The sequence below is a fragment of the Podarcis raffonei genome, chromosome 17 (assembly GCF_027172205.1).
Source record: "Podarcis raffonei isolate rPodRaf1 chromosome 17, rPodRaf1.pri, whole genome shotgun sequence".
NCBI lineage: Eukaryota > Metazoa > Chordata > Lepidosauria > Squamata > Lacertidae > Podarcis > Podarcis raffonei.
In genome coordinates, this window is record NC_070618.1 from 31,064,834 (window position 1) to 31,276,696 (window position 211,863).

General features: G+C 45.3%; 8 protein-coding genes and 1 pseudogene across 20 annotated transcripts; 5 read left to right on the top strand and 4 right to left on the bottom strand.

The window, feature by feature from the left end:
* Positions 1-17,654: 17,654 nt before the first annotated feature.
* LOC128404805 (beta-1,3-galactosyltransferase 1-like) lies at positions 17,655-18,949 on the top strand. The gene has a single exon (XM_053370747.1). It carries the CDS (start codon positions 17,655-17,657, stop codon positions 18,774-18,776), a length of 1,122 nt encoding a protein of 373 aa, XP_053226722.1. The 3' UTR covers positions 18,777-18,949.
* A 5,200-nt stretch (positions 18,950-24,149) lies between these two features.
* ILF3 (interleukin enhancer binding factor 3) lies at positions 24,150-47,033 on the bottom strand. Of its 6 annotated transcripts, none has more exons than XM_053370730.1 (20): positions 46,813-47,033; positions 43,836-43,918; positions 43,535-43,761; positions 39,046-39,226; positions 37,328-37,475; positions 35,800-35,891; positions 35,332-35,427; positions 33,143-33,254; positions 32,606-32,703; positions 32,188-32,299; positions 31,996-32,106; positions 31,554-31,753; positions 30,698-30,856; positions 30,033-30,170; positions 29,752-29,925; positions 29,366-29,519; positions 28,813-28,866; positions 26,048-26,389; positions 25,349-25,474; positions 24,150-24,786 (listed from the first exon to the last, which is right to left on the bottom strand). In XM_053370730.1, the coding sequence occupies exons 2-20, from the start codon at positions 43,836-43,838 to the stop codon at positions 24,656-24,658; spliced, it is 2,658 nt and encodes an 885-aa protein (XP_053226705.1). In that variant the 5' UTR covers positions 43,839-43,918; positions 46,813-47,033; the 3' UTR covers positions 24,150-24,655. The 6 variants fall into 6 exon arrangements, with proteins under 6 accessions (XP_053226705.1, XP_053226703.1, XP_053226702.1 ...); XM_053370728.1 differs by having other exon boundaries at positions 31,978-32,106; XM_053370727.1 differs by having other exon boundaries at positions 39,046-39,247.
* Positions 47,034-55,022: 7,989 nt separating this feature from the next.
* SLC44A2 (solute carrier family 44 member 2) lies at positions 55,023-111,425 on the bottom strand. Of its 5 annotated transcripts, none has more exons than XM_053370737.1 (22): positions 111,104-111,422; positions 88,393-88,441; positions 85,815-85,888; positions 84,606-84,690; positions 83,326-83,410; positions 79,516-79,641; positions 79,307-79,373; positions 77,067-77,190; positions 75,130-75,213; positions 74,261-74,373; positions 72,660-72,791; positions 72,162-72,261; positions 71,329-71,421; positions 71,075-71,159; positions 68,987-69,249; positions 67,863-67,957; positions 66,687-66,790; positions 64,315-64,388; positions 63,024-63,094; positions 62,554-62,642; positions 62,003-62,087; positions 55,023-56,294 (listed from the first exon to the last, which is right to left on the bottom strand). In XM_053370737.1, the coding sequence occupies exons 1-22, from the start codon at positions 111,153-111,155 to the stop codon at positions 56,188-56,190; spliced, it is 2,157 nt and encodes a 718-aa protein (XP_053226712.1). In that variant the 5' UTR covers positions 111,156-111,422; the 3' UTR covers positions 55,023-56,187. The 5 variants fall into 5 exon arrangements, with proteins under 5 accessions (XP_053226712.1, XP_053226714.1, XP_053226715.1 ...); XM_053370739.1 differs by lacking the exon at positions 111,104-111,422 and adding an exon at positions 94,917-95,038; XM_053370736.1 differs by lacking the exon at positions 55,023-56,294 and adding an exon at positions 57,981-59,870 and having other exon boundaries at positions 111,104-111,425.
* Positions 111,426-126,308: 14,883 nt separating this feature from the next.
* AP1M2 (adaptor related protein complex 1 subunit mu 2) lies at positions 126,309-146,266 on the top strand. 2 transcript variants are annotated; one of them, XM_053370742.1, is made up of 12 exons: positions 126,316-126,482; positions 129,099-129,255; positions 130,449-130,516; positions 131,692-131,822; positions 132,491-132,638; positions 134,916-135,042; positions 136,382-136,524; positions 137,538-137,609; positions 138,582-138,740; positions 140,163-140,288; positions 142,541-142,616; positions 143,462-146,266. In XM_053370742.1, the coding sequence occupies exons 1-12, from the start codon at positions 126,441-126,443 to the stop codon at positions 143,482-143,484; spliced, it is 1,272 nt and encodes a 423-aa protein (XP_053226717.1). In that variant the 5' UTR covers positions 126,316-126,440; the 3' UTR covers positions 143,485-146,266. The 2 variants fall into 2 exon arrangements, with proteins under 2 accessions (XP_053226718.1, XP_053226717.1); XM_053370743.1 differs by lacking the exon at positions 138,582-138,740 and having other exon boundaries at positions 126,309-126,482.
* A 2,041-nt stretch (positions 146,267-148,307) lies between these two features.
* On the top strand, positions 148,308-151,425 carry CDKN2D (cyclin dependent kinase inhibitor 2D). Of its 2 annotated transcripts, none has more exons than XM_053370754.1 (3): positions 148,308-148,437; positions 149,023-149,171; positions 150,171-151,425. In XM_053370754.1, exons 1-3 carry the CDS (start codon positions 148,323-148,325, stop codon positions 150,528-150,530), a joined length of 624 nt encoding a protein of 207 aa, XP_053226729.1. In that variant the 5' UTR covers positions 148,308-148,322; the 3' UTR covers positions 150,531-151,425. The 2 variants fall into 2 exon arrangements, with proteins under 2 accessions (XP_053226729.1, XP_053226730.1); XM_053370755.1 differs by having other exon boundaries at positions 148,389-148,774.
* Positions 151,426-155,158: 3,733 nt separating this feature from the next.
* KRI1 (KRI1 homolog) lies at positions 155,159-180,918 on the top strand. 2 transcript variants are annotated; one of them, XM_053370733.1, is made up of 19 exons: positions 155,159-155,296; positions 156,141-156,214; positions 157,335-157,440; positions 157,606-157,711; positions 160,937-160,988; positions 161,414-161,448; positions 162,397-162,493; positions 164,298-164,375; positions 166,788-166,915; positions 167,742-167,862; positions 168,077-168,172; positions 169,520-169,690; positions 170,997-171,072; positions 172,569-172,681; positions 174,591-174,732; positions 176,168-176,298; positions 178,482-178,546; positions 179,018-179,113; positions 180,326-180,918. In XM_053370733.1, exons 1-19 carry the CDS (start codon positions 155,212-155,214, stop codon positions 180,753-180,755), a joined length of 2,202 nt encoding a protein of 733 aa, XP_053226708.1. In that variant the 5' UTR covers positions 155,159-155,211; the 3' UTR covers positions 180,756-180,918. The 2 variants fall into 2 exon arrangements, with proteins under 2 accessions (XP_053226708.1, XP_053226709.1); XM_053370734.1 differs by having other exon boundaries at positions 155,160-155,296; positions 157,609-157,711.
* A 6,232-nt stretch (positions 180,919-187,150) lies between these two features.
* On the bottom strand, positions 187,151-187,251 carry LOC128405478 (uncharacterized; annotated as a pseudogene).
* A 2,849-nt stretch (positions 187,252-190,100) lies between these two features.
* On the top strand, positions 190,101-191,144 carry LOC128405349 (galactose-3-O-sulfotransferase 3-like). The gene has a single exon (XM_053371878.1). The coding sequence runs from the start codon at positions 190,101-190,103 to the stop codon at positions 191,142-191,144; it is 1,044 nt and encodes a 347-aa protein (XP_053227853.1).
* A 2,281-nt stretch (positions 191,145-193,425) lies between these two features.
* On the bottom strand, positions 193,426-206,216 carry ATG4D (autophagy related 4D cysteine peptidase). Its single transcript, XM_053370741.1, has 11 exons — positions 206,068-206,216; positions 204,342-204,643; positions 201,821-201,904; positions 200,501-200,674; positions 199,696-200,029; positions 198,653-198,717; positions 198,363-198,511; positions 197,293-197,371; positions 196,316-196,392; positions 195,454-195,573; positions 193,426-194,846 (listed from the first exon to the last, which is right to left on the bottom strand). Exons 2-11 carry the CDS (start codon positions 204,559-204,561, stop codon positions 194,664-194,666), a joined length of 1,485 nt encoding a protein of 494 aa, XP_053226716.1. The 5' UTR covers positions 204,562-204,643; positions 206,068-206,216; the 3' UTR covers positions 193,426-194,663.
* Between the last annotated feature and the right edge of the window lie 5,647 nt (positions 206,217-211,863).

Sequence of the window (211,863 nt, forward strand, 5' to 3'; positions counted from 1 at the left end):
ATTATAAGGTCAGTGGCGTAGCGTGGGGGGTGCAGGGGGGCGGGCCGCACCGGGCGCAACATCTGGGGTTAGGGCAAATCCACGGGTTAGGGAGCGCAAATCCACGGGTTAGGGGGCGCAAATCCACGGGTTGGGGGCGCAAATTACTTGCCTTGCCCCGGGTGCTGACAACCCACGCTACGCCACTGTATAAGGTTAAGAGTAGTTTAAATCTCCCTTTTGTGGAAAAAGACTGGACTGACTCTCTGGAAACTATCTCACTTCTGTGAAAGAGTTTCAGGATCTATTTGACTGTTGAAGACACTCAACTTAATGTGTGGCAACCATGCTCAGGGAAAATATATATTTCTTTGCCTTATTGCCTTATTACTGTGCTACATGTGTCCTGTTGCCAAGAAAGCATGTTGCTATGTGCCTTTTCGCTATGCATCCTAAGAAAATATAATTACTGCTGTGTTTGCATTCTGAGGTTGGAAATGGCAGAAGAAAAAATCTCATTGTTAAAGCAAACCAGCCAGGCCACAATGCAAGAGAATATAAGATATGAATTCTATGATTTGTTGTTAGATTTTAAAAGAGAACTGTTTGATCAGTTGAAGGAAGATGTTAACAAAGCAGCTGTTAAAATTCGGGAAAATACTAATTTAATGTCAGAAGCTGTGGGACAATTAATAGAAGCGAATGCACAAAATACCAAGGCAGGAAGGGTAGAGGGGTGAAGCTTGAGGAAAATACAAGGGAAGGTAAGAGTGGTCCAAAATAAAAATGGTACCTCATGTGAAATGATCTGGGAGGCTCCTGACTGTGATAGAGAAGATACAGGAAGGAAGGGCAAAAAGGATAAAAGGTTTATGTCGTTGCAATGTAAAATAATTAAGTAGGCCTGGAAAAAGATATATAAAGATTGGAAAGGAATGTGGAAAATGATTGTTGTTAAAAAACCCCTGAAGTTATGATATTGAGATGTACAGGTTTTGATGGACTTATTCAACGAAAGTCTTTGTTCCTGTACAGTACTTAAACGTGGACGCCAGGTCAAGACCAGCCAGTTCCTACAGGAAGAAGCCTCTGCCTAAGAATATAAAGAAGATTGGCAAAATAAACTACTGAACTACACAGGACAAATCAGTTAACTTGAAACCCTAGAAAGAAAAGAAGACTTTGAATTAAAGGGGGGGCAAATGTTTAATGCATATTTTTTAAGCTTGGTGTATAGATTTTTGGAGGGACGCTGGTGGCACTGTGGGTTAAACCACAGAGCCTAGGACTTGCCAATCAGAAGGTTGGCGGTTCGAATCCCCGCCACGGGGTGAGCTCCCGTTGCTCGGTCCCTGCTCCTGCCAACCTAGCAGTTCGAAAGCACGTCAAACTGCAAGTAGATAAATAGGTACTGCTCCAGCAGGAAGGTAAACGGCGTTTCCGTGCGCTGCTCTGGTTCGCCAAAAGCGGCTTAGTGATGCTGTACACCATCTCCCTTGGCCAATAAAGCGAGATGAGTGCCGCAACCCCAGAGTCGGCCACGACTGGACCTAATGGTCAGGGGTCCCTTTACCTTTACCTATAGATTTTTACGTTAGCATAACTTCTAAAAGTTCTAAACTTCTAAAAGTCACTTGTAACAAGATGAAGAAGGTTTAAAATTGGATTATTAAGAATATAAGGTTTTTAAGGACGTGCATGAATGAGTACTAAACAATGGAAGCGAGAGGGGGAGTAAAGGGAAGTCAGGCAAAATTATGGTTTAAAAATCTGTTTATTGTTATTTTTATTTTTGCTGTTATTTTTGGAAAATTAATAAAATGTTACCCCCACCAAAAAAACTTTCCTATACTGGGCTGCCTTCAGATGTCTTCTAAAGGTTGTCAGTTACAGTGGTACCTTGGTTTTTGAGTGTCTCAGAAGCAGAACGTTTCGGTTTTCGAACGCCGAAAACTCAGAAGTAAATGCTTCCGTTTTCGAGCGCGCCTCGGAAGTTAAACGGCTTCCACTGTGTTTTTTAAATTTTCTCCATTGACTTTGCAGACTGCAAAGTCTGCAACCTTTGCGCCTCAGTTGTCAAATGTTTCGGAAGTTGAACGGTCTTCCGAAATGGATTGCGTTCAACAACTGAACTACCACTGTACTTATCTCCTTGGCTCAAGGGTCGCATAACTCCATACCCTCCAACATTTCTCTGATGAAAATAGGGATGTCTTAAGGAAAAGCGGGACATTCGAAGATCAAATCAGATGGCTTCTGTAAATCCGGGACTGTGCCTGGAAAATATAGTCTTGGCTGAGGGTCTGCATAATGCTGTATCCCAAAGCAATCATAATATGAAATATACATTCCAAACAAGTTGTGCTTGAAAAGACCAGGATAGGTAACAGAACTGGAGGTGCCCATTACGCAGCAGCAAAACAAATATGACGTTATCCAAGCAATGAAAATTTCCCATGAAAATCAAGGGGCTTTTCTGCCTGAAGCAAAGGGCAAGAAGATGCCATCTTCCACTTCATGTATAAAAGCTCAGCAAACCACTGAATCTGATTTACACATCCTCCATTGCACCTTGAGGTCAGTGGCCTAGTTTAGTGGGTGCAGGGCAGGCTGCCCAGCCTACAAACACAGAGAACTTTCTCCACTGACAGACCCTTCATATTTCCCGCCTGAGGCAGCTGCCTCACTCTTTCCTCATGGCAGGGCTGGCCTTACTCTTGAGTCAGATGTGCAAAATACAACAAAGGGATAAATAAGCCCACCCATTTATTCCCTCCCCCCAGTAGATTTTATTAAAGCTTAAACGAACATATACAAATGTTAATATCAACTGCAAAATAATTTTTTACAATGCAAAAAAGCATGAAAAACCCTAATCTAAACAAAAACAAAAATAAAGGAAGAAGAAAGAAAGAAAAGAGAGAGTGTGAAGGGGAGGGATTCTGATTCTTCATCTGTCAGGTATATATATATATATAAAATATTCAAAACATGCGCTCCAAGGTAACCCCCAACTATTCAACTTATAAAACAATATTTTATTTGGTCCACAAACCCAGATATCACAAATTCAAGCCTACCAACTTCCGGCTAGAATAATGTGGAACTTTACTTCATAAGCTATCCATTCTTAAGGAAATCAGCCCTGAGTGCTCACTGGAAGGACAGATCCTGAAGCTGAGGCTCCAATATTTTGGCCACCTCATGAGAAGAGAAGACTCCCTGGAAAAGACCCTGATGTTGGGAAAGATGGAGGGCACAAGGAGAAGGGGACGACAGAGGACGAGATGGTTGGACAGTGTTCTCGAAGCTACCAGCATGAGTTTGACCAAACTGCGGGAGGCAGTGGAAGACAGGAGTGCCTGGCGTGCTCTGGTCCAGGGGGTCACGAAGAGTCGGACACGACTAAACAACAAATTACTTCATAAGAAGTTCGTTGTGAACCAAATCCCTCCCCCCTCATTTAGGGTTTATTCTGGCTTGAAATGCACTGGGGCTCATCCATCACACACCCCAGGCCTATTTTGCACACCTTTCTCAATTATTTTTTGAATCCGTACATGTCTGCAAAACACTGCCACATTCTTAGAGTCCTTTGGAGGGTATTCCTCTAAGTGCTCTGGCACCTCAGAGGTCACTTGGTAAAAATGGGTTGGATGAGGGTTCAGCTGGAACCAACCCTACCTTGAAGCACACTAAAAATCAATTAAGCACAACTTTCTGGAACAAAGAGCTGCCCAGCTTTTAAATATTGAGGATGAGAGTCTGTATCAAGTGGAGAAACTGGAGCATCACCTGATTTTCTCAAACTCTCCAAGTGGCCCTATGTTCCAGGGACGTCCCTGATTTAGAGAAGCCATACTGGTTTCTGATTTCATCCCAAAATGTCTTGCTTTTCCTTAGGATGTCCCTATTTTCATTGTAGAAATGTTGAAGGGGATGGAGTTATCTGACCACGGAGCCATCTGAAGGCATTTCTGTATAGGGAAGCTTTTTTTGAGGGGGGTATAAATAGTAAAATAATCGTTATGGAATGGGACGTCCCTATTTTCATCAGAGAAATGTTGGAGGGTATGGTTTCTGCCAGTTTTCAACCTCTAGTCACCACCACAAGTGTTAGGGTACACTTTCTCTGTGGCTTGGCTGAAAGAATAAAGAGACTAATGTGAGATGAAGTAAGATGTGATTCATTTAAACATATACCGTATTTTCCGCTCTATAAGACGCACCACACCACAAGACACACCTAGTTTTTGGAGGAGGAAAACAAGAAAAAAAATATTCCGAATCTCAGAAGCCAGAACAGCAAGAGGGATCGCTGCACAGTGAAAGCAGCAATCCCTCTTGCTGTTCTGGCTTCTGGGATAGCTGCGCAGCCTGCATTCGCTCCATAAGATGCACACACATTTCCCCTTACTTTTTAGGAGGGAAAAAGTGAGTCTTATAGAGCAAAAAATACGGTAATTCTCCCGGACCTGAACACATTCGTTTACCAATGTGAGGTTTATTATGCAGACACCACATTCAAGGCAATAAAAACATAATAAAACAATTGTTGCTTCCTGTACTTGCCCTAATTGGCAGGCTATATTTGTCCACAGAATACCATTAATGCAAAAGGAAGCAATTACGAGTCCTGCCTCATAATGGGGTGAGAGTTCCATAGTTTGAAGTGAAGAAGTACTTTCTTTTATCTGTCCTAAATCTTCCAACCTTCAGCTTCACTGAACGTCCACAAGTTCAAGTGTTATTAGAGAGGGAGAAAAGGCTTTCTGAATCTGCTTTCTCTATGCTATGCATAATGCTGGAAGGAGCAGGTCTACAGCTCGAGGATACTTCTGAATTGGACCCTGTCACTCAGGAACAATCACAATTGGTAAAACTTGGAATAAAAAGGAAGAAACCTTGCAAGAATTGACATCTTCACTGTGGTGAAGCATCCAAGGCATGAGAGATTTAGATTCCCCCTAGTTTAGTGGTGGACATATGAAAAGATGAAAAAAAAGGGATATGATTTATAACGAATTGAAAAAATTATTTAAATATACCTTCCCAAAGAAACAATAAGCTTTTCTGCTGGGGATGACAGGTGATGAATTAAGAAAGGCAGATCATAAACTATTTATGTACGCTACTACTGCCGCCAGAATCTTAGTAGCCCAAAAATGGAAAGACCAACACTAATGGAGTGGCACACAAAAATGGTTGAATATGTAGAATTTTCAAAACTGACCCACAGGATCTGTAACCAAGAGGAAACAAAGTTCAAAAAGGAATGGAGTAAATCTGTTGAATATATAGGTAATAACTGTAGAAGTTTAAAGACTGTAGCAGGATTAAAATAAGTCTTGTAGAATGTAATTAAAAATCTGTGAAAGAGAAAATTAAATACGAAAGCCGGATGAAGGGAGGGAGGGAAGTCCGCGTGGGATAGAGCGTGTAGTAAATAAGTAGAAATATGATTGTTTGAACTTTAGAGTATTTATTTTGTTTGTATATGTTATAGAAAATTCAATAAAAATGATTTTTTTTTAAAAAAAGATTCCCCCTAGTTTTCATTTTCTGTTTGCTCTGCCAGAGCAAGAGAGCAAAATTTATTTTCTTTACAGATACATGATACTTCAGTTATCAAAGGGAAACGTTGAAGCTAGCTAAGTTGCAAATCAGATTTTGCTTCATTAGTCTAATTCTCCCCAAACTTCAGGCATCATTTCCTCTGGGTTGGACAAGAAAAGCACAATTTCATGTGGGAACAAAGTGATTGTGTGGACTTCAACCTTGTATATCAACACTCCAAAACTTTTCGTTGTGTTTTATTGATGCTGTTTAGGGTTCGATGGGAAGAGCAAATAATAGTGGATAAACAATAAAACAGTAGCCAGGCGATGTTGCTCCAGCCTCATGAGGAGCCTCTTCAGTGGGGCTGGTGAGTGTGGGCCTACCCCCTAGGCCACATGGACAGGGCCTTGCAGGGAACGGCCTCCACGCCTCACAGCCAGGCGATGTTCCTCCGGCCTCATGAAGGCAGCCTTGTTTAGGGAAGTTTTTCATGCCTGTTGTTTTAATATATTTTTAACCTTCTGTTGGAAGCTGCTCAGAGTGACTTGGGCAACCCAGCCAGATGGGTGGGGTAGAAATAAATAAATAAATTCTACCCAGCCAGATGGGCAGGGTAGAAATAATAAATTATTATTATTATTATTATTATTATTATTATTATTATTAGCCTCTTCAATAGGGCTGGTGAGTTTGGGCCTCGGCCCCTAGGCCAAGTGGAAAGGGCCTTGCAGGGAGCGGCCTTCATGTCTCACAGCCAGGCGATAGTTAAACGTTCGGAAAAAGTCAGAAGCCCAAGACAGTATAAGTTCCTTAACAACGTTTATTCAACATTGTCAGTGATAATGACTCACTCATAGGAAAACAAAACCCAAACTCACAGGGCTACACAATAAAAGCCCCAACATGAACTGACAGTTGACAGTTGAAAGTGCATGCGCTTACTTGCCATTAGAACGTTCGTCTACAATGCGCCTTGTAACATAAAAAGTGTTAAACCCAATACATAACAGCGATGTTCCTCTGGCCCCATGAGGAGCCTCTTTTATAGGGCTGGGTGAGTGTGGGCCTCACCCCCTAGGCCAGGTGGAAAGGGCCTTGTGGGGAGCAGCCTTCATGCCTCACAACCGGGCGATGTTCCTCTGGCCTCATGAGGAGCCTCTTCAGTAAAACAGAGCAACAGGAACTCACCCCTTCATGTGCATTCAAACTGCCAACCTTCTGACTGGCAAGCCCAAGAGGCTCAGTGGTTTAGACCACAGCGCAACGCACGGTCCTTTTCTAGACCTGATAGGAACCATCAGCCAGGATTGCCAGGCAAATGCCTTCTGTTGTCTCTATCCCAGAGAAGGTGCCTGCCTCACTTGTTCCTGCAACGTCCCAAAGATGGCTGTGGCATAGCTTCTCCCTGAAATACCCATGTGGACATCCATGAGCATATCTGTCACTGCACTTTTGTTTGAAGTGCTGCAACTCAGCAACCTAAACAGAGGAAGATGGAAACATTTTCTGGCTTCCCTGTTTAGCATCATTATTTGCCGCTGAAGATGTCGCACGAAGCTTCTCGCACATTGTGACAGACTCGAAAGCTCCTTGAGGAAAAGAAACATTGGCAGTCATGGAAGAGAAGTAAACATGCTCCCACCTATTTTCCACCCTAGCCGTTACCGCCACAGACCACCCTATTTGTGAATTTTGTTGATCCTAAGGAGAGGTTTCTCTGATCCAAGCCATTGCTTTAGATTTGGGGGAGGAGATTACAAAGTCAACGGTCACACATGCAATTATTCAACACCTGGAGGGCCACAGGTTCTCCACTGAAGTTTTAGATGTTCTGTTCCACCTGTTTCTTTATAAACACGATGGAATACTGCTGTTGAGCTGTGTGCAATGTATTTTTTTTAAATCAAAACTATATTTACTATATTTTCAGCCATTTTGAAGGGCATACTGCCAAAAAGCAGCTTTTTTTGGTTTAACTAACTAAATCTCTTAGCTTGCATTTGCACCAGCTCTAGCCAGCACTACTACCCCCTTCCCTTTTCCAGTAAAAGAAAAGGCAAAAGTGTCAAGGTACTCAAAATGCCTGATTTTGCCACTAGGTGTTGCTATGGCGTCAGAAACTGGACTGCCCTTTTCCCCTCTTTCCCCCTTTAGGAAAATGCACACCATCAACTCACTTCAGTTTGTCTTGGATGCCCACATCTTTTAGGAAAGTGGTGGTTAATTGATTTTTAGGGTGCTTCAAGGTAGGGTTGGTTCCAGCTGAATCCTCATCCAACCCATTTTTACCAAGTGACCTCTAAGGTGCCAGAGCACTTAGAGGAATACCCTCCAAAGGACTCTAAGAATGCTGCAGTGTTTTGCAGACAAGTACGGATTCAAAAAATAATTGAGGAAGGTGTGCAAAATAGGCCTGGGGTGTGTGATGGATGAGCCCCAGTGCATTTCAAGCCAGAATAAGCCCTAAATGAGGGGGGAGGGATTTGGTTCACAACAAACTTCTTATGAAGTAATTTTTTGTGTAGTCGTGTCCGACTCCGACCCCGTGGACCAGAGCACGCCAGGCACTCCTATCTTCCACCGCCTCCCGCAGTTTGGTCAAACTCACGTTGTTAGCTTCAAGAACATTGTCCAACCATCTCGTCCTCTGTCGTCCCCTTCTCCTTGCGCCCTCAATCTTTCCCAACGTTAGGGTCTTTTCCAGGGAATCTTCTCTCCTCATGAGGTGGCCAAAATATTGGAGCCTTAGCTTCAGGATCTGTCCTTCCAGTGAGCACTCAGGGCTGATTTCCTTAAGAATGGATAGCTTATGAAGTAAAGTTCCTTATTATTCTAGCCGGAAGTTGGTAGGCTTGAATTTGTGATATCTGGGTTTGTGGACCAAATAAAATATTGTTTTATAAGTGGAATAGTTGGGGGTTACCTTGGAGCACATGTTTTGAATATTTTTTTTATATAGCTGACAGGCGAATAATAATAACAATTTATTGTTAGTTTCCCCAGCCACTCGGGGCGGCTTCCAACAAAACACTAAAATACAATAACCTATTAAACATTAAAAGCTTCCCTAAACGGGTCTGCCTTCAGATGTCTTCTAAAAGTTTGGCAGTTATTTTTCTCTTTGACATCTGGTGGGAGGGCGTTTCACAGGGCGGGTGCCACTACCGAGAAGGCCCTCTGCCTGGTTCCCTATAACTTGGCTTCTCGCAGCAAGGGAACCGCCAGTAGAATCAGAATCTGTCTCCTTCACTCTCTCTCTCTTTTTCTTTTTCTTTCTTCTTCCTTTGTTTTTTGTTTTAATTTAGATTAGAGTTTTTCATGCTTTTTTGCATTGTGGAAAGTTATTTTGTAGTTGATATTAACATTTGTACATGTTCTTTTAAGCTTTAATAAAATCTACTGGGGATGGGGAATAAATGGGTGGGCTTATTTACCCCTTTGTTGTATTTTGCACATCTGACTCAACAGTTATCAAGGCCGGCCCTGCCATGAGGAAAGAGTGAGGGTTTATTGTTTTTATTGGCCAGTAAAGTTGACTCAGAGGAATCGGTTCCAAATTCTGAGCAGTGCTTACAGAGCAGGCGCTCTCTGATATACAATTCTTAAGGCATGAATACGCATAAGCTTCTGTCCAATCCTAGAATTACACATTCTACTAATGAGATCCTCATATGGGCAACTCTAATTGTATATGCATTAGAGGCAGAACAAAGACTAAGTATCACCTTGCAGCACGTGAAGGAGAGTGGGCCTTATTATGCATACACTCTGGTTTGTGGTAAACAAGATAAGGAGTAAGGCCTTTCCTGGTACCTTAAGGACAGAATTTTTCCTGATACAATGGGGCAACTCTTTATTGCAAAGGAAATTAGCTAGAGGTCTTTGCTTCAATTGTAACTTTTATTTTGAGTCTATTCTGGGTCTAATTTAGTCCAATATTAGCAATGGCTAGTCCTCTTCTTTTAGTCTTTATTTTTAACCAGCTGGTGTCTTTCAATAAAGCAAGTACATAATTGTAATTCCGTTAAGTTGAACGTCTTCAACAGTCAAATAAATTCTGAAACTCTTTCACAGAAGTGAGATAGTTTCCAGAGAGTCAGTCCAGTCTTTTTCCCCAGAAGGGAAAATTTAAAGTACTCTTGTAGCAAGGATTTTTAAAGTACCTGTGACCCACTCAAATTGTGTCCAAGAATTGACAGACGCAGCAGTGGTATTTTATTGCTGAGCAATAATGACCCAGTGGAATGGTTTCCAAAGGCGTTGTAGCTCTAGCACCCTGAGGCTTTATACCTGAGTACATACATCATAAAACATGACATAATCATATACAATCGCATATTATAAACGGGGACATTGTGGTTAGCGTTTTCCTGTTTTTATCTGCTGAGGAGCTTGCCTGGATGGAGGAAATGGCCAGCACATCAGATTTATTGCTTCCTACTATGTTTGGGTGCATTAGAACAAGGGGAAAGAAATGGGGCAGAGGTCATTTTGGAGTTCTAAATTCTAAGCATTTCGCTCTTAGCTCTGCAGAAGCCTTCATGATTCAAACACCCTTCGTATACATGAATATATAGAAATCATCGGAGGGCCGCCAGGGGGGCATTGGAAGATGGCCGACAATACCATCTCTCCGGCTCACACGAGGTAATTAAGCGGCTGATATGGGAGTATGCAGCCTCCCTTGTTACCCCAAGGGAATGGGGAACACTGCCTCGCCTGCGGTTGCCATAAATCACCCCCAAGTTCGAAAGAAGGGGGTGAGGGCACAAGGCGCACAGCACCCATGTGGGTCGGCTCTCCCGGACGCTGTCTCTGATCGCGCGGCCTGGTTGCAGCAGCTCAAAATAAACAATTAGAGAGAAGCAAATGCACATATTTCGAGTGAAGAACGGGAGTATAGACTGCTAATTAAAGTGACCTCTGTGAAGTGGAGCGACGGGTTGGATTCAACAGGAATAAATCAAGAAGAAGACACATCAAAGGGTCGGTATGTCGGAACGGGACAGAATGGGGGGACTTTTCTTTTTTTACCTTATGTGATTACCTAACAATCCCCCCCCCAGGAAGAATCGTTGCAATTACTGATTATAAGCGGGAGGATTAAGAACTATGTGGAAATGAATTACTAATCAAAGACATGGCTTGTGAAATATTTGGAAAGGAATGAAAGGCCTTTGGAATGACGCAGTTATAAAAGGAGACTCGTTAGGAGACAGGCCTGGCGGCAAGATTTACGATCGAGGGGGAGGAGACCATGGTTTTGTTATTATATCGGACTGTGAGTTTGACCTGGCAGAACCCCCTAAGAGAGGAGAGAGTGCAGGCCTGCGAGGATTAAAGGGCAGACTTTAAGAATGTTTTGTAGGGAAGTGCTGAAATGGCGTCTGTTTGTTTGAATATGGCTCTTGGAGGAATGGAAAATTCACACAGGATATAACAACATTTGTTTACAACCCGCTTGGGAGACTATCAGAGGTCACAAAGAAAGGAATATATGATAACAACAAGAAGATGAGAAAAACAATAAAGAGAAGATTGGACAGAACTGTGAATACTATTTGGACAGAACTGTGAATATTAAAGCAGCAGCAAGAGAGATGTTTGGATCCCTTTCTGAGCTCGAAGCATGTGTACCCCCAACAAAAATTTAAAAAATTTGGCTTTGTAATTTGGAATTAATGTGATTCGATTGGTTTGTTAATAAAAATTATATTTAAAAAAAAAGAATATATAGAAATCATCATAAAGATATATGGTTATACGGTATATAGATATATATGGATAGCTGATTTTATAGAAACCGTAAGGGTAAAATTCATCCAGGTGATCCTGCTTCACTCTTAACCTTATAATCTTCTCAGGTTTAACCTCCATTTTAAGTCAAGTTCAATCTCACCGTGTGCTATGTCCAAGTTCAACTAGAGTTCAGGTCAAGATCATTATTTTAGAAAATCTTGGCATAAACGGAAGCTGGGGTCAGTCTTTTAATCCTAATTGTTCATTAGTTAACTTCTCTTCCAAAGTAAATTTCATCCACACATATATTTTGTGCCTATAGCACCAGTAATGGGAGCAGACTTCCTTTTATTACTCCCATTTTCTTGCCGAAATAAGCCAAATTAATTAATTCCTTAATATTTCCTTACCTTCCAATTGGCACAGTATGCTGGAAAGGTAACCACTCGTGACTCGATCAGAGGCTTTGCTTCTGTGGAGCTGTGCTGGTGCCGAGCTCACCAGCGCCTTTGGCTCCCCTCAATCCGTTCCTTTTGCTGCAGTGCCATCAGTGAGCCACAGGATCCCAGGACACCCCAATGCTCCTCTTGGGTTTTTTTTGGGAGGCGTATCACCCTCTCACTCTTCCCCTTCACTCCACAAAGCCGAATCTGACATAGCTGTCAGATTCGTGGTCCGCCTGCCATGTTGTGGAGACCCGGAAGTGGGATGTTTTTTAATGTTTAAAGGCAAAGGGACCCCTGACCATTAGGTCCAGTTGTGGCCGACTCTGGGGTTGCGGCGCTCATCTCGCTTTATTGGCCGAGGGAGCCGGCGTACAGCTTCCGGGTCATCTGGCCAACATGACTAAGCTGCTTCTGGCAAACCAGAGCAGCACAAGGAAATGCCGTTTACCTTCCCGGAGAGCGGTACCTATTTATCTACTTGCACTTTGACGTGCTTTTGAACTGTTAGGTTGGCAGGAGTTGGGACTGAGCAACGGGAGCTCACCCCATCACGGAGATTCGAACTGCCGACCTTCTGATCGGCAAGTCCTAGGCTCTGTGGTTTAACCCACAGTGCCACCCACATCCCTTTTAATGTTTAATGTTTTTTATTATTATTATTATTATTATTATTATTATTATTATTATTATTAGTTGGAAACAACCCAGAGCAGGGTATAAATATAACAACAACAACAACAACAACAACAACAACAACAACAACAACAACAACAACAATAATTGAATGAGTGAACAGGGCATCCCTATTTGGAGAAATGACGGAGGGTATGCATTATGATAACACCCATTGGCACATGTATATAATTTATATAAAATAATCATTTATATAAAATACATTTATATAAAATAAATTTATATAAAATAAATTTATCCCTTTCATCTTGTTCTTGTGTTTGGCTTTGGGTTCTGAGGGGCATGTTCTTCTTTTTTGGTGTGTGTGTGAGATTCAGCATGGGATTGGCATGCAGGTGTTGAGTCCTTCCACGTGCTTCAATGCTCCTGGAAAAAAGACTCTCCTGGAAGCAGAGTCCCTGCTCCCTCCCTCCCTTCTGTTTTAGCTATATCACGTGGGCATTGTCTCTTCCACACCCTCCCTGGGGAAAGGTAAATTGCAGCTGACATGCAGCTGGAGTATTCTGTCAAAGGCAGGCGGCAACCTTGAGTGAACAGCACCTCGGGCAGGTAAGTGCTCACCTGAGATGCCGCAAAAGGCACCTCAGAGAAGAGAATGGGAGAGGGATAGAAAGGCACCACTGAGAGGTCCCTCAAGGAGGGAGAGAAAAAATACCTGGAGCACTGAATGAGATTTCCTTGAAATTGATGATGGCAAAGGTGTTTCATAGAGCAGGCTTGTAGTTATTAAACCATTTGCTTGGTCACCAAAGGTGACAAGGAGATGTATGCAGGTGAGTGAGCTGGGGGCTGAGCACTCTGTCTCTCATATGGCAGCCCCTTGTGCTTTTATACTGTCTCTGGAGGAGACCTAATCTAAGGTTTCCATATTTCAAACAGTGAAAATCAGGACATTAAAGTTGCTGAAGTGGCTTTGGGGGCGGGGGGACAGTTGTTGAATTTTGGGGGGAGGGAAAAGTTGTTGAGTTTTTGTTGAGGGGAAGTTGTTTGTTGCGCTTTTTGGCAAAATTGCAAGAAAGGAAAAAGACGTGGAACCGCCCGAAAGAAAGCACAGGTGTGCCTGTACCATTTCTCCATATTCAGCAGAAAGCTGTTGCTTCTTCTGGTGCAGAAGCAGAAAGGGCAAGTCAGCTCAATCTGTACTGGAGCCAAGACTGAAGTCTGGAGAAGGGCAAGGGCAGCAAAGAATCTCAGCAAAACGCTCGCAAGTAATTAAGACCTATAAGTACCGTATTTTTTGCACCATAACACTCACTTTTTTCCTCCTAAAAAGTAAGGGGAAATGTCTGTGCGTGTTATGGAGGGAATGCCTACGGGTGGCATGCCTACGGATTTTCCTCCTCTAAAAACTATGTGCGTGTTATGGTCGGGTGCGTGTTATAGAGCGAAAAATACGGTAGTTTATCAAAAACTATATTTAACAATAGGGTTAACAAGTTCTTGGAGCAAGAGGAGAGTCTCCAGTTTATTGAGCTGTAAAGAAACCAACCTTTTAAACAAATAAAATGAAGAACAGAACTAGAGAAGGGAACATATGAATCACTGTGAATCTGAAAGCAATACAGACACACCTATTGGTCCATGGCGGCCCATGGGATAAAACCCAAAGAGCGACAGCAGCAAAGCTCCTTTATTAATATGGATTGAAAGTAATGAGCAAGCTTCTAAGTTCATCAGAATTCTTCTTCTCAGGGTGGATATTAACCAAAAAGAAAAGGGAAAGGGTGGTGTTGATCGATCTATTGCTATTTGGACTCCTGTCCTAAGATGGAGAGGAGAGCAGGGCCCACACTCACCAGCCCTACTGAAGAGGCTAATAATAATAATAATAATAATAATAATAATAATAATAATATATACCCCGCCCATCTGGCTGGGTTTCCCCAGCCACTCTGAGCGGCTTCCAACAGAAGGTTAAAAATTTATTAAAATATCCGTCATTAAAAACTTCCCTAAACTGGGCTGCTTTCATGAGGCCGGAATAACATCGCCCAGCTGTGAGGAGTGAAGGCTGCTCCCTGCAAGGCCCTGTCCACCTGTCCACCTGGCCTAGGGGCAGGACCCATACTCACCAGCCGTACTAAAGAGGCTAATAATAATAAGAGCCAGTGTGGTGTAGTGGTTAAGAGCGGTAGTCATGTAATCTGGGGAACCGGGTTCGCGTCTCCGCTCCTCCACATGCAGCTGCTGGGTGACCTTGGGCCAGTCAAACTTCTTTGAAGTCTCTCAGCCCCACTCACCTCACAGAGTGTTTGTTGTGGGGGAGGAAGGGAAAGGACATTGTTAGCCGCTTTGAGGCTCCTGAAGGGGAGTGAAAGGCGGGATATCAAATCCAAACTCTTCTTCTTCTTCTTCTTCTTCTTCTTCTTCTTCTTCATAATAATAATAATAATAATAATAATAATAATAATAATAATATATTATTTCTACACCGCCCATCTGGCTGGGTTTCCCCAGTCACTCTAAGCGGCTTCCAACAGAAGGTTAAAAATATATTAAAACATCCATCATTAAAAGGTTCCCTAAAGAGGGCTGCATCATGAGGCCAGGGAAAATCGCCTGACAGTGAGGCGTGAAGGCCGCTCCCTGCAAGGCCCTCTCCACCTGGCCTAGGGGGTGAGGCCCACACTCACCAGCCCCACTGAAGAGGCTCCTCATGAGGCCGGAGGAACATCGCCCGGATATTGTTTTATTGTTTATCCACTATTATATATTCTTTCCATCAAACCTTTAACAGCACCAATAAAACACAATGTAAAGTTTTGGAGTGTTGATATGAAAGGTTAAAGTCCAGATGATCACTTTGTTCTCAAATGAAATTGTGCTTTTCTTGTCTAACGCAGAGGAAACGATGCCTGAAGTTTGGGGAGAATTGGACTATTGAAGCAAAATCTGATTGGCAACTTAGCTAGCTTCAATGTTTCCCTTTGATAACTAAAGTATTTGGGAACCTGTATCTATAAAGAAAATAAATTTTGTTCTCCTGCTCTGGCAGGGCAAACAGAAAATGAAAAGTAGGGGGAATCTAAATCTCTCATGCCTTGGATGCTTCACCACAGTGAAGATGTCAATTCTTGCAAGGTTTCTTCCTTTTTATTCCAAGTTTCACCAATTGTGATTGCTCCTCAGTGACAGGGTCCAATTCAGAAGTTCCCTCAAGCTGTAGACCTGCTCCTTCCAGCAGTTTATAAAAATTATGCATAGCATAGAGAAAGCAGATTCAGAAAGCCTTTTCTCCCTCTCTAATAACACCTTAACTTGTGGACGTTCAGTGAAGCTGAATGTTGGAAGATTTAGGACAGATAAAAGAAAGTACTTCTTCACTTCAAACTATGGAACTCTCACCCCATTATGAGGCAGGACTCGGAATTGCTTCCTTTTGTATTAAAGGTATTCTGTGGACAAATATAGCCTATGTAGCCTGCAAATTAGGGCAAGTACAGGAGGTTGTTGACATTTCTTCCAGCAATCTTAATCCCAGTTTGGGATTTATCCAGTCCAGCCTTTCGCATGATGAAATCTGCATATAAATTAAATAAGCAGGGAGACAATATACAGTACAATCCCCAAGAGTACTATAATAATAATAATTATAATAATTTATTATTTATACCCCGCCCATCTGGCTGAGTTTCCCCAGCCACTCTGGGCAGCTCCCAATCAGTGTTAAAAACAGTACAGCGTTACATATTAAAACATATTAAAAACTTCCTTAAGATGTCTTCTGAATGTCAGGTAATTATTTATCTCTTTGACATCTGATGGGAGGGCGTTCCACAGGGCGGGCGCCACTACTGAGAAGGCCCTCTGTCTGGTTCCCTGTAGCCTCACTTCTCGCAATGAGGGAACCGCCAGAAGGCCCTCGGCGCTGGATCTCAGTGTCCGGGCTGAACGATGGGGGTGGAGACGCTCCTTCAGGTATACAGGACTGAGGCCGTTTAGGGCTTTAAAGGTCAGCACCAACACTTTGAATCGTGCTCGGAAACGTACTGGGAGCCAATGCAGATCTCTCAGAACTGGTGTTATGTGATCCCAGCGGCCACTCCCAGTCACCAGTCTAGCTGCCGCATTCTGGATTAATTGCAGTTTCCGGGTCACCTTCAAAGGTAGCCCCACGTAGAGCGTGTTGCAGTAGTCCAAGCGTGAGATTACTAGAGCATGCACCACTCTGGCGAGACAGTTCGCGGGCAGGTAGGGTCTTAGCCTGCGTACCAGGTGGAGCTGGTAGACAGCTGCCCTGGACACAGAGTTAACCTGCGCCTCCATGGACAGCTGTGAGTCCAAAATGACTCCCAGGCTGCGCACCTGGTCCTTCAGGGGCACAGTTACCCCATTCAAGACCAGGGAATCCCCCACACCAACCCGCTCCCTGTCCCCCAAAAACAGTACTTCTGTCTTGTCAGGATTCAACCTCAATCTGTTAGCCGCCATCCATCCTCCAACCGCCTCCAGGCACTCACATAGGACCTTCACCGCCTTCACTGGTTCTGATTTAAAGGAGAGGTAGAGCTGGGTGCCATCTGCATACTGATGAACACCCAGTCCAAACCCCCTGATGATCTCTCCCAGCGGCTTCATATAGATATTAAAAAGCATGGGGGAGAGGACAGAACCCTGAGGCACCCCACAAGTGAGAGCCCAGGGGTCTGAACACTCATCCCCCCCCACCACTTTCTGGACACGGCCCAGGAGGAAGGAGCGGAACCACGGTATGACAGTGCCCCCAGCTCCCAGCCCCTCTAGACGGTCCAGAAGGATGTTATGGTCGATGGTGTCAAAGGCCGCTGAGAGATCCAGCAGAACTAGGAAACAGCTCTCACCTTTGTCCCTAGCCCGCCGGAGATCATCAACCAGCGCGACCAAGGCAGTTTCAGTCCCATGGTGAGGCCTGAATCCTAGTACATATTTTCCTTCCAGAAACAGATAGCAAAGGCAAGAAGCAGGTATTATTAGCAGGTCTTGAGTGTGTCGGCAGTTGGCAGACTGATTCTCCGTGCGCCCAGCCTGATCCCCAAAGCTCCCCTTGTGTGCGTGCACACACACACAGACACACACACACACACACAGAGAGAGAGAGAGAGAGAGAGAGAGAGAGAGAGAGAGAGAAAAAAACAGAATTCATCTCCCTTTCACTGGGCTTCTCTTTTGCAGGTTGCTTTTGGAAGCAGGATAGATGTGGCCAGGATCTCTCCCCCATCCACGTAGTCTGCAAGTGCCTTCCTCCTGCCCACCAAAAGTATGGAAGGTGCCAGGAAGATGCTCATGACCAAGCTGCAGAATTTGCCCACGGTGGTCCTCTTCTGCTGTATTTTCCTTTTCCTACTTGTTGCGAAGAGCAAATGGGAGTCTCTCGAGACGCTTTCCTCACTGCCCGACATCAAGCTCAAGGGTGGCCCAGATTCCGCAGGCGATCGTAAAAGTGCCATGGTATTTGAATGGGAATCTGCACTGGAGAGGACAAAGGAGACCAAGCCCTCTGGTCTTCTTTCACCACCACAACCAGTGGCCAAGCGGCATCCCTTGGAGGTTGTCTATTCCACTGATTATAAGTTCCTTCTCAACGAGCCAAAGAAATGCTGGGAGAGGAGCCCTTTCTTGATCCTGCTGGTGATAACTAAGCCCCAGGATTTTGCCACGAGGCAGGCCATCCGGCAGACATGGGGCAACGAGAGCTCAGTGCCTGGGGTTTCCATTCTTCGTCTTTTTCTGACAGGTGTGCACCCAAAATTTGGATACCCGCTCCAGGCCCTTTTGGAAGAGGAGAGTTCCATCCACAAAGACATTATTCAGCAGGACTTCCTGGATACCTACAACAACCTTACCCTGAAGACTCTGATGGGCATGGAGTGGATAAGCAAGTTCTGCCCCAATGCCACCTACGTGGTGAAGGCAGACAGTGACATCTTTCTCAATGTGAACTACATGGTGTCCCAGCTGCTGCAGCCTCACCTGCCACCCAAGAAGAACTACATGACAGGGTACATCTGTAGGAATTCAAAGCCAGTGCGTAATAAGGCCTACAAGTGGTATGTGCCACGGGAGGTGTACCCCAATGAGACCTACCCACCCTACTGTGCAGGCCCAGGGTATGTGTTCTCTGGGGATCTGGCCAAGAAGATCTACCAGGTAGCAAAGACCATCAGGGTCATTAACATGGAAGATGCCTTCATGGGAATCTGCCTGTATGAGCTGGGCATCAGTGTGACAAACAGCCCCGGGGGTCTCTTCAAGACGTTCCATGTCAGGTATGAGAAATGCAAGCTGTCCCAGGTGGTGGTGGTGCATCCTCTGGTGGTGCCAGAGGAGCTGCTGCAGATTTGGCCTGGCTTTCAGGACCAGAACCAGACTTGCAAGAGTTAAAAGGGAGGGAGGTGAACAGACACACAGCCTCTTGTGGAGAAGTTGACATAGAGGACTGGCAGCATGCGGGCATGTTCCTGTACAATGGACAAATCCATGCCAACAAATTGCAATGAGGGAAGGGAAGGATGGCTCAGAGAAGAAGGAAGATTCTGTGCTCTCCTCCCTGTAGAATCTCTAGCAACTTGTTGCCCATAGCAACTTGTTTGGCCTGCTCTGAACTGACCACTGTGCCACTAATGTGCCAAATTGACAACCACAGAGTTTTGAGATCATCACAGCCACCGGAAGAGAGCAACCCTCAAGCCATGAAGGTGTGGCACTAGGTGTAGGATTGCCGTACGTCCAGGAATTCCTGGAAATATCCTCTTTTGGGGGTCCTACATGCCCATCCAGGGGGAATTTTACATTTAAATCAATTGTTCGGGATTTTGGGTTTTTAAATATATATACATTTTTTGTGTGCAATAGCTTGGCGTTGTCCCTCCGGCTTCATGAGGAGCCTCTTCAGTAGGGCTGGTGAGTGTGGGCCTTGCTCCCTAGGTCAGGTGGACAGGGCCTTGCAAGGAGTGGCCTTCACACTCACAGCCGGGCAATGTATATTTATATATATGAAAAAGCACAGAAGATGACAAATAAGTCTTTTGCACAACTGGCAACAACCCAAAGAGGCATGTGCTATGTGGAGTATGGCTTCCTATTGTGAAGGAAACCTCTACTGATCTGCTTTAAATTACTCCCCAAATCAACACAGACTGTGAAAACTTCACACTGGACTTCAAGCATCTGGCATTGAGTGCCTCCCCATTATTCCTCCAGACTCTGGGTCCTGGGTTTCCACATGAGATGCAAAAGCTGCTCTCATCAGAAAAGAGATTTGGGGAGCCATGTCATCAGCTGGTGTTGGTCCACTGTGCTTCATTAAGTCCAGGGTTCACACAGCCGTCTACCAGGAGATTTTGGAGCACATCATGCTTCCTTCCGTTGACGAACTTTATGGGGATGCTGACTTCATTTTCCAGCAGGACTTTGGCACCTGCCCACACTGCCAAAAGTACCAAAAGATGGTTCAATGTCCATGGGATTACTGTGCTTGATTGGCCAGCAAACTTGCCTAACCTGAACCCCATAGAGAATCTATGGGGCATTGCCAAGAGACAGATGAGAGACATGAGACTGAGCAATGCAGAAGAGCTGAAGGCTGCTATTGAAGCATCCTGGTCTTCCATAACACCTCAGCAGTGCCACAGGCTGATAGCATCCATGCCACACCGCACTGAGGCAGTAATTGATGCAAAAGGGGCCCAAACCAAGCACTGAAGACATATGCATGCTTCTACTTCTCAGAGGTCCAATACTGGTCTATTTGCAATCCTTGTTTTGCTGATTTCATTTAATATTCTAATTTTTTGGGACTGTTAATTTGGGGTTTTCATCAGCTGTATGCCATGATCATCACAATTATAATAAAGGCTTGACATATCTCGCTTTGCATGTCATGAGTCTATCTCATATATTCGTTTCACCTTTTAAGTTGAATTACTGAAATAAATGAACTTTTCCACAATATTCTAATTTTCCAAGTTTCACCTGTAGTATAGGGATGTTTTTAAATATTTGTTTTATTATGTTTTTATATATGCTGGAAGCTGCCCAGAGTGGCTGGGTCAACCCAGTCAGATGGGCAGGGTATAAATAATAAAAGGATTATTATGGAATAGGATGTCACATCCCTATTTTCAACGGAGAAATGTTGGAGGGTGTGCTAGTGAGTAAAGCAGATTTGATCCTGGAATTGTGTCTTGATGTGGCTGCAGAGATTGTTTCGGGACTGGGGTGCAAGTTTAGAGCTTCTGACCCACAACCAGAGGGGAGGCCAAAGCAAAACAGATGAGGTCCAGGAAGATTAATTTACTTGGACCGAGAAATTTGTGACGATACCAAGACAAGGAGCTCTGTGGAGGCCCCAAGACAGAAGGCCATGCAAGCAGCTGCCCACTGGGGGAGCAGGGCAGAGGTTTGAGTCTGTTAATCGGAGACTCTTTACTTTTCCTGCTGGCCTTAGCAATGGATTTTGTAGCACAGTGCTTTTTTGCGTGTTTATGGTTTTTTACTATTAAATGTGATTAAAAAAAGAATTGCTCTGGTAACTGTTGGTGTGTTTGAAAGCTACCTTTGAGATGTAGCTCTGGCTGAACTATGCACAAAGGAGGAGGGAGGAGGAAGCCTGAAGAATTCCTGAGGAACTGGAAATTGCTGGATTGGTCTAAAAGTATTGTATTATCTGCTTTGATTTGTTCTAAACGCCTCTACTTACATTTTCTGTTATTTCTTTTTACAGGTAAGTTGTGTACTTTTCCTTTCCGTCGGCACCTCTGGGTCAAATGTGTGCTTTGGGAAGAGGTTGATGTTATGGGGTTGCGGGTGTCCTGATCCCCTCTAGATTCCTGAGTGATGGGGTTTTATCAGTACTTTTGAGAATTAAGATGAGCTGACAGACATTTGATTCAGCAGTTTAAAAATGTGGGCCAACCTGGTTTCCCTGGACCTGGGCATCCTGCGGAGATAAGCCCTTAAGCCCAGTTATCAACTCATGCCTGCCAAAACAATTGCCACCATAGTGGCTTTTGGGCTCCACCTTCTGGCCAAAAGACTTGCTGCTCATATAAATCAATATGCACCTAATCTTCCGCCTCTTATACTTGGAACTAGTTTTCTCAGCTCTCTTCCTTCAAATCCCTGCTCAACATTATGATTTCTTTGTGGACTCTCTTATCTGCATTGCAACAGTAACAAAGCTGTAAGTCAGAGATGGAGAACCTCTGTCTCTGCCCTCCAATATGTTGCTGGGCTCGAGCTTCCATAATCTCCAGCCAGCATGGCCAATGGTCAGGGATGGTGGAACAGTCCAGCACCTGTAGATCACAACTTCCCCATCTGTGCTTTAAATACATGCAATGCAACCTCACCTTCCCACATTTTCTATCTTGCAATAAAGGAATGTAGGACTTCGATCTTAGAACAGTGCCTTGTTTTATTTGGCCATACTTGGCCACGTTCGTTGGTGCAGAGAGGGGGCAAAGGCTAAAAAATGTAGGCATTCAAGACAAAACTGAAGTGAGTTGATGGAGGGCATTTTCCTAAAGGGGGAAAGAGGGGAAAAGGGCAGTCCAGTTTCTGACGCCATAGCAACACCTAGTGGCAAAATCAGGCATTTTGAGTACCTTGACACTTTTGCCTTTTCTTTTACTGGAAAAAGGGAAGGGGGTAGTAGTGCTGGCTAGAGCTGGTGAAAATGTTTCCATCTTCCTCTGTTTAAGTTGCTGACTTGCAGCACTTCAAACAAGTGCAGTGACAGATATAGCGATACCTTGGTTCTCAAACTTAATAGAAAGTAATGCAAAATGGATTAATCTGTCCCAGACAATTAAAAACAACCCTTAAAACAGCAATTTAACATGAATTTTAGTATCTAACGAGACCATGGAGCCACAGAATGAAAGCGATAGACCAGGCTGCAATCTACCACCCAGTTTAAAAAACTGGAGTTATATACCCATTACCATTGGAGGGATGAGTGTGCGGGGTGCATGAAGGGGGAGGAAAGGGAGGCAAAAGTTCTCTGAAGAGCCAGTTGGCTCCTCTCCATCCGCCCCAGGCCAGCTTTTCTGGACCCCCCCCCCAGCACCCATTCCTCACCTTCTTCAGGGCTAGCAGAAGCAGAAGCAGCCCATGCCATTTGGATGTGTTCTCCTCACTGAAGAATTTACTGCAGTGGCAGTGACAGCATCCTGCCCACACTGTCCCGTGCCCTGTGAGGCAGTCACTTCTGGGGCAGCAGAGGGACCAAGCGGTGCAGGGCAGCAGCAAAATCCGGAAGCCGAGAAGGGGGTCTTTGATGCTCAGCATGCCCTTCCCCACCTCGGTGCCTGCCGTGGCAACAAAATCCAGAAGCAGAGTCTTTGATATGGCAGTGCACAACTCCCCTCCATGCAGCTGTGAGAGGTGTACACTCTAGGGAGTGTTTCCTGCAGCGGCCGGCGCAGAGTTTAGGAAGGTTGTGCTGAGCAGGCAAACAATATTGCTGCTGCCCATGCCGCCGGGTCCCTCTGCCGCCGCCGTTGCTACAGCATCAGCGACCCTCTTCTTGGCTTCTGGATTTTGCTGCCGCGGCCGGCACTAAGTGAGGGAAGGCCATGTTGAGCAGGCAAGTGATGTCGCTGCTGCTCTGAGCCGCTTATTCCCTCTGCCACCGCCGTTGCTGCAGCATCAGCCACCCCCTCTTCCAGTACTGGGTGGCGCCAGTGGCTGGCGCTGAGTAAGGGGAGCCCAGGTCCGGAGGCAAGCGAGTGTGGTACTCAAAACGGAAGTGTACCACCACCACCCCGGGTATGTTTGGGTTCCAAAAAAAGTTCGAAAACCGGAACACTCCTTTCCGGTTTTGAAGCGTTCAGGTTCCAAATAGTTTGTGAACTAAGCTGTTCGAAAACCAAAGTACCACTGTAGTGTTTAAATTACCCAGCTTCCAACTGGGATTAAACTTGAAGAAAATGTAAATGAAATCTAGTAACTGCACAGGTTCCCTTTCCAATTACAATTCTATTCTTCTATGAATCTGTACCTCAGTATCATCGTAAGAACTCTTGATAGGGTGTGTGTGTGTTAGGAAATGGTACAAACACTATTTTTGGCTTGTATTTACAGCTATTTGTTAGTAAGCTTATTTCCAATTTACCAGAATAGCTAGAGTACGCTTCATCAGTATCACACGCAAATTGTATCTTGTTGCTTCAGCTTTTATGTGCCCTTTATTTTTAGTCTTGATACTAGGCATTTTTTAACATATTTCAACTTTGCGGCCTGCTTCTAAGTATCAACATAAGTTTTTCTGTGACCCTTTAGCTTTGATTCATTAGTTTGTCCCAGCAGTTAGTTGCGATTTTAAAACAACCATATATGCTGCACAAGGCAGAATCTGGTTACTATAGCTTTTAGGGGCGGGCAAAACAGATAAACAATTAATGACTGAAGACTCAAAATAAGAGTTGGACAAAATCACCAGTGTTTCTTGTTCCTTACCCCATTACTGTTTCATTGTTACCAAAGCTGTCTCTCATTCTTCCACCATCACTTCATCAGACTCTGTAATTCACATAACTGTTTTCTTGTGAAAGACTAAAAAAAGGCCATTAGAGATGTTAATACAACTTGAGTGTTACTGGCCATGTAAAGTTTGCGGCTTTATAAGGGATTTTTTGAAAGTTACCATAAATTATTAGGATACAACAACCTAACGGCTTGCTTTGAAAGTTGAGAGGCAGTTGGTAGCAATCAGGTTATGGGATTTAGGCAGAATAAGAATCTAGACAGACACATGAAGAGTTTGTGTTTATTTGTCTACATTCAGCATAATCCAGATGTGCTGTCTGAATGACCCAGACATACAAAACCCACTCTTTCCCACAAGTTTTAAAATAAAATCCTCACTTATAAAACTGAAAAACACTAAAGCATTAAAATACAGAAAGCTTGTTTAAACTCACTTCACAAAAGCATTAGCAGAAGATATCCCTTATCTATTTAAAGCCATACTGTGTAAACACATGAATGTCATTTAAACAGAAAAAGGATACTGAACTCAAATTCTATTTAGACAGAAAATTGAAATGGCAAACAAACCATTAAATACACCATTAAATGTCCAAAATACAGCTAAGTATGGAATTACAAAGTACTCAACCATTAGTGACTGATATCACAAAGAGCACTGCAACATGGAAACAGGGTTTACATGTTTACTGTGATGCAATAAAACTCAATATTCAAAGGGTATGCAAGTTTAGAAGGTAACAAAGCTTCACACCCGAGAACAGACTGGTTTATCTATACTGATAGTTCATGCTGTGGTCATTTCTGCCATAACCAGCTTGGGAGACTTGGTAGGAATTGGGAGGTCCACTGTAATTCTGATTTGAACCTGGGGAGTTGTAGTTTGGCTGAGAATATCCTCCTAGGGTGAAAAGGGAGAGGGGTCACTTTAATATATCATTATAAATCTCTACTTTGCTTATATAGTCTAAACTATCACATACACAAATAGCAGGCAACACACCACGACAGAATGAACATCGCCTCCCCAAAGTTTGGTAACTGAAGAGCACTTGGGGTACAATAATCTTTCCCTGCTGCACTTCTGTCTGCTCTGGTTTATCACCGCCTCCCTTTTGAATGTGATCTAAAATTATGCTTTAGTAACAAAGGCACTCCCATCACCTTTTGGAAAAGAAAAGCAGCAACAGGAGTCCCCTCCCTGCACTGCTAATCTTTCTTGAAACTAAAGCCTCATCAAGTGAGAGTGACACTCTTCCACCTTTGTTCATTGCATGTTCCGGAGGACTGACTGAAGGAAGGAAGGAAGGAAGGAAAGAAGGAAGGGAGCAATAGCAGTGATCACATATAATGGATGGCTGATTAGCAAAGTCAAGATTTGTGGACTACCAAACAAAAGACCTTATTCCACTCAACATGCAAACACTTCAGGGTTGCTGTTATTCTATACGGACATTGATTACCTTGGTAAGATGACCCTCCTCCAGCTCCGCCCCCATAGCCACCATGGGAACCAGCATTGTAGGCGGCTCCTGAGCCATAACTGTTTGCGCCACTACCGCCACGTCCACCACCGCCACCACCGTAACCTGGAATTAAGAATGTATACTGAGGAAAGTCTCACATCAGGCTACTTTGGAAACATTCAAAATCAGATGTAAATATATGAAAGCTGACTTCATATAATACCACCATATAATACACAGGGAGATTATCAGCTCTTATCATAGATGTCTCCCCTAGTTTCTTGCAACACAGCAGCAGCAGTGGAGAGGCTATACTGAAACTAGCTGCATGATGAACGTTTCCCAACACACCTGCTCAAAATTATTAGATGTCTTCATTTATCACTGCAGCTCAACTCCACTGCTTTTTAAAAGATTCTCCTCTGATCTGCATCTCAACCCAGTTACTGGAATATCTGCTGTCCACAAGGGTCTTTAAAATACATCTACTTTACTTAAGCATACAAAGTAACACAGAATCACACCAGTTCTTAAACTATCATGTTTCCTTTACAATTCCAATCTCTGTCCTTGCACTCTGGGACTTACATAACGATAACAGCCCTGATGTGCAGTGCACGAGACACATGTTTATGCTAAAAGTGTATTAAGGGCTTTCACAACTCCCACCCCCCACGAGGAACACACTGAATTTACTTTCGTAATTGTAGTCTGATCCTCCTCCACCGCCGCCAGGAGAGTTGTAGGAATTCGAGTAGGAAGCGTAGCTGCCTTGGTTATATCCCTTCTGCTTGCCTTGCGGTGGCCCATAGTTGCTATACTGGTTCTGGTTATACGATTGCTGTTGTTGGCCTTGATGGGCTTGATACCCTGAACCATAGGCGGGCTTCTGCTGTCCTCCATGCTGTGGCTTCTTCCCAGCGTGTTTAGGAGGGGCAGGAGAGCTGTAGTCGCCACCTTGGTAGTAGGAACCATACCCTGCGGATCCACCACCGCCTCCTGCATTGCCAGAATGGCCACCATTGCTGTAGAACTGACCTAAGGACAGGACAGAAAGCAGTCACTACACTTGTTCAAGTTATTTGAAACTGCTACATGCTCAGGAAGAAATGGGCCTAAAATGTGACTGTGTAGCATGACTTGTGTCGAGCTTCCCCCGCATCCTAGTAGAAATCTGGAGCAAACTGACACGTTACCCCAGATGTCCTCCCTTCCCTAAAGGGATACTTAGGTTTGACTGGAGCCTTATACCTCTCTCTGGAAGGGCTATGCACTCTCCCACAATATTTGACATGAGAGTAACCCATTTTCTGTAGCAGTGACAATTCAAAATTTGGAATTCTATAGACTTGAAGTCAGACTTATTACATCAGCCATCTCAGGCAGATGCTTTTAGCTGGGAGTGAACATCCAACAAAGCAGTCTGGTATGATTTCAGTTCCCCATGTACCAGACTGCAAAATATCCCCTGGTGTGTAAAAGGAAGTGATGATCACAGCTGGAAACAATAGAAGACACAGAGTTACTTGGGTACATCTAAAGTCTGCAAAGATCCTGTTTTGAAATACAATTTGAGCACATAAGATTTGAACCCCCTTTTTAACATGATCTAAAATTATGCTTTAGTAACAAAGGCACCAGCTTTCAGACCCACAACAGGTGTTATAAGCCTATGGTTAAAACTGCACAAGAATGGCTATTGTCTAGTAAGGTGACACATGCAGCCAATCTGCACAGCATGGTATACTGGAAGGAACAGCACTAGTTTTAAATAAAAATTTAGATAATAATTTCTGGAAATAAGTCTTGGCTCCCCAAACCATCTTCACACTAACACCCACAGAACACCCACAACACAGTGGGTGTTAAAGTGAGTTTTCCCTCAGTTCAGAACTATGAAAAACACAGTTTCTCTTTAAAAAAGGAACATTTAACAACAAAATTCATTGGGGAAAACAATTCCCTCACCACAACTACTTGTAGTTACCATGTTAACTATTTTGTAAACTGCTTATTTAGTAATGATTTCATTTAGAATTCATTAACAAATAAATAACAATGTGTGTGCATGGGGGGGTATTGCTTTTGTTTATTACTATGTTATGCAATTTTGTGTTTTTATATTGCAAACCACCCCTGTGATCTTTGGATAAAAGGTGGTATAGAAATTTTAATCCCTAGACAGGGATCAAGATACACACATTTAAATCAACTACTGAAGCAAAGAAGACCAAACAGTATGTTTATTAAAAACCTCAACAACTAGTTTATTCCCTGTGCCTTTTCAGTGTTTAGTAGCTTTCACTTCCTGGACATTACATACACCTGCTTTTGGGGACATGCACTGCAAAAAAGGTAAGTAGCCATACCCTACAAGAATTTGAACCAACTTGCAAAGTGCTTTAGGCCTTTTATCTTTAGTTGCAAAAAATGCCCACTGCAACTAATGAAACCATTCAATTTTAGAGGAATCGCAACCCAACCATTGTAGCTGAGGCTGTAGGTCCTGGATGTTATACCAATACAAGAAGCACAAAGGATGCAGATATTAAAATTAGCACATACTATTTCACATACAAGTCAATATCATGCATGCTTAAAACACTAAGTTGTCATAGATTCTGAATTGTTCAAATGTCTTTCCATTATTATTAGAGGCATCTATCCACTTCAGGGAACCAAAAAGGTTAAGTTTTGTACAAAATCTGTTGTAAATTAAATCAAGTAGTTCACACATTATCATGTTCCTTAAAAATAAAGCGATGCTTTCCATAAAAAGCAAACGGGGGCCTTTTGCTTGTAAGCAGAACAGAGTTGGCTCTTTTTGTGCACAACGCACAAACACATTCCTTGAAATTTAGCTCCCCCATAGTGTACATCAATATGACCAAAGGCAAGTCACAATAAAAACTGCCACTGTTTGTAGGCTAACAGTTTCAGACAAGCTGCGGTGAAAAGCCACTGTTGAGAAACCCAGTGAAGCACAGGGACACAGCACGAACACTTTGGGTTTTGGAGTTCGAGAAAATTGGAGTAAAAAGCTGTTTTATGTGCAATACTTTTAGATGATCTAGGAAGACCCAAAATCATGATAGCCGTAGCAGTCTGTGAAAAAGTCACCTACAAAAGGGGGAGACAGAGCAGAGGAAAAAAAATTAGAATTTTTGGAAGATGGCAAAATGTGCCACATTTTTAAAATTTATTTTTATTTCTCTGCTCCCGTCTTCCCCCCCTCCCGAAACAAACCAAGCTGTGTATTTTAAAATTGTATTTTTTTTAGGGAAAATGCTTTTCAGAATGGTGATTTGCTTCACTGGCATAAAGCAGAGAAATGTTTAGTTCATTTTAAAAGCAAGTGAGATTTGCTTTCAACATCAGATTTTCCTCATTTCGCTATGTAAAATAGAACTGAGCTTCACTACCCCCAGGGTGTTGTGTTTATTTTTTCCATGAACACTTACTATAGCCTGCTGTTGCAGAATTGCCACCGTAGCCATAGCTTCCATATCCAGCTCCTGGAACAAAATGAAGTATATATTAGTCACCTGACAATATTGCAAAAAAGGAGCGAATTAAGTAGACCATTTGGTATGTTTGCACCATGGATTTACACTGATGCTCAGATTCAGGCACATATATAAAAAGTGGACTCCACGGAACCACTGAGTTCAGCAACCATTAAGGCTTTCACCTGTATTTATCTTCCAGCTCCTCCTTAGTCTCAAATCTGCAAAAGGGAAATGGTCCTGCGCTCTCTCTCTCTCTCACACACTCACACTCTATATGCAATGTTATAATGCCGAGGTGGTGAGCAAGTGTCCCTCTAGATGTTGTTGATCTCTCAATGGGCCTCAGCTCCAGCCAACATGACCAATGATAGGAACCAGAATTTAACCAAACCTGTTGGGGTACAGGCCTCCCACCCTTGCTATGAAGCAGAAAAAGCAGCATGTGCAGGATGCTTAATGCTAGCTTTCACACTTTAAAGTATGGAACAGAAAGGAAGTAACTCACCAGCATTCATATATCCTCCATGATTAGCACCACCAAATCCACCTCTTCCTCGACCGCGGCCTCGGATATTTCCTCCTCTACCACGACCCCGCATGTTTGGAGGGGGTGGCACTTCAGTATGCATAGGGCCTCCCATACCATAGCCTGGATTATGCTGTTGAAATTAGTAAAAATCCAACCAACAGAAAGTCAACTAACTTATTTTTGATTCTTGCTATGTTAAGTATTTTGTATAACTCATTGCTAAGCAGCTCCTAGAACTGTAGCCACAAGCTATGCTTTTCAAATCAACCACCAAATAGTCTGTTAAGAGTACAGTCTCTCTAGGGGATTGAGTAAGTATTATTAATCTACCTGAAAGCACAAGTTATAGGGTTAAAATTTACCTTTACAGGAAATTTGGGTCCGCCTCGCGCTGGCATAGGGGCCCTTTTCTTCTTTTGCTCCATTGGAAGGGGGGCATCTGGAAAAAGCTTTTCTAACGCAGCCAGTGCAGCATAAGCTTTCGCCACTTTTTTGTTTGAACCAGCTCCTTGGAATTTCTGACCATCAACCTCAACCTTTGAAGTAAGGAAAAGTGTCAGGGAGAGAACTGCACATTCCCATGTTGTAACAGCATTAACTAATAGTAATTCTGAATGCAGCTTTGTATACCAGATCATCTCACCTCCATCACAAACCGCTTATCATGACTGCCGCCAGTTTCTGAGATCAGCTCATATTTTAAGCCACGTCGTTTCTCATTTAGCTCCATAACTGGGTTTTTCCCATGCTTTGTCAGTATTGGTCCCTGCTGCTTCACATTCTATGAAATTAAAATACCACTGCATTGGTGCCATTTCCCACTTTTTAAAAATGTAGATCAATAATGGGGGACGGGGACGGGGACGGGTGTGTATGTGCTAAACCACTACAGAAAAGCCGCACGCCAAAATGCTGACCACAGAGAAGCAAACCATGTGGTATTTGCCCACTAGAACAAGCCATTGGCTTTGTGAATGTGTAGTAGAGGAAAAAGTACTTTCAAAAGAGACACTTAGGTGCTGGTGTGAAGTGTACCAGAAACTATAATGTACTGACTTTGTCTTCATCGACTACGTACAATTGATTAGTAGAGTACACTTAAAACTATAATGTCAGATTTAGTTAAGCTATATATATATGAGAGATAATTGTATCATTTGAATCACCTCCATAACCATTTTGTGGTTATTGATTGTACAAGAGTTTCTAAAACGAAGTAGGCACTTGGAATTGATCTGGAGTGACAGGGATTCTAGCCTGAAGAGCAATGACCAGAGCCTAAAAGAGGCACAAGTAATGTACACCTACCTCTGTTTGCTCTGAAGGAGAAGCAGCACTGGGTGTACAAATAGTTTCTACTACAGGCGGAGCAGTTATAGCTACTGGTTTCTGATCTGTTTCCTCTGCTGATTCATCACCCCTCTCTCTTCCTTCTACACCCGTAGGCAATCCCATATCTTGTAACACCTAAGGAAAAAAAAATATCCTGATCAATTTAGAAGCTTCTGTACAACTTCAGACTACTGTTATATACTCAGTAACATCCATTAAGCCATTCAGCAACCACACCTAACTAGGGTTTCACAAACTATAGCTTAAGCTTCCAAACACAGGACGTAAAATGATTTAGAGCTTGCTTATCCAGGCCCGTGCAGAACATGTCTGATGCCCAGGTTGGAAGTCATGTTAAAATAAAGCTATATATTTAAAAAAGAGAAAAGAGAAAAGGAGGAGCTGGTTTCTAGAGGCCCCCCAGACAGCTTAGCCCTCCAAGGCATGGGGCAAGTATACCTGGCTGCCAGCTCTCTTTGCATGGGCCTGTGCTTATCCCTGCCAGCTTCTAGGTAAAGCACTCTCATAGTCAACTGAAACCATGGCAAATCATAAAGCACAAACTACATTGATTACATGTCTGTGTCAAATCATTGTTCTCCAATTTTGTCTTGTTGGTCAATTGCAAACTATATGTATGTCAATACAAGCACAAGACTAAATCATAGTTTAAGCTTCCTTAACCATGGTTTGTAATGAATGACACAGATGTATTCTGGGAAAGGCACAAGATCCCCTTCCAGACGGAAGGAATTCAAGCTACGTTCAAAGCGAAACTGTATGTACTGACTTACAAATAATAGTTACGCACATATTCATAACCACTTCCTACCTTTACAGCTACATGCAGCTTGGCTGTTTTTTTTGAAGGTCCTGAAGCTTCATATGTGATGCCATCTACTTCCACAGACATGGTAAATATAGGAGCATGAACTGGACCTGTCTGAGACACTAGTTTATACTGAAGTCCTGGTTTCAGTTGGTTCAGTTTCATCAGTGCATTCATAGCTTGCGGCGGTTCGGATTTCTCCTCTGAACAAAAGAAGATATTAACATATTTACTGAAGACCCCACATTAATGTCTTTTGTGCTCTACGAAGTGCACACTGTTAAGTTTATAGCTATCAAGCAAATCAGCCAAAGCAGAAGAACAACTCGACATTTTTTCTACTTCCTACCATTCACTGACATTTACACATCAACATGAATCCGAAACATCTGGATTAGCAAGCACTTGGAAAACTATGTATACCTACCTCTTGCCAACTCAATACCTTTTTTCTGAATCTTCTTTTTCTTTTTGCTTGGAGACTTCTCCTCTCCGTCTTCTTCCATAGGACGTTTCAACGGAGCAATGGCATATGTGGTGCTAGGGGGAATCTGGACTGTAGACAGATTTTAGATTGTCAATAAAAACACCAACCTATTTTCTGTCAGAAATAAAATTCCAGACTACTGAAACCTACCAGTGTAATCAACTGGGTTTTCATTTTTTGGTTTCTTGGGCATCTTTGATGGCAACGGATCCATCCCCAAAACTTTATGAAGTTGGCCAAAAGCAGCAAGCCTTAACGCATGCTAGAGAGATAGAATGTGTATTACTGAGGTGTCCAAACTGCTCCTAGCTTTTCCCACATTCATAACAAAACCCATTCCCAGTATTTCAAGCCAGAAATTTCTGAAGACCAAAGTCAGCAAGCACTCTGGAACTTACTGTTAAAGTTTTAAAAACCTGACATCTTATTTTTGGCAAATCAGCAAAAACCTCCTGCATTACTTAATGGGACCCTTTTTCTGTTTCCGATTAAAGCCAGCCTCAGTGGGAAAACTAGCTATCATTAAGAACTCATTGCGGTTTTGTAACATCTGTAATCAAAACTATACCTGAGCACTCTGTGTGATATCTTCCCTTTGTTGTCTGTCTAGATGCCCAATAGCATCAGTGGCTTCTTTTTCACAAGGATCATAAATACCAGAACCATCTGAAGGCAGGAAACAAGGAAGATATGCAGAGAATTATCCTAGGGTCTCTACGTAGACTCAAATATTCCCTCAGCATCACCTAAGACTCAGAAATGTAAGTAGCTCAATTGAAGTTCTTGATCCAATGGGCAATAATTTGATCTAGTCTGCAATACAGATCATTAAGCCCAACACTGTGTGGCAAGATTGCCAAAGTCTTCAAGCACTCCAAAAGCAACCTGCACATTCTGTCACATCCCCATTAAGGGAGTTGGAATACTGGGTCCATAATTTTAAGAGCATTTGTTCAAGATAATGTCATGCCCTATACATCAAGCCTTAAGTGAAAGAAACAGATAAAATATGGTCATGCCTAACACGGTGGAAACACAAAACCTTGACTAGAGCCAATTTCAGTCACTTCTATTGAAATTTCTCAAGAGTCGAGAACTATCTAACCTGGCATGACTATTCCTGATGCAAGGCATTCAAGAACTCTTCTCAGGGCCTCACCGGCTCCCATTGGTCGATTGGCTGTTCCAATTGATTTCTCACACAGCAGTTCTAGGGGCTGAAAAGACATTTCAGAAATTTGTAAGGAAAATAGTAAACAGTTATCAGTGCCCATAGTACAGATGCTGGCCTACCTTAACCATTAATCTATTAAATAACTCAGTTAAAGAGACACATGTATGACTAGAAAATTGGGTGTTGGATCTAGGAGACCTTGGTACAAGCTTGCCTATCACTGACTCAATGGGAATTAACATGCGGATGTTAGTGCCCTTTCTGTAAAATGGGAATCAGTGAATGAATAAAGTTTTAAAACTTAATAAGTGCAACATAAATAGCAGAAATAACAAGCTCTCTATGGCTTTAACATATAGAATGCTCATAGCTCACATATTAATTGCTTCTGCTTCAAAGTGGCTTCTCTGCTGCAGCTTCGGGGGGGGGGGGAGACTGTAGTTCCCTAACCTCACCAGCAACTTGAATTGAAGCATGCACCTCATAAAATTTTAAGTGTTTGATGTCAATGGTAATTGTTAAAAAAAGGGCGTTTGCACTGTTCATCTTGGTGAAAGCGAGAATGATCTGCACGTTAAGTGATACAGACACTTGCAATTTACTCGCCCTGCATTTATATTCCGTTCAAGCGGAATCCAATGAAGCTTAGCCAAGTTTGGTTGTAGGGGGTTGCTGTAAAGCAGGCACAGGCAAACCCCAGCCCTCCAGATGTTTGGGACTACAATTCCCATCATCCCTAGCTAACAGGACCAGTGGTCAGGGATGGTGGGAATTGTAGTCCCAAACATCTGGCGGGCCAGAGTTTGCCTATGCCTGCTGTAAGGTGTGTGGTCGTCTAACCTGGACTAGAGTCATTTTTAGCTGTTGCCTGGGCATAAGCTTAACTGAAGGTCTGAAATGTGTGTGAGGGGCTGTCTAATAATGCCTGTGAAGTATTAGAATGGTAATCTGCATCGAAGACTGAATAACCTCACCACATTCTCAAATATTCACTGGCTGCATAGACACATAAGCCAGACTTTCTGTGTGCTGGTGCACGTGGTCTGATCACTCCTCCTCTGGTACAAGTGGGATAAACACACCAGGAGGCCCTTGGCTTCCTTTTGCATTCTAACAAGCCACAATAAGCAAGTGAACAAAGCATGGCTTAAGATGGGCAGTGACTATGCTTTGTTGTCACAATCAAACTAACAACTTCCTGGTATACATATCCTGCTCACACCAGGAGAGGGTTGAAGTGGAAGTAAGCAGGCAGCATGCACTAGCTCACTGCTTGTTTACAGCTTACCATAATAAACTAGAAACTGGCTTATGACAATGTTCACAACCATTATATCTATGAAAGCAATGGAAACTTCCTAAAATGGCATATATTCATTGCACACTCAAATTATTTATATGCCACTAAATGGGTATTATTCCCAAGCAGTGATTTCAAAACTATTCCCTCCCCCAGGCCACCTGAAATTTGCTAAGACTCTTGGTGGACTACTTAATGATTTTTCTGCCTCTTGCAGCAACTGTGTTAAATACTATAAGATTTCTAATTGTATTTTCATTATTTAATTCCTTAAATATTTTATTGTATTATAATTTGAATTCCATAGAACTCAGTTGCATTACAAAATACAAAATAAGTAATAAAATACAAACACAATTGAAATCAATATAACTGCTTAATAGGATGGATATGCTGGCTCTTGTTTTCAACCACAATCCAGAGATCTTGCCCTGAACCATCCGAATGTAGCTTGCAGACCACTCCTATTCTAAAAGCACAGAACAAGTCAATTTTGAGCCTCAACAACCTGATGAACTAATGCCATGAGGATACTCTAGCTATAAACCAAAGTAGACTTTTGGCAAGCATTTTAAAACTGTCAGGCTTCCACAATCCCTAAAAGCCCACCTTACACTAGAACCTTTGGTTACATACAATCAGTCTTATTTAACAACCTAGGCAGTCTTACAAAGATTACGCTTTTCTTAAATATTATCCAAATTTTTCACATTTTCATAGTAAAATGAGAACTGCCTTCCTCTCCATGGGATATAAAAAACACCTGCTTTTTCTCACACACACATTTGCATATTTAAAAAGAAATAACTTGAAAGATTACCCATCCTCTAAGTGGAGCCCAAGTAGGCACACGGGTACACAGATCTCTCAGCACTCTGATGACTATGACACATGATTTCAAGCCATTTGCCCTGGCCTAGAATAAAGTAATAAGCAACACAGGTTCAGTAATATACTGCATACCAGGACCAAATTGAGACAAAATATAAATTTCTTGTAGTGCTACTTTGTCAAGGGTAAACTATGTATACATCTCCATAGCTTTATTTCTTTAGTTTAATTACTGTGTATGAAAACTTACTCTTAACACAAAGCAGCAGCAATGAAATCTACTCCATTCCTTCTCTGAAAAACTAAATTCATTCAAGTGCTTCTTTAGCAACTGTGCATTTAACAGATGCTAAGTTCTGCACATCTACAGCCCAGATTTAAAACATTTTAATGAAGTTAGACAATTACAACTTACAAGTTTTCTACTTAAAGACAAATATAAGAACAAAATGCAAACCTGGAACCACTTGGCGTGTCGGAGTGACGCCAAGGCAGCAAGGCATTTCTGCCTGTCCAGAACGTCCGGTGAGTCGTTGACTGATAGCGTTTCTATTCGTGGGTGGAATAAGAAGACAAGGTACAGTTTGACCAAGGGGGTTCTGTCGGGTGGAGAGGGGATGAGGCAGTTTCCTAAAGGGCAGCTGAGGCTCCCAGAACTCTGATCTACAGCCCTGTACCTGAAAGTATAGCCTCAATACACTTTACTTTGTCACCCTTATGAACTAACAACTACATAAGGAGAACAATGTGAGGCACTAACTCACTCTTACAAAAGGAAAGGAAACCCTACAGGGAAGGACAGAAATCCTAAACTATTTTAACCAGGTTACAAAAAGGTATAGGACTATGCTAACCAACAGAATGGAAGGTTAAAATTATATCCCCACTCTATATCCGTAGAGGTACATAACTAAATGCTTTTCTAGGTGGGAACCCCCTCCGCCCACAAGGCTCGACTGCCCTGGCCCCAGCCCATGACAGAGTGCGTCCTGTTGGTCAAAGGTCCAGCGTCCCTAAAATCGACAAACTAGAAGGCTTGGTAGATGTGGTCAGATATCAGAACCATAAAACAATCAGTAGCGAACAAAATTACTATCCAGTCTGTGCTGCAGCAAAACTGAAGATAGGAAGAAGCCAGGGTTTTAGATAAGGCTAGTTCAGTCATTTGAAATGTGAGACCCTTTAAGCATTGTGTTCACCTGGCTACTGAAAAAACCATTCTAGATTTATTCAAATGTGAAGATTGCTTTTAATATTAAGGGTGAATTCACACATCCAAGCTCATCTCTGTACGATCAAGTGATGTGCATGTATGAAGACAGCTATCACACAAACACCGGATAGGTATTTTGTAGTATTTGATATCACCTCAAATACTTTGTGTGGACTGCCTCCTTTAAACTCAGCTGCAAATAATCAGGCTGAGTTATTATATACATGCTTGTCACTCAGACCCATAGATGTATAAGTAAGATGAAGGATGGAGTAACTTTATCCAAAACTCTGCATTACATTCTTGAATTCAGCTGAACAGGCTGAAACCCCAAAACGATCAAAAATACAAAAAGCAACTATCATTTTTGCTGCAACACAAACTGCTTTTATGTAACATATCCAATTTCATGAACATGCAGAAGTCATTTAAACTAAGACTTCATCTTAAGAGGTTTTAGTTTACATTTATAACGTCTGTATCCATCATTAAGGTCTGATGAAAAAAGTTATACCAGTGAGTTAATGTACTTGTACAAGGCCATACAAAAAGGCCCAAACATTTTAAAAAGTGATTTAATTTGGAAGGTGATACTCAGATTCTAGAAGCCTATAATCCAGTTGTTCATAACCATGACACTGTGTAGCATTGTGACACAAAGTTGATTTGCATGAAATTGCTCTGCCTAATCAAAAACAGAACACCACAGTGAACAATGAAGTCAGTCTGGAAACTTATTCTGCGGCTGCTAGCAGTTTTCAGTCCTCCATACCTCCAGCTAACATTTTTTCCATTTCTTCTCTGACAACAGGGGATGTCAAGTGGATGGTAAGTGTCAGTGGAGGCTCTTTTGTATTCTTAATGATAATTGCAGCATCACTGATAGATTGGATAATTTCATATTTATCTTCAGTAATAGCCTGAAACACAAAGAAATGCCTTAGAGTTTTATCAGAGTCTCTCCCTTTCTGCAGTGCCAACATCCAAGTTAGAGCTTTGGGGCAACTATGTTTGATTTTGGCGTAGTTGGTATAGCTAAGAGCAACATAAGGAAATTCACTTCAGGAGCCCAAATGCTCCTTGGGCAAACTGCCCAAGATATGGAATCCACCACCTCTCCCTGCCCTTCACATATATCTCTCCATCTCCAACTTGCACAATGACTGGAAAGGTTCTTCAGGCAGAAAACCCCTTTCAACACTACGACATTTCCTCTTAAGAAGGTTCAACTAAAGCTTCCCATTTTGTCTGAACAATGAGTTTATCTAGCCCATTCAAATATCAGACTAGTAAAAAAGATTTCAAAAGAGGAAATATTGATAATGAAATCATACTATGGTATCTAACTAGTTTCTCAAATAAGCCAGTGGTAGCAAATGAAGATGAGCTACCAAGTTCTGAGAAATGTTCACCAGCTTAATTTGTAATGTTATGGAAGTTCTGAAGGGTCAGACCCACAGGGCTAGTTACAAGAAGAGGTGCCAGCAACTGGATACAGAAAAGTGGCAAGTGGTAGGTTTGGTATCTACTTGGTAGATCTAATTACAGTGGGCCCACCACTTATGCGAAGGTTCAGTTCCGGAGCACCGTGCACAAAGTGCAAAGTATGGAACACCTGGAACGGCAACCTGCAAGGTGGATGGCTGCTTACTGGACTCTGGCAAGGCCACAGGGCCACTTGGGAGCTTCCCAGCCCCCTCCTGCAACCTTCCAGAGCCCAGTAAGCATGGCACTGGGCTTTGGGAAGGAGGCACAAGGGAGAGCCATGGCAGCTCCTTGCCAAATCTCGCTCAACTTTGGGAAGGAGAAGCATGGGCTCCTTCCCAAAACAGAGCTGCAAGAGAAACCCACTAGGTGCATGGGTTGGGCAGAAATAAATGAATAAATGGAATAAATTTATTTATTTATTCTCCCCACCCCGCATAAGTTTGTGTTTGCAAGTGATTGCAGGCTCAATGTACTACATAAAATGTTCGCTCCGGAATTATCCCACGTCAGAAATGCTTTGATTACAAGGGAACTTAAAATGCTACAGTATATGATAGCAAAATGCATGATTTTAGATGTTATAATTATTTATTAAATTTCTATACTACCCTTCATGAAAGGAGCACAGGGCAGTTTACAATATAAAACCAAAAAAATACATTACATAGTAACAAACAAAAACTATAACACCCCCCAACAGTTTTAAAAGCCACACATTGTTGAATTAGCAAAAGGTCTTGGAGAAAAGGAATGTTTTTGCCTGGCGCCTAAAAATATGTAAATAGGTGCCTTTTACTCAGATTGAGTAACTTTATCCAAAACTGCATTACATTAGAGTACCCAAGTTGGCAGAACAGCAAAAATTCTGTGCACTCTTTGGCATGAAACCCCATAACCCAATAAAGTAGGATAACATTGTATTTGTTGCACGAACAAGTAAAAAATAAACAAGATAAGCGGTGGCAATTATACTTTTAAAAATTGCATATTTTTCATACTCACAGCAAGTTGGGTTCCAAGATTATCTGCCACTTTTTCCAAAAGACCAATAGTAGGCTTCTCCTTGCACAGCAAAACCAACTCAAGATCCAAGTCTCCCTTAAGCAAGAGCCCCTTTGCTACAAGACCAACACGCATCACTCCACGAAGTGTCCGAGTTAGGTGCTCTGTGGTCTTCGGCTCACTAAGAAACGATGAAAAGAAGCTTTACAGAAAATGATGAAATGACAAACTGCTCTTTTATTGTGCTAAGTATTTGTTCAAATCAAACTTTCAGCACACAATGGAAACACTGGGCTGTTTCAAAATAGCCACCAAACTGTTTTGCACTACATGGAGGGACCCAAATATCTTTAAATGTTGATTCAAGTAGAACAAACACCGTGACCTGGTATTACATCTCTATTAGCTCATCATTTCTAACAGTTTATCATCATGTACAGGTCTTTTAATCCCCAAAGTATTCAATCTACCTGCCAGGGGTAAAATACAGTATTAGTAAAATTTTAATTTCAAGGAAAAAATACAAATAGAATATGGCCTCTTCTTCAGCAAAAAAATTGGAAAGGATACTTCCTTGCCATGGAATACGGAGTCTTAGAAAAGTCAGGAAGCAGTGAGGCATAACAGCCAGTGTGGTGTTGAAGTGTCAGACTAGGATCTGGGAGACCAGAGTTCAAATCTCCACTCAGCCATAAAGCTACTGGGTGCCCTTGGGCCAGTCACTGCCTTTCAGCCTAACCTACCTTGCAGTGTTGCTATGGAGATTAAATGAGCTCCTTGGGGGAAAGGGTGGGATGTAAATGCAATAAATAACTGCTTTCAGAGCCTCTGAGGCTCAGCATGAAGCCTAGGAGATTCCCCACCATCCCAAACAGGGCAGAGGTGTGGGTAGAGAAGAGAGTTGCATTGCTGCTGTCTGAACCTTTAAAACATTCATCAGAGTGAAGCATCCTACACCCTCCAGCTTGGTGTGTGGGCAAGTGAAAAGTTGCACTGGGCTCTAGAAACACTCCTAAGTGTTTCTGAAGTTCGGCAAGATGCCATTCCTTTCCTCTCAGGGTTGCAACAGGGCTGGTAGCAATCATAAATTCTAGGTGACTATGAAGGCTTCATGTGCTTATGGGCCCCTGAAAATGGATGATCTGGACTACAGGTAACAGAAGATGATGGGAACTCAAGTATAGCTCGTGGCAGAAAGACTGGTCAAGAAAGGCACTGGGAGATACCTCCTAATCCAGCCCTGAGCAAAGACCTTCTTCTAAAGTGTTTCCCTCCTAGACGATAGCATGGAGAGCGCGCCAGTGTCCTGGAGTCTAAACCACTGGGTACCAATGAACTGTGTATCCTTAGTTTAGTGAACAGACAGAAGTGCAGCCTGTGTAACGGTTATATTGCAGAACTATTAAACAGAGAACATTTAACTGAATATTTTAGTTTGCAATTAATCTAATCCTGTGATGTGTTCCTCAAATGTTCCTTCCACCTTTGCATTAAAATGCAGAGGTCTACATACTGTTACCAAGCAACAATGATAATCTTCCTTTTATTTTCTTCAATGCTCTCAAGTTGAAACTTTTCCCCCCCAACTGGAAAAAACAATAATTAGACACCTTTGGATGCTGTTCCATTCCAGATACATGGAATATCTGTTAAGCACTGTTTGACTAAAGAGTATTTGGAGAGGCTGAGAGAGAATGACTTCCCAAAGCTACTTAGTGAGTTCATGGCAAAGGCAAGATTTGACCCAGCAATGTCCTGATCTGTAATTCAGTCTCTTATCTACTATGGTTCAGCAACTTCAAGAATGCCTTCTCCCAGCCCTACTCATTACCCACCAAGAAATCAGCCCTGAGGTTGTGATGTAAGGAGGAAAATTCTATAAACATTCTACAGCTTTATTTTTTCATGAATTTTCAGTTTAAAAATAAAAATACAATGTCATTTTAAACTAAACCACTCTGCACATGGAATGACTTCTGTGAGCACAATGGAAATTGTACTCCCCCCGCATTCACCTAGCTTCCCCAGAGGAACCCCCACATCAAGGCGGAAGTGGGTGGCTGCACAGCACAAGAAGCTCCATTGCACCCACATAAGTCATCCCACACAATGATTTAGTTGGATGCAACATATTGTTTCAATAGGTTGCATCGAAATAAATACACTAAATATTTAAATTACTAAATACACTAAATAGATATTCTTCTTCTGCTTGGTTCAACTAGTATAATAAATAATAATAATAATAAAAAATTTTATTTATATCCCGCCCTCCCCAGCCGAAGCCGGGCTCAGGGCGGCTAACAAGACTAAAATAGTGCAACATTATAAAAATTAATTAAAATCAAAATTGATGGCAACCATAAACTAAAGTTTTGTAAAGATTGCCAAAGGAGGGAGTCAGGCTGCACCCTGGCCAAAGGCCTGGTGGAACAGCTCTGTCTTGCAGGCCCTGTGGAAAGATGTCAAGTCCTGCAGGGCCCTTGTCTCGTGACAGAGCTTTCCACCAGGTTGGAGCCACAGCCGAAAAAGCCCTGGCTCTAGTTGAGGCCAGCCTAACCTCTCTGTGGCCTAGGACCTTCAAGATGTTTTTATTTGAAGACCATAAGCTCCTCTGTGGGGCATACCAGGAGAGGCGGTCCCGTAGGTACGAGGGTCCTAGGCCGTATAGGGCTTTGAAGGTTAAAACCAGCACCTTAAACCTGATCCTGTACTCCACCGGGAGCCAGTGCAGCTGTTATAGCACCAGATGAATGTGATCTCACAGCGAAGACCCTGTAAGGAGTCTCGCTGCGGCATTCTGCACCCGCTGGAGTTTCTGGGTCAGTCTCAAGGGCAGCCCCACGTAGAGCAAGTTACAATAATCCAGTCTGGAGGTGACAGTCACATGGATCACAGTGGCTAGGTCAGGGCGAGAGAGGTAAGGAGCCAACTGCTTAGCTTGGCGGAGATGAAAAAATGCCGCCTTTGTTATAGCTGCAATCTGCACCTCCATGGAGAGGGAGGTATCGAAGATTAGACCCAAACTCTTAACGGACGGTGCTGGCACTAATTGCACCCCCGCAAGAGATGGGAGTTGCCCCCTCAATCCCATATCGTCCCGTCCCAGCCAGAGGACCTCTGTCTTCGAAGGATTTAACTTCAACTGGCTCCCACGTAACCATCCAGCCACAGCTTCCAAGCATCTGATCAGTGTGTCTGGGGCCGAGTCAGGATGGCCATCCATCAACAGATAGAGTTGGGTGTCATCAGCATACTGATGGCAGCCCAGCCCAAAACTCCATTTAGTACTTTATATATTATCCATTTAGTACTTTACCAATTGAAGCAACTAAAACACTCCACATGCGGAATGACTTTTTCTGGGGAAACTTACCTGAACCTTTTTTGGAGTGACTAAGCCTAGTATGCCTGTGTGCATATATTATATAAATACATAGCTCTTTAGGTGTTCAGCACCTTCATTACCTTTTAGAATTTAAACACTATAAGGAGGCATATGTGGTTGTGTTGCCACATCCCTAAATATATTTACAATGCGTTAAGCATGATTTTTTTTTTCAATTTCCTTTCCTTGTCAAAGTATTTAATTTCAAATATTTTTGGCTATTTGAAAATTCTTTGACAGTTACACAACAGATAAAATTAGAACAGCAGATTTCTAGATTTGCTTACTAAAAATAAAAGTAAAAGATGCAAAATGAGATCCCAACCTACATAATGCACCAGAAGTTTCCAACTCAAACATTTTCAGGGAAAAAATCCACTTTTTTGATGTTTAAATTTATGCTGTACTAGTATAACCTCAAGAAATGCAAAGGGGTATCATATCCAGACCATGTTTTCTCCTTGACAACACATACCCAACCTATACTGTATTTATAGGGAAATCTAGTGAAAAAACGTGACACTTTCTAGTTCCAGGAAGACTTCAATACAATTACCCAAGATTCAAGAAAACACTACTCACAAATATGTATGTGGTAGTGTAGTTGGGTTGCAATCTTATACTCTTAGCTGGGAATAAGCCCAACTGACCTAAATGACACATTTCTGAGTAGATGTGTATAGCACTGCACAGTAAGAGATTCTGTGGTAGTGGCAAATCCTCCAGCAGCAATTAACTGAGTTGATGAAATGTTCTAAAATGTTTGTGACTGTTCTATCAGCTTAATCAGGGATGGAGAACCTGTAGTCCTCCAGATGGAGTTGGACCTAAATTTGCAACAGTCTCAGGAAGCATGGCCAGTAGTTAGGAGTGATAGGAGCTGGAATCCAACAACATATGGATGACCACAAGTTCTCCTCTCTCTATGGTAAATGAAACAACCAAAACTATGGACAAAAGGAACAAAATCAGGCTGACTGTTTCACCTACTGCGGCAATTGGAGATTTGCCTTTAGACGTAGAGATGGCTGCTTGCAATTGTGCCCTTTGATTTCTACTTAAGTATTTAGCAGCTGACTGATGAGCAGAAATGTTACTTACCTTCCTTCTTTGTTCTCTTCTTCAGCTACAGTCTCCATGGTCTCAGGTTCTGGCTGATCTCCGCTACCTTTCTCTTGTTCATTAATCCAGTCAGATACAGCCTTGAGAGCACGTTCAGTGTGAGAGACCATGTTCTGTACTGCTGTCAGCTCCTCTTGTGTTGGATAAACTGCAGAGTGTTTTGCCATAACATGGCGGTCATCATTCACAAAAATACGCATTGGCCGCTGAAAATAAAAACACAAATAGTAAACCACCAGTGTATGCTATTGGCTTTCACCTCTGAATGGCAGTCTCTTACCATTTTTGCTTTTGAACTTTGGCTGAATTTTTCAAGAAATATTTGCTTCTTCTAATTTGTACTTGCTCAGTGTATTCAGTACTCTGGGAAAATGAAAAGGATAAACAATATCAGAAATCAATCAATCAATCTTTATTGCGGTCATAGACCAGACAGAAAATTTAACAACAGAAACACACTCTTCATCTTCATCCAATAATATCAGAAAACAAACTGGTGGACTTGTCACATGGTACAATCATGAATTTATATTATAACAGAATATACCATGCTACATTTTATGTTAATCAATGATTTATCATGTTTACAGAGGTCTCATTCTGATCTCCCCATCAACAAACCATGTTCCAAACCATGTGAGCAACAAGCTTATGCCCCCTGGTTTAGCATTATGTGTGAGCTAGTGATCACCGTTTGTTTCATTCCAATCAAACCACAATGCAAAACCAAGATTTACTCCTGGCTTTCTGATTACAATTTGAGTGAAATGCTAAGCCAGAAATTGTGGTTTGTTGTTCCTTATAGGGGAGGGGCAAAGCCAGAGCCATCTCTGCATTCATGATAAACTAGTGACTATGGTGTACAGTGGTACCTCGAGTTACAAACACCTCAGGTTACAAACACTTTGGGTTACAGACTCCGCTAACCCGGAAGTTGTACCTCGGGTTAAGAATTTTACCTCAGGATGAGAACAGAAATCGTGCACGGGAGGACCCATTAGCTAAAGTGGTACCTCAGGTTAAGAATGGTTTCAGGTTAAGAACAGACCTCCAGAACAAATTAAGTTCGTAACCAGAGGTACCACTGTACTACAGGGACAGGAAACCTGGGGTCCTCCAGAGCCTGGACTCCAAGCTCCCTTAGAAAGCATGGCCAATGGTTGAAGAGAAGAACTGTGATCCAGTAGGATCTGGAGTGTCACCCATGGCTTGTTGTGTTGTGAGAATGGGGCAATGTGTTATGTGTTGCCATGAGAACAAATTGCTTTATTGTAGCAAGAACTTTGAGAAGTGCAGGACAGACACATTTGAAATACATAAAAAGAACTAAAAATAGAGCTTGCTGGTCACAGGAATGATTTAAGTTCGTAATTTGTGAAGTTAAGCATACTGGGGCCTGGCAGAAGACGTTCACCTTATGCTATGCGGTCCTTTGAGCACAGCAGGATAAATATCTTTGGGAACAAAGATAAAAATTTCTTTCAGTTTTTAACAGTAACAAACCATTTAGCACAACCCCCAGACTGTTCTGTTAAAAAATGTTAAACCAAAGTGACCCTACCTGGTAGAGATGGGGGGAAGGCAATCAATAACAACACATTACACTGTAGCATGAAGTTGATGAGGCAAGAAGCAGTGTCTTGGACAAATGTTCAGATCACAGACAATGATGCTACACTAGACTAATACTACTAGCACAACTTTTCATACAGTAAGAATATAATTGATGTTGTAAACAAATAAAAACTAGTCTCAGTCTAACTTAGCTTTTAAACCACAAATTAAGCACCTGTTTTAGCTAAACTTGTGAAGCTGCACAGATTCAGTTGTATTCATCAAACTCAAATGCTCTGCAAGCCTATTTCAGAGCTGGTTTCTTGTGGAAAACGAGCTGCAAAGTTCAGGGAAGAACATTTTGTTTTCATTGTTGTTGGGGGAAGAGGAAGAAAGCAGAAACACACTGGAAAATGCCTAGTCTGTACAACACTATTCAGCACATCCTATTGCCTTTAAGCCTTCCCCCAATTTGTGCACTACAGCATCTAATCCTGGATTCAGCTTGCATTAAATTATTTCAAATTACGGTTTAGTGGGGCTATGATTTCTTGACGCAACAATCCAGAGTAGCTGGTACACCCACCCCTATTTCTCTTTCCATGGGCTCAGGTGTTAACCCACTACTTTGAAATCGTAATTCCTAGACAAACTTAATAGGAGCGCTACTTTTGTAAACGGAAAGCCAAGGCTCCTAAGCTTGGGAAACGCCATGACCTCTTTTGCTAGTTAACGGACAAAACAAAAGGCTGATAGTTGCCTAGAAGTCGCAGACTCTGAAAAGAGCTGATTATCACAAACTTAAGATCCCCACTCGATCAAAACGTGGCTCTCCGCCCCCCAAAAGATGCACGCAGGGGCTCGGCCATTTAAACCTCACATCTGCCAGGAGATTAAAGACCAGCTTCACACCTGCGGCCGTTCAGACGCGCGCGAGAAACCCGGCGCGGCCCAAGACCCCTTTTTCCCGTAACCCGAAGAAGGGAACCCGGCCCTTGCCGCATTTTTAACCACGTGGAGGGAGCGCGTGCCGACCTGGGCAAGGTTAGCCAGCAGGCGAAAGCCATTACGGTATGTACCGGGGAGAAAATAAGAGAGGGCGGCGCTTCATTTGGGGAAGGGGGTCGGCACAAAGCGAGAGGCCGGCGGAGAGGAGGCAAAGGGCGCCAAGCGAAGGGGGCCGGCGGCGGCGGCCGCTGCAAAGGTCCCCTTCCCCTCTGCCTTCAAGGGGAACTCGAGGGCGGGATCGGCAGTTATAGGAGGAGGGAGGCGGCGGCGGCGGCAGTACACGTGAGAGGAGGCATCGGGGAAGAGATGGAGGCCGGGGACCGGGGAAGAGCGCACCCACGTCCCCGGGGCCACTGGCTCCCCTTCCGTCGAGCCGCCCCGCGCGCCATGGCGCTTCTCTCCCTCCGATTCCCCCCTCCCTCCCGGCCCAGACAACGCTGCCGCCGCCGCCGCCATTTTGTTCGCTCGACACAATGGAGCGCGCGCGCGCAAAGACAGAGACACAAGCGGGAGAGAGGATCCTCTTCGGAACGCAGGGAAACGTTATTTCCCCCTCCCACCCCCCGCCCCACGTTCCCTCAGAAACGAGCCAAGCTCCCGCCGCCGCCTCAGGAGAACCCCGTGTTGTGTGTGGGAGGCGGGCCTGAGGCTCGGGCTTCTCCCTCATTCCCTCCCCTCGAAGCCCCTTCACTCACCGAGCGGGCTGGGCCCGTCGACAGCGGCGGCCTCTACTAACGGCCGCCCGCTCCCCTCTCCGCCACAGAAAGCGGGCGGTTGCCGGTATCGGGCTCGCGGCTTTCCCGCGCAGAAGGCGGTGGCGGCGGCTACGGGGGCGACGTTGACGGCGGCTTCTCCTCCTCCTCCTCCTCCGTCAGCCTCTAACTGCAGCGCGGTAGCGGCGGCGGCGCGCGGGAGGGGGGAGGGGAGGGGCGGGGCTGCGCGGAGGAGAAAGGCAGGTCGCCGGACCACGTGGTTTGCGCCCCTCTCCTCCAATCGCGGCCGGGCGAGGAGGCGCGCGCCTTGCCTGCGGGGTGGAGGAGCGCGGCGTTCTAGTCCTTCCGCCCCGCCTCCTTCCCCGCCGCCATCTTGTCTCCTCACACGCGAGCCGTGCGTAGCCGGCGGCCTGAGATGAGCGGGGCGCTCGACCCCGCGCGTCCCCACACGCGAAACGGGACGGTTGCTTCCAAGTATTCGAGGAAAAGGGAGTTGTGGAGGCGGATGGAGGGCGCAACTACCTTTCCATATACACTATATCTTTTTTATTTATTGAACTGGTCGGTCTCTGTATCTTGCACAGGCAGGGCGACGCAAAGCGTCGTAACAGACACCGGCCAGCCCACCTCCTTCCACGGAGCGAAGTGTGCGTAATAAAGCTGCGATCCTAAACACCCATAGCTTCGGCGTCAGGAAGCTGCTCATCAGACCATTGTGGAGGTCCATCTACCTCAGTATTGTCTGCACTGACTGGCAACAGCTTCCCAGGATTTCTGGCAGGAGTCTCTCCCAACTCTGATCTGGGGGTGTCGGGGATCGAACCAGGGACCTTCCGCTTGCAAGGTGGAAGCTTTGCCACTCAGCTATGGTTGCTCGGAGTTCTTCAGTTCCTACGGTGCCCATCAAATAAGAATAAAATACTCACGTTTAGGCACGCCCTTAATCCTTTTGTAGTCGGACGCCTTGTTAATAATCCGCCTGTAGCATTTATAAATTGCACCCGTTAGACGAAGCAGCCGAGCCGATAGCAAACTTCCGCTCAAGCGGACCTGCCTGCTTTACTTGGAAGCAAGTCCTATTGAAATTAGTGGGATTTGCAGTGCGATTCTAACCATATCTACACTCAAGCAAGTCATGTTGAATTTAGTGGCATTTGCTACCAGGTAAATGGGGATGGGATTGATGCCTTCGTCTTGTTATGTCTTGTTTAGCCGCTGGTGGCTCAGGTGTGATACAACATGGGAAACACTTAAGGTGGTCGCCACATGGCTGTAGCCACATTGCACCTTAAAAGGGATCTAGGGGAATGTCCAGACCGAACTAGTGATACTAGGTATTGCTTTACTGCTTGTATTTTCACATACAATACTGATTTTTGGCGGGATGTAAATTAAAAACGGAAGTAAGCGTGGAAAGGATAGCATAAACGAGCTGCACACTACAGATCTTATAAAATCCAGTAAAAATCTGGGAAACAAGCCCCACTGAGTAAGACTTATTTCTGTGTAAATAAATATGCTTAAGATTGGGCTGAAGAATGAAATATTAGAATAAGAATTGTGGGGTTGGAAGGGACCTCTAGAGTCATCTAGTCCAACCCCCTGCCATGCAGGAATCACAGCTAATGCATGACATGACCAACCTCTCCTTCAAAACCGCCAAGAAAGGACAATCCACAACCTCTCAAGGGAGTCCATTCCACTGTCGAACAGCTCTCACTGTCAGAAGGTACTTCCTGATGTTGTCATAATCTCATTCCTTGTAAATTGAATCCATTGGATTGAGTCCTACCCTCTGGAGGAGAAAACAAGCCTACTCCATCTTCCATGTGACGGTCCTCTCAATATTTGAATATGACTATCATATATTCTCTTTTCCAGGCTAAAAATAACCACTCCCTCTTTTTTTCTTCTTTTTTTTAAGGATATTTATTAAGATTTTCAATTTTTTATACAAAAAAAAAAACAGACAAAAAACACATATAGTTCAAAATACAATCTTTTCAATAACATATTTATCTGACCTCCTCTTACCCCCCTTCTTGTATTCCCTTTTAAATTCTTTGTTCAGCAAATCCTTACCTTAAAGCATTACAGCTTATAATATCACCTTATTTTCTATCCAAACCCTTTTTTCCCATCCATATTCCTTTATATCATTACAGCTAGAAACCACTCAATTTCAATCCAACATCATTCAGCATTCCTTAATTTTACAATATTTCTGTAAATAGTCCTTAAATTTTTTCCAATCTTCTTCTGCCGACTCTTCTCCCTGGTCACGGATTCTGCTCGTCATTTCTGCCAATCCCATACAGTCAATCAGTTTCATCTGCCATTCTTCCAGAGTGGGTAGATCTTGCGTCTTCCAATACTTTGCGATGAGTATTCTTGCTGCTGTTGTAGCATACATGAAAAAAGTTCTGTCCTTCTTTGGCACCACTTGGCCGGCCATGCCCAAGAAAAAGGCCTCTGGTTTCTTCAAGAAGGTATATTTAAATACCTTTTTCAATTCATTATATATCATTTCCCAGAACGCCTTAATCCTGGGACACGTCCACCAAAGGTGAAAGAATGTACCTTCATTTTCCTTACATTTCCAACATTTATTGTCGGGCAAATGATAGATTTTTGCAAGCTTGACTGGGGTCATGTACCACCTGTATATCATTTTCATAATATTCTCTCTTAAGGCATTGCATGCCGTAAATTTAATCCCGGTGGGAAAATAACCACTCCCTCAATCATTCCTCATAAGTCTTGGTTTCCATTCCCTTGATCATCTTGTTTGCCCTACCCGGCACATATTCCAGCTTGGCAATATCCTCCTTAAATTGTGGTACCCAGAACGACACTATTCCAGGTAGGTTTGAGCAAGGCAGCATAGAGTGGTACTATTGCATCCCTTGATCTGGATACTATACTGGTTGATAGCATTAGCTTTTTTTTACTGCTGCATCCCACTGCTGACTCATTAGCTACCCCCCTCCCCAAGTTTGGTGTCATCTGCTAATTTGGGGAGCATCACTTCAATTCCTTCATTCAAGTCGTTTATAAAGACATTGGACAACAATGGGCCCAAGACAGAACCCTGAGGCACCCCACTTACCACTCTTTTCCAGGATGATAAAGAACCATTAATGAGCACTCTTTGGGTTTGGTCAGTCAACCAGCTACAAATCCACCCAGCAGTTACCTAATCCAGCCCATGTGTTACTAGCTGCTCTGCAAAAATATGTGGAACTTTGTCAAAAGCCTTACTGAAATCAAGATACACTATGCCCACAGCATTCCCCTGATCCACCAAGCTTGTTACTTTATACAGTGGTACCTCGAGTTAAGTACTTAATTCGTTCCAGAGGTCCGTTCTTAACCTGAAACTGTTCTTAACCTGAAGCACCACTTTAGCTAATGGGGCCTCCTGCTGCTGCCGCATCCTGAAGCAAAGTTCTTAACCCGAGGGACTGGGTTTCTGGGTTAGCGGAGTCTTTAACCTGAAGCGTATGTAACCTGAGGTACCACTGTATATATATAAAAAGGAATGAGATTCATCTGGCATGACTTGTTTTTTTAGAAACCCATGCTGGGTCTTAGTAATCACATCATACTTTTTCTAACTGTTCACAGACTGACTGTTTCATTAGTTAATAGGAACTCTCATAGACCTCAGTCTGCCTTACCCTTTGAGTTGTTCAGCCTTTGAGCATTATGTTCCAAGCAATGTTATAAAGTCATTCCAAGTTTCTGCACATCCTGGCTTTGCAGAATGGCTGCTCTGAAAATTGGATTTAAGGAGCCAGTCCTTCCCAACTACAGATCACTGATGCCAGCTTACATGGGAGCAAAGACCAGAATTATTTGTATGGTCCACATCTCTGTAGCTTTCTGTGGTGGGGTGAAGAGAACTCCTTTTGTAATCTTGCTGCAGTATCCCACAATAATATGGGGATCCATTATTATTTTACAGTGATGTCATTCCTCCCAAAGGATCCAAAAGCAGCCATATAACATCATACTCAAAACATCATTAAAACAATTACAAAAAACAGAATTATTTATATTTTTTGGATTGATTCCTTACCCAAGCAAGCAGAAATGTTGGGATTTTAGTTAATTTAATCTGGTTGTGTTGACCTGTTAATTGTCTTGAGAGGGATTTATTGAAGCTCATATTTTAAAAAACAAATCTAGTGAAGAAATTATAGAAGTTAAGCTTATATTTCCAAATTTGTTCTGGTTTCACAAATCATTTTTGAGGGAGAATAATACAGTGCAAAATAAGAGCTCCCATTTAATACACTGAGCCAACGTTTCAAATGCACTATGCAGGGGGCACTTACATCAATTGCATTTTGGTCACTACTTGGGAATGCCAAGTACTGCAGTGCTGATTCCTTTCCAACCAACATTCCCTCTCACAGATATGTAGCACTTAAATGATTAATCTTTTGTTATCAGATTTTTGCTCAAACAGATCTTGAAAGAAATAATAAATTGGGGGAAAGGGATGCCCACAGAAGATTGAAAAAGCACCCTAACACTAGAGTTTTTACTTTTTTCTTCTTGAGAGGTTTCTAAATTACTTTTTATTTGCACCTTTCATTTCTTCTCTCTGAAAATTCCTCTCCAGTCTCTGGTGCTTCTTTTGTAACCATGCTCATCACCTCCAATTTGTAACCATGTTCATCACCTCCAAAATTATAGAGACCAAATACTCGGCCTGGTCTGTATTGACCATGAGGCAATGGGAGGCAGAGGCAGGCTCAACTAGGTGCCTAATTCCAAGTTAGGCATATATTAGAACCCTGGTAGGGCGCTTGAGAGCAGAGAAACAGCAAAGGGTACAGGGCTCTTTTCTCACTTGTATACAAATTCCAAAGCCCCTTTAACTGCGGTTTCATATTTCAAGGTTTTGTTCTTGGCTGCAGCTCAGGGTTAGAGATGAAAGAGCTTTCGGAGAACTGTTCTCTAAACCCTGCACAGTCGCATGATCCTGGTAAGTCATAGTTTTGATTGCCTTGTGTGAAGAGTGGCAGCACTAGAACAAAATGTCAGAGGGGAACATAGATGGGGAAACATGTATTTCTAGGTGGGTGAGTTGTGTTCCGCATGTTAAGCTTTCCGAAAGAAAAATAACTATATGTTAATGTAGGAATCCAGTCGTGGTGGCAAGCTCCTTGTTTGTGATCCAGGCCACACAATGGCCTTGTTAATTTATGGACTAAGAGGCTGACTTTAACCACTGGTTGGGGCCCAAGTTTGCACATGCACCCCAGGAAGGTCACTTTGGTACCATTTGATTTCACACCCGGAGACGCACTCCATTGTCTCTCGAGATAGGTGGAGGCCAACAAGTATGAGACCATTGAGTGGACTCCTATCACTTCACCCTGTGGACGGTGCTGCCTTAATTCTTCTCACACACAAAGTATCGCCTGCAATAAAAGCCTGTTACATCAGAGGAGGATTCTAGCTCGCCCACTTACAGCTCTGGCAGGAATTATCAGCAAAACAATAATAGCAGTTAGCAGCTTTATTATTAGTACATAGGGGGATATTCAGAAACATGATCCCTGCCCCCAATCTGCAGATTAATGAAGTCCAAAGCCATCCTACCACCTTATTCCTATTTTGTACTGTTGCGTGCATAGGCAGTCTTGGTTAGGTTTATTGAGGTGTGCCAGCAGAGGTGCGGGAACTGTTGTTAGGACCCCCAGCTCAATTAACCCTAACAAGACAAGCATATTAGCCTTGATCCCAGATAGTTCCTTTCTTAAGCAGTCCAAGCTCTGAATCCCCCCCGCCCCCGTTAGTTTGGGCATTAAGGAGACAATGGTCTCGGAGGTAGCCATACAAATATGCAAATCTTTCTCGCTCTGCCCTATCAGTTCCTTTGGCTGTGGACTGAGCCTGTTGATTACAGGTAGAGCCTGTGTTGAACTGCATGTTGTTATGATCCACGTGTGTAATAAAATAATTTTCACATACTAGTGCTGGGTCAGGAGACCAGTTACCCAGCTGTTCATGGTCAGAGGAGTTTTGACAAGCATAGGCGATATTAGTTTCTCCCAGGTGTTTTCCAATACCTTTCCCCCTCTGGGATTTGGACATTTGTGTTGCCTCACATTCTATCCGCTGCTATGTCTAGATACTCTCTTTTCCGATGGAGGCATGCTGTAGTCTTTTTAGAACATTCTGCCTTTTCCTACTTCTACTGCCTTCTGGGACTTTTGGTCTATATTGGGTCCCTTTGAAGTTCCTTTAAGGGGAAATGTTGCAGCAACACGAGTCTCCTATTCAATCAGAGAAACATTATTCCAACTCCTGGATGCGTGTGCAAGCCTTATAGAGGCATGGGATCACTAGCAGAGCCAAACTGCGCTCTGGGACACATCCCTACATAGCTTCTGTGCAGAGGAAAGAGTCTGGGAAACAGTTGTGTTGAATCAAAGGTGAACTGTTCCAGAAGCTTCGCTAACGCCATCTTAGTAATCAAGATAACCCCACAATTAATTGGTAGTTCTTGCAGCAATGAGCTCATATATATTCACTTGCTTTGATATAAGCTAATTAGCAGGCTCTAATGTTATCCTTAGGGACGTGGGTGGCGCTGTGGGTTAAACCACAGAGCCTAGGACTTGCCGATCAGAAGGTTGGCGGTTCGAATCCCCGCGACGGGGTGAGCTCCTGTTGTTCGGTCCCTGCTCCTGCCAACCTAGCAGTTTGAAAGCACGTCAAAGTGCAAGTAGATAAATAGGTACCATTCCAGCGGGAAGGTAAACAGCATTTCTCTGGTTCGCCAGAAGCGGCTTAGTCATGCTGGCCACATGACCTGGAAGCTATACACCGGCTCCCTCGGCCAGCAAAGCGAGATGAGCACCGCAACCCCAGAGTCGGTCATGACTGGACCTAATGGTCAGGGGTCCCTTTACCTTTAATGTTATGCTTATCTGTCAGCTTGGGGTGCTGTGCTCTGAGCCCAGAAAGGTTAACTATCTGTAAGATTTGGGTGTTTGCCACCTATGCTCTCATCTGCTTAGGTAAAGCGATGGGAAGTTGTGGCCAAAGTGACGTATGCTGCTTTATGTATAAAGAATGTATGCATGCACTGGCGGAGGAAGAGGAGTGCGAGGGGAGCACACTGTTCCCGGCAATGCAATCCTGGTGGGGTACCTGCGCTGGGCGTCCCATCCCCAGGACGAGTTCCAGCGCCAGCTCCGCCCCTGCCTGCTCTCCGCCTTCCCGGTGCCAGAGCATGAAGCTCCACCACTGTATGCATGTTTGCTTGGGTGCGGACAAGCCATCTTGCTGCGGTATCCATCCTAAGTCTGTAAAGGCTGGGAGACCTAGCAGGCTGATCTGCTTTAGGTCTACACTTTACTTGAATAAAGCATAAGAACTGATCCCTCCGGCATTTTTGACACCCTTCTTTGGTATCCCTTCACCAAGCAACTCCCATGAGCCCTCCTTTGGGGCAGTGGATCACCCTTTTTTCTGTTTCTTTTTTGCAGACACTGGCTGCAAGGGGGTGTTTCTCCCATGTGCATCGGATACCTGCTAAATGCAGGCTTCTATTCTCATTTTCCTGTCAGCTGATGGGGAAGCATTTTGCCAGCACTAGAGCTTGGGGCTTCCCTTGGGGAACCCCACATAAGGGATTTTGACAGGTGGGGTGAGACAACCCCCTTTTAAACTGTGATGTCCCATTGAAAGCATGTGCTCAACTGGTGGGTTGTTCCCAGTGCCTGAGATCACAGAATTAACCGTTTTGGGTGGCATCTTCTTTGAAATGAATGTCTCCTTAAGATATGCCAAGATACATTTATTTACATCTGGGATTATCTCCAGTTAAAAGTGTTGATTTCCAACCTGATTATGGAATCTGCTTACTCAGGTTCCTAAAAGAAAGAGGGCTGTGCCAAACACATCATTTCCCCTTTCTATTAAACTTTTTTTTGGACTAGAGTTCAATTAAATAAAGAAATAATATAATAGGTTTTCCTTTAATATATATTTGAAGTCCCCCAACAGTTTAAATGTAGAACATCTTCCATGCAGTGGATGCATTTTGGGGTGGGGGAGAAAGACACCACTAATTACTTTGATTTCTAAAAATACAAATTGCATTAGACTCCATAAGTTTTGTTGGAATTAACAGATTGAGTAAAAAAGAAAACCACACTAAACAGATGTACAAAACAAAATGTTTAATGTTTCAGTTATAAAATAATTTTTGAAAGATACAGGGATGTATAGGAGAGTAGAAAAGGACTATAAAAAGCAAACACAAAATTAACTGCCCAGATTTAAAAATTGATTGATGGTATTATCATTACCTTTGTGGAAAGTTACCAATTCCTATAGCCACAATTTGGAACTCTTTCCAACTAATCCTCCTACATCCTTGCATTTTAGAAATACATTTGTGCATATATTTAGGTTCTGCCTCATATTTAGTTATTCCATAGTTTATACTTACTTTACTTCCCCCCCAACAAACACACAGCTTTTTTCTTGCAAATAATATTTTGAAGACCTTTCCCTATTTAGCAAGTCAAAGCTGCTACAACCATTTTGCCCCATCCTCATTCAAGAAACAACAGTGCTATTCCCAAGCTTTCTTTCACCCCAACAACAGTTGCCTATAAGCTTTTCTTCACAGCATTTGTATGAAAGGCTGCTAGTCATTTGGAGGAGGTTATAAATTATCCACGAAGTCAACGTGCCATGCTGAAAGGCAACTTGCTCCTTTAAAGGAGTGTCTATCCCAAGTGGCAAGGGGTGTATATAATGAAGTAAATGCCACGACAAGGAGAAAAGACACTTAGTAAATACAAACGGTTAAAAAATGTGTTACTGGAATGATCCAACTTCTCCAAGATTATTTGTTTTAAGATTAAGCCAGAACACTTGGATTGAGGCCAGTTTGGAGTCTACTGAAACAAGTTAATGGAATCAAATCAGCTCAGCTGGCTAGCGGGTTACAGCCTCCCTGGACTGCTGGCAACTGAAATCTACCGCTTCTGCAAACTGCTTCTGCACTGGCAAGCAAGAAACCCAGCCACTCCAGGCTGATCGTGAGCAGGGAGGCTTTGATTGACTTAGTAGCAGATACCTCTACACTCAAGACTTCAGATGGAGCTATTGTGACACAAGTTCCTCGTTTTTCAAGGGGGGTGGGCCAAGAGTGTTTCCAAATCAAGGGAAGCTACTGTTGTTCTGGCACAGCAAGTGGAAGCAGGACCCCACAGATTGCTGCTCTTCAAAGAAAAGGCTCGACAAAGCTCAGACTGGTTAATTCCAGTGCGTCTGCTGCATGCTACCAACGGAAGCAACAGGAATGAACGGGAGGGCCAGCTATGCATCTGCTTGCTGTTTGTTGGTCTTCTTCAAGAGCTTTCTCAGATTAGATGACATGAAGTAAGGCTTTTCGGTAGAGCCATCATTACGTTCCAGATCTTCCACTGCAAAGAGAGACAAATTCCCCCAGCAAAAGGGATGTGAAAAGGTCTGTCTCCCAAGTACCAAATGGCAGGTATCTGGGATCAAGTAAGGCCATTACAAAGGGAAAGTGTTAGCAATCTGAACCTGTGAAAACACAGGGAAACCTGACACCACTAACTGGAGGCTGGGACTCCCCCCAAGCAAATTGTGTTCCCTACTCTAGATGCATGTCCCAAACTGAGAAGGATTTCGAACTGACAAGTCAATCCTTCCACTTTTCCTCAAAGAAGATTGAACAATTCCTCATGATGGAGGATATGGTCAGGATGGGTTTCCTCAACCATGTCTCGGTGCGAGGAGATGGATCACCCCATTCTCAAGGCTATGGCAGTGTCCTAATGATTCCACAGATGTCAAGATCTAAATGAAACCTCACATTTGAGGCAACATTTGCATTAAGAAAATTAAGTGGGAAGCTCACAACTTCCCTCCTCTCTGCATGTAAATTGAGTGCTTAGAACGAAGCTGTCAGTTGAACCTTGCAATGCACAACAAGCAGGTACGTATGAACTCTGAACTGCACAGCTTCTTTTGAGGATAGAATTTAATTCAACAGCCTTTTAAATTTAGCAGGATTCCAGGCAAGCAGAATCGGAGGAGAAGATGAGGAGTTCAATTTGCATATTTAAAATGCAGAGTCAAGTTTTTACACCTGCTTTCTTTTTCCAAGGGGTGGCAATGAAGAGAATCTTTTTTCCTCCATGGGGAAGTAGGAAGAGAAGCTGAAGAATACTGCCTCTGGCCATGGCAGCAACAGTGGTGCTGATAAGTTATATGAAGTTTTGCTCTGCTTGTCTTTTTATTTGGAAATTCTTTATCTTTTTTATTAGCATCAAACTGATCAATTAAGCTTTGTAAGGAGCACCATTCCCCTACTCACATCCTGACAAACACTATGCCTCTTTTGTGATATAAGATCCAATGTATGTGAATAGCATACTGGCCCATTTGCCAGACGCATATCAAACCTGCATCTGGCCTTCCCTTCACAAAGTTATGTCTTTGCAGCCTTTTGTCAACTTCCCTGCATATATATTTTTTTAAAAACTGGTGCAGCACAAGAAAGAGGCATATTTCTGATACAGGTATGAGTGATCTGCTCAAAACCAAAATTGGCTGCTCCAAAAAAAAGTCCACCAGAAACAGTGAAGTCTTCAAAAACTTCAAAAAGTGCTCTGCCTGCTCAGGTCATCAAGAGGCAGCAGTAGGACCATAGTTTTTTGGATTTCATACCAGTGTTGCCTCTGGAAAATGATTTTCACCTTTTATTTTGCTTCCAGAACCTGTTTAGCCAGAGACAACCCTGGGGCAGAAGAAATGTGTACACATCATGGGAAGCAAAACCTTTCTCTCATTTAGCTCCTTTAGAAAACAACTGCCTGCCACTAGCCACGGGAGTTTCCAGGCTGGCCATTGTCTCATGAAACACTACAGAATTTATAATGCTTTTGGTCTCCAATTTCATCTTTAAAAAAACAAGTTTCCATCTCATTGTGATGAAGATCACTAGTGAGTCTTTGTCAACATTCATTTAATTTCATTTTGAATTGACCCTATGCTATCTTTTGCATGTTTACAGAATATGTGTGCCAAAAGCAACTCTCAAGGATAACCAACAAGCCAGGGACAAAAAAATAAAAAAAAACTTATCATAATTATATTTAATCAAAGGTAATTCCAGACCATAAACTTGAAGTGGATAATGTTCCACATGACACCTGGAGAGCTAACATAAAGGAAGTATGTCTTTAATAAGGCACTGAGTTTTCCGAGATGGAACCTGGAAGCTTGATGCTATGTGGAGCAAGATGCAGAATGTATTAAGTGTTTTCAAGAAAACCTCCCAATACAGCGTTCTGTCTGCCCCACTTTCCTTTCTGACTGCCTAGCCTCTGCCAAACCCACATAATTCCTTTTCATCCTTTCCTAAGCAAATTCACAATTGTTTGCTAACTCACCTTCCCTCCCCATCCCCACCAAAAACAAAAAACAATACCTTTTAGTTTTACAATGATTGGAGCCAGATTTGTTTTTCTGGCACAAGGAATAAATATCCTGACATATACTATGTTCAGCTAATAAAACTTTTGTAAAGCAGACAAAAATAAACTCCAGCTTTATACAATACTGAAAAACCAAGAGGGGGGTTGTATTTTGAGGAAGGAAATCTAATACTTTATCTGCCATAGGAAGGAGATATCAGTCAAAGATTTTTCAAGATCATTATTAGCTTAATTAAGGACTTTGCAAAGATGTACATTGGGAATTTCAAGGCTACACTGGGAATTTCAACACTACATTTTGACTACAGTTCAGTATGGTATGCTAAAACTTATGTATTTCAATGGGCTTAAGCATACATAGCTGTGTGGGATTGGGACCATAGCCTAGGAAGAGAGCCATTAGAGAAATTAGTAGCCATTGCTTTCCGCATCAAGATAAGCTGTAGAGAAGTTACAAACAAGCAAATGTTGTATATTGATAAATATTACTCTGCAGGTTACTGTAATCTCAATGGCATGCTAGAGTGTCAGAACAGTTCAGTAAAAGGGATCATCCAGCAGGATAGCAAGCTTGCAGGTTGCACAGAATACTGCTTTTCAACAAAATAAGTAAAGGAACTGAAAATGAAGGAAACTCAAAGCTACTGGGAGAAATGGCCAAGAGCCCCACAAAGTTGCAGCAGGAACTTCAAAACAAAGAAACAACTCTTCAGCAAGACATCATTACACTAAATGCATGGATGCATTTGCATACCTGCTTTGCTGCTCTGCTAGAATCCCTTTCCTCCTCCACTTACTTCTGCCTGGAAGCAAGTCCGAAGCAATTCAAAGCCTCCCGTCTAAGTAGACTCAACTCCAAACCAGCCCAACCAGCCAAAGATATCCCTAGCACATCAACAATTTTGGTTCTTTTGCCCCTTTGGACAAAAGCATCTGCTCCCGAAATTCACTGATAACCAAATAAATGGCTCTGTTCTACATCTGCCTAGTCAAGGAAAGGGCAAGTCCAAGAAATGATCCAATACTTAATGTAAATATCTGCAGCACCCACTCTGTACTGTATGCATTTCTTATTTATGCAACCGGTTAAATAGCCAGACTTGCTATAGCGATGGCATTTTGGGGAGAGCAGAAAACAGCACCACATGGTGCAAACAACGGAGATGCGGCGAGTTTTCCTGACATTAAACGCATTCGGCCTTGAACTTCCGCTTCCGCTCCTCTGGCGCCAGAATGTTTGCCTTCCACTTGCCAGAGGAAGCACTGTTTCCCAGAACAGCAAAACTAGGAGGTTTGCACCAGTTCTCAGGGCAGCCATGAAGGAACAACACCTGCACACAGACCAGACAGGTGTGCACAAGGCTCACAGTGGGGAACCTGCGTGTGCCTCTCCCACTCCGTGCACCAGTCCCTATTCCTGGCTCTCAGCACTTTTGGAAGATTCTAGGCTTCCCTTCAGCAGGATTTCACTCAGTGCGGGGGACATGTAATAAGGCCGCTCAGGAGATCCATCATTCCTTTCCAGGTCTTCACCTTTTGGGATCCCACGGAATACAGAGAAAGCAGCCGCAGAAGGATGGACAAGAGAGAAGCAAAGCAAAACAAATAAAGACAAAAGCAAAGGAATGCAAAACAAAAAGGGGAGAGAGAGAGAGAAAGAGAAGATTTGGAGTTAGTTGCAAATAGATTCCTCCACCCAGAAAGAGAGTAAGGCAGCTTAGGCAGTCAACTGCTTTTATGCTATGGAAAATGCTTGCTACTATAGCGGAAGCGGAGGAGTTGCTAACTGAGCTGATGGCGGAGACATGAAGGAAAAATCAGAAGTTAATAGTTTCACAATCGCAAGAGGAGTCAGCCCGTACAACCCTGCTACCACGGGGCTAAAATGAGTCATTTCCAGAACCAGAGAGCTGGTATGGTGTAGTGCTGTCCTAAGATCTAGGAAACCAGGGTTCAAATCCTTACGCAGCCATGAAGCTCACTGCATGACCTTGGACCTGTCAATTATTCCCACACTGCATCCCCTCCCAAACCAGCTGGATGCCTATGGGAAAGCCACAAACCAAGCATAAACTCAACAGCTGTCCCAAGTTCTCTCTTTCCTGCATCAGGTAGACAAGAGGTATCCTAGCTGTGAATCTGGGGAGGTTCTGGATCACTGTTCTGACAAATAGTGAATGGCAGGCTTCTCCTGATGCTTTTTAAAGTCTGCTGAATCGATGGCCATGACCATATCTTAGAACAGTGAGTTCCATAAGCCAACTGTGTGAGAAAAGTCCTTCCTTTGATCAATCCTAAACTCTAGTTCTCACGCCCCCTTTTGTGTGTGTGTGTGTGCCTCACAGTGTGGGAGGCGGAGGCAAATAAAGACTTGAGATAGGAAGGCACATTCTGCCTGTCCTTGACTGCTACCTAATAGGGAAGACTCGGATGGTTACAGGGGAGCCTCTCAGCTAAATAAAACTGCAACAATTCAGCCAAGTAGGCAGTCTTTTCTGCCTCTGCTGAAGATCTATTTCACATGCACCTACAATTTGAGAAGCACTGAGGTGGTAAACGCAGTACCTAATGGGGGAAACTCACAGCCAGATAGAGGGTTTCTAATTCAGAGAAAGAAAAGGAATCAGGAAAGAGGCAGGAGACAACAAGAGCTGAATATGACCAAGGGGATGGGAAGGAAATTCTCCCTTGGGAACGGAATCGATTGGCTGCCTCAAACACATTCTAAGTCAATATGCAATTCTGCTGCAATTCAAATGCAACAAAAAGACAGGCACATATAGGGGCACTCTAGGATTTAAATGATCAAAAAGGGCAACTACTTAAATCAAAATAAATGTGCAAGTTACCTAAACCTCAGAGGTGCCCTTTTCAGATATTATAGGAAGGAAGCATAGCGTAGCATGGCAATGGGAGCAAACCCCAATACAGTAAGTGGACATCTTTCTGAATAAGCATGAATAGGAGCGGGTTGTACATTTTAAATTACCACTCTTCATTTTTTAGCACTCTCCATGACAAGAAGATACTAAAATGCAAAGCAGGCTCAAAATCAAAACTCTCAGCCTTCCCGGTTAGAAACTGCCCTCTTCAGTTAATCAGCTTCAGCTGATTAAATCTACCAATTAAATTTCGTAATCCAATTGATTACCAAACGAGTGCTGGAAAATGCAGAGGCAAAATAAGGGCAGAAGGGCTGAGGGTTCTTTTGTAGCCTACAGCTTCTATGACTGGTATTCAAAAGTCAAGTTTATCCGACTGTGTCCCCCAGAAGAGAAGTCAGTGACAGATGACATGACATAGATCACAATGAATCTGTTAACCTTCAATGCACAACAGCAGTTTGTGCTGTAACAGACTGACATGGCTGTTATCTGGAATGGAATATCACTAGAGCCCAACCTTTTGACAAAAGCAAGGCCCATGCAGGACCACTTTTTCTGGCCTGCATCATGCCTTCTGAGGGTCCTCTTGCACTATGGCCTAAGGTATCAGGAATTTGTGGTTCTTTTGTGGGAAGGGGAGGCATAGGAGAAACTGCCTGCAGGACATTTTCAGCAGCTGCTGGTTTAATACCACAGCGACTGGAGCATTTCCATTACAGTTTATAGTGCTTGGGCAAACGTGCTTGTTTCATTAGAACGGCAACAGAGCTGGATACTTACAGAAACACAGGAAGAGTGTGTCCACACACATGGCATACACACTGAAGAATCCGTGTGCAATTAGATAGGAGCCTACAACCACCGTCTGCAAGAAAAAGCAGAGAATCGTCTCTGTTACGAGCTGCGTCTCAACTAGCCAGCGGCTGCAAACTAGAAATGGCGTTGAAGCTGCAACTTTTGCAAGAAGTCAAGAGTTGAAACCTGGGTTCATAAAAGTCAAGATGATGACCTTGGGCCAGCCAGTTACTTTCTGCCAAAACTCACAGGGTTGTTGTGAGAATAAAATAGGTGGCGGGGAGAACCACATTCACCGCCCTGAACTCGTTGCAGGTGAAATAAATGTAGGACAGAGAGTCCAATATAGATATTACTGCAAATTAATAGTGGTTTTCTCCTCCCTTTCCCTGCGTCCTCAACAAGCAACACAACTAACAAGGACTAACTCAAACTATCATAGCTGAAAGACAGAGAATATGCGAAAGAAACTTTAGCTGCCAAGGTATGTAGCAGGGGGGTTTAGAACTGAAGAAGTCCTTAGCTTAGATACCAACCAGAATGGGGACCCAGTAGTAGTTAAGGGGTGGTGCTGTGTCTTGAATAACTTTTATCCTATGGGTGAAAAAGAAGAAGGCAAGTATACCTAAAAGAGGAAAGAAAAACAAAATCATTTCATCTCAGAATTTTCTGTCTGATCTTCAAGTCAAACTTTTGAATCCATTCCTCCCCTCCTCCACCTCAGAAGCTATTCCCTCTGTGCCCCATGCATCTTTCGACAAGGTCTCTGCACAAATAAACATCCCCCTTCTCTGCAAAATTAGCTCTTGGACCTTGTGTTTTCTATCTGTGTGTAGTGGGAACAAGCTGAGCAAAAAGGAAGTAAGAAGCAAAACAAGGCTGGGAATGAGGGGGCAGAGGGCCTCTGCAAATGGAAGGCATTTCATTCCCGAGGAGAAGCGGAATAAATCAGTTCAGAGGATGAAGGATATTTGAGAGGAGGCCTGAAATATCCCCAAGAACTTACCAACACTTCCCACAATCAGGAGTTTGCCAAGGAAAAGCAGGAAGTCTGTGACTTTATCCAGAACAGCAACCCTGAAAGCAGATAGAAGGAGAAACAATAATTTTCTAAGCCTCCTCACCGTTGTGGAATTATGTTAGAGAAATTTCTAGCAATGCCTAGAAGAGACTCCCGAGTAGAGTTTCTGTAGGCAGCCTTTCCCAACCTGGTGCCCTCTAGATGTTGTTGGACTACAACTCCCAGAACATCAGGCAGTCTTAACAGCATGTGGAGGGCACCGGGTTAGAGAAGGCCACTTTAGATTATAGGTAAACGAACCGCCATGCATTTTCCCTTGCTGGACTGGGCACAACGTACAGATCATGGATTGCAGACCCCTGCAGTACACATGCCATTTTTGTGGCTCAGGATTTATATTGCTTTCCCATTCACACCTCTGATACTGGACTTCACCATGCCTCTCCTCCCTCCACATTTCTCCTTTGTGCAGGGAAATTCTCAAGTCTGCATTCTCTCAAATAGCTGGTTCAAACAGAGCACATGAATCGAGCTGGTTCGCATCAAAATCACCAAGTTTGCAAGAAAATGATCCATTCCCAATTTTGAATTTAGGACTGAAGCTTTCTTTACACAGGAAATATAGAGCCCTGACCACATCCCCAAACCTTGCCTATAAGCCAGTGCAATGTTAATAACAATAATTTTATTATTAATATGCCACCCAGCTGACTGGGTTGGCCCAGCCACACCGGGCAGCTTCCAGCAAAATATAAAAACAAAATAAAATATTTAAAAATTCCTGCTTTCAGGTGTCTTCTAAAAGTTGTATAGTTATTAATCTCCTTGACATCTGGTGGTGGTGGTGGGATTCCACAGGGCAGGTGCCACTACCAAGAAGGCCCTCTGAACCAGCCAACTGACATCTATTCCCTATTGCCCATATGCCCATTTGGGCAGTGGTTTTGGCACTTGGGATCCTTCCCAGTTCTAAAGATATGGGATATGACACCATGTCATTTTACATTGTGTGCCAGTTGGCAGAAGCTGCGCACCCTCTCTAGTAGCTCTGAGAGGATTCTTCAGCATGGGGCTGGGGCAGGTGGGCAAGCTGTCTCTGAACAAAATGCTTAAAAGGAGTGGGAGGGAAATGAGAGGGAACCTTAAAGCTGGAAGAATTTCATCCCAAAGTAGCTTGCCCAAGGAGGATGCTCCCCCACCAGTCCAAAGAAGCTGGCTATCCCTGTTTAAAGCCCTGAAGCAGTAATAACCAGGCAACTCATTGGCAGGCCCTCACCTGACGATGTTCCTCATGAGCAGGAAGAAGGCATTTCTTGCAGAAGTGCAGAAGTTAGTGCCATAAATGGCAATCTGTGGGGGGGGGGGAAGCACCAAAGAGAATATGAACATTCCGTCAAGTTATCCAGGGTACTTTAATCAGGAGCTTTTGACCTCATGCCCCAGACCAGATGGATGATTTACATCACGGGTATCAAACACAAGGCCCGCGGGCCGAATCCGGCCCACCAGACCTCGTCATGTGGCCCGTGTAGCCGCTGCCGGCCGCCAGCCTTCACCTTTTATTCTCGCTTTTTTTTTTGACACAAGAAAGCCGCCTCTTCAGCGCATGCGCGGCAGCCTACAAGCCAGAGAACGTCTGCCCTCTAGCGGCGCCGGCCGTTCTACACAGGAAACCTCCACTTTACATGCATTCAGGAAACCACTTGTTTTTATATTGAGCGCATGCCATCCTGTGATATGACAGATCCAACGGCTGCCTGAACCCTTCTCTCCTGTACTGTAAGTCCTACAGATACAACCGGCCCTTTGAGGGTGACCAAACTGCTGATGCGGCCCCCGATGAATTTGAGTTTGACACCCCTGATTTACATGGATCGTGACTATGTGACATTTGCTCAGCATCAGTGCTGCTTTGTTTCCAGAATGCAAAGAGGACTTTCAGGCAGATAGAGCATGTTGGGAGTTTCTGTGCTTTCCTTTATGGTGTCTCTCTGTGCTGGTTCTTGTCAACTGTGGCCAAAGGTGGGATGACACCAAATGCAAGAATATAGATTGAATACCTCAACAGTTAACAAAGGATGGTTTATTGGCTTGGCCTAAAATGTTTCAAGTCTGTGGAACAGCCAACACAGCTTCTTTTCTAAAAAAAAGTTAAGTCATATCTTCCACGCCATAGCTGAATATCTTTCGATAGAGCTCAAACCATAATGTCAGCATATTCAAAACACTTTTGAGTCAATAGAACACCCTCTCTGCATCTTTGAGGTCTCCTCTTCATGTCCTTGTCATCAGAAGAACCCGCACAGGTTGAAAGAACAGGGATGTCTTGAGTACAAGGTTTGGTAGCAGTACCAAACATGTCATGTTACAGCATCCCCCAAATCACAGGTATCACCAGAGCTTTCCAAACTGTGTGTCGCGACATGTTAGTATGTTGGCTGCAGTGTGTAGGCGTGTTACACAAATGCAAATGCTCCCCGCACACCTCCCAGGGCTGGAGAGGGGTTAGTTTAACTTCCAGCTTGCTAATAAAACTGAATTACTGCATCACGAAATGATGCATTTCTAAAAGGTGTGTCACCAGCATGAAAAATTTGGAAACATTTGACCTAGACACATTCCAAGCCTCAATACACCTGAAAACAGAGGGCGGATCAACACTCGTGGTTTTTAATGCTAAAAAAAGAGGTAAGGGATGATTCTGATAACCATATAGCCATATGACGTTCTTTTTAAACGTTCATAATGTGTTATTAAAATGTGACCCCAGAGGGTGCTGCAGAGCAACCAACTACTGGAAACCTGGAAGATGCTATGGAAAGGAAGCAAAGGAGAAACCAAAAGTGGACCTTCCATGTCTTGCCGTTTTAGAACGCTATTTCTAATCATTCTAATAACGTTTAAAAGTTGAGTGTAGATCTAGCCAGAGGCTTCTTCAAAGTCTAAAGCAGGGACAGATACACTATGAAACTAATGAAGGTTAAGCTTCTGGGCCTCTAATCCTGGAGGAGCCCCAGAAGCAATTTAAGTCCACATTGCTTTTGTTAAAAATGGGTCTAGTAGGCTCAATTTGACTTAAATTGGTTACTTTTTTGTTGTACAGTCAAACCTCGGTTCCCATATGCCTTTGTTTTGGAACGTTTCAGCTCCTGAATGCCAAAAACACGGAAGTAACAAGCTCCGGTTTTTAAACAATTTTCAGAAACAATTTTCGGCTTCCAAGCCGCATTTTTCATTTTTTCCCCATTGACTTTGCAGCCAGCCCACTGATCCTCAGTTTTTGAACTTTTTGGAAGCCAAACCAGTCTTCCAGAACGGATTAAGTTTAAAAACTGAGGTTCCACTGTATACATTTCAACAATCCCAAAATTTGAGATTCAGTAGCACAGATGTTGTAAAGGTTGTTGTAAATGACCCCACTGAAGAAGCCAACAGTGGTTACCCAGACCTCATTGCTGGTTGCAAAGGGGCCCCCCATAACAGTTCAGGCTTCAGGGTCCCCAAAATGTAGGTCCACCCCTAGTCTAAAGTATGACTAAGGCATCTAATAGCCTCTCCTGCTAATGGCTTGGCTAACTGGTTTGGCAGTCATCCCCATGATCATCTGAGCATCTACAACTCTGCATGAGAACGGTCAAGATTCCTCACCATAATGTAAGCATTCCTGTTCAAGAACTTGATGAATTTCTCGAGGCACCAGAAGCAGCATTTGAGACAGGTCAAGAAGAACTTGGCACACTTGTTGTCGGCAGCTAATGCAAGGATGGCAACAAGGAAGAGGAGGAGAAAAAAATTATCTATTTGTCAGACTGGGCAGGAACCCATGCACACAGTTGCTCACAAGCACAGAATCTGGAATTATCATTAACACTTGAAGGATCCTAGCCTTTGTTATTAAAAAGAACAGCTTTTTAAAAGGGATAACTTCAAGAGTTATGCCCTTGGTCCAGAGTGCTGTGGAAAGCATCAATCAAGGCAATGAGGAAATCTCAGCAGGCCAGTGATCTGTGTGTGCACCAGATCTGCAGGACCAAAGCATCTGTGCCCGTGAGCGGGGTGGGGCAGGGAGCTGCAGTGCTCAGGGGCCAGGGCTGTCTTGGCTTGTGGAGCTATTTGTAGTTCCCTCTTCCCCACCCTGTAATATACAGTCGTACCTCAGAAGTCGAACAGAATCTGTTCCGGAAGTCCATTCGACTTCCAGAACATTCGGAAACCAAAGCACAGCTTCTGATTGGCTGCAGGAAGCTTCCAAAAATAGTTCGCAAACCAGAACACTCACTTCCGGGTTTGTGGTGTTCGGGAGCCTAAACGTTTGAGAACTAAGCTGTTTGAAAACCAAGGTACGACTGTACTGGGATATTCTGCCACTACTCAACTGCCTGGCAAAAATTCCCCAAATCTGCAAAAATTTCAAGCCCTGACTGCATAACAAAGATGTGAGAAAACTGCAGAAAGAGACATCTGCAGAATTTTCACACTATTTCCATAGCTTGTTTTCTTGGCACAATTTTTACTTTACTTATTGGGAGTTATAACTCATAGGCTTAACTGTATTCTCGGGCCAGGCACATCCTTCAACAGCACCCCAGAGCATAAAAAATATCCCTCTAAGAATACAAAAGGAGAGACTCAAGAATCCAAAGACAGCCCCAAGATGTCTAGCTAGGTGGCAGAGAAAGAGAGGGAAAGGGAGTAGATCTCCCAATCTAAACATGGAAAAATGATTTCATGCCAACTGAGCCTACTGATGCGTGGCCAAAGGAAAGAGGCGGACTCTCATTCCTAGCACACTTCCTGTACTAAATCCTTCCCCCTATTCAGTACCTTTTAGCCTGTGATCCAAATATTCCAGCATGACTCGAATGACCTGGACAATAGCAAGAATAAGGGAGCCGAAGGCTAGTGAGCCAGTGTGATACCTGTTGGGGGGAGCAGAAAAATTGCATTTGCTGTGGCTTCAGAGCATTTGTCAACTCTGACAAAGGACGTTGTATCAGCCTGTACAGTGGGATAGGAGAGCCTGCTTGTCTAGCCACTAGGTACACTGGCCTGAGTTTCTCAAGTTCCATTTTGAACCCCAATTTCCATATTGGGCTTTGCAGCATATCCTTATGGGCCGCTGGCCTAATTCTAAGGCTCATTTACTCCAACTGGCTTTAAGCTCCCTCTGCTCTGAGCCTGACCTCCTCCTGGGAAGAAATCACCAAAGCCCCCTTCAGTCATGGAACCATGCTAAGCACCTTCCTGGAGCTTGCTTTGATATTAAATGCTTCTTGTTCTGCCCTGGACACCCCCACAGATCATGCAAATCAACCATCTCGAAATTATCCCGATTCAGATAAAGATGTCAACCAGAGATAAGGTTGTTGTTGGACTCCAAATCCCATCAGCCCCAGCCAGCATGGCCAATATCCAGAAATGATGGGAGTTGTAGCCTGACAATATCTGAAGGGCCACAGGTTGCCCAGACCTGATGTTAAGTGGTAAACAAGGCTCTGTTCTCTGTATGCAATTGGAAACAACAAGCCTCTGCTGTGTGCCAGCTCCTAGGATATCAAAGCTCTTTTCTGTACCACAATGACTTGAACGCTCTGCCATTTTCCAGTCTGGATGCCCTATCTAGCCCAGAGTGCAGATAGTCCAATACTGAGCTGAAATCACTGTGCAGAAACCTGCCTTGTCTATCTAGGATCCTGTTCAGCCAACAAACCCTGCATCCTTCCCTGGTCCTGCAGAGTGCAGGGCAGTGTTTCTCAAACTCTGGTCTCCAGCTGTTGTTGGACTACAATTCCTATCATCCCTAGCCAGCAGGACCAGTGGCCAGGGAATGATGGGAGTTGTAGTCCAACAACAGGCAGAGACCCAAAGCATGAGAAACACTGATGCAGGGACTTCTGATGGTCAAGAATTGCATGCTGCAACTCTCCCGCCCACCCCAGTCTTTGTACCTGAGTGCTCTGCCGAAGGAGGAGAACAGAGGGAAGGCTGGCATGTCATCCGGTTTCTTAAAGGCCCAATAGTACGAGGCAAAGGCTCCGGCCAGCGTGACTTGGCCCAAGGCAATGACAAAGTTTGCCAGCCAGAAGAACATAAAGACATTGTAGATCTGGAAGATGATGAGGTATTTGTGGTAGGTGCTCTCGCCACCGTAGAAGGCAAAGAGGCAGCGAGCGCTTGGGCACACTTTGGTGACATTGGAAGTATTGAAGGTCTAAAAAAAGAAGGAAGAAAATGGTGTTACTCTCATCACTATGGGAGCCAGACAGGCAGCCTCAGAATTCCACTTGAATATATTTTCATTAAGGATTTCTTACGTTTACAAAAATACATGTGTTGTCTCTTTTTTCAAGTTGTGTTTTCTACAGATCAGTTTCATTTCTTGTGAGATATTAGTGTTACAGTGTTAGGTTGGGAAGAAAAGAGGCGGAAAGAGCGGGAGGAGGGAATGGTGAGTGGGGTCGGGTGACAATGCTTCTATTCTACGTAGTGTGGGAGGGGGTTGTGGGTTCTCTTACTCTTTGCTTGTTGTATTTCCTTGGTGGTGAGAGAGCTTGGGGGTGGCCTAGGGTGTGGTTGGCTGTCTTTGGTTGGCTGTAGTGAGAGGTGTGTGTGTGTGTGTTTGGATCAGGTCAGCCAGATTGATTTGTATGCTGTCAGCGGATTCTTGTTGTTGTCTTGTTGGGCTGTGTATGTGATAAAGGGGAACCCTACCAGGGTGAAGGCGCCAACTTGAGAATGAAGTTCTGTTTGCATCATGTTCTATTTTAGAAATGGATATGAGTACTTAGATCTGGGCAGGTTGATGGGAGGAAGCTGCAGCTTGCGACATTAACATTTTGAAATCTCTCCCCAAATTGTGGGTCAGTATTTTAGAGTTGGGACCCTGCCAGAAAAAATGAAGTCAGGTCATTCTTGCAAACGTGCCATGTGGGGCTTCCCTTTTCAGTTCTCCACAGGGTGGGCAGGCAGGGGGAACTGAGATATTGGGTCAAGCCATATTTCCCACCTCCTCAAAGGGATGGGCAAATCCCCAGCAGACAGAAGACTATCACTGCATAGCTTTCATGGCGTTTGGCTGCGATGAGGTGGGGACACAGGGAAGCAAAACCACAATGTGAAAGGGGGCAATATGTAGCATGTACAACTGATCAGGAAGTTGGGGGCAGGCAGCAGCTGATTCCATATACAAACACAATCAATGAACTTATGCCTCTCCTAGGTGCTGGCATTTCCACTGCCTCATCCTTTTGAGAACTAGTTCCCTAATCTGGTATCGTCCAGATTTGGGCAGACACCATGTGAGAGGTTTGCAGCTATCACAAGATAACCGGACTCTGTGAAACTTTAATCACAGAGCGAAGTGAGCTTTCCGCCTGCCCTCAGCAGGTGACCATCAGACCACACAGGTTGTCTGAATCCACCCAGAAACAGGATGCAAAGGAGATCCCACAGCCTCCATGGGCCACTCAGAATTTAAGCTTTCTACAACAGAAGTTCCCGACCTGTGGTCTGCAAGTTTTATTCAGGTGGCCCGCAGTGTGTGTGTGGACTTGTGAGTGAACGTTTGTATCAATTTTTAATGGTGTTTTTACTGCTTCTTTTATTTCCTATACTTTATGTTACTGTATTACAATCTGAATTCATTACTGAGTTTATGAGAGTTCTTAATTTGTAAGAAATAAAAGCAGCAATGCAAATACAATTAAAGATCACGCGGCACATGGCACACCACATTACAATTGCTACAATAGGCAGAAAAATAATTAAGACCCTCTGCAGATTTTTGAGCAGTCCGGCAGGGGAGGAGGAAGCATTTGGGAATGAATGCCTGTTCTGGAGTATTTGGGCCAAGTCTGCAACGTGACTCCTGGAGAAGTGCCTCAATTCCAGCAGGAAGCAGAATGCTCCATTCTGCACCCAGCTGAACCTTCAAGAGAAGCCCCATGGAGAAAGCAAGACAATAATTCTGGACACATCCTTTTTTGCCCATTATGCAATGAAGACAACTCCATTAGCGACTATTTCAGATTTCTTACCTCTGGGTTGCAGGTCGTTCTGGCGTAAATGCACTCTGTCTCGTTGAACACCTTGTAGACAGCTTCATTGGAGGTAGACAAGAAACTGGGAGCAGTCAAGGAGCTTTGCACAAATTTACACCCCATTCTTGCCGGCTTGGAAGCAGACTTGGAACACTGGCCAGTTTCCTGGAATCCCTCCCACCCAACCATATCCCCTTAATCCATTCTCCCATGAGAGCAGGGGAGGTGGGGGGGGGGCTGAGTAAGGATACACAGCTGTGCTGGCCCAATAAGCAATACAGAGACACACCAGGAAGAAAGTGCAGAGAGGGAACAGCAGGGATGTCATGATGTGACCAATTGCTCTGTCAGAGGGGACAGGAGAAAAAAAAGGTACACAAGTCAGTTTCGAGGCCCCAACTCTGTCTAGGCAGGGCAAGGACCTCTGTCACATCTCCCTTTAGCTTCACTGTGGACTGGCTTCCAGTCCCACCAAGAAGAGTTATCAGATCCCATTCTAGGAGTGACGATTCACTGCAGCTACTCTCCTCTCACACTTCTACTTGAAACACTTCTACTAGAAACAATTACCCAACGATCCCCTGGGAGTGGCAAGTCAGGCTGTGTCTGAGATGGGCATTCTCACTAACTACAGTCGTACCTCGTAAGTCGAACAGAATCTGTTCCGAAAGTCCATTCGACTTCCAAAACGTTCGAAAACCAAATCGTGGCTCCTGAAGCCAATCAGAAGCTGCGGAAACCCTGTCAGACATTCAGGTTCCAAAAGAATGTTTGCAAACCAGAACAATCACTTCCAAGTTTGCAGCATTCAGGAGCCAAAACGGACGGGTTCCAGGGTGTTCAGGATCCAAGGTATGACTGTACAGTATTTCTAGTTAGAAGGTAGTTGCCCTGAACCCTGGAACTGTCTGTTTTTGCCTCTTTATGTTGGCTAGTCCCGCTAGATTTCCCAGCAGCAGAATCAGACAGAACAGCAAACTGCTCTGGATATCTGCAAACACTAGGGGTGGGGGGTGGGGTGGGGAGGGGAGATAAAAGCACCCTTGCAAGGCGATCTATTGGGCACATGCCACATCAGGCTCACCTGCTGGCTTCCTTGATCAATGCAATGGCAATGAGAATCCTCTTGCGCAAGAAGATGAGCAGTAAAATGATGACAACCTCCACAATGCATAGGATGATCACTGGGCAAGGAAGCAGAGAGGTGATGTGGGAGAGAGAGAGAGAGAGACAAGAGAGAGGAACCTGAGCCCTCCTGTGCTCTGATTCCACAAAGCAGGGTAAAACACCAAACAAGTGACTGGATGGTTCTTGGAGCAAGTCACTTTTAGGGATCATCTGGCTCTTCTGATGTTGTTGGACTCCAACTTGCATCAGCCTCAACCAGCATGGCCAATAGTCAGGGATGATGCAAGATCGAGCTCAACAATTCCTCAAGGGCTACAGACTTCCCATCCCTGGGTCTGCACAGAGGCCTGAGGAAGTCCTTCTCCTCCTCCTGGTCTTTCATCAACACATAGGAGGGAATGGCTAACAAGGAGACACACTCATTGTGAAGCACTCAGCTGAGCAGAAGACTTACTGAAGGCCAGCCAGGTTTGCTTCAGATGGAGGTAGACACGGAGATCTGTCTGGAACCCAAGTTCTTTCAGGGAAACATCAGAACCAGCCTGCCCTTTCAGCTGGGCATATTCCATGTAGCAATGAAAGATTCCTGCAAGATGAAAGCAGCAGTGAACACGGTTGCCCACTGCCTTGGCTTAATACCTCCAACATATACCAAATGGTTGAAAGCTGTCCCGCTGTTAAAGACCAGATTGCAAAGCATACCAGTGGGGAAGCAAGATCAGAAGAACCTATCATATCAAAGGTTTAGGGAAGGAGCAGTCCAGGCTTGTCCTCAAGGCTTTACCTGACTTCCTGCGTTCAATTCTGTTGCAACAGTTCTTGAGAATTATTCACAGTTTGAAAAGGATTTGGATCAGTTCAGTTCAAGGTGCCAGGTTGCGGGTAGAGGGGGAGTTGAATGAAAAGGTGGAAGGGGATCTTATTAATAATCATCATTTATGAACTGCTTAATGACATCATGTCCACACATGTTCTGTGAAAATCAGATGCTACTTACATGCAGAGAGGGGAAATATGTCAACAGTCTGAATATAACATAAAGAGCGCAGTCTTCCGAAGTGATATTCTATCACAGAATTAGAAGGATCAATTAACTTGCAACAGGGATAGGTTTATCATCTATTCAGAAATTACAGACTCTGTTGCAATCTTTTTCAACTACAACTAAGTTGTTCACCTGGGCAACTTTCCCTTCCTCTTCCTCAAGACATGAGTTACTTCCAAGAGCAACATATATATATATATATAAAATTAAGGGGGTCAGGAAGGGTAACTGAAGAGGCTGGTGCTACATCAAACTTCCTAACTTCTACTTGATCCTCAGCTCACCTTCCCTGGATTCACAGAGGAAACAATTTTATAATTTGCACAGCAAGATCTATAAAGGTCACTCAGAGCATCCCCTAAACTGAGGCAAAGATCCAAAACAATGGCATTACCCCAGGCCCAGTTCTAGCACCAACAAGCAAAGTCACAAGTAAGGGGATTCCCAAAGTGAGGTCTAGCAAGGCTCACCTGAGTAACAGTAAGCAAGCTGTGCCACCTGCCACAAGTGGAAAGGGAGACGTTTCACCACCAAGAGTGGGTGGAAAGAAGCATACAGTGCTGAGATAGACCATTAGTGGGAATGTATACCTGAAGGAGTGTCTCCACTCCCACCGTTCAGCCCAGACACTGAGGTCTAGCTCTGAGGGTCTTGTGACAGTTCCTTCACTGTGAGAAGTGAAGTTACAGGGAAACTGACAGAGGGCCTTCTCAGTAGTGGCACCCATCCTGTGGAATTCCCTTCCATCAGATGTCAAGAAAATAAACAATTATATAAAGGCAATCCTATATAGGGAAGCTTTTTCATGTTTGATGCTTTACTGTGTTTGATGTTTTAATTTCTTGGAAGCTGCCCAGACAGGGCAACCCAGTCAGAGAAGTGAGGTATAAGTAATAAATTATTATTATTATTATTATTATTATTATTATTATTATTATTATTATTATTATTATTAATTCCAGTAGGCATCCAGCCCACCTGCCCAGATCCCTGGGCTTAACCAAACTCACCATATCCAAGCACCAGGATCACCAGCACAATCATCACCCAGACCATGATCCCTGCTAGGAACCGGAGCAGGACAATAAAGATGAGACTGACCACCATGGAAATCACCAGACCTCTGCAGATAGAAGACAACAAGGGATTTCTCAAGACGTTCTTGAACTACCAAGCAACTCACAAGCTGCTGGGTGAAGATGCTGCATTGCACAAACATTTTAACTACTTGGGGTAAACGAATCAGTAGCAGAATGAAGGTGAACAGTGCAAATTATATCAAGGAAATTTAAGTTAAGTATGGGTCACAAAAAGCTGACAAAAGGGGCTATGAACCATTAGCAAGAAGGTAGTTGACAGGCAAAGAACTGCAGAGACCAGGGAACCAAAGAGATAAGCATGGGCAAAAAAGGGGTAGGAATCCCAGAGAATGGTCTGAGGGCCTTTGATATGCCATATAAGCAGCTCTGAGATTGTTCCCCTTAATCCATTGGAACAGTGATATATTATACACATAAATACATACATACATAGAGAGAAGGGTGTAGGGCTGAATCTGATACAGTGATTTGAACCAATCATGGAAAAACCCTCTGGCTGCAAGTCTCAGTTCAATATATCAATATTTAATAATGGAGAAAAGTGCCAGGTGGCCCTTAAGGACTCTTGTGGTGTTCCTTTTCACTATTTTCAAGGGGGAAATACAGCAGAAGACACAGGTCTTCACAATGGTGAAATGTTCAGCTGGACATCCAGAACTTGAAAAACTCCTAAGTCCGAAAGGTCCTTTGCCTTTGGAACACAGCCAGAGCTTCCTTTTTGCTACACCCATTAGACTTCTCATTCCACCCTTAGCTGGACTAGTCCATTCTCTGCTCACATTATTATCCAGTACCAGGAAACAGTGTAATCTTCAAAGATCTTCATAGCCACTTGTCTCGCCTCTAGAACCACATTTGCTTTTCTGGAATTCAAAGTAAGAAGAAGTGAGAAGCACAGGAAAGGTGAAGAAATGTACATCCAGGTTTTTTTCCTTTAATTTTTTTTCGGGGCCCCCAACAGAGTGTGGCCCTAAGCTATACAGTCATACCTCAGGTTGCGAACGTGATCCGTGCGGGAGGCACGTTCACGACTCGCAGCGTTCGCAGCCTGAAGCGCCGCGTCTGCGCACACACATGACGCAATTCGGCACTTCTGCACATGACATCATTTTGCACTTCTGCATATGCGCAAGCGCCGAAACCCGGAAGTCTGGTACTTCCGGGTTCAGTGTGGTCCGCAACCCGAAAACGTGCAACCCACAGCGTTCGTAACCCAAGTTATGACTGTAGCTTGTTTAGCTTATACATAAATCCGGCACTGGTGGAGACGCTCCTTCATTTATACTGGGCCAAGGCCATTTAGGGCTTTAAAGTTCAGCACCAACACTTTGAATTGTATTCGGATACATAAAGGTAAAGGTACCCCTGCCCGTACGGGCCAGTCTTGACAGACTCTGGGGTTGTGCGCCCATCTCACTTAAGAGGCCAGGGGCCAGTGCTGTCCGCAGACACTTCCGGGTCATGTGGCCAGCATGACAAAGCTGCATCTGGCGAGCCAGCGCAGCACACGGAACGCCGTTTACCTTCCCGCTGGTAAGCGGTCCCTATTTATCTACTTGCACCCGGGGGTGCTTTCGAACTGCTAGGTTGGCAGGCGCTGGGACCGAGCAGCGGGAGCGCACCCCGCCGCGGGGATTCGAACCGCTGACCTTTCGATCGGCAAGCCCTAGGCGCTGAGGCTTTTACCCACAGCGCCACCCGCGTCCCTTTTATTCAGATACATACTGGGAGCTTTATTTGAGATAAGAAAGCTGCAGAGTCTGGTGTTAGGTAGAGCACTAACTGCTCACTGACACTGCAGGAACTTCACTTCTGCTGAGAGACTCAACAATTGTGAGCACAGGATTTCCCTTTGCATGGGGAGAAGGATGGTTGACAAGCAGAGGGCAGTTCCATATATGCAGCACATTAAGGTTCTATATCTCAAGGCCTGAAAAGCGTTTGAAGCATCCCAGAAAAGGAATTGGAAAATCCTTGTAGCTGCCAGAGAACACGGAATATAGCAAGTCTCCTGGAAGAAGTGGAGCCTTTTTTTGGCCAGGGTAAGGTGGGACACGGGTGGCGCGGTGGTCTAAACCACTGAGCCTCTTGGGCTTGCCGATCAGAAGGTCGGCAGTTCGAATCCCCGCAACGGGGTGAGCTCCCATTGCTCGGTCCCAGGTCCTGCCAACCTAGCAGTTCAAAGGCACATAAACGTGCAAGTAGATAAATAGGTTTTGCCAGAAGCAGCTTAGTCATGCTGGCCACAAGATCCAGAAAAACTGTCTGCAGACAAATGCCGGCTCCCTCGGCTTATAGAGCGAGCTGAGCGCACAACCTCAGAGTTGTCTGCGACTGGACCTAACAGTCAGGGGTCCTTTACCTTTACATTTTTAAGGTGGAAGATAGCATGTGATTTCCCCTAACAGATTAGAGGAGTAGTCAGATGGGGGTCTTCTCAGCACATACCCCACCTTTTCCTCTACAACCCCCGCCAGCCCCATCTGTTGTCTCAACACAACCCTGGTTTTTCTAATGTCCCAGTTTCTGCCACGTGTGATGAAAAGAACTAGAACAAGAAAACTACAAATTACTGGGGACCAGGCTGAACAACCAGAATAACGCAAGTAATTTAAGCAAAGTCGGCAAAAAGTATTCTTTGGTCAAATTTGGAATAACAAGGTCTACAAAGCCCCTTTCTGCTCATCACCACCCAACACACACACTTAAGACTCACTTGGCCCCTTCCAGAAGTTCCGTCACATTCCTCTCATGTCCTTTTCCGTCATTAAAGGTGGTCTTGTTCCCAACCATGATGACCCCTTTCTTCGAGCTGACTGCAGGTAGACATCTGCGAGCCACTAAGGATCACAACATGTAAGAGAGATCTAAGCAGCAGGAAGACTAGTACGCACCCCCTCCCCTTGTTCTCTGCTTAAAAGACCCTCTATAATCAGCGGACCGAGAGGAAAACTACAACACACACCCACACCCCAAGCTGCTTTCAAGCAGGTAAGAGTGAGATTTGGCAACTGAAGAGGCCAAGTGGGGGTTGCAAATTGGCTAAATCCTTATGCATGCTTAGCGATTTCATCTGATGCTTGGAGTGACCTCCCTCAACCTACTATAGGAACCAGGGCTCCACTCACCATATACTGAGTTGGTGTCAGGATACTTGGTGTAGAACAAGACCTCTTTATAGATCATTGCATCTCCACCCCTTGCCCCAACACCCAAGAGTTAACTGACAACTCACTGAGTAATCAGCACCCCAAGGCCTCTCCCATCCAAGTGTTTGTAATGCATATGACTATCCAGAAGACTTGTTTCGAACTTTGTTGTGATTTAATAGATGCTTTATTTGCCACAGACATTCAAAATGAGTCAGAGGGACAGGTGTAATCAGATTACTTCCTTTTCTCCTTGTGCAGCTGAGGCTGTCCTTCATGTTCAAATCCTCTTGCCTGGCTCACAGCTCTCCCTCATCCCCACAAAGGGTGCAGCTCACAAGCAAAGTCAAGCCCTGGGGGTGGGGGGAGCCAGCAAGGAGTTCCCGACCTAGTATTCCCAGACGTCACTGGGGAAAAAATATAACCTTTCTACCCAACCCAAATATCTATTTCTGCTTTCTTATGATCCTTCAGAATTAATTCAGTTTTCTTAGAGAGGGGGTTGATATTCAAAATTCACACCAAGCCAACCTGCTTGGGTGTGGGTTCAGGGATCACGTATGATAGCCAACTTTTAATTTCAAAAATTTGGGTGGTAGGTCAGGAGGCGGGGCCACAGAAGGAAATGGGCACAAGTGCAATTCCCACAACTGTGGGTGCCACATCGCCAGGTTGCTCTGCCTTTCTTCACCTTGGGTGTCAGGGAACTGCCATCGGAACTAGAGGAGGAGGAGGCGAGGCTCCACAGCGATGCTGGAGAGGGGCCAAGCAGAGAGAGAGGCAGGTCTCCAGCTGGGGAAGAAAATCAGCGCAACACCAGGGATAGAGGGGGGCCAATGGGGGAAGCAGAGAGGAGGCTCCAGGACTCTTCGCAGGAGACCAGCGAGGAGAGCACAGGTCCTCCGCTGCCCACACCCACCCTGCGCAGAAGACTTCCGCGCAGGGAAAGTAGGCGGCGACTTGGCATCAAAGAACTTCTTTGCTGGAAGAGGTTCAAGAAACGCCCACTGACGGATTCTGCTAGCGACTGAATAGCCACGGAGTGGATGGCTGCCCAGACAGAAACGGTTTAACCAGGCAACCTAGCCCAGAGCGGCGGTAACTTACGCACAAGCAACCCCTAAAGCCACTACATTGGGTAAATAAAGCCTGGTGGGGGAGGCAGCAGCAAAGGAACAACACACATGAACCCCACAGTCTTTATTGCAGCCATGTCTGAAATGGTGTGCAAGGTCTGAAGTCAACTATCTTGTACTCTAGTGTATATGTAGAGTGTACTAAAGGTGAAAGTGATGGTTACTTCCATTCAAATAGTTATAGAAACTGAATAGCTTTGCTAGAAAAAAGCTGACAGCCATCCCAAATTTTTGGCTTTCTATCCCAAAAAACCTCTGGCAACTGGATCAGGGGTTAAAACGAAACTAAAAACAGCCAGGCCATTTTTCCCCCTGGAGAGTTGGCAAGGTCTATGAGGATTATGGCCTTCATGCCAACAATAGAGATAACAACTGTTTAGTGCATGAAGTGGGGGATAATATATGCTGGGTCTGAGGCTCTGCTCTAGCCCAGAACAAGTGGGCTGGTTGCTCAGAAGCTTATTGTTTTCAAATTTCAGATTCCCATACTCCCAGATAAGAAGTCTCAATGGAAAGGCTAAGGGGAGGCTCTTTCTGACAATGGAAGTGGCTGGGAGTCACAGCCACTGAAAGCTTCAGCTGCATTAAGACTGACTACTGAGCTGTTCAAGAAACCATTAATAAAATCCCTAGGCTTTCCCCCACTGGTTTGCTCCCTCGGACAGACTTACAGGGTTTGCTTGGAGTGAGCATGGCTGGGCACAGATCATCTTTCAAAACTTCAGGTGCACTCAGGGCCTGAGAGAGGGGGGAAAGGAACAGGTTATTCCTGCCCAAAGGAGGAGAACCTCCCAGGAAAGCAAAGCCAAAAGCAGAACGGAAGATCACCCTTAAGTCTGAACTAGTTCCTAGCCATTATGCATCCGTAATGCTCACTCACCTTCTTCCGGTTTTTAAATTCTGGGACACAAAATTGCTCATAGTATTTGAGTTCCTCGCTGGCTGCGCCACCTGTTGAGGCCTGCAGGTAGGTGAGGTACCGATCTGGGCACTTTTCAACACAGATCTGAAACAGTCGCAAGAAGCACAGCAATTTAGTGTCTCAATTCAGACACAACTTATCTAGCAGGTTCCAATTCCCAGCAGCAGTGACAAATCTCTACATTACAGTGGTACCTTGGTTCTCAAACTTAATCGGTTCTGGAAGTCTGTTCCAAAACCAAAGCATTCCAAAACCAAGGCACGCTTTCCCAGAGAAAGTAATGCAAAACAGGTGGTGCAGGGGCTCCTTTAAACTTCTCCCTTGAGGGGAGTGCAGCCGCGAACCCCTCAATGGAAAGTGTGATGGAGCCTGCACCTCCCCAGCTGAGCAGCCTCGATCCAGCTCCTTTTCCCATGCAAGCATCAACGCTGCGTAGCGGAGCAGCCTGATCCCACTCCCACTTGCAAGGAGCAGGCGGAGGGGTGGCGGCGACAACCCCTGCCTGCTCACTTGCCGCCCCTGTTCAGCCTTCCCTCACTCAGCACCGGGGCCTCTGGAGCTGGAGGAAGGGGTGGTTGCTGTGGTGATGGAGAGACCCAGCGCTGGAGGGTGGCAGGTGCCTGCTCGCTTGCTGCCCGGCCTGCCTTCCCGTACTCGGAAAACGGAAGTGTGGAACTCAAACTGGAAGTTTTACTCAGAACAGAGCACGTTCAGCTTCCCAAAAAAGTTCGAAAACCAGAATACTCATTTCCAGGTTTGAAGTGTTCGGGCTCCAAGTAGTTCAAGAACTAAGCTGTTCGAAAACCAAGGTACCAGTGTATTTGGCAGTTTTGTTCACATAGGGCATTTTGTTTTTGTTTTTTCACCCATTATTATTATTATTATTATTATTATTAATTTATTTATACCCCGCCCATCTGGCTGGGCTTCCCCAGCCACTCTGGGTGGCTTCCAACAAAATATTAAAATACAGTAATGCTTCCTAATTCTTTCATTTTGACTCCATCCCAATGTTACCTTTCCCCATTTTCCTCTGTTTTGTCTCTAATGTGCAGTTGTCCTGGACCACCCCACATTCCTTTGTTTTTCTTTCATCTAGCATCATAACCTTGGCCCCACTACTGGGGAAAATTATTCGTGTCTTCTCTTGAGAACCCTTATATGATGGATTCCTTAAGGGACAACTACAAACGATATAATTTATTTGAACCAGGACTGCAGTGCTAAATTAATGAATTGGTTAGATCAACTTTTAACTGACTGAAAAGGTATCTCAGTGTGGTTTTTTTGATCTAGAATTGTATAATAAATTGTGTACCATACATAAAATAACAGAATCGTCAATAGTCCCAAGTCTGGGTAAAAGGCAGGATATAAATAATACTATAACATTGTATCAAGACTGTAAACATTTTACATTTTCTGAAAAAGAGTACTGAACAAATGAATTCCAATTTAACACAAAACTTCTTAGGTCAGCCAGCCTTTCTTGTCTTCTTGAAACGAGCTGATGCAAGAGTTTTACCATATATGTGCTGCAGACCTTATTCAACCCATCTTTCGATTGTGGACCTTGTGGTATAGATCTATTCTGGCCATAATAGTTACGTTTGACACCAGTTCTTCTTTCCTTTTAGTTATCAAATGTTCAATGTAACCAAATGATAATATCCATGGTGTTAATTACTACGTGAGTAATTCAACTGATAATTTCAAACACCTCTTTCAAAATCATTGACCACTTCCAGATGTCTACCACAGGTAAAAGGCATTGGCTCCTAGTCTAATATATTTCCAGCAACAGAGAAGATTACTAACACATGCTAATGCAAACTTACAGTGGTGCTTGGCATCTGTAAATAAAGTTTCTCACTGCCTCCTCACTCATTATCCAGAAACTAACATCTAAATTATACACCAGGTGGTATTTACTGCCAACAAAGCTACATCACACGTCCTCACCACACTCTAAACGTGTCAAGAAAACTGTGACAGAGTGAGATCTTATTTCCATATGCAGATTTGCCGTAAAATATAAAGAATTACTGGGTACAAACATCAGATCACATAAATAAAACTGCAGGATATTCTATCGATCCAGAACCCATAACAGCATTGCTAAACCACCTCGGTAAAGACAACATCCCCCCAGTATAAATAATTTTGATTATATTACCTATAACAGTTGCCACATTTTAAAGTAACCTTATACTGGAAAAAACCAAAACAACCTAAGAAAAAGAGAATCATTACAGTGTGGTAGACCTCACTCAATTGAAAACCATGTCAAACCCTGAATATCCTGACCATTTCATAAATACTGTAAATGCCTCCCATTCTAACAAGCATGCTCTCTTTTGAAGACTTTTTAATAAACAGCGTCTTGAAACATAACGGCACGCTTCTGTACCAATGTATTATTCACCAAACAAGGCTTCACTATCTCTCTTTTAATACAGGACTTTTAAAGCAGTTTTCCACATTCAAATTAAAGTCTGGAACACCTAGCCCAGGGTGTATCTGACTTGATACTCTGATAGCAAGGGAGAACTAAAGAAGAGTACGGCAATGGTAAAATCAAGAGAATAATAGATTACTGCAACACATACATGGGGCTGCCCCTGAAACTTCATCGGGTGCAGAATTCAGTGGCCGGGTAGCTCACCGGGGCAAAACAGTTCGAGCATATTAAACTGATCCTGGCCCGACTCCACTGGCTGCCAATCAGTTTCTGGGCCCAATTCAAAGTGCTGCTTTTGACCTATAAAGCCTTAAATGCCTCAAGGGCCTGCAATACCTAAAGGACTGCCTTTCTCCATATGAACCTACCTGGACCCTGAGATCATCTTCTAAGGCCCTTCTTCGCATGCCTCCTCCGCAAAAGTCCAGAGGGCAGCAACATGAGAACGGGCCTTTTCTGCAGTGGCTCCGCACTTTTGGAACGCTCTCCCCAGGAAGGCTCACCTAGCACCTTCATTACATCTCTTTAGGCGCAAGGCTAAAATATTTCTCTATAACCAGGCCTTTCGCTAATGAACAATTCTGTGACCTTTTAAATGTGTTTGTGGGAGGCTGGGTCATTGGTTTGTTTCTGTTTTTGTCTTATTAGGTATTTTGAGTTCTCATTTTGCATTTTAATCTTGTGAACCACTCTGTGATCTTTGGATGAAGGGTGATATACAGATAATAATAATAATAATAATAATAATAATAATAATAATAATAATTGTTATTCTGACCTACACACACACACATTCATACATCCCTGCATCACATTAAACTGAGGCTGTTTCAACATGAAGAGCACAACCTCTGTGACAGGTCACAGATTTACATCCTTTTAATTTTACTGATTCCATGTGCACTTGTGGTGGGGTTCTAGTGAGAAGCTGACATCTCTCAGAGGGAGGCAGCAAACAGCTTCAGGGACTTCAAAGAAAAGGCAAACATCACCCATTCAACCAGGATAGATTGTTCAAAACTGCTTTCTTTCTTTCTCTGGGCAGCTGCTCTTTGAAGTCCCTGCCCTCCCTTCCCATTTCCCCAATGTGACCAAGAGAGGACATAAGCCATCCTTGCTCTGACTCTCTCCCCATGCACTTTACTGGGCAACATGACACATCAGCCTGTCTATATCCAGATATCATTGAGCAAAAGCAATCCACCTTCCTTGTTGTCCATGAAGTTTTGTCCTATGCAGACGAGCGCAAAGCTCTTGCAATTCTGACCTCTCTGGGACAAAGGTATTGACAAGGAGAGAAACTTTACCTGTGTGGTGGGACACTGAAACTCCAACAGCACCAAAGGGCTGGCACATTTCACGATGTTGAAGTAGAACAAGAAAGGTTTATTCCTGGAAACAGAGAAAGGACCATAAGAACATCCAAGCCAGCATATGTTTCTATCAGTAGACGGGTCCCAAAAGTTCAGCAAGTCTGACATACTGTGGAGAACTAGAAGATGGAGATCGCTCATGCCAGCAGACTCTCCTGAACCACTTCTGAACGGGTTAGAATTCTCTACGTAGACCAGCCAGCACTGCTTGGGGATCACAGACAAAGCCATGTGCCAAGGGTTACCAGCCTTAGCCATCACCAATTCTTAAAATGAAAGTTGCCACAGCTCAGGCCTATCTGGAAGTGACACCACGTAACCCATGCTGCCTGAAGACTCAGTGTGGTTGCCTACTGGGAGGAGAATGCAGTCTGCAAATGCCGAAATACACCCCGTCTTATGTAATTGCCCCTGAAATTTCATACGCAACTGGGGGGGGGAGCCACTTCTCCTTATTCTATCCTCTCACACTGCTCTGGCTTCCTCTCCCTCACTGAATTCAATGCCACCTCATTGGAGAGGGTGACAAGGAGAGTCAGAGGAAAGGCCCACCAGATTTCCTGTACAGCAGAGGTGAGGAACACCTTTGGGCCAGAAGGCTGGAATCAACCATGGCTGATCCTCCATGGGTTACTTTGATGGGCAAGTGGGGTTGCCCACCTGCTAATCACCTCAGGCGTGAGGTGTTTCAAGCCATGGCTGCAAAGGAAGTATCAGGAGCTTGCTCTTGAAAGGGCCAATATCTGGTGTCAGATGTGGCTCACCCAAAACACTCTTGTGAACCAAAGCAAGAGAACGGTTGGGCCTAACTAGGCCCATGGTTCAGAATGATCCCACCACTGCTGTAGAGGCATAGATTTTCATTCCTGGTTTCACTTGGCCTAGAATACCACTATTTGGGGTTTCCTGACATCCATCTGGCATGTGACACAATTGGCCCCAACTGACTGTGTCAACTCAGAAGAACATTCCAAGGGGGACTTTAGATGCCGCAGAACATTCCAGAATTCCACATTATGGGGGAAAACGAGTAGCCTCATGAGTAAGACAAGCAGGCCTTGCAAGAAACGAAGCTGTCCCTTTTCTACCCAGAAGAGATGACATGGAAAGGCAATCGGGAAAGGGAAGATGCATGTGCAAAATTCTCTCGTAATACAAAGTGCCTCATTGGCTATACTCGTGCAGATAACAAAGGATTTTTCTAAGCCACCTACTCGTTGGGGGTTCCGGCCTGGCCACAGAACTGCCCACGGCTATCTGTGGGGTAGATCACCTTCCGGGGGTCTCCTTGTGTCCATGCTGAAAAGACAGAAATCCAGAGCTTGACAATGTGCTCCCCTCCACATTGTGCAACATCATCCAGTTTCCCCAGCAACTGCTTCACATGTTATTCACATGTACATTTCATCCTTCAACTTATGAGCTATGTTAACCTACGAAAGAAGGTATTTTGCTCAAGACTGTGCCGTGACTTGGTATTTGAATCCAAGTCCAAGTCTCCACCCACTGTGTTAAACTGCCTCTCTGTCAAGAGTCTCCCAAATCTGCATGCAGCCACTCACAATATTAAAGGGGTTCCGCATATCACCCATGCGACTCAGCCCTGGGTGAGAAATGGCAACATATGGCCAACTAAGACACCACTCAGCACAGGCACCATCACCATGTTATTCTACATGAGCAACCCCTCCAAAAAGAGACAGAGGGAGGAGGCAATAAGATATTATCAGGGCAATTTCATGGCCTACCATGAATTCAGTCCCACAGCTCATGTAGATTCCTAAGAACCATGGTTTGCTGTTGTTATTTTCTTTGTTTTAAAAAAGAGAATGTTTCATTGGTAGTTCAGTTGATAGAGCACGAGACTCTTAATCTCAGGGATGTGGGTTTGAGCCCCACACTGGGCAAAATATTCCTGCATTAAAGGAGGTTGGACTAGATCAGCGGTTCTCAACTTGTGGGTCCCCAGATGTTGTTGAACTATAACTCCCATCATCCCTGAGCTCTGGCCTTGCTAGCTAGGGATGATGGTAGTTGTAGTCCAACAATATCTGGGGACCCACAGGTTGAGAACCGCTGGACTAGATGATCCTCATGTTCCCTCCAGCTCTACAATTCTATGATTCATGGCTATGAAGATGTGCATTCCACACAAAAAAGAATTTGCTTAAACCCCCCGTTTTCATAACGGTGCACCTTCTTGCCGCATGTCCTCTTTTTTCAGGACACTTTTACTTTTTCATGGGTATGTAAAATGAGAGTCATCATAGTAATCCATAGTTAAACAAAGAAGTCGACAAATGTGTCCTCTTTTTTTGCTCTTCAAAATATGGCAACCCTACATCTACTTGCCCGGTCACCAGCAACACTCAGCTGTTGCCTAGAGCCAGAGAAAGGGAGATGGAGAGTTCTACAACACATACCCACGACTCCCACGGCGATGTAGCCCACAATGGCAACCAGAAGCAAGATGCAGCAGATGATATCGGTGCAACCCCTGAAGGAGAAAGCAAAAGGATTGAGAGCTATACAACCGTCATGCTCTGCTTGTGTTCTGTTCCCCACAGTCTGGTGGCTTTGATGCCTTGATCCCCTCTCCCCACAGCAGATTCGCAACTTCAGTATTTTATTTCTATTTTCATAAGCCCTGAATCAAACCAATCTCGCCAATAGAGGCGAAGGCAGTTAAGAGAAAAAATACTCAGGGACCCTGGACAACGTATAAAGTACTCCTAAAGGAGGATAATAACCAACTGAAATTAAAAAGCTTGGGGGAAATAAGAGAGTGTATTGTTGATTGGTTTCAATATCACCAATTATTTGAGACATTCAAAATTGATAAACAAAGGGGTTTTTCCACTGAGACTTCCAGATTTGAATCGGATTTGGTGAATTCCAGAATTAAAACACTTTCTAAAGTATACCGACTCCTCCTTGACTGGGAAGGCAACAAGGAGGAGGTTACTGGAAGTGAAAAATGTATTTATGTATTATAAGATTTGGGGCATGAGCAAGTACCCAGCGATACTGACCCTCAATGCTAGCCCTGGTATATACTTTTAAATCATAAAAAGACACAAGCAGCATTTAAATAGTTTTAGAAAGCACACCTGAAGCATGGGGGATGGGCAAAATGAAGTAACTCCATATCTGAAGTGGAAACAAGTAGTGCCTTTCAACTGCAGTACAAAGGCAGGAAGAGAAGCTCACCTTGTGGGGGAGAGAAAGGTGCATGCTCCTGTTTTTAGCGATATCTGTATACGCTTTTTGCTGCTACTTTCTGCTACGGGTTCTTAAAAGAGGGTGTGTGTGCGTGTGTAAAAACTCAGCTCTCCTAGTCCTTTAAGTCAAAAGAAACCAACACAGAAAAAGCAAACAAAGTAAATCCAGATAGACGAACAAACAGCTTCACTGGGTTTAAGTCAGAGTCTATTTTTGCAATCTCTTAGTTTCCATCAGGGCAGTTCTGCCACAAGATAGAAGGGCTAGTATATTATGACACAAAGCTGTGTTTCCGTTCCACCACTCGGGCATTTCTTTGCCTCTGGATGAAAATGTGTGTTTGAAGCCTTTGCTCAAGTCACCTGTGACTCTCTCCTGGCAAGGCTGCTGGGGCCTGGATTGTGCTTGTGTGGCTTGATCTGAGGGAGGAGGTCGGAGGGCAGATGGTCCTGCCTCTTGGGCAAAGGGACTGGACCTCTTGACCTTTGATCATTCTAGCACTTCAATTCCATAACTGATGAAAGGCTCCTCCATCATATTCCCAGGCAGAACAGAAATCACTCATTTTTAAAACAACAACATCCATCATCATGAGGCAATAAAGCTGAATAGTGATTATAAGCTGATCAATTTAAGGCGGCGTATCACATGTAGGTCCATGAAAGTAAAGTTAAAAGGTAAATATTTGATTAATTTATAAACACCATTTGACATTTCGGCAAAACATTAATTCGACAGGTGTTTTACTCAAGATAGACCTATTGAAATTAATGGACCTAACTTAGTCACGTTCCTTAATTTCAGTGGGTTTACTATGAGTAAAACTTAGTTCAATACCACCCCAAAATGTTTGAATCTCTTACAGTGTGTGCCATGTGGCAGCCTATGTCAACACGGCAATTATATAGGGCTATAAATATTGTATTCTAGATCAGACAATAAAAAAGAAAACAAAATATATTTGTGCAACAATGTAAAGGTAAAGGTAAAGGGACCCCTGACCATTAGGTCCAGTTGTGGCCGACTCTGGGGTTCCGGTGCTCATCTCACTTTATTGGCCAAGGGAGCTGGCATACAGCTTCCGGGTCATGTGGCCAGCATGACTAAGCCGCTTCTGGCGAACCAGAGCAGCGCACGGAAACACCGTTTACCTTCCTGCCGGAGCGGTACCTATTTATCTACTTGCACTTTGACGTGCTTTCGAACTGCTAGGTTGGCAGGAGCAGGGACCGAGCAACGGGAGTGCACCCCATTGTGGGGATTCAAACCGCCGACCTTCTGATCAGCAAGTCCTAGGCTCTGTGGTTTAACCCACAGTGCCATCTGCGTCCCCTGTGCTACAATGAAGAGGTAATAAATAAGCTTTGACAGAAGGCAGAGGAGTGTAGAGAAGAAGAGCCCCAGCTTAGAGACTCCATGGAAGCTGAGTGGTCCAGGCAAGAAAACAACCCAGTCTCATTGCAAACATCCTGACTCCCATGAAGCAAGCGCCAAGAAAGTACACAGGTAGAATGGCCTCCCTTTGCCACCTCCACACACCAAGACACAAAAGCTTGCCAGATCCCATGCAGCAGCTATGCACAGAATCATTTCATTTTGGTATTTTGAGTCTTAGGGTTGCAGGATTTGCATATACAGCAGCATGCCCCTCTTACTTTCCAAAATGCGGGTGGGGGTGACGGCAATTCAGAACAAGAGACAGCATCCCCTGGCAGTGTTCCCTTCCACACACGCTTTGCAAAACACCATCACACACCTTCACCAACAGGTTGCTCTTACCTGTCATATATGGGGCCTTTGAAAGTTGGGTCATATTTTTGGGGTGTCCCTAGGGGGGAAAAAGAGAAAGAATATATGTACTAAGTTAAGCAGTTACAGAAGGCAGGAACAGGATAATTGGGAAATATATTGATTTTAAGTACATCCATCTTTTCGGACGTTCTCAGGTAGAAGCCCCACTAAAATGAACAGGACCCTGCCTTCTAAGCAGTGTGTGAGAGGGAGAGGGGTGTTACATAATTGCTTCAGGAACCTGGACAGCACTGAGGTTTTGCAAATGTGATAACCATCTTTTCAGTGAGCTGGACCACCACTTCCTCTCCTGGCACCTCAACCTTTTAACAGCTGTGCAACTTTATTTTTTTTTTATATAAATTTTTTTATTGCTTTTTTCCAGAATCTAAATCCATCATCAATAACACAACAAAAGCGGTTTTACAGAAAGAAAAAGAAATTAAACAAGAAAAAATTCATTTTTCGAAGTCTTTTTTTTTTTTTTTTTCATCATCCACTGGACTTCCCCATCTCCTCCATCCCTGCATTCTTTATAATAAATATAAACAGCAAATTAATACCTTGTAGGAAACAGCTGTGCAACTTTAAAGGAACAAAAGACCTGGATAAGAAAAGTCAAGTCTTCTGCATTATTCTAGGACAGATACCAGACAGTAAGGAAGGTAGGGCTTCTGAACCTGGAATATTTCTGTAATAAGACATGGAAATTGTGGCAGGTGGAGATCATAGTACCTTAGTACATCAGAGGTGAAAAAAGCTGCTGCCAACATTCCTCCTTCTGTAGAATAAAAATTTGTACACAGTCCACCAACCACAAATTTCCACAGACTCACTGATGGGCTAAACTTCTCCCATCTACTGTCCCTTGCCTCCAGGAACAACTTATCCCCAGCCTCTCATCTGTGAAGTTTGATCATCCACCACCTTCAGAGCTCACACTTTGTCCAAAAACACCGTTGTATATTTCTCCCCTTGATTTCATTGTTTTATCTTTTTGTAAACTGCTTTGAGGTTTTTCACAATCAGGTAGCGTAATACATTTTATGAAATAAATCAATAATAAATAAGAGCCTTTCCATACAAACCCCAGCCCATGTCCATGCAATTCGATTTGTCAGTCTAAGCCATAATTAGGCAAACTAAGGCCCGGGGGCCGGATCCGGCCCAATCGCCTTCTAAATCCGGCCCGTGGACAGTCTGGGAATCAGTGTGCTTTTACGTGAGTAGAATGTGTCCTTTTATTTAAAATGCATCTCTGGGTTATTTGTGGGGCATAGGAATTCATTCATCCCCCCCCCCAAAAAATAGTCTGCCCCCCCCAAGGTCTGAGGGAGAATGGACTGGCCCCCTGCTGAAAAAGTTTGCTGACCCCTGGTCTAAGCTCTCATTTCTCTCCCCTCCGTTGCCTTGGGACCCTCAGCAGTTGTTATAGTCCAGTCCCAAACAGCCTGAAAGTCTAAGGCATACACCCTGCGCCCAGCTAGTCTATTGCACTGAGTCACCCTATAAGCTCCTCTCCCTCCCTCTTGGTTAACCGACAGGGAGGGTAAAAAGAGGGAGAGGAATCATCCCAGCCAAAAGCAAAGCAGTAGCTATGGGGATGCCCTGTCACTGCGCACCAGAAGCAGGAAGGGAAATGGGGGAACCTCCTCCTATACAGAAGGAGCAAAATTCTTTGCAAATTTGAATGGCGAGGGGTAAGCCACTCAGGATATGCTCCTGCACGGATAGACAAAGGAGTAGGTGAAGCAGGGAGTCTGTGTTTCAAAGCTAAGCAAGTGAATAATCCCAGGAATAGCTGCAGAACAGGTTCTCTGCTGGTGGTTCCAGGCTGTAACTGGAAATTTTCAGAGAGAGAAGCACACACAAATATCTCTCAACGAGGGATTCTCGTCAGAACTTCACCTTAATCTGTGTTTAGCCAGGAAATGGTCTTCGATAGCTATCCTCCAGAACACATTTTTATTCAAATGTATAATCTGCCCTATCGTATGGGTTTGGGGGCAAGTGATAAATGAAGTAATGGTAGGAAGAGAAGGCCTCTCCTCATGTGCAGAGCTCCTCTTCCACACTGGCGAGCCAAACCCACAAGCCTTCACACATCATGTGTTAATAGCAAGCCCATCTTCTAGGCATGCCTTCTGGTGCAGACTGGAGCACCTCTCAATTTAGAAACTGGAGTGATCCCCACCTCCTTCACCCCAACTGAACTTTCCCAGCCCAGCAAACAGTCACTCCTTTCATCCACAGGCTGCAATGCCTCCCATTCACCAAATAAGATTTCTCTGGTTAGACACCAGCCAATGAAGCAAAATACTTTTCTCTATACCAGCATAGACTCCCCGGCCGAAAAGCCCTGGAATCGTTGCAAACCTCAGATATTATTATCTGCTCTAAAGTGCATCTGCACGACAGGCCTGAGGTTCCAGGAGAAACAGACAGGCTGGTGGTAAAGGCAACATCTTTTTTTACTTTGCCCCACCTCCCAGTTGCACTTTCAGTAGGTACAGGCCTCCTCTGTCATCACTACTATTGCCTCCCCTTTGCAAAGGCCCTGCTGCAAATAGAGATGGGAGTCTTGCCAGCCTAATTTTACACCCTCTAAAATGGCATCATGTCCCCCACTCACCCTGACTCAAAAGGGGGAAATTCTGAGTAAGCTGAAGTTCATTGTTCAAGATTCTTAAATCAGGTATTACTTTAGAATGCAAATAAAATGCAGTATGGTTTTTCACAACACACATCCTTACGATTCTTTTCAAGTGGGGATTGGGTTTGGATATTCCTCAAATTTCAATTAAAAGCAACCCCTATAGACAACTGATATCATTTCCTGAAGCAGCCTTAACTCGCCACTTTAGCTGGGCAACTGTGAACGCTGCCCTTTGCTTAGAATGGCTTCCTTATATGTAATATTGGGCAAAATACAATACTAGCACCCCAGGAAAATGACTGGAGACACCAGGGCTAGAGGTAAGGTCAGATATTCAACTGTTCTATTGATTTCTTTCAACAACTCTCTTGTTTCATTCTGCCAGAGTATTCACTGCCAATGCAGTTCCAGCAAATGCATGCTCTCCATGCTGGAGGAAATTCTTGGTTCGGTTCCCATTATATGTGGCTTTGCATATACACCTCCTCCTGTCCTGGGTGGAAAACTCCATTTCCACAGGTCTCCCAAGAAAACACAGGTTTCAGGGAGAGGCAGAAAGGGACACAGAGTTTTCCACTTCAGCTTTGCATTTCAAAACGGCCGTTCTATTTCAGGGGAGTTTTGGGGACTTTGCAGAAAGGAAGTTGGGCACATCCCTGAGAACTACAGCCACTAGTCATTCCTTCCACCCCGATTCAAGGTTTCATACAGAATACAAGTGTGGCACAAAATTAGCCTGGGGCTGATCTTAGCATGAGCCACAAAGGAATTATGGACTGGCACCACTCTCAGCCAGTGAAGGGAAGACTGGAAGATATCCAATTTTCCCTGTTAGGAAAGGCGGGTTGGGGACTGATGAGTGATCTACTCATTTAACTTCTGGTGGGATGATTGCCAAGGGTAATCAAATAGACTTGAGTTCCGAAGTATGTCCAGAAGAAAAAGTCGCTTCCACTTCAGCATCTTTGCCCCCACATAGTAGCCATAATGTGGTAAAAGAAGTCCTGGAAGACTTACCGGTACTTGAAGTCTTCCCAGGTAGCCAATATTTATTTTATTTTATTATTTTATTTATTTAACAAAATTACTTTCCGCCTACTCACAAGCAGAAAAACGGTTGACAAAAATTAAGGCAAAGTTAAAAATGGTTGCTGTTTTTTAAGAAATCAAAATATAATTAAAACCAACAGCTAAAATGAATTAAATTCACTTGCAACAATGTAGTCTGGATGAACAAATGAATTCAGCACAAGGGCTAGTATGGAAGTAATCCCATGGAAAATAACTTTATACTAAGGGTTTGGTGGTAAGATAAGGCTAAGATAAAGCACAACATGCTCGGCTATGTTGTGGAGAAGAGAGTACAAAATATTCTATTAGACATTTGGGGTGGGCAGGAGATTATTCTGATGGACATCTAACACCATCAGCCAGGCTTAAAGACTGTGCTTTATCTTGGGGGACAAATGCTCAACAAAATGGTTCAGTGTTGGGGAGGAAACACCCTTCAATATTTCTGATGCAGAACACTTTGTTTTCAGATGAGGCATGCATTTGCCACAGAGGTATCAGAAACGAGATTTCTCCTGTATGTGTGAGAAAAGGCAGATTCTGCCTCTTTCAAGATACGCAAAAGTCACCTGCCAATTTTATAAGCATGGACATATATTTAAACCTGCTGCTCAGTTCATCTGGGGCACTTTTTAAAGTTGTTTTAAATATTCCAATTAATTAATCCGGCCAATGAATTGATTGCTGCAGTCCCAATTACCTCCTTGGGAGAAAAGGTGTTATATATAAAAGTAAACAACAAACAAACAAACAAACAAACAAACAACAGTGACAGCACCACTGTCACTGTTTCTCCAAGTTTCTCCATGGGCAATTCCCAGAGAACATGTGAAGGGGGAGACTTTATTGCTACTATCAGGATACTTTGTTCCAGGTGCCTATGGAAAAATGGTTGCCGTTTAAGTGCTGAATTCCCTCCCCACTCCAGTATTATTATTACATTATTATTATTATTATTATTATTATTAGCCAGGAATACACCAGCCAGAGGAGGGAGTTGGGATAAGCAAAGGGGCTGGTGACTGTGTGGGTTTGTGTATATATACATATTGTGTCTCGCCAGAGTGGTGCATGCTCTAGTTATCTCCCACTTGGACTACTGCAACGCGCTCTACGTGGGGCTACCTTTGAAGGTGACCCGGAAACTACAATTAATCCAGAATGCGGCAGCTAGACTGGTGACTGGGAGTGGCCGCTGGGACCACGTAACACCGGTTCTGAGAGATCTGCATTGGCTCCCAGTACGTTTCCGAGCACAATTCAAAGTGTTGGTGCTGACCTTTAAAGCCCTAAACGGCCTCGGTCCTGTATACCTGAAGGAGCATCTCCACCCCCATCGTTCAGCCCAGACATATTGAGATCCAGCGCCGAGGGCCTTCTGGAGGTTCCCTCATTGCGAGAAGTGAGGCTACAGGGAACCAGACAGAGGGCCTTCTCGGTAGTGGCGCCTGCCCTGTGGAACGCCCTCCCTTCAGATATGAAGGAAATAAGCAGCTATCTTCTCTTTAAAAGACATCTGAAGGCAGCCCTGTTTAGGGAAGTTTTTAATATTTAATGTTGTATTGTTTTTAACACTTGATTAGAAGCCGCCCAGAGTGGCTGGGGAAACTCAGCCAAATGGGTGGGGTATAAATAATAAATAATAATAATAATTGGTATGAGCTTTTGTGTGCATGCACACTTCTTAAGATACGAAAGCTCATACCAGTAACAAATTTAGTTGGTCTCTAAGGTGCTACTGGAAGGAATTTTTTTTATTTTGTTTCGACTAAGGCAGACCAACACGGCTACCTGTGTGTGTGTGTGTATACATACATATGTATACATACAGTACACGGCCAACAGTTTGTAGTTCTTTAGCCTTGCAGGGACATCCTGGTTCCCTTCCCCATAGCTAACCCCTGGCTGCCCCCTACACATCCCTTCTGCTGGGAGTGCGCAAAGAGAGAGAACAGCGGCGCGTAGTTTTGGAAGCATTCTTTCCGGAACTCGCAAGTTTCTCTGCTTAGACCGGGCGCGCGTTTTGAGCAAGGGAGGCGGCCGCTCGCCTACATTCCTCCCCGGCTACTGCGCTCCCCCAGACTCCCAGAAGGCGCCTGCGTTCCAGAGCAGCTTCGCAGCCCCACTGGGAATAGCAATCCGGTTTAAGGTTATGCGGAACTGAGCGCCCGGTGGTGCGCCCCGCCGTAAGAGGCGCGCACCCACGCCCGGGAGGACCCTTGGATGAGCGGGAGTAGTATTTTTAGTAAGCCCGTTTCCTAACCTCCACTCCAGAGGCGCATAAAGAAACTGCACCAGCAAGGACTTAAAATTGCCCGGAGGCGCATTGGGGGCGTCCCTAGCCCGGGAGGAGAGGAAGGGGCTCTACCCTTCTTCGCGCCCTCCCCACACCCACTGGAATTATTATTATTATTTATTCGGCAGCTGAACTAGTTCCCCTCCCCCCCTGCCCCATTGATTGAACCGACGCGATTGGCGCCAGCTGCTTCTTTCTGCCCAGAATTTAAACTTGCTCGGTGGCCGGTCTTAGACGGGAGGGACGGCGGTGCGCGGTACAACCCGGGTGGCACAAACAGCATCTGGCGCAGCTCGCGCTTTGGGGCACCTCGGGGAGACGCCGCCAAGGCCGAGCTGCCTTGCGCCCCAAGGCCCAGCCCCGCCTCGAGGGTTTGCAGCTTCCCGATGGTGGACGCCGAAGCCCCCATAGCGGGGCTGCGCGTGGCCACCTGCTGCCCGCACCCCCTCCCTCCTCGGAGGGCTCAGGGGTGGCAGCCTGGAGCCTTACCATGCTTGCCATAGTAACTCTCCTCTTCCCTCGCCATCCCAGCCGAGTTCCCCTCCTGCTCGCTGGCTTGCTTTCCTTCTTTCTCTCCTTCTCTCTCTCTCTCTCTCTCTCTCTCTCCTCCCTCCTTCCCCAGTCAGCTGCCGATCAACCGCCCAATGAGGCGCCTCGGGGGCCGAACTGGCCAAACCTGTAAAATACATTTGGAGGAAAGCAAAAAAGAAAAAAAAGAGGAGGCACGCCCTTGCCTTGCAAAGAGCCGGCTCGACCGAGGCTTCTTTATTTGCAAATAAAGTATTCGGAGGCGCCTGTCCACCCACCCCAATCCAGGAACTGTTACAGAAAAGCAGCAGAAGCAGCGGACCGGAGGGAAGCTGCCTCCGAGAGACCCTCTCCGGATCAAAGACGCCCCGCCCCAAGCCTTTTTGCACAAGGGAGGCGTTGCACGTGCGACTCGCTTCTCCATAACCAACAGGGTTGCCCCCTGTTCACTGAGCAGCTCAGACAAGAAAAAGAAAGCCAATCCCGACAAGGTGGGTTGGGGGGCGGCGGCACTGGGCTTAAATATTTTTCCAGCAACCAAGCTCACTGTGTGACCTTCGAGTAGCTAAACTTTCTCAACCAAGTAATTGCCTTGAGCAATCTGGAACAAATAATTGTCAGGCTAGCAGTCTAAAGAATGCAAGGCTCCCTCTGTTGGGCACCTGATCTTCTCTTCTGCCTCTCTCTTTCCACTTCCAAGCTACACTCACTCACTCACTCACTCACTGACTTTGCCCCAGGCCTGGTTCCCACAGCCACCACTCACACACCTACAGCTTCTACCTAACCAGGGGGCCAGGATGCACTAGTATGGCACTAAGCAGGTGCCTTGAGTTCATCACAGTTGCAATGTGTGTAAAAAGGTAAAGGTAAAGGACCCCTGACAGTTGTCGAGTCGCAGACGACTCTGGGGTTGCGGGGCTCATTTTGCTTTACAGGCCAAGGGAGCGGCGTTTGTCCGCAGGCAGTTTTTCTGGGTCATGTGGCCAGAATGACTAAGCTGCTTCTGGAAACCAGCACAGCGCACGGAAATGCCATTTACCTTCCCGCCGGAGAGGTACCTATTTATCTACTTGCACTGTTTGGCGTGCTTTTGAACTGCTAGGTTGGCAGGAGCTGGGACCTAGCAACGGCTGTACGCCGGCTCCCTCGGCCAGTGAAGCGAGATGAGCGCTGCAACCCCAGAGTCGTTCGCGACTAGACCCAATGGTCAGGGATCCCTTTACCTTTACCTTACTGGAGTTGGAGATGTCATTGGCTTAAGTTGTAAAACGACCATAAACAGACCGATGAACAGTGATAGGGTGCCTTTTCATGAAATTAACCCAAACCGACAATTAGGACTGGAAAAATCCCATGGACTCAGCATGCTCAGACACTTAGAGATTTGCACTGACACCTAAGAACATCACCCAGAAATCTGAAACACTTTCCAGCCCTGCACCTAATAATACTCTTCCACATTTGTTATGTATGCAACTTCTGAGCATGGTAAATGCTTCTCACACATTATGTGTAACTCTTACAACCACACTGTGTGTAAAGGCCAGGACTGCTATCCTTGTTTTGCAGACAGTGGGGACTGGCAGCTAGGAGATAACAGCTTGCTTCAAGCCATCTACTGAGTTTCTGGTAGAAGTGAAAGTTGCCCCAGGCACTTCCAGAACTGTAGCCGTGTGTGTGTGTGTGTGTGTGTGTGTATTCCTCGTTTACTAAAGCACATCATTGTCTCTTTCTTCAGGTTGCATGTTGTACAGATCAGTTACACACAAGGTCTCTAAAAAAAGGTAAAGGTAAAGGACCCCTGGATGGTTAAGTTCAGTCAAAGGTGACTATGGGGTGCGGTGCTCATCTCGCTTTCAGGCCGAGGGAAGTGGTGTTTGTTGGCAGGAGCTGGGACAGAGCAAACCGCCAATCATTGGCAAGCGCAACAGGCTCGGTGGTTTAGACCACAGCGACACCCACGTCCCATAAGGTCTCAAGGTCTCCACACCACTGTGAATAGGTGTTATCCTCAAACTGTATGTAAAGGCAATAGCCATGCACTACATGAGGGGTTGATGTGGGCTTTGGGGCCACACATCCCATGCCTCTTGGGATAGTTTGAGCCTACCCTTTCTCTTACTGCATGGGCAATGGCAGCAGCGGGGTGGTGGGGGTGTTAAGAATGCCTTGAAAGTTCCTGATGCAACCTACACTACAGATAACAAGCACAGGGGGTGCGGGCTAGAAGTTTCTCCTCTAGTGGAGGAAGGGAATCTGAATCCCCTTCCACTCTACATTTTGTTGTTGTTTAGTTGTGTCCAACTCTTCGTGACCCCATGGACCAGAGCATGCCAGGCACTCCTGTCTTCCACTGCCTCCCACAGTACTTATCACAGTTTGCATCACCACTGCTTAGAAAGCACAATCTTATATCTGAAACCTGTTTGGCTGGGCAAAGGGGAGGTGGGGTGCCAGCCCTGGGCTGTCTCACAGTTGCAAGGAGACTGCTGGCCCATTATTCTAGGAACAGACTGAGAAAGTATATCTGCATATTTCTGAAGGCGAGGGTGAAGCGTGTTATGTAATTTTAGATAGCCTGTGTCTCAGGTATGAAAACAGCAAGGAAACATCCATCTTAGGAGGCCTTGGTTCCTGGGGCAGCAATCAAAGCAGCCCACAGTCGGCTGCAATGATGGGATGGCATATGCTACCATGCTGGGAATGTGTTAGCTAATCATTTATTTATGAAACGTATGTATCTCTCCAGGGGTAGAACTGTATGGCAGAAAATGCCCACCCCTCCTGGCCCAAATGCTGTCAACAGCTCTGCTTCCGATTCTGATTATTTTGGGGCTGGGGGGGTGCTTTGGGGAGGGATTGTTCTTGGTCAAGGGCTAGGCAACCTGAACCTTGTCTGTAACTTTAAGAACTGTCGCTTGGGCTTGCTCCCTCCCTCCCTTCTATTCCTTTCTCCTCACCTGTCATGTCTTTCTGGATTGGGAGCCTGAGGGCAGGGATTGTCTTATTTGACTGTTTCCCCCCCTAATCCACACCTTTCTGGCTAAAGGGCAGGGTATAAATGCTGCAAGTAGGTAAGTAAACAAATAAATAAAAGTCACTTTTATGTAAAATGAAGCACAGAAAGAGACTAACATAAACAGTAACACCATTAAAACAGCTAAAACTACCAATGTGGAAGGATTCTATTAATACAAAAGAGCAGCGGGAACTTCTAAGATTCTGAGTTTCCAATAAAAAGGAAAAGCTATAGTAAACCAAAGACTTTCCCATGACATTAAACACAAGCAAGGAAGTGACTTTGCAGATCCACTTGGGGGAGAGGATTCTAAGGCACAGAAATCTTTCACTGCAGAAAGAGCGTCTACTTTGTGCCCAGAACATGAGTAAAGCCCTGCTCTCTAACCAAAGCGGGCAGGGAGGAATCTTAAGAGAGGACAGCCAGGTGGAACCTTGCGGTACCCACCAAAACTAGGCAACTTCCCCCAGTCCTTAAAAAGAAGGGTTTCTCCATTTAGTTTGAACAACCAACTGCAGCTGCAATGTGCCTCCTTCTTCTTAATGCAAATACAAATGCAGGAAAGAAGAGTCAGGATAGGTCATTCTGCAGCACAATTTTCAGCCACTGAAAAAGGAAGTTATTCTGTTATGAAAAAGTTCTCTAGTCAGAGGGCTCAGCTTCACAGGAAGCACCCATAAGCCCAAAGTAAACATTGCTGGGAACTGCTCCCAGTTTCCATTCATCTTGTTTCATAGCCGCTTACAGATGAGCTTTTGGATACATTTTCCCAGTCTTTTTCTGACCGTTCCTAATCTGGTGGCGCTGTGGGTTAAACCACAGAGCCTAGGACTTACCGATCAGAAGGTCGGCGGTTCGAATCCCCACGACGGGGTGAGCTCCCGTTGCTCAGTCCCTGCTCCTGCCAACCTAGCAGTTCGAAAGCACATCAAAGTGCAAGTAGACAAATAGGTACCACTCCGGCGGGAAGGTAAACGGCGTTTCCGTGCGCTGCTCTGGTTCACCAGAGGTGGCTTAGTCATACTGGCCACATGACCCGGAAGCTGTACGCCGGCTCCCTCGGCCAATAAAGCAAGATGAGCGCCACAACCCCAGAGTCGGTCACGACTGGACCTAATGGTCAAGGGTCCCTTTACCTTTACCTATCCCTGACATTTGGTCCTACTGGCTGCAAGCCAATAGGAACTGTAGCCCAAGACATCTGGAGGGCACTAAATTGCTCATTATTATCAGTACAGACTGACAGAGGCTCTCCAGGGTTTCAGGCAAAAGTATTTTCCTGTCCCACCCTGAGACACCAAGGTTTGAGCCTGACACCTTTTGCATGCAGAGCATAAGCTCTACCGCTGAGCCACAGCCTTTCCCCCCAGAGAGCCATCAGGACAAGCACTAAGCTATGACACTTCCCCATATGAATTTTGTGGGCTACAGTTCACATCATAGCTGTCAACCATCCCTTATTTGGCAGGAAAGTCCCTTATCCCAGCGCTGTGTCCCGCTGCTGTCCCTTATTGATGATGTCCCTTAAATTTCCTGGGTTTCAAAGGCAGCAGCTCTTCTCTCTCCCTCCCTCCCTGCTGGCCAGAGAGGAGGGAGGCTCCAACGGTGTTGCTTGGCTGCGTTGCTCACCCAATAAGGAGTCTAAGAACGACTGGGGGGTGGAGCTTGCATGCCTTGTGCCGATCAAATCAGCCGCGTTGCCTGGAGACTCGCCTTTGCTCAGCGCTTCCCAGCGGAGAGGTGACGGTGGTTTTCCTTGCTGCATCCCCTTTGCTGGGTTGCTGCGCTGTGGGAACCACCGCTTGAGGCTTCGTTTGGCTGCTGGCTGGGCTTTCTGCCTTTGGCTTGGAGGGGCTCAGAAGTTGAACATACCTGTGCTTGGAAAATCCCTTATTTTGGCTGCTGATCCCTTATTTTCGAGGCTGCTGGTCCCTTATTTTCAAATCTGTAAGTTGACAGCTATGGTTCACATCTTCTGAATATTTTAAAGGATTTACAGATTCAAATCTGCCTTTTTGGCCCCACAAAGCAACTCAAAACATGTATAAAATACAAATCAAGATACAAGATAAAAACCATTTGCAATATCCATCTCCCAGTAGAAAATATCATGCTATCTACTTTGCAAGGTTATAGGTTCATCTGCACTTCAGTTTGCCCTGCGCTTTCTAGTCCTGGGTCCAAGAGGGTGTTCTCTTGTCCCACCAGTCTTGACCCATCAACCGTCAATCTGCAAAACCCAATTGACATTTCCAGCAATCAGCAGTGGGTTTTCCCAGGGAAAGTGATGGAACAAGAAGTCACAGACCAAACAGAAGTGTGGATGAGCCCTGTGAAACCAGCACAAAAATAAAACAATAAAACTCAGCCAAACCTGGAATAACAGCTCCACTTTATATCAAACTATGTGTATTAACAACAGCTTGAACTGCAGACATTATCTCCTGCTAATGCTTATATTCACGCTGTGAATAGCTTCTTCTGTTGATTTTTGCTGTCAAAGGCCCAAGAGCAAGCCAGGGCTTTAGTTGATATCCTCTGCCTATCTTTTGGGAATGAGAACATACAGTGGTACCTCGGGTTAAGTACTTAATTCGTTCCGGAGGTGTGTACTTAACCTGAAGCACCACTTTAACTAATGGGGCCTCCTGCTGCTGCCACGCCGCTGGAGCACAATTTCTGTTCTCATCCTGAAGCACTTAACCTGAAGCACTATTTCTGGGTTAGTGGAGTCTGTAACCTGAAGCGTCTGTAACCCGAGGTACCACTGTATAAGTTTGGGTCTCTACACTCCTGCTGACCTCTCCTTTACTGGAGCAGGTGTGGCAGAAGCACTTCCTCAAAGAGCCACAACAACAAGAGTCCCAACCCCACTATCTATTTTTAGGAAGAACAGTTGGTTGCCCATCTTCCCCCACCCTAGATTACCCAGGAAGTCAACTGACTTGTGTTGGGGCTGATAGCAACATCCATGAAGTCAACAGATTCACGCATCTTTTATTGTTTGTAAAACGCTACTTGTTAGGTGTCATTTGTGTAGATTGCTTGAATCTACTTGATTGGGACTTCACAAATCTTGTTCTATGCTTTCCCCCACCCTCCACCTGAGAAAAAGTCTTCCCAAGATTCCCAAGGTATATAAATGCAAATAACTTTAATTGTAATTATTACTGGCCATTTCTGTAGTGCTTTTTCCCCGTACAAAGTGCTTCACAGACTTCTCTCATTTACCCAGTTGGGCAAGTCACTATCAGTCCCACTGATATTATTATTATTAATTTTACCTTTACCTATCAGCCCCACTGTACAAATTGGAGAACTGTGGCCAAGAGGCAGTGGATTACCCAGGGACACTCACCTACAGTTAAGCCATATCTGTGACTAAACTGGCTCTTAGCGGCTCTCCTTCTTGGCCAACTCTTTTGTTTAGTCCCATACATAGCATCAAACAAGCACAATCATTTGCTGTTAACTAAGCTCATGCAGAAGGTGGCAGTGTATCCCTGAATAGCAGTTTCTGGAAATGAGGAGGGTGTGCTCAGGTTCTGCTCGCATTTCTGTAAGAGCAGGATGCTGCACCACTTTGACCTGATACAACAGGGATCTTTTTATGTGCTTAGATGATGCCTGACCTAATTACCCACAGGGCATAATTTGTTTTTAGAACCACTGTTCCTTGCTGGTTTTACACACTAAAGACATAAACCCTTATCAAGCCATTCTGAGATACTGGCACAAGAAATTCTTAAACCAAGAGTCCCCATTGAGCCATTGATGGATACCATGGGAAATTCAAACACCCCGCTGAAACCCCCAATAATCCAGTCTCCTCCCAATGTTGTTATTCTTTAAAAATTATGTTTTGGCACTTGTGGGGGTTGTTGTTGTTGTGGGGGAGTGGGTGGCGCTGTGGTCTAAACCACTGAGCCTCTTGGGCTTGCTAAGCAGAAGGTTGCTGGTTCAAATCCGTGCAACAGAGTGAGCTCCCGTTGCTCTGTCCCAGCTCTTGCCAGCCTAGCAGTTCAAAAGCACGCCAGTGCAAGTAGATAAATAGGTCCCACTGCAGCAGGAAGGTAAACACTGTTTCCATGTGCTCTGGCACTCCTCACGGTGTCCCATCGCACCAGAAACAGTTTAGTCAGGCTGGCCACATGACCCGGAAAGCTGTCTGTGGACAAACACCGGCTCCCTCAGCCTGAAAGCGAGATGAGCTCCGCAACCCCCTAGTCACCTTTGACTGGACTTAACCATCCAGGGGTCCTTTACCTTTTTACCTGTTGTTTAGTTGGGGGGGGGGCTGTTGGAGTCTTCTTTCAATCTGTGTTTATTTGTTTTGTCTGAGCATCGCCCGCTTTTCTTCTGCAACATAGGTATTTCTGATGCCCACAAGTTTATTAGAGTTCTACATGCAGCACCAGATTTATTTTTTTAAAAAGAAGGTTGGGAATCCCTGTCTTAAACTGTCAGAGACATATCATATTCTTGTCTTAAGGCACGATTTGCAGGACCGGGCAGCAGATAGGATAAGCAAGGCCAGAAAGCGGTCAGGGCCCTCCATAAGTCACTGGACTTCAACTCCCATCAAACCCAGGAAATGGCCAATGGCTCTTGGAAACCAAGTGTGTCCCCAGCCATCAATGGTAGAGTAGTGTGAGGAAAGACAGAAAGCTGCCGCAGAAGAACCCCCTGCACCCGACCATGCAGCTATGAGCCAGCCCATGACTCACACACACCACTGGCGTCCACTAGTAAGAAAGAAATACCGGAAGTGAAGCAACAATGCCAGGAATTAGCAAACTCAGGGGAGGAACCTATGAAGAGAGCATCTGAGGAAACCAGAGGTTGGTACCATGGAAGACTAGGCGCTACTTCCTTCCTCATTGCCCTGAGCCAGGATATCTGATGGGCCACATCTGCCTCTCTGGGTTTGGACATCCTGTTGCTGCTGCATGGTAACTCCTTTTAAAGCAGCTGCACTAGGTTAGCCCTAGCTGTCCTTCACCAAAATTCAACACACACACCTTGCCTTTCAGCTTCTGCTCTACATCATTGTTGTGGCGCCCCCTGCAGCACCCTCTTGGTTTTGCGCCCAGTCTGGGTGAACCAGCTGCGCTCACCTAAATCTGCCTCTGTTCCCCAAAATCTCTGCTTAGGCCAGGCTTCCTCAACCTTGGCCCTCCAGATGTTTTTGGCCTACAACTCCCACGATCCCTAGCTAGCAGGACCAGTGGTCAGGGATGATGGGAATTGTAGTCTCAAAACATCTGGAGGGCCGAGGTTGAGGAAGCCTGGTTTAGGCCCTTCCACCGGAGTCCACTTGGATAGTTCCATCTCCCTTGGTCCTCTCTACCCTGCTCCAATGGGAACTTCAACAAGGCTAGAGAATCCAGTGTTTGATTCTAGGGTCTTGTACGCCAAGATTATTTTATCTGTCTGAGTTATAATCCTTCTGGAAATCCACAAAATGGGCATCCAGGCTCGACCCAGAATCCTGCCTTGCCACCCCTCTTGGCACTGCATGTTCTCACCATGTGGGTCAAATCGCCCAACATGGAAGTCGAAGGCAACAGGTGAGTAGAAGATAAAAACAAGGACCACTCCAAGAGGCATTAGAAGCCATGGGAGCTGGAGGCAAGGAAGGATGGAGGGGCAAGCTAAATGTGATGGTAGAACCCATAACCCAGGGTGCATCCCTACAAAGCAGAGAGGGACAAACAAGAAGGCTCATGGCGGGGGAAGCCATGTCCCTCCTCCGCTCCACAAATGCTTTTCAGCCTAGCAGGGGATACATCCAGAAATGGTGTCTCACCAAAGAAACACAGCTTGGGGGCAAGTATCAGTTTCCATGGGGAAAGTATGAGTCAGGGGAAATATTGAGCTCCTCCATTCTTGCTTGCCAATGCTCTGCCTCAAAGCTCTACCCGCTTTTCCAGCCCTGCTTTGTTGGGAATCAGCAGCAGCCCAACACGGACACACAGGGTGTCCTTTTGGCCCCAAACTGCATGCAGATTCTGTGGCTACAGACAATGCAGCTTGTTGTCTATATGGCACGAGCAAGTGTTGCTCTGTGACATGAAAGCTCTCTCTTTTTTTAAAGTCCTTGTACTTAGGAGAAACATGCACCACAAGATCAACTTCAACCAGTCACAAATGATACAAGTGTAAAATAAAACAGTTTCAGGAAAACCCGGTAGGTATCAGACGCACACGAACACACTGCAAATTTCTGTTTTGCTGCTTGCAAACAGAATGCAAATTTCACATGTGCAAATGTCGAAGTTTCAGCAGTTTTCCTCAGTTTTTATGGGAGGGAGGGAGAAGAGTCGTCCCACACACTTGTCATGAGGCTGACAAAACAGATGAGGAACTAAATGGAAAATGGCTTAGCTAATTAAAAGGAGCAAATGTGCTTCTAGACAGCTTTTAAGGCTTTTATCGGCTGCTCAGCCAGGATCAAAAGCCCCACCAATTGCTTGATGGAGGCCTTTGCTGGTTCTAACAACTACTCCAGGCCTTCTTGGTACACTTCTTGTGCCAAATCACAGGGAGAAAGCTCTGTAGTCTCGCTGAAGGTGTAAGGAAAGAGAAGCAGAGGGTGTAATTCTTGCAGCTGTATACCAGAGACCTGCAACTAGACCACCTAGATTCTTTTTCAAAGCTGAAAAGCAATCAATGGGGTGCAGAGCAGGGAGCAGACTAAATTGGACCCATTTTCCTCATCAAAACCCTCCCCTCCAATAACTAAGCAAGTAATAGAAATTACCCCAGAATTGGCCCTACTAAACATCTTCCAAGACAACAATGCCCATTTACACCACAAAGAACTCATAACCCACCTGCTCTCAGCAGCCAGAAACACCATAACCAGACACTGGAGAGACCTGTCAGGAGTAAGCATGGCCCAATGGTACCAAATAGTATGGGAAACAGCCCTACTAGAAAAATTAACTAATAAACTGAAACTGACACGGGGACAAACAGAAGAAGACGCCTTCACCCCGGTATGGCTCCCCTTTATCACATACACAGCCCAACAGGACAATGACAAAAATCCACCAACAGCATACAAATCAATATGGCTAACCTGATCCAAAACACCCACCCACCTCACTCACACATGAAAACAAAGATCACCACAGCCAATCACAAGCAAACAATCACACCCTAGGCCAACCCCAACCTCTCTCACCACCAAAGGAACACAAGTGAACAACACAAGCAACGCTGACACCAAACTCTACATACATTAAACATAATAGAAACACTGCCACCCGACCCCACCCCCATCCATCTTCCCTCTCTCCACCCCCCCCTTTCTTCTTTCTTTCTTTTTTCTTCTCCCCCTAATGCCTCAACAAATGAAACGGATTTGTAAAAATGTTACATGGAAGAAGAAGAAAAATACGAGGCACTACACTTCTGTAAAACAAGAAAATCCTTAATAAAAAATATTATTAAAAAAAACCCTTCCCTCCTAACCACTCAGAACTTGCTGTTAGCTTATCTTGAGAGATAACTCTGGGAGGATGGTTTTGATTGGGAAACAGCAAGGGGAGGAGTTAAAATGCATCTCTGCTATCCCTATTCCATTTGCTGCTTTAATATTTGAAAAGGATTCCAGTGATGGATTCCACTGTCCCATCAAGCCCTGTTTTTGTTTTTGCTTTTTATTATTATTTATTGAATTTATATACCACCCTATATAAATCCAGGGTGGTTCAGGAAGCATTGTTTCACCATACTACTGGTGATGTTAAGAAGCAACAGCTGCTGAAATTCTCCTTTTGAGACAGGGTGGATAAAAATCAATGATTTTTTTAATTTAAAAAAACAACAACGGATTTTTTAAAATTTAAATCAGATTTTTAAAATAAAATGCTTTTGGAGGAAAAATCTTTCTAAAGATAGTTTTCTATTTAAGTTACATTATAGTCCAAAGGCTATGATTTGTTTTAAGTTTTTCATGTGTGCTAAAACTCAGTCTTAAGTGGTGTTGTTTTTTTAAAAAACAAACCGTTGAACCACATCAGTTAACAAAGATGGATACATATACTATAATGTTATTGTTTTAGTTAAATAAATTGTTTAAATGGTTACTAATGATTATTTTTCCTTCCAATGAAATACAGCAGAAAAGTTGTCCAAATATAAACAGTTAACTTATTAAACTTCACAATAATTTCATAATTATCTGTCTTATGTATTTCCAATAGTATAACCAAATCAGTAATTTTTGATATAACTGTAAAAACTAAATCAAGTCTTACTGACTAGTGTTTTAAATCGTGATTTAAATCGATTCGATTTAAATCAAATCCACCCTGTTTTGAGATAATGAAAAAAGGCCCAGTTTAGGGTCTCAGTCTCAGAAGAGACAGCACCAGAGTTTCTGGATGTCTCAGTCTTGTTTCTTTATGTGCTTGAGGTCAAGAGGCCACTGGGGGACAGGTGCAGTGGGCAAAGAGAGGCATTAAACATCCTGCTGAACACAGGCCAGCTGGCAGACCTGACCAGGGGGCACTTTTGTTTCTCCTTCAGTGCCAGGACTCAGCAATGAGTGAGTGCCTCTGAGCACTGCACCTCCCCCTGTCAAAGAACAATGGCAACCAGCTCCCTTGTATGCGAGAACTGGAAGCCCAGCATCTTATTCCTTGAGGTGTGGCACCTCGCTCTTTTAAGAAACTCTCCTTCCTATCTTTTCTTGTCCTGTTTTTACTTGAGAAACTGCTTTAAGGTGGCACACTATAGGGCAAGAAGAAGCAGCTGAGAAGAAGCAGCTGAGGCTGGATTTCAGCTAAAAACTGCCAGTGGTGAAAGGGTTAAAGGCGTGCACTCTCTCGCGCTCTCTCTCTCTTCCTCTTCCTCCTCCTCTGCCTCAATGTTCCTTTTCTGTTTTTAAAAATGCTTTTAAATGAGAGTCAGTGTGGTGTAGTACTTAGAATGTTGGATTACGACCTGGGAGACCAGGTTTCAAATCCCCACTCAGTCATGATCACCTGCGACCAAGTGAAGATGCCTAGGTGCCAGGATGGTGCCTGACATCTCCACCATCTGTGGTTCATTGGATCTGGGCTGTTTTCACACACTAATACTAGCTCCTGTAGAATTTTATCTGCACGATCAGATTGAATTTCAAATTGAACCAATTTGATTTTTCTGTGCAGCCTGAGCAGGAGCAGTCAGCATTAAGGGGGCGGGTAGGAATAGGCCAAAATCTATGTGGACTGTCCCTGGATCAAGTGACATTCTTCATTCAGTTCTCAAAGATCTTAACCTAGCTCCAGGTTGTCATCTGAACTAGCCATATGTTTGACTGAGAACCAATCACAGTCAGTCCATCCTTTGAAAAATAAGACTTTTGAGCTGTCTTACTAGAGCTGTCTTTAGAGCTGGCAACTAGATATTATAATAATAATTTATATAATAATATTTATTTATTTATTTATTTATTCATACATACATACATACATACAAACATACAGTGGTACCTCGGGATAAGAACTTAATTTGTTCTGGAGGTCTGTTCTTAACCTGAAACTGTTCTTAACCTGAAGCACCACTTTAGCTAATGGGGCCTCCTGCTGCTGCTGCTGCGCCACTGGAGCACGATTTATGTTCTTATCCTGAAGCAAAGTTCTTAACCTGAGGCACTATTTTATGGGTTAGCGGAGTCTGTAACCTGAAGCGTATGTAACCTGAAGCGTCTGTAACCTGAGGTACCACTGTACATACATACATACCCCACCCATCTGGCTGGGTTTCCCCAGCCACTCTGGGCGGTTTCCAACAAAATATTAAAATACAATAATTCACCAAATATTAAAAGCTTCCCTAAACGTTCTATTTTGGCGACTGTAACCTTGGTTTTAAGGAGCCGTTTGGTTCCTAGCTTATATAGCTGAGTTTCTAACACTGCATGGCTGTCACAGCTTGTGCTCCTCAGCTGGTGAGGCATGATCCAGTCACTGCCCAAGCTATTGTCTTAAGAAAAAGAAAGTGAAGTCATGCGTGAGGACAGAGTGATTAGAAGCAAGAATGGTTTTAGGGCGGATGTGGGTGGAAGAAAGGCAGCACAGCCGTGTGTGTGAGAGAGAGAAACCCAGAGCGAAGCACAATTCAGAGGGAAAGCAACTCACTAAAACCGAGGTGGAAGGCCTTAAATGAGTCCGCCTGGCACCCCACTGGTCATGTCTACATCTTCAGCACATGATGTAAGCACAACAACACTTCCTTCAAGGAAAGGGGAACTCCCACTGCCCACATTGCTCTGAGAGCAGCAACTAGAGTCAGGGCATCACTTGCTAGCCTTCAGTGGAGAATTTGAAAAGTTGAGCAAGGGGAATTGGGCCAGCCTTCCAAAGTGCCATTCTGCAGCCACAACAAACCCCTTTCCTTTCTGCTTGGCACTGGTGGAAGGGGCAGGCTGCCCCCTCGTGCACCATATTTGGGCACAGGACCTCCTGGTACGGACCCGCTAATGTAGTAGCTTAAAGGTAAAGGGAACCCTGACCGTTAGGTCCAGTCGTGGACAACTCTGGGGTTGCGGCGCTCATCTCATTTTACTGGCTGAGGGAGTCAGCATGACTAAGCCACTTCTGGTGAACCAGAGCAGCGCACAGAAACGCTGTTTACCTTCCCGCCAGAGTGGTACCTATTTATCTACTTGCACTGCATGCTTTTGAACAGCGCCACCTGCGTCCCTGTAAGTAGCTTACAATCAACCAATTCAGCCTCACTCTCCTCTTCGCTTACTTAATCCGCTTCAGGCGGTGAGTTTAGAAAAGGCCTTTTGATGGAGCCTAGATAAAAGAGAGCTGCCTGCTGCTCTAGCTCAGAAGTTCTCAAACTTTTTTCCCTGGGCCACATTTTCAGAATAAAAATTTGCTCGTGCCACATTGACCCTTTTCTTGACAAGAAATACATTGCAGAACAAAAAGAAACAACAAGTAGCAGTGCTTGATTTATAACATCAAACACAACTGCTTTTTAATATGATCATGGGACATCTGGGGAGTATAAAACAATGCATCTACATAATAGCATGAATCATTCCCAAAATGTAATGATTAAATGAACCTCTTACATATGCACCTTATGTATACAAACTCAAAGAGAGGTGCAAGCTTGCTTTAGACTATTGTATTCTAATATTCTGCTGGAAGCCGCCCAGAGTGGCTGGGGAAACCCAGCCAGATGGGCGGGGTATAAATAATACATTATTATTATTATTACTTTGCCGGGTAATCTCATTTCTATAAGGTCCAATTTGAGACAAACCCTCATGTCCTCATCACCACAAAAAAAGCCTTTCTCTTTTCTGATCTTCCATATTTATCAGAGTTGAAAATCCCTGTTCACAATATGCCATGAAGAACTGTAGAAGAATAGCCAATTCTCTTGAAGAGAGGAGTGGATACTGTTTCTGTTTGTACATCCACACTACTCAGAAATGTTTAAATGTTTCTTTGATCTCTCTAGAATCTTCCCCGTCACACTTGCCATCCTCTCCTGCCACACCCTTGGAGAACCACTGTTTTGCAGTAGTTTAAATCAGAAGGGAACTCCTTCAAGCCAGTGGGCAGAGATAAATGCCCTCCTCCCCCAGCGTTTCAAAAAAACCTTGCCTGATGGCGGGTCCAAACTCACAAATCACATTATCCAAAATCACTGTACCATTTAAAGATCACAAACTATTTTTTTGTTTCTGAAAATTCCAAGGCAGTACTGGACAATCCCTACTGGTATTAAATAAAGAGAACACTTTTTTTATTATGAAAAAAAAAAACCTTGCCTGCTAAGACGCTTCGTCACCCACAAGCACTGCTGTTTTCACAGCTTCTGTCTGCTTCCTGTTTATATAGAGGTTCTCATACATCTCTGGCCAGAGGGCAGCCCCCTTAGTCTGTTGCAGGAAAGGCAACAAGGACTTTTGGGGCACCTGGATGCTGATTGTGGCGTAAGTTGCAGTCCATAAAGTCGGTGGTCCTCAAGAAATTCATGCCATAATCAATTTGCCCATCTTCTAACGGTTCACAAGACTAGCTAGGGAGACCAGGAGACATTCCTGGGCCAATGGAGAATCAGAAGCTGCCTGAGCCAAGAGGACGATGATGAACACCCAAACAACAGTCAACCCACCTCACTGGTGGTCACGGGGAGATGGGAAAGCCCCCCCCCACCATAGGAGTCAACTCCTTGGGGCTGAGGTCACTTTGCCACCCCCAACAAAACATTTGAGGGGACCGCTCTGCCCAAAAGTTGAAGGGCATTGCTATTCAAATGGTGTTCGTGTGTCACATCTTGTGTTTGCTTTTGCGGGGCGGGGCTTACCTGGGTCCCCCCCCCCCATAGTTTATTCAAGGAAATCAAGTTTTGAAATGTCAAAATGACTGTAAAATTAGTGAAATGTATAAACCTGAAAAGCATAAATAAAATTTCAAGGTGGCACCCCCGCTTCCTATCTTGCCCCAGGTAACAGGTTGCTGCCTATAGACCCCTGGTTCCCAATGTGGGGCACAATTTGATTTTTAAGGGGGGATATTCCAGAATGAGTTATTAACAGTGAATGGCCTTCTAGGCTTCCTCCACGTGAATAGGACTTTGCTTTTTGAATAATAAGAATTATATGTCACAGGGGTGGGGATGGGATCAGGATTTTGGAGACGCTTGGGTGGGACATGGCCAAAAAAAAGGTTGGAAACCACTGCTATAGAGGGAAGCTACAAACAAAGCAATATATCTTCTCTCCCCCCCCGCCCCCGGCAAAAAAAGAAGAAACCAGCAACCCCTTTCCCTTCCTCGTCGGGCCACACCTGTTACCTGGGAGAGGGGCTACGACCCATCCACCTGCCCTGGATTTCAGGTAGCGGGCGCCTGCCTATTTGCTGGAAGCAGCGCCGAGGGGAGAAGCCGGAGGCCGCTGGAGCCCGGGGTCTGAGGAGCCACCCCGCCTTGGGCCGACGCCCCAGCCGGGCAGAGCCACCACCGGCAAAGCCCCTCACAAGGGGCGGGCGCCATTGTCGCAGCGGCTGGCGGGGCGGGGGGGAGGGAGGAAGGAAGGTCCTCGGTGCGAGCCCCGGCCCGAGGGATCCCTCCGCGCGCAATCTTCCCGCGCATCCTCCTTTACCGTAAGCTTGGTCGGCGTCGTCGGGCTCCTTGCCGCTCGGCTCGCCGTCCATCGCTGCCGGGACAGAGAGCGCTGCTGCTGCTGCTGCAGGCGCCGCCGGGGGACTGCGAGGAGGCGGAGAGAGGCAGCGTTGCCTGGGCTGTGTGGTGAAGTCAGGCCCACCCGACGGCCCTCCGCCCCTTTCCTGCCTCGGCGCGGCCGCCTTCCTGCGCTTAGCGGTCCCGGCGGGGCGGTCCCGGCGTCAGAAGAAGCGGATCCGTTTGTCTTGCGCGCCCGCGGCGAGGAGGCGGCCGAGCCGCGCTGCGCGGTGCATTTAAAAAGCCGCTTCCTCCCGGAGAAATGGCTCCGCGAGAGGAAGTGTGGGAGGGAGAGGGCCTTTGTGGGTTGCTGAGCCAGCGAGGTTGAAGCTCCCCTTCTCCACGCCACGACTTACACAATCAATATCTTCTGCTTTGGAGATCACTCGTAGATCTTTTGGAGATCACTAGCCGAGTGATCTCCGAGTGAATTATGGTGCTGGAGGAGACTCTTGAGAGTCCCATGGACTGCAAGAGGATCAAACCTCTCCATTCTGAAGGAAATCAGCCCTGAGTGCTCACTGGAAGGACAGATCCTGAAGCTGAGGCTCCAATACTTTGGCCACCTCACGAGAAGAGAAGACTCCCTGGAAAAGACCCTGATGCTGGGAAAGATGGAGGGCACAAGGAGAAGGGGACAACAGAGGATGAGATGGTTGGACAGTGTTCTCGAAGCTACCAGCATGAGTTTGACCAAACTGCGGGAGGCAGTGGAAGACAGGAGAGCCTGGCATGCTCTGGTCCATGGGGTCACAAAGAGTCGGACAACAACATAGCCGAGTCAGATTGTCTTCCATTAACACTTTTTTTTACAGTGAGAACAAGATGCAATACAGTGGTACCTCAGGTTAAGTACTTAATTCGTTCCGGAGGTCTGTACTTAACCTGAAACTGTTCTTAACCTGAAGCACCACTTTAGCTAATGGGGGCTCCTGCTGCTGCTGCGCCGCCGGAGCATGATTTCTGTTCTCAACCTGAAGCAAAATTCTTAACCTGAAGCACTATTTCTGGGTTAGTGGAGTGTGTAACCTGAAGCGTATGCAACCTGAAGCGTATGTAACCTGAGGTACAATTGTACTCAGGGCTGTATGCAGGTCACTGAAGGATCAGCTTCTGTGTCAGAGAAAGTCCCAGCATGGCCTTGGGGAAACTGAACCCCCAAAACCAGAGGGCACCAGAGGACATGCCATAACTTAGGATCTCGACTTTGTAGGCTTTGCGAGGGGGGCGGGGACACATACACACCTATTCCCACGACCAAAATCCCAAATGAGAGTTATACTAAAGCTTTTGGAAATGTCAAAAGAGTGGAGAATGAAACTTATGGACTATGCAGAATTGGACAAAATGACTGGGAAAATTAGATACCAGAGGGATCACAAGTTCATCAAGGACTGGGCAAAGTTTACGGATTATCTGGAAAACATCTGTGATGAACAGACAACGCTAGTGGGTTTTAAAGAGGTTTTGTGATAGCCGAAGGTGTATTGTAAAAAAAAAAAATAGAGACGAAAGGATATTTAATTGGCAATATTATATAGAGAAAATGCGTAAAGACAGCAAATATGGATGATTGGTGGAGGAGCTGGGGGAAGTACAAAAATTGGAAATCTGAGAACATGGTTGTGTTGATTAATTTGTAAAGGAAAAACTGAATAAAAATTTATATATAAAAAAAGGAAATGTCAGGGAACTCTTGCACCTAGCCGAACGGAGCTTTTTCTTCTTATTTTCCAAACAGCCTTTCAGAAAGCAACCCCCTTCTTTCAATCACACTGTCAGCATAGAAGACAACTCCTAGGGGACGAGGGGTCTTCAGCCCCCCCCCAATAAAATATTTGAGGGGGCTGCCCTCCAAAGTTTTGATGGCTATTGCCATTCAAATGGTGTGTACATTATGTGATCGATTATGTGGGGCAGTACTTACCTGCCCCCCCCCATTTTTTTTATTCAAGTTGGCACCCCTGACTTTAAGAGTTGGTTACTTAGCAGGCCTCCTTCCTCAAAGTCTGCTTGCCTGGGGGCAACTCTCCTCAGTTGATGCCATTGCCTGTTTGGTCTAGGTGACTAATATGGCCCTTTTTGCTCCAGTACAAATATTATTTAAGTAACTATTTAGAATATGTGAGGGTCCACTAGCTGCCGGGTCTACAACCAGGGTTGGCCATACCATTAGTTACAGTGAGGCTATGTCCTCGAGCCACAAATGCCAAGGGGAGCCCACACTTCCAGGAAGAGGGAGGCCATTTTATTACCAGAAAGGAACAGAGGCACTTGGGCATCTTCTGCCTCAAGTGCCAAAATACCTTAACCAGCCTTGGGTACGACATAATTTGACCTGGGGCAGGTGGGGAGAGGGAGAGAGAGAGAGAGAGAGAGAGAGAGAGAGAGAGAGAGAATTTAAAGCTCTGTCTCAGGCAGCAACATATTTTGAGCTAGCTCTGCTGGCAGCCAGCGCAATTATGGCAAGATTGGCAAATGTACTTCTTCCTCACAATATCTGTATGGCAGGTTCCCTTGCCCCGAACAAAAGCTCTTGTTGATATCAATGACTGGGGATCATGCAGCCCATTGGCCTTCTCTGGAAATTTGAGGAAAGAGATGGACATTTTTAAAGGTATCTCATTTTCAGAACACAAGATGTAACAGCTCTACAACATACAAACTGAGAACTGATTTAAAATCTCTTGGATGTTTGTCTTGCACTCCAAGCCTGTCAAGGACAAGGAAACTCAACCACAACACCATATTACTGCAGACAAACAACCTATAATTTCATCCTCCAGATCCAGGAATGACTCTCAGAGGCTGGCAACAGGCCCTTTCCTCCCTGACAATTTAAATGGGCGTTGACTCTGCTGTGGTGTGAGCTTTTGCCTTTCATAGAATGTGCTGAGACCGTTTAGGAATATGCTCTCCCAAGGATCCATTGCTAGAACATATTTGTTTAACAGACAGAATTCCCCCTCTTTCCTTTGTTTCTTCTGAGCTTAACATTCTGAAAACAGCTGTATATGAGAGCGAAGTATTCACAGCCCTCAACTCATTTGCAGAACACAGGTTTCTGAAAAAGTTCGTACTTTCTAGAACAGGTAGGGAAATATACACTTTGAAGTTAAGGCTGCCATAAATGTTTAACTTGAACATGCCAGCCCCCACAGCCCACAAAAGCAGCTTGTTCATGCTGCTCACCTACCCCTCTAATTTATGTTTGATCTATGATACAGGACGCGTGTGGAGCCTAGGGCTCGCCAATCAGAAGACGGCCAATAAGCGAGATGAGCGCTGCAACCCCAGAGTCGTCTGCAACTGGACCTAATAGTCAGGGGTCCCTTTACCTTTACCTTTATGATACAGGAAGACAGGTACTCATGTATGCTGAGACCATTAAGTAATCCAAGGACAGACATGTAGTGGTGAATACACACAAGTTCTTTTTCCATGGTAATGCAAGCAAACAGGGATGTATTTTACAGTTTAAACCTCAGTTGCCGAAACAATTAAAGCAAAAGCTGAGATCATTCTGGCCTATACCCTCTCGGGATTATTGAAGAAACTCATGTGCTCTGTCATCCAAAGGAAATCACGCCCAGCAGCAATGGACTTGTAATTGCTCAGGGAAATACAGCCCAAGGCCACTCGAGTCCTGAAGGAAAGAAATTTCGGTTCAGCAACTTGGCCATCTCTTTTGGGTTGCCTATACAGACTGAGGCAAAAGAAAAGAAAGTCTGTGAGTTAGTTGTTTGTTTTTGGTTTGTTCTTTGCTTTCAGGCTAGCTACCAGAAAAGCAAGGCTCTTCCACACCCATTCCCCAGCAAATTTTAAAAGAGTATACATCTTTTGCTACTTGGCTCTGCCTCCAGAAACTATAAGAATGAGGACCTGGCTCCCCCCAAAACCCAATTGGGTTCCACCTTCCAACTCAAAGTCAGCTCTGACAAAAGACCTAGGGGGCATTGCCCCAGAACCTACCCAGCTGTATTTCAAGAATTGGTGACCCTACTCCTGCCCACCAACTGAGTAACAACTTTGCAATCAAATTAGAGTTTCTGGCTGGGAAACCTCTGAGTGCAGAGCTTCTTTGTGGTGAACAGCAGACTATACAACATTACCAGGCAAAGGAAGGCAGGAGGATAGAATACTTACTTGGGCCCCTGCACTGAAAAGGAGGAGGGCAATACCAATGTACTTTACAGCAATCATATTTTCTACACCCTTTGCTTTGTACTCTTGCTTAGACGAAAGTGTCATAGACAGTGGCGGTTGTGTGTCTGGGAAACCCACAGCAGCAGGAGATTTAGTCAGTGTGGTGGAAAGGAGGAGGTTTGACCCTGCCCCTGCTATGTGCATTTCTCCTCCAGCCCCTCCAAATTTTCCCCAGCATGAATCCTTTATACTTTTGCTTAACAGAAAACATTGCAACAGCCCTGCTCCTTCCCCCTCAGCTTCTTCTCTCCCTCAGCTCTGCACAACAAACATGTAGTACTATCCTCATGTTGCTTCCACATTAGAGCCCTTTAACACTGGGGTAGAACTGATTTTCTGCAAGAAACCAGAAGCAGAATTATCACTGAGGTGACACACTAGAAACATCCTTCTCCACAGCTAAGATTCTCTTACAATGTGAATTCACAAATCAATCCCATCCAGGAAAGGGCATTTCCAATGCTAAATTAAAAATTTCCCCCTTGTAGGTTCACACAGCCTGTTTTATTGCTTTCCAATAAGCATGGGACGCGGGTGGCACTATGGTCTAAACCACACAGCCTAGGGCATGCCGATCAGAAGGTTGGTGGTGGGGTGAGCTCCCGTTGCACGGTCCCTGCTCCTGCCAACCTAGCAGTTCAAAAGCACGTTAAAGTGCAAGTAGATAAATAGGCACCGCTCCGGTGGGAAGGTAAATGGCGTTTCCATCACCAATAAAGCGAGATGAGCGCAGGCCGCAACCCCAGAGTCGTCCACGACTGGACCTAACGGTCAGGGGTCCCTTTACCTTTACCTTTAATAAGCATGGAGGTGGGGGAATGAGTGATCAATAGTTTTATTAACTGCATCTCTTAATTATCCCAGTCAAGTTTCTGATCCAAGGGGAGCCTTTTTTGTTTTCTTTAGAAAAATAGCACTATTTTGCTGGGGGAAATCGAAAGAAAATGTACTGATGAGAGGAAATGAATACGTCTGCCTGCACACATGTAGCAACCGAAACTAACTTTCAGTAACGGGAGGCTGTGATGTCCCTGGCTTAAGAAACTGGATGGCTCTTAACTGGATTGTTGTTCAACCATGTCTGCTTCCACCCACATTGATCTTCTTCCTGAACTATTTAATATTATTTACAGTCCAGGAATGATGATGATGATGATGATGATGATAATAATAATTTATTCTTTATACCCCGCCCATCTGGCTGGGTTTCCCCAGCCACTCTGGGTGGCTCCCAACAGAATAGAATAGAATATTAAAAACACGACAAAACATCAAACATAAAAAAACTTCCTGATATGGGGCTGCCTTCAGGTGTCTTCTAAAAGTCAGATAGTTGTTTGTTTCCTTGACATCTGATGGGAGGGCATTCCATAGGGTGGGCGCCACTACCGAGAAGGCCCTCTGCCTGGTTCCCTGTAACCTCACTTCTCGCAGTGAGGGAACTGGAGCTGGACCTCAGTGGCTGGGCTGAATGAAGGAAGGATCTCAGCATTCCATGATTCATTATCCAGATGCTGGGTTATTTAAAGTTGTTGAGAGCAAATTAATTCATCCCTCTGCACTTTCTCAGAGGCACTGGTTACTACTTCCCAAGACCCCTGGCAGAGCACTGCCATTGAACGAAGATTCTGGTCCTGGATCAAACTGATTTTTATTTCATTTTTTTGCTGATGGTAATATATAGAATGTTGCACCCCACTGTTATTCCTTCTGTAATCTGTTATCCCAATGTGAAGACAGCTCTTCCTACCAAAACAATGTCCGCCGATCCTTTTGTTAAAAAGAAACCTATGCAATAGCTTCTAAACCTATGCTATAATAAATAAACAATATACAATATGCATCAGTGTTAATGAGAAGCAAACCATTTCTAATTTGAATGTACTTTCTAGCCATTGCAAATCCATTAAAGATGCAGGAAATCCAAAACATCATGTTAATGTAATATGGAGAAATGTCCAGTCAGCTGAACAGATGTTCAAAGCATTGTGCAACCCTCTGCTGGTTAATGCAGCATATGACATGTGCCTGAAATGTTAATAATGTTTGTGTCTTGGGACACATGGAACAAACAGTAAGTGCAATTTGATCTTCTTTTAATCCATATAATAATGCTATTAAAATGAGAAAAGCAAGCTTTTAAATCTCACATGCTCATATGTTCAGAGCAGAATATATACAGTGGTACCTCAGGTTAAGTACTTAATTCGTTCCAGAGGTCAGTACTTAACCTGAAACTGTTCTTAACCTGAAGCACTACTTTAGCTAATGGGGCCGCCTGCTGCCGCCATGCCGCCAGAGCACAATTTCTGTTCTCATCCTGAACCAAAGTTCTTAACCTGAAGCACTATTTCTGGGTTAGCCGAGTCTGTAACCTGAAGTGTATGTAACCTGAGGTACCACTGTATATACTTAAGCTTGCAGTCTTATAAACACTTACTGGGAGCAAACCAGTGGAACTTACTTGCAAGCAGGCATGGAAAAGATTGCACTTCAAAATAGGCTTAATGTTCCTTTTATGCTCCTTTGATGATTTCTGAAGACCAGAAAGTTCAACCAGGTAACCAAGAGCCAGTGGCTACAGCAGACTCTGCATTTGAGTGATCACATATGTTTTGTTTTTGCTCACCGGACGACTCAGGACATGGTAATCCACCAGAGACAAAGGATTACTGGTATGTGTGTGTGGAAATTAAAACTATAAGAGTAATGCCTTTCCAGTCTGCCTTCAGAAGGAGTCCTGTGCAATCTAATAGTTCACATATTTTAAACAGACACATGCTGGTTGTTATAAGACGCTCCTTTATTCTGTTTTGCCACTCTTCTTTTCAATGATCAGCATGGCAACATGCTGAGACAAATAATTCCTATTTTAAAAATCTATTTGTAGTTCTATTCTGACAATTCACTTCTGGAACTTGGTGGTTGTAAGCTAGAGCATTTCCAGACAGAAGTGTGTTTGGAACAAATGTGAATAATGGCTACACTGCCTTTCCTCCCCAGGGACCCAGGCCTGGTATGTACAGTATGTTGCATCCTGGCAGAAGTTGGGGTGGGAAGCAAGATTGAGTATGGTGTCCCACTCTTGAAGATTTAAAGTTAAACTGGAAGAAAACAACAGAGGATTTGCTGCAAGTATATTCTTAAATACCACTAAGGTAGTATGGTAGGCACAGGAAAATAAGCATTTTTAAAAAAAGAATCTGTGCTTTTGACATGTATACATAATGTACAGTGGTACCTCGGGTTGCAGACGCTTCAGGTTACAGATGCTTCAGGTTACAGACTCCGCTAACCCAGAAATAGTACCTCGGGTTAAGAACTTTGCTTCAGGATGAGAACAGAAATTGCGCGGCGGCAGTGGGAGGCCCCATTAGCTAAAGTGGTACTTCAGGTTAAGAACAGTTTCAGTTTAAGAACAGACCTCCAGAACGAATTAAGTACTTAACCCAAGGTACCACTGAATAGGAATAGGAGGAATCCCTAATCATTCTTCAGGGCCTAGGGGTACATTAGGAAATCTAAGAAACAGTTCTGGATACCATAAAATACCCATTTCACAGAAGACAGACCAATGATGCCCAGATACACACAATAACAGGCAAAACACCTGCATGCACACTCCAGAACAATATCTAGATTGATTTTCAATCTGGGAGACTGGAACATGGTTTAACCCACAAGCTGTAACAAGATGATGGCAAGCGCTTTTGGAGAAACCATTAGAAGGCCAAAAGCAGGCAGTTCCGTCATTCCATTTGGCAACACTGTTAAGGAGAACTAGATGTTCCCTTCTTATATTGACCCGTCTCTGCTCTGCAACGTATTGCTAGAAAACTGCGCGCTATCTTTGAAATATGATTAGTTCCCTGCTCCTGTAAGCTTATGAAACTGAATTAGGATAATTGTATTTAAAAAGAGAATACATTTTGTGTTCTGCTTATCAAGGGGAAGGAATTGAGAACAGCTTCTTCTGGCCCCATCCTCCCCACTTGCTAGCTTGGCTCCCAAATATGGAGAAAACATTAGAGCAAATCATAGCTTGATACTGAGTCACAGTGGAGACTTGTGCTTCGTTCTTCATGCAGCCATAGTTAAACTATGGAACTCTCTCCCACAAGAGGCAGTCATGGCCACCAGCTAGGGTGGCTTTTAAAAAAAGGACTAGACAGCTTCATGGATGAGAGGGCTATTGGTGGCTCTGCTCCGCTTCCACAGCTGAAGGCAGCAAGGCTTCTGAATACCAGTTGCTGGGAATCACAGGTGGGGCGTGCGTTGTTCTTGTGCTCAAATCCTGCTCCCTGGTTTCTGTAATAAATGAAAACCTGCCCTTATTCCCTTATGGGGAACACAAGAGCCCTTATAGAGTCCTTTGCAGGTTCTCCGTCGCTCGGAGAAAATAACAGAGGCCAACCAGAGAATATTGAGAAGCAAAGCAGCTAGTAAGGCTGATCTTTATTGAACTGTTGCAACAGGGTGCTCCCCTCACATGCAGAAGGAGGAGGAGGAACCCAGAACCATGGTGTGCCTGCCCTTATATAGACATTTTAAATTGCCTGCCCTGGAGTCCAAGACCACCCCCAGACATATCATACATACATCACAGAAGGGGTGTAGCTCAAGACCACCCCCAAGACACATCATACCTAAATCACAGAAAGGGCTGTCTACAACAGAAATCTGAGTGCGTTGTTTACCTCCTGTCTGGCAGGTTATCTGTTAATGCTTACCTGATTGGATTACCTGGGGAGCCTGGCCAGTCTTTTGTAATGATAAAGACTTAGTTCCTGAGCCAGGTCACAGGCTCACCCTATTCATACACAGACATACCCTTAAGACAGGATTTGTGAAGGAAAAGACAATGGGGAGGCTTTTCCATTTTCCTTGACCTTGCAGAGAAATCATTTGGTCAGTTTGGGAGTCAAAATGGTTTTCAGGGCTATTTTTCTGTGCTGCTTCAGACATGTGGTTTATATATTTATGTATGTGTTTGCTTGGTACATTATGAACATTTATTATATATATAAGACCTTACTTTTTTTATTTCATTTCCCACAGATGGGCCACTGGCATGATCCAGCAGGCTCTTCTTATGTTCTTATATACTTAATTGAGACTCTGGCTGTTAGGGCTACATAGAAAAGAGATCCCTGCTGGAGCAAACCAAGGTCTGCTTCCAACTGCAGCCTACCAGATGCTTCGAAGAAGCAGCCCCTAAGCAGGGCATGAAGGCAAACCCCCCCCCCAAACCCTCCTTCACTGTCTGCATGCCAGCAGCTGGTATTCAAAGGCCCATTACCTTTGTACTGGGAGATTCCATGGAGCTCTCTCTTTTTGGAAAAGTAAAATATTTATTAAGTGGCTTTTCAAATATCCAAAGCAGCATTCGTTTTTTCAGCGCAACAAGGCAAAATTATAAAACAAAGCTGAGAGACAGCTCAGTAGGTAGAGCTGCAGACTCTTAATCTCAGGGTTGTGGGTTTGATCCCCACACTGGGCGAAAGATGCCTGCATTGTAAGGGGTTGGACTACAAGAACCTCATGGTCCCTTTCAGCTCTACAAGTCTGTGATTCTGAAAGCAACAGACAATAACCCCAAGCCCAAACTCCTAAATCAACCAAACAACAGCTATTTAGCAGACCATTGTATTTTAATATTTTGTTGGAAGCCACCCAGAGTAGCTAGGGAAACCCAGCCAGGTGGGTGGGTATAAATTATTATTATTATTATTATTATTATTATTATTATTATTATTATTAAGACTTTAACTGTCAACGTTTTAACAAGCCCCTGCTGTGCAAAGTTTGATCTATAGATTTCTGAATGTCAAGCTGGCAATCCTACACGAGAGGCTCAAAGTCTTCCTGTTGATATTTTACCCTAAACCTGGCAGGGCCATTTGTAGCAGCTTTGGCCTGAGTTAACTAGCTACCATGGACTTGCTCCCAGTATGTGTGGTTTTCATGGTTTTACCAGTCAGTCCAAATTTTGATTTTGGTTATACCCAGAGTCTGGGCTGTAGCAACAAAAACAGATTTCTTCTCTTCTGCGACTGTGCCTGCAAACTGGTAGCCAGCCACTGGATCTTACTCATACAGTGGTACCTCGGGTTACATACGCTTCAGGTTACATACGCTTCAGGTTACAGACTCTGCTAACCCAGAAATAGTACCTCGGGTTAAGAACTTTGCTTCAGGATGAGAACAGAAATTGTGCTCCAGCGGCGTGGCAGCAGCAGGAGGCCCCATTAGCTAAAGTGGTGCTTCAGGTTAAGAACAGTTTCAGGTTAAGAATGGACCTCCGGAACGAATTAAGTACTTAACCTGAGGTACCACTGTACTGTGTAATCTAAGGTGACTAGGTGCGGTGTGAGGACAGGGCTCTTTCTGAATCTGTACAGAAGAGGGTACCTGGGCATATAGTTGGTGCTTGTCAACCAAGGGGGATGGGGGTAGGGGAGAGAAATGTGCTGGACAGCAGCTTTTCTGCAGAAGTTAATACATGAAGCTTTTTCATAGCATGGAGAAGGAGCATTCGCCAACATCTGGCAATCAAGCTGTTGTTAAAAGGCACAGGAGCCAGCTGGTGGGGACTGGTTGTAAAGGTTGGCAAGCTTATTTGGCAGGTGCAACTTGCCATGTAAGGGTTAAAAACACAAACACGCACAACCTGATCTTCCATAATAGGCTTATCAGGTGCAAACAGGAAAACTGCCCTGCCACTTTAGCAGTGTGTGATAGAGAACAAAGGAAGGAAGGACACAGGAACATAGCTGTCAACTTACAGATTTGAAAATAAGGGGCCAGCAGCCTCAAAAATAAGGGATCAGCAGCCAAAATAAGGGATTTTGCTATTGTAAAGAGTTACATACATTGGCAGGATTGACAGATGCTGTCAATCCAGCATGAGGTGGTTGTGGCAGCCACTGAAGCACCGCCCTTCTGCGTCCCTCCCCATCCCCTCCTCTTCCTCCTCCCTCAGGCTGCCTCCTCAGCTGCCACCACCGCTGCCGCCTCTGGGCTCTTGGGCGTCGTGGGCAAGAGTCTCTCTCCCTCCCCCCCTCTCTCTCGGGCAGGGAAGGGCCGATGGAACTCCTCGTGCCAGGACAACGGCGCCAGCGCACTCTCTCTCGCACGGCAGAGGACCCTGAGCCGCTACTTCCCTCCTGAGCCGGGCGAGCATGAAACCCGGGAAATTTAAGGGACATCATCAATATGGGACAGCAGCAGGACACGGCGCTGGGATAAGGGAGTTTCCCGTCAAATAAGGGACGGTTGACAGCTATGCTCAGGAATCCAGTACCTCAAGGACCGCCTCTTTCCATGTGAACCTACCCGGACCCTGAGATCATCTTCTGAGGCCCTCCTTTGTGTGCCTCCTCCTTGAAAGGTGTGGAGGGTGGCAACATGAGAAAGGGCCTTCTCTGCAGTGGCTCCCCGTCTGCGGAATGCTCTCCCCAGGGAAGTTCACCTGGCACCTTCATTATACTCCTTTAAGCCCCAGGCAAAAATGTTCCTTTTTAACCAGGCCTTTGGTTGATCTGATTTACATCCTATGGCCTTTTAAAATGTGTTTTTTGGGGGTGGGGCTATTGGGTTGTTGTTGTTGTTGTTGTTGTTATTATTATTATTATTATTATTATTATTATTATTATTATTATTAATTTTGTGGTTTTATATCTTGATTTTATTCTGTAAACCGCCCAGAGACCCCCAGGTATAGGGCGGTATATAAATCCAATAAATAAAGGAATTAAACAATAAATAAATTGGCATTTCCACTGGATCTGCTCTTCACCCGATCCCCTTGCCCAACCCCCAGCCAGTCTCCAGAAAAGTACAAGAATCCTGTCTGCTCCAGAAGGTGGGAGGAATTGAAAAGAGCTGGGGGAAGGAGAAAGCGCAGGTTAAGAACATAAGAAGAGCCTGCTAGATCAGGCCTGCATCCTGTTCTCCCAGTGGCTGGCCTGTGGGAAACCAGTGAGGAGAACATGAACACAATAATAATAATAATAATAATAATTTATTATTTATACCCTGCCCATCTGGCTGGGTTTCTCCAGCCACTCTGGGCAGCTTCCAACAAAGTATTGAAATACAGTGGTCTGTTAAACATTAAAAGCTTCCCTAAACAGGACTGCCTTCAGATGTCTTCTAAAAGTCTGGTCATTGTTTTTCTCTTTGACATCTGGTGGGAGGGCGTTCCACAGGGCGGGTGCCAATACGGAGAAGGCCCTCTGCCTGGTTCCCTGTAACTTGGCTTCTCGCAGTGAGGGAACTGCCAGAAGGTCCTCGGTGCTGGACCTCAGTGTCCGGGCAGAACGATGGGGGTGGAGACGCTCCTTCAGGTATACTGGACCGAGGCCGTTTAGGGCTTTAAAGGTCAGCACCAACACTTTGAATTGTGCTCAGAAACGTACTGGGAGCCCTCTCCCTTCCTGCGGTTTCCAGCAACTTGTGTTTGACAGCATTGCTGTTTTCAGCTGTGCAGGTAGAGCATAACCATCATAGTACAACAATGGCACATAAAGTACCAGGATCCACAGACAGAACACAGCATCTTTGGCTGTGTGACATTTATTCATTCATTCATTCATTCATATCCAACCTGAAAGCATGCAAGGAGCTTTTTAAAACAGTATTCCTCCCTCCAGGCTTCAGAGGTCCTTTGTCCAGCTTTTCTGGCCTTCTACAGGGTCTTCTTGTGGCTCAGACATAGCGTTACTGACATTGCCTGCAGTGGAGGAGTTGTGCACATTCCAGCTGGGATTAATCCTAAGTCTAGCTCGCACACATACACACAGAGTTCTCCCGGCCTCATAAAGCCTGGCATTGTGTGAAGGGCATTGCTGCCTCCACCGAAATATCACTCCCATGCAGTCATCGCTGTCGCCAAAGCACAATGGAAGGCCTGCCATGCGCTGCCTCGTCAGCTGTAGAATTCCAGGCGGCCGGCTGCTTCTCCCACATTCACCCACCCGTCACAGCAGCTTCTCTGGGCTTTGCCACCAGCAATACACAGAATCCAGCTTACAGCTAAGGGGTGGGGAGAACATTAGCACTATGATTAGCATTCATTATATTATTATCTTTTTAAATACCTAAAGGTATCCCAAGCAATTTGTTCAATCATAAAACTATTTATTTATTTAAAAAAAAGTTTTTCCTCGACTGAAGCACTCCTGGGTACAAATACACTGAGAAGTGAAAAGGAAGAGGAGTCAGAGATACTTCCCGATGGATTTGTATTGTTGGGGAACACTGTTTTTATGTGGATCATTCTTCTTCTTCTTCTTCTTTATTCAATTTGTATACTACCCTTCATCCCCCTTCATCCGGATAGCACAGGGTGATTCACAACAGAAAAAAACAAAATGAGAATAGAAGAAGAAGAAGAGTTTGGATTTGATATCCCGCTTTATCACTACCCGAAGGAGCCTCAAAGCGGCTAACAATGTCCTTTCCCTTCCTCCCCCCACAACAAACACTCTGTGAGGTGAGTGAGGCTGAGAGACTTCAGAGAAAGGTGACTAGCCCAAGGTCACCCAGCAGCTGCATGTGGAGGAGCGGAGAATCGAACCTGGTTCCCCAGATTACAAGACTACCGCTCTTAACCGCTACACCACACTGGCTCTCTAAGTGGATAATAAAACAAAAACCAATAACTCTCCACAAGCACATTAAAAAATGCTACTACAGTCATACCTTGGTTTTCGAACAGCTTAGTTCTCAAACGTTTTGGCTCCTGAACACTGCAAACCCGGAAGTGACTGTTCTGGTTTGCGAACTACTTTTGGAAGCCAAACATCCGACGGGGCTTCCAACTGGTTGCAGGAGCTTCCAGCAGCCAATCAGAAGATGCACTTTGGTTTCTGAACATTTTGGAAGTTGAACAGAGTTCCAGAATGGATTCCATTCAACTTCCAAGGTATGACTGTACTGCGGCCCATGTTTTGTTAGCCCAAAAATTGAAAACAAGCAAGGTCCCAACCAAAGAAGAACAACAACTTAAGTTGACAGAATATGCACAACTCGCAGACTTAACATATAGAATAAGAGAACAAGAAGAACATACGTTTAGAGAAGATTGGAAAACGTTTATTGAATATATGGGAAATAACGGTGTACAGCTGAAAACGCTGGCAACAGCATTAAGATAAATTCAACAGTGTAAATAAGTTTTGATGGATGTAATAATGGAATACTGAATGGTATAGTTTCTGTAAAATATGCAGGGATCTATGATATGTAAAATGAACCATGGAAAGAGAAGAAGGGAAGTCGTTGATATATGAAAGATGTAAAAATGAATACTTTAAATTGTAAAACAGAAATGTTAATAAAAATGATATAAAAAATAAAATAAAAAGCCATAGAATGTTAATCAGCCTGGTTGAAGAGAAACGTTTTCGCCTGGCGCCTAAAGATATATATTGAAGGCACCAAGTGAGCCTTTCATCAACATCATCCATGGGCATATTCAGGATTTCTGTTGGGAGGGCAGAACCTCAGTTAATTAAGTATTTTTATTGATTTACTTGATTTAGGGGGGGCGCCCCTCTTTGGCTACGCCCATGTCACCATCATCATTATGGTTATTGATTAGTATTTATTAAATTTGTTACTCCCCTTATCTTGCCCAGGGCAACCCAAAGAGAACTTACAACCCAACCCAACTAAACCCAACTCATCATCCGGATTCTATGGGGAAACCGAGAGGAGAATTAAGAACGGGGCGTTTCTCTGCTTCCCAGCCTCTCTTCACACGGGATCGGGATCTCGGCTGGAATCCTATGGGGCTAATCGCTTGCGCGCGTGCACACGTCTGTCCAGCCCCTCTCTCGAGAGAGAGAGAGAAACTGCGACGTCTGTCCTCCCATTTCCTTTCTGTCGGAGGACTTCTATCCCACACCCTCCTGCTGCTGCTGCCTCCGCCTCCTCTCCTTTAAGGCAGCCCAGCTCACCTGTAGGCGCAGCGCCCTCACCTAGCCCAGGTGGCTGCCGAGAGCGAGCGAAGAAGGAGAGGAGGAGGAAGTGGGCGCAGCAGGAGCAGCATGTCCGCCTCGGCCGTTTTTATCCTTGACCTGAAAGGCAAGGTGAGTGTGACCCCCAGATCTTCCTCTCAGGTGGGGCAGAGCAGCCTCCACCCTCCAGGCGAAGTTTCCCAAATAACTCCCCCTTCTCTCTACGCCCTCCAGTATTTCCGCTCGCCAGATCCAAGTTTCTGGGTGTTACCTGGTGCAGACTTCCATTCATACTGTGTACCCTTATCCCCCTCTTCACTTTTCAGCCTGGAGAAGTTAAAGCCTTTTGAGACCAGCTGGGGAATTGAGTAGCACCCAGGTGGCCTGGCTGTGCCTTCTAACTGCTAGGCCACCTTTGCCTCTGGGCACAAGGAGAGCGATGGGTGCTCCTGGCCCTGGTGCCAAGGTTTCTTCCTGCAGCTCCCACCTTCCGGGAGATGGGGCCCACCTGTGCTGCGTCTGGCTGGCATCCCCTATCCCAGAGCTGGGGCTTGTTGGTGCTCCATTGCAGGCTCTATCCTGTTGCAGTGGGTGTGGAGGAGATTCTTTTTGGCCCTCCTTTTCTAGGCTGAGGAGTGGTCTGAAAATTGTGACCGCTTAGTGAACGGAGGCAGCCTGGGAATGTTGTTCCCGGAGCGTGTGGACCTGCTTGCTGCCATCCTGCTGGCTCTGGTTGCGTCAGGGAGCCTGTTCGACCAGCTAGGTTGCTTCAAATGGGTGAAAGAGCAGGGCCAGAGCTGTAGCAGCAAAGCAGAATGAGCCCTGAGCCCATCACTTTAAGGAGCAGAAACTGGAAAAAAACATTTGCTTTCTCTGTGATAAGCTGTGCACACTGGAACTGCCTGCTGCTACCTGTTCAAAACAACAACAACAAGAACAGTTGATGGCAGGGTTCAGAATAGTAGGCCAATTTGTGGAAGAGAGGAACAGCATCAGAGCTAGCGCAAGGTAACAGTTAAGAACCTGAGCGGAAAAGTCAACATCTGAACACAAGATCGAGGAGATTGGTGACAAACAGATTTATTTGCTAGACTGCTCGGTTTGTTCAATACTGGAATGAGAAGCATGCTAATACTGTTCAGACATTTACTCCCTGCCCCCCGCTCTTATAGAATCCCCCCTCCAAAGCAATTTTATTAACAATTACAATTACAGTGGTACCTCGGGTTGAGAACTTAATTCGTTCTGGAGGTTTGTTCTTAACCTGAAACTGTTCTTAACCTGAGGCTCCACTTTAGCTAATGGGGCCTCCTGTTGCCGCCACACGATTTCTGTTCTCATCCTGAAGCAAAGTTCTTAACCCGAGGTACTGTTTCTGGGTTAGCGGAGTCTGTAACCTGAAGCATCTGTAACCCGAGGTACCACTATTCTGTGTAATAATGCAAGTCTCAGCGCAGCTATAGCTTTACTACATGTTGTTAGGCAAACGACAGTCTACATCAGGCATAGGCAAACTTGGCCCTCCAGATGTTTTGGGACTACAACTCCCATCGTCCCTGACCTCTGGTCCTGTTAGCTAGGGATACTAGTTTGTCTGCATCACTGCCCCCTCCCCTTCTGTAATAGGATGGTAATAAATATACATAAGGGGCTGTTATACTCTGATTAAGCATTTTTAAACAATCAAAAAATTCATCTACATGCATATTATTAATAATAATAACAATGACTATTAAGGCTGCATTGCTATACCTACCTTCATGGAAGTAAGCCCAACTGAACTCAATGGGACATACTTTTGGAGTAGTTAGCTTATAGGAGTTTGCTGTAAGTGAAGTACTTGGGGAACCTTCTGATGATGGGTGCCCCCTATCTTACACAAAGCTGAGTTTATGCACTGAATAGGATCTTGTGCGGGAAAGATCATGGAGGTACAGTATCACATTTTTTAAAATAAGTGTGGCATGAAAGGGAAGCCTGGTCCATGACAGAGGTAGCTCTGGGGGTGGCGAATATTATGGTACAGCTGCATTTTCCTTTTCCTCCCACCACATCTCTAAAATAACAACTTCGTTGAAGGATGAAAAAGACCAGGGGTGGAACAAGACAATTTGCTGCCTGAAGCAAAGGACGATATTGCCTCCCTCCCTGCTCCATGTAGAGAAGCTGGCCAGATTGACAGTTGAATCTTACTTCAGCTGTGCCAGGGGGACGGTTTCCTCCATCGCACCTGACAGCAGCTGGCAAGTTTAGAGGGTACATGAGAGGCTTGTGGTGCACATCTCTGTTCTCCCACAGAGGCGAATGCTGTGTGGGACTGTGACTGCTGTCACCTGAAGCGATTGCTTCTTCTACCTAATAACAGAGCTGGCTCTGAAAAGCACAAAGGAGAGAACTAAAGGCCCGTTAGGTAGAGAAGATCTATTGTTTATTTGACCGGGATGTGCTTTTGGAGCACTCGCGTATGTGGCCAGGGAATACAGGGTGAGAATGCAACCTGGAAGACTTGCATCTAACAGCAGAATTCACTCGGATGTCTGTCCTATTAAGTTCTATGGGTCTTACTCCCAGGTAAGTGGGTAAAGGGTCCCAGTCTAAACCTCCTCCCTGGAAAATGGTGTGTGGGTGAATGACATACATGATGCTACTTAGAGGAAGCATCAGCGATAACGTGAGCAGCGCACTGTGGGTGTCTCAGTGTCAGCCATGCAAGGCTAGCGTGGCTTAAGCTTCTTTCCCATCCTCCAGCCGCTCATCAGCCGCAACTACAAAGGAGATGTGAGCATGTCAGAGATTGACTACTTCATGCCGCTCTTGATGCAGAAGGAGGAAGAAAGTGCCCTGACGCCACTCCTGTCCCGCGGGAAAGTGCATTTCCTTTGGATCAAGCACAGCAACATTTACTGTATCCTTTTAATTCCGGGGAGAGGGGTGGGATGCTGCAGCCCCTGTGAGGGGCAAAACCCAAGTCCAACTGGATTCAGAAACACTACTGCCTCATTCATTCCTCCTCACCACTATGAGCTGAATAAAGAGCATGAAATCACACACAAAAAAGAAACACTACTGCCTCCAACTGTGGCGCATAGCCAGCAAGGCTGGTAATCTTCGATAGCTTTTTCCTCCATGAATTTGTCTTCTAAAGCCACCCAAGTTAGGGGACCATTACTGCCTTCTCTGGGAGGGAGCACCACAGTCTATGTGCTGCGTGAACGGCACACAATATTCTAAATGCAGTTGCACCATAGATTTGTATAACAGCAATATAATGTTGGCAGTTTGTTTTCAGTTAGCCTTGCCCTGTGCTCCTAAGTTTCAGCGAAGTGGAGATTGCAGGCCCTGCGTTTCTGAACTTCTTTGGAATGATGGAGAAAGGGCAATAATGGGGTAGGCAACCTAAGGCCCGGGGGCCGGATGCAGCCCAATCGCCTTCTAAATCCAGCCCGCAAATAGTCTAGGAATCAGCGTGTTTTTACATGAGTAGAATGCGTCCTTTTATTTAAAATGCATCTCTGGGTTATTTGTGGGTCCTGCTTGGTGTTTTTACCTGAGTAGAATGTGTGCTTTTATTTATAATGCATCTCTGGGTTATTTGTGGGTCCTGCTTGGTGTTTTTACCTGAGTAGAATGTGTGCTTTTATTTAAAATGCATCTCTGGGTTATTTGTAGGGCATAGGAATTCATTCATTTTTTTTTTTTCAAAATATAGTCCGGCCCACCACATGGTCTGAGGGACGGTGGACCAGCCCACAGCTGAAAAATGTTGCTGACCCCTGGGCAAGAATGAAGCATGTGCAGAATCCTTTTGACTAGACAGAAGCCTCATGTTAGGAGATGAGTTGTCAGATGAGAGCTGAAAGGCTGGTCCCAAAAAGGGAAAACTGCAAACTGCTGCAAGATCCCGTCCAAGGAAACAACCACTGAAGAATCCACATGTGGTTTCTGTGCATCCCAATGTTTATCTACTGCCTGGCATTGGTGGCTATGTCCTCTATTTAGGCTAGAGTCCCCCAAAGCCAATACTCCTTCCCGACCATTCCCAAGTCTCTAGTCCATCAGTTCAGAAATCTCTTTCTTTACCCTTAACCTTTTGTGCAGTGGTGGCCTTAACCATGAAGAATGCCAATGCCTCACTAGTGTATTCTTTTCTCTATAAAGTGGTAGAGGTAAGTCAAGGAGCCATTTTTAGACATACAAAGAAGAACAGGGCACCAAGATAGGAAAGGCTGATGCTATCTTTGACTTCCCCATTGTGTTATTCTGTTGGCTTGGAGTAGCATGCAGGCAACACACACCCTCCCCCATAGAAGCCAACTCCTAGGGGCTGAGGTTCCTTCGCCCCCCCATAAAATATTTGATGGGGCCAGCGTGCCCCAAAGCTGATGGACATTGCCATTCAAATGCTTTGTGTCCACTGCATCATGTGATCGATTGTGCTGGGCAGGGCGTACCTGGGGTCCCCAATATTTTTGCCAGGTTGGCACCCCTGCCCTCCCCCAAATGATCTTGGGGCTTTTGGTTTCCTCTTGGCACTACAAACCCTGATAGTATCTTTTTGGGGCCAGGGATGAAAGGCCAGTTTGCCCTTCATAGCATAAAATCTGGCTTCTTCCACCCCATTGATTCCAGCCTTTGAAAACTGAACTTGTATGCTGTCTTTTAGTGTATTCACTCTCAAGTTTTGTTAAAAGGTAATAATAACTTCAAGGCACAGTTTTATAAAATTTACAGCAGGGGTGAAGAATTTGTGCCCTCCAGAAGCTCCCACCAGCCTGAGACAGCATGGCAAATAGACAAGGATGATAGAAGTTGTAGCTTGCAACATCTGGAGAGTCATAGGTTCCCCATCTCTGATTTACAACAATTAAAATAACAGAGCAATTAAAAAACAACATTTTAGCACCAACGGAAACCAGTTTAAAATAACACTCTTACACTTAAGAACTTTAAATGTAAATCCAATTTACTTTGGATTTGCTTCCCATTTTAATTCAGAATAAAAGTGTGCCGCTTATCAGATGTTTGGGAAAATCTGAAGTAGAAGTCGCCATCTGGCAAGGCTGGAATGGGGGTATAGCAACCCATATGAAACCAACTCTCTGCCCCTGTGCATACCTGAAGGGCCCACCTATCTTCCTTTCCCAATAACTAATGCATCCCACACTGGGAATTCTGCAAGAAAGATGCACTTGAGCCAAATGTAGATGGATCAAAGTTCTGGAATTTGGAATTTGGGTATTGGGGCTGCGGAATTCTAGGCTCTTCACCCCTGGACTGGGGGGGGGTCACCTCTTCTGTATAAAATCCAGTAGGGTGAAACTTTTCATTCTCTCATTGTCAGGTCTTTTCTGAATATTTCAAAGAGCTGGAAGAAGAGAGCATCCGTGACAATTTTGTCATTGTGTATGAACTGCTGGATGAGCTTATGGATTTTGGGTTTCCCCAGACAACAGATAGTAAAATTTTGCAGGAGTGAGTCACTTGGTCTGCTCCCCCTCTCCTAACCTTCCCCCCCCTACTTTTCTGCTACCTCTTTCTGACATTGTGCAAATAAATGACCTAAGGCATTCAGGGAAGTTTTTAATATGTAACGCTGTACTGTTTTTAACACTTGATTGGGAGCCGCCCAGAGTGGCTGGGGAAACTCAGCCAGATGGGCGGGGTATAAATAATAAATTATTATTATTATATTATTACTAACAGGATTTGAAAACTATATGTGCTGAGGATGGGTATACAGGAGTTCAAGTGGAACAAAATGTTTCCCATGTGTAAAATCTCAAGTGTTGAATTCAGATGTTAATCATTCTGCTTGGGCCAAACTTTATTTCTGAGGGGGCCTCAGTTTGGGGGAAATGAGGTCAGAAGAGATACTTAAATTTCAGTGTTGGGGGGCTCAGAAGTGAATGTCAAAATCTGAACTATCAATGCTTCAAACATTCCTTTTATTCTGAATTGGAATTTCAGATCAGGCAATGTGAAGTTTTGCTGAGATTCTGCTTCTGCTTTAGATAGCAGAAAGTGCTCTTTACAGTCCCCTGTAATCCTTTGAAAAGGTGTGCTTGTTGGGAGGTGGAATGATTGCATCTTATGATGGCAGTTCTGGATCTTGATCTCGCTCCCTCTTCACCCTGACGTAGGTACATCACTCAGCAGGGCAACAAGCTCGACACGGGCAAATCCCGCGTTCCACCCACCGTCACCAATGCAGTCTCCTGGAGGTCAGAGGGCATCAAATATAAGAAGAATGAAGTCTTCATTGATGTCATTGAATCTGTCAATCTGCTGGTGAGTTATTGTGGAAATGTGGGTCTGTCTGGCTCACTTAGGTACGTAGGGATCCGGGCAACATTGCAAAGAGCCTAAAAAGTTGGCATGGCCTTTTGTGTTGCAGCACCTGCCCCATTGGAATTCCCTTCCATTAAATATTACATGGGCATCAACTCTGGTGGCATGAAGTTGCTCAGGTGCTTGACCTTTCTCAGCGGAGTGCAGGAGGAAAGCTGAGTCGCTGGCAGCTGCTCAGAGCAGGGCGTGTGTGTCTCCCTTGAGAGAAATGCTGGTTTCCAATGGTGATGGTGGTGCTCCCACAGGGATGGTGGTGATCTGCCCTGAACCAGTATTTTCTCCTCTTAGAGCATCAGCTTTGACAGCAAATGAGCTCAGAAGAGATGATGATAAGATGAGAAAAGGAAAGTGGGCAAAAGGTAGCTCGGAATCTACTGGAGATCCCTGGGCAATTTCTGGGTTTCTCAACAGCAACAGAAGCTGCTCCACACCCCTTTCTGCTGAAATGAAGGGCAGGAATAGATCTCTCTCTCTCTCTCTCTCTCTCTCTCTCTCTCTCTCTCTCCCTCTCTTTATGATTAGAGTGTGTGAGCTCCCGTTGTTCGGTCCCTGCTCTTGCCAACCTAGCAGTTTGAAAGCATGTCAAAGTGCAAGTAGATAAATAGGTACCACTCCGGTGGGAAGGTAAACGGGTTGCCAGAAGCAGCTTAGTCATGCTGGCCACATGACCCGGAAGCTGTACGCCGGCTTCCTCAGCCAATAAAGCGAGATGAGCGCTGCAACCCCAGAGTCGTCCGCGACTGGACCTAACGGTCAGAGGACCCTTTGCCTTTACCATATTTATTTAGTGCATTTCATAGAATCGTAGAGTTGGAAGGGATCTCGAATGTCATCTAGTCCAACCCCCTGCAATGCAAATATCCCACCTTCCCCACCACCCCCAGGAGCACAAAGTGACTTTTTATGGTTCTCCCCCTCAGTTCTAGTACTGAGATCCACTTCTGGGCTGAGCATGTTCCTTAATTTTGTGTGCTGTTTCTCTCTCCATCCCCATTTTGCACATAGATCCAGTTGGAGGATCTCTGGTTTCTAGTGCAAAAACAAAGCATATCCGATATGCCTGAGTCTGCCCACTGATATATGATTTTAGTTTGCACACAGCACATCTAAGTACTGAATAGTGTTGTTTTGTGTACTGGTGGGTAACTTCCCTGGGCTTTGAAAGTTCATTTTAAAAAGGGGCTAGTTTGAATTCCAATTCAAGGTGTCCAAAAAGGAACTAATTCCAGTTATATTTGTCCCTTTAGTTCTGTTCATGTTCAGTTCAAATGCATCCAAATTATTTTACCCTCAACATTCAGAATGTTACAAGCTGCTGTGCTGAAGTATAAAATATGCTTAAGAAAACACAGTGGAATGTGAATTGTTTGGCTTGTTATTCCCAACGATTATGATCCTTAAACTTCAAAGCCCAAAGATCAGTAGAAAATGCATGTAGGAGATTGAACCTGAAGCTAAGAAAACATTTAAAAGCTCTCCCTCAAAATGAACAATTTACATTCAGTTCACTTGGCAGTTGTGGGAACTACACTAGTGGCCAAAGTTGTGGAAACCTTTTGGAAAAAGTGCATTTCCGAGGTTTGACAGCTCATAACACGTGATTATCTCTCTAAACACTCATGCTCATTGGCTGCATTCAGATGATGGGAAGCTACTGCATATCAACCTAAGCAAGTTGTGCTTCCTTTTTCTGGTTATTTGGCTATAACTTTTGATAGAACACAGATAATTGAACAAACTTTGTTGCATTACATTCTTCATTAAATTATCTTTCTATTGATATGTAATTTTATGGTATTACTCCAAAAAAGTGGGGCTATGAGCCATCAAACCTCAGAAATACACTATTTCCAAATGGTTCCCACAATTTTAATTGTATCAATTAACATAATTAATTAATAATTAATTAATACAATTAATTAATATAATAATTTTTTATTATTTATACCCCGCCCATCTAGCTGGGTTTCCCCAGCCACTCTGGGCAGCTTCCAACAGAACACTAAAAACACTAGTGTACTATAAGGCATAGTTCAGAGATTTTTGAACTAATTCAGCAAACTGCATTAAACTGAACTGGCTCATTCCAAGACTGGCGCTGCAGTTTCAGCCTGGCTGTTATCAGGGACAGGAGGGAGAAGCCCCCCTTCTTCCAGGCAAAGAGAGGAGAGGGGAGGAGTTGTGACCCTGAGACTCAGACCCTGCTCTGTCTTCCAGGTTAATGCCAACGGGAGTGTCCTGCTGAGTGAGATTGTGGGCTCCATCAAGCTGAAGGTCTTCCTCTCCGGCATGCCAGAGCTGCGTTTGGGCCTCAATGACAGGGTGCTCTTTGAGATCACAGGACGTAAGTCACCCATTGCCCTGAAAGCAGGAGCACCAGCATTTGGGTGGGCTGGGCAGAGAGAGCCTCCAGCAGCAGGAGATGTTGGGCTGAATGACACTAGATTTGGCTGGGGAACACAGCAGAGATTTGGCTTATTGTTGTGGTTTTTCATTTTATGTAGATAAGGTGTAATTTCAGGCCAGGAGCTTATTTTTAAAAGTAGCATTCATGAAGGTGCATTTTTGGGGGGGCCTCTCTCTCTCTGTACTGAAACACCAGAGCAGCACCCACACATCTGGGTGTGTCTATGAAAAATGCAGTTTCTTTCATTCATCATTAACTTGCTGGTAACTTTTAATGTGGACCTCATGTTTTGGGAATGGACAGCCTGTGTTCTTTTCTGCCAAATACTCACATATTTCTGCTGCTTCCAGTCTTTGGGTGTTTGTGTTTTAAAGTTGAGGGCTTTAATAATGACTTTTTAAAAAAACAACCTCTTCAAAGTGTTGGTGCTGACCTTTAAAGCCCTAAACGGCCTCAGCCCGGTATACCTGAAGGTGCATCTCCACCCCCATCCTTCTACCCAAACACTGAGGTCCAGCTCCGAGGGCCTTCTGGCAGTTCCCTTACTGCAAGAAGCCAAGTTACAGGGAACCAGGCAGCGGGCCTTCTCGGTAGTAGCACCTGCCCTGTGGAACACCCTCCCACAGATGTCAAAGAGCAGAACTACCACCAGACTTTTAGAGTTGAAGCCCTGTTTAGGGAAGCTTTTAATGTTTAACAGACCACTGTATTTTAATACTTTGTTGGAAACCACCCAGAGTGGCTGGGGAAACCCAGCCAGATGGGAGGGGTATAAATAATAAATTATTATTATTATTATTTTATTTGCAAGCACCATCCCCAATAAACGCTTGGAGTTCTGAGTGTTGGCTATTTGCAGATTAGTTGCGCTGCAGAAGGCGTGCTGGGGAGACCACACATTACAAGGAACACAAAAGTAACTTTTGCTAGGTTTTAATAACAAAAACAAAAACTCCTTTTACACTAAATCAATATGCACGACCCATCCACCAGGGTATTGTTCTTTATATACCATACCCAACAGCTTAATTACCACAACTTAACAGCACCTGCTATACTGCTTCACAGCTGTAAAACTAGGTCATGTTATTTGCTCTGGCCTTTAAAGAAATACACATCTTGTGGAACAATAATGAACCTTCAAATTTAAAGAGACCATTCAACACTGAGAGGCCAAGAATCACAAGGACAGGCAGCTGTTTTTCTCTGGCTAGACCATAGTCTCTCCCCTGCTATGCCCTGGGCAATTGTGACAGCCACACTTCTGACTTCTCAGGTGGAAAAAATAAGTCTGTGGAGCTGGAAGATGTCAAGTTCCATCAATGTGTGCGGCTGTCACGTTTTGACAATGACCGGACCATCTCCTTTATCCCACCTGATGGAGATTTTGAGCTCATGTCCTATCGGCTGAACACACAGGTTAGTCTGGGATTCGGAGCCTAGGAAAAAGTGATGCCATGGTGATCTCATTGGGTACAGAGGCAACTCCTTTGTGCATGGTTGCACTGAGGCAGTAGCTGCCTAATTTTCCCAGATTAGCTTTTTTCTTAATGATTCATGCCCAGCTAGGTCGTTTGCCTACTTATCTATAGGCTGATGCTGTCAGGGAAGAGAGAGTTCCTTGCAGAAGGATAGCGGGAATTACGCCCAGTTGACAAACTAGTTCCTTGTTGAGGACGCCATGTGTGCTATCTTCAGATCTTGAGCCACTCACGGTTGCAGCTGGCTGATTCTCTATATATTGAGACATCTATTCTCTGCCGCTATAAAACATGTGGAACAGCAATCCTATATATGTACTACTGCACTGTTTGGATAAACCACACTAGAAATAATCCCATCATTTTGTACATTCCCACAGTACTTTAAAAGGCATTGCTTTCTTTCTCAGATCTCTCCCCCCCCCCCGCAACCTGACAGTTAAAAGAACTCATTGTTGTTAAATGTTAAAGCTCAGAGGAAGGCCAGGGGTGGTTGCTCCCAAAACTCTCCATAGCTGTCAACGTTTCCCTTTTTTTAAGGGAAATTCCCTTATTCCGAATAGGATTCCTCACAAGAAAAGGGAAAAGTTGACAGCTATGAAACTCTCTCCTCCTATCAGATGTGTCCTATTGCCCTGGCACTTGTTCAAGCAATAGGAAAATAACTATTTGTAGTATTTATCTTGCAATCACCAAATGATGATGATAACAGTTATTTGGTGAAGGCAAGATAAATACGACCTGGTTCTTAGGGTCTTTTGCCTGGCTCCTACAAGGTGGCACAAGATTTCTCAAGTATACAGGACTGATTAAGCCACAATGACAGGATTCGTAGGTGTTCTGAGCTTTCATCATGCCTGACACACCTCCCATTAACCTTTTGCTCTTTGGCTCTAACCTGCTGGAGGCTCTGGAGCCCATGAATGAGATTCTCTCTCTCTTTGCTTGAAGGTGAAGCCCCTCATCTGGATAGAGTCTGTCATTGAGAAGTTCTCTCACAGCCGAGTGGAGATTATGGTGAAGGTGAGTTTCTTTGAGGGATACTGCTACCCTTTACCCAAGGCTTCCATAATAAGGGTGATTAGAGGAAAACACATGATAAAGAGGACACAATATATTTGGGTATTTATTGCTACAGATTTTGTTCACTCTTAACAGCTTCTCCAGATCATCCAAAAGCGGGATTTGTATTAGCTTTGGATAAATGAGATCACTTCCCAGTCTTCCATGGAGCACTAAAGCAGTGATGAGCTCTGCCCCTCCTGGCTCAAAGCTTGCTTCTCTCTCTTTTTTAAAAATATTTTTTATTTTCATTTTTTAGACAAAATTCATATACATTTAAATCATTTTCAATTTGTACATACCTGAGATTACTTAAATCCCCGGACTTCCCCCCCCCTCCCCTGGTTTCCAATTTTTTCTATTCCTTCTGTTGCATCTAATTACATTTTTCAAATTCCTTTTGTACCCCCCGTTTTTAAACTTAAGTCATATTACATTATAAGTGTTATAACAATCCTGCTAACGTTTTTAGATATCTGCAGTGGTCTTTAAGATACTCTGTAATTTTCCCCCACTCTTGACTAAATTTTATATCGTCTTGGTGTCTGATCTTCACGGTCATCTTTGCCATTTCAGCATAGTCCATCATCTTGGATATCTACTTTTTGGTTGGGAGTTTTTCTTCCTTCTGCTTCTGGGCAAAAAGCATTCTTGTGTCTGTTGTTGCATACATAAACAGTCTTTTTAAGTCCTTAGGTCTTTCATCTCCTATTAGTCCCAATAAAAAGGCTTCTGTTTTTTTGATAAAAGTTACCTTAAACATTTTTTTTCAATTTATTATATATCATTTCCCAGAATTCTTTTACTATTTTACATGTCCACCACATGTGGTAGAATGTACCTTGGCTCGCCTCCTTTTCTGGCAGAGACGTAGTTGGGAGGGGTGAAACGCAGACTGTTGCGAGCATCTCTGTCTTTCTCCCTCTCGGAAAGGCAAAGGGCCAATTCAAGAAGCAATCGGTGGCCAATGGAGTAGAGATATATGTCCCGGTCCCGAGTGATGCCGACTCGCCCAAGTTCAAAACCAGCATCGGCAGTGCAAAATACCAGCCTGAGAAGAATGTTGTCGTCTGGAGCATCAAGTCATTCCCGGTGAGAGAGACGCCCCCTTTCCCACAAATCTCCTCCCCCATTCTGTCCCCTGAGTTTTGCAGATGATTTCAAAGATGCAGGTTTAACCCCAGGACATTTCCATTGCATTTGGGAAGGGGGCAATTCTGTTACATGGTCCAGTGCTCCTGCAAGTTTGTTGGGTGGCAATGGAACAGGTGAGCAGTTGGTATTGGTCAAGAGTTTCCACTATATGCTATAGCTGCTCATGAATCCCTGCCCATTAAAGGTAAAGAGACCCCTGACCATTAGGTCCAGTCGTGACTGACTCTGGGGTTGTGGCGCTCATCTCGCTTTATTGGCTGAGGGAGCCGGCGTACAGCTTCTGGGTCATGTGGCCATCATGACTTAGCCACTTCTGGTGAACCAGAGCAGCGCATGGAAACGTCGTTTACCTTCCCACTGGAGTGGTACCTATTTATCTACTTGCACTTGGACATGCTTTCGAACTACTAGGTGAGCAGGAGCAGGGACCGAGCAACGGGAGCTCACCCCATCACGGGGATTTGAACTGCCGACCTTCTGATCAGCAAGTCCTAGGCTCTGTGGTTTAGACAACAGCGCCACCCGTGTCCTTTTTGCCTGCCCATTAGGTGCCAGCAAACCTTGAGAAAACATGAATGCACCTGATCCAAAAACAAATCTCGCTACAGCCAACCAAAGACAACCAACCACACCCTTGGCCACCCCAACCTCTCTCACCACTAGGGAAGTACAACAAGCGAATAGCAAGAGAACCCATACAAGTGATGCTGAAGCCAAACCCCACACATGCACTAAGTAAAAGAATAGACGTTTACCCGAAGGAGTGTCTCCACCCCCATTGTTCAGCCCAGACACTGAGGTCCAGCTCTGAGAGCCTTCTGGCGGTTCCCTCCCTGCGAGGGGTGAGGTTACAGGGAAACCCAGCCAGATGGGCAGGGTATAAATAATAATAATAATAATAATAATAATAATAATAATAATAATAATAATAATAAAATATATATTATTATTGCTTTTATTTATTTATTTATTTATTTATTTATTTATTTATTTATTGGCATTACCACCCCACTCCACTCACCATTCTCCCCTCCCCCTTTTCTTCCCAATCTAATACTGCATGTGACTACTAATAACTCAGTACAAATGAAACTGATCCTAGAAAACGCAACTTGAAAAAAGAGACAATGCACATACTTTTGTAAACTAAGAAATATTTAATAAAAATACATTTCACACACACACACACACACGGATGTGATCCGTAAGGACTTCCAGAAATGCCAAGGTGGATTTTCTTACCCCTTTCCTGTGGCCATTGATTCTTGGTTATTAGGGTCAGGTTGTTGCATTGGCTGGCCTGCATAACAATTGACTTAAAGAAGAAGACCTTACCTTCTTCTGCATTTGGATCTGCAGGGTGGCAAGGAGTACCTGATGAGAGCCCACTTTGGGCTGCCCAGTGTTGAGAATGAGGAGCTGGAGGGACGTCCGCCCATCTCAGTCCGTTTTGAGATCCCCTACTTCACAGTCTCTGGGATACAGGTGAGCTGGAGTTGACTGGAAGATGGAGAAGTGGGGCTCTGTACCAGGGGTCAGCAAACTTTTTCAGCAGGGGGCCGGTCCATTCTCCCTCAGACCTTGCGGGGGGCCGGACTATATTGGAGGGGGGGGAAATGAACAAATTCCTATGCCCCATAAATAACCCAGAGATGCATTTTAAATAAAAGGACACATTCTACTCATGTAAAAACACACTGATTCCCAGACAGTCTGTGGGCCGGATTTAGAAGGTGATTGGGCCGGATCCAGGCCCCGGGCCTTAGTTTGCCTACCCATGCTCTGTACATGTTAAGAGCAAGTAGCTACGATCTGCTGATATACAGTGGTACCTCGGTTTAAGAACAGTCCTGTTTACGAACGATTCGGTTTACGAACTCCACAAAATCGGAAGTAGTGTCCCAGTTTGCGAACTTTACCTCGGTCTAAGAACGGAATCCAAACGGTGGAAGGGCACTGGAGGTGGGAGGCCACATTAGGGAAAGTGTGCCTCAGTTTAAGAACCGGTTTGGTTTAAGAACGGACTTCCGGAATGGATTAAGTTCGTAAACCGAGGTACCACTGTAAAATGGTTCTTGGAATTATTCAAACTCTCTTCCCAAAGCTGCATATGAAAGGAGCATCTTGATTACACTGTAGCTGAGGATTTAAACTCTCTGGAAGTCCAATACTGTATTTGAACTTGTTTCAATGGCTCCTGCTGGTGATTGGAGAGAATACACTGTGAACGGACGAGGAGTGAGTGGAAGTATTTAGGGGAATATTTACAAAAAAATTGACCTCAAATATAAATTCCAGGTAGGGGATACCTTGTCACCAACAGTTGACAACATATAAAGGTTATGAGAATGTGGAAAAGAAGGTGAAGGAATTAATGTATATGCAGCTAAGTAAGATTTATAAAGGACTGTCATGGAACGCTGGGTGGGACGTCTAAAAGAACTACTGTAAAAGAATGGAAAATGCTGTAATTTTAAAGTTGAAAACTAATAATAATAATAATAGGCTTCCTAGCTCTCTGCCTAGCTCTCCTAGGTAGGATAGGGACTATGCAACCCAGAATCCTAGCCTTACCTGCAACACTCTTTTTAAAAAATAAAACAACGTGTGTGTGTGTCTGCTGCAGTCTTTCTGCTCAACTCTCAACGCTGAAAGTTCTCTAGCAATGATAGCAGGATCACCTGAGGATTTGACACACAATAAATCTCTATTGGGGATGTTGACTATCTGAGGTGTGTGTCAAGAGACTTCCTGGATGTTCCCATCCCATTTATGCTGCTGTAAACAGAGACCCAGTCCTTTCAAGCTCATTGTAGGGGAGAAAAGGTGTTGTTTCCTTCTGTTCCTTAGCTTATAGAAATGGGAATGTCTGGAGTACAGGTGGAATGGCTTGTTTTCCTTCTCCGCCCTCCTACCTGTCCCCAATTAAGCACACTTCCCAAGCCTGAACAAAGCAAATACGCAGATATAAAAGCCGACCATTTCTCTCTCTTCCCCTTCCCCTCATGTAAACCACACTTGGCTCACTAATCAGGTTGTTCCTTTAGGAACATAGGGAGGCGCCTTTTGCTCAGGCAGACAATTGTGATGGTCCCTAGAGCAGCTCGGCATTGTCTATGCTGACAGTTCTGGATTTCACAGATGAGTTTTTCCCAGCCCTACCTGGGATTGAACCAGGAACCTTCTGCATGCAAAGAATCTGTTCTACCACAGAGCTACAACCCTTCCATTGCTTTGAGGCCAATTTAAAATGTCCATTGAAAAATAATGATCCAAGCGTTCCTTTCCCACGAACTTGAGATGGGCACAAACAAATGCCCTGGCACCTTCATTACATACATATATTTAGGCGCCAGGCGGATATGTTTCTCCTCAGCCAGGCGTTTGGCTGAGTAACATCCTATGGCCTTTTAAATGTGTCTGTGGGAGGGGGGTTATTGGTGTGTTTTGCTTTGGTTATGTATTTTGTGTTTTTGTTTTGTATTTTTATGTTGTGGACTGCCCTGTGATCTTTGGATGAAGGGTGGTAATAATAATAATAATAATAATAATAATAATAATACTAAATGCAGCCAATATTCCTTTGGGAGAAGGTGGGGCAGGGGCAATTTGCCAAGATACTGTGTAGATTTGAAGTGCCTTTCATTGTGACCAGCTGGCGATGGGTGGTTTAGAGGAGGTTGACGGATGCCCTCCTTTGATATTGTCCTCTCCTCTGCTACCCCTCTCTATCCCAGGTGCGGTACATGAAGATAATTGAGAAGAGTGGGTACCAGGCTCTGCCTTGGGTCCGCTACATCACCCAGAGTGGGGGTAAGTTGTCAAGGAAGCTGAGCTGCATACAGGTTGTATAGACATTGGCTTTCCCTGGCTGAGCAATATCCGTGTACAGTCATATCTTGGGTTACAGATGCTTCAGGTTGCGTTTTTTCGAGTTACGGACCCGCCGAAACCCGGAAGTACCGGAACGGATTACTTCTGGGTTTCGGGGGTCGCACATGCGCAGAAGCGCCAAATCGCTATTTGCACATGCGCAGAAGTGCTGAATAGGAACCCACTCGTGCGCAGACGCGCCGCTGCAGGTTGCGAACACTGCAGGTTGTGAACGTGCATCAGATCACATTCGCAACCCGAGCGTCCACTGTACTAAAAGCTGTATGACGATCCCTTTGTGTTGGAGCCAATGTGGTGTAGTGCTTGGAGTGTCAGACCATGACCATGTCTAACAATTCCCCCTAAAAGACTTGTCCCAAGTTTCCCTGTGCGGAAGCTATGCTGATTCCCTTTCAGCAAGGCTCGTTCTTTGCCTATATGTTTCACAATTCTAGCTGTGAATCTGCCCAAGAGAGAAGCAATACAGGTTTGTAATTATATGGATTTCTCAATCTCTGGAAATGCCCCCCCCTTTTAATTGACGCAGTATTGGCCACTTTCCACCATCCTATTAGCCCTGCGGGGGAGTTTGTCAGTGTTCCCATTTCACAGACGAGAAACTTTTGAGAGCTAAAGCTTCCTCCCTTCTTGCAGGTTCGTTCCTGCCTGTCCTGATCGCTCAGCATCTCCTACAGGCATAAACAGCTGCTCTGGGAAAAGGCACTTTTAAGAACCTTTCTGGCCTGACCCAGGCCTAACATAGTCTCTACCTTTTTTTGTTCCAGATTACCAGCTCCGGACACATTAGTTGTGATCTTGCAGAGCTGGACACCATCAAGAATGAAGAAGCCTGAATGGCCCAAGAATCCTTTGTTGGCACTCTCTGAAGCAAATTGTGTGTGTGTGTGTGTCTCCTCCTTCTCTCAAAATGCCACCCTTCTCCTCTGCCCAACCACAGCTCGATTTGGCAACAGTTCTTGGGCTGGTTTGCCCAGTGCCTTAAGGGGGAAATGATGGCTCTGTGGTTGTTGCCTGAGATGGCACCTGCATTGCTTCCCTACCTGAGTGGCACTGGACTTACCTGTGGCGAAACGCCGACCGGCTGTGCCTTGCCAGGACTCCTGGATGGAGAGACTCTTCCAGGTGCCTTGCCTTCTTTCAGAACCTCCCTCCTTTAGAAGGTTCCACAGAACCAGTGGTGTCGCTTTGCTCCGAAGGTTTAGCTTGGCGTTCTCATCAGGGGGAGATGCGTTTGGCTTCACCTGCGGGTAGCATTCACCTGAGTGTAGCGTTCGGCTCAGCCTGGAAGGTAAGCTGAGCTCCCCACAAGCACCTTGTTGCTCTGCACCTTAGACTGGTGAGCAGAGAGGCAGGGAAAGCATGTCCTGCTATTGTGTGTAGAAGCTAGAACTAGGAGCTTCTGGGCACAAACTCACTGGGTGGCTGCAAGCAAGCCCCTTTCCCCCCTCAGTCTGTTCCCTAATTGTATGATGAGAATAGTGGCTACCTCATTTTTAAGATTTGTGACTCAAAACTACTTCCCATTGTCCTTTAGACCACAATGAGCTGTAAATAGAAGTTGAAATGAAATTGGGCCATTTCAACAGGGTGACCATGACGCTGTTGTGTGTCATTAGTCCTCATTTCCTTTGGTTTTCTGTTCCACTTTCTTCCTTCATTCTGAGCATCCTCACTACAGCCAATAAGTGGAGCTGCTTGCAAGCATACTGGCCAGTTCTTACAATAGTGGGCCTTGTCATTCTGGACACCTGACAGCGAAAATACCAAATATTATTTGGAGAGGAATGCTGAAGCTCAGGCCTGCTTGTGCTCTTCAGAGCTCCTTTTGCCTTTCAGTCAGTTTATTTGAAAAACCAGATACTCCACATACAATTTCCCCTTATTAAATCTTTATTCGGTTTCATCTCTAAGGTCAGGAAAAGAGAATGTCCAGCTGATTAGCAATTAATCCCCTTGATATTTATTGATACTAGTCTATGCACATTTATATTGGAGTGAGCCCCATTTAATGCAGTGATGTCATGTTTGAGTAAGAACACACAGAATTAGGATGCAGGAGTCTGATAACCTGTCTACCTATCTTCCTTTGATTTGCTCCTGTCTCAGTGATGTGGTTGCTACGGAAACAGTCTGAAGCTACTGTTGATTTGTATAGGAACCTGAACCTGAATTGGGCCCTTTGAGAAAAGGGAATTCTAGTTTCCCAACTTTCCCCTTTTAAGCCACTAAAAGCAAGCGGATAAAATAAATGTGGTTATACTGTGAAAAAATACCTCAACACAGTGCTTTTTTTCCTGGGGGTACGCATACTCCTAAACATTTTGTGAATCTAAGTTTGGCCTCATTGAGGGCCAGTATTTCAATATGAGTAGGAAAATGAGAGTACCCCTAAATATTTTTTTAAAGAAAAAAAGCACTGCCTCAGCATGTAAGTGGATCCACGTACAGATCTATTTCATTAGTAGTGAAGCTGCCTCAAATTGAATGCTGTCTATTTAAGTACGGTACAGTGAGAAAAATCCTAGAAAAGGATTTGTTGGTCTGCAGCGACAAGATGGCAGAAAGTAATTGCAGTATAAAGGCCTCCAAATTAAGCCTGTCCCAGAATCTTCCACCTGTTAGGATTTTGGCACTCCCTAATATAATGCAGTTCATGACTGTTTAAGTTCCCCTGCAGATCCAGCAGTACCAACTGTAGCTCAGAGACAAACTTGCAAGCCTCCCAAACCAATTCCTGCAAAGTGGTTGGTGGCAGAGCAAATGCAAAAAATGTCCTGGCACCTGGGTTCAAGCCTTTAAAATATCTGTGTGTGTCCTCCTCCCCTCAAACAAACAAAATAGCAAAACCCCACCTTAGATCTTGCATAAAGGAATGTGTGCAAATCAAAGAAATTAGTTCTGGGGCTGCTGGGTGATTTGTTCCAAATCTGTACAGTCGTACCTCGGAAGTTGAATGGAATCCGTTCTGGAAGTCTGTTCGACTTCCAAAACATTCAGAAACCAAGGCACGGCTTCTGATTGGCTGCAGGAAGCTCCTGCAGCCAATCGGAAGCCCTGTCAGACGTTCAGGTTCCAAAGAACGTTCCCAAACCAGAACACTCACTTCTGGGTTTGCGGTGTTTGGGAGCCAAAACGTTCGAGTCGCAAGGTGTTCAACTTCCGAGGTACGTCTATATAAGCTTCCTATCTATGTTCAAGTAGAAACCTGCTAAACACAGCAAGCAGGGGAGCCAAAGCCCTCACCAGCAGATTTTGGCAGGTGCCCACTTCATGCAGGTATATAGGATTGCATGCTGCTCCGAGCCCTGTGCATTCCTCCCTGAGAGCAGTGGTTCCCCAAAGGGTGTGGCAGGGGAGGATGGAAAGCATGGCCAGAAGATTCCAGGAAAATCAATATTCTATTTTGGGAAAGATTCATATTCTTCTGTAGCTGCATTGTTTTATAATTTCTGGATGTCCTACGATCATAATATAAAATAGTTGTGTTCTGTGTTATAAATCAAGCACTGCTAAGAGTTGTTTGTTTTTGTTTCCCAATGTATTTCTTATCAATAAAAGAATTCTGTGTGGCAGAAGCAAATTTTTATTCTGAAAGTGTGGGAACAAGTTTGAGAACCACTGCTGGGTGGAACATGAGACTCTTAATTTCTGGGATTGAGCCCGATGTTGAGCAAAAGATTCTTGCATTGCAGGGGGTTGAACTAGATGACCCTTCGGGTCCCTTCCAATTCTACAATTCTATGATTCTAATGACTCCCGAGTAAACATAACTTGGATGAAGGAATTGTAGGGATGCTCATCACATTTGCAGATGACACCAAACTGGGAGAGGTAGCTAATGCTACAGAAGACAGAATTGGGATTCAAGATGACTTTAGCAAATTAGAGAACTGGGTCCAAACTAACAAAATGAATTTCAGTAGGGACAAATGAAAGGTTCTACACTTAGGCAGGAAGAACCAGCTGCACAAACATAAAATAGAGGACACCTACCTTGATGGTAGTGCATGTGAAAGGAGATAGGGGTCTTAGTGGACCACAAGCTTAACGTGAGTCAACAGTGTGATGCAGCAGCAAAAAAGGCTCATGCTATTCCAGACTGAATCCACATTAGTGTCCAGTACAAGAGAAGTAATAGTACCACTCTAGGTTAAAGGTAAGGTAAATGACCCCTGGATGGTTGAGTCCAGTCAAAGGAAACTTTGGAGTGTGGTGCTCATCTCGCTTTCAGGCCAAGGGAGCCAGGATTTGTTCACAGACAGCTTTCCGGATCATGTGGCCAGCATGACTAAACCACTTCTGGCACAACAGAACACTGGGATGGAAACCAGAGCGCACGGAAATTCCATTTACCATCCTGCCACAGTAGTACCTATTTATCTACTTGCACTGGTGTGCTTTCGAGCTACTAGGTTGGCAGGAGCTGGGACAGAGCGACGGGAGCTCACTTGTTGCGGGGATTCGAACTGCCAACCCTCCGATCAGCAAGCCCCAGTCAGACTCCACCTGGAGTCCTGTCTCTAGTTCTGGGCACCACAATTTAAGGATGTTGACAACCTGGAACATGTGCAAACAGAGGTGCCCAGGTAAGCCCCACCCCACTTAATCAAAATATGTGGTGCACAAAAACCATTTGAATGACAATGCCCATATATTTGGGGGGTGGACCCCTCAAATATTTAATGGGGGGGGCTGAAGGGACCTTGGCCTTTAGAGGTTGGCTCCTGTGTGCTGATGAGGACGACTGATGAGATGATCCAGGGTCTGGAAACCAAGCCTTATGAGGTATGTACTGTTGAGAGAGTTGGGTATGTTTACCCTGGAAAATTGAGATTGAGGAGACATAATAGCCATCTTCAAATATCTTAAGGGCTGTCACATAGAAGATGGCGTTAGCTTGTTTTCTCCTATTCGGGAGGGTAGGATCCGAAACCCATGGCTTTAGTTGCAAGAGAGGAAATTCTAACTCTGGCATCCCCAACTTTGGCCCTCCAGATGTTTTGGGACTACAGTTCCCATCATTCCTAGCTAACAGGACCAGTGGTCAGGGATGATGGGAGTTGTAGTCCCAGAACATCTGGAGGGCCGAGGTGGGGGATGCCTGTTCTAACTAAATGTCAGGAAGGACTTTCTTACAGTAAGAACTGTTCGATGGACTCCAATGAGAGGTGGTGGACTCTCCTTTCCTTTTGGTTTAAGCAAAGGTCGAGTGGCCATCTGCCAGGGATTTATCTAGCTGAGATTCCAGCATTGCAGGGGTCCCTTGGGGTCCCGTCTAACTCTACAATTCTACGATCTAAGCGAGCATGTGCAGAGTGCAGGGCCTGGCGCGCAGCCCTGGCAGCCGCCGCCTCCCCGGCCTCCCTCCTCCCGCCCCGCTTCCCGGGGGTCGCGACCTCTGTCGCTCGCCTGGACCCGGCGAGGGCGCGATCGGAGCCTCGGAACCTCTTCCCGCCCGAACCGCGCGTTTGAATCGTGGAGGCCCGCCCAGCGTCCCGCCCCAGGGCGGCCAATCAGGAGGCGGCAGACGCCTTCCCCTGCCCGGAGCCGGCTTCCGATTGGCCGGCGGCAGAAAAGGGAAAGCTCGGCAAAGGTTACAATTGTATCCGAAGCCGAGAGCGCAGAATGAAACCGGGGCGGGGCGAAAGAAACAACAAGGCACGTGGGGGCGGAGCCGGAGGAGGAGGAGGGGCGGCGGCGGATTGCGGCTCCTGTCCGGGCCAGGCTAGGCTCCAGCTCGGTAGGTGGGGCGGGGCGGGGTGGGGTTAGCAGCCTGTGCCGGCTTCACCCTTTGCACCGACGGGGCAGCGCCCCCCCTCCCGGCTTCCCGCAGCAGCAGCAGCCGCGGCCCCGACTAGCCAGCCGAGCCCCCCGACGGCGCCGCCGCCCAGGGCTCGGCATTCCAGCGCCGCCTCGCCCTCGACGGCTGCCCTGCCGGCCTCGAGTTGCGCGAGCGAGAGGGCGATCCTGCGCCTGGAGGAGGAGGAGCGGACCGCGGCGGAGACTGCGAGCGGCAGGGTCGGCCGACCGGCCGGCTGCTGTCCGCCGGGACCGGGGTCCGTGCGGTGGGAGCAGAGGTAGGCTGCGGCGGCGGCGGGGAGTGGGGTGGGGTGGGGAAAGCCGCCGGGCGGCTGGTTGACAAGCGCCGAAGGGCGCGGGGTGCATCTGAGCTTACGCAGAGTGCTTCTCCCCCTCTTTCGCGCGGAGGTGCATCTGAGCAAATTGGATCCGCTGCGGGTCTTGTAGTCGCTGGGCGCAGGGCGGCCGGGCGACCTGCTGGCCCTTCTCACGCCCGGGGCCCTCCCGGTTCTCTTCCCCCGTCCAGGCGTCGTCGCGGGCATGCAGCCGGGGAGCGCCGGGGACCGGCTCAGCGGGGCTGCCGCCCGGGGAGACACCGGCGAAGTGCGGCGCCTCCTTTTCGAAGAGCTGGTGCAGCCGGACGCGCGCAACCGCTTTGGCAAGACCGCGCTACAGGTAGGCGAGGCAGACTCTGGTTTTGATCCTGGAGATGATTTGGGAGCCCGTCTTCCTTCTCTCTTCTCTTTGGAAATTTGCCCCAATCCTTGTCTGGAACTCACCTTTCCTTTGTCTCCCGGTGGCATCTTCCCCTTTGATTTTGGACCACAGCACCCATCTCTCTTCCCTTTTATCGCCTCCTCCATCTCATCTTTCTGCTAGTCTTGGGAATTTCCTCCAAAGCATAGATACCAACAACTGTTGTTCTGTCAACAAGAGGCAGGCATAGATTCCACAGGCTGCCCTCTTTCCTGCTGGGGCTCAGCTCAGCAGGGTCACTCGAGGGGCACAGAGCAACTGCTTGCAACCAACATGTGGGGGGAAAGATCCTGCCTTGGCTGAGTAATGGATTCCAGGTGGTGTCTGAGCTGAAGTCTTTAAAGTCGCCTCATCCTGTCCTTTCTTGGTTGCGTGACAATTGTCTCCATAGCAATTTCCACAATAGATTAAATCAAAATTCCAAAATCAAAGAAGCATGGAGTTTGTGCTGCTCTGGCCGCAATCCATAAATATGATTATTTCCGTCAGAATGTGCCTTGTCTGCCGATCAGAAAACAGCCTAGCTAACTTGACAGGGTTAAACCACAGAGCCTAGGACTTGCTGATCAGAAGGTCGGCGGTTCGAATCCCCGTGATGGGGTGAGCTTCCGTTGCTCGGTCCCTGCTCCTGCCAACCTAGCAGTTCGAAAGCACATCAAAGTGCAAGTGGATAAATAGGTACCGCTCCGGCGGGAAGGTAAACGGCGTTTCCGTGCACTTCTCTGGTTCGCCAGAAGCGGCTTAGTCATGCTGGCCACATGATCTGGAAGCTGTACGCTGGCACCCTTGGCCAATAAAGTGAGATGAGCCCCGCAACCCCAGAGTTGGTCATGACTGGACCTGATGGTCAGGGGTCCCTTTACATTTTAACTTGACAGTGGGCCCACCCCTCTCTGATTCCTTCACCTTCCCCCCTAGGTAATGATGTTCGGGAACGTTTTTGTGGCGCAGGAGCTGCTGAAGCAAGGGGCCAACCCTAACGTCCGCGACGAGTCGGGCACGGCGCCCGCTCACGACGCTGCCCGCACGGGCTTCCTCGACACCCTGAAAATCCTGGTGGAATATGGCGCGGATGTCAACGTCGCGGATGGTTCCGGCTCGCTGCCCCTCCACATTGCCGTTCGGGAAGGCCATGCGGACATGGTCCTCTTCCTGGCACCGCAGTCCAAGTTGCAGCACCGAGACTCTGATGGGCGGACGCCGCTGGAACTCGCGCAGCACCTGGGGCTTTCGCACATCCAGGGCATCCTTGAGCAGCTCCTCTCTGCCCCAGCTTAACCCGAGGAAGGGCCACCTTGCAAAGAGAGCTGGATTAGCACTGAGCCAACTCCTCTCTCTTGTGTCTTTAGGTCCCCTTCCCCAAAGACTCTCCCTTTCTTCCCAGGGCCCTGGAACAAAGGCAGCTTCACCTGCCCTACCTCAGAGTGTGTGTTTGATTCTATTTGCTGTTGTTGCTATTTATGTGTATTTTATGAGCTCTCTTATCCGCTTCTGAATTTCTCCTCTGGAGCCAGATGGCCCTTGTACCATCCTGCACTCAGCTTTGGCCAGCGTGCCTTAACTCTAACTACCATTTCCTGCTTCTTGTCTTGGGGAGGCCCTAGCCGCTGGTATACGCATCTCCTTGCAGTATTCAGGTGAGATGGGGAGGTTCTGATGCAAAGAGCATCCCTGAAGGCACTGCTAGGCTGGGGACCTTTGCTTCTCTCCCTTTCCCCACCCTGCAGTCTTCATGAGGAATACCAGCTTATTGGGAGAGCTCTGGGTGTGCTTTCTGAGAGCTATTCCTTCCTCGACGTTTGGCTCCTCTTCCCCTGCAGAGTCCAGAACTCCACAGCATCTAACTGCACAGGATTCTGTTCCCAAAGAGATCTTTATCCGCCCTGCAATTTCTCCCTAATTTCTGTATGGTCTTCTCTGGGGGGGCCTTGTGGTCCCTTAGCCATTAACAACTGTTTCCATCTCAGCCTTGTAGTAGTTCTCTTCTGTTATCTTTGACTAAAAAAATGTTTAAGCCTTGTTTTTGGCAGCTTGTTCCCTGTAATGAATTTGTGGATCTGAGCTGTGTATATAGTAGATTTTAAAAGGAGGGCAGATTTATTCTATTTATTGTGATTTGCAAGAGTTTGTTTTATGGGATGATTAATTTAATGATTAAAAAATATTAAATCCATTTGCGACTTAGTGACTTGTGATCCTAGGAAAACTTTTCCGGAGAGGAAGGCGTCAAGAAAGGCCTTCCCGTTGCTCTGTTTCCCTCAGAAAATGTGGATGCGAGTACAAGACTCTTGCTGAGCACCTGAACCCCAGAAAGCACATAGGGTAACATTGCTGGAACATTAGAACTCACCCTATGTAAGATTGTTGGGAACACTTATTAAGCTGCTTCCAGGATTATAATTCCTTGTAATGGGTTGCATTCCTGTGTTCATAGGGAAGTTGCTTTGCTCCTGAAAAATACTTAGTGACTATGGCTCCTGGCAGCAGGCAACAGAGGACCCTTCGTTTTTTCCTCTTCATATTCCCCCAAGAAAGCATTTATGGCATTATATCCTCTTTTCCCTCTTAACAACCCTGTTAGGAAATTAGGCTGAAAGTGAGCCCACCAAGGAAGCTTTTCAGCTAAGCAGAGATCTAGAGGGTGTGAACTGTCATGTAGCAATTGATCTTGCTGTCCCTTTTTTCCAACAGCGTAGTTAGCAAAAAAAAAATTGGGTCGAAACAAGCCAATGGAATGGGCCTGGCCTTGCCTTCTGCCCACTGCAGGCTGACTGGGCCCTGAAGGCTGTAAGAAATATAGGTGAGCTGCAACTTCTTGTTTTCCTTCTAGGAATGCTGGAAACACTTAACAGAAGGAAGGAGATGGAAGTGTGAGCTGGGATGGAGAGCCATTTGCAGCCACACCAAATTTAGAGCAATGGTTCTTAACCTTTTTGGGCTCATAGACCCTTTGGATATCTGATAAAAGCTGTGAACAACCCATTAACACATATACAAAATATTTTGCATGCACCTTTATGGCATTGGGGAAAGCTTTTGTTTTTGCACCTGGTTCACGGACCCTTTAAGACTCCTTATTACCTCTGGAGCAGAACCTCAGTGAACAAGTAATTTATGGTTTCGTCATCACTTCTGAAATTTGGCTATAATTTAAACAGCCCCTCTCTGCATAAGTGACAAATTCCATCATCTAGAGAAGCATGCTGACCATTGCAACCCTTTGAATGATCCCCTCCTGTTCACACATTGAGCTTTCCTGGTGCTGAAGAGGTTAGTTGAGACTAGTTTCTGATCTTGCTTTTCGGCTGATTCTCCCTTTGAATATGGAGACCGGACTGAGGCTGAAGACATTTATGTTGGGAAACAACTTTAAATCAGCCCCTAAGCACAGCAGCGTCTTCTACAGGAGGAAACTACAGGAGCAAAGTTGTTAGTGTTGAATTTACGGTGTGGCGAAGTGAAGAAAGGGAGGCTTTGGGTAAATCAGGCTGAGAGGTTCCATTAAAGCACCTTGATTCCTATGCTCTTCAGATAGAGTACAACTGGCCTAGAAGCTCCATTCTCTCTAGGTTAGCCTCTTGAGCAAGCCTGGAAGGGGCGAGCTATGCCTCAAGTACTACCCACCACACTGCTTACTTCTCTGATACGTATATTGGTTGCTGTGGTTCGTGGAAGCCCTTGAAGCAATTTCCTGCTTCTCTCTGATGTTTGGGTGGGAGGCAGAGGTTTCGCCCTTTCAATCTGCGGTGGAATTCTACGGAGATCATGTGTCCCAATTCTGCAGCAGTGCTGAGACACCAGAAATAGTACAGCGAGGGGCGGCTTTTGTGCCGGCGAAGGCAGACAGGCAGCAGCAAAAACAACCTGCTGGGTTGAACTTTATCGCCCAGAATAATGTCCCAGCTGCTGGGTGTGGCACCCAGCGATATAGGGAAGGAAGGAAGCCAAGTGTTTTGTAACACCAGTTGTCTGCCTTCTTGCCAAGCGGGGTGTGTGTGTGTGCGTGTGCGTGTACGTGCAACCCCAGACGGAGATAGCAGACGCTTTAAAAATGAAAGCACAAACAGCTGAGCCTGTTTTGCAACTTCACCAGGTTCGATTCTCTGCCAAGTACCCAGCATTTGCCAGGAAACCACTAACAGCTGAGAGTGGGGATTACCGGCAATGCATGAAAAACTACTGCTCCTTGTCTGTGAGCTGGGTGATGCCCTGCCCTTGGGAGGGCTTTGAAATTCCTGGGTTTTATATGTACCGTGGTGTTTCTCCTCTCTGCACTCCTCCCAGCAGTCAGTCCTCTTCCGGTCACTGCTATGGATCCAGTAGTGATGTATGGAAGTGAGAGCTGGACTATAAAGAAGGCTGATCGCCAAAGAATTGATGCTTTTGAATTCTGGTGCTGGAGGAGACTCTTGAGAGTCCCATGGACTACAAGAAGATCAAACCTAACCATTCTGAAGGAAATCAGCCTCAAGTGCTCCCTGGAAGGACAGATCCTGAAGCTGAGGCTCTAATACTTTGGCCACCTCATGAGAAGAGAAGACTCCCTGGAAAAGACCCTGATGTTGGGAAAGATGGAGGGCACAAGGAGAAGGGGACGATAGAGTACGAGATGGTTGGACAGTGTTCTCGAAGCTACCAGCATGAGTTTGACCAAACTGCGGGAGGCAGTGGAAGACAGGAGTGCCTGGCGTGCTCTGGTCCAGGGGGTCACGAAGAGTCAGACACGACTAAACAACTAAACAACAACAACAATGGATGCATGACCTGACTTGTGCGTCTCCAAGCACTGCAGTCATTGCAATGGATTCCCACACGTTGCCAGCCTTCGTGTCACGTTTGCAGACATCTTTGTAACACAGAGCTGGTTTGCCAACGGGCCTGGTGCCGGAAGCTTACTCCCCGTAGACCACGTCCTTGAGGAACCTGCCAGCTTCCCTTTTGTGGACATGACCATGCCAGGGTAGAGAAGGTCCACCTGCATCAGCACATCTGCCCCAGCTGCAACAAAACATGTCTGTCCTGTATCAGTCTCTGTAACTCTCCAACGGTTTGACTTCACCTCCGAAGGTGAAGAGATGCATTTTAAATAAAAGGACACATTCTACTCATGTAAAAACATGCCGATTTCTGGACCGTCCGCGGGCCGGATTGAGAAGGCGAATGGGCTGCATCCGGCCCCCAGAGCCTTAGGTTGCCTACCCCTGATATAAACGAAGAATTAATAGTACGATGGTTTATATATTTTACTAGAATTAAAACTGCAGCTCCATACAGACTTAAATGGAAGCAATATCCACCAAGCTGGATTTACTTCTTAGTAAACACACTTGAAAATGACCTACAAGAACGGCAAAGCAGTGAACTAGCAAAAAAAAAAAAAGAGAGAGAGATTTCAATCAGATCTACAGTCTGGAAAAAAGTAGAAATTCATAATGTGTTTCCGTGAGTGAGTTTTTTTAGAGCATCAGACTTGCAGGTGAAGCAGGCAGAGAATGAAAAGTTTTAAGACTTTAATAGCTCTGCTTCGTTAGTCACTGCAAAACTATATAATTACATGACAGTGTGACACACACGCAGACACATACATAGTGGGAGAAAATCATTATGATTTTATTTATTTACTCCACAACTTTTATACTTACAACGAAAAAGCAAAGAAAGAAATCCGAAACCATACTTTTAAAACATACGAAGGTTAAAAATATTTCTGAATCAGCCAGAATCTCAGATCCTCGGCGACAATCGAATCCTGTTTCCCGGACTCCAGTCCACGATTCGAGACTTTTAAATCGGAATTAGCAGAAGCCGCCGCCCGATCTGCAGAGTGTTCTTCTTCTCCTTTCCCTTTAACGGGGTGGGCGGAGCAGAACGCGCGTCTCGCAGCCGCGCGCCCTCACGTGCCGCCTTGACCCGGAAGTGCCCCGTGTCCACGTGCGGGAAGACACGGGGCGGAGGAAGCATGTCGGCGCAGCAGGAACTGAGGATCAACGCGGCGTTCGCGGCGCGCTACGGGCGCTACCGGCGGCGAGAGGAGCTGCAGCGGCGTGAGTGGCGGGCGGACGGGGAGGGAAGCGGAGCGAGCCAGAGCAGCTAGTGTTGCCTGCACTGGCTGGCAGCGGCTCCGCGGGATTTCAAGGCAGGGGAGTCTCTCCCAGCGCTGCCTGGGCTCGAACCAGTGCCGGATTTACGTATAAGCTAAACAAGCTATAGCTTAGGGCGCCACTCTCTTGGGGGCCCCCCAAAATATTTAAAGGGGGGGGGAGAGGAAACTGGATGTACATTTCCAACAGTGTTTTGTGTTGTGTAGGCTCCTATTTGTTCTGTGCATATGGCTTTAGATACCTATTAGGTCCATAAATTACCATATAGCATATATTCAACACTTAACATCTTTCCGCAGGGCCTGCAAGACAGAGCTGTTCCATCTGGGCTTTGGTTTGGACTCAGTCTGACCCTTATGTTCCTTCCACTTATGGTTTTGATCTATGGGCTACTATTAAAATGAAGCTGCATTTTAAGTTGTATTTTTAGCCTGTATTTTAAATTGGTTTTCCCCCTCCCTATTATGTTTTTTATTGTAATTTTACTGGTGTTAGCCGCCCTGAGCCCGGCTCTGGCCGGGGAGGGCGGGGTATAAATAAATTATTATTATTATGATTATTATTATTAAAAAACAGCAACAATTTGTTGTTGACAAAAGACAGCTGGACATATAAAGGGCCCCATTACCTTCAGTAGATTAGGACCTCATCAAAACTAAATCCAGCCCTGCTTCTGCCTGGGCTTGAACCCAGAACCTTCAGGGGCTAGAGGGAGGGTTGCCCTTTGTTGCTCCTCTAACATCCCTGCCCGGCTCCTTCCCTCCTTCTCTCCCTTCCACCCCTGCAGTGCAGGACCGCTATGGGGATGCAGGCGAAGGCGACGGGTCGAGTTCTGAGTCTGAGACCAGTTCCGAAGATGAGGTGAGTCCCGCTGCTGTTTTCAGCTGCGGAGAAGTTTCTGTTTTCTGTTTTCAGAAGTTCTGTTTTCTCTGCTGGGAAAACTTTTGGGTTTTTTGTTTTTTAAAAAAATAGTTTTTCATATTAAAAATTTAAAGAGATTTTTTTTCAAACATAAATAATAAAAACAAGACTCCAAGGCAAGGAATCTCCTGGACTTACATCCTCCCCTTTGTGGGTCCTATTATTAATCGAGAGGTCCGGAGGGTGGCAACACGAGAACAGGGCCTTCTCTGCAGTGGCTCCCCATTTGTGGAATGCTCTCCCCAGAGAAGTTCACCTGGTGCCTTCATATCTTTAGGCGCCAGGCAAATACATTCCTTTTTAACCAGGCCTTTGGCTGACCAGATTGACATCCAACACCCTTTTAGAATGTGGCTTTTTTTGGGGGGGGTTATCTGGGTTATTTACATCTCCATTGTGTCCAGAATTCACCCTACAAGTGATATTCCAATCCCACTAACAATTTTAACTGTTTACAATGTGTATAAATTTTCCCCGTTCCTTATTAAAATTTTGATCTTCCTGATTTCTGACTCTTTCGGTCATTTTAGCCATTTCAGCATAGTGATGGACTAAGTTGTAACTTGGGGTCTTCTGGTTTATTAATCAACTTTTTCTCAATAACCTTTATATTTTTTAATATCTCCTCTTTCTTTCTTTCTTTCTTTCTTTCTTTCTTTCTTTCTTTCCTCTTTAATATGCTATTCTGCCGCAGAAAGAAACCCCTCATCGCTGCCTTGCTGGCGTCCCAAACTATGCCAATATCAGTACCTTTATTTGTATTCATATCAAAATATTCTGTAAGATATTTTTGAACCCTTTCAAAAGTCTCCACATTATCTAATAAATTTTCATTTAATCTCCACCTAAAGGATGTTTTATCCTTACCTTTAAAGGCAATTAGTACTGAATTATGGTCAGATAGGGTTTTTGGCAAAATCTCAGCTTTTGTAATTCTTGGACTAAGTTGATGGAAATAATTTGGGTTTTGTTTTTATTGGAGAAGGCCAGGACGGCAGGTCCTCCTGAATATCTTTTTCAGAATATATCCAATCTTAATTGCGCTCTTCTCCTGCGGCAGGAGCTGGACCCCAGATTGGATCGCGCTTTTTACAGCACGCTGGCGTTGCTGAAAACCAAAGACCCCCGGATTTATCAGAAGGATGTCACGTTCTACCGCGAGGAAGGTAATCACTGATCCAGGTTATGATTTCTTGCCTTGGGGGCAGCTGTGGAACATTCTGGCTTGGCCCGGGGAGACTTTTCAGAGGATTTTCTGATCTAGTTTGGGTCCCTAGAGCAGCTTGTTTTCTGGAATTGTCTGTTGGATCATCTATGATTGCTTCTGTCAGCAGATTCTTCTTCGGATAGCGAAGGCAAGAAGCCGCCCCCCAGGAAGAAAGAAAAGCCCATGTTTCTGAAGGACTATGAGAGGAAGGTCATTCTGGACAAGGCAGGGTAAGGCATGAAAATCAGGGTGCCTGCCGTGTTAAACCCCTAACCTGGGAGTCTTGAGTCTTGAACTGTTATTACAGTGTTACCTTGATTCTCAAACACCTCGGTACTCAAACAACTTGGAACCCAAACACTGCAAACCCGGAAGTAAGTATTCTGGTTTGTGAACTTTTTTCAGAAGCTGAACGTGCTGCGTTTTGAGTGTTACTCTGAGGTCTTTCTGCTTTTGCTATTTATTTTGCGTTTTCGTTTTTTCAGCTCTTTTTGTTTTGTTTCTGTGACTGTGTGGAACCCAGTTCAGCTACTGAATGATGGATTGTGTTTCTGCAGTACATTGTTTATTGCTTTCATTTTATGGCTCAAGGGTCTCGTTAGATAGTAAAAATCATGTTAAATTGCTAGTTTAGGGGTTGTTTTTAAAAGTCTGGAACAGATTAATCCACTTTGCATTACTTTCTATGGCAAAGCGCACCCTGGTTTTGGAACGCTTTGGTTTTGGAATGGAATTCCAGAACGGATTAAGTTTGAGAACCAAGGTACCACTGTATTTGGTCACGTTACTTGAGGTGGGGAACAAATGTTAGGATGAAGCTGTCTATGTTGTTGTCCTTTAATGATGGCAATGCTTATCTCGTGGAACACATGAATAAGTCGTTCTGTCTTATGCAATCACTGGGTCACTACATATCTGCGGTCAAAAGTGGGAATGGGTAGTTCCGATCAATATGTGAAATCCAGCCTTTGTGCCACCACACTCTTCTGGCCACCCTGCTCCAACCCAGCCAGATGGGCTGAGTAGAATAATAATAAGAGCAGCAGCAGCAGCAGCAGCAGCAGCAGCAGTAGTAGTAATAATAATAATAATAATAATAATAATAATAATAATAAATAATAATACTTAGCCACAGTCCATAAACAATACTAGTGTAAAGACACCACTCAGGCTTGCAAATTCTTAAGAAACTGTACGAAACAATTTAAAGAGAGAGGACAAAGATGTGAGCATTAGACCTCCAGCCTTTCTTCCCAAAAAGTTGCTATGTCAAGGAAACTGGGGAGTTATCTTCCAAGACGCTTCATCAGCTGGAAGGCCAACAGCACTCTGAAAAGGGTAGCTCCATGCCAAAGTCCTTTTAGTAGTTCAAAATTTCCTTTATAAAGGGTGAAATTTCTATCATTTCCCACCTAATTCGGAAAACGTTTCCATGGGCTGAGATGTGCAGATAATATTTGATATTACGGAACATCTGTTTTGTTGGCAGGCTGTGCTTATGGAAAGCTGAATTTTCCATAAAAAGAGGAAGGGAGTGTTCCAAGATACCTTCCCCTGTTGTGCAGCTTGGGGGGGGGGGCATCTGATACTTCCTAAAATTGTTACTATCGCCCTTGCCATTTGCTTGTCGTGACAGTGGTCCTGGTTCCCCAGACTCCATGTTGTTGTTGTTTAGTTGTTTAGTTGTGTCCGACTCTTCATGACCCCATGGACCAGAGCATGCCAGGCACTCCCGCAGTTTGGTCAAACTCATGCTGCTAGCTTCAAGAACACTATCCAACCATCTCATCCTCTGTCGTCCCCTTCTCCTTGTGCCCTCAATCCTTCCCAGCATCAGGGTCTTTTCCAGGGAGTCTTCTCTTCTCATGAGGTGGCCAAAGTATTGGAGCCTCAGCTTCAGGATCTGTCCTTCCAGTGAGCACTCAGGGCTGATTTCCTTCAGAATGGATCGGTTTGATCTTTTAGCAGTCCATGGGACTCTCAAGAGTCTCCTCCAGCACCATAATTCAAAAGCATCGATTCTTTGGCAATCAGCCTTCTTTATGGTCCAGCTCTCACTTCCATACATCACTACTGGGAAAACCATAGCTTTAACTATACGGACCTTTGTCAGCAAGGTGATGTCTCTGCTTTTTAAGATGCTGTCTAGGTTTGTCATTGCTTATCTACCAAGACCAGACTCCATAGCAGACCTGAACTCTGCCTTGGAGGCGGACAACTTGAAAGACTTAGCAAAGTTACCTGACACAGAACCTGGTTCCCAAACTGAACATGAGTCTGTGTAGACAGCTTCTTTATACCCATCTACCTCCCTTAGCGCTGCCACCCTTTCAGCAGGACCACAAATATCTCCTCCCTCTGGACCTGTAAGGAGGTGAAGGCCTTCTGGGAAATGATATGTAATGAAATGTAAAAAAATGTTGAAATATACATTTATGAAAAAACCCCAGAAGCCTTTACTATTAAGTATACTAGGCCGAGAAATATATAAACAGGATAAAACATTGTTTTTATATGGAACAACTGCAGCGAGAATGTTATTAGCTCAAAGATGGAAACAAGAAGACCAACAAAACAAGAGTGGCAGATGAAATTACTGGACTATGCCAAAGTGGCAAAACTGACTGGAAAATTCTGGAACCACCAGGATCCGACTTTTCTGAAAGTCTAGAATAAATTTGTGTTATATTTGAAAGACCACTGCAAACAACTAACATCACTAGTAGGGTTACAAGGTGTTTGTAAGGTTAATTTTATTACTTACTACAGTTAATTTAGTATGTAAACAAGTTTATGATCTAATAGCAATAAGGTATACAAGAAAATGCAGTACATAGAGAATAGGTTTGAAAACCATCAATCGGGGAGGGGGCTCATGCAGGCTCATGAAGCCAAATGTTTTATTCACTTTTGTACACCATGATGTTATGTAAGAAAATATATGTAAAAACCAATAAAAATTATTATAAAAAACAAAAAAAGTATCTCCTCCCTCTGTCCATGAATTAATGTCCAGAGATTCAAAGATAGAGGGAACAGCATCCCTCTCCTGTGTGTGAGACTTGCTTTGGAGGGGGCGCTTGCCTCCCCCCTGACAAATTATTCTTTTGCCTGGCCTAGATATGTTTCCGACTGTCCCTTTCGCTTGATTTTTATTTTATTGGTGATGATGGCATTTGATCTCATTTCATTCTGATGCGAGTTCCTTTCCATCGCTCCACGTTTATTTCTTAATATTGAAGGTGAAGAAGATGATGCAAACAATCTCTGCGCTTCACTCAGTCGCAGCTACAGTTAGGGTCGTCCCCACCCCCTTTTCCTCTGATTTGTACATCTTACTGACTTTTTATCGCTGTCGTCTCAAAAATTAATTAAGATGCATTTTAAAAAACACACACGCTTCCCTGCGTTGTACAGGATGGAACGATCAACTCACTATCCCTCTTTTCCTACAGGAAATATGAAGATGAAGAAAACGGTGAAGGAGAACCAGTTAAAAACAGAAAGGTGAGGCTGGGAATCTGGAGATCCCTGTAGATCCCCGCCTGAGAAACAGTTTTTATCCAAATGTGATTTTGGTTTTAAATGCAGTGTAAGGTAGTCTCTGTGGGAGTATATTGTGTTTCACTATGGGGTATCAGTGTTTTTAGGGGGTTAACCAGGCTGGGATAGCAGGGATAGCAGGCTTGTTGGTTTTTGAATGTTTGATGTAGATTTTTTCAGTTTCGTTGTTCTGTATGGGACAATGACAGTAAAGATTATCGTATTGTATCGTATCGTGAACTGGGGCTTGGTGCAGCAGTTGCTGTACAGTTCTTGGAAAATTGTGCTGTTTCTGGCCGAGGGAATTCCTGGCCCATTCTAGGAAAGGTGCACAGTTGTGACACGGTGTATTAACCTTCTTCCCTCCCCCTCCCCCCCCAATTTTTCAGAGTTATGTAGAAGAGCAGAAGCAGCTTAAGGAGAGGTGAGCTGAGAACTGTGCCGGAGAGGAGAGCCAGACTCGTCAACATAACAGGCTTGCGGACATTATCTCCCCGCCCCCTTTTGACATTCCTCTTTGAGTGTGCCATCATTTCCCGGTGATGAGGTGCATGAGGGATCAGGCCCCATTCCCAAATGCCGTATGTGGGGGGGAGTATGCTGCCATTACATAATGCGGGGGGGAATCACTGCACGTGCACAGCAGCCCCTTGTTGTTGCTGTTGTTTTTAACTTTGAATTTCACTGTGCCAAGCACTGAAAACAGATTCTGAGACTGAGAATGGGCTCCTTCCCTTCTCCTGAGCTGGGCTTTTCCCATCATCCCAACTCCCATCATCTAGCTAACAGGACCAGTGGTCAGGGATAATGGGAGTTGTAGTCCCAAAACATCTGGAGGGCCGAGTTTGCCTGTGCCTGATCTATGTTGACTGTCCCTGGATCAAATGACATTTCTTCTTTAAGTTCTCAAAGCTGTTAACCATCTCAAGGTTGTCATCTGAACTGGCCAGATGTTTAACTGAGAACCAATCAGTCAGTCCATCATTTGAAAAAGAAGACTCTAGATCTGTCTTACCCAAAAATGGCAACTAGACATTCTGTTTTGGCAACTGTAACCTTGGTTTAAGGAGCCTTTTGGTGCCTAGCTTATACAGTGGTACCTCATGTTGTGTAACCTCCAGGCTACAGAAGCTTCAGGTTACGGCTGCGGCAAACCTGGAAGTGTATGTTGCCGGGTTCACTGCTTGCACGTGTGCAGCAGCGCTCTGTGCACCGTGCGCACGCACAGAAGCAACACCTCTAGTTACAGATTTTTTGGGGTGTGCATGGCACCCCAAAATGAATTAAATCTGTAACCAGTGGTACCACTGTATATCTGAGTTTTTAACACTCTTTCTAAACCTGACTTTGCCCTCCCCACCCCACTATGCAGCTTCCAAAAGTTTGTGGCCGACAGTGATGAAGATGATGATGAAGGTGGAAGCTCGACATCCTTGCTGCAGAAACGGCCCAAAAGTAAAGAGGAGAAGGTGTGTGTGTGTAAAAGAGATGCCTCAAATTGAAAGGCTAAGGGTGGCGATTCCTTCACCGTCCTGTAGCAGTAGAAGTTGCTTTCCTGGCAATGCTCCAAAATTCAAGCTTGAGCATCAGCAGGCATGCTATAAGGTGACCCTGGTGATACCTGGCTTTTGATGGCCCTGGTGAAGGCATCTTTCTTAACGGGAGCAGGAGGTAAGGGGCTGAACGATGGGTATACATAATTTAATAGCCACTAAACTTTGAAATGGGGACGCGGGTGGTGCTGTGGGTTAAACCACAGAGCCTAGGACTTGCCGATCAGAAAGTTGGCAGTTCGAATCCCCGCGATGAGGTGAGCTCCCATTGCTCAGTCCCTGCTCCTGCCAACCTAGCAGTTCGAAAGCACGTCAAAGTGCAAGTAGATAAATAGGTACTGCTCCGGCGGAAAGGTAAATGGCATTTCCATGCGCTGCTCTGGTTCGCCAGAAGCAGCTTAGTCATGCTGGCCACATGACCCGGAAGCTGTCTGCGGACAAACACCGGCTCCCTCGGCCAATAGAGCAAGATGAGCGCCACAACCCGAGAGTCATCTGCGACTGGACCTGATGGTCAGGGGTACCTTTACCTTTAAACTTTGAAATGTGTTTTAATGTTCAGATAAATGTAGCTGCCTTTAGTCAAGGTCAGGGTGGTGCATTGTTGTTGTTTAGATTTACCGTATTTTTCGCCCTATAGGACACACTGGCCCATAGGACGCACCTAGATTTGGGGGGGGGGGGGGAATAAAGGGGAAAAAATTATTTCCCCCCCAGGCGCGGGGCTGGGGCGGGGGAAGCCCAAGCTTCCCCCGCCCCCAGAACGGGTCGGAGAGCACTTCGCCATCGCTCTCGGAGCTTGCGAGGCTGCGGGCGGGGGAAGCCGGAGCTTCCCCCAGCCCCCAGAGCAGGTCGGAGAGCGCTGGCGAAGGTGAGCGCACCTTCGCCATCGCTCCCGGAGCTTGTGGGGCTGGGGGTGGGGGAAGCCGGAGTTTCCCCCGACCCCAGCCCCCAGAACGGGTCAGAGAGCGATGGCGAAGGTGCGCGCACCTTCGCCATTGCTCTGGGAGCGTGCGCGGCTGGGGGCGGGGAAGCCCGAGCTTCCCCCGATCCCAGCCCCCAGAACGGGTCCCAGAGTGATGGCGAGGCTGCGCGCAGCTTTGGCATCGCTCTGGGAGCTTGCCGGGCTGAGGGGATAGCTTCCTGAAGCCTGGAGAGCAAGAGGGGTCGGTGCGCACCGACCCCTCTCGCTCTCCAGGCTTCAGCGAAAGCCTGCATTCGCCCCATAGGATGCACACACATTTCCCCTTCATTTTTGGAGGTGGAAAAGTGCGTCCTATAGGGTGAAAAATATGGTATATACCGCGCTTTGTCTTACGTTCTCAAGGTGGTTCACAGAATAAAATGCAGGATAAAAATAAGCACATAATCTCACGTTGCCACCCTCTGGACTTCACGTGGAGGAGGCACACAAAGAAGGGCCTTGGATGATAAACAAGGAATCTGGGATGATTTATATGGGGAGAGGCGGACCTATAGGTATTGGGTTCCTGAGCTGTTTAAGGCTTTATAGGTCAGAACCAGCACTTTGAATTGGGACCAGAAGCTAGTTGGCAGCCAGTGCAGTCAGGCCAGGATCGGTGTTCTATGCCCAAGCCAGTGAGCAACCTGGCCTCCAGATTCTGTATCGGGTGAAGCTTCCGAACAGTTTTCAGAGGCAGCCCTGTGTATAATCCATGACATTGTTGCCTCGGTTCTACCGTCTCTTCTGTTCTCTCAGGAGCACGAGGAGGCAGACTATATCAGTTGGTTAAAAGGTCAGGAGAAGCCACAAGCAGAGGAAGCGCTCCGGGACCTGGTATGTATTATTATTATTATTATTATTATTATTATTTAATATTTTTATTTATTTATATGCTGACAAACATAAAACAACACAAAGATGTACAATATATTACAAACAAAATACAATAATATATAAATGTAAAAATAAAAATAGAAAAAGAGCAAAAAGGGAAAAGCAAAGAACATTGTCTCAAAAATAAGATATGTATTAACCTAAATTGGACTCCGTTTTCTTTGTTGACTTCCTTCGTCCTCTACATGGGTCTAATATCAACCATAGTAATCTGCTTTCTTTAATCTTCTTCTTAACTTACTTTCTATTTTAATTGTCCTTATTCTAACTGTACATCAGTTTACAGAAGTTAATTAAAACATGTCCAAGAAGTAATATGCGGGCATTGCTTCTTCAGATAATCACTATCTTTCCCCTAGTCTTTCTCAAGTTTTTGTTTGCTGTGGCCCCTGATCGTGTCTGTCAGTCTGGCTAGTTCAATATAACTGAATAATTTATCTTGCCATTCTCGTCTGGATGGAATTGTTTCTTTTTTCCCAATTTTTTGCGATCAGGGTTCTAGCTGCCACGACAGCATATAAAAATAGATTCTTATCTTCTCTGGGTATATCTGTATCAGTTATTCCCAGCAATAAGGCTTCTGTTTTCCCCAAAAAAATGTATCTAAAGATTTTCTTCATTTCTTCAAAGACCAAGTCCCAGAAGCCCTTAACTTTTTCACATTGCCACCACATGTGTATAAGTGTGCCCTCTGATCGGTTGCACCTCCAGCATAAGTTGGATTTAGTTTTATACATTTTACAGATTTTTGTAGGTGTCAACTACCACCTGGTATGTAATGGGCTTGGAGACCAGTTGCTTTGGACGACACTGAAAAATGGGCCACAACGATGGGCAGCCGCATCTGGCTCTGTCTGGGTCGTGGCTTCTTCCTAATGAATTAAGGCACTGTTTCCCTCAGACCTAGACAAGATTTTTGCAACAGGCTTCCGGAATAGCTGTGACTCCCAGAAGCGCAAGATTGGGGTTGCAGTGCCTCTCCCAAGACGCTCAGCGTGCTGGTCTTGGTCTTGAGAGTCTCAAGTTAGCTAGGAGAAGGGACCCGACCATTTGCTGTTTCCTTAAAAGGTAAAGGGACCCCTGACCATTAGGTCCAGTCGCAGATGACTCGGGTTGCGGCGCTCATCTCGCTTTACTGGCTGAGGGAGCCGGCGTACAGCTTCCGGGTCATGTGGCAAGCATGACTAAGCTGCTTCTGGCAAACCAGAGCAGTGCATGGAAACGCCGTTTACCTTCCCGCCGGAGCGGTACCTATTTCACTAGTTGCACTTGACGTGCTTTCAAACTGCTAGGTGGGCAGGAGCTGGGACCGAGCAACAGGAGCTCACCCCGTCGCAGGGATTTGAACCGCTGACCTTCTGATTGGCAAGCCCTAGGCTCTGTGGTTTAACCCACATTTCCAGCCGCCTCAATAAAGTAACGGAACAGAAACAAGCATCTTGACACAGAAAGGATTGGGCTCCTTTAATTCCTGAGTCCTGCTACATCGTCACCTCGAGCTGTTTTCTGCTAGTCTGAGGCTAGCAGAACATTTTTCTGCGTGAGCAGGTGCTTCCCCACGTTGCTCCAGGAAAGCATGTGTCTGCCCCATTGATTGATTGATTGATTGAATTTATATATTGCCCTATATCCGGAGGTCTCAGGGTGGTCCACAGAAAAGGTCACAGTATTTAAAATAAAAATAAAAGCAATAACCCCATAACAGCCCCCCCCCAAGAAAGATCCACATTTTAAAAGGGTACGGGATGTCCATCAGGTCAACCAAAGGCCTGGTTAAAAAGGACCGTTTTTGCCTGACGCCTAAAGGTGTATAATGAAGGCTCCAGGCGAACTTCCCTGGGCAGAGCATTCCACAGACAGGGAGGCCACTACAGAGAAGGCCCCGTTCTCATGTTGCCACCCTCCGCACCTCTCGAAGAGGAGGCACACAAAGGAGGGCCTCATAAGATTATCCCAGGGTCCAGGCAGGTTCATATCAAAAGAGGCGGTCCTTGAGGTATTGCAATCCTGAGCCGTTCAAGGCTTTATGGGTCAAAACCAGCACTTTGAATTGGGCCCGGAAACTAATTGGTAGCCAGTGCAGTCAGACCAGGATCGGTGTAGTATGCTCAAACCATCTTACTCTGGTGAGCAACTGAATTCTGCACTAGCTGAAGTTTTTGAACAGTCTTCAGAGGCAGCCCTACTTATAATATATATCACACACCGTTAGGATGAAATGGTCCTTTGGGGGATTTTCTGCACTGTCCCTGTCTTCCAGAGGAGTCTTTGGGTGTGGGCTTGATGGTATGGTGAGCCTTGCTCGGGTCTTGAGGCGGGTGACTTCATTTTGGGTTTCCTCTGTTTCCCCAGGCTCCCCTTAAAGAATACTGGAATGACCCAGAACTCGATGCGGGGGAGCGCTTCCTGCGAGATTATATCTTGAACAAGCACTACAAGGAGGCAGATGATGGAGGGGAGGAGGAGGAGGAGGAGGATGGGTGAGTGGATGGTTTTTTGAGTTCCTTAAGGATAGGGCATAACTTTCCCTGGTGTGTCTCCCCCCGTCCCCAATCCAGGAGAAGGTAGATGGAAAGAAAATTTAATAGGTTGAGCTACCCTCTTCCCCCATTCACTAATAGTGCACCTTCATGGGCAAGATCTAACACAATGTCACTTAAGGAGATTGATAATCTCTGGGCATGCCTTCTACAGTGGTACCTAGGGTTAGTACTTAATTTGTTCCGGAGGTCCGTACTTAACCTGAAACTGTTCTTAACCTGAAGCACCACTTTAGCTAATGGGGCCTCCTGCTGCCGCTGCGCCACCGGAGCACGATTTCTGTTCTCATCCTGAAGCAAAGTTCTTAACCTGAAGCACTATTTCTGGGTTAGCGGAGTCTGTAACCTGAAGCGTATGTAACCTGAAGCGTATGTAACCCGAGGTACCACTGTATAGTGACACCAGGATAACCTTATTCTTCCCACCTTTATTGGTAGAAATAAATTTTAATTAAAAAAAAAAATCATCCATGCCCACATGGTCCAGAGGTAGGTGTACATGGGTCCATGGGCTAAGTTATTTGCACAGAGTTCTTTCCTCTTAAAGTTTCTGATTTTCACCAGCAATACCAGGAAAGATCATGCTTACTAGCTGCTTTGCTTCTCAGTATTCTCTGGTTGGCCTCTGTTATTTTCTCCTACCGAGAGAACCTACCTAAGGACTCTATAAGGGCTCTTGGGTACCCCATAAGGGATAAAGGAGCAGTTATTTCTTATAACACTGTCCTTGCGCTATAGTCCTGCTCATGTTCTGCCTTCTCCACAGGCTCCCCGGAGTGCAGCTGGCTATATCGGATTCGTCGGATGAGGGCGAGCTGTTCTTAAAGAAGCAAGAGGATTTCGAGCGCAAGTACAACTTCCGCTTCGAGGAGCCTGAGGCCCAGTTGGTGAGGGGCAATGTTCTCTGCCTGCACGGGCCTGGGAAGTTAGGCTTTCTTCTCGGTGTCCTGGCGCTGTTATGTTATGAGTGACAAGAGGGACGTCCTCTCTCTGTGAGGAGACTGGGGTGATGAAAGGGGGTGCTGCTGGGATCTCTGCTCATCTGAAGAACGCGAGGCTGAAGAGTTCTTCTTTTCTCTTCTCCGATACCTGTACTGCTAGATGAAAACCTATCCCCGCAACATTGCAACCTCGGTGCGCCGGAAGGACGAACGCCGTAAAGAGAAACGGCAGGAGACGCAGGAGCGCAAGAAGAAAGTGAGTTCTGCACAGATACGAGCGGATAATGTTCAGCTCTATTGGGCTGCCTAGGAGGGCTGAAACTTTTGCCTATTATTATTAATATTATTATTAGAATTTATATACCGCCCTATACTCGGAGGGCTCAGGGCAGTTCACAGAACAAAATCAAAATATAAAATCACAAAATATATAATCAAAATGAAACCAACAACCCAATAACACGTCCCAAAAACCCCCACATTTTAAAAGGGCATAGGGTAGGGGTAGGCAACCTAAGGCCCGGGGGCCGGATCCAGCCCAGTCGCCTTCTCAATCCAGCCCGCAGACAGTCTGGGAATCAGTGTGTTTTTACATGAGTAGAATGTGTCCTTTTATTTAAAATGCATCTCTGGGTTATTTGTGGGGCCTGCCTGGTGTTTCTACATGAGTAGAATGTGTGCTTTTATTTAAAATGCATCTCTGCTTATTTGTGGGGCATAGGAATTTGTTCATTTCCCCCCTCAAAATATAGTCTGGCCCACCGCATGGTCTGAGGGACAGTGGACCAGCCCACGGCTGAAAAAGGTTTCTGACCCCTGGTATAGGGTGTCAAATCAAATCAACCAAAGGCCTGGTTCAAACGGAACGGTTTTGCGTGGTGCCTAAAGGTGTATAATTAATCATTTCATTTCTATACCGCTTTACATTTTTCAGAAAAAAGCTCAAAGCGGTTTACAAACCTACAATAAAACAACAAAAAAGTAATCCAGAATAAAACGTTACTGAAGAAAGTCAAATATAAATTATACATTCCAAGCAACATAAATAACGGGAAACTAAAATGTTAAAGATTTCAGAATAAAATATTGCAAAGAAGGTAAACACACATTTAATGCCGCAAAGTTAACCCCAAAAGTATCTGAAACATTTCAAAAGAAAACATTACTAAAGGAAGTCCAGTATAAAATGCACATTTAAAACAGCATAATTAGCAAGGAAATAAAATATAAACGTAGAGTATATCTGCTGCTGTTGCTGCCATTTCTGCCAATGGTGGTTCATGGTGGGCGACAGCAATGGAAGCTCAGGCTCAATGACCTGGGTCTGCACTCAGACAGCCAAGATGATCTCTGGTCTCTTCAGCAACCTCAGCTTTTGTAGCTGGAGTCAGTCCAGACCCCGCCCTCCCAGGTCAGGTGGGGAAAGTTCTGCAAAGCGGAGAGCAGGTCTCTCAGGACTCCCAGGGAAGTGTAGGCGGGTTCAGGCATGAAGGCGCCAAGCGAATTTCCCTGGGAATAGCATTCTTCAGACGTAGATCTGGGTGCCGGATGGGCCAAATAACGGCCTCCTCCCGTAATACTGTGCTTTTCTTCACCCTAAAAGGAGAAGGCTCAAAAACAGGAGGAGCTGAAGCAGCTGAAGAACCTGAAGCGCCGGGAGATCCTGGAACGGCTGGGGAAGCTGCGTGAGATCACCGGCAGTGCAACCAGCACCTTCCAGGAAATGGACCTCGAAGGGGACTTTGATCCCACCCAACATGACCAGCTGATGGAGGTGGGTGCATGTTGTATACCAGTGCCGAGGGTTCTGGCTGGCAGCCAGAAGACACTGCCCCAGCCCCCCTCCAAAATGGTAGGGCTGGGTTACGGGTGAGTCAGCTGAACCCCATTCTCTTGCCACAACGAGAAATTGAGGGAAGTAGATTTGGCTTGTCGTTTGAAAACGGCTCAGTGAATTGATTTGAAACTGAGCAGTGCTTTTGCCTTCTAGGCATTAGCCAACTTCTTCTTTTTTTTTTTTTTAGAAATCATTTTTATTTGATTTTACAAATATCAATTTATAACATTCCAAATGCGTATCCATATATAGAGATTACTCTGAATCTTGAGAATTCCCCCTCATCCCCTTCATGGGCCCTATTGTCAACATTTACAACTGCATATTATTCCATATTCTATGTAGTCGTACTTTGGAAGTCGAACGGAATCCGTTCCAGAAGCCCATTCGACTTCCAAAACATTCGGAAGCCAAAGCGCAGCTTCTGATTGGCTGCAGGAGCTTCCAGCTGTTTGGGGACTACAATTCCCATCATCCCTGACCACTGGTCCTGTTAGCCAGGGGTGATGGGAATTGTAGTCCCAAAACAGCTGGAGGGCCAAGTTGGGCCATCACTGGTTTAGGCAGTAGCCAATGCTTGAATTGATTTGTAGAGTTGGATGGGACCCTGAGGACCGTCTAGTCTAACCTTTCTCCCGGTATGCCCCACGGAGGACCTTAAAGTCCATAAATAGCAACACCCTAGTGGTCCCGGGCCCTAAGGAAGTTAGATTAGCTTTATCCAGAGCCAGGGCCTTTTCAACTCTGGCTCCGGCCTGGTGGAACGCTCTGTCTCATGAGACCAGGGCCCTGCAGGATCTGATTTCTTTCCACAGGGCCTGTAAAACAGAGTTGTTCCACCTGGCCTTTAGCTTGGAATCAACTTGATCCCCTCCCCCTCTTTCCTTTTTCCTTTCTCCTTCGGTGATGAAACTCCTTATTTGGGGACTTCCCTGGCTTTTTTTTTTCTTCTGGCCCACGTAGGACCAGTCTGGATAGTTGGCCTTGGTGAAGACTTGACCTTTTCATCCCCCAAAAAGTTTTTGATTTGAGTTTCTACTGAAACGAGGCTGCATTTTAATGTTGTATTTTGATCTTGTTTTTAAGTTGTATTTCAATCAATTGTTTTTATACCTGGTATACCGGGCCACCCTGAGCCCGGTCTTGGCTGGGTAGGGCGGGGTATAAATAAAAATTATTATTATTATTATTATTATTATTATCATCATCATCATCATCATCATCACCATTCTGTTTCCTACAGAAATTATTTGGGGACGAGTATTACGGAGTTGGTGAGGAAGAGAAACCGCAGTTTGAGGCAGAGGAAGGAATTGACGGTATGTCGAGAAGATGCCCTGGCACATGGGCAGCTTGCCCTCGGTCTGAAAACAAATTTGCTTGTGAGGTCAGCATTGGGATCCCCAATTCTAGAGCAGTCCCCCCTCGACCTGGTGCTGTTTTGGGTGAGGACGGCGGGATCTGTTTGTCCAAACCATCTGAAGGACACCAGGTTGGGAAAGGCTGCTTTAGATGGGCACCTGCTCAGGTGGCTTTTAATGATGTGTTTGTGGAGTGTTGCATGAAACTGGCTTGATCCAGCAAGGTTCTTGTTAGTCTTCCTTTTGGCGCATGGAAGATCTGTTGCAGAACCGGGAGATGTTTTTGGTTGGGAGAATTTTTGCTGAAGAGAACATGACCTGGGGACATGAAAGGAGGAAGGCAAGCAAGCCAGGAGTATTTTCCAGATGCTGCCCACGTAATCTGGAATCTGCCTGGAATGTTAAAATGACTGCTGTGCTTTAGAGATCCTCAGGAGTCATTTGGTGTATTCTTGCGTGACGCTTGTTTCTTTTTTTTATTTACCGTATTTTTTGCTCTATAACACGCACCCGACCATAACACGCATGTAGTTTTTAGAGGAGGAAAATCCGTAGGCATGCCACCCGTAGGCATTTCCTCCATAACACGCACAGACATTTCCCCTTACTTTCTAGGAGGAAAAAAGTGAGTGTTATGGTGCAAAAAATACGATATATATAATTTTTATTAAATGTTCTGATTTACATTTCAAAATATTCATTTAAACAACCTTAAATCAATGTCTTCCCTTCTCTTTCCATGGTTCATTTTGCATACCACCCATCCTTCATATTTTACATAAACTAAACCATTCAGTAATCTATTGTTACATCCATCAGAACTTATTTTCACTGTTGAATTTATCTTAATGCTACCAGCATTCTTTACTTAATATATGGGTGAAAATTGTGTTCATTTAACATTTTCCAGTCTTTTTCCAGTCTACATTCTTTTTGTTCTCTTATTCTATATGTTAAGTCTGCAAGCTGCATGTATTCCATCAGTTTAAATTGCCATTCTTCTTTGGTTGTTACCTTCCTCGTTTTCTATTTTTGGGCTGATAAAACATGAGCCGCAGTCGTAGCATACATAAATAGTCTTTTTTGACAGCTGGGAATTTCCCTCTGAATTATCCCCAACCAAAAGGACTCTGTTTTTTGGAAAAGTACTTTTAAACATTTTTTTCAATTCATTAAATATCATTTCCCAATACTCTTTTACCCTTTTACGTCCACCACATATGATAAAACGTACCCTCAACCTCATTACATTTCCAGCACGTGAAGCTCGTTTCATGCCTTCAGATGCCTTAACAAGGGGACTCTATGTTTCTTTATCCATCCCAACTTTGGTTGAGGGATTCTTGGGCATTACTGCAGGCCGGTTCCTGGGTGAGGTTCAGAAAGCAATGGGACGAAAGGAATCATTAGCTTAGAAAGCAAAAATGTCTTTTTCGTCTTCATCCTGAATGCAGATGAATGGAATTGGGACAAGTGGACAGGAGGGGATGGAACTGAAGCAGAAGCTGACCTGGGGCTGCAGGAGGATGAAGAATACCATCCCCACTGTGAGGATCCTGACTTTGTGGTATGTCTGGCTTGCATTCTTAACCAGGGGGCCCAGCTCAGGTTGCTGAGGTGGTGCGGGTCTCTAATACTACTACTACTACTACTACTAATTTTTTATTTATACCCCGCCCTCCCCAGCCAAGGCCGGGCTCAGGGCGGCTAACAAGCAATAATAAAAATAAGTTGAATGAATACAACTTAGAAACAAAATTAAAATACAACATTAAAATATTGAAATATTAAAATGTAGCCTCATCACAGGAGGAGAAAGGAAAAGAAAAAAGAAAGGGGGAGGGAATCAAATTGGCTCCAACCCAAAGGCCAGGCGGAACAACTCTGTCTTATAGGCCCTACGGAAAGAAATCAGATCCTGCAGGGCCCTGGTCTCATGAGGCAGAGCATTCCACCAGGCCGGAGCCAGAGTTGTTAATAATAATAATAATAATAATAATAATAATAATAATAATAATAATAAATAATTAATAAAGCAATAAAGCATCAAACATTAAAAACTTCCCAAAACAGGGCTGCCTTCAGATGTCTTCTAAAAGTCAGATAGTTGTTTATTTCCTTGAGATCTGGTGGGAGGGTGTTCCACAGGGCGGGTGCCACTACCGAGAAGGCCCTCTGCCCAGTTCCCTGTAACCTCACTTCTCGCAGGGAGGGAACCGCCAGAAGGCCCTTGGAGCTGGACCTCAGTGTCTGGGCTGAACGATGGGGGTGGAGACTCTACTTAAGGTCTACTGGGCCGAGCTGTTTAGGACTTTAAAGGTCAGCACCAACACTTTGAATTGTGCTCGGAAACACTTTGAATTGTTCTCGCACCCCTTTATGCACTCCAGCCATGGATTGGCAGAAGATGGTGCCCGTGAAGAGATAGGCAAATAGATGAGGGAAAGTCACAGTCTCTGGTCAGTGTGACCAGAAGGCTCCCTGCAGATTTGAGGACACTTAGCAAAAACGGTGGCATCTAATAACCTAATGGATAGAGGTGGGGAAAGGAGGCAGACTTTGAGCAACAACTTCCGTGAGATGATGACAGGATTTGATGCATTTTTGCATGCAGCTGTCGCATCCAGGCTTTCCTCCCTGAGGACTGGGAACATATTTAATGAAGAACGGTGAAATCTTGATTTCCTAGGAGCCTTGCACAACCATAGGGGTGCAGTTGGCATTCTGTATGCTGAAGTGAGCAGCAGGAGAGATGCCCTTGCAAATACGATACGATAATGTTTATTGTCATTGTCCCATATAGAACAACGAAATTGAAAATCTACATCAGACATTCAGAAACCAACAAGCCTGCTATCCCAGCCTGGTTAACCCCCTAAAAACTCTGATACCCCATAATTATATACAATATACTCCCCCAGAGACTACCTTACACTACGTTTAAAACCAAAATCGCATTTGAATAGAAACTGTTTCTCAGGCAGCTAGTCCTGGTCTTTATACCTTCTTCCAGAAGGCAGAAGCTGAAAGAGATCATTTCCGGGATGCGCACTATCCTGCGCTATCTCTGCAGCTTTCTTATGGCACCTTGAAGCATAGATTTGATCCAAGGTGGGAAGAGTGCACCCAATTATTCTTTCCGCAGTCTTTACAACCCTGGACAACATTGTTTTTTCCCTGGCCATGCAGCTCCCAAACCGCACACACAGACCATAAGTTAATACACTCTCAACAGTACAATGGTAAAATGCCATCAACAGGTCCTTTGAGAGGTTATTTTATGGGGGCGGGGGCTGGTGAGCGCTAAGCAGCAGCTTCTTGCTCTGTGTCTCGTTGGGTTCTGGTCTTGTTTTCCCTGCGTGACTTTTGGCACCAGGGGAGAAGGGAGGTTGGCTCTGCTCTCCTCCCAGGGTTTGTGATGCCCGCGTGAAATGACGCTTGCTTTTCTCTTCTTCTCCCTCTTCTCACCTCTTCAGATGGATGCCGATTATGACCCCACCCAGGAGCCAGGCCCATCCAGAAAGCAACGGAGGCTGGAGGTTCCCCTTCTGGGCAAGAAGAAGCGCAAGTCGCATTTTGCAGAGGCTGTCAGCCGGGAGAAAAAACCCTTTGACCCCGGTAAGGATGGTAATAATAATAATAATAATAATAATAATAATAATAATAATAATAATAATAATTTATTTATACCCCGCTCTTCCCAGTTCAGAAAACCGGGCTCAGGGCGGCTAACAACAAATTTAAAACACTTAACTGGTGCAACAAAAACCAGCATAAAATACAGTATAAAACGTGAATAACAATAAATTCAGAATTCAAAAATCAGTTTAGGGGGGAAATCCATCCAATAAACATTAGATGATCACCAGGGCTAGCTGGCTAAATTAGTCCTATTTGGGCCAGCCAGGAGACCCAGGGAGAATTAGCTGTGGGATCCCAGAGCGGGTAAGATGAGCAGGCCTTACTTGCATGGCGACTTTTGCCCATAGAAGCTCTCCCAGGCCAGGTGGCGTCAATTGCATTTGAGAATTGTTGGAACTGAGAGAGAAGGGGACTTGCTCTCTTTGGGTGATGGAGGCTTCCCTGAGAGATTGAATGCTTCTGGGCATTTTTCAGCTTCCCCGTTTAGTGAAAATCTTCTTGCCCAGCCAAACGTCTTTCTCTTCCTTCTTCCCTCCCTCCCTCTCTCTCTTTTTTTAAAAAATATGCTTCTCAGGTTTATACATTTCATTAATTTCACAATCATTTTAACGTTTCAAAATTTGACTTCCTTTGGTTCCTTAAATTTATTTTTAATATCTTCCTCATATCCAAATTCACCTTTATTTGCTCGATTATTTATCTACTTTAAATACTCTTACAAAACTGCAGGTTATTACAATAATCCTGTCGATGTCCTTATCTATTTAAAATTTATCTGTAAATACTCAATAAATTATTTCCATTCTTTTATAAGAAGTTTGCTTATCTTGATTTCTTATTATTCCGGTAAATTTCGCCATTTCTGCATATTCCATAAGTTTTTGTGTCCATTCTTCCTTTGCTGGGACTTCTGCTTCTTTCCATTTTGGGGCGGGTAACATTCCTGCTGCTATAGTAGCATACATAAATAAGTTCCTTTTTATTTTATTTTTTTAAATATTTTTATTAAATTTTATTTAACAAATTTAAATTCAAACATTAAACATCCACATCATCATTTAAGCTTCTCTGAATCCTTCGACTCCCCTCCGCCCTTCCATGGTTACAATTATCAATCTTTTTTTCAACTGCTTCCCTTATATTCTCTATTTTTTAAAAAGAAACAATCCATTTTTTACGATAGTTTTTCGTACATTGCAAGCATTACTGCAATCCTGCCAAAGTTTTTAATTGTTAACAGTGTTCTCTTAAATACATTATAGATTTTTTACATTGGGGAAAAATATGCATCAATAAGTTTCTATACAATTTAGGTATTTCTGTCCCTATAATTCCCCAAAGAAAAGCTTCTGGTGTTTTTGTTTTTGTTTTTACAAAGGTTATTAAAAACTCTCTCTCTTTCTCTTTGCAGAGACAAAGACCTTTGAGCAGTACCTAGATGAATTCTACCGCCTGGACTATGAAGACCTGATAGGGGACCTGCCTTGCCGTTTCAAGTACCGAACCGTGGTCCCCTGCAGCTATGGCCTCTCGACCGAGGAGGTAGGTAACTTTACCCTTTTGCAGAGACTGAGGCGGATTTCTTTTCTCCCGCTGGGGTGGGGAGGACCGTTGTCTGTTTTGGTCAGACAGTGGTATCTCGGGTTACATACGCTTCAGGTTACATATGCTTCAGGTTACAGACTCCGCTAACCCAGAAATAGTACCTCAGGTTAATAACTTTGCTTCAGGATGAGAACAGAAATCGTGCTCCAGCACCGCGGCGACAGCAGGAGGCCCCATTAGCTAAAGTGGTGCTTCAGGTTAAGAACAGTTTCAGGTTAAGTACGGACCTCCGGAACGAATTAAGTACTTAACCTGAGGTACCACTGTATATTAGACGAGATCCAACAAACTGAAGCTCAATCCAGAGAAGATTGAGGCACTGTTTGTGGGCGGTTTGGTAGACTGGATGGAAGGAAGATGACCTGCTCTTGATGGGGTTACATTCCTTTTGAAGGAGCTGGTATGTAGCTTGGGGATACTTCTGGACCCATTGCTTGAGACTCAAGTGGCTTCAGTGGCACGGGGTGCCTTCTGTCTGCTTCAGCAGGTGGCCCACACATGCCCCTGTTTGGACAGGGATAGCCTAACATCTGTCATCTAAGCTCACGTAACCTCCGGGCTAGATTATTGCAATACGTTCTACATGGGGCTGCCTCTGAAGGCGATTCAGAAACTTCAGCTGGTACAGAATGCGGTGGCCAGCTTGCTCAAGACCAGGAGCCAGCAACCTTTTTCAGCTGTGGGTCGGTCCACTGTCCCTCAGACCGTGTGGTGGGCCAGACTATATTTTGGGGGGGGGGATGAACAAATTCCTATGCCCCACAAATAACCCAGAGACGCATTTTAAATAAAAGCACACATTCTACTCATGTAAAAACACCAAGCAGGCCCCACAAGTAACCCAGGGATACATTTTAAATAAAAGGACACATTCTACTCATGTGAAAACACGCTGATTCCCAGACCATCTGCAGGCCGGATTGAGAAGGCGATTGGGCCTTAGTTTGCCTACCCCTGCTCAAGAGTGTTTGAGCATACTACACAAAACCTGGCCTGACTGCACTGGCTGCCAATTAGTTTCCGGGCCCACTTCAAAGTGCTGCTTTTGACCTACAAAGCCGTAAACGGCTCAGGACTGCAACACCTCAAGAACCGCCTCTTTCTACACGAACCTACCCAGACCCTGAGATCATCTTCTGAGGCCCTTTTTCACGTGCCTCCTCTGGAGGGTGGCAACATGTGAACAGGCCTTTTCTGCAGTGGCTCCCTGTTTGTGGAATGCTCTTCCCAGGGAGGCTCATTACATATTTTTAGGCACCAGGTGAAAACATTCCCCCTCAACCAGGCCTTTGGCTGATTTGCCATGCTGTGGCCTTTTCAATGTGTTTGCGGGAGGCGGGGTTGTTACTGGTTTGGTTTTGTTCCGTTACGTATTTTGTGTTCTCATTTTGTATTTTTGCGTTGTGAGCTGCTCTGTGATTTCCGGATGAAGGGAGGCGCACAAATTTAATAAACAAAGGCCGGGGTGCATGCTTCTGGAGGATCAGGTGCCAATTGGTGCAGCATTCGGACTGCCTCACCAGAGTGGTGAATTCTCTGGTTATCTCTCACTTGGACTACTGCAATGCGCTCTGTGTGGGGCTACCTTTGAAAGTGACCCGGAAACTACAACTAATCCAGAATGTGGCAGCTAGACTGGTGACTGGGAGTGGCCACCAAGACGACATAACACTGGTCTTGAAAGACCTACGTTGGCTCCCAGTATGTTGGTGCTGACCTTTAAAGCCCTAAACGGCCTCGGTCCAGTATACCTGAAGGAGCGTCTCTACCCCCATCGTTCTGCCCGGACACTGAGGTCCAGCTCCGAAGGCCTTCTGGCAGTTCCCTCCCTGCGAGAAGTGAGGTTACAGGGAACCAGGCACAGGGCCTTCTTGGAAGTGGCACCTGCCCTGTGGAATGCCCTCCCACCAGATGTCAAAGAGAACAACTACTACCAGACTTTTAGAAGACACCTGAAGGCAGTCCTATTTAGGGAAGCTTTTAATGTTTGTTTCATTACTGTATTAATATTTTGTTGGAAGCTGCCCAGAGTGGCTGGGGAAACCCAGCCAGATGGGCGGGATATAAATTATTATTATTATTATTATTAAAATAAGAAAAGAATGATTCTTTCTCACTAGATCCTGGCAGCTGATGACAAGGAGCTGAACCGCTGGTGTTCTTTGCGGAAGACCTGTATGTACAGGTGAGGCGCAGGAAGGATGCGGTGTCTGTCTACACTGGAAACCGAATTAAAGGGGGGGTCCTGCTGTGTGCAGTGTGGCTTGGGGACCAGGACTCCTGGGTTCTAGCGCACTTCTGGTTGCGCTGGTCACCGTGACTTGTGCTTCAGTTTTTTCGAAGAATTCAATATTTTCTGGCAAGCGACAATGTACAAAGGGGCCTGCAAGTTTGGGAATGGGGCGGAGGTGTCAGCTTCTGAGTCACAGAGCAATCCACCGCAGCTCCAGTGTCTAGCTAAGAGGAATCTTTGCAGACCTCTTGGTTTTGGGGGGGTTCTGCACCTGCACAAGGCACCATCCACTACCTGCCATGCTGTTGTCTACGATGAGATGGTTTTGTTCCTTGCTTTTCCCCTCCCACCCCCATCAGGGTGGGAAGGCAGGGGAGGCGGGCACCTTTCATGTGGCACCTGACAGGTGTATTCTCCATGCAGGTCTGAGAAGGAGGAGCTGCGAGACAAAACGGCCTATGAGCAGAAAGGCCAGAATACTTGGAAGAAGAAGCAGGTTCTCAAATCCCTTCAGTCAGAGTACGTTCTCTATTCTATATCTCTCTATATTGCTATTTTATTTGGTTTCAAGATTGCATTTTAACACTCAATAATTATACTCTTTCAATGCTAATGACTTTCTGCTTGTCCATCCTCAAAGTTCATAAATATAATTTCACATAACTGCATTTTAAAGTACCCTCATGTCAAGCTTCATCCTCTTTAACAGGTTTCTTAATATAATCTACTGTTTTTTCCCTTAAACTTCAAACCCCACTGTGGACTTCATGTATAAAGAATTACTTTTTAAGTCATGCATTTCTAAAGTCCGTTTTGGGGGCCTAATCCCGTCCACCGGTTGGTTTAATCCAGTCCCTGTGGCAGTTTATTTCCTGGGGTAAAATCCTAAAAAAGGCCAACAACTTTGCTTGGCCCTCTCAGCCCTTCGCATCATCAAATCTGGCCCTCTTTGAAAAAAGTTGGGACACCACTGTTTTAAGTAAACTTGGCAAGGGTTTTCCTGTCCTCTTTGCAAGGATCTAAGCTTGAGTCTCTTATCGGTGCCATCAGTTTGGTCATATCTGCGTATTCTTTGATTTTTGTCAGCCATTCTTCCTTGGATGCTATTCTTTCCTCCTCCCCCTTACGAGCATAAAGATTTCTTGCCACTGTGATTACTGTATTTTTCGCTCCATAGGGCGCACCTAGTTTTTAGGGGGGGGATAAAGGGGAAAAAAATTATTCCCCCCCACACAGCCACGGGGCTGGGGCGGGGGAAGCCCGAGCTTCCCCCAACCCCAGCCCCCAGAACAGGCTGCTATCTGCAAGCCTTCAGAGCCCGAAGGATTGCGGATAGCTGCCTGAAGCCCGGGGAGCGCAGCGGGAGTTGGTGCTGCGCTCCCCAGGCTTCAGGCTGCAGGCTACTCTCCGCAAACCTTCGGAGCCCGGGGGGAACTCCCGCCATGCTCAGAAGGCTTGCGGATAGCTGCCTGAAGCCTGGAGAGCAAGAGGGGTCGGTGCGCACCGACCCCTCTCGCTCTTCAGGCTTCAGCGAAAGCCTGCATTCGCTCCTTAGGACGCACACACATTTCCCCTTCATATTTGGAGGGGAAAAAGTGCGTCCTATAGAGCAAAAAATGCGGTACATTCCCTCCTGAGGCCATCTCTTTCACTCTGCAACGCAGCAGTAGCCCTCCGAGATCCGCACGATGTTTTCGTCCTATTTCATTCATCCGTTTGCTCCCCTTTCAGGCCGGAGGAGCCGGAAAGCGAAAAGAAAACACCAGGCAAGAAAGGAAAGAAGGGCAGGGACAAGGCCAAGCGCCAGGAGCTGCCTGCTAAAAAGCTGCAGCCGTCCGGCGCCGAATGTGAGGGAGAACGGCTCCTGCTTCCCAAGGGAGACCGTGGACCGAAACCAGCGCCAGCTGCAAGCAGCCGGGTGGAGACTGCCACTCCACAGGACCCCTCTCCTGCCCTCCCCAGAGTCCAGAGGCCGAAGAAGAGAAGCAGGAAGGGGGTGGCGCGGGTCCGTGTGGGCCACTTGGAGTTCAGCCGCCAGCGACTCCAGGCCTACGGCCTCAACGCAAAGCGCCTGCACTTCCGCCAGCTTCTCCGCGAGAAAAGGCGGAGGAAGTCTAAGGAGGGCACTCAAGACCAGGCCAAGAAAGCAGCTCACGCCTGAGCTATCCTGCTGCGGCTCATCTTTGGAGCAAAAGTTTCCTTTCCTTGGACCAGCGACCTGTTTGATGGCTGCAAGCGATCGCCCAGAAGGTAGCGCTTGGTGCCTCTGGGCTTCAGGGCAGGATTTGTGCGGAAGAATGATTCAAATACATTGCCGGTTGATACCTTTGTCCCTCTTGGCATTTTGTATCGGCTCAATTGCGTCCTTCTGTTCGTCTACCCCAGTGTTTCCCAAATGGATCTCCAGCTGTTTCGGACTACAGTTCCCATCATCCCTGATCGCTGGCCCTGCTAGCTAGGGATGATGGGAGTTGTAGTCCAAAAGCAGCTAGAGACCCAAGTTTGGGAAACCTTGTTGTAGCCTTGTAAGTCTGCGCCCATCACAGTGGCTGTTCTCTCGTCAGTCCTTACACAGCATCCAGACCATTTCTTTCCTGATTGGGGTTGGTGGGTTTCCTGTAAAATGCAGTTGCAGAACCAGCTGGGTCCCATGTGGATTGGCAAAATGCTCTCAAAAATTTCCAGAGCTCCTGTGACATTAATGAAGCATTTCTCTCTTTTCCTCTTCTTCTTCCTCATCAGTATGGGTAGGAAGTTGTTGGTGAATAGCTCATTAATTTGTCCTTTAATATCTCTTGAATTCCACTATCTCTTTCTACAGGGACGTGGGGGCCTTTAATTCCTTGTTTCTTTTTCTATTTTATTTTTTGATAGCTGAATAGCAGTATTTTTAATAGTGGGAGAAGGAATCGTGAATTAAAAGCCACAGAAACTGATGCTGACATTGGGGCAACGGAGAGGCTGTCACCAATTAGCTACCTAGCTTGTTCATTGGGAAGCAATAAAACCAGGCTGTGAACATCACCCAGGCTTGCTTGAGAGTTAAAATTACAGAAGGCTCATGGTTGTGAGAGAAGGGCATGATCTGCTAAAATAAGTACCATGTGGAGCCTTCATTTTAATTTTGCTTTCACCTAATTATAGAAAATAAATTCCTGAGCAGTGCAGAAGTGAAGCAGATAGTATTAGATATCTAGTTGCAAGTGGCAAGCAAGCAAGTCCTGCAAGCTGTTCTCCTTTTGAAACTTGTTCCAAAAACCATTCAAGACAAAACTATTTACGTACGCAACCACAGCTGCATGGACTCTCTTAGCGCAGAAATGGAAGGATGGTACAACTCTGACCAAAGAAGAGTGGCAAGACAAAATTGATAAACTATGCCAAGATGGCAAAGCTTACAGGAAAAATTAGAAATCAGAGGAGGTCTTTAATAAATAATGGGGAAAGTTTATAATTCATTTGAAAAGCTGTTGTAAACAATTACATACATTGGTAGGATTGACAGAAAACTTGTAGTAAAGAATTGAACTATGGATTGACAAAGGATTTATAAGAAACAGAGTTATGATAGAGGTGCAGAGGGAGAAATTGTTATGTTAAGATCCACAATTTGGGGGGGAGGGTGAATCAGAAGAGCTTATATGTTTATGTGTTTAACTCATTTGTTTATGCAAAATAGAAAATGCAAAAATAAAATTTATTTAAAAAATCAAAAACCATCCAAGAGGCTGTGCTCAAAATAAGATTCACATATTTTCTTTGTGGGAAGGCCAGGAGGGTCCAGAATTGGCTTCCACAGTCACTTAAAGACTCCCTGTTAAGACCGTGATCACGGAAGACAATCTTACTCGGCCATGAGTGATCACCAAAGAAAAGAAAATATAGTTAATGAGAGGCGAGCAGATCAAGAGCTGCCCTTCCCTCCTGGACACTCGAGCACTCATTCACACATACAATCTGCAAAACAAAGGTGGGATTCAATCTAGATCCTGTTCAGCCCATCCGGTTGACTGGACTGCATGAAATCACAGAAAGCGAGTGGCCCCCCCATCTTCTTTTATTAACAAACCCCAGACAGCAGGCCTCTCCCGCTGGCTTCTCTAGTTTGTGACCTCGAGAGAACTTGCTAAGGCAGCTTGATACTGGCATTAAACATGTCCTTGAGATCTGTAATCCTGAAGTGGGTGTATTGCTCCACAGGGGGAGGCCAGGGGAGAATGCAGAGAGGAAAATGCCACGTAGATGGGACCCAGTTCGGTTCTTGAAATTCAACACGTAGCATCTTTTATCGGAGGGCTGCTGTGCGCCTCTTTTCCCTGAGCGCGTTCTTGTGCTGTGTTTAGGCCACTAAGTCTATTAACATCCCTAACAGCTGTGCATTTTGTGTTTGTTATACAGTGGTACCTCGGGTTACATACGCTTCAGGTTACAGACTCCGCTAACCCAGAAATAGCGCTTCAGGTTAAGAACTTTGCTTCAGGATGAGAACAGAAATCGTGCTCCGGCGGTGCAGCGGCAGCAGGAGGCCCCATTAGCTAAAGTGGTGCTTCAGGTTAAGAACAGTTTCAGGTTAAGAACGGACCTCCGGAACGAATTAAGTACTTAACCCGAGGTACCACTGTATTGAGATTTGTGCACTGCTGGGAGGTATAGAGTGGTATACAATTTTAATAAATAAGAAGAAGAACAGCTGTAAATGTGTGTCAGGACTAAACAACCGACAAGCTTCTTTTTTTCTTTTTAATTTTTAGTTTTATTTTGACAAAGTAATAATCATAAATAAGAATAAAAAGGTGCACCTCACCCCCGAGACCATTCCATTGTAACCAACCTCCCAAAATTTAAACACCTCTTGCGACAGTTTGACCCCTTTCCATTTTAACGGTACAAATTCTACAAACGCCCTCCATATCTCCTTGAAATAATTTCTGCTGCATATTCCCCTGTCTTACCTTATGGCACATGTTAATTTATCATTAATAGCTATATCCCCCACCTCTTTATACCATTCTTCCCTGTTATATTTATTTTGCTTGCGCCTTCCTAGCTATCATAATCCGTGCAGCTGTCAATAAATTTGTGAGCAAGTCCTTCATAGCCTGTGAACCTTCCACCCCATCGTAAACTGATGATAATGCTACCTCTGGATTTTTGGTCAGCTTTAGCCTACCGACTTCTGATGTGTTTTGAGAATGTGCATTGGAATCAGTTCTGCTTTCAGGGAGCTATGCAGCTGTGGGATCCTGAAGCTTGTGCTGACATGAAGGTGGAAACTGGGTGTGGTTCAGCAGCAGGAATGGGGAACTGGTGACAAGAACCTCCCCCCCCCCAGCTGCTGTTGGGCTCCAGGCCCTATTCTCCCAGACCATGCTAGCTGGGGCTGTTGGGAGTCCGGAGGACCACACAATTCCCACCAAATACTCTTTTATATATATATTTTTAATCAAATTTTCTGTTTTACAATTTAAAATACTCATTTTACATCCTTAAGATATCAACAACTTCCCTTCTCTTTCCACGGTTCATTTTACATACCATAAATCCCCACATATTTTACAAAAACTATACCATTCAGTATTCCATTATTGCATCCATCAAAACTTGTTTACGCTGATGAATTTATCTTAATGCTGCTGCCAGCGTTTTCAGCTGTACACAGTTATTTCCCATATTTTCAATAAACGTTTTCCAATCTTCTCTAAACGTATGTTCTTCTTGTTCTCTTATTCTATATGTTAAGTCTGTGAGTTGTGCATATTCTTTCAACTTAAGTTCTTCTCCTCTGGTTGGGACCTCGCTCGTTTTCAATTTTTGGGCTAACCAGACACAGGCCGCAGTACAGTCGTACCTTGGAAGTCGAGCAGAATCCATTCTTGAACTCCGTTCGACTTCCAAAACGTTTGGAAACCAAAGTGCAGCTTCTGATTGGCTGCAGGAAGTTCCTGCAGCCAATCAGAAGCCACAGAAGCCCCGTCAGACGTTTGGCTTCCAAAAATAGTTCACAAACCAGAACAGTCACTAAGCTGTTCAGAAACCAGGTATGACTGTAGTAAAAAGGTAAAGGGACCCCTGACCATTAGGTCCAGTCGTGGCCGACTCGGGGGTTGTGGTGCTCATCTCGCTTTATTGGCCAAGGGAGCCGGTGTACAGCTTCTGGATCGTGTGTCCAGCATGACTAAGCTGCTTCTGGCGAACCAAAGCAGCGCACAGAAACGCCGTTTACCTTTATGTTTATGTGCTAGGTTGGCAGGAGCAGGGACCGAGCAACAGGAGCTTACCCCGTCGCGGGGATTTGAACCACTGACCTTCTGATTGGCAAGCCCTAGGCTCTTGTGTTTTAGACCACAGCGCCACCTGCGTCCCGATGACTGTAGTAGCATACATAAATAACCTTTTTTGATTCCCACCAAATCTCAGCACTCTGGGCTGTTGTTTTTTTTACTGAAGTCCTTTCTGTCGCTTGCAGCCTTGCAGGTATTATTTTCGGGGCACCTTTTCCAGGACCTGGGGCGCCTGTTCCCTGAACTGCCCATCTCCCTTTTCTGATGCCTTCCAGATAACACGAAACCCTCCTCACCCAGGGAGGCTGCGTTACTCCTTTGCAACTCAGTCTGCATTTTATTCAAAACTTGGGGCAAGCTGCTGGGTTTAGTTAATAGGTTTTGGGTACCGCCTTGCCTTGTTGGGTGAGATGTGTCATTCCTTAGCCTCTCACGAAGGGGGTCAGGCTGCTGTCCTGTCCTTTGGGTCCCCCTCCTTAAGAAGCCTCAGCCCCCTGTGCCCAACAGCTGCTCTCTTGAGGCCGGGAGACTTTGACGCGTCAGATCTTCCATCTGCTTGTTTGGCTGCTTCGTATCTCGTAATAGTCTGTGGAAGTTCTGAGCCGCTTTAGGGAGGTGAGGCGAGGTAAGACACCCATTGACTGAGAGGCTTAACGTGGCCACTGGGCGAAAAGTGTGATTTGGTGACTATTCGGAGTTGAGCTGTGCTGAGCGTGGGGAGCCTCTACCCCGGGCCCTGAAATTCCAGAGTGGGTGCCGAACCGCTGCTCTGAAGATGAATTGCTTCTGCCTCTCGGTTGCCATCTGGAGACACCGCTCCTTGCTCCTGGGTGCCATTTTCCTGCTTCTGCTGCTGCTCCTCAGGCAACTGACCAAGCAGTGAGTATTGGTATGTGGGGTACAAGGGAGCTTTGTAGAGAGAACTGTCTTGGTACTGGTACGATCCTGACCTTGAAAGACCATTGCTCACCTCTCTGCTTGATTTCTGAAAAAGGGGTTCAGAGCCAACGCAGGAGAGATGTGTTTTTGAGCAGGTGTTGCGGAATAACCACAGCCAGCTCCTTGAATCTGGTCCCAGAGGGAAGGGTTGCCAGTCTGCAAGAAATGTCTTCCATCCTCACTTTTGTGTGTGTGTGTGTGTGTGTGTGTTTAATAAATACATCCCTATCCTGCTCTTCCTCCCAAAGCAGCTCAGGGCACGATTAGAAATTAAGCCTTGTGTAAGAAGACCGAGAAATAAATTAGTCCTTGGTACTGAGGTATCCTTAACAGTTGCCCCCTGCAAAACTGCCTTTTGGGTTTGTTGGTTCTTTTGGATAGCTCTAGAGATGTGCTCTAGAGATGGCACTCTGTAATTTTCGGTTCCAAGCGTCCAGATGGTCTCTTTCTGGTCCATGTGTGGAGCTGGTTGTTGGCCCAGCAGTTCTGTAAAAGGCTCTGTAATTTATCACTAGGTCTATTCATTACCTGCTCCATCTTTCCTTGAACAATATTGTTTCTTTTTTTAAAAGTGTCAAATAAAAATATGAACTTCCATTTGATAGATATAGATGATAGATAGATGATAGATAGATAGATGATAGATGATAGATGATAGATAGATAGATAGATAGATGATAGATAGATGATAGATAGATAGATAGATAGATAGATAGATAGATGATAGATAGATAGATAGATAGATAGATGATAGATAGATAGATAGATAGATAGATGATAGATAGATAGATAGATAGATAGATAGATAGATAGATAGATAGATGTAGATGATAGATAATATCTCAAAGGGTTTCAACCTTTTTGGGTCCACAGCTCCCTTGACCAACTTCATTCTTTCTGCGGCACCCCTGTGGGGCCCAGGAGCCCAGTTATGTCACCCCTTTCCTGCAGAGCCAGCAGCCTCTCACACCTTTTTGAACACCCTCCCTCAGCCTCCTGTCCCCTCTCCTTGGGAGTCTTCTGGGCAGCCGCTGCTGCCGCGCCAATCTCTGAGCTGCCCCCCCACGCCAAAGAGAGGTGCCTCCTCACACTGCCCCATAGGGGCCTGGGAAGCTCCCCCTGGCCAGCCCCAGAGGCACCATTCACCTGGGGAGCTTGTAGCCAGGGCTGCTGCAACCAATGGCTCTGCAAGCCTTTGGAGGAGAGAGACGCAAGAGGGCATCAAAGGAGGGAGGGAAGGGAAGAGGGACAGAGGTCAGTGTTGCCAGCGACACCCCTGACCATCATTCAAGACACCCCAGGATGCCACGGCACACTGGTTGAAAACCACTTATATAAAGATCAGTGATATTTGCACGTCATCCTTGTGCAAGGGCCACGCTGATCTTCTCTGTATCCTTCCAATTTTATTATATGTGCTGCTGACGTAAGTAGCAGTCTCAAGATAATTGAAAGGAAGATGCACCCAGCAGCTATTGTAATGAGCACAACAAGCCTTGTGTTGGGTGTGCCACCATTCTCTCTGCAACACAGCTCCCTGCCTGGATAGGGCCATCTGAATATGGGGAGAGGGCAGTGTCGGAAGCTAAAGTTTCGCAGATCACTTCCCCATTTAGCTTAAAGTGGCATAAAATAGTTCTTTTTTAAGAGACGTTATTTTTACCTTTTCCCCTTAGGGTAAATTACAATAATAGTAAACTACTGGAGAGCATTGTAATTCACCCCAGCTCTGTTCCTGGGCTCAGATTTCTGTCTGTGGAGGAGAGCAATAGAAGCTTGCTGTCAGGAGCAATTTCTTCATGTGAAACCCAGTTTACCCAACTACCAACTTCTAGATACCCAGTAGATCAGTGATAGGAAACGTGTGGCCATCCAAATGTTGGTAAGCTCCATCTCCCGTCAGCCCCCTCCCCACCATGGCCAAAGAGTTGTACTAGATGAAAATAATTCTGTGTGATAAGATTTCCAAAATCCTCTGCCTTAGGGTTTGCTTAACAAGAGACTGATTAAACGAGGCATTCCCAACTTGGGTCTCCAGCTGTCTTTGGACTGTCAGGCTTTTCAGGAATAGATATGGAGCTGCACATGGTATCTGTTGTCATGGATACGGGGAATGGAAAGTATCCAGGTAGGATTGTCCAAGGCCTGTAATGTACACAAGGGACTAGTTTAGGAGCATTTAGCACACACCCTCCTGAAGGCATTTCCCAGTTAATAGTAGATCACAGAACTGTAACATGTGGCATTGTTCATTCCTGACCTAGGAGCCAGAAACATTTTCTGTCTTTCTTTGGAGATCATTTGTAGCAGAGTAAGATTGTCTTCCATGAACACAGTTTTAACAGTGAGTCCGTAAGTGACTGTGGAGGCCAATTCTGGATCCACATGTCTTTCCACAGTGGGGACATAGGTTTCCAGGCGGGAGTTGATCACGGTGAGGGTTTGCTAAACGTGTCTTCCTCTTAGCATGTTTCTCCCTTTCGTCCTGAGTTTGAGCATCTTCAAAGCCCATGACACCTTTGGTAAAGGCTGTTCTCCAATTGGAGCTCTTGCAGGCCAGTGTTTCCCAGTTTTTGGTGTTTTTACATTTTCTTAGATTTGCCTTGAGAGAGTCTTTAAACCTCTTTTGTTGATCCACTGGCAGAGGAAGAGGAGTGCGGGAGGAGCGCACTGCCTCTGGCAGTGCGATCCCAGTGGGGTGCCATCATGGCTGCCCCCCACCCACGCTGGGTGCCACGCCTCCACAGGACATGCGTCACGCCCCTGCGGGCAGCACGCCATGCCCCTGCCTGCTCTCCGCCCCCCCCGGTACCGGAGCTTGAAGCTTCACCACTGTGTTGATCACCAGCATTACACTTTCCATTTTAAAGTTTTCTCTCTAACCCACTCAAGACAAGCTTCAGATCATTTCTGGTATGTACAGCAAGGAGTTTGGTCATTCAGCCATCACCGAGGGGCAGAGTAGTATAAAGTAATCCCAAGGCTGCTCCTACTTATACATTATCCTTAAAGTGACTAGACAGATGATTACAAAAATATCCTAATACCCCAAAGACCCTTACCCCAAGCTGTGCCAAAGTAACTGTGCTGCTGTGGCACTCTTGTGGGTGGCACTGCGGTCTAAACCACTGAGCCTCTTGGGCTTGCTGATCAGAAGGTCGGCAGTGAGCGCCTGTTACTCTGTCCCAGCTCCTGCCAACCTAGCAGTGCAAGTAGATAAATAGGTACTGCTGCAGCGGGAAGGTAAAAGGCATTTCCGTGCGCTCTGGTTTCCGTCACAGTGCTCTGTTGCGCCAGAAGCTGTTTAGTCCTGCTGGCCACATGACCAGGAAAGCTGTCTGTGGACAAACACCAGCTCCCTTGGCCTGAAAGCGAGATGAGCGCCACAACCCCATAGTCGCCTTTGACTGGACTCAACTGTCCAGGGGCCATTTACCTTTTTTTACCTTTACTAGTAAACTGCTGGAGAGCATTGTAGTTCACGCCAGCTCTGTTCCTGGGCTCAAATTTCTGTCTGTGGAGGAGAGCAATAGCAGCTTGCTGTCAGGAGCAATTTCTTCATGTGAAACCCAGTTTGCCTGGCTTCCAACTTCTAGATACCCCGTAGATCAGTGGTAGGAAACATGTGGCCATCCAACGATGTTTCCGTGCACTCTAGCTTCCATCACGGTGTCCTGTTGCGCCAGAAGCGGTTTAGTCATGCTGGCCACATGACCCGGAGAGCTGTCTGTGGACAAACACCGGCTCCCTTGGCTTGAAAGCGAAATGAGTCGGCCTTGACTGGACTTAACCGTCCAGGGGTCCTTTAAAGGTAAAGGTAAAGGTAAAGGGACCCCTGACCATTAGGTCCAGTCGTGGCCGACTCTGGGGTTGCGGCGCTCATCTCGCTTTATTGGCCGAGGGAGCCGGCGTACAGCTTCTGGGTCATGTGGCCAGCATGACTAAACCACTTCTGGCAAACCAGAGCAGCGCACAGAAATGCCATTTACCTTCCTGCCGAATCGGTACCTATTTATCTACTTGCACTTTGATGTGCTTTTGAACTGCTAGGTTGGCAGGATGAGGACCGAGCAACGGGAGCTCACCCCGTCATGGGGATTCAAACCGCTGACCTTCTGATCAGCAAGTCCTAGGCTCTGTGGTTTAACATATGGGGTTTAACAACCTTTTTTTAAACCTTACCTTGCAGAGAAGTATTGCGGATCAGCCCTGCAGAAGAACTGCTGAGTCTGCAACGGAAAAACGCATCCACTCGCTCTCTGGCTGTTCAGCAGCTGCAGGGGAAGATGGGCTTGGAAGAGCCGGTAGGCCTTAATGTTGTCTTTCTGAAGACCCACAAAACAGGCGGCAGCACGGTGCAGAACATCCTCTTCCGGGCTGGGGAGCGGCGGAACCTGACCGTGGCCTTTCCACTCTATTCCTACCAGTTTGCCTACCCAGAGGCCTTCTCCAGGACGTTTGTGGAGGACCTCCCCACCGGGGCCACCCATTTCAACCTGCTCTGCAGCCATATGCGGCTGGCGGTTGGCGAAGTCCAGGCAGTCATGCCGCCACACAGCATCTTCCTCACGATCCTGCGCCACCCCGTTCAAACGTTCGAGTCCGTCTTCTACTACTACCTCAACGTCGTGCCTGCCTTCCAGATGCTGGCCAACCACTCCAGACCGCTGATGGCTTTCTTGGAGGAGTCGGCTCGCTACTACGATGCCAGGGATGCCAGCAATGGGCTGGCCAAAAACCCCATGGCCTTTGACCTAGGCCTGAACACCAGTCAGGAAGAAGCGCCGAGCGGCCGGTGGCTGGGAGAGCTGGAAAGGCTGAATCGGACTTTTCAACTGGTGATGATCGCGGAGCACTTTGACGAGTCGCTCCTCCTGGCGAGGGAGCTGCTGGGGCTGGACATGGAAGAGCTGGTGTACGTCAGGCTCAACGTGCGCCACAAAGAGGGCGAGTCTCTGCCCAAGGCGCTGGTGCAGAAGATCCAGGCCTGGAACTGGTTGGACATGCAGATCTACAGGTTTTTCCAGGGCGTTTTCTGGCACAAGGTGGAGCGCTATGGCTACATGCGCATGAAGAGGGAGTTGGACGCCTTCCATGCGCTGCTCAGGGAGACGGGGGCCAGGTGCCTGTCGGGGGAGCCTGTAGGACCTGAGCGCATGACCGATGAGCTGCGGCCTTGGCAGCCGGGCAGTGTCACCATTCTGGGCTACAGCCTCAAACAGAACCTCACCTATGCCCAGTACAACGGCTGCTTCCGTATCATCCTGCCTGAGCTCCAGTATCACACTTACCTCTATTACAGGCAATATGGGAGGGACATGCGCCCTTAGTGGGTTCCTGGCTATTATTTGGGGGATATTGGGTGCAATCCTGCTCTCCTCTCTATCCCTTGACCTCACCTGTCTTACTCATTTGTTTTCCATTGGTTCTCTTGGGTGCGATTCCTGCATTGCAGGGGTTTGGACTAAATGATCCTAGGGATCCTTTCTGACTTAACAACAATTATACCCCACCCATCTGACTGGGTTGCCTGAGCCACTTTGGGCAGCTTCCAACCTATATAAAAACATAATAAATCATTACACTTTAAAAAGCTTCCCTAGACAGGACTGCTTTCTAAAGGTTATATAGCTACTTGATATCTGATGAGAGGGTATTCCACAGGGTGGGTGCCACTACCAAGAAGGCCCTCTGCCTGGTTCCCTGTAGCTTCACTTATTGCAGGTAGGGAAGGGCCAGAAGGCCCTTGGAGCTGGATCTCAGTGTCTGGGCTGAATGATGGGGGTGGAGATGCTCCTTCAGGTATACTGGACCGAGGCCATTTAGGGATTTAAAAATCAACACCAACACTTTGAATTTTGCTCGGAAATGTACTGGGAGCCAATGTACTGTAGGTTTTTCAGGACCGGTGTTATATGGTCCTGGTGGACACTTCCAGCCACCAGTCTAGCTGCCACATTCTGGATTTGGTGTAGACTCTGCAACTAAGCAAACGTCAAAGATTCTCCTGGATAAAACACTCGATCCATTTCAATCTATTGCCCTGCTATACAGAGATAGCATCCAAGCCTCTCTTGGATGACCAAAGAGAACTGGCTATTCTTCTACAGTTCTCCACGACATACTGTTGTGAACAGGGATTTTCAGATATGAAAGATCAGAAAAGAGAAAGGCTTCTTTGTGCTGATGAGTGTTTGTCTCAAATTGAGATTTCCTGACAAATGATTACCTGACAAAAGCAAGCTCACGCCTCTGATTTGAGTTTGTATACCTACTTGAGGGACATTTGTAAGAGGCTTGTTTATCATTATATTATATTAATGTTATTATGTAGCTGCATTGTTTTATACTCCCTGGATGTCCCATGATCATATTATAAAGTAGTTGTGTTCTATGTTATAAATCAAGCACAGCTAGTTGTTGTCTATTTTTGTTTTCCAATGTATTTTTTATTAATTAAAAAATTGGAGTGCTGCAAGTAAATTTTTATTCTGAAAGTGTGGTCCAGAGGAAAAAAGTTTGAGAACCACTGACCTGAAGCCGTGTTCTGTCACCTCTGGTTAAGAACCCTTTAACATTAGTCTCTTGTTCACCAGCACAGAAGCTGTGAAAAATCTGAAGTTCTAATGTTTAAGTCCAAACTCTATCACCCACAATCTAGTCTGCGATGCAGTGCATTTCCCTCCTCATTGTCTTCCCAGCCTATTCACCTAGATTCAGGAAGGAAGGGACCATCATGTCAATTCCCAAGCGACTGGCTTAGAATCATAGAATCATAGAGTTGGAAGAGTCCAACCCCCTGCCAAGCAGGAAACACCATCAGAGCACTCCTGACATATGGTTGTCAAGCCTGCCCTGTCAAGGCTTGCCTGCCTTGGAGAACTTTCAAGGACAAAGAAGTGCATTCAGGAAGATGGGCAAAGTCTATGAGGAGGAGGAGATCTTGAGGCTCCTCTTAATGGTATTTCTGATTACAAGGAGTCGATCCTATTAGGAACCTAACAAGGGGCAGGATTCAATTAGGCTTCTGCACTAGCATGTCCCATGCTATTCCCAAACTGGCACCATGGGTGGGAGAGAATGTTCACCTTAGTGCTATGCTGAAAACAACTTGGTGTAAACACTTCTTCATTGCAGGCTTCAGCTGCGGCCTATGGACCACCCTAATATGGAGGCAAGTAGCCAAAGAGCGTTTTTCTTTCACAGGTAATATAGCCGATAATTTGCTTTGAAGGTACCTCGAGTTTGGTCATGGTCTGAACTCTACAGGCTGGGAGTTGGAGGGGCAGGGGGAGTGGCTGTTGTGCTTGTACCAGGGGCGTAGGAAGGGGGGATGGTCTGCCCCAAGTGTCATCCCGGGGGGGTGGGGGGTGACAAAATCCCCCTGGGTGGATTGCTGCCACACCGATTCGCCCCCATAGGTGGCTTGCCCCAACCCTGGGTGCCCGAGCAGCTAGCTCCGCCACTGGCTTGTACCCTGTTTGTGGGCATCTAACTGGCCACTACAAGAACAGGGGGTTGGACCAGGCGGTCTCTGGTTTGGAGAAGCAAGGATTTTTGCCAGTAAACTGGTTCCCGAGTCGTAGCCAGGTCAATGAAAAGCTACACCTGTTGGAGCAGAGCTTTTATTGATCAAACAGATCTGGAAGGAGGAGTGTTGCCTCTGAAGGGGGGAGTCTGGGTTGCCAGCAGAGACATCCACACAGCAAACCTGGCTGACCACAAACACACCTGAGTTAAGAAAAGCAGAAGAGCACCCAAGCCCACTTCTGAGAGTTGTCAGTCTAACCTTTGCTTTAGCAGCTGCTGAAGAAAGACTGATAAGGCAGGAGGAAGTGCAGGGAGGGGAAAGAGAATTCAAGCAACTGTCTCCAGGGTAAAGTATACAGGTGGTTGTTTAATACCCTTTTGCCACGGATCTCTCAACCAATATGCAAGGCTCTATCTATCCCAGGGATGCATCTCTGTAGGGAATCCTATTCTCCCCCGATACTAACCTGAACTGTCCCCTCCACTCCTCCTTAGCCTCCTTCCAAAGGGAGACCTTCCTCTACACTTTGAAACCATGTCATAATACTAATTATTCAAGCCCACCCAATACATCATTAACCAAACAGGCCTTGTGCCTCTTTTGTTCTTCCCCAGCCACCTGTTAACCAGTGAACAACCTCTAGCTTGTAAAGTCTTCATCCCTCAATTTAAGTGAATACAGATTTGTCTCTATACGTACACCTCAATTAAAAAATAGACAAGACAAGCTGTGCCCCTCCCTCTTCTTTTATGGGCCTATGGAGTGCACTGAAACAAATTGATGGGGAGAAGCAACCACACAAGCAGAGTAGCAAAGAACCTCAACTTGAGCACAATAATGCAGAGGTTAATAGCCTGGCCCTGAGTTCAGGACTGAGTTCTCTGTGTAGTTAATGAAGTTGCCTTGAACTCTCAGTCGAAGAGACAGAAACCTACTTTTAGAAAATCAACCCAGAACTACCTTGCTAAAGGTTTCCCTCTCCTCACTGTGAACTGCCTTGGCTCTCGCCATTGTACAGTCATTTCAGTGCTCAATATCGCTTGCCCATGTTCTGCGGGTTATTCCAGTGTCTTGACTTCCTTTTAGCAGCATCCTAACGATTGAGGAGTTTGGTAACCCCCACAAGACATTTCAATTGCAGCCTCTGACATGGAGTGCTACCTGACTGCTACAGGCTGGAGTAGCAGAAGACAAGTCACTGCAAGAGTGACACAGGGACTCTCCCACTCTCCTGGATCAAAAAGGGAGAGGGCTGCCGTAGGCATCTACATAAATAAAAATAAATATGTCAGTGGTGTTGGGGCTGCCTCGCCAGCGATCATAAGACGACAAAATCCTCTGTGGTTGCCTTTTTCGCCCTGCCCCTCTTGCTGGGCCGCTGCCCTTGCACCGTTTGCTGGGAGAATCGGGAACAGAGTTCTTCTAAACCATAGTCCTGAGCGCAGCCATCTACAATGGAGAACATGGGGTATTTCTCTTTGGCAGCCGCAGAATTGAGGACCTGCAGTAGACACAAAGGAGGACAATTGGCACAATCCAAATACTTGAGGCAGAGACAACATGAGGTCTCTATGCCGGAACAAAATATAGCTAGAGTCTATTTCTTCTCTGTTTTGTGATAGTCCAAGTACAGGGAAGAATTACAGGGATCTAACACCTTGTGGTAGAACCCCTGTACAAAAGAATTTGCACATCTTCCTCTCCGTTTGTGAGTTATCATTAGAAAAAAAAAACATAGCTCACAATTCCCATGTACAGGGAACAGGGAAGCTCCTGCAGCCAATCAGAAGCCACGGAAGCTGCGCTGGACGTTCGGGTTCCAAAGAACGTTCGCAAACCAGAACACTCACTTCTGGGTTTGCAGCATTCGGGAGCCAAAATGTACGCGTGCCAAGGCGTTCGGCTTCCAAGGTATGACTGTACTTCCATCATTGCCTCAAATCACCTCAACCAGATCCTCACCCTCAACATTTCCACATTTCAGAATTCTGCAAACCCTGCTCCCACTAAACCCTAGGAGTGTTGAGTTTTTTCAGATCCACAAATCAATTCAAAGCTGGCCCCACTGGCAGGGCTTGGAGTTGCCTCAAGGCAAACATAACCCTCACCTGTGTCAATTCCACGCACAGGCTCTCAAACTCTCTTCTGTGGCTGACGTAGAAGCCAATGGTGCAGCTGGGATCCACCTTGCTGAAGGCTGTTTTCCGGGGTGAGTTGCAGTGGAAGGACTGGAAAAAGAGGATACAGCAAAATGTGATGTTCACAGAGCTGTCTCACATCAAGGTGACCCAGAGACTATGTATTTAGTACCGCCAATTTATACATCACTGAGCACCGTAGCTTCTAAGTGGTGTACAATGAGGTTGCAAAAGATCAGTTAAAATCATCCATGAAGTCAGAAAATCTTGTTCAAAATGCCTGCTGAAATTTCAGAGAGTATTCACCAAGTGCCTGAAGTTCAACCAGGGTGTGTGTGTCCTGTCTGATCTCAGCCAAGAAGGAAAATCTAGTGGAGAATTTATCTTGCACAAGTAAAGCCTTCAATATCACCCTGCATCTCAAAAACATGTTTTAAAAATGCATCTGTAGCATATAGACCCAATGATTCTCCTGTTTCTCCTCCACGTAGATAATTTATAAGTATCACAACTGACCTTGAGGGAAAATTAAAATGCCTTTAGTTTTTTACTCCACTGATGAAAATATGCCTTGCCCAGTTTTGTTCTTTCTGTAAGCATCAGAAATGTAACACCAGCTCTTGCTTTGACTACTTACTTTTTACCATACTTCTCTTAAAAGGGCTATTATGCTTCCTCAATTTTTAGCAACAAAACACATTTATGTTTTGGCAGTTAAGCTGTAAACTCTCCACACCAGATGCAAGGTTAACTATTTTGTCACAGTTGTGCCTAAGGTGCAATGATACATACTGGCTCCCATGCCATCCTGGAGCTCTCGGAAGGTCCTTACCTCCAGGGGGAAATTCTCCTTAGTGGTGTCCACAAAGAGCTGGCAATAATGCGGGTCCAGGAACAGAAGTGTGTCATCTGGAAGACAAGAGAAGTGGGAGATCAATTATGGATCCTATTTTGTCTTATGGGAGGACAGATCCTGAAGCTGAGGCTCCAATACGTTGGCTACCTCATGAGAAGAGAAGACTCCCTAGAAAAGACCCTGATGTTGAGAAAGATGGAGGGAACAAGGAGAAGGGGATGACAGAGGACGAGATGGTTGGACAGTGTTCTCGAAGCTACCAACATGAGTTTGACCAAACTGCGGGAGGCAGTGGAAGACAGGAGTGCCTGGCGTGCTCTGGTCCATAGGGTCACGAAGAGCCGGACACGACTAAACGACTAAATAACAACAACATTTTGTCTTATGAATGAGTGTGGTGGGGGTATGGGGGAGGGACACCTTTAAACTGTGCACCACTAGGAAATGTTTACGAATGTTTACGTACCTTGGTTTTCAAACAGAATGCGTTCCAGAAGTCTGTTTGACTTCCGAAACGTTGGGAAACCAAGGCATGGCTTCCGATTGGCTTAAGGAGTGTCCTGCAGCCAATCGGAAGCCACACCAGACGTTCGGCTTCCGAGGCAAAGTTCGCAAACCAGAACACCTACTTCTGGGTTTGCGATGTTTGAGTTCCAATGTTTGAAACAACAACCAATAACAAAAATGGCAACGTTCTGCATGTTAACTTACATCCAGTAACTTCTGCAATTGCATTTTGGTCCATACCGAGCATATAAGAGTGACCAAGTATGGATGAAAATGTATGCACAGAAATGGATGAATGTCATGCTAACAATTTTGGTGAAGCATTCTGGTGGAGAATTTGGGGTGCCTGCCCTTGTTGGGGAAAAGCAAAGCAGCACGTAATAACCCAACATCTGGAGGAGAAGGGAGACCAGACATTTCTGCACCTCAGCAATGAAGTCTATTACCTTGATATCCAACGAAGTACAGGGAATGCCTTGGTTTTCCTCCAATGATCCCAATACAGAAATCCAGCCTCAGAAGTTCCTGCACAAGAAAGGAACTTAAATCACACCACCTTCGACCAGCTCCCTTTCCAAGGGGTCGCCCAGTGATGGAAGGAAACAAATAGCTCAGTTGGTAGAGCATGATACTCCTAATCTTAGGGTCATCGGTTTGAGCCCCATGTTGGGCAAAAGATTCCTGCATTGCAGGGGGTTGGACTAGATGACCCTGGTGGTTCCTTCCAACTCCATGAGCCTGTGATTCTACTCTGTGGTATGCCCTGATGCAGAATGACCAGGAGAGACACCAAAGACCACCACCCACTTTGAGCGTTACGCAGGGCAAGAGGAATGCAACTGGTAAGTGCACTTGGGTGGGCAGGGAAGTAGTCAAACATGTTTAATTCACTGCTCTTCTTGAATAGTTGCATTCATGAGAGGCAATTTCTCTGTTGCGGCTACACAACTTGGCCATCGTTACACAGCAAAGGAACCTCCCACCCCACCCTTCCTTTCACAGAATGGGCACAATCCTCCTTAAAGAACTGTTACATTTTCATTCTATCCCATAGAGCCAAAGAAGTAAAAGACCCCTGTACAGTTAGGTCATTAAAGGCGACTATGGGGTTGTGGCACTCATCTCGCTTTCAGGACGAGGGAGCCGGTGTTTGTCCACAGACAGCTTTCTGGGTCATGTGGCCAGCATGACTAAACCGCTTCTGGCACAATGGAACATCGTGACGGAAACCAGAGTGCACAGAAATGCCGTTTAGCTTCCCGCCACAGTGGTACCTATTTATCTACTTGCACTGGCATGCTTTTGAGCTGCTAGGTTGGCAGGAGCTGGGACACAGCAAAGGGAACTCACCCTGTCATGGGGATTCGAACCGCCCACCTTCCAATCAGCAAGCCCAAGGGGATCAGTGGTTTAGACCACAGCGCCACCTGTGTCCCATAGAGCCATCAGCCTGGCTTCCAACAAGGATGTGCCCATTTGAGTCCCAGAGTCCATCTCACACCTATTCCCAAGTCACCTTAACACAGTCCACGTAGGCGGGGTTAAACGTCTCTCCCCCTAGCCGCATGGGCACCAGGATGATGACTGCTTTCCATTCGGCGCCAGGGTCCCACGCAGTCCTGTCTTTGCTTCTATTGGCCAGGTTTGCCACATCATCTTTGTACACTACGGGAAGCAGCAGAGCAAGGAATTCAGGTCCTGCAGCCAAGGGGATCTCAGCCCAGCTACCTGGGCTATGACCTCCCAGGTGCTTCATGAACCACAGGCAGGGCTGCTTACCCCCCACCCCCCTTCAGCTCCTTTTACCTGTGCAGTCCTGAGACACGTACACCGCCAGGTTGCCTGCTTCCGAACAGCAATCTACTGCTTTCCTGCAGGGGGGAGAAGGTGCACTTCAGTTGGACACAGCGTTGCCTCCCGACCCCACTCTCCAGCCAGCCTCATCCCTGCAAGACCACCACCAGAGGATTGAGGACAAATGAAAGAAGCTATAGATTTCTAGCTTCCGAGGTCAGCAAAGGAAGTGGAGCAGCAGAACAGCCCGTCTGTCAGCTTCAGGGCTCCTTTGCTTTTGATACTTGGCAAAATTCCCTCAAACCCCCCCCCCCCGCCAATACAAACAACAACAACGCCAAAGTGCTAAAGACTCAAAGGCAGAAGGCAGGCTGGAATCTGTGCCCCTTCCACTGACTAAACACTGCTGGATCAACACACAAAAGAAGGAAGGAAGGAAGGAAGGAAGGAAGGAAGGAAGGAAGGAAGGGGGCAGAAAAGACCGACTGTTCCTTTTGCTGAAACTTCTGGGTCAGGACCACATACACACACAGTGCAGAAATATGCAATTTAATATTCTGGAGGGACACACATTCTCCTTTGATTGCAAACCTTGGCAGCAGGCCAAGACTTGTCTCTTAATTTTAACGCTGTGGTCTCATAGCCCCATTCACGAGATAAAACCTTTGCCTGTTCTCATGGCTTAAACTTTGAATCACCTGGTGCCATATGCAGTGAGATGATCCAGAGCCCAGTCAAAATGGGGTGGCAGAGGCAGGCCAGTTCTGGACGTTCTGTAGATTGGAAAGCCTTTGCACTGCCAAATCTCGAAACACTAAATATTCTTGGCCGAGCAGCTTGATTTGTCTTGTGCACTAAGAATAGCCATGCAATAATTGGCAAAAACACACGGCAAATGAGCTTTTACAACAAATATAGGTCTCCTGATCAGAGCTGGCAATTCGCCCCACCCCATTGCACAAATATTCCTGGTGAGAATTTGCCAAAATCGAACACCCCTACCCCCACTTATTTCCTGGAAGTCAAACCATTTCTTGTGTCTTATCACCTCTCACCTGATTATGTGGGCTACAATAGAAGGCCCATACCAGTCCCCTGCTTTCTTCCCTGAACTGTGCCCCAGTTCAACCAAACGGTGAATTCCAAAGGGTGCTTGCGGCCGGTCAGCAAACCATGAGATAATCTTCTGGTGGTAACGCTCCTTTTCCAGTTCATCAGGACTGCAGGTGCGCCTAGGGGCCTGCAGCTCCCAGGGTCCCCTGCTCCTGTCAGTAGGGATAGATGGGACCTGGCGCAGGTTAGCTGTGCTGGGGCAGGGCAGAGGGGTGGCTTTCATGGGCTCCATCTCCGCCAAACTGGGGGTATAAAGGGCATCTGACCAGGTCCAATCTGAAAAGCGGAATAGAAAACCAAAAAGCGGGCTAAGGACTTGGGCACTCTTCATTCCCATTAACCACCCAAATGTTGAAGCATCCCAAATGCAAGGTTGTTTCACCTGCTCAAGATTGCAAACAATTATAGCCTACATTTTGATTGGGATGGCGGTTGAATATGGTGGCCCGAGCCATTTGGCTTTGCAAGTGGATCAGCTATGTACAACTCGTAGTGCTATTTGTTCTGCAAAAAACTTTTCCACTGCTCAACTCTCCTTCAATTATTGATCTTGGGGTGGGGTGTCAGGTGCAATGGGAGGAGGGGCTGTTCAGACTAGATGGCTCTTTGGGACGTTACGTGATTCTGGGGCACACTGCAGATACCTGCATGCGTGAATGCATGCTTTAAGATGGGACAGGGGAATGGGAAGGGGCGGGCGAGAGGGATCCCCTCACGACATGTCGCACACAGAGCTGTGCCTCTCACCTCTGCCAAGGAAATGGACGACGAGACCCTGAGCCAGCAGCATCTGACCACTGCGCAGCATGCAGCCCCAGCCACAGTCCGTGGTCCACATAGTGCCTTCTAACTGCTGAAATTCCCGTCGGTAGGTTAGCCAGATGCGTGAGGCAAAGTCCTTCTGAAAGCACTCCACATCCTCTGTAAGGCAGAACAGAGACCGGTAAGGAAGAGGCCCAGCCAACAGCAGCACACAAGCAAGCCCAGAGGCAGAACTTTTCCTTTGTGCATCACAACGCCCCCAGCCATATTTACAGGGAGACCCTCTAGCTCACGGATGGGGGAGTTCAGGCACAGGTCTCAGTTTGGCCTGTGAGGCTGTTTCCCGCAAACCATGCTCACCTGCCCCACACCTGACATCTTATGGGCAGGTGGAGCTGTGGCTGCCAGTGCACAAATGTGAGTCCCAAAGTCCTGATTGTGCATTGGCTAGGCTGGCTGTGCTACTGGCAGTCAGCCAGTTCCCAAAAGGGCTCTCACCAAGTCCTGACAATTCAGAGTACCCGTCCCCTAACGCGGTTTTTCACAAACCTGTGGTCAGGGATGATGGAAGCTGTAGTCCAACAACAGCTGGACTAATGAAACATTGCCCTAATGTCATTGCGACATCAGATGATCATCAGGTGGGCGACCATGTCCACTTGTCAAATCTGGCCCACAAAGGATCTGTTGGCAGATCCAGTCCCCCACCCCCTTTCTCTAGTTGTACTGTCAAGATAATCCTCTTCATCTAAGTCAGGCTTCCTCAAACTCAGCACTCCAGATGTTTTGAGACTACAATTCCCATCATCCCTGACCACTGGTCCTGGATCATGGGAGTTGTAGGCCAAAAACATCTGGAGGGCCGAGGTTGAGGAAGCCTGATCTAAGTAGTTAGGATAAATAAATAAGGATCAGAACAAACTGAATTAATGCTATACATCTCAAACGTTAAGGAAATAAAGGGCAGGTATGAGCTTGTAATCCCTCCTTGGCTATCCAAGACAAAGAAGAGGCAGAGAGAGAAAAGCAACAAAGGGCCGGCATGAAAGGACATCTTGGCCTTGATCTTCAAATTTGCCATCTCCTATCTATACTCCTGCACTGCTAAGAGGATTGGCAGCCTCTTTCAGAAATGCATCCATTGTCATCGACTGAGGGATTTTACACCAAATCAATAGTGTCTTGTTGGGGGTCAGAGGAAGAGGCAGGCAGAGGTTGCATGAAGGAACTGCACAATACCATTGCAAAACAAAAATGAACCCAAGTTCTGGGAATCCCCTCCACCCTGACTCCCAAGCCGCTCACCTTCACGTTCAAAGCGGTAGATGTGTCCAAAGAGGTAGACTGGGGAAAGCTTGCTGAAATTAGTTTTGGTCTTGACCGTCCAACCTCGGGAGGAAAAGGAGACAGGTAGGTTTGTTACAAACCATGTGGCATTCAACATTGGGCCTCCACTTCCTTCCTGCGGGTTCGTATGGAAATCCAGGCTTGACCTAGTCTCCAAACCAGTGGCCTCCAGTGGCAGAACTCCCCACACCCAGCTTGACTGCATAACAATCTGCAGAGGGAACACCATTCCCTGCACACTTCTGCTTAAGACGTTGCCTTCCATAGAGCTTACCCACCAATAAACATCCACCAATGCACTAGAAGCCACCCCTCAAACGTTATTTACTGCCGTTTGTGTTCTCACATTCACTTCAGTCTTCACGTGCATGAATGCATGGCTGTAGTTGGCAGCATTTCTCCAAGAATAGCCTGCATGAACAGATCTTGTTCTGCACATGCAACAACTTTGTTAAATCTCACCTGGTGTTATTTAGACAGGCCTTTGAAATGGGAATTTTCTTTTAACCAACCATAACTTATGGAAGTTTTTACTGATGCTTTATTGACATTCTTATGATTGTATCTTTTGTACGGTGAACACTGGCTCGTAATTATTATTATTAATTATTATTACTACTACTACTACTACAGAAGTGTGATTTATAAATACTTAAATGAACAGATAAAATATTCACCAGCATGTGCCTGCAATGGGGAATTCTACAATGTGCTGAAGCTCAGTGCTCAGGTGTAGAAAGAGCACTATAAATGTTTTATTTTTTTCCAGCCCCTCAACTACAGATTAAAAGCAACCCCATCCAAATTGCCCCTGTTCATTCCTGACAAGAGAAGCTACCTGGAATCATACAAAGCAGGTGCTCTTAGTGCAGGAGAAAATACAGGGAGGGAAGATACGGTGGATTTCTGCTCCCATCGCCAGAATAAAGCAATCAAGTTAAACATTACTCAAAAAGAAAGCAGAACTAAATCTCTCCAACCCCACCCCTGCCTCTTGGATTAGTTTTTAAATGCCATGGGGTAAGATATGAAATCCTTATCTGTAAACACAAAACACACAATCAGTGTTGTAAGTAGAATTTAATAGGACATTTTCACCAACCCAGATAGATCGGTGCTCACATTCACTCTCCACAGCCATGATTCAAGGAGCTAATGCAGAAGCAGAAGCTGGCAGGGGAGGTGCTCTCAAACCAACCAGAAAAGCATGCAAGAGGTGACAGGTTTATTAGCCCAGCAGAGGCTAATGACAAGATAACAAGAAAACAGAAGCAGAACCTGCTCTCCAGATCATATTATCTTCCCCACCCCATGACCAGTAAGGCTAGCCATATTTGTTCAAGGTGTGTAAGCCTCCTACACACATTTGCTCTCTGCTCTTTTCGTAAAAACACACTTGGCAGCTGTTCTCAGAAACAAATACTGACATATCAAAAGCCTGTGATCAGCCTCCAAATCTAACAGGGATTTCGGGTCAGCTTGGCATTTAAGTGCCTTTTGTCAATGAATGAATGCTTTTGTTGCAAGACCTGGAGATTTGCCATATCCCAGAGGACATGGCAGAATTCCAGATCTCAATATATGGAGGAATTTCAGAGGAGCTCTTGCAGCACAAACAAAGGAAGTCACTCCATGGCACGACGAGTCGTGCCAAATAAAGGAAGTCACTTCATGGCACAACAAGACAAAGGCCAACATGAGAATCAGGCCTCTCAAGAGTGCAGGCTACAAATTGTCTTGAAGTTTGGGGCCATCTTGATTCTCAAAGACAACATCTACCCACAAGCCTTATGACACTGAAATCTGGGGATATCCTGGGTCTCCCAAAATCATACAAAGCCAAATGCTAATAATTCTACTGAGTACTCCCAGAGCCATACCTTCAATGCCACTGTAGGCTAAAACTAGCACACTGCCAATTTAGTATTTAATTCCATAAAATTTATATACCACTTGATTGCAAAAAACAAACACCTTCAAAGTGGTTTAAAAACAATGAAACAAAAATAGTTCAAAACAACTATTTAAAATATTTAAAAAATTAAAATAAACATTAAGTTTAAAACCTGATTAAAACACAATTGAGATGCATACATGTTTAATTTCTGGTTTAAGATTTTAGACATGATTAGTGGCTAACAAAGCTTCTCAATAAACAATTTTCAACTGTTCATTTTTTAAGATTAGGATGCATTGTTGAAAAAGAGAATACAACCACTACCCCCTTTTTTGTTCTGACTTAAAACAAGAAACTGATACTATATTTTGGAATACTAGGGCTAGAAATTTATGGCTCATTTTTCTAGCTTTTAATATTTTTATAATTGTACGATGCTGTAATTTAATTGTACGCCACCTTTGGTTGGGTTTTCCCTCTTAAAGGAAGCACAAACATTATTTAAACTTGTCAAGTGGAGGACTAAGCAGAAGGAGGATTATTTCCCTTAATTTCCATGCAACAACTGTAAGTCTGACTCACCATATTTCACATTGTTCCAGACAGAGAAGAGCTTGCTTTTGATCTTGTCCACTTCGTCAGGCTCGTTATGTTGGCTGCGTGCGGCACCCCCTCCGGGGAAGAGCCCTGGGTAGTTCCCCCCTTGACTGCTGGACCTGGGATTAAAGAGTTGCCTTCCGTCTGAGTGGCGCAGCTCATCCTGGCTTAAGTACTGCACTGAGGTGGGTGACACGGAATTCATTTAACAACTGGGACCAGTGCAGGCTGCGTCTTCTGTGGGGGGTTGGGATGAAACTTCCATGTGCCTCGCCAGGGAAGCAGAACTGCAGAAGCATCAGAAACAAGGTTGAGAATCTCACTAACAAGGCGACTAAGGAAGCCCAAAGGCCCCAAACAAATCAATGCATTTGCAGACAAGACTCATGTTACCCCCACCTCCTGCTCTGTCTGTCTGTCTGACTCAAACCATCATGCTCAGCTGTGTGAGATGTGTCAAGGAAAAACCTTTAAGGGACGCTAAGCTGTAAAGAGCAAATGGGAGAATTCATCCAAACTCTGCCTCTTTTTCAAACAATGGCTGTGAATCCCTGGCATCTCCAGTTTAAAGGATCTCAGGCACCAGGACTAAGAACAACTGTGCAGGTGGCTCATCTTAGACTGGACTAAGAGAGTGGAAAGGAATCAGAGAAAATCCTACAGCTCCCCCCCCCCCCGCCTCCTTTAAATGAAAGCTGTGTAAACCAGGGGTCAGAACCTTTTTCAGCCATGGGCCGGTCCACTGTCCCTCAGACCATGTGGTGGGCTGGACTATATCTTTTTTTGGGGGGGGGGAGGAATGACCGAATTCCTATGCCCCAGAAATAACCGAGAGATGCATTTTAAATAAAAGGACACATTCTACTCATGTAAAAACACGCTGATTCCGGATTGTCCGCGGGCTGGATTGGGTTGATTGGGCCGCATCCGGTCCATGGGCCTTAGGTTGCCTACCCCTGGTGTAAATCAAGGTTTTTATCAGTCCAGAGACTGACCACCTTCATCTCCCCAGCTGAACCTTTTAGAGCAGCATACAATATTCTGAACCAGTAACAACAGGGTGGGGGGAGAAAGTGAAAGGCACCATATTTCAAGCAATATACAGTGGTACCTCGGGTTACCGTAAGTACTTAATTCATTCTGGAGGTCCGTTCTTAACCTGAAACTGTTCTTAACCTGAAGCACCACTTTAGTTAATGGGGCCTCCTGCTGCCGCCACGCCACCATTTCTGTTCTCCTCCTAAAGCAAAGTTCTTAACCTGAAGCACTATTTCTGGGTTAGCGGAGTCTGTAACCTGAAGCGTATGTAACCCGAGGTACTACTGTATTGGAAAGTCTTTAATGTCTGATGTTTTATTGTGTTTTTAATATTCTGTTGGGAGCCGCCCAGACTGGCTGGGGAAACCCGGCCAGATGGGCGAGGTATAAATCTTCTTCTTCTTCCTATTAATAATATTATTATTATTATTTCAGCAGGCGTCGCAGAAGAGTGAAGGGAAAGGCGCCTGCTTGATCTCCATAGGCAGGGAGCTCCCAAATGCAGGCTAAGTGGCGAGTCCTCGCAGATGCAAGCGCGGCCCTAGCAACCCAACTCGCCCCCAGCAACCAGCGCCCATTCCACCGCCACGGAAACCTTCCCCTCTCCCTCCTGCAGCGACACACGGCCCAGGCGAGCCCCGCTTCCCCCCCCCCGGACCCCCTCACACCCAACCTGGGTGGGCATGGGACGAGGTAGCCCGTTTCCCCGGGGCGAGCCGCCGCCGTTCAGTCCGCCATGACTTGGGGAGACCCTTCCGCCGCGAGCGGCAGCGACAGCGCCACCGCCATCTTAGATCCCCGGAAGCAGCTGAGAAGCACCCGACGTCCGGGCGGAAGTGGTCCTTCGCCCTCAGACGGCTGCCGGAAGTGGCTGCTCTCCCCGTGGCGAACCTAGAGATAGAAATGTAGAGGAGGGAAAGCTCAACCTTGGAGAGCCTCACCACCACAAAACTACAACTCCCATCATCCCTAGCGGGAAGGACTGTGGGTCAAGGGTGATGGGAGTTGTAGTCCAACAATATCTTGGGTGGCTCAAGGTTGAGCAAGAATTATAGAATTGGAAGGGACCCACCAGGGTCATCTAGTCCACCCTCCTGCAATTTCAGAAATCATATATATATAGAGAGAGAGAGGGAGGGAGAGAGAGAGAGAGAGAGAGAGAAAGAGAGTTTATTTATTTATACTTTTCAAGTTTATATATTTCACTAATTTTATACATTGCACTAATTTTACAATCATTTTAACATTTCAAAGCTTGACTTCGTTCCCCTTCTTTCTGCCGTTCCTTAAATTTGTTTTTAATATCATCTGCATATCCAAATTAATTATTCATCTTCTTTAAATATATACTCTTATGAAACTGCCAGTTATTACAATAATCTTGCCAATGTTTTTATCTGTTTATCATTTATATGTAAATATTCAATAAACTATTTCCATTCTTTTATTTAAAAATTGTTATCTTGATTTTTTATTCTTCCGGTAAGTTTCACCATTTCTGTATATCCATAAGTTTTTGTATCCATTCTTCTTTTGCTGGGACTTCTGTTTCTTTCCATTTTGGGGAAAGTAACATTATTGTCACTGTAGTAGCATACATGAATAAGTTTCTATACATTTTAGGTAGTTCTGTCCCTATAATTCTCAAAAGAAAAGCTTCTGGATATTTTTTTTTTGCAAAGGTTATTTTAAACATCTTTTTCATTTCATTATATATCATTTCAGAAATCTAAGCTGATGCATCCATGACAGAGAGACAGCTGCACTAAAGGATGAAATAGCCAGACTCACGGTGTACCCTGTTCAATTTGAAACCTCTCTCTCTAGTCGTACCTTGAATCTCAAACGCCTTGGCTCCCAAACAAATCAGTTCCCGAGCGATGGAAACCTGGAAGTGAGTGTTCCGGTTTTCAAATGATTTTCGGAAGCCAAACGTCCAATGCAGCTTCTGTGGCTTCTGATTGGCTGCAGCCGATCGGAAGCCGTGCCTTGGTTTTCGAACAGTTCTGGGAGTTGAACGGAGTACAACTGTATATACTTTTGCATGGGAACTGGGGCTGGCCCAGGCTGTGGCACACCATAAGCTCATGTCTGGAACAGGCGTGAATGGCCAAAGAAGGCCTCAAGGGGAATGGCCAGGAGGTGGATCTGCCTGATGCTGCTACTGTCACCCTCCTCCATCTGCTGCCTGAGGCAACAGCCCCGCTCTGCCTAATGGTAGAGCCAGCCTTGGACACGACATTGCTTTCGCCAGTGCACAGAAGATTCCATGAATTGTAAATGGGAAGTCTGTGTGGAGCTCTTCAACCCTTTCTCAATGACTGGAGTTCTTCAATTTAGTAATAGGGAAATGAAATCCTTAGCTCCACTGTCGGGGTTGGATAAGGAAGTTCTGAACATGGCCTTTGGTTCTTCCTTTTCACTTCCCGAAAAGGACGTCTGAGGACAGGCTTGCATTACGGTATTTCCAGAAGAGGGACTATCACACAGTGGTTGCAGTGCAAAGTCAGAAGGCTTTCCTCTGCTGGGAATACGGTTGCTGATTTCTTGTAGTTCAGTCAGTGTACTTGGTATTTTACACAGTAACAAAAGCAGGGAGGGGGGGAACTAAATTAAAAGGTCCCCAGTTTCAAAGGAGGTACAGTCAAAATTCTGGAACTGAGGCACAAGTCCCCAGTAAGAATACCACAGCCATCGTGTTGCTGAAATACCGTGTTCTTATCTCAGAGAGAAGATGGGAATTTGGGAGTTGATTAACAATTCAGATTTAGAAGTGGGATCTGCAACAACATGTTGCAATATGGGATGCTCCTTGTCAGGGTTCTAGTAAGCCAACTATGCCTTTTTGGTATCCAACCCACCCCATGGCTTATTTCATTCTTCCTTGTGTTTCTTTCTTCTTTGGCAATCACTTGTAGCTGAGTAAGAGTGTCTTCCATAAACACAGTTTTAACAATGAGTCCGTAAGTGACTGTGGAGGCCAATTCTGGAACCACACGTCCTTCCACAGTGGGGACATTGGTTTCCGGGCAGGAGTTGATCACAGTGTGGATTTGCCAAGCGTGCCTTCCTCCTAGTACGTTTCTCCCTTGCATCCTGAGTTTGAGTGTCTTCAAAGCCCACGACACCTTTGGTAAAGGCTGTTCTCCAACTGGAGTGCTTGCAGGCCAGTGTTTCCCAGTTGTCAGTGTTTATACTACATTTTTTTAGATTTACCTTGAGACAGGCTTTAAACCTCTTTGTTGACCACCAGCATTACGCTTTCCATTTTTAAGTTTGGAATAGAGTAGTTGCTTTGGAAGATGATCATCAGGCATCCGCACAACATGACCAGTCCAACGAAGCTGATGTTGAAGAATCATTGCTTCGATACTGGTGATCTTTGCTTCTTTCCAGTACACTGATATTAGTTCGCCATATTTTGCCCAACCAAAGGTGGCAACCCTATTGGGTGCCTTTTTGCAATGTCAGCATCCTGATATTAGTTCGCCTGTCTTCCCAAGTGATGTGTAAAATTGATCGGAGACGCTGTTGATGGAATCTTTTGAGGAGTTGGAGTTGTTTATAAGTGGTCCATGTTTCACAAGCATACAGTAAGGTTGGTAGTACAATAGCTTTGTAAACAAGCATTTTGGTTTCCCTGTGAATGTCCCAGTACTCAAACCCTCTGCATTTCAATTGGGAGAAAGTCGCACTCGCAGAGCTCAGGCAATGCTGGATTTCGGCATCAACGTTGGCCCTTGTGGAGAGATAACTGCCTAGGTAGGAGAAGTGATCAACATTTTCCAACGTTACACCATTGAGTTGGATTTGTGGCGCTGCAGAGAGGTTATTTTCTACTTGTTGGTGCAGCACTTGTTGGATTTTTAGATGTCGAGTGATAGGCCAAGCTTTTTGTAAGCTTCTGCAAAGATATTTAGGATGGTTTGGAGGTCATCCTCTGAGCGTGCGCACACTACGTTGTCATCCACATACTGAAGCTCTAAGATGGAAGTTACGGTAACCTTACTCTTTGCTTTCAGCCTGCTCAGATTGAAGAGCTTTCCATCTGTTCGATATATGATTTCTACTCCGGCGGTGAGTTTCTCTTTGACAAAGTGTAGGATCATGACAACGAAAATAATGAATAGAGCTGGGGCAATAACACATACTATAGGCTGTATAATATAGGACTATTCTTGGTGCTTGAACAGGGGCAAACGGTAGTCATTTTAATAGTATAGTCCCATTGAGTTCGGTAGGATTTATCCTTTAGTAAATATGTGTCAGGGAACTGCCATCAGTGCCGGAGGGAGAGAGCAAAAGCCAGAGGGATTCCAGAGAGCGTCCAGGGATCGGGAGAAGCAGCCCATCTTCTGGGGAAGAGAATCAGCGTAGCACCAGTGGAGAAGGGGGGCAGATGGGGGAAGCGGCAAGGCGGTCCCATGACTCCTTGCCTGGGACAAGCGGGGAGAGTAGGGGTCCTCTGCTGCCCACGCCCTCCTTGCGCAGAAGGCTTTCGCGCAGAGAGAGTAGGAGGAGACTAGGCATCAAAGAGCTTCTTTGCTGGAAGAAGTTTAAGAAACGCTCACTGATGGATTCTGCCAGCTATTGAGTCAGCCACGAGTGAGTGGCTGTCTGGACAGAAAAGGTTCACTTAGGCAACCCAGCCAGGTGTTTGCACCCAGCCGGGAAAATAAGCACCGGCTTACGCACGAGCAACCCCTAGAACCATTACAATATGCATAGGATTGCTATAGCAGCCATTACCTTTTTTGCCCTCTTAGTGGTACACTGCTTGGGTTTTGCTTGCTAAGCCTGGGAAAGCTCTGCATCACAGAAGGGCAGTGAAGTCTCCTGAACAGGTTAGCCTGGAAGAGCTAACTATTAGTGCTGGATAAACAATTAAAGCAGAGATATATACCAGTGGGGGGAAAGATCAGAGACGTGTCATTCGTGTCCTAAATAGCTGTATATAGCTTGGTCCCATTTAGATAGCTTTATAGAGATATAATCTGCATCCTTAGCTAGTAGAGAAGAATTGAACACTACCCCTGTTATCAGGATAACTTCTTGATAGCATCTGAGAGCAGCACAGACTTGTTCTCTGCTAAGCCCTTCCTTTGCTTCCTCCTTGACAGGCGGTTGTCATTACCTTTTCTAAATATCTGCTTGTTTTTCTTACTTGCACTTTCTTTGTATCAACACGTCTTAGAGACAGAAAAAGCTCTAAGGGCTTTCTAGTTAAACATCCGCCGACTCCAACATCAGCCAATAACAACCCAAGTCAGTCCTTCCTGGTAAGGCACTTGGGTCCTGTTTCAAGGAATTTCAGCTTATTTCATTTCTGAGTGGGTCTTACAGTGTTCTTTCCACCTGTGACCCTCTTTGTTTTTGTTAAGTTGTGGGTGAACATATCAGACAACACAGCGATTCTTCAAACAGCTCTTGTTTATTCACAGGCCAGAACAGAACTGGGCTGAAGGGTTCAGCCAACCTGCTTATATAGAGCTCAACTACAAAGCAACAGTAACAACTTTCTGTAACTATCCAATCACTGAACGTCACTTTCAATTTCTTATTTGCATACGCGGACCTGAGTGAAAACTATCTACAGTATCCCCCTGCTGGCCCAGGCTGAGAACTTCAGTACATAACAGTTTTCTCCCATCTTCATGCATGTAGCAGTCTCTGCAAAGGACTGTCCTTCAGCTAAAGTCTGAATCGAGCCACAGCAGGGGCGCCAACTATAGGGGGCAGAAGGGGCTTCAGCTCCTTCAATATTTGTGGGTAGGGGGGTGAGCCCCCCATTATTGAAGGGGCTGCCATCCCCCATAGCCCGCCGCCACCAGGCAGGGGTGGAACATGCAGAGGGGCGCATGACTTGTATGTGATGTCATGTGACCTCAGGCCCCCTCAGTGTGGGGGACTAGTTGTTGCCCCTGACCCAAAGACTTCCCACCCAGTATCCATTCTTTGAGGGCCCCAAAATCCTAAAATGTCTGCGGTTATCTATCAGGTTCTGAGTCATATGCAGTTGAAAGTGAGCCTCTCTGGAGGACTGAAATGATTCATTCCAAAACAAACTGGGTCATCTCATTCCAGCCAGGATTCAGAAATTGTTTTTCTATTGCTTTTAGAAATTGTTTGTTCCTTGTACTCTTATAGATATTATGCAGGCTTTATTATTATGCTACCTGCCTCTCTGAGTGCTTTTAGGAAAAGAGCACAATAATATATTACTATTATTATTAGTAGTAGTAGGAGTGATATTGTTAGTATTATTTGTATTATAGTATTATAGTAAAACATGTTGCAGCTCTAAATCAGTCCTGTTACCTAACGATCTGCTGAGGTCCTCTGATATTTTTCCTTCCCCATCCCTTGCTCTGGAAATGTTTGTCTCCCACAATCGTGTGGATCAGGTTTTGCCATAAAATTCTTTTTCTCCCCAGCGTGTGGTTTGGTAGGGTAGAAGAGATGAAAAATG

Coding starts and splice junctions, on each gene's coding strand:
- AP1M2 (XM_053370742.1), top strand. CDS start 126,441: ATGTCCGCCTCGGCCGTTTTTATCCTTGACCTGAAAGGCAAG. Junction 132,639..134,915: donor TTGAATCTGTCAATCTGCTG/GTGAGTTATTGT, acceptor TCTGTCTTCCAG/GTTAATGCCAACGGGAGTGT. Junction 136,525..137,537: donor CCTATCGGCTGAACACACAG/GTTAGTCTGGGA, acceptor CTTTGCTTGAAG/GTGAAGCCCCTCATCTGGAT.
- ILF3 (XM_053370726.1), bottom strand. Junction 32,107..32,187: donor AAACCCAGTTGATTACACTG/GTAGGTTTCAGT, acceptor ATCTGTCTACAG/TCCAGATTCCCCCTAGCACC. Junction 30,857..31,553: donor AGCTGCATGTAGCTGTAAAG/GTAGGAAGTGGT, acceptor TTTTTTCCTTAG/GTGTTACAAGATATGGGATT.
- SLC44A2 (XM_053370736.1), bottom strand. CDS start 111,155: ATGGACGGCGAGCCGAGCGGCAAGGAGCCCGACGACGCCGACCAAGCT. Junction 69,250..71,074: donor GAACGACCTGCAACCCAGAG/GTAAGAAATCTG, acceptor TTCTTTTTTTAG/ACCTTCAATACTTCCAATGT. Junction 63,095..64,314: donor CTCATGAGGAACATCGTCAG/GTGAGGGCCTGC, acceptor ATCTGCTTTCAG/GGTTGCTGTTCTGGATAAAG.
- CDKN2D (XM_053370754.1), top strand. CDS start 148,323: ATGAAACCGGGGCGGGGCGAAAGAAACAACAAGGCACGTGGGGGCGGA. Junction 148,438..149,022: donor CCAGGCTAGGCTCCAGCTCG/GTAGGTGGGGCG, acceptor TCCCCCGTCCAG/GCGTCGTCGCGGGCATGCAG. Junction 149,172..150,170: donor TTGGCAAGACCGCGCTACAG/GTAGGCGAGGCA, acceptor CTTCCCCCCTAG/GTAATGATGTTCGGGAACGT.
- LOC128405349 (XM_053371878.1), top strand. CDS start 190,101: ATGGGCTTGGAAGAGCCGGTAGGCCTTAATGTTGTCTTTCTGAAGACC.
- KRI1 (XM_053370733.1), top strand. CDS start 155,212: ATGTCGGCGCAGCAGGAACTGAGGATCAACGCGGCGTTCGCGGCGCGC. Junction 162,494..164,297: donor CCAAAAGTAAAGAGGAGAAG/GTGTGTGTGTGT, acceptor CTGTTCTCTCAG/GAGCACGAGGAGGCAGACTA. Junction 167,863..168,076: donor AGGAGCCTGAGGCCCAGTTG/GTGAGGGGCAAT, acceptor CTGTACTGCTAG/ATGAAAACCTATCCCCGCAA.
- ATG4D (XM_053370741.1), bottom strand. CDS start 204,561: ATGAATTCCGTGTCACCCACCTCAGTGCAGTACTTAAGCCAGGATGAG. Junction 200,030..200,500: donor CGTCCATTTCCTTGGCAGAG/GTGAGAGGCACA, acceptor TCCGCTTTTCAG/ATTGGACCTGGTCAGATGCC. Junction 194,847..195,453: donor TGTGCGTGGAATTGACACAG/GTGAGGGTTATG, acceptor TGTCTACTGCAG/GTCCTCAATTCTGCGGCTGC.
- LOC128404805 (XM_053370747.1), top strand. CDS start 17,655: ATGGAAGGTGCCAGGAAGATGCTCATGACCAAGCTGCAGAATTTGCCC.